The sequence below is a fragment of the Diabrotica virgifera genome, chromosome 1 (genome assembly GCF_917563875.1).
Source record: "Diabrotica virgifera virgifera chromosome 1, PGI_DIABVI_V3a".
In the NCBI taxonomy this organism is placed as follows: domain Eukaryota; kingdom Metazoa; phylum Arthropoda; class Insecta; order Coleoptera; family Chrysomelidae; genus Diabrotica; species Diabrotica virgifera.
The window spans coordinates 251086359-251332867 of NC_065443.1; the positions used below are offsets into that span (position 1 = coordinate 251086359).

A 246509-nucleotide genomic window follows, 5' to 3' on the forward strand; every position below is an offset into this window, starting at 1 on the left:
AGCTGTTTGATTTTGGGGAAGTTCGGTAGATCGTATAGTATAGATGTTATCATGTCTAGACTGTCCCAGCTACTTCTGCCTCAAATGTATAACGGAATTCATGATCTCTCGTCTCCATGATGATGTCAGAAGTAGCTATGATGAAGATATGAAAACTTTAAAATTGCTAAGACGAAGTGGAATCAGAAAAACCTTTATCAACCGTGTTACAAAAAAGACAAAGGTTGTGAAAAACTAACGTTTAAAAAGAAAAATGCGACATATTTTAGGTTCTCGCAACTATAGATTTTATTTTCTAGAATCTTAAAGCAAGTATTCTACCTACACAGCAATATTGAAAAGCAAATACAATAGCATATTCTACAATGTTTAGTTTTGTAATAGGTATGTACCTCTTGGCATATTTTATTTTTTTATTTTCTTCAAGTTAAACCAAAATCCGCCTTCTGCTGTAACATTGAATTGTTTCTTGGATATTTTTAATGGTACGTTAAGTTTTGCCGAAGGTTCAATTATAAAATTGACCAAAAGATAAAATAGCACCACTTTCGTTTCTAAAAGAGCAAATCGAGATCCTATACAGTTCCTAGGACCAATGCCAAAGGGAAGGTATGTGTACGGGTTTATTTTTGACTTGTTTTCGTCGTTGAATCTTTCTGGGTCAAATCTGTCAGGGTTTTCGTAGAATGCCGGATCCCTATGTATCGGCCATATGGGAAAAAGAATAACTGTGTTCTTTTCAATATAAAGGGGCTTTTCGTCTGGTGTTGCAGGAGGGATGGTGTAAGGTCTGGTACATAGTCTGTCAGCCATTACAGCGATTGGCCATTTTCGTAAAGTTTCTGAAAAAAGGCAACATATTAGTAGAACTGTTTTAAAACTAATTTCTATATCATTTTATTTTCGTAACAGGTAACGTAAATTAATCACAATCGTTGTAGGATTGGAATTATTTTATACATTTGTCAAGACTTCTCCTTATGGTGCCTCTCCGTTAGGGACGTTGGAGACTAATATGGCCATTTTGACAGCTATTTTAAAGGTTAAGTAGTGGTTAGTTAAACAATTTTCGTAGGTTATGCAGCTAGGATACTATTCTTCTTCCTGGATCCCTTTTCCATGCACTTTACCTTGAAGTATGGTCCTAAGTAAGACATATCCGTATTATGTACTACATGGCCCAGGTATTCCAGATTGCGACATTTTACGATAATAAGTAGTTCATGCTCTTTACCCATTCTGTAGAGAACGTTTTCATTGACAACTTTATCTGTCCAGGACATCTTCAATATGCACCTAAAGCAGATCGCTTCAAGTCCCTTCAGTGACCCTTCAGTCATGACTAAAGTCCGGATTATAAGCATTTTGCTTTCTTTTACTTTTTTTGCTTATAATTAGGATTTTTAGTAAAAATGCTAATTTTAAAGATACGTTGCTTATCTTTGTTTATTTTACTTCTTAGGATAAACTATAGTTAAATTTCATGTATAATACTTCCTGTCTTAAGCAAAATACTATGAAGTATACAGAGCTAGAAAACTCCAATAATTCAATAAACCATATGGATTTTAATCCTTTAGGCTTAGGACATAAACGAGAAAACCCATCGTTATACCTATCCATGTAATAAACTAATATTTGTCTGCAGACAGCCCAAATTTATTATATTGTTGTAAACTACTTTTCGAATCGGTACATTTGTCTAAATTTAAATACGCACCAATCACATCTGTAGATTTTGAAAGAACTTTTTCTATATATTTATACAAATAGAAGACAGCTTTTTACAAGAAAATTTTGAAAAACATATTATTGTTAATTGTTTTTATGCTGATGGTCATGAATAAAAAATATATTATGTTAATTTTTTTTAAATTTTTTTTTGTTATATTAGAGTTTAACACTTTTGTATTTTTTTATTTATTGTTAATATAAAACCTAGGAAAATTAAAAATAAATGTAATTTAATGTTAATGCCCTATATTCATATTTATATCATTATATTATTCATGTTTACTTACAGGTTTTTTTTCTTGAACCTTGCTTATTTCATAAAAACTTTGCTTATTTTTGCGACATTTTTTGCTTATATAAGTGCTTATTTTGACCTTTCTGTCATGCTTATAATCCGGACTTTAGTCATGACTAAACTCCATATAGAAGAACCGAGAATACGTAACATTTTAATGAACTCACTATTATTTTTAATTTTATATAGTGACTGTTAAAAAGTTGAGATTCTCTGCCATTTGAGCAATCCCTGCTATTATAAGAGTATAGGAGTAACGAAAGAAAACTTTAAGATTTAGGTTGAAAAATGTTCAGTTTTACCTGAGACAACCATGTCCAAGTACTTCATTTTCAACAGACCTTCGTAGGTTATCTTTCCGTTGCATTCTCTAAAAGTTTCTTCGACTTCTTCTCTCAATCTATTTTGGATATCAGGGTTCACTGCTAATTCATAGATTGTAAAACACATCAACGACGATACGCCATCGAAGCCAGCAAAGAAGAAAATCAGAGCGTGAGCAGCTATATCTTCATTGGTGATTTCTTTGGCACCTTTACCATATCCTACAAAGAGAAGATATATCAGATTGTATATTAAAAAAAAATTATTAAGGTATTATTTTTACATATCAGGGATTCTTCCTCTTGATGTGCCTATCCGTGACGAATGTTGGCGATCATCATGGCAATCTTTAACTTATCTGGAGCAGCGCGGAAAAGCGGTGCAAAATGTTGAACCAGGTTCTCAGATCCTTTAACCATGATGTTCTTCTTCTTCCTGAACCTCGCATTTCAAATATTTTACCTTGCAGAACAGCTTGTAGGAATTTATATCTGGATTCATTTTGCATGTATCTGAAGTATTCTAACTTTGGAGATTTGATAGTGGTCAGTACCTTTCGGTTCTTCTTCATTCTTCTCAGGACCTCTTCATTTGTATTCTCTTATCTCTTGGTTGTTGGTCCATTATTCATTTATTATGGAGCCGAGGTAATTGTAGTGCCTCACTCTTTCTATAGTTTCTAATTATTTTTAGATCTTGGTTGTCAGTTCCTACTTCTTTTAGTATTTGCATAATCTTGGCGTATTTTACTCGATCAAACAACTTGCTTTCTCTTGTGCACTACGAGCCCATTCTCTCTCCGATTTTCTGATTGGAGGTGACGGTTTCTGAGGTTGTGTCATTTTTCTCGTGGCTTTTCATAGCGAATAATCACTATCTTTAGTGGAATCTAAATTTTCCAAGTAGATCAAACCAATCACTGAATTGATTGGTTTTTGAGGTCTTCAAACAGCTATTTTAATTCCCTTGATGCACTATTGAATCTACGCTTATCAGCAGGATCTCTGGTCTGTTGCCATCTTTTCCTCAATCTTCTCTTTAGCAACATTTTTTCTTTGACTACTTGTTCGCAGTTATTTATTATGCATTTATCTTGTATTGTTGGAGTTGCTTGCCAGGCAGCTGATTGGATATTTGTAGTTAGTTGTTCCACAGCAAGAAAAAGGTCATCTTTGGTTTTTAGTGGTATGTCTAGAGACACCTTGTTCTCCAGGATAGATCTGAATTTTGAAGTGTGTGAAGCACACACTGATAGATCAGTGTGTGCGTCTGGTATGAAGTGAGGAAGATATTTCTTTAACAAATACCTGGGTTCCAACTGTGAATAGTGTAGGCGAGTGATCAGATGATAATTCGTGGCATGATGTAGCTTTTATATTAGACCTAGGGATGTTCTTAACTACAGCAAAATTGACCAAATCGGGGATTTTATTTCTGTCCGAGTGCCAATATGTTGGTTCGCCGCTTGATTCATAATTCATATTGTTCGACTCTATGATATTAAGGAGAACTTGTTACGGTTTTTTTTAAACCTTCACAATTCATTTATATATGTTAAACTGAAAGATATTTAAATACTTTAAAACCCCCTGGTTACGCCTAAGGTAGCTCCTATAAAACAGTCAGTTGGTTCGTTCGCAAAAAGGTTCTGTTCTGTTGATTTGTTTAGGAATGGTTTGAGATTCTAGAAATATGCTGTCTTTCTCTCGTTCACAGGTTGTGCATAGGTTCTTGTCACGTAACTGAATCAGCCAGTGGTTCCGTGCTTAAATGGTTCGTCTGAGTTGGAACTAAGATCGAATGACATTAAGCAAAGACGGATGGCATCGGGTTTTTCTTGGATTGCAGGAGGTGAAACCAAGCGGTCTAACTGTATATAATTTTACATGCATCTGATCTGCGACGGAACTGACGTCACATACTGTTTACAATTTCTGACGTGAAGTTGGCGTTGACAGGTGTTTTTGTGGTTAATAAACAATAAATATTTTATTTGGTGACATATTTTAATGTAAAATACATTGTAAAACAGGTAACATTATGTATTAAGGAAATATTAAGTCAATAATTTAATGCATTCCTTCATAATAAATCAAGAAATTATTCCGGAAACCAAGAGTCGGCCATTGTTATGTCAAGTTATTAGCTACTTTTTATCAGCTACTTTGGACGCCAGAATTTTGCTCATAAGTTCTATCCTGGGTGTTTTTATATCAATGGGTGAAACTTTGCTAATCCCTTTCCATCGGCGAAAATAATACATTGGAAAAGACTGTAAGACTTGTACACACTTCTAAATAGGTCAAAACGGAAAACAGGTGTATGTTTTCAAAAAACTTTTGATAGTGTGTAAAAAATATATTTTATATCAGCTAAGTACTTTCAACACATAACGTGCCATCATCAGAGCTTCCTAAAAGGACATATTTAAGATAAGATTTTTTCATATAAAAAATGAGTGAAAAACTTACGTCCTCTTAAAATACCTTCATAGAAGAGCAATTGCTTAACAACACAACAAAAACACAACACTTTTGTTGTGTTGTTAAGCAATTGCTCTTCTATGAAGGTATTTTAAGAGGACGTAAATTTTTCACTCATTTTTTATATGAAAAAATCTTATCTTAAATATGTCCTTTTAGGAAGCTCTGATGATGGCACGTTATGTGTTGAAAGTACTTAGCTGATATAAAATATATTTTTTACACACTATCAAAAGTTTTTTGAAAACATACACCTGTTTGCCGTTTTGACCGAAAATAATACAGCCCAAGTTTATGGAAACATCGTCTCGAGGAACTTGTGCCAGTGACGGATTTTGGGCTGTATATTTTGTTGTGCCGATGGACATTTGTTTGGTTACGGGACATAACCTCTTGTGACTTGTGAGGAAAGACACCGTGACAATTCTCTTGTGGCCACCTAACACCAACAAGTAAATATCTTTAAAGATACTATTTAGCGTCTCGTATTTCTACTGTCTCGTATAGTCCCAACTGACAGTTTTATTTTCTCTCCTTGGTAGGCTAATTTCGTGAGGACACACCTTGGGGACTAGTGGCTGTCCGTTGTCCAACGCCTAGTTAACCAGGAACACCCACCTACAAGGCCGGTAAGCAAGAATAGGAAGTCAGTATTAACCGTATCACCTTTATTTTTATATATTCCATATACCCTATACTGTGTCTATACCTACCATTTTTTTTCAGATCTAAGTCCTTCCTGTTACCCTCATTGTACACCTAATTTAGCGCTATACGAGGGTATTAACTTTAACAGAGTAATTACAGGGTAGTATATATTTATTGTAGTTAGTTAACTCCACAGGTAGACTTGCAAGAGGTAGGTATTTGACACTTTATGGGGTTAATTATTAAAAATATCTGATAATAATACTAATATAGTATATTTACTGTACATATCTGATTCTTGCTTAACGTAGGTACGTTTTATTTATCAGGGTGTAGTGAATATTTATATTTTCCATATTAAAGGTATTAAGTTGTATATGTATGTGATAAGTTAGGGCCTTTTTAAGTCATAGCAATATTTTATAGTTAATAGTTCCTTATATTCTGATACAATTCCCCTTATTTGTTTCATTTTCTGTTTTTCATTTTATGTTCAATAAATAATTGTAGTTATAGGTTGTTTTAATGCTCAGGAATAACCGGATCGCCTTCTACTAACCCATAATAAATCCCTGAGATGAGATAGAGAGATTAACTGAATATTTTGCATTTTATTTTCATTATATTGATTCAGTATCATCTCTCGATCTTTATTTTATGTAACAAACCTACCTCTCGGAGTGATTAGTCTTGATCCCCATCTGGTATGTTTGGAATTATAGTCCCTGCTGCAATGAAGCGGCTAGCGACTCCCAACTCCCAAGTGAATTGTAATAATCTTTAAATTGTTCGTTTGTGATAGAGTGTCGTGGGGGGCAATACAGCTCAGATAGTGAAGTGGTCCATTCCAGTCTTCAGCCACAATATTGGTCGCTTGAATATGATCTGTTTGGTACTCGCCAGTAATACGATGTTTTATTGTATTTCTAACTATAATAGCAGAGCCTCCATGTGCGGATCCATATGGATAATTAGTAGTATATAATATAGTACCTATAGTTTGGAAATTTAAGGTAACTTTTTTGTGTAAAGTGAGTTTCGGATACTAGCAATATATCTATTTTATGAAGGTGTAGAAAGTATTTGATTTCCTGTGTATGTTGTGTTAAGCCATTGGCGTTCCATGCAGCTAGTTTTAGAAACGCCGCCATATCAGGGATGAACTGTTATAATTAACACAGGTATCAAATAGACACGTTTAACAAATAATATATTATAATAATCTGACACTTTGTAGGAAAGCCTTTAAAACTGTAATTTACCTAAATCTGCTTCTTCTACTACAGCAAATCCAGTATCTATAACCTTCTCTTCTTTCTGCTGAATTCCTTTTCTGGCCTCCATTAGTAAGTGGATCATATCAGGACGAACAATCCCTTTCTCTTCTCGAATTCTGACTGTCTTATTAATCAGGTCCATAAAAAATTCATTTAATTCTTTGCCAAAAATTGTAACTTTGAAGAACTAAAATTGTAATATAGATATGAATGCATATAATATACATAAGGAAGCATGCTCATTCTCATAAAAAGTAATATGTTAGGAAAAAATTTAAACTTCGAAAGAGCGCGCTGTCGTAAATTTTACGACAAAAACATTTGATCAGACTCTCCGCTCATATCACACAGTCTAGCACGTCGAGTTTCTGGATTTGTTAGGTTCAGTAATTCAGTATGTTTCTAAACTAACAACCTGTCGGGTGTACATATAGATGTTTAATATATGCGGTAGCGGGTAGATACTCTTTTATGTTCCCGGTGGAAGATCGATCTACTTCAAGGATGCGACCCTGCCCACGTGAGCCATAATTATCTCCCAATCTCCTGGTACCTGGGAGAAATTATGTCCTAAACCCATTCTCCCACCTAATTACCAAAGTTTCCCTTTCCATATCCTACTCTGTCAGACAGCAGCATCAGAACCAACATAGAGCGTAAGGGAAATGATCCTGGATCGATCTATTATTGGATACTGGAGCTGTTAAAATAACCGAACGATTGCCGGTATAAGTAATCACCCACTTGTTGGTCAACAGCTACAGGTGGAAGAACCGACACGTGGTAGGGCACTTCATTGCCCTGGAGTCGAGAAATTAACTCCGAAGGCGGAAGAGCTAAATTAGTCAACGGCATTGAGATGTGGAAAGCCACGGGATGACTACCACATTAAAGATCCGCGTGGATATCCTTAGTAAAAATCATCATGGACCCACTAATTGATAATTTACTTAATGATCATGGAGCTCGGAATCCAAGATCCGGCAGGGTAGGACAATCAGATTTAGACGACAGGGCCTCTCAGGTCGTCATCAAGGTAAATCCCTGTCAAACAAATAAGAATAACTCTATAGCATTGAAAATTGGAACATGGAACGTAAGAAGTTTATACCAATCAGGCAAACTCGATAACGCTGTGTCGGAAATGTGCAGAATGAAGATTAACATACTGGGCCTTAGCGATATACAATGGCCTGCATCAGGAAAATGTAACACTAGAAATGGAACACTGTATTATTCCGGAAACAACGACCCCAATCGCAAACAGGGAGTTGGAATTATAGTTGATAACAATTCTCGGAAACCGTTTGTAACTTTGTTCCTTACTCTGATCGAGTATTAATGCTGTCTCTCAACTCTCATTTAAATCGTAAAATAAATATAATCCAAGTATATGCACCCACTGCAGACAAGGATGAAGACACCATAGAGGCCTTCTACGAACAAATTGGCAATGTCTTAAAGCTAACTAAAAGACATGACATAAATATTATAATGGGCGATTTGAACGCTAAAGTCGGTCAAGGAGAAGTGGAGAATTGTATGGGGCGATATGGACTCGGGGAAAGAAATGAACGTGGCGATTGGCTTGTTGATTTCTGTATCAATGAGAAATTCATAATTTCAAATACCTTGTTCAAACTTCCTAAACGTAGACTATATACATGGAAGTCACCAGCTGACAATAACAACAAAATAGTCAAAAATCAAATAGATTATATTATCGTCAACAGAAGATATAGAAATTCTATAATATCATCTAAAACTTATCCAGGAGCGGACATATCCTCCGATCACAACCCGGTTGTTTTGTCTATGAGAGTGAAACTAAAGAAGGTAAAGAGCCCTAGCTCCAATAAAATCATGGATACAAGGCGGCTCAAACAAGACAAGACCTATGCGGAAACGAAATTTAAAATAAACGAGAACTTAAGTAAAGTCAAAGAAGATAGTGCGGAAACTCTGACTGTTGACCAAAAATGGGGAAAAATTCAACATGCCTTAGTATCAGTTGGAAAAGAAACACTCAAACCACTTGGAGAAAAAACAAAATCTTGGATGACAGTAGAAATTCTTGAACTTATGGAAGAACGAAGAAAACATAAAACAAAAGACCCGAATAAACACAAAGAAATTCAGAGAAACATCAGAAATAAAATTCGAGAGGCAAAAGAGAAGTGGCTCTCCGACAGATGCAAAGAAATAGAAGACCTTAATAAAAAGTATGGCAGCTTTAATTTACACAAAAAATCAAAGAAATGACAGGTTCTAGAAAAAGCACAAGAACGAGTACCCTTAAAAATGATAAAGGGGATATTATTACTGACGTGAAGGAGAGATTGTGTCAATGGACCAATTACATCCAACAACTCTTTAATGATGAAAGAGGAGAACTGTCATTAGAAATCACAGAGGATACCGTACCACCAATATTAAGAGACGAAGTCATCTATGCCATAAAAAACACGAAAGAGGGTAAAGCTACTGGACCAGATGATGTGCCCATCGAATTATTAAAACTTATTGATGAAGATTGTATTGATGTAATGGTTGAACTCTTTAATCTAATATATCAGACTGCCACAATCCCCAAACAATGGCTGCAATCGACCTTTGTAGCAATTCCCAAAAAGTCAAGTGCAATAACCTGCTCGGATCACAGAACAATATCTTTAATGAGTCACACTTAAAGCATTTTTGAAAATAATACATAGTAGAATTGTTAAAACTCTCGAATATGAAATCAGTGACACACAATTTGGCTTTAGAAACGGTATGAGCACACGAGATGCTTTGTTCGGCTTGAATGTGCTGGCCCAGAGATGCATGGACATGAATCAGGATATGTACTTATGTTTTGTAGACTTTGAAAAGGCATTTGATAAAGTTCAACATAAAAAGCTTGTAGATATATTAAAAAGCAAAAATATTGACAGTCGTGACATGAAAATTATATCTAATATATATTGGAATCAAACTGCCAAGGTAAGAGTTGACAACCAGGACACCCAAGATATCAAAATACAGAGAGGAGTCCGTCAGGGTTGCGTGCTGTCTCCACTACTTTTCAATGTCTACAGTGAAGCGGTATTTCAAGAAGCGCTCTCAAATTCAATAGAAGGTATATCTATCAATGGAGAAGTTTTGAACAACTTACGTTTTGCAGACGATACAGTAATAATAACAGATAACAACAATGATTTACAGAACGTAATGAAACGCCTTAATGAACGCTGTCATGAGTACGGACTGAAGATGAATTTAAAGAAAACTAAATGCATGATCATAACTAAATCAGCACACGTAAACATTCAGTTAACTATTGAAGATACTGTGATTGAGAGTGTGGATAACTACAAATACTTAGGAACATGGATAACATCAAATGTAGACCAAACCAAAGAAATTAAGACACGTATTGAAATAGCACGTGCATCATTCATTAAACTTAAAAAGTTTCTTTGTTGTCGGGATATAAGGTTAGAACTACGCCTAAGGATGCTTCGATGTTACGTGTTCTCTACTCTTCTTTATGGCTTGGAAGCGTGGACGTTGAAACAAGTCCATTTGAATAAGTTGGCCGCCTTTGAATTTTGGTGTTACAGAAGAATCCTATGAATATCATGGATTCAAAGAATGTCGAACGTGGAAGTAACTAGAAGGATAGGAAATCAACCGGAAATAATACTAACTATCAAAAGACGAAAACTTGAGTACTTGGGACATGTGATGAGAGGGCAAAAATACTCATTATTACGCCTTATTATGCAAGGCAAAATCCGAGGAAAGCGAAATGTGGGAAGACGAAGAACATCCTGGCTTAAGAACTTACGGGAATGGTTCGAATGCAGTAGTGTAGAGATATTTATAGCGGCAGTCAACAGGGTCCGCATTGCCATGATGATTTCCAACCTTCGATAGAAGATGGAACTTAAAGAAGAAGAAGATCGACAAAATATCTTGGAAAATGGATCCTGACACTAAAACGCCTCAGGTTATACTAGACTACAATAAAACGAAAAATGGAGTGGACACTCCACTCACTATCTGGGAACCTGGGTTGATGACAAAAATGACCAAAGCAAAGAAATTAAAGTCCGAATTGAAACTGCAAGGCAAGCATTTATAAAAATGAAGACACTGCTTACAAACAAAGACCTTCAGTTGCCTCTCAGATTGAGAGCTTTAAGATGTTACATATTTTCTATATTGCTATACGGAATGGAAGCTTGGACATTGAAGAAACAACACATAAGAAGAATAGAAGCGTTCGAAATGTGGTGTTACAGAAGGATATTGAAAATTCAGTGGGTTCAAAGGATTACCAATGTTGAAGTGCTACGACGTTTAAATAAGGAGTTAGAAATTATGAAAAGTATAAAAACTAGAAAACTGGAATATTTGGGTCACATTACCAGAGGAGAAAAATATGAGTTGCTGAGAATTATTATGCAAGGAAGGATCCAAGGAAGAATAAGCATAGGAAGAAGACGAATCTCCTGGCTGAGGAACCTTAGAGAATGCTTTAACTGTAGTTCATTACAACTATCCAGAGCAGCAGCCAACAAAGTGACCATAGCCATTATGATATCCAACCTCCGATAGGAGAGGGAACTTGCCACATAACAATTTCATGTTCTTAGTACTTAGTAGATTCATAGAACATACTTTTCAGAAAAAGTATATACTGAGAATATGCGTAATTACCATTGAGAATGTGCAGAGCACATACTGCGTATATACTACATTACAGTACTTAAACGTTCTATACATATACTTAGAATGTACTACCGAACTTCTTTTCAGTACATACTAAGAATATACTTTTTAGGATATTCCAAGGACATGCTATAAACCTTCTATTTATATACTTAGAACGTACTACCGTATATCTTTTTAGTATCTGGGAAGAATATACTTTTAAGAAGTGCTTATCCCAAGGAAGTGCTATATTAAGTGCTACTTACCTACTATTTAAGTAATATTGAGTTACCAAAATGAATCATATTTTGAAGCACCGCAAACAAAATAAAGAGATTATGTATGTTCCTAATAGTCCTACTCCTTTTAGTACTTTATCTGCAAACGAACATTTTTGTTTCGTTAATACAATTAATGTTTAAATAATTTTACCATACAATTAAAACAATTTTAAGAAATTAATTCGTCCAATACTAACTACATATTACATAAATTTTATTATTTATTCTATAAATAACGAAGCTAATTATCCATAAAACTAACATTATTAGATATATCTGTATATGGGAGGCATACTATCCTAAGTCCATTTTTTCAGAAAAATACATTATTGCATAACTGGGATCGGAATACCCTATATTATTCAGGGGAATACTATACTAAGTCCAAACTCTTTTAGAAACGAAATTAGACGAGAAACTATGTATAGTATGTCCAGTTTGCTTTAGAGGTATATAATCTTATCTGGACTTAAACTTATATTCCTCCAAATTAAATATTATGAACCGGATCCTAAGTCCATTATAGGATTATATGCCTCTCAAGGAAAATATATCAAGTATATAATAAAATATACACACACGTGTGCATTTTCGTGGAACTTATTCTTTTTAAAACAAACTCAAGTTAAATGCATAGTATATTAAGTGCACATCAAGTGGTAACTGTTTAGAATATTGGTTTAGTAATTTTATGGTTTACAGGCCGCCCTAATTTATTGTGTTTATGTCTTTTGGAGGAGATTGGATTTCATTATTACTTAATTTATTAGATTGCACTAAGCAGTATTTTAACGAAAAATCGTCATTAATGACAGACAGGCGCATTCTGGAAATAATATAATATTTAGTTTTTAACGTACCAGCATAGCAAACAGATAACAGATTTAAAGTCGAATGCGTGTTATTTTAAAGAAGGTATTTAGTGAGTCTTTTATTGATTTAACAATGGCTTTTCGCAAAAGAAGTTTAAGGATATTAGATTTGTCGCTCTCCGACATACCTAAGTCTTTAAATACAGACCCCAGATTACAAAAAGGTAAGTTTTTATCACTAATTTACTATTTTTTTCAGTTAGTCGTGAAAAAATAAATGCAATATTTACTGCTTTTCTAAATATTAATAAAAATATCTTTAATAATAATCATTTTATTTAAACTCTGCTTCAGTTGTAACGAAACTTTCTATTGCAGGTGAAGATAAAGAAACCCTACCACATCACGAACTTAGCGATATATACGGCCAAGATGCAGCCATCAAATCGGCTAGTGTTGCAGAAGAAAATCACTCTAAATAAAGTTCTGTGGTAAGTGCCAACCTTTATTTAAGTGACAGCGATGACTCAATAAAGGATAAAGATTATCAACCAGATTCGGACACTGATTCAGATGAAAGTGGAAGTAGGTTTCCTGTACCTTTATCGGCATTTCCAGAAGGTGTGCCAAGTACATCTAATGCTATACCAGACTCTTTACCTAATACAGTAGAAGATACTAGAAATCCCAATCGTCTAGTGACCAAAAGAAAAGTCGTCAATAAAACAAAAATAAAGCAAACAGGAAAGAAACGAACACGACATGTTCTTAACTGGAAAGCGAATGAGAGAAAAAGAAACTATGCTGGTGGAAGGGCCTATGTTAGTAAGAAGGGTAAGAATGTTCCTTGCAAAAACTTAAAAGTGTCATGCGGAACATCTTGCCGCATGAAATGTGGTTCAAAATTATCTGAAGCTCAAAGGGAAAATATTTTCAAAAAATATTGAAATGATACAGCAGATTATAACATCAAAAGGCAATTTATATTATCTTGTGTCCAAACGAAACCTACAGAACCATGTAGGTCGCGCTCAGGAGATGAATCTAAACTAAGATCAAATACTTTGGTTTACTCTTTTGTAATTAACGGTAATAGAACTGTAGTTTGTAGAACCATGTTCTTAAACACGTTAAGTATTTCACAACAAGTAGTGAAGACTGCTTTATCAAAGCGACAGGATGGCGGCATGGTTCAACGGGATCTTAGGGGCACTCATGAGCCAAGTAATAAGACAACAGAAACAATTATTCATTCTGTGGTATCACATATTTCATCTTTTCCCAAATACGAGTGTCACTACAATCGGGAAAGGTCCAAAAAGAATTATTTAGGGCCTGATTTAAATATTGAAAAAATGTATAAATTATAGGAACAGGAAAAAACAGAGAATAAGGATGCTACTGAAGACATAGCAAAGCCCTGGCTATATCGCGATATATTTAATAAGCAATTTAATTTAACATTTAAACCCCCAGAGGTAGACACTTGTGACGACTGCCATATGTTTGCAGCTAAAATAAGAGCAATTGATAATGATTCTGAGAAACAACTGATTGAAAACGAGAAAGATACGCACTTAAAAGAAGCAGAAGACAGATATAAATTTAAATCCATTGATATGGCCGAAGCAAAAGTAAATATAAAGCACAAAGTACTGACTGGTGATCTACAAAAGTGCCTTCCAACGCCATATTTGACCAATTGTGTAAATTTTTATAGGCCAAAAATTATGGACTTTGAATTACACTTTATACGATGGATATAATAGTGCTGCGTATTGTGTAATGTGGGATGAAACCAAAGCAAACAGAGGAGAAAATGAAATTGCTTCGGGAATTTTAAAGTGGGCTTATCTAAATATTCCTTCGTCTGACGTCGAATGTGTAACCATATGGCAGATAACTGTTGGGGCCAGACCAAAAACCATGTGTAGTTATGTGTGCATTTTACCTCATTCAAAAATATCTTTACTACATACACTCTTTAATATTACTACAAGTAATAGATTGTAAATTTCTTCTAAAGGGGCACACGCATATGGAATCCGATTCAGTACACGCTAATATAGAAAGGAAACGGAAAAAACTACCCACTCTAACTATATTAACACCCTGGGACTCAAATAAATACGAAGCTGTCAACATGGAACTCAATGATTTTAAAAATTTTGAATGCTTATATTCTTCAACAGGTCCATTTATTAATCGGAAAATAAATACTGATAGAGGGGCATTTCAAATTTCAAAATCAGTGATCTTACGTGTTACCAAAGAAAATTTTGGAATGCTTCAATATAAAACATCATTCAACAGTGACACTTTTCAAATGGTTGACTTAAGACGAAATAAAAGAGGTGATATCATTTTGCCAGAAACTTTACCACAAATGAATATGCAATTGATTCCTATATCAACAAAAAAATATAGTGATCTTATGGACTTTTCAAATGGTATCATTTATTGGTATGGTCTTATATTTGTCATCCTATTGCCATGATTTCTATAAAAATCTGCCACATTCAAACGAAGAATCCGAGTACCCTAATGATAATGATGACATGTAATTTGAAAACTGTATGTTAATTATAACTAAATAAAATAAATAAAGAAATATTGACGAGTTTTTTTACACACATAACCAATTTATGAGGACTTAGAATATGTGTATTATAAATATAAGGATTCTTATAACTTAGAGGTAATATATCCTAAGTCCATTATTTTATTATCTTTAAACCCTTACTTTACTTTCAAAATACCACAGCAAACTATATATAATACTATTTTTAAATACCGACAATAGTTTTTACTACAATTATTAATTACTTATCATTTTTTGAACAAACATCAAATATAATGTTTAAGTGCTCCTCCTGTAAAATTATGAAAATGTGACTTAGGATAGTATGCTTCCTATGTACAGATATAATATTTCTAAGATATTTTAAAAGTATGTATGTACTTATAAGTATGTGTTAAGAATATACTCAAATATACTTTTAAAGAATATTTGATAAAGGTATATTCTAAGATTAAACTTTTACGAATATTCTGAGATACTACGTACACGAATGTGCTCAGTATATTCGGTAGGAGAATATTCTTTGAAGTATATGCAAAGAACATGAAATTTAGAATGTTTTTTAAGGTACATGCTATGCATGTACTACGCATATACTAAAAAGAATATACTCAGACGAATGTTGGTAGTATATGCTTTGAACATGATGCGAACAGCATTGTTATGTGGGTTTAAGAAGAAGGAGTGGACACTGTAGACAAGATGTGGACCGCTCACATAATACATTTTATTAGGATAAGATAGAGATCACCGTGTGTAATTTTCTACAGTATGATAAATATTGGCAGCATAAATGCTCAAATGTTATACAAATTGGCCTGTCCAGTTGAAGCTCCTAAATATCGAAAGGTTTTCCTGAAAAATTTGGCGTTGAGCCTAATGAAAGGGCATCTTATCTTTAGATCAACCCTCAGATATTTACCTCAAGTGCTTTATTCAAGGTGACTTATGATCGGGAGGTTGTACCTACCGAAGAAGTCAAAACGGCAACAGGTGTATGTTTTCAAAAACTGATAGTGTGTAAAGTATTTATTAAAAGCAGCTAAGTATTTTCGGCATATCAAATGCCATGATCAGCGCTTCGTCTTATTGGGACCGTGCAAGTTCGGAAAAGCGACACCTGGTTTTATAGCTCGGCAACATTTTTAACAATTATTATATTGGCCAATTATATAAGATTGAGGCTATGTTATTAATAGGTAAACAATTGTATGCAGTAAGTAAAATTAATTATTAAAATGCAGTACTGCAAGCAAAATAAATTAATTAAATTTATTTTTATATAATAATTGCATATCATATCAATATTGTGGAGCAACATATAATTTTTCTTCTTCAATGACAGTAGGTATGAAATATACGTCAATTTGACAATTTCAATTGACAATATGAATTATTTAAGAAAGTTGCAAGATTTCTCGGCTATTCGTGCACGATCGTTTCTCGTATCCCCTCCAAGTACTTGCACAGAGCGAATAGGTATAAAAACCTCATAGAAGAGCAATCGTTGACAAATATATATATATATATATATATATATATATTTGTACAAATATTTTCGACCGTACTGTGTTATATATATATATATATATATATATATATATATATATATATATATATATATATATATATATATATATATATATATATATATATATATATATATAAACTAGAAATGATCACAGCTGATTAGTAATTATCAATTTACAAATTATTGGGTTAACATATTAATATATATTAATATATTAATATATATAACATATTAATATATATATATATATATATATATATATATATATATATATATATATATATATATATATATATATATATATAGTGGGGTAAGTAGTGGGGTTCCTACGGTCTCCTCCGCAGCCTACATTTCGCCCGCCATCGTTTTCTATCCACCCATTCGTTTTCGTCAATAGCTCTATCTGCCATAGACTGTTCTATGCCTTTCTTCCATGTTTCTGTAGGCCTTCCTCTTCTTCTTCTATTTATGGGTGTGTAATTTAATGCTCTTTTTGGCCATCTTTCCTCTGACATCCTCATAACATGACCATACCATAGCAATTTCTTTGTTTCTATATGGTCAACCGTGTAATATAAACTATTTGTCCGTCGTCTTATTTCCTCATTTGGTACATGTTCTAATCTAGATACTCTGCATGCTCTACGTAAGTAATCCATTTCCGCTAGTTCTATATTTTTTCTTTTCTTTCCTGTGAGTTGCCAACACTCTGCTCCATAAGTTATAATAGGTTCTACAATTGTTTTGTAGATTGTTAACTTTGTGTTCAGCTTCACCTTGTTAGACCATAGTAGACCATTTAAAATACGAGTTGCTTTCCTTCCTTGCTGTATCCTATGCTGTATGTCTCTTTTTGTAGTTCCTTCTTCTGATATTATGCTTCCTAAATATCTATATTCCTTACATTTCCTTATATTTCTTAACTCTAATTCCGGATCTTCGGTTTCCTCTCCTACTCTCAAATATTCCGTTTTCTCCATGTTCATACATAGGCCCCATTTTTCATATTCGATCTATAACTTTCTTAGCATATAATCCATATCATGTTCATCGTTGGCAAGAATTACTTGGTCATCAGCAAAAAACAAAGTTGTTAAGCACTTTTCTTCAATCATTATTCCCATCCCAGCAACTGTTTTCCTCCATTGCTCCAGAGCTTTCTGGATGTATATTTTAAATAGTGTTGACGATAAGCAGCACCCTTGCCTTAAACCTTTTGTAACAGGGAATGGTTTCGACATAGATTTTCCCTGCTTAATACAGCTTTTCGGATTTTGATACATATTTTGAATTGCTCGCACATATGCTTCGCTTATGCCTATCGTGGTCAAAATGTCAAAGAGTTTCTTTAAAGGTATCGTGTCGTAGGCTTTTTCCAGATCAATAAATGTTAGGTGAGTAGACAGATTCCTTGCTCTTCTCTTCTCTATTATTTGTTGCATCACGAATATGTTATCTGCGCACGATCTACCGGCGCGAAAACCACTCTGTTCTTCCATGTCCTGAATTTCTAATTCCACCCTTTTCTTTAAAACTCGGCCATACAACCTCCCCATTGCACTGGTTATACTTATACCTCTGTAGTTTTTGCACAACGTTTTGTCTCCTTTTTTGTAAATCGAGCTAATGTATGCACAATTCCAGTCTTCTGGTATTTTTTCTCCCTGCAACATGCATTTGTTGAAGAGTTCCGTCATTATTTCGTGCAGTATGTATGGTCCATATTTTATCAGTTCGATGGGGATATTTCCAGGTCCTGATGCTTTCCCATTTTTTGATTCTAATAAGGCTTCTTTTATTTCTTCTGTAGTTATTCTTCTAACTTGTTCATTTACATTCGTCTGCATGTCCATTTGATTTACCTCAAATTCGGGTCTAGTTTCCCTCAGTAGTATCTTACAGTAATCTTCCCATTCTTTGGTACTTATTAAATTTAAATTACTCTGCCCTTTATTTTCTTTTCTGATATTTTTTATCGTTTTCCATGCTTCAGCTACTTTGGATCCGCCTATGTATCTTTCCACCTCTTCGCACTTTCTTTCCCATGTGTCATTTTCACTCCTTATTACTTCTCTTTTCACTTCTCTGTTTAGTTGTGTGTATACTCTTTGATCTTGTAAGTCCTGTGTTTGTAGCCATTTTTGGTAAGCTGTCTTCTTGTTATCTACTAAACCTTTTAGTTTCTCTGACCACCATTCTGGATTTTGTTTATCATCTTTTTCCAAATATCCTAACGCTTCCTTTGCTGCTGTGTGTATGCTTTCTTTTATTTGCTGGTACAACTTTTCGGTGTTATCGGTGTTACTTTCTATAAATCTTAATTTTGAGGCCAGTCTCAACTTATACAAAAATTTGGTCGATTCGTGTTTTAAGCTTTCCAACTTATAACACTTTTCTGAAATGTTAGTTCCTTCGTCTTTTTTTAGCCTTTTTGTATTTGTTGACCGGTAAGTTATTCTTATGCTGGCTACCAACAGGTGGTGATCGGATCCACATTCTGGTCCCCGGTATACCCTCACGTCTGTAGTCTTAAGTCTAGAGCTTTCTCTTTGGATTATGTAGTCAATTATTGACCGTAGTTTTTTTGTAGGTTGCGTCCATGTGAATTTGTGGATATTTTTGTGTGAGAAGAACCCATTCATTATTTTTAGCGATCGGAATTGGCAAAAATCTCTCAGACGAGTACCGTTTTCGTTCAGTGTTTCTTCGCCATATCTCCCCACTACAGAGTGATTCTGCTCTCTTCCTACTCTCCCATTTGCGTCTCTTAAAATGTACAATTCATTGTCATTTTTAATAGCATTTACTACATCGGATAGTTTATTGTAGAAATTGTCCTTTGTTTGTTTATCTGCATCTTCATTGGGAGCGTAGATTCCGATTATTGTTAGGCTGTGACCGTTTTTCTCTATCTCTAATGTGATTATTTGCTCATCCACTTCTTCCCATTTTTTAATGTGTTTTCTATAGTCTTTCTTAATTGCTATAGATACTCCCCTTTTGGCTCTGCAGTCTTTAGGTACACCACTATAAAGATGAATGTAGTTTCCCGTCTCCTCATTTCCTTTCCCCTTTTCCCCAATATTTTGTTTCTCCAGCTCTGAAAAAACTTCTGTCTGTTTAGTTCGTATCCCTTGTATATTCCAGGTTGCCATTTTCCACGTCCGTTTTCGTAGCAATTTTCGTCGTCGATTTGATCCATCCGGATTCCGAGGCGTTAAGTCGAAATTTTTAGCATATGTAACTTTTTACAAATGACGAGTTGCTAGCCCGTCGATTTAACCTTCTGGCTAGAAGGGACAGAATTTTCTGTCGGGGTTTATTCCCTTAGCCGAAGTGTTCCAGTTATTTAAAGGCGCCGGAAGCTCGCCTTTCACCCTCTCCCGTTTGCTACACCCCACACACCCATTGTGCGCTGTGCATTGCCCAGTGGTCACGCGGCTCATGCCTTCGTGGACGTGGGAGTAGGATTTGTCGGAGCATCCTTAATAGACTGTGATCGTTACTCGGAGTTTCCGGTGTGGTCAGAATTTCGACAGTTCTGACCACCTCCGGGACCAGGAATCCGACCATTAGACCACCACTGACAAATAACATATTAAATTTAAAATTGATTTAGGGCTGTAAGCTGTAACGTGAACACGTGTTTACGTTACAATGTGATGATAGCCTTATTATCTACACTGTGTCCGTAAAGTATGGAACAAATTCTTTTTTAGCTAAACAGAGCATTTTAAGAAATAATCCTGAAAGACGTCGATTTTTGATTTTAATTTACCGTATTTTAAAATAATATTCTAATATACAGGGTGAATTACTTTCGAGTAATGACGTCACCGTCATTTTTTTTAAATGAAATACCCCCATTTTGTCTCAATTTTCGGACTACTCTAGTTGAGCTGATTCCAAAAATGTATCACATGTTGATTCAAATTGGTACAGGGTGGACAAAAATACAATAGTTTTGTGTGTGTGCTCATAATATTAAATTTTAATTAATTTTTGATATTAATAATTAATATCAAATATTAATTAAAATCAAAAATTAATTAAAATATCAAAAATGCAATGAGTTTTTTTGATAATATTGTTAATTTAACTAACGCGTTACTTTATGAACACACACAAAACTATTGTATTTTTGTCCACCCTGTACCAATTTGAATCAACATGTGATATATTTTTGGAATCAGTTCAGCTAGAGTAATCCGAAAATTGAGACAAAATGGGGGTGTTCCATTAAAAAAAAATGACGGTGACGTCATTACTCGAAAGTAATTCACCCTGTATATTAGAATATTATTTTAAAATACGGTAAATTAAAATCAAAAATCGACGTGTTTCAGGATTATTTCTTAAAATGCTCTGTTTAGCTAAAAAAGAATTTGTTCCATACTTTACGGACACAGTGTATAAGCATATCGATGTGATATTAAATATTTTTAAGGGTTTTTAGCCAAGATCAGAGGCCTAGCCATGAATCATCTTCTTCGTTTTCTTTTATACAGGGTGTCCAGAAACTCTACCGACAAACGAAGACAGGAGATTCCTCAGATAATTTTAAGATATTTTAACCCAATTCACTTAGCCCGAAAATGCTTCCTAAGGGAGCTACAGCCCTTCGAAGATGGCGTCTTGTAATTAGTTTTTCTTAAATAATACCAGAACGCTTCTATTGAGAAAAACAAAAATTGGTGCACATATTTATATTCTAGAGAAAAATCGATTCCATGCATTGCAAATTTCTAGTACCGGTCATAGGTGTCCGTTTTGGATGGGGCAACAGATATTTTATCGCATAACTTTTTTATCTTTAATTTTTAAGCATTTTTGACTCTGAATTATCAAATTGTGAGGTATTATACAACTAAAAGGTACTTTTGTTTTAAGTCGATAGGATACACCGTTTTCTAGAAAAATCGATTTGAAAATTTTCCTTTCAATATTTTGAGGTCTAGAATCTACACCTCAGAGATTGGACATTCTTAATGAATCACCCTGTATAAGTGTGTACGAGTCATACAGTACGTTTCTATTCTAACGGAGAAGAACAAAATAGAACCCCTCTAAAGCGCGGTGTGTGCCGGCAAAGTGTACCTAATGGAGAAGAAGTTTTGCCGTAAGTCATTTACATGCAAGAAACATTCTGATATTGATGTGGTTTGCAATAATTATTATGAGAATGAGGGAGTTGATTCTGATCATTAGTCAGATCCTTTTTAAAATATTATATTTTTAAAGTGTCGATTAATTTTTTCAACGAAAACTTTTCGTTTATAAATTCGCAAAGTCTGTGCCTTCGTGCGTTGCCGCTCCTGCAATATTTAGAGGCCACCTAGCGATGGATTCCTATATAGTTTTATCTCCTAAATCCAAATCTGAAAACGACATTTCGCTATCTCTAACCGTCTTCGAGATATCCTACCTCAAAGTCGTCATTTTGACGTCACAAGCCTTCTTTAAATACTTATTTTCTTCCGACATAGAAACGTCAACTCAACTTGTTTTCGTTTGACGCAACTAAACTTCAACATAACATTGAAATGTCAAATAAATAAATTTTATTTATTTATGGTAATATAATGTTAAATTACAGTTCACTATTTTCAACGAAAACTTTGTTTAATTTGTATATATTTATTTTTTCAATAAAATAGTTTAAATATTAAATTTCTGGCAAATATTTTTATATAAATACATATAAATAATATACATATTCGCTTCAACATCACATTCGGCTATAAACGCCTATAGTCGTAATCATCACGACTGTCAGAGACTCTTATTTTATTTGAGCTGTCTACTGAATGATATACAGTGAGCACGTAAAGGTTGGAATAAATTCATTTTCTCGAGAATGGACGATTTTGTAAAAAAATCCCAACAGGTCAATTTTTATTTTTAAATTACGACTTTTTGGCATATATTTCATACTAGTGACGTCACCCATCTGGGCGTGATGACGTCATCGATGATATTTTTAAATGATAATAGGGGTCGTGTGATAGCTCATTTGAAAGGTAATTTAATTCTCTATTCAGTAATATAAAGATTAACATAATTCTTTATACAGGGTGCCCAAAAAAAATTTTTTTGAATTACATTTATTGACATAAAAAGAAGAATGCATGTAATTTATTTAATTCAAAATACATTTTACTGCTCTCAGAAAATAGAAAACAATGTTTATTTGAAAAATATTCATTGCTTTTCGCTTAAATTCAATGTTCAAACTGTCAAGAGGAAGGCGAGTGGCTGCTTTAATATTAAATTTAAGCAAAAAACAATATTTATTTGTCAAATAAACATTATTTCCTGTTTTCTGATAGCAGTAAAATGTATTTTTGAGTTAAATAAATTACACAGATTCTTCTGTTTATGCCAATTAATTTAATTAAATTTTTTTTTGGGCGCTCTGTATAAATAATTATATTAATGTTTATATTACTGAATAGAGAATTGAATTACCTTTCAAATGAGCTATTACACAACCCCTATTCTAATTTAAAAAAATCATAGATGACGTCATCACGCCCAGATGGGTGACGTCATTAGTATAATATATATGCCAAAATGTCGCAATTTCAAAAAAAAAATTGACCTGTTTCGGGATTTTTTTCCAAAATCGTCCATTCTCGAGAAAATGAATTTATTCCAACCTTTACGTGCTCACTGTATATCATGTAGTATATTATTGTATTTATGTATTATTATATACAGGGTGTCTACTTAAGTTGGACACATATTATGGGAAACTTTTTTATTTTTAATTTTACGAAAAAAGTTATTCTTCATAAAATGATCTAAGATGCAATCATCATATTATATCAAGCTTTATCAATTTTATTCGAGATATGTCAAAAAATATGAATTTCGCTCGAAAGTAGAGTACCTTTATAGTGCACAATATTTAAATTAGGATATAATTGCATATTAAAATATAGCCTTTAACACTTAACAACTTTTCATAATAGAAATTTTCCATATAATGAATTTAAATACATAAATAAACAAAGTTTTCATTATGATAATGAACATTTTCAGCTTGTTTGTAAATAAAAATAACAAAGATTAGTTTAATATATGTACCTACCATAAACTATCATTTTTCATATCCTTATAATTAGGCTATTGATTATGTTCAAAATAAGATAGCTAAAAGGAACTACAACGTTAACGGGATTTTATTATCTCATATAGTTAATGGACCTCTAAATTTGAAAAAACCTCGGAGTGCTACCATTTAAATGGGTGCGTTTTTAAGAAATGGGTGAATTAGTCCCTAGGCACAGGGTGAACTAGGGTGAGTGCTATGCACTTTTTGTACAAAGATGTCTGCAGGAAAATTGTTCCAGGTTAAATTTACTATTGAAATATTACATTTTAAAGTCAAAAATATTTTTATTTACAAAAGTATATTCAAAAGAAAAGCAAAAAACAACACGAAAGAAAGCAATTTTATTTTTTGCCCCATAACTTTTTTCTACGGGGATATAGGTACAGACATCAGCAGAAATTAACTAACATTATTTCTCTTTAATATGGCGTTTAGTAGAAGTCTCTACGATTTATATTTTCTGAAATAGGATTTTTCAAAATGTTCCGCTCACAGCATTTTTGGACCATTTTCCCCATTATTTCGCAAACATTGTTCTGTAACTTTTTTTACGCATTTCTAGGTATATGCAATGGTACATTTATTAGAAAGAGGGGTCAATTACCTTTAAAATAGTCTATTATATAAGGTTGCTTGACTATTTTGAGGCAAGTTCTGCTTTTTCAAGGTTTCATACTTTTAATGATTTTTGATATTTTTTATGATTATTTTTTAAATTTCTCATTATGACATTTTTTCTTGTATATTTAGGGATATACATTGTATAATAGAAAACAGCATATTTTCTTTACTTTAAAATGGTGTATTCCAAAAAAATCTAGGACTATTTTTAAACAAGATATCCGTAAGATATCCAAAAGTATCCTTAATTTGAAAAAAATTTAAAATTTCTTATTTTTTTTTCAATTGGAAGAATATAATTGCATATTATAATATAATTTTTAATTCCAAATAATTTTTCTTAATACACTTTTCCATATTGTGAAATATAAAGGTACTTTACTCCTGAGCAAATTCATATTTTTTAACATACCTCGTACACTATTAACTATTAATAAAACTTTATATCTGATGATCGCATTTTAGGTTTTAGACTAGGCAGAGCATTTAAAAAAAAATAACTTTTTTTCATAAAACTAATACTAAAATATTTTTCCATATGCTTCCAACTATTGCATGTGTATATGTCACACTTTGAAAAAGCATATCTTGTTTAAAAATAGTCCTAGAATTTTTTATTGTACACCATTTTAAAGTAAAGAAAATAAGATTCCCTTTTTGTTACACAATACATATACCCAAATATACAATAAAACAAGTTATAATGAGAAATTTAAAAATAATCGTAAAATAAGTATATCAAAAATCATTAAAAGTATAAAATTTTGAAAAACCATATTTTGCTTAAATATAGCCACACGGCCTTCTACGATAGAACATTTAAAAGGTAACTGACTTCTCTTTCTGTTAAATGCGTTACCGCATTGCGTGTACCTAGAAATGCGTAGCAAAAAGTTACAGAACAATGTTTGCGAAGTAACAAGGAAAATATCCCAAAATCGCTGTGAGTGGCGAAATTTGAAAAATCATATTTTGGAAATTGTAAATCACAGGGACTTCTACCAAACGCCATTTTAAATAGGAAGGATGGAAGTTTTTTTCTGTGAAGCAATGCCTATACCTATATCCCCGTGGAAAAAAGTTATGGGACAAAAACAAAATTGATATCGTTCATGTTTTTTTCTTGCTTTTCTTTTGGATAGATTTTTGTAAAAAAACATGTTTTTGACTTTAAAATGTGATATTTCGATAGTAAATTTAACCTGGAATAATTTTCCTATAGAAGTATGAAACAATAAAACCCTGTTAACGCTGTAGTTCCTTTCTAAAATACATAATCAATAGCCTAAATAATTTCTCTGCATTTATTTAAAGAAAGTATCATTTACAAAAAGACGTAAAATTTACGACACGCGCTCGATCATGTGGAATTAAAAGGCGTGCCCACTGGAGGGTTATAAAATACTTACCCCTAAAACCTTCGGCATGAGTATATATCCAAAAAACTTGAGACTTTTCCAGAACCCAAAATCTACTGCTTTCATTCCCATAACAAAAAAATCATTATCTCTGTGCTTTAAAGAATCTGTTTTAACGCCAAAAGCAGTCGTAGCAATAACATCGTTCGTGAATCGTCTAAAAGTATCCTTCATTTCCGTTTCGATAGTATCTTTGTCATTGTCCAGGAAATATTTTATGAAGTTCTCACCACATTCAGACATCAGGACGAACATGGCTCGCATTTTGCTGCTGGTGAAGGTTGGACTGAGGATCGGTCTCGTATCACGCCATACTTGACCTTTAAGAAGGAAAAAGAAGGTTTACCAATTTTTTAAAGAGCTATGTAATGACAGCTATGACAGCTGATCTGATCGATTATACACCACTATGATAACAGGTGAGGTACTGACCACCACCAAATCTCGAAAATTACAATACTTCGGACACATTATGCGAAATTAATCTCGAAACTTGGTTGGCCACTTCTCAAAACTGCACTTGCGGGGAGTTGGGTACATTAGAGCATGTGATTTTCGATTGTGCAAACTTCCAGATGCTGAATCAACAGTTATATAAGAATCTACAAACAGTAGGAGTTACTCTCCCCACCAATTTAAATTCCATTTTATGTACACGAAATATAAATTTGTATAAAATTGTTTATAACCACTTAAAAAATATGAAAATTGATATTTAAAAAGAATATAAAAAAATTTAAAAAAAATATAAAAAAAATTCAAAAAAAATATAGATAAAAAAAACAATAAAAAAAGAATAAAAATAACAAAAAAAGAGATAGATATTAAAAAACAATAAAAAAAAATAAAGCAAAAAAAATCACAAAGAAGGCCTAAACCTCCGAGAAGTTGAATGGGGTTTAGGTCTTAGCGCTAAAAAAAAATTATTTTAATATCAATTTGTGGTTTAGTATTATTTAGTAATAGTGTTTAATATTAGTATGTGAAGAGTACAGGGGAAAAACAAGAAATGTCACTTTTTCATGAGTTTTGGCTTTACTCGCCATGTGGTAGCAAAAACTGAGTACTATCGACTAGACTATCGATTCAGAACAATAACCAGATAGATCAGTCTATACAAATTTTCTAAGAATTTGTATCCAGTCGAAGGATCAGAATTGTCCGCATGCCACTGAACAAAAATAAGGAATGTTAGCAGTTTTTTGTGCATTATTAAATTAATATAGATTAATATTGTATTAAGATTATAGAATAAGGATTGCTAGAATTCTGCTAAGAATCTCATAAGTAGTGTTTAGATATCATAAGAATTAAACCTTTATTGGTGTTTATCTCAATATGTATAAAATGTGACATTCCTTGTTTTTCCCCTGTACTCTTCATGTATTTTTAATGTAATGTATGTAATATATGTTTGTAATTATTAAAATATAATGTATATCAGTTAAAATTAGGAAATTGTGTCTATGAAAATGATAATAAAAAAAATTTGAGCTGGCCAATTGGTTCAAACCAAGGTCATACATCCAAACACAAACACACATAATCTCGAAATTGAATGGAAAACAAAATAAATGCAATACAAATGATGTTTTGGAGAAGATGCAAGTTAACACTAATGTACAAAGTGAGAAATGAACGAATTAGAAATCTAATGAATGTGAAGGAGAAACCCGAAAATTACTATGAAGAAGATCTAGATCATGGTCATTTGGTACATGCTAATAGATAACCAACGAAGCTCTGACGTCCGAGTGATTTCCGGTATAAGCAATCCCCCACTTACTGACCAACGGCTTTAGGCGGATGAGTTGATAAGTGGTAGGGCACTCTTTGGTCCTGGGGTTGATAAATCGGTCCCGAAGGTGAGTGAACCAAAATTTGGCCAACGGAATAAGGATTTAGAAGGTAAGGGGAAGCCACTAAATTAAAGATCCACATGGATATCCATGGAATACTTATCTAATATGTCGGACAAAAATGAACAAAAGACCCTCAGTTCTGGGCAGACCTTAGATGGTTTGAGGGTGCTAAGAATCCCCCGGGTTCGACTTAAAGATGTTATTCATAAAGTAACGAAATGGAACGTCAATAGTTTGTGCATCCCAGGAAAGATAGATAACTTGCTCAAAGAAATGTGGCACCTTGAAGTGAAGATAATGAGCGTAAGTGAATTGAGGTGGTCTGGCTCAGGCATTTCCCACAAAGACAACTTTACTATGTACTATTCGGTAGCGACACCAGTGATAATTACCACAGACACGGAGTTGCAATAGTACTTTTGATAATGGAATTGCGATATCTGTTATAGATTATGTATAGGCCTGGATCCCGCGTACAAAAAAAAGTTGATTAATAGCAAGCTGAAAATTTGTTAATAGCTTAACGGTGTCTAGTCGGACAAACTTTGATGTATGGGAACACTGGGACAGGGGAAGTGTTGATTATGGAATGCGATTTTAATTGTGAAACGTGTCATCCTGACAAGTTTATGATTGTAAAAACTAGCAGGTTGTTTTTAAGTTTATTCAATAGCAAACTTTATATTTTCCCACTTATATTTTCTCCCATTTTAACTGCCTATAACTTCTAAACGGCTCAAGATAGAAATATGCGGTTTTCGCTGAAATGTTTTATTTTAGTAAAAGTTTTGTCTGAATGGATTGAATTTTTTATATCGCTTTCAAATATGAAAATGAAAATGGCGGATTTTTGAAAAAAACGTTGTTGACTTTTTTTTTAATGGAACACCCAGTATATTTTTTTGTAAATTGAAAGAAATGCCATTCACCTATCCAGCGATATAAAGTTTTTCAAAATCGGTTGTCAAATCACTGAGTAATTAATTTTTAAAATGAGAGGTGCAACGTGGATATCACATACCTAAATACCATAAAGAAGCAAATTGATATTATGTTATGTGAGTTCCACATTGCATCTCTCATTTTAAAAATTAATTGTTCAGTCATTTGACAACCGATTTTAAAATTTTTTATATCGCTGGATAGGTAAATGACCGTTTTTTTTCCAAGTTACAAAAAAATATACTGGGTGTTTTAATAAAAAAATTTAACAAAGTTTCCTTTTATATCCGCATTTTTTTATTTAAAAGCAATATAAAAAATGGTCATTTACCTAAAAACTTGAAAAAACGGTCATTTACCTATCCAGCGATATAAAAAATTTTAAAATCGGTTGTCAAATGACTGAGCAATTAATTTTTAAAATGAGAGATGCAATGTGGAAATCACATAACATAATATCAATTTGCTTCGTTATGGTATTTAGGTAAGTGATATCAACGTTGCACCTCTCATTTTAAAAATTAATTACACAGTGATTTGACAACCGATTTTGAAAAACTTTATGTCGCTGGATAGGTGAATGACATTTCTTTCAAATTACAAAAAAATATACTGGGTGTTCCATTAAAAAAAAGTCAACAACGTTTTTTTCAAAAATCCGCCATTTTTATTTTCATATTTGAAAGCGATATAAAAAATTCAATCCATTCATACAAAACTTTTACTAAAATAAAACATTTGAGCGAAAACCGCATATTTCTATCTTGAGCCGTTTAGAAGTTATAGGCAGTTAAAATGGGGGAAAATATAAGTGGACACCCGGTATATGAAAACATGTGTGTCCGACAAATATATTGGACATCTTTAAATAAGTCCGATACGTAGAACATGTCAAATGACAGGAATTATATTGGTGGTAAATAGCAGTCTGATTTTTTCATGAGAGTTTAATGAAAGGGTAACAAATCAATTGGAAGTTCTGTCCGACAAAATACATGGGACGTTTTCGTAGTTTGACGTTCGAAACCTGTAACCTGTTCCACAATTAAAACTTCCCCTGTTCCAGTTGTCCCGTACATCAAAGTTTGTCCGACTAGACATCGTTAAGCTATTAACCAATTTTCAGCTTGCTATTAATAAACTTTTTTTTGGTACGTGGGATCCAGGCCTAATACCCATTTCAAACGGAGTAATAATAGTGAAGTTAGCAGGCCAACATCCAAGTTTACGCACCCACAGCTGATAAACCTGAAACCTGAAATTTTAGACTTCTATAAAGACATACATGAATCATTAAAGGTCACAAAGGAAACCGATATCAACATCATAATGGGCGATTTTAAAACCAACGTTGGTAAGGGTAGATGTGGCGATGCGGTAGGTCATTTCGGTCTGGGTAATAAAAATGTGCGAGAAGAGTTACTAAATGAATTTTGTGAAGAACATGATTTTGTCATATCCAATATTATGGTATCAGCTTCCACCACGAAGATTATATACATGGCGAGCACCAGAAATCAAATTGATTACATCTTGATAAACAAAAGATTCCGCAACTATATAAATAGAGCGGCCTCTTACCCTGGTGCGGGCATTTCATCTGACCACAACCCCCTAATCGCGAATCTAGGGCCTCGACCGGCGAAGGTTAAAAAACCATAAAATAAAAAATATTTAAACATTAGAGAATTAATGAGAGATGAAGAGCTTTGAAATACATACAGTAACCACATCAACTAGAACCTGAAAACTATACAAGTAAATTGCATAGAGGAAACCTATGAGAAAATATAAATGGTTATAGCCAATAGTCCAAGTAATGAAGCTTAAAATAGGACAAAACCTCGCAATTTTTACAGAATGGATCGATTTGCTTGAAAATGTGAGAATAAGTAGTGGATATTCCAAGGATCAAAATCTATATGATGCCAAAAGACGCTTTTACCATGGGGGTGGTTGCCACCCCATCTCGAGGATGGAAATTTTTTATTATATTTTGATCACAAAAGTTGATAAAAACGTTCATTCTAAGCAAAAAATGTTTCATAAATTTTTTTGATAAAATTAATAGTTTTCGATTTATTTGCTATCGAAAGTGTTAGTTTTATATCGAAAAATCTATGTTTTTAATCAGTTTTCTGCTAATAACTCAAAACTATTTCGTTTTATCAAAACAACTTTACTTAACAAAAATGTACCTTTTCAAAAAGTAAACAAAACCGTTTTTTCCAGTTTTCTTTAAGACCAATAGTAATCGAGCTATACTTTATTATATGTTAGCTCTTCTTCGTCAAATGCTAAATATTGTAGTTTCAAAGTCAAAAGACGGGAAAACTATGCATTTTTCGAGGATAACTTGTTGAAACTAATTTAAAGTATTTAAAAATATCTATCTCCAAAAATAAAAAAAGTCTCTAGCTCAAAAATTAAGTGATTTATAATGAAAAGAATATCAGTCCCCATTTTTTTAAGCAAAAAGTGATCGAAAACAACCCCCTAATCACCACCTTAATTAAAATTAGTCATTGACCTGATTTGCTCTTCTTTATTTATGTATTATTAATAGGTTCTAAAAGTTTGATCGGCTTAGAATGATTAGTTTAAAAGAAATGGAGTTAAAAGCGAATAACGAGTTTTTGTAATTTGGTAAAAAATGCCTTTTTCTTCAGAATAGAAAGATTAGCATCAGAGATACGAAAAAATATTTCAATATGAAATTATAGGTTATTTAATTCCCAAGAACCTGTTTTGCAAAAATTTTTTCTACGGCAAAAATTGAGTGAGCTATTGACAATTAAATCTTGTAATAACATGCAAAAACCACCTTTACCAAGCCTTTCAATGTAATCTCTTTTTGTGACTGAGGACTTTAAAAGGATTTAGTATTAATACCTTATATATCTTGTAAAATATACAAAATTATTTTTACCAAACTTTCTAAGATAAAAAATAAAAAAAGTTACGTTAAAAAAATCAATCTATTTTTTTGAAAAAAAAGCGAAATCCAATTGGAAGCATAATAATGTAAGTTGGCGGTGTTTTTAGTCATTAGCCTTATTCATTATTTTTTATTTATGTATTGTTAATAGATTCTAGCAGTTTGACTGGCTGATAATGATTAGTTTAAAAAAAACTGGAGTTTAAAGCGAATAACGAGTTTTTGTATTTTGGTAAAAAAAGCAATTATCTTCAGAATAGAAAGATTAGCATGAGAGATACGAAAAAATGTGTAAATATGAAATTGTAGGTTGTTTAACTCCGCCTGTGGTGACAAATGGGTGAATCGAGTAGCTCAGGAGTCACCACTGCCGGTCCTAAGCCCGGATAAAGGAGGAAGGTTGGGCAGTGGGCTGACAACCCACTCCCGGAAAAAACACACTGTTACGAAACCTGAACATTTGCCTCGGAATACAGGACGGAACTTTCGGAAACGACTCAAGCTACGAAACATGGACTATGCATTTGGAAACTGGAATGTGAGGACGCTAAATAGACCAGGAGCTCAAACCGCACTTCTGCAAGAACTAAAAAGATATAAGATCATGACTACTGCTCTTCAGGAGACAAGATGTCTGGGGAAAGGTGTCAGGGATACTAAGACGCACACAATTTTATATAGTGGGAAGGAACAAGGAAGCAAAGAATGTGGAGTCGCATTTGTGGTGGATAATGATTTTAAGTCAAAAATCATCGACTTCCAGGCAGTCAGTGAAAGGATATGTAAGTTGAGAATTCGCACCCACTTCTTCAACCTAACAATGATAAACATTCACTGTCCAACAGAAGATCAAGAGCAACATACAAAGGAAAGCTTTTACCAACAGCTGGAGATAGCATATGATAATGCGCCAAAAAATGACATCAAGATTATAATTGGTGATATGAATGCTAAAATAGGCAAGGAACCGCAGTTCTATGGCACAATAGGAAAACACTCTCTGCACAATGAAACAAGCGAAAATGGGGAGTTTTTGCCACCAGTAAAAACATGGTTATAAGTTCCACATGCTTCCCACATAAAGGCATACACAAAATGACATGGATTTCACCAGATGGAACCACAACGAATCAAATTGACCATGTGCTGATAGACAAAAGGGCAGCCAGTAGTATCTCCGATGTGAGAACACGGCGAGGATCATGCTGTGGATCAGACCATCTTTTAGTACAAACCAAATTTAGATTCAGAGTTAACAGGAAAAGAAACGAAAGACAACAAAGAACAAACAAACTGGACCTGGAAAAACTGAAGATTCAGGAATGTAAAGAGAAGTTCGAACAAGAAGTCGCAAATGAGTTAAGGACGCTAGAACTGCACTACATAGAAGGCAAATGGACTAATATCAAAACAGCAGTACTGACAGCAGCAGCGTCCACCCTGGGAAACAAGAAAAGGGAGAGAAGAGCAGCATGGTTTGATGACGAGTGGAGACAAGCAATAGAGGAAAGAAATGAAGCACACAAAATGTACATAACAAGAAGAACACGGGAAAGACGAACATTATTTGAAGTCGCAAGACGGAAAGCGGACAAGACATGTAGGAATAAAAAGAGAGCCTATGAAAATGGACAAATAGAAAAAATGGAAGAAAATTTCAAAAACAACGAAATTAGAGGGGCTTACGAATACCTAAAAAAGATAAAAGTGGGTATAAACCTCAAACTAGTCTATGTAAAGATGAAAGTGGGCAAATAATCAGTGACCAACAGAAAGTCACAGAAACCTGGAAGCATTATTTTCAGACACTACTTGGAACTCAAGTAGACATGGAAGATGAAATGGGTATGATCTACGTAGAAGAGAATGGAGTAGAAGCTCCAACCATAGAGGAAGTTTTTGAAGCCATTAAGGCCCAGAAAAACAATAAAGCTCCGGGAGTTGATGAAATACCAGCAGAACTATATAAGGTAGGTGGCCACCACCTAGCAAGTCACATCCACGCGCTCATCAAAGACGTATGGCAAGAAGAGAAAATACCCGACGACTGGAAGAAAAGTATAGTATGCCCGATCTATAAAAAAGGAGACAAAAGTCTAAAAGTGTCCACCGAAATAAAAAGATGAGAATCTATAAAACCTTAATTCGACCAATAACATGCTATGGCAGTGAAGCCTGGGTGCTGAAAGAAACATCCAAAAACAAACTCGACACATTCGAAAGGAAAGTACTTAGGAGAATACTAGGACCTGTGAGGGAAAACGGAATCTTCAGAAGTCGATACAACAACGAGCTTTATCAACTTTATAAGGAAACGCCCCTGTCAAACTTCATTAGATTACAAAGATTGCAATGGGCCGGACATGTGATAAGAATGGGAGAGGATAGGCTACCAAAACGAGCACTGAATGCTAGAATATAAAAGGAAAGAGACCGGTTGGGAAGCCACGAAAGCGCTGGAAAGACACAGTAAACAGCGACGCACAAGCCCTTTTAGGAGTCCGTGTATGGAGAAGAGCAGCCACAGACAGGCAAGGATGGAGGCAAAAAATAAAGGAGGCCAAGGCTCAATTTGGGCTGTAGTGCCGTAGAAGAGAAGAAGAAGGTTGTTTAATTCCCAAGAACTTGGTTTAAAAAAAATTTTCTACGGCAAAAATTGAGTGAATAGTAAATGAGTATTCCATCAAAAAACATTGATTTCTTAGATATGAAACTAACACTTTCGATAGCGAATAAATCGAAAAATATTAATTTTGTCAAAAAAATATATGGGATGTTTTTTGCTTAGAATGAATGTTTTTATCAACTTTTGAGGTCAAAATATAATAAAAAAATTTCCACCCCCTAGATGGGGTGTCAACCACCTCCATGGTAAAAGCGATTTTCGGCATCATATAGATTTTGATACTTGGACTATCCACTACTTATTCTCAAATTTTCAAACAAATTGATCCATTCTGTAAAAATTGCGAGGTGAAAAGCTTCAGATTCTGGATTACAATGCGGGCGCAGCAATCGCAAGTAAAATAAAAAGAAATCGCAAAAACGAGTGGATGATGGAAGAGATACTTGAGCTAATGAAGCTAACAGTACAACAAAATGCATCAGAACCAACATAAATACAAGAAAACCCAACTTGCGATAAGAGCAAGAATTAAAACCGCAAAAGAAATCTGGATGAAAGAGTTTTGTGAAGAATTAGAATCACTACAAGAAAAAGGGGGACAGTTTTGGTCTACATAAGAAGGTTAAAGAAATTTCGAGTATATACAAGAGACATCAAGAGACCCGCCTGGAAAATGATCAAGGAGACTACGTACATACCCAGGAAGAACTAGCTAAAATCTGAATAGATTATGCTTCGTCTCTCTTTACAGACAATAGACCGAGTCTGACATCTACGCACCTACCTGCAGAAACTTTGTCCGGCCCTACCATTATTCGTGCCGAGGTGGAGTACGCTATAAAAATAGCAACACTATGCAAGGCCCCTGGACCGGATGGCATTACTACGGTAGCCCTAAAACTATTGGAGGGTGACAACATCCACATGTTGCCCATGTTGGTAACATATACACACATACATACTATACCTCAATGGCCAACGCACTATGGGTGCACGGCACCATAAGAAGAAGGAGACCATAGATACATTATATATAATTAACTAGATAAACACAGGAAGATTAAATTTGATATCAATACGTGAGTACAGCATCACCCTCAGAATGATTATTTGTCTATTTGCTTACAAGATATAGATCAAGTATAAGGGTAACATAACATAACACCTAAATGCATTATTGATGGATTGTCGTGTAACTGACGAAGTATTTCAGCTATTCTGCTCTTTGGAATCACCAACTAAGCTTCGTCCATGATACAGGTGGCGCACTGGTCCCAATAGGTCGTAAGATCAAGCCTTAATATAAGCCCAAAGATCAAGATCGTGAATAAACAAGGTTAATTATATCTTCTAATATGGAAATATTGACGCATAAAAGATGTAGATCATTAGATATTTTTGTTAAATCTGAAAAGTTAGGTAATTGAAATGTAATAATATTGCTCAATTGTTCTTTTCATTGTACTTACGTAGTTACTTAAATTTGTTTACCTTTTAATGCAAATAGATTCTTTCCCATTAAGGGATCGGAGTTTTTAGGGAACATTATTCTATGATCCGTGAAATGTTCAAAGTCTTTAACGGCAATCTGCTTGATTAGATCTGGGTCTCGTATGGCAAGTGTGGGCGTCACCATCTCGTACAGTCCAAAATATCTAAAAATAACAACTACCTGTCATCGAGGTGGTTCTATCAAAACTCTAGTCAAACTGTAATTTCCAATACCCTTAGTTTATAGGCCTGGATCCCACGTACCAAAAAAAAGTTGATTAATAGCAAGCTGAAAATTTGTTAATAGCTTAACCTTTCGCAACTTTTTTTTTTCTAGAACTAGGTTTTCTGAACATTAAAGCTAACATCCGTCTCAGAGACCGACATAAAAACAATGTTTAAATTGACACACTTTCAAGTGTAGGGTTGTGTTCACTCATTGAAGGAGTGAAATTAAACAAGATTGATACCTATTTTTAATTTATTAAGCCTCTTAAACATTAGCAAAATACCAAAGAAAATTAAAACTATTTATAACATCTCATTTGTGAAAAACAAGCTAAATTTTTCCACTGCCGTTTTTTTGTACACTTTTTACTTCTGGCAGTTGGGTTACTTTACTAAATTATCAGCACTTGGTCGCATGTTGTTTCGTTAATACAGGGTGTCCCGGAAAATAGTGCGTTCCTTAAAGGTATAGGTAGAAGGCACCATGTAGAACAAAAAACTCTTATAACATTTTTTTCTAAATGCAACCGTTTGACCAAAAAATTAAAATGTATTTTGGTAGGCAAATTTAAATCTGACAACTATGTGCGGTATGCAAATTTAAGCATAGACAGTCCCATGTAAATAAATAGATAGAAGATAGATAGTAAACAGGTTTTAAAGAATCCTGTTTAGTGTCAATGCCGAAAATGTTTTCGAATAGTGAGTGTATTACCTATTATGTTATTACCTATGAATGGTGTTTGTGAAAGGTTACTATTCGGTATAATAATTATTTTCAAGTAAGTACAACTTAGTTATTTCAGTTCACAAGTAAACAAACTACTGAGACATTATCTGGTGTATTTAAGTTCCACTGTAAACTATTAAAACTATGTAATTCAGTTAAAGCCCTCAGCAATACTCAGCATTCAACCCATTTAAACTTTACTAAATACATAATATTAGTTCAGTTAAAAGCTGTGTTTTTATGTTAAAAGATGTGTAATTTGTTTAAAATTATGCAATAGGTATTTCAATACATTTTAAAAGAAAATAATTTTAGTAGACAAATAGTAAATACATAAGTATTACCTACTATTAGGTTGGATTATTTTAAATACTGTAAATCACAATCACAAACGAGTTCTTATTATCTGTTATTATTCCGTAGTGCGTACGATGTTGCCAGTTTATTAAAATTTCCAAACATTAAAATACAGGTATATGGAAAACAATGTTAACTTTTTTTTGGAAACGGTTAACTTTAGAAAAAAATGGTATAGGACTTTTTTGTTCCAAATTGTGTATTCTCTCCATACCTTAAAGGAACGCACTATTTTCCGGGACACCCTGTATAAATATTTTTTTCATCGAATATGTCACGTCCAACATCGGTCTCTGAGAAAATTTTTTATATAAAATTGCCGATAATTGCATAATCACTTGACACTAAAGACTCAAATTTCTACACTAAAAACAGGCACCTGAATCAGGCAGCTACTGATGGCGGCGAAGATAATATCTTATATATTATATAATGAACAATTTGGATATAATCGTAAAAACTCTAATGGTCGGTTTCACCAACGACAAAATTTATTCTATGAATAAAGATATTCGACCAATATACTGACATTTCTCCATTTTACTAACTTCAAATAAGACTTATTTTATTTATTTATTAAATAAATATTTACTCTTCGAGTACATTGGCAAGTTAATCTCGCTGTAAATATCTATAAGAAAGTAAATTCGTCAGTTTAACTTTAAATTATCAAAATTATATTGAAACAAAATAAAAACATAAACGTCTAATAAATTTTATTCGACGAATATTCATTGATTTATTTGTTGTTGGTGAAACCAGACCTAAGTGGTCCGTCTCACAGACAAAATGTTAGTCACGGAAGGTTAACGGTGTCTAGTCGGACAAACTTTGATGTACGGGAACACTGGAACAGGGAAAGTTTTAATTGTGGAACAGGTTAAAAAATTTTAACGTCAGACTACGAAAACACATCGCCGGTCTGGAATAGGAATGACGTAACTGCAATAAGTCAAATTTCTCAGGAGAGTAAAATAAGGATCTTTAAATATTTAAATTAAGGATTAAATGAGGAGTAATTGTCCAGGAGCATCGATCTGGCGTTTATTATTACAATGATGGCTTTTAGTTTCATCCCTATTGGTTCGAATTTCATTATGTTAATTTAATCCCTCCCCCATTTTCAAACCTATCTACAGTTGCGTCATTCTTGATCTTTAATTTTTTTTGTACAAAAAAACAATTTTTAAATATTTAGTATGCCGTTTATTCTTACAGCGATGGCTTTTATTTTCATCCCTGTTGGTCCGAATTTCATTATCTTAATTTAGTCACCCATTTTCAACCGTCTTTATAGTTGCGTCATTATTCAACTGAAATAAGGTCTAAAATGGTGCATATTTCAATTACGACGCAACTAGCCTGTAGTGAATCAGCACATAGTTACAGTTCTGTCGCTTTTTTATCATCTGTACACAATATTTTAGAAGTAAATTACGCAATAAACAGGAATTGACAAAATTTGTAGTTACGTCATTCTTATTCTGGACCGGCGAAATGAATTTTGTCGGACAGAACTTCCAATTGATTTGTTATAGTAGTGGAGGAAAGTATGCTAAATGTGCAGTCTCTCGAGCGCTTTGGGGACCTATTGGGTTGTGAAGTCTAGGTTCTAAAACCAAAAAAAGTGAAGTAAAGTTTTCCATTTTAGTGGGGACTTTCCATTTTTAATTTAATTTTCCATTTCCAACAATCATTTTTTCCGATTATAGTGCCATATATCCGTAATTCGAAAAATTGTTTAAAATAAAAGTTACTTATTTTTACGTAAGCAATCCGAATCTGCAATAAAAAATGGGGGCTCCTATTTAAAATTTTATGGTACCCCCTACCCCATCTCCGTAGGGGGTCGTATTTGGTGTCATTCGATAGATTTTTCAAACACATTGAATAAGTCTATTTTTCAGTTTTTCAGTCTGATGTTCATTTCGGGAAATATGGCGGGATTCGTATTTAAAATTTTAAATTTACCCCCACCCCTCTCCGTGGGGAGTCGTGTTTAGTATCATTCGATAGATTTTTGCGAAACATTGAGCACGTATTTTTTAGTTTTTAGATCTATTTAGCTCATTTCACGAAATATTCGCTTTTTCTTGTGAAACTTTGTGACTCCCATTTCCTTGCGCCTCGCCCAAATCGTCAGATTTTTGAAATGTACACTTTTTTGCATGTACTTAACTTATCTTATCTTAATCTGACGATTTCGAGTTTTTCTAAGGATAGATTTTTTTTCGGCCTTCCCTTAACGAACTTCCCTGTGTTTAGAGCCAATATATGGTAGAGCTACATCTACAGGGTACCAGGTTTCTCCCCAGTCCCCATACGATAATCTGACGCGCTCGAGTTACTGCAAAAATCTCCGCTTGGGCTCACGTACCATTACTCTTTCATTATATTCTCATACAAAAATCAGACTAATATTTATCACCAACTGGGCATTTTGATAAGTCCGACACGTAGAACATGTTAAATGACAGGAATTATGTTGGTGATGAATAGCAGTCTGATTTTTGCATGAGAGTTTAATGAAAGGGCAACAAATCAATTGGAAGTTCTGCCCGACAAAATACATGGGACGTTTTCGCAGTCTGACGTTCCAAATTTTTAACCTCTTCCACAATTAAAACTTCCCCTGTTCCAGTGTTCCCGTACATCAAGGTTTGTCCGACTAGACACCGTTAAACTGTTAACAAATTTTCAACTTGCTATTGATCAACTTTTTTTTATACCGCGGGATCCAGGTCTATTAATATTTACGTGTTTTTTGTATGGTTGTTAAACCTAGACATTGAAACGAATATTTATAGAATCTTTTACGTCTGATAACTACCTAGCCTCTCTGCGCAACGCGGTACCATCGCAAGAGAAATATACTATCGTATAATATTACATTCTCCTAGATGGCTAATGATAAAATTTCAGCCGAATTGGACTCGTAGTTTTGGTTTAACGGCATGTGGAAAGGTGTTTACCGCTGATTTTAGAAAAATGGAAAAATAATAATATTTATCGGTCATTCAATTCTTGTTTATGGAAGAGATTCGCGCAATGAAATGAAAAAACGCTTGGATGCTGTGTATGGTGACACTGGTGACTCTTCTCCATCGATGTCAACCGTCAAAAATTGGTTTGACGAATTTTAACGTCCATCACGTCTGTCTTCGATGAGCCACGTCTAGGTGTCTCGAAAATGGCCACAGCCGAGGATAACTTGAAAAGTAACTGGCTAGGCAGAAATTTAAGTCGAATGAGGAGGTCATCACCGCCACATAAGGCTATGCTACTTTTTAGAGTTCGAAAAAACGTATTTTCCAGACGGGTTAAAGAAGTTAAAGCATCGCTGGTTTAGGGGTATCGAGCTAAAATGGGACTATGTTGAGGAATAAATCGCCACTTTTCCCAAAATTACTAGTACTTATTGGCCTGCCTGGTAAATATTATAGATTTATTATAGTTATTATCTTATTGACGATCATAAACAGAGACCAGAAACAGCTGATTTTTATACGTATGATGTTTTGGATAAATTTTTATTCTTATACATATTTCTTCTAATTAAATAATTCAATTATGACGTTAAAACCTTAGTTTTTCTAAACGAAACCACTGTTTAGCCATATCTCACTGAATTCTCACCAGTAGAATTCCGTCAACTTCGTTTTTCATTTGAAAATAATTTCATGACCGTCAATCCAGCCCTGACTTTCGGTAGCCGTATTTCATTTACTTAAATTGTCTATATTAAAAGATGAGAGGTCAGCTATTAGTTTTAGTTATTATTTCACATATTACATCACTAAATTACGTCTCATTGTGACAGTCGGTTTTAACTTTAATACTCCAAATAAAAAAAAGAAAAGTTACTAATATGAAAAGGAGGCTTTGCGCTGGAAACTTCCAGGAGATGATCCTAAAAATATCACGAGAAACTGGATACATTACATAATTCTCTGATCTTCTGAGCTGATCAGCAAAATCATGAAATATCGACAAAAGAAAACTTTTGCTGATATACAGGGTGTAACAAAAATACAGGTCATAAATTTAATCACATATTTTGGGACCAAAAATAGTTCGATTGAACCTAACTTACCTTGGTACAAATGTGTACATAAAAAAAGTTACAGCCCTTTGAATTTACAAAATAAAAATTGATTTTTTCCAATACAGTGAGCACGTAAAGGTTGGAATAAATTCATTTTCTCGAGAATGGACGATTTTGGAAAAAAATCCCGAAACAGGTCAATTTTTATTTTTAAATTGCGACTTTTTGACATATGTGCCATACTAGTGACGTCACCCATCTGGGCGTGATGACGTCATCTATAATTTTTTTAAATGAGAATAGGGATCGTGTGATAGCTTATTTGAAAGGTAATTTAATTCTCTATTCAGTAATATAAACATTAACATAATTATTTATACAGCGTGTCCAAAAAAAATTATTTAAATTAAATTTATTGACATAAAAAGAAGAATGTGTGTAATTTATTTATCTCAAAATACATTTTACTGCTATCAGAAAACAGGAAATAAAGTTTATTTAACAAATAAATATCGTTTTAGCATTTTAGCCGCCCACTCACCTTCCTCTTTTTGAACATTTAATTTTTTTACATTTGAACATTTGATTTAAGGGAAAAGCAATGATTATTTTTCAAATAAACATTTTTTCTGTGTTCTAAGAACCTTAAAATGTATTTTGGACTAAATAAAAATTACATGCATTCTTCTTTTTATGTCAATAAAATTAATTTAAAAAAATTTTTTAGACACCCTGTGTAAATAGTTATGTAAATGTTTATATTAATGAATAGAGAATTAAATTACCTTTCAAATGAACTATCACACGACCCCTATTCCTATTTAAAAAAATCATCGATGACGTCATCACGCCCAGATGGGTGACGTCACTAGTATGACATATATGCCAAAAAGTCGTAATTTAAAAATAAAAATTGACCTGTTTCGGGATTTTTTCCCAAATCGTCCATTCTCGAGAAAATGAATTTATTCCAACCTTTACGTGCTCACTGTATATCGAAAACTATGTGAGATATTTTATTGAAAATGGACATGTGGCATTCTTATCGCAGTAGTATCTTAAAAAAAGATTATAGTGAAATTTAGACATCCCATAAAAATTTTATGGGGGTTTTGTTCATTTAAACCCCCTCAAACTTTTGTGTACGTTCCAATTTAATTATTATTGTAGTACCATTGGTTAAACACAATGTTTTAAAAACTTTTTTGCCTCTTAGTACTTTTTCGAAGTCGAGTTTTTATCGAGATATTTTGAATATTTGTCAAATCCACCATATATTTGTATATGGTTAAGTACGATTATGGAGACTGTATAGTCCGTTCTTTAACGGTAAAATATTGCAAAATCTCTAAATTTTAAAGAACCGCTTGGATTGACATGAAATTTGGCATACACATAGCTAACAAGTCAAAGAAAAAAGTGATATTGTGCCGATATGTGCTTTTGCCCTGGGGTGGTTTTCACCCCCTCTTGGGGGTGAAAAAATATTCGTCCAAAGAAAGTCAGGAAATGGATAAACTGGCTAATTTTAAGTAACTTTTGTTCTATAGAGTTTTTTCACTTAGTCAATACTTTTCGAGTTATTTGGCAGTGAATATGTTCATTTTTCAACAAAATAACCAGGCTTTTAGACGGTTTTTCGCAAATAACTCAAATAGTAAGTATTTTGTCGAAAAAACATTCTTAGCAAAAATATAGCCTGTAAATCTTTTTAAAAAATGGTGTATATATCACGTCTCTACACCTAGTAGAAGCAGAGTTATAGCTAATAAAAAATAGGTTCATATTCGTCAAATTCCAAATGGAATACTTTAACCTGAAATAACCAAAAATGAAGCACATTTCGGGGAAAACTCATTACAACTTATTTAAAGTGTTTAAAAAAAGCTTTATTTTTGTTTTATAAAAAAAATTTTTGCATCAAAATTAAACAAGTTACGCTCAAAATAAAGTTGGTCACTTTTGGTTTTGGTAAAAAAATCGAGAAAATCACCCCCTAATTCGTATCTTAAATGAACTTAATCGTTACGACTTCACAATTTTCTTGACTCGTGTATATATTGTTTATATGATCTGTAAGTTTCATCGGTTCAAAGTCCTTATTATTGAAAGGGCTGTAGTTAAAAGGGGTTGAACGAGTCACTGATCACGAATGTATGCAAATTCCAGAAACACCAAATCTTAATCAATTTTTGTCTAACAGAAAAACAAAAAAATACATGATATTCTTGTTCTCATGATCATTTTTCAGTGCGTCATTAATTATGACGTCATATACTGTATTGGGCGTGTCGAGACTTATTTCATGTAATTATTGACGAATCTGACAGATGCTAGAATCGTACTTAGCCATAGGTGAAAAGCTTGTGGAATTAAACCAATTAAACTAATTAGTAATTTAGTAGATTTGATTTTTACACAATATGTTAACGTGTCGTAGGTATTTTTTATAAAGGGGAATAAAATTAAAAAATAAACAATATTGTTAATTAAATTTATAAATATGGAAACATTAAAAAATGACACTAAACTATCAATAAATTGTTTTTATTTTCTTCTCTAGGTGCTGTCTCCGCTTCAAAAGTTGGCAATCATCAGAGAGATATTTATTTCTGAAACCGCAGCTCTAAATAATTCATTATTACATTCAAACCAGTTCCTAAGGTTCTTCAGCCATGAGCTACGTCTTCTTACTATGGATCTTTTTCTTGCATAATGACCTGGAGTATTAGATATACTTCTCTCATCACATGTCCCATATATCTCAGTTTTCTTCTTATTTGTTAGTTCTTCTCGTTCCTTATGCGTAAGTCTCATTACTTCCACGTTGGCTATTCTATCTACTCATGAGATATTTAGCACTCTTTGGTACATCTCGAATGTCTCTAGTCTCCTCACGCCAATGACTAACTTTTAACGAACTAAATTCTAAACCAAAACACAAAATAATGCACAAAACCGTTGTGAAACACAAGGGAAGTCGAATTCGAAATTTCAAAATGACAGGTACACAAAATACTGACCTGAATAATAACCGTCACTTGACTCTTTGACACTTCTAAAAAATGGCCAAAATGGACAAAGTTTTCGTCAAATGTTCGTAATACGTGTATTTGATTGGCTAGAAAAAACGCGCATTCTAAATATCAACGAATCAAACGTAGGTTAGGGCGAGCTTTGCTGGTGTCGCTCCTAGCGGTTACTGATTCAACTTTCACCGTTAATTTTAAAATTTATTATTTAATTGTTATCGCTTAATATTTACAACGCTAAAAAGTAATTAAATTGTAATGGATTTTTTTAAGATTTTGCTAATCATTTTGACGTTCTATTGATGAAATATTAATTTATTACTTCGGATACGTTCACAATTATCGTGTAGATGGCGCCAAGATTAATATATTAATTTATAATTACATATTACAGAACATTAAAAAAACGTAAATTCAGTATTTAAAACGTAAGTATATTTAAGGTAAAAATATATACCACAGCTTTGATCAACTAATATTTTTTATAATTAATGTTTTTAATTTTAATTTTAAATTAATCACTTTGACATTTATGTCAAATTTCCGGTAAACGTTTACAGACTTGCCACTACTGGCGCTCGCGAATTCGTAAATATCCCCTCTACGTACGAGTTCACAGCGTATATAACTATTGTAATGCTGCATTATTTTTGTGTTTAATCACGGAGCTACCGCTTTTTCCGTCTCATCTAACTTAATGCATTAGAGAGAAATCGAAAAACTGTGACGCACTGAAAAATGATCATGAGAACAAGAATATTCAGAAATGCAAATCTGACTTTTTTTTGTTTTTAGAGATTTTTGGTATCTAACAATTTTTAAGTTATTTTGAAAAAAGCATATTTTTCAAAATTTAAATTTTTAAAAATTTTACTTTGAAACCAAATTTTTTCAAAAATAAGCACTTTGAATCGATGAAACTTACATATCATATAAACACAACATAAGTAAAATAATTTGTGGAGCGGTAACGATTAATTTCATTTAAGTTGCTAATTAGAGGGTGGTCTTCCCGATTTTTTTTTTGAAAAAACAAAAGGGACCAACTTTACTTTGAGCGTAACTTGCATAACTTTAACGCTAGAAACTTTTTGTAAAAACAAAAATAAAGCTTTTTTTAAACACTGTAAAAAAGTTATAATGGATTTTCCCCAAAAAGTGCGTAATTTTTTGGATAATTCACGTCGAAATATTCTAATTGAAATTTGGTGAATATGAATCTATTTTTCATTGGCTATAACTCCGGTTTTACGAGATCTAGAGACCTAACGCGTACACCATTTTTTTACTTTTTTATAAGCTATATTTTTGCGAAGAACGTTTTTTTCGACAAAATACTTACTTTTTGAGTTATTTGCGAAAAACCGTCTAAAAATGTGGTTATTTTGTTGAAAAATGAACATATTCACTCGCAAATAACTCGAAAAGTGCTGACTTGGCGAAAAAGCTCTATAGAACAAAAGTTACTTAAAATTAGTCAGTTTACCCATTTCCGGACTTATTTTGGACATATATTTTTTCACCCCCAGGGCAAAAGCACACATCGGCACAATATCACTTTTTTTCTTTGACATGTAAGCTATACGTATACCAAATTTCATGTCAATCCAAGCGGTTCTTTAAAATTTAGAGCAAAAACCGTGAAAGAATGGACTAGTAATAGTAATATGAATTACATTTTTAGGTATATTTTGAACCATATTAAAAAAGAAGTCACATCTCGATATAGGCAAAAAAACACTGTGTTTAACTAAAGGTATCGCAGTTATAGTTTAATTGGAACTTACACAAACATTTGGGGGGTTTAAAGGACCAAAACCCCCATAAAATTTTTATGTAAAAATATTAAAAAAGAGCCAAAAAAGTTTTAAAAATATTGAATTTAACTAATTGTACCACATTAATAATTTCATTGGAACGTACACAAAAGTTTGGGGGGGGGGGGTTTAAGGGAACAAAACCCCCATAAAATATTTATGGGGTGCATAAATTTCACTATAATACTGTTTTAAGATGTTCCTGCCATAAGAATGCCCCATGTCCATTTTTAATAAAAAATCTCTAGTTTTCGATATATTCGAAAAAATCGATTTTCATTTTGTAACTTCAAAGGGCTGTAACTTTTTTTATGTGCATATTAGTACTAAGATAAGTTAGGTTCATTCGAACTATTTTTGGTCCCAGAATATGTGATTTAATTTAAGACCTGTATTTTTGTTACACCCTGTATATCTTTTGCGTTTCGTATAGTACAAAGGACAGGAAACGACCCTATTCAATTTTTTTCGCCGATGGCCATCAAAGTAGATATAACCATTGTATGCTAACCTTCTTCTTCTTAACATGACATACACCAAAGTACGAAGGCGACTATGTCATTACTAAGGTTCGGTTCTTTGCGGCGTGACACAGCTCGCCTGTGTTGTGTATTCCTGTCCATTCCTTAATATTCCTTAACCAGGATAGTTGTTCTCCTACCTTCGATCTTCCCTTGGAATCCCAGGATTAACTGTGGTATTTCATATTTTGGTCCTCTTAGTATGCGCCCAAAGTAACTAATCTTGCGTTTCTTGATTAATCTAAAGAGTTCTCTTTCCACGCCGGCTCTGTTAACAACGTCATCGTTTCGAATTCTATCCACCCACCGTCACGGTACGCACATTATTCTTCTCAATGACCATATTTTGAATGCTTCAAGTTTATTGATTGATGTTCTTTTCAATGTCCAAGTTTTCATACCATAAAACAAGATTGACCATTCTGCAGCGTATTTAGAAATTTAGGTTTTGATTACATAGGAGCGGTCTGAATTTTAAAAAAGCTTGCCTTGCCAGCTATCCACTTTTTCTCTTCCAGCTAACCACTTTTTTCTTTTTTTCATCCCTTCTGATTTCAGGAAAATTACCCGATTGTCTTTTGTTATTTATATCTGCCTCTTTTTGAATTTTCTTAAGACATAGTACACTGTTTTTAATACTCACATACGGATTTATTTCAATTGCATGTACCTACCTACGTCTTGGTACATGAGGTCAACAAATAGAAAAGGCGAAAACGGCGGGTTCGTTGGAAAAAATATTCCCATGAGATTTTTTTGCATAATCACATTTGTAATACACCCCAGATTAAGGTTCAAGAAGTCGCCCACGAGAAAAGTGGTCCAAATTGCAATAATTATTATTTTTGGTCTGGACAAATTTTTTTAGGTTTTGTAGACCATTCTGGATAAAAAAGGTCTCTTGTAATATTTCTCTAAAGTTGATGGTTTTCGAGTTATAAGCAATTTAAAATTTGAAAAACGCAAAAATGGCCATTTTTAAGACTTAATAACTCGGTTAAAAATTATTATTATGAAAGTCAGAAAGTGACTAATTCAAAGTTTAAAGCTACATGATCCTGAAGAAATTTGTCATTAATTTATTAGTAAGCTGTTATTTTTAATTATTAACAATAAGCCGTAAGAGCGTATTGACGCGGCTGTAAATATGAGCGCGAGTAAGATACCCCATTGGACTGCCGGAATGGCATCTCTCTCGCACTCACCATAGATGGCCGCCTAATACGTGCTGGCGCTCATTATTATTACTTAAAAATAACAGCTTAGCAATAAAATTAAAACAAAAATTTCTTCAGGATCTTGTAGGGGGGCTTTATACTTTGATTTAGCCACTTTCTGACTTTCATAATAATAACTTTTAAGCAATTTATTAAGCCATGAAAATCGCAATTTTATGTTTTTTTCAATTTTAAATTGTTTATAACTCGAAAACGATCAATTTTAGAGAAAAATTTAAAGAAACCTTTTTTCTCCAGAATGGTCCAAAAAACCTAATAAAAATTTGTACTGGCCAAAAATATTGATTTCTGAAATTTTATTAAAAAAAATTTATTAAAAAAAATGGACCACTTTTCACGTGGGCGACTTCTTGAACCTTATTTTGGGATGTCTCATGAATGCGATTATGCAAAAAAATCTCATGGGAATATTTTTCCAACGAACCCACCGTTTTCGCCTTGTCTAAAAGGCAAAAAAGAAATTTGAAATGGCAGGAACTCGTAGAATAATTTTTAGTGATATTTAGTAGATTATTTGGCTTTTTGTTTTGCATTTATAAGCATAATTTATAGCAAATCTTTAATTTTTGAGATGTTAATACTTATCTACTAATTTGACATTTTAATTATTCACATAAGAAAAAAGTACAACATAAAAAAACCTTACCTTACACCCGGAACTTGGTCATAGACATTTTGTACAAAGTCCACTAAACTATGCATCTTCAGGAAGGTACCCCAACTATCGCCAAGTAACCATACAGGTTTCGTCTGTTTTATTCCTCTTTCTTTCCAGTAACTCAAGGGTTTTATAGCAAAATAATAGAATAATGCAGCCAAAGCCGCCAGGACTAATACTAATTGAAACATCATTGTTTTCTTTAAATATGACTAAAATAAATAAACAAAAAAAAACAATATATTTGAAAATTGATACTTTCTCTTTAACATACTTATATATTAACCTGCCAAAATCAGAAGAATTTACGCATGTGAAAACTCCTCCTAATTCCTTAAACCTTTGTCAGAGTTAGACCACTGTGGTTACACACTAAATATTGATAGCTTGCTGTCTCTATACGCTATGAGCTCGTAGGTAGAGGGGATATTTAAAAATTCGCGAGTGCCACTAGTGACTAGTCTGTAAGCTTTCACTGGAAAGACATAAATGTCAAAGTGATTAATTTAAAACATTGAAATAAAAAACATTAATAGGAAATAATATTAGTTGGTCAAAGCTGTGGTGTATATTTTTACCTTAAATATACTTACGTTTTAAATATGTACTGAATTTAAGTTTTTTTTCATATTTCGTAATATATAATTATTAATTAATTTAAGCGCCATCTACACGATAATTGTGAAAGTATCCGAAGTAAGAAATTAATATTTCATTAATAGAACGTTAAAATGATTAGCAAAATCTTAAAAAAATCGATTACAGTTTAATTACTTTTTTGCGTTGTAAATATTAAGCGATAACAATTAAATAATAAAGTTAAAAATTACCGGTAAAAGTTGCATAAGTAATCTGCTAGGAGCGACACCAGCGAAGCTCAGAGCGTATAGGGCTTTTCACTCACAGTCATTTGTTTCGAGCTTCTGTCATATGTCGTATAATCCGTGTATATTAATATTATACACAGATTATTCAACATATGACCGAAGCTCGAAACAAATGACAATCGATGAAAAGCCCTATTGGCTGCGATTCTGTGCCAGATACAGTCCGTCTAATATACTTATCGTTGCACGTCATTATCTAGGTCGGAAATCTAAGTTGACATTGTTGCCCAATTACAAAAAATTCTTGAATCCATTTTAAATTAAATATATCACATAATTTTTGCGGAAGTGAATTATACAACAAAACAAATTAATATTCAATGTAAATAAATAAAAACTTTAGAAAGAAAAAGCAAGAATTAAGTTATAATTATACGTTAAACTAAATAATAAAAACAGTAAATATAATAAAACAAATACTTATAGTAAAGAATAAAAACAAATATGAAGTGTCATCACAGCAACTGTCAAATAAATGTTACCAATTTGTCAAAATGCCACCTTCGTTAAATTACAGTTGCAGTGTGTTCGGAACAAATTTACTTCATAAAAACGCTTTATAATCCATTTATACAAATTAAATGCAACTTATTATGGTGTATTTCTATAAGTTAAAATTAATAGAAATCTTCCAATAATATTATTTCTACGCGTATATAATAAAATATGTCTAGTGGCTGTAATTCCAGTGTACTCGGCAAAATGATTCTAAAAAGGAACATATCTACCGCCTAAATATTTCGTGTTGGTATCATGTGACTTCACGGTCTATGACGCGGATGACGTGCAACGGTAAGTATATTAGACGGAGTATAGACGGCTTTATGTAGGGATAGATGTGGGATAGATCTTCATTTGGTCTGTCCATCATTTTGTTTGAGATTTTCTTCCTACCTTCTACTTTATATTTTTATCTAATTCCACCTTTCGTTCAATAGTTCTATAATCCCCGTTTTTCAGGCCATGTGATTGAAAGTAAGAAAGAAATTAAGAAAATAACTTGAGAAGTTAAAAAACTGATATAGGTACATATGCTTCATTGATTTTGAAAAGGCACTCGATCGCGTCCATCATACCAAATTAAGTACGCCTTGTGGAGTGCGGAGCATCTAGCTAGATGACAAAGTCATCAAACTTATCGTCAAACTTTACTGGAATGATACAGCCATTATTAGTACAAAACAATAGAGTATCGAAGCCAATTTTTATTGAACGAGGTACAAGACAGCTTTGTATACTCTCTAAGGTGTATTATATTTATGAGGCTACGTGTTTTTTATGTTTTTTTCGAAAGTTCTGCGAACTTTCAACAGTGAGGCACCAATGAGTCGGCAGTACGACAGTGACACTATACTATCAAAAACGAAGGCACACTATTGTAATAACAATAGTTATTATTATTATACTCATAGGCGCGCTGAATGTTGCCAAGTCAGTCAAGTTCGATTTCTTATTAGAGATAATCGATTTTTAGTAATTGCAATGTGACACAAAATCTAGGCATGGGATAAAAAAGTTTATTTGAAGAAAGTGTATTTTTTTATTCTTCTTAATGGCGGCACAGACCCGTTTTTGTAATATTTTATTCAATTATAGAGTAATTTCCACATACTAACATATTTCTCAAATTGGGCACTGTACCGCCGTGCTTTACTATGTTATACGAATATGTGTGCCAAATATCGAAAAAAATATTCTTAGCAAATATGTAGCATATAAAAAAATAAAAAAAATGTGAAGTCGACCCATCAAAAGTTGCAGCACCCATCAAAAGTTGTAGCTCATGAGAAATACGTTCTTATTCGTTAAATTCTAAATCGAATATTTCAACGCGAAATAACCAAAAAATGAAACACATTTCCAGAAAAACCCATTAAGACTTTTTTAAAGTATTTAAAAAAGCAATTGTGCATTTAATGATAGAATCAAATAATTGGGTCCACATATTATACAACACATATAAAGGTTCAAATTTAGATATGAGGCCACCTCAGATTTTTCCTTTTACAAAAATGGCGGGCATTCAAAATGGCGACTATACATATGTGACTAATAGCACGATAACTTTTGAACGAGACGTCCAATTTCAACCAAATTTGGTATATAGGTTCCTTTTTTTATGTATAAGATCAAGGTCTTGAACCGGAAGAATCGGTTTACCAAAAGTTGTGTTGTTCCTGGTTTTTATGTAAATATATGTTGGTGTTTTTTTTTAAATTCTTTCACTCTGTATATATTAATTTTTCAAAAAGTTAATACTGCCATTAAAAATAGCGTAAAAATATTTTTTAGGAAGTATTTTTAACTTTTTAGTTATGTTAATAATTACCATTTAATAAATGCGTAACGCATCTTCACATGTACCTATGTGTGGAAGATTCGTGCAAATATAATAATTATTGTGCATTTAATGAGAGAAGAATATAATTTGGACCACATATACTACACATATAAAGGTTCAAATTTTAATATAAGGCCATCTCAGGTTTTGCCTTTTACAAAAATGGCGGGCAATCAAATTGGTGACAATACATATGTGGCTAATAGCACGATAACTTTTGAACGAAAAGTCCGATTTCAGCCAAATTTGGCATCAAGGTTCTTTTTTTGATGAGTAAGATGGGGGTCTTGAACTGGAACAATCGGTTTACCAAAAGTTATGTTTTTACTGTATTTTTATGTAAAAAATGTTGTTTTTTTTTCATTTCTTTCACCCTGTATGTATTAATTTTTCAAAAAGTTAATACCGCCATTGAAAAGAGTGTAAAATTATTTTTTAGGAAATATTTTGAACTTTTAGTTATCTTAATTACTATTTAATAACTACATAACGTATTTTCACATGTTCCTATGTGATGACCCCCTAAAGACAAAATCTGAGATGGCCTTATATCTAAATTTAAACTTTTGTATGTATAGTATATGTGTTCCAAATTGTATGCTTCTACCATTAAATACACATAATAATATTTGCTCGAATAATTAACTATTTAGAAGGGAAATAAGCTACAATTAAATTGAAAAAATAATTTTATTAATATCTTAATATTTAAAGCTTGCTTCTTTTTTAATTTATATTTAATATTTACACACTAAAACTTAAATCGTTAACAGTTAATTTTAACTTTGTTATTTTGTTACTCCAACTAAATCATTGTTGAAAAATATATTGATCTATTTTTTTTCTCTTCTTTATCATGGATCAATATATAAGAGATTTTGATTTGCCAAGTGTCGAAACATAACTATAAAAAAATTTTTGTTAATGTGATGATATTCTAAAGATAAACCAATTTAACACCAACTTTAGCATACTTCACAATAATATTAGAAGCATATCCAAATATTTAGATGAATTTAGGCTACTTTTAAATTATGTTACTACAAATTTTGATGTTATTGTTTTAACTGAAATATGGAAAATTAATGATATTAATTTATTTAACATACCAGGGTATAACGTAATATATAATAAAGGGGACTTAAATCAAAATGACGGAGTCGTGGCTTACATAAATTGCAAATATTCTTTCAAATATGATATCGTAAAACTAGCACCAACAAACATTTTAAAAATAAAATTAATTATTGATAATAGCAATACAATTATGGTTCTTGCTTTTTATAGATCACCGTCTAAGGAAAATTATAACCCGAGTATTTCTGAATTTATTAAGAATTTACAACATTTCTTACACAATAATACTATTAACTCTGAAAGTTACTGCCTTTTTGTTGGAGATATCAATATTGATCTTACTTACTTACTTAAGCCGTCCTCTTGTACCTTACGGTGTCGAGGTCAATATTGATCTATTAGATTTAAATAATGATACCATAGAATATATAAGTACCCTAAACGAGTACGGATTTATATCCACCATAAATAACCCAACTCGAATAAAAACTTGCTTAGATCATATATTTATAAAATCAAAAATTAATGGTTTAGATAATATTATTCCTCTAGTAATAGAAACTGATATAACAGATCACTTTGCAATAGCGTTACAAATAGTCTTCAGTAAAAAAATTAATAAAAAGAAAAACCAATATTATACTAAAGGCATCAACTACAAGAAACTTGTGGATGATATATCTAAACAAACATGGGACTGTATTCTGAAATACAACAATCCAGATTTAGCAACAGATCAATTAATAACAATTATACAACAAAATATTGCCAAATGTACCTATTATAAAACAAGAAATAGAAAAAACACAAAAATTACACCATGGATTACACAAGCTCTAGTAAAATCCACTAGTGAAAAAGACAGACTATATCGAATAACAAGGCTTCATCCAAATGATCACGATTTATTACAAAAATATAAAACATATAGAAATAAACTGCATTCACTTATCGATAAAACGAAACGGAATTTTTATAAAAATAAGATCCTAGAAAGTTCAAATAACAATAAAGAATTATGGAATGTAGTGCAAGATTTAAGTGGACAAAAAAAGGAAAAGTACCTATTGAGAGTCTTAAAAACCAAATGGGAGATATGTTGACTGAGCCCTCTGATATTGCAAATGAATTTAATAAGACATTTTCAGAGATGGGCAAAAGTTTGGCTGAAAAAATTAGACCTAATCCCCGCCAAGTATATAAATATACTGTCCTAACAAACTCAATGATTTTATTACCTACAAATACATTTGAAATAGAAACAATAATAAATGAACTGAAGTGTTAGCCAAGCCGCACACCAAAGAAACATGAAACGAAAAACATGAAACATGAAACGAAAAACATGTTTCATGAAAAGAAAACACTGCTAAAAACATCTCAAAGTCCGCCTACTAATGAAACGAGTGTGATTCATGCTCATGACACATTTTTATTTTCGGAGAGTCTCATAAATGGCCGGATATATATTTGTTTAGCAGTGGTTTATTTCCATGAAACGTAATTTACGTTTCATGTTTCTTTGATGTGCGGCCGGGCTAAAAAGGCAACTGGTATTGACGACATTAATGCAGAATGTTTGAAAACAATTTCGCCATACATACTCGAGCCATTGGTTCATATTATCAATATATGTATAGAAAAAGGAATATGGCCTAAAGCCTTCAAAACAACAGTAGTCATACCAATATACAAAAATGAAGACAAAACTCTTGCTGCAAACTATCGACCTATATCTCTTATTCCGCATATTTCTAAAATATTTGAATTATTATCGAAAAATAGGCTTACAGCATATATCAAAAAATATAATTTAATTTCCCCTCACCAATTTGGTTTTAAGCAAAATACTTCCACCCAAGATGCCATTTTGAATTTAACATCCAAAGCATATGAAGCACTTAACAAAAATAAAGTTTGCTTATGCGTATTTCTTGATTTGGCCAAAGCTTTTGACACTGTTAGTCACAATAACCTCTTACAATCCTTAGAGAAAATTGGTATAAGAGACAACTGTTTACAATTATTTAGAAGTTACCTCTCTGAGAGACAACAGGTAGCAAGGGTCTCCGAAGTAATAAGCGGACAAAGAGGTATAACATATGGAGTGCCACAGGGAACAGTATTAGGTCCTGTCCTGTTTAATCTATATATAAATGGATTATTTTCATTACAGAGTACAGGGCATATAATTGGGTTTGCTGCTGATACTGCTATTATTTATGATGCTGAGAATTGGCATGAATTAAAAACAAAAGCAGAATATGATCTACAACTAATAAAATAATGGTTTGACTACAAAATACTAACAATCAATTTTAAGAAAACTGTTTATCTACCAATATTTAACTCTAACTTGACTACTGATCTTTTCAAACCCCTTCAAATATCACATAATAAACAAAATGTTTATATTAAACCCGTAACAAATGTTAAATATCTAGGAGATTTATAGATACACATCTAAAATGGGACTTTCACATTAAATATATCATTAAAAAGCTACAGTTTATCCTGTATAAGTTTAAACATCTTAAAAAACACATACCTAATATATACCTTCGCACACTATATTACGGACTAGTAGAAAGTAATCTCCGTTATGGTATACTGGCTTGGGGAAGCGCCCTGAAAACACACATTCTCCCACTGGAAATCATACAAAGAAGATTTCTGAAAATTATTATGTCTAAACGATACACCTACTCTACAGATAGATTATATTAGGATAGTAATATATTTGACTTGAAACAATTATACTTTCTTTGTGTGTCTTTAAAATATCACACCATGAAAACAGACAACAATTTACCATCACATGAGCATGATACAAGAGGCAAACACCTCTATATGATTCCGAAAATGACAAAGTCCTTCTGCCAAAGAAGTTTTCTATTTCTAGCCCCAAAAATATATAATCATATCCCCAGTGATATCAAAAATACTAGGAATGTTCCTAAGAAATTTTTGTGACATCATTATAGTAGCTTAAATTTACATACATTAAAAAACAAAAAAATAAATAAATGAAACTCTAGAGTCACTACCAATTTTTATATCTATATTTCAAATTTTATATTGTTTTAAACTGATTTATTTTGCTTATTATTTTTATCATATTTAATAAAACATGCGTATATACACCATTCTTAAAAAATATTACTAACTAATTGAGCCATACATAATTGTTTTAAAAAAAATTAATTATTCGTGCTTTATTGTTAAACTAAGTATTTATTTATTGTTTCCATTATATTATTTATTCTACGTATCATAATTACTAAAACATAACTGTGTATTTACAAAAAAAACGTACCTATCTCTTTATTGTATTATATTATATTGTATTATGTTGCTATTTATGTTATTTATGTTATTTACGTTAGTATGTTATTATTTATTATTTTATATCCTATTTACCGAAAAAGGTGTATCCACACCTCTCGGAGACCTTCGTGATTTATTCACTTTATATGTAAATATCTAAAAAGATTGTACCTGTTATTGCTGAATAAATTATTATTAGTATTGACTTTTCGACGCCCAAATCGGGTGTCGTTGTCAAAATACAAAATACTACTAAAATGAACAAAAATGTTGTTGCTAAGTAAAAAAAAATCTTCTAATAATTTTATCAATTTAATTGCGGCTTATTTCCGATCTAAATAGTTAATCATAAAAAAGCCACAAGGAAATAGCTTCAGAACAACATTTGCACGAATCTGCCAAACATATATGTAGATACATGTGATAAGTTATGCATTTATTAAATGGTAATTAATTTAACTAAAAAGTTTAAAATATTTCCTAAAAACTATTTTTATGCCCTTTTCAACGCCGGTATTACCTTTTTGAAAAATTGATATATACAGGGTGAAAGAATTGAAAAAAAAACAACATATTTTTACATAAAAAATCAAAAAAACACAACTTCTGGTAAACCGATTCTTCCGGTTCAAGATCTTGATCTGACACACCAAAAAAAGAACATACACTCACCGGCAGAGAAAACGGGCACGCCAAAAAATGGGTCATTTTTAATGTCTTGTATTTCCTAAACCTGATGTCCGATTTAAGTAATTTTTTTAATATGTTATAGCCTTATTCTTTATCAATATCTCTGTAATAATACTGTTGCTAGACAGGTGCACTGTCATTGTATACAGGGTGTACGAATCAAACTTTGTTTTTTTCTCAAACTTTGGAACACCCTGTGGAATGCTCTAGCTTTTACAAAATACTAAAATTATAACCAAACTATAGCCTCAGGTTTTCTTAACATTCTGTTTTTTGATTCATTCGCTTATGTTGGATAATAAAAAAGTTAAGCACTTTAACAACTACCCCTGTTTTTCGTTAATACAGGGTGTTTTTAAATAAGTACGGCAAACTTTAAGGGGTAATTATGCATGATAAAATAATGACAGTTTGCTTTATAAACGTATGCCCGCAAATGCTTCGTTTCCGAGATAGGGGGTGTTGAAATTGTTCTTACAAACTGACGATTTATTTATTTCCCTAAAACGGTTTGTGATATGCAAATGAAATGTGGTAGATTTTAAGAGGTAGTTATCGCGCATTTTTTGGCATACAATTAAGAATTTTATATTCACCATTGGCGTGCATACGGGTATAAATATTTTAGATATATCCCGTATGCACGCCAATGGTGAATATAAAATTCTCAATTGTATGCCAGAAAATGCGCAATAACTAGCTCTTAAAATCTACCAAATTTCATTTGCATATCAGAAACCGTTTTAGAGCAATCAATAAATCGTCAGTTTGTAAGAATAATTTCAACACCCGCTATCTCAGAAACAAAGTATTTGCGGGCATAAGTTTATAAAGCAAACTGTCATTATTTTATCATGCATAATTACCCCTTAAAGCTTGCCGTACTTATTGAAAAACACCCTGTATTGACGAAAAACAGGGGTAGTTGTTAAAGTGCCTAACTTTTTTATTATCCAACACAAGCAAATGAATAAAAAAAACAGAATGTTAAGATAATCTGTGGCTATAGTTGGGTTTTAATTTTAGTATTTTTTAAAAGCTAGAACATTCCACAGGTTGTTCCAAAGTTTGAGAAAAAACACAGTTTGATTCGTACACCCTGTATACAATGACAATGTACCTGTCTAGCAATAATATTATTACAGCGATATTAATAAGGAATAAGGCTATACCATATTAAAAAATTACTTAAATCGGACATCAGGTTTAGGAAATACAAGACATTAAAAATGACCCATTTTTTGGGGTGCCCGTTTTCTCTGCCGGTGAGTGTATATACCAAATTTGGTTGAAGTCGTACTTTTCGATCAAAAGTTATCGTGCTATTAGTCACATATGTATCGTCGCCATTTTGAATGCCCTCCATTTTTTTAAAATGTAAAATCGGAGATGGCCTCATATCTAATTTTGAACTTTTATGCGTGTAGTATATTATGTAGTCCAAATTATATGCTGCTATCATTAAATACACAATTCTTATAATATTTGCACGAATCTGTTTACACTATTTCACCGGTTTAAAGGGCTTATTAATTTCTAAAATGGTATTATAGTTTAAAGGGCCTGAACGAGTTATTAATCACGAGTGTATGCAAAATATGAACAGCCATATCTTAACCATTTTTTGTCTTATAGAAAAACAAAATGAAACTAGCATATTTTTAAAAGCAAAACCTACAATTTTTTACTCCATGAGAATTTTCGTATCATTAATACTTTTTAAGTTATTTTGAAAAATGGGAATATTTCCAATATTTTAGAAAAAAAATTTTAATGTAATAGATACCAATTTTTTTCAAAAATAAGCACTTATAACCAGTCAAACTTACAGATCGTATAAACAATACAAATATAAAGTAAATGGTAAAGAGGTAACGATTAATTTTATTTAGGGTGCTAAATAGGGGGAGATTTTCACAATTTTTTTTCACCAAAAAAAAGGCCATCTTTATTTTGAGCGCAACCCGCTTAGTTTTAATGTTAGAGACTTTTATATAAAACAAAAATAAAGCTTTTTTTAAACACATTAAAAAATTTCAATCCGAAAATTGCTTCATGGTTCGGTCATTTCACGTTGAAATATTGGATTTGGAATTTGACGAATAAGAACGTATTTTTCATGAGCTTAAACGCGCGTTTTCTCACCCCGAGAAAGGGTTACTGTACCAGTTCAACTTTGAACTGGAGAGTAAGTAAAACCTATAACCAAATTTTCATCCAATTCGGAGTTTACCCTGATTATTTTTTCATTCATAGGAGATTCTGACCAACAGAAAGCTACAGAAATGAAAATTAAAGTGATAGTTTTTGATAATATCCCGCCGTCAAGCATTACGTCAGATGTCCTTCGTTACTATGCAAAAATGAACATTCAATGACATTAATGACAATTAATGTTTTACAACTTGTCACAGAGAACACCAAGAAACGTTTAGCAAATATTCAGGTGAAGATATCAATATAATATTAGTTAAAATTGTTTAAAAAGACAGTTTTATTCATGAAATAATCTCAGCGAATTACCCTCGAGCTCTAAAATTATTATCGACTTGTTGCCTTCGTGCCAATTTGACATAATTTCACACCCCTTCGGGTCGTGAAATTAAAACTGTCAAAGTGTCACTCTGGAAAAAATCGATCATTTTAGAGCTCTCATGCAATTATTACTGAAAATTACACTCCAAAACCGTAGTTTATTTGGCTATAAGCAATCCCTACATCTAACCCGATATTTAATATCTATTATATAAAAAGTACCTTGTTATTTAATTAATATTCAGACCACTATAACACTGGTTAACATAACAACAATATAAACAATTTGATTCGACACTAATTTTCGACGGTATGACCCATCACAATCTGGGCGTTCAAGGATCCACTGATGCTCGTAACTAAAATATTCGTACAAACGCTGTGTGGTTTTTGCGATCATAATGGGATAAATAGCAACAATTATCTCCAGTAAAATACAAAGTTGAATAAAAAAAAATAGGCATGTTAAAAACATTTTTTTGTTGTTGCCAATACAGGATACCAGACTAATTTATCCAGGATATATCTCTTAAACAAATAGAGATTTTCGAATGGGACAAAAACTGATCTATTCCATTTGTAATACTCTTCAATATGGCGTGGAAAAATCATCCCCTAGTTGCAACCCCTAACTTTAATTTTTGTAATAGCACACTGTACATTTTTTTATAGTTTTTAACCCCTAACTTTAATTTTTTTAAAAGCACCCTGTAATTAAGAGATGAATATTTAGGGGATGAAATTTTTCTACCCCATATTAAAGTGTATTACATGGAATAGATAAGTTTTTGTTCCATTTGAAAATCTCTATTTGTTTAAGAAATATAGCCTGGATAAATTAGTCTGGGACACAAAATTAACCAAAATTAGCTGATATTTTTTTGATTACTTACGAACCGATTTTACTTTTAAAAAATCTGTTGAATAGACGATAGAAGACCACATCCAAAACTATAAAAAAATATACAGAGTGCTATTAAAAAAATTCAAGTTGGCGGTTGTAATTAAGGGATGGATATTTAGGGGATGATTTTCTCTACGCCATATTAAAGTGTATTACAAATGGAATAGATTATTTTTTGTCCCATTCGAAAATCTCTATTCGTTTAAGAGATATAACCTGGATAAATTAGTCTGGGACACCCTGTATAGAGAAGCTCAAAGGTATCAAAGCTTATTTTTCTTCTTTAAGTGCCGTCTTGCAAGCGGAGGTTGGATATCATCATCACTATCTTTACTCTATCTACTGCTGCTCTGAAGAGTTCTATGGAACTGCATTTAAACCAGTTCCTTACATTCGTCAACCGTGGCACTATCCTTCTTCCTATACTCATTCTTCCTCTTATCTTTCCCTGTATTATGAGTCTTAGTCGGTCTGTCCCCTCATTACCTGTCCCAGATTTCGTATTCTGCCTATTTTTTGCAATACTTTCGTGTTCGTTTTCTTCTGTGTCCATGCTATTCTAATTATCCTTTAACATGTTTGTAACACCACATTTCAGATGACTTTAGCTTGTTTATGTGTTCTTGCTTCAATATCCATCAATATCCAACTTTCGCGTCCATATTGTAGTATCGAAAACACGTAGCATATCATCTAACGCAGGGGTTCCCAACCTTTACGCAACTGCGTACCATCTGAAATATTTTGAAGATTTTGGCGTACCACCAAACACTGGGGGGTGGGGAGCATAGAATGGAAGAAAGATCCATTCCATGCCCCCCGGTGTTTGGTGGTATGCCAAAAAAAATCAACAACAGCATAGCTTGCTAGAAGAGCATTGGATACTCGGATTTACCCCGATCCAGAAGTCAATTACGGATTTCTCTTTAATGTCGTTCAAAAAACTGTCTTCTGTTAGATCGATAAATGTTTCCTGTAATTCCAACTCATTTGGTGAGGCTCCTGCAAAAGGATTTCTGATCCAGTCACGTTTGGAATAATCTTTCGAAACAAGCAACACATTGTTGAATAGAATTGTCACTATTTTCTATGCCAGATTTCACTATAAAACCGTACTGTAAGTAGCTTCCGTGGTACCTCCGATTGGCCTGTGTTTAAGGTTTTTTAACACTATCCTTTGAAGTCCCAGAGTGCACCAAAAACCTCTTCATAGTTTAATATGTAAGCAAAACAAATTACACACAACAGTTAGGGATGCTTAGCACAAGATGTAAACGCTCACATACCTGGATGAAAACTGGCGACAGCTGAGCGGAAAAATAAGAGTGACATGGCAGAGGAGGACAACGATCAGCACCCGACCCGACAGACCGCACTGGCTCTTCCACAGATGGGGATGGAGGCCCAGCGTAATCGCTTGTTTCGCCCATGCGACGCGTACCACCTGAAATCTTCCGGCGTACCACCAGTGGTACGCGTACCACCGGTTGGGAACCCCTGATCTAACCTATTGTCTTTATTGCAGAGAAGTGCTTTCATTTTTACAAACGCATTTCTTGCTCTTTCTATACTGTCCCTTATTTTTGTTGTTTGATTATTATAGTCTGAAATCCAGTTTGCTAATTATTTGTGTTTATCAACCCTTTCTGTAGGTATATTTCCCAAATTTATGTTTGTTTGTGTATTTGTTTTCTAAGTAGTTATTATCATGTATTGGGTCTATTTAGTAGTCATTATTGGCCTATATTATTCACGGAAACTGTTTGTTTTGTTTAATATTAATTGGAATACATCCCTGCCTAACTCATCTCCTGATTTGAATTTCTGTACTTCTTCTTCTTCAAGTGCGTATTCGTTTCGAATATTGGCGATCATTCTGGCTATAATTATTTTATTAACTGATGCTTTAAATAGATTAGTTGTTGTTGTAGAGAACCATTTCCTCAGGTTCTTTAATCATGATATTCTTATTCTCCCAATTCCTCGCTTTCCGAATACTTTACCTTGAAGGATTACCTTCAGTAATCTGTATTTAGTGGCGTTTCTCATTATGTGCCCGAGATATTCTAACTTTCTCCTTTTAATGATATACATCACCTATCTTCCTTTCCCCACTCTTCGTAATACGGTCTCGTTGGTTATTTTGTCCGTCCAGGATATCCTTAGGAGTCGCCTGTATTGCCACATCTCGAAGGCTTCAAGTTTTTTCCCATTGCTTCAGTAAGTGTCCAGGATTCAACTCCGTAATACAATATCAAGAAGATATAACATCGTAGGAGACTTACTTTTATCTCCAGATTAAGGTTGTTGCTTTTAAAGAGTTTGGCCATGTTATTAAATGCACTCCTACCTTCTCTATTCTACATTTTATTTCTTGTAAGTGATCCCATTGTTCGTTTACTATTGTTCCAAGATAGGTATACTGTTTTACTCTGTCCACTGCTGTATTATTGATAAGTAGTTGGGCGTCTCTAATTTTATTTTTTCTGATGATCATAAATTTAGTTTTTGATATATTTACTTGAAGTCCAAATCTTTCACTTTCTTCATTTATTTTGTTTATTAGTTGCTGTGAACTGTTCAAACTGCCTGCAAGAATAACGGTGTCGTCTGCATAGCGGATGTTGTTGAGGCGTTCTCCATTTAGAAGTATTCCATGTTCGCAATTTTCCACGGCTTCACTAAATATTTCCTCTGAGTGTAGGTTAAATAATATAGGTGAAAGTATACAACCTTGTCTAACGCCTCGTAGAATCTGGATCGCTTCCGTTAATTCACCTCCAAGATTCGTTCTTATTGTGGCTGATTGGTTCCTTTATAAATACGCCTGTCTTTATCATCCATTTGAGTTTTTGTTAGAACAGCCATCATTTTTTGGTGTTGAACTGTATCAAATGCTTTTGGTAGCCCACAACGCAAGTGTAAATATCGCAAGTCATATCTCTGCATCTTTGAAATAATACCTGTAGACTAAATAGTGCATCTCTTGTACCTTTGCCTTTCATGAATCCAAACTGTGTGTCTTGTATTCTCTCTTCGCATAGCTTGTATATTCTACTATGTATAATTTTAAGAAAACGTTTTAATGTATGGTCATTAGACTTATTAGCCTTTATTCTCCGCACTTTTTTGCTCCATGTTTCTTTGGTAAAGTAATAAATTCTGAAACTAGCCAACCTTTTGGGATATTGCCTGTGTCATAGATTTTATTGAAGATTTTACATAGTATTCTTAAAGGTTCATCATCAAGAAGTTTAAGAAATTCAGATTGTACTCCATCTGATCCTGGAGCTCTCCATTCTTTTAGTGATATTATGGCTGCTCTTATTTCTACCACTAGTATAGGTGGTCCTATTTCCGTAGGTATTGGGCACTGGTTCTCCCTCTCATCAAAAAGTAAATTTCGTATGTAATTTTTCCAGGTATTATTGATACTTTCTTTGTCCACGATTATCTCTCCATTGTCATTAACAAGTTTACTTATTCTTCTGTTTTTACATTTGCCTGTAATTTCTCTTACCTTCTTATGTACGTTAAAGTTGTCGTATTTTGGAGAATTTCGATTTCTTAGCATTTTTTTCCAGTTCTTTCTGTTTGGCTTCTCTTATCTTTCTCTGTATCTCTCGCTATAATGTTTTATATATTGAGTTTTCGTTCTTTTTTCCTTCTTTCTTCCATTAGTTGCAGAATCTCTGTCGTCATCCATGTTTTACTTTTACCTTCTTTGATTTTCATAAAACTGTATTTAATGTCGTCTATCTTTTTATTAAGGGATTCTATCTTATCTTCTGTTCTTTCCGTTGTATTATAGATTTCTTTGAATTTTCTATTTAATGTTTTGCTGACTATTTCTTTTACATTTCAGTTTTCTTATGTCATGTTTTTTATAGTTTTTCCGCGTATTTTCTTTAAATTGGTTCTAGACACGCCCACTAAAGGATTTTAACTATTTATAATGGGAGATAAGCCACAATATTATTAAAAAATGATTTTTATTAACGTTTCGACGTCCAAATCGGGTGCCGTTGTCAAAATACAAAATACTTTATTTATTTATTTAGCGTATGGCTTAAGTATATCACAGAATATAGTTAGATTTATGCATTATACAACGCATCACAAACAGATGTCCAATTTTTTTATATATTCGATTGACCCTTCGGTTGCCATTACAAAGTCTATAGGGTCGCCTGTGTATGCTCTGCGTGGGCAGTCCTGAACAATGTGACTGATCGTCTGTCTTGCAGCGCCGCAGTCACAAGAAGGCGAGGGGAGTTTACCCCATCTCTGGAGGGAGTCGGCGCATCTTCCACAGTTTGTTCGAATTCGATTAAGGGCTGCCCAAATCTTACGGGGACGTTCAAATTCGCCAGGTTTCCCTATGATGTCCGGTAGACTATGGTAATGCGGATCTGTCCTACTTTCCCAATCTTCTCTCCATCGGGTATTTAAGTCAAAGTTGGATTGCTGCAGCGCTTGAGCAGATTGTAGAGGGGGTAACCTGGATCGGAGACGGTTTCCAAGAATATCGGGGATGTCGTTGTGGACTAGAAGCTGGCGACTGTCCATTATTTTGTTATATTCTTTAACCAATGCATGTTCGCGGCGTAGGTTGGGTGGTGCTATATTACTAAGGGTAGGTAGCCACATTGTAGGGGTGGGCTTAATTGTGCCTGTTATCATACGCATAGTACGGTTTAGTTGGGTGTCGACCAGGTGGGTATGCCTGCTATTTAGCCACACTGGAGCACAGTATTCTGCCACCGGATATATCAGGCCAAGAGCAGAGGATCTTAATGTTGATGCTGTGGACCCCCATGTAGTGCCGCAGAGTTTCTGTATTATATTGTTGCGTGTTTTCAATTTTGCTGCTGTTTTCGTCAGGTGTTCTCTGAATGTGAGCGTTCTGTCTAGAGTAACCCCAAGGTATTTCGGGTATTTATTGTGTTTTAACAGCTTGTTATTAAAATACACTCGCAATTCTCTGTTTGCCAACTTGTTGTTTAGATGAAAAGCTGATACTTCAGTTTTTGTAGTACTTGGCTGTAGTCTCCATTTCTTAAGGTATTCGCTGAGGATGGATAAGTCATTCGTGAGAGTGATTTCTGTAGTTTCTAAAGATTGGTGGCTTGTTGCAAGGGTCCAGTCGTCAGCATATCCAAACTTCCGAGATTCGGTTTCAGGTATGTCAGCAATATAGAGGCTGAAAAGTAAAGGGGCAAGGACAGAACCCTGTGGAAGACCATTGTTAAGTTTCATCTGTCTACTCGTCTCCTTTCCCATTATAACCTGGAAGGCTCTGTTGGTCAGCATGTTGTCAATGAGGTTAATTATCTTTCTGCAGGGGATAATGCGGGCCAGTTTATATATTAATCCCTGTCTCCAAACAGTATCATATGCTGCTGTTAGATCTATAAATACTGTTGCTGTCTTTTGTTTCTTTTGAAAACTAGCTTCTATAAAAGTTGTTAATGACAGCACTTGGTCCGTACAGCTTCGATGAGGGCGGAAGCCAGCTTGTTCAATGGGGACATTTTCTAGTATCCTGTGACTAATTCTGTTGAGGAGAAGCTTTTCTAATAGTTTATATACCATGCTGAGTAGAGCTATGGGGCGGTAGTTTTCTGGCTTATCGTTTGATTTGCCCGGTTTCGGAATTGCAATTATCTTTGTTCGCTTATGAGAAAGGAATGTTACCTGACTGAAGTATATCATTAAAGAACATTGCAAGCCACTGTTTCGTGTATGCACCACTGTGTATCAAGAACTCTGGATGGATACCATCAAACCCAGGTGCTTTACCTGATTTCATTTCTTTCAGCGCATGTGTGATTTCAGAAATAAGTATTCTTGCTGAATATTCGGAGTTCGTTCTGTTCATTTGTTTTAATGCCCTTAAGTCTCTTTTCACGTTGGTAGTATGTGTTCGATCTCGTGGAGCTCTGGATAGAGATACTATATGGGAGGCAACCTTGTTAGGAGACATTTTAGACTCTCTGGATTCCAGCTGGTTAGCTCCTCCAATTTTCCGCAACAAGGACCATGCCTGCCGGCTTGATTTTTTGAAGTCAAGGTTTTCGACACTCTTTATCCATTTTTGGCGTCTAGCTGTATCGATGTTGTGTAAAAGCTCATCGGCTATTTCTCGGTCACCACTTTCGAGAAACTTCGTGTATAATTCTTCACATGTTTCAGTCCATCCAGGCACATATTCTTTGCGATACCCCCTAGGGATGGTTTTCTTGGCAGTGCTTATTACTGCGCCCACAAACCTCTCATAATGTTTGCTGGTTGGAGGGACCCAGCTCAAGGTCCGGTCTAGTTGTTCAGAGAATTTCTTCCAGTTTGCTTTTCTAAGATTCCACCTGGGTCGAGGATATGATCTAATTATTGGAATTGATATTCCGATGGTGATAAGCACCGGACGATGTTGAGTATGTGGGAAGTCTGCAAGGACACTTCTCGCAGTTGTTAGTGGTCTGTCATTGGTATCTTTTGAGACAAAACATAGGTCTGGGTTATATTCTTTTCTCCATGCAGCTGATTTAAATGTTCCTCTGTCTTTGGCATCAAAAACTAGGTATGTGTTTTGCTCTTCGGACCATTCTACTAGTGCCTCCCCATTTTCATCATTCGTGGTGTACTTCCACATTTCGTGGTGGCTGTTGAAGTCGCCGATGTATATAGTAGGATGTGGATGAGTCTTTAGCACTTCTGGGTTCCATGTAGTGGCTGGAGGTTTGTATATGTTAACTACGGTAATATCTCCAATCTTGGTGACTACTTCATGTATATTATTTTCATTGGAAGCAGAAAGTAGGAAACCATTTTCTATATTGCAGCGAATGTAGGTTGCGACGCCGTAATGTTTATCATAGGTGGTTCCCAGTAAATCGTAGCCAGGTATCTTTCCCCTTAAATCAAGCTGGACTTTGTCTTCAGTATGAGTCTCTTGTATGGCAACCAGGTCAATGTCGTTATCGTGTAGGATTTTTTGCAACACTTGGCATTTTGCCTGGCTTATGCCCTCGATGTTAAGGTGACAGACTCGGATACACGGTCCGAGATATCTAGTCAGTTGGTTCTGAGAAGAACCTTTATTTGTTCCCATCGTATGTTTACGTATAGATAAGATTTCTGTTTGTGATCAATAAATAAAAATCAATAAATTAAAATACTTTAAATCATTTTTTAATAATATTGTGGCTTATTTCCCATTATAAATAGTTAAAATTGTAAAAATGCCACAAGAAAATAGCTTCAGAACAACACTAAAGGATTGTGGTCTAATTGAATATAAGCGCCTGGGTAGGTTTTAACACTGTTGAAATTATTTCAATATCTTTTGTTAACAAGCATATATATATAGTCTATTTGATTTCTTATAATAACGTCTTCTCCGTTGTCTCTATGTGATTTTCCACGTATACAGGCGTCTAGGTGGTAGTTTGTAAAATGTGTTTAGCACGATTAAGACATGCTCAGCTGCAAAGATACTCATTGTTTCTCCACGTTGATTTCTCTCTCCTAATCCATGTGAACCAATATGTTGCCTTTCTTTTCCGTTATCTATTTTCGCATTGAAATCTCCCATGACTATAATGAGTTCGTGTCTCGGTATATCTCTTATAAGGTTGCTTATTTGTTTGTAGAATTCTGAAATTTCTTCATTACTGTGATCTGCTGTGAGTGCATGAACTTGTACTATTCCACAAACATACGCCTGTTTTGGATTACTTCGGCAACGAATATTTTACTGTGCAAAATAAGAAGAACGAAAGTAAATTGCAAATTACATTGTTGCTTATTGGAATAATGATTACCGCCATTTACTTTCGTACTTCTTATGTTTCATAGTAAAATATTCGTTGTCGAAGTAATCCAAAACAGGCGTATGTTCGTGGAATGGCCCATATGATGTTTGTGTTCACCGGTGACGTATTTATTTGTAACAGGAGGATTCTATCGTTCACTGGTATGAAGTTGTTAACATGTTTGGCTATACTTATCGTGTGATAAGTGTAGCCAACTTATGTGTGATAATTCCACACTTATGTGTGATAATTCCAACTTCATTTTCATATCTACCATTTTCTGATCCTGAATAGTATACTCTGTAGTCTTCTATATCACAATGACTTGAGTCAGGCCACCCCATTTCGCTTGTGCCCAATATTTCTATTTTTGATGCGTTTCATTTCTTTGATTGCGGATTGGATTTTTCCTTATTGAGCCATCGTCCTAACGTTCCAAGTGAATATCCTCTTCAGACAATTCGTGTGGATTTTTCTTAAAGGTGTGTTATTGGGTATTTCACAGGGATTTTGCATATTAACGACCTGGGAGGCCCTGTGGTCATGGGAATGACCTCTCTTGCCGGATCTTGGTCTCCGATGTCCATGATCAGTAAGCGAATTTGTATTGAGTTGTACGGCCATTATGATTGTACTAGAGATATCCATAGGGTTCTTTAATATAGTGGTTTCTCGCTGCCTTCTATATTCTTATGCCGTTGACCAAACCATTGATTCTTCCGCCTTTGGGGCCGGTTTCTCAGCCTCAGGACAAAATAGTGCCCTATCACCTACCAACTCGTCCGCCCGAAGCCGTTGGTCGGTAAGTGGAGGATTATTGCTTATACCGGCAATCACTCGGTCCCTATCTGCACTATCCATCAAAATTGATGTTGCCCGTCCTCTACCACGGGAAGATGCAGATTCAGATTTTTCCTTCATCGAGATTAAGACCTTTCGGCATTTCCTAATCTCTCCAGAGTATTAGAAGACTCAGAAGACAGTACAGACCCCAATACAGAAGAATTTCTGAACTGGGATCATTGTTTATTTCAATTTGTACTCTTTGATTTCACTAAAGGTTTTACTATTATTCGTAAGTCCCTTTTGTCTATATTTTTGTGTCTTTTGAATTTGGACTAATTTTTCTTGTTCTAATTTGTCAAATGCTTTTGCAAAATCAACGTAACAAACATGCACATCCACATTCATATCCATGCATCTTTGAGCTATCACATTAAAAGCAAATAACGCCTCCCTGGTTACTAGTCTGTTTCTGAACCCAAAGTGATTATCATCTATTCCTTCTTCCAGTTTTTTATTTATAGGACCATGTACTATTTTGGAGAATAATTTGAGAACATGACTTATTAATAATATTTTTCTGTATTCACTGCAATCTTTAGCGTTTGTATTTTTAGGGATAGTACGAAAGGTGCAGAGTAACATTTGTTTTGGTGTTAAACACGTCTACTGCAATGTCTGAGGTTTCATCATTTATGCAGTTTGGGCTTTTTACTGGGATTTGGTCTGGACCTACTTCTTTATCATTTTTGATTTTTCCCGATGGCATTTTAATTTCCTCTCTTAATATCTTTAAAACCTATCATCTTCTACTTCTACTTCCATCTGCTCTGTTCTATTTTCTTTGAACTACTCTCCATCTGTCCATCTCTTTAATTTCCCGTTAGTATTCAACACGAGTTTCCCATTTTTATCTTTCAGTATTCCCGGTCTTCTTTTTCTATTGTTGTGAGTTAATTCTTTAATTTTTTATGTGTGTTAAAACGATAATGTCTTTTCTGGCATTCTTCTACTTCTGCGCAATGGTCTTTTAACCATTGTTCTTTTGCTTGCTGAATTGTATATTTTATTTTTTAATCCACTTTTTTGTATATCTGATTTTCTTTGCTTTTATGTTGACAAAAACATTATGTTATGGTGTCTTTCTTCCATTAAATCTAAAATTTACTCAGTCATCCATTGTTTCTTTTTGAATTGGTTCAAGTTCAAAGTTGATATATTATGTTTCTGCATTTCTTTCTAATACAGATATTAATCCAATAAATAAAGAGCTATAAAGAGCTAAGTGTTTAAATTATCGTATTTTATCGTACGGATATATTGTAGTTATATTGTATGGATGAAGAAATTAACAATATATAAAAAATAATATATTTAATTTTTGTAAAGGAACAAAGGCAAAGACAAGTAACTAACTAAATAATAAAATAAAAAACAAACAAATATAATAAACAAACAAATTATTTAAAAGACAAAAACGTAAGTAAAAAACATATTCTATTCAAGTAGGATAAACTCAACTTCTTGAAGTTCATCATCAGCTTTTTTATTATATAAATTGGTTGTCTTTATAGTTTAAGAATCAAAATCTGATGACAAAGTGGAATGAAAAAACTTTGGTAAATTTTATCACAAAAAAATACCAAAGTTCTGAAAAACTATGTTTAAAATGAAAAATGCCACATACATACATAATACTCATACTTTACTGCAGTGGTTCTCAACCTGGGGGGCCTGAGAGAATTTCAGCGGAGCCGTGAGGGTACAAAGAATAAAAAATAAAAATTAAAAAATATATATTTTGTTAAAAAACAAAATATTTTGTATTTCGTATTTTTATCTTGTTTAGAAATATTTCTTTATTTAAACGTGATTAAAATCGTTTTACTCAAACACACAACCTGAGTTAAACACGTCAGTCTTGTGTATGGCAACATAGTAGGAGCGCAAAATATATTTACCAACACTGTATTGCAAGCACTTCTGGCTCCAGTTAAGTGACTTCATCTCACGCGTCAGTCTCAGTCGACAGCGTCTGTGTGCTGTTTGTAGCAATCAGTGAAATCGTTATTTAATAACAGAGTGATTGTTTGTGAATTATTTAATAGTGTTGTGTAACAGCTTTGAAAATTGCGAAGTCACTTCCAAAGAAAAGATTGTATTCTGACGATTATATCAAGTATGGTTTTACCTTTATGGAGAAAAACGGCAGTCATTTACCTAAGTGTGTCAACTGCCATGCTGTTCTTAGTAATGATGCAATGAGCCCCGGACGTTTGGAGCGGCATCTAATTACAAACCATTCTTCTTTGAAAGATAAAGGCTCAGAATTTTTTATTGCCAAAAAGCAGCCTAAAACGTATGAAACTTGACTCTACTGCAAATTTTCGTGTTGAAAATCAGAAAGCTGTGGAAGCATCATACAAAATAGCACTTTTGATATTTAAAGACAAGAAACCACATACTATTAGTGAGTCACTAATTAATCCTTGTTTACTTACTGCTTGTAGTACCGTACTTAGTGAAGACAGTTGTAAGAAAGTAGGAAAAATTTCTCTCTCAAACGACACAGTAAAACGTAGAATTGATGACATGGCTCTGGATTTGAAAAAGCCACTATTGCAAAAATTAAAAGATTCACCGTTTTTTTCTTTGTAGTGTGACGAAATAATTGATATTTCAAAGCATGCACAGTTATTGTTTTACTGTCGATTTATTGACAGAAAACGGTTCCTGGAGGAAATATTGTTTTCAACATCTGAAACAACAACTAAAGCCATTGACATATTTTCTGCTCTTGAAGATTTTTTAGTAATCAAGGAACTTCCATGGGAGAAAAAATGTCGATCTGGATTTATGGAATTGGCAAAAAAGAAGAACCCTAGGATAATTGGTTCTCACTGCATTATTCACAGACAAGCTTTAGCTAGTCAGACTTTACCTGGACCTCTCAACGTCACAGTAAACTTAGCAATTAAAATAGTTAACCACATCAAATCCAGCGCATTAAACACTAGGCTCTTTCAGGCACTATGTCAAGAACTGAATAGTGATCATGAAACTCTTCTGTTTCACACAGAAGTCCGATGGATATCCAAAAGAAATATGCTTTCAAGATTATTCAATTTAAAGTCAGAAGTTGAAATTTCGTTAATGACTTCAAAACAAGAAGATCTTCACAGAAGATTTACAGATGATAAAAATATCTTTTACTTGGCTTATTTGTCTGACTTTTTTGAGACACTTAATGTCCTGAATCTGAAGCTTTAAGGCCGTAAAAACCTCTTAAACACTTATGATGCAATTAAGGGGTATATAGAAAAAATATCCCTTTGGCAAAGCCGCCTTCACAGTTACAAGCCAAACTTTTCCTCTTTTCTTAAACTGAACGACCTCATCGATGATATTCAAACCCTTCCACTACGATCCACATCGATGATATTCCAAACCCTAGTTTCGGATTTGAAAGACGTCATATCACGGCATTTGGAAAAACTGAAAAATCAAATTCGAAAGTACTTTCCAGATGTTAGCTCGTTTAAGTTGACAAGAGTTCCTTTTCATATCGAAGTTGGCATTCTTCCAGTTAACCTTCAAGAGCAGGCAATTGACCTAAAATGTGATTCACAAGCAAAAGCAGATTTTGCAAACATGGCCTTGGAAGAATTTTGGTTAACCTTCTTTCCTGTTTACCCAGAAGTGGCTTTAGTATCTGCGAAGATATTAGTCCAGTTTTCATCCACATATCTTTGCGAATCTGGTTTTTCTGCATTCGTGTATCAAAATACCGTTCAAGGCTGGACGTTGGAAGTGACTTGAGGTGTGCTCTGACCGAATATCGAAATCTTCCACCGAATGCGAACCCTCTCATTGAAAGTGCAAAAACACTCATATAAGACTTTCAACTTTTATATGCGTATTTGATTTTTTGATTATTCTTTTACTCAAATAAATAAACAATGTTTAATGAGACATCAAATCAATAAACTTTCGTATTTAAATATATGTATCTGGATTTTTATTTTGCATCCCAGCTTTTGCTAACGTAGAGCTAGAATCGTCAGTTTCACAATTTCACTGTTCTAACTTGAACCAACCAATTATTGACTGGAGGGGAGGCGTGAGCTATCTTCAGTGTTCAAAGGGAACCGCCGCTCTACTGTAACTACTATTGAGTTTTTTTCTAGAATCTTAAACTAATAATTCTTCCTAGACGGCTATATTGAAAAGCGATTACAGCATGTACTAAATAATGTTCTATACTATAATGCTTATTCATAGTTGTCTAATTATATAGGTATCCTTTCGCATATTTTATTTATTTAACTTCTTCAAGTTAAACCAAAATCCGCCTTCTGCTGTAACATTGAATTGTTTCTTGGAAATTTTTAATGGTACGTTAAGTTTTGCCGAAGGTTCAATTATAAAATTAGATAAAAGATAAAATAGCACCACTTTCGTTTCTAATAGCGCAAATCGTGATCCTATACAGTTTCTAGGACCAATGCCGAAGGGAAGATACGTGTAAGGGTTGATTTTTGATTTGTTTTCGTCGTTGAATCTTTCTGGGTCGAACCTCTCTGGGTTTTCGTAGAATTCCGGGTCTCTATGTATCGCCCATATGGGAAAAATAAGAAGTGTGTCCTTTTCGAGATAAAGGGGTTTTTCTTCTGGTGTTGTAAGAGGAATGGTGTAAGATCTGGTACATATTCTGTCAGCCATTACAGCGATTGGCCATTTTCGTAAAGTTTCTGAAAAATAAGCAAAATATTAGCAATACTGTTCTGAAACTGTTGTCTTGTGGCATGGCTTAGATAAATGTTAAATTTGTATGTGATTAGCCAGAGTTTGGTTGTAATGACAACCTAAAAAATATTTGACGTTTCGACTTCCACTCCGGAAATCGTTGTCAAAAGATTAATGAAAAAATTTATTGAAAAAAGGTGTGTATACCTACCGCTAGGTATGGTTGAGGTTATGACTATAACCTCAACAAGTCGAAACGTCAAAAACTTTTTAGGAAAAAATGTCGTAGAGCTATCAAAATAAAAGTTCATGACTTTTGATGGAAAGCTTTAAAAACGTTAATTTTTACCTGAGACAACCATGTCTAAGTACTTCATTTTCAACAGACCTTCGTACGTTAGCTTGCCGTTGCATTCCCTTAAAGTTTCTCCGATTTCTTCTCTCAATCTGTTTTGGATATCAGGGTTTACTGCTAATTCGTAAGTTGTAAAACACATTAAGGAAGATACGCCATCAAAACCAGCAAAGAAAAATACCATAGCATGAGCAGCTATATCTGTGTTGGTGATTTCTTTGGCACCTTTGCCATTTCCTACAGACAAAAAAATATATCTCCGATTGTATATTAGAAAAAAACCATTGATCTAATATTAGACCAGACTGTATCGTCGCGCCCGTTAGGTAAATTATTCCGATTCGATTTTTTGCACAAGCTTACTCAAAAAGAGGTCCTTATAACAAATCCATAGGGTGACGGGAGGTCGGAAAATTGTTTAAACAATTTTTTTAAACAAATTCAAAAAATCATAATAGACGGGGCTGTACAGTTGCCGTTGCCCCCGTTATCGAATTTATTCCCATTCGATTTTTTTGCACAAACTTATTCAAAAAGTGGTCCTTATAACAAATCAACAGGGTGCCAGGCGGTGTCGTGGTCGAAAAATTATTTAAACAATTTTTTTAAACAAATTCACAAAAATAGTTTTTTATTTCGGTCAAATTTTTTTAGATTTTTTGGGTCATTGTGAGCAAAAAAGGCCACTTGTAATTTTTCTCTAAAATTGATAGTTGTCGAGTTATATGCGATTTAAAATTTAAAAAATGCGGAAATGGCCATTCTCAAAACTTAATAACTCGATTAAAAATTATTATTATGAAAGTCAGAAAGTAAATAAGGGCCGGTATTTCAATAGCTACTTAAGCTTTTGCTTAGCTAAGCCTGTGTCAAAAGTTAAGGAGAAGCTTAATCCGGGTGCCGTATTTCCATCATTTCCTTAACTAAACTGATGCTCAACTGTAAAGTTAATTGGTTTGGTACCTCTGAATACGTCAAAATGCCAGATCTAACTGTTCTGAGGTAAAAACAGAGTACTGTTGACGTTTAATTTTAGATTGTCATCTGTATCAATGACAATTACTTCACTTAATTTTGTGTACATGGTACATTGTGTTGTTAGTTTATTGTCTATATTTTCTCTGGTTATATTTTTATTGTTATTTTGCATAAGCAATAGATCCGTCTTTGTAATTTTGTTAATTGGATATATTCCTTAAAATGTCAAATTAGAATGTAAGTTTATTTTTGTAAAATAAATATACCTACCAAGCATTGTAGAAATAAATAATTTTCATGTGCCTACACCTTCCAAAAGTACATAGTAAGAATTATAATAATCGTTATTACGATTAATAAATTAATAGATTAATAGATTATTATTTAATAATATAATAATAACTTTATTACTCAAAAGTTGGTTTTCAAAATAACTTTAATAATCTATAGAAATAACCTCAAAAAACAGAAAACAAATTTTAAGCAAAGGCTTAAACCAACTCCCGCGCGAGCTTAAAATTATTTGGTTTAAGCCTAGGCTTAAGCCTCAAATTGAAGTGGAAATACAGGCATCTAAGCTTAAGCAAAGGCTTAAAGTAAGCTTTGGCTTAAGTAAGGTTGGAAAGATTGGCCCTAAGTCAACGTTTAAGGCCCCCCTCCCCCACCCCCCATAGGATCCTGAAGAAATTTGTGTCTTAATTTACTACTAAGGTGTTATTTTTAATTATTAACAATTGAGCGGATTAGAGCGTATTGCCTGGCCGTATTGGCGGCCGTCAATGTGAGTGCGAGTAAGATGTACCATTGGACAGCCGGAATGGTCCATGTTACTCGCACTCATATTGACCTTAGTCGCTCATTGTTATTAACTTAGTTGAACATGCAACAACAAGAGATCACAATCTCATAACGTTAAATTTGAGTAACCTGCCACGTGATACGGAAATGTCTTCGTTGAGGTACAATATAAGAAAAGCGAATTTTGAACTACTTGGGTCTGAATTCCGTGCACAACGTCTGATACAAAGAGGGAATAATATAAATACTGCAACAAAAGAATTAACTACAGCAATTAGAAAAGCAATGGATATAGCAATCCCAAAAATATCCAATAATAAAAAAGTAAAAAAATTTGCCTGGAAGGAAAACCTCACGAGAATGAGAAGCAGAGTATGATATGCGCGAAAGCGATATCAACGATGTAGTATCTTTCTCGAGAGGCAAATACTTCTAGGAGAGTGTAGAGATTAAAAACGAATACAAAGAAGAAATAAATATAACGAAAGCAAGAAGTTGGGAAGCTTTTGTATAAAGACATTTAGAATTAGATATGTGAGGTGTCCCATACAAAATTGTATCTAAAAAACTTAAATATCCAACAATGCTTTCTACTTTAAAAAATCAGATGGTTCATATACAAAAAGTTGGAGGATTCAGCTGATACACTACTAGATGTATCCTTATACCTTCTGATGACTTAGAAAATGAAACAATAGAACAAAGAAATATTAGAACACTGATGATACCAGAGTATGAGATACCAGAAGAATGAGAGTTAAAAGAATTTACTGAAGAAGAAATCTATGAATGTATGAAAAATAAGAAAATAAAAAGGCTCCTGGGTCAGATAACATTCATGTAGAAATTCTTCAGGCACTTTCAGAGTACTTAATACCAATAATTACTTCTTTATATAATGAATGTCTAAGACAACAGAAGTTTCCCAACAACTTTAAACAAGCTGAAGTTATAATTCTAAGTAAAGGAGAAGATAAAGATCCAACTTTACCTAAATCTTATAGACCAATATGCTTACTAAACACAATGGGAAAATTACTTTGTAAAAGGCTAAATCAAATAAGACACGAAACTGGACTTCATCCAAATCAATATGGCTTTAGTGAAGGAAAATCAACAGGAGATGTTATTAATAAAGTTTTTAATAATATTGAAGAGAGCACAAAGAAGTATGTTTTGATGATCTTTATAGATATTTCTGGAGCTTTTGACAATTTTGGTGGCAGGCGCTATTCGAAAGACTTCGACAGATGCATTGCCCCAGAAACTTGTACGGAAGTTTCAGAAACTATTATTGTCAAGACCGATATGCCAGCTTAAGTTGTCCAATAGATAAAAAAAAGCGAGACATATAAATAAAGGTTGTCCACAAGGTTCAGTGTGTGGACCTATTTTTTGGGATATAATGTTATAAGAACTGCTGGAACGGTTAGCTGTGAATCCTGAAGTTCTGGGGAGCATAGTGTATGCGGATGATTTGCTGCTTATCATAGATGCTAATTAAAGAAGAGAACTAGAAATAAAATCTTATGGAGTACTTGAAAATATAAATGAATGGATGAAAAAAGTTAAACTCACTATATCAGAAATAAAAACAACATATAGCCTTATAAAAGAAAAACTTGAAAGAAATCCAAGTATACAAATAAGAGGGAAAGCAATAACAAGAACAAAAACAACTAGATATCTTGGTATCAAAATCGATAAACCAAGACTCTTTACAAATCATATAAAAAGCGTCTGTGAGAAGGCAGCGAAAGTCATGCCTAGCAAAAAGGGAGCTTGCAAGCCTAGCACAAAGGGAGTATAGAATTCCGTTCCAGCATATGCGCGTATACCTGAGTAAGATACTTGCCTCAATCGTAGGGTACGGTGCAAGTGTATAGGCACACAGACTAACAAATAATAAAAATATTGAAAAACTAAATAAAGCACAAAGAAGTTTCCTTGTTAGAATGACAGGAGCCTTCAGTACTACAGCAACAACAGCTTTAACAATCTTGATTGGTGTAATGCCCATGCACTTGGAAGCACAAAAACGTGCATGTAGATATTGGCAAAGAAAAGAAAATAATGAAAAAATAATACAATTAATGGGAATAGAAATAAGAACAAAAAGAGAATTAGAAGAAATATTATATAGAAAATAGCAAAACGAATGGGATAATTAATTCCCCTAAAGCAAGACGTCTCTATAATTTTATTCCAAATTTAAATAATATACCAAATTATTTTAGCTCAAAAAAAGCTTAATACATTTCCTTACAGTAGTGAAGCCGATATGTGAAACAATTTGTGCATTTATGCAATTTTTGTGCAATTGTGCATTTAATGATAGAAGCATATAATTTGGACCAGGTATACTATATATGTATAGGTTCAAATTTAGATAGGCGGCCATCTCAGATTTTGCCTTTTACAAAAATGGCGGGCATTCAAAATGGCGACTATACATATGTGACTAATGGCACGATAACTTTTGAAGGAGACGTCCACTTTCAACCAAATTTGATATATTGGTACTTTTTTTGATGTATAAGATCAAGGTATTGAACCGCAGGAATCGGTTTACCAGAAGTTGTGCTTTTCCTGGTTTTTATGTAAAATATGTTATTTTTTCAATTCTTTCACCCTTTATGTATTCATTTTTCAAAAATTTAATACCGCCATCGAAAAGAGCACAAAAATATTATTTAGGAAATATTTTTAACTTTTTAGTTATGCTATTTACCATTTAATAAATGCATAACGTGTCTTCACATGTACGTATGTGCAGCAGATTCGTGCAAATATTATATTATAAGAATTATTGTGCATTTAATGGTAGAAGCATATAATTTGAAACACATATACTACACATATAAAGGTTCAAATTTAGATATGAGGCCATCTCAGTTTTTGTTCCTTTTACAAAAATGGTGGGCATTCAAAATGGCGACTAAACATATGTAATTAATAGCACGATAACTTTTGAACGAGACGTCAGATTTCAATAAGTTTGGTATATAGGCTCTTTTTTTGATGAATAAAATCGAGGTCTTGAACCGGAAGAATCGGTTTACCAGAAATTGTGTTTCTACTGTTTTTTGTGTAAAAATATGTTGTTCTTTTTTCAATACTTTCACCCTGTATATATAAATTTTTCAAGAAGGTAATACCGCCATTGAAAAGAGTGTAAATATATTTTTTAGGGAATATTCTGAACATTTTAGTTATTTTAATTACCATTTAATAAATGCATAACGTATGTTTACATGTACCTATGAGCGGCATATTTATTTTGAATGCCCGCCATTTTTGTAAAAGACAAAATCTGAGATTGCCTCATATCTAAATTTGAATCTTTGTGTGTGTAGTATGTGTGGTCCAAATTATATGCTTCTTCCATTAAATGTACAATAATTCTTATATTATTATTTGCACGAATCTGCCGCACATAGGTACCTAGATGTGAAGATATGTTATGCATTTATTAAATGGTAATTAATATAAATAAAGAGTTCAATATATTTCCTAAACAATAATATTTTTACGCTCTTTTCAACGCCGGTATTACCTTTTTGAAAAATTAATATACAGAGAGAGTCTGTATATATGTGGAATAAATAATATATTATATATTATAATATATTATAATAATAAATAATAATAATATAATAAATAATAAGTGGAATAAATTCAATATCTCAAATACTAATTGTTTTTTTGGAAAATGCTCAGACCCGTCGATTAGTATTTCAAATTGTCCTTTTTGACATTCAATAATAATGTATACAGGGTGTCCCAATTTAGAGATATGACGTCATCGTCGATTTTCTTAAATGGCAACACTGTCATTTTGATAGCTAATTTGATAGGGTTTGTAAAGTTATACATAACTGCAAAATATCAAATTTTTATTCTCTACCATTTACAAGATAATAGAAAATAACAAAGTTATATCTGTAATTTGGAATATATTCAATAATTAAAATACTAACTGTTTTTTTGAAAAATGCTCAGACCCGTCGATTAGTATATCAAATTGTCCTTTTTGACATATAATAATAATGTATACAGGGTGTCCCAATTTAGAGATATGATGTCATCGTTGATTTTCTTAAATGGCAACACTGTCATTTTGATAGCTATTTTGATAGGGTGTGTAAAGTTATACACAACTGCAAAATTTCAAATTTGTATTCTCTACCATTTAGATGATAATAAAAAATAACAAAGTTATGAAAAAGAAGTAATCAACTAATAATTGAATTTAATTATTTCAATAAATTAAGCAAAAACTCATAATGTTGCCCTCAATTATTGTCAAATTGTCAATGGGCAACGTTATGAGCATTTGCTTAATTGAAATAAATTAATTCAATTATTATTTGATTACTTCTTGTTCTTCATAACTTTGTTATTTTTTATTATCTTGTAAATGGTAGGGAATAGAATTTTGAAATTTTTCAGATGTGTATAACTTTACACACGCTATCAAAATAGCTATCAAAATGATAGTGTTGCCATTTAAGAAAATCAACGATGACGTCATATCTCTAAATTGGGACACCCTGTATGCATTATTATTATATGTCAAAAATGACAATTTGATATACTAATCGACGGGTCTGAGCATTTTTCAAAAAAACAGTTAGTATTTCAATTATTGAATATATTCCAAATTACAGATATAACTTTGTTATTTTCTATTATCTTGTAAATGGTAGAGAATAAAAATTTGATATTTTGCAGTTATATATAACTTTACAAACCCTATCAAATTAGCTATCAAAATGACAGTGTTGCCATTTAAGAAAATCGACGATGACGTCATATCTCTAAATTGGGACACCCTGTATACATTCTTATTGAATGTCAAAAAGGACAATTTGAAATACTAATCGACGGGTCTGAGCATTTTCCAAAAAAACAATTAGTATTTGAGATATTGAATTTATTCCACTTTACAGACTCTCTCTGTATACATCGTGAAAAAATTGAAAAATAAACAACATATTTTTACAAAAAGAAATCAGGAAAAACACAACTTCTGGTAAACCGAATCTTCCGGCTCAAACGCTCGATCTTATACATAAAAAAAGAACCTATATACCAAATTTGGTTGAAATCGGACTTTTCGTTCAAAAGTTATCGCGCTATTAGTCACATATGTATAGTTGCCAGTTTGAATGCCCGTCATTTTTGTAAAAAACAAAATATGAGATGGCCTCATATCTAATTTTGAACCTTTATATGTGTAGTATATGTGCTCTAAATTATATGCTTTTATCATTAAATGCACAATTCTTATAATATTTGCACGAATCTGCCGCACTACAGGGCACGGTCCGTACCCTACATACCTGCATAAATTTAATTTAAAAGATAATGAATACTGTGAATGTGAATATGGAGAAATAGGCACACCAGAACACGTATTATTTAATTACGAAAGTCAAACAAATACACAAGAATTACAAAGAATGAGAAGAGACCTTGAGAAGAGAAAAAGAGAAGAGAAGAGAAAATAAAATACAAAATGAAGAATTATATAATACAATAAATAATTTAGCGGACATAATATCAAAGAAACAATTAGTATTATATAATATCAGACGAAGAAGAAATCAAGTAATTATCCAACCTATATGAATTTGAAGAAGAAATTATAAAATAAAAAAATACAAATTATATATCAAATATGGAATAAAATAATGGTATAACTAAATAAATATTTATATAATAAAAAATTGAAAATTAGTATTAAATATAAGATAAAATAAAATAAATAAAAAATAAAAAATTATAAATCAAACAAAAAAAAATAGCTAAAAACTTGAAATTTTAAAACTCAATGGATATTTTCGGCTAATGGTCTGAGGCTCACCGAAATACCATTGGGAATAATATTATACAAGTCAAATAGATCTACCCTTACAATTAGTATTTCTAACTATTTTTAGATTAATAGTGCTGGCATTTTTCATTTGAGAATGAGAACTGGAATCACTATAAAAATTATATTTTCACAAAAAAAAAAAAAAAAAAATTCAAAATAAAAAAAAATAAAAAAAATTAAAAATTATATTTTGTTTATTAAAATTGTTTAGAATTGTTTATTAAAATTGTTTATTAGAATTATTTGTAATTTATAATTTTCGGAATAATTAGTAATAGATTTGAGCCATTATTAATTAGTTGAATTAAATTAGAAAATTGTTAAAATAAAAATTATGTGTATCAACTACTGTAATCATTTAGTCACTTTCTGACTTTCATAATAATAATTTTAACCGAGTTATTAAGTATTGAAGGTGGCCATTTTCGCATTTTTTAAATTTTAAATCGCATATAACTCGACTACTATCAATTTTAGAGAAAAATTACAAGAGCCCTTTTTCTCATAATAGCCCAAAGAATGTAAATAAAGATTGTCTGAAGTGAAAAAATGGATTTTTTAAATTTGTTTAAAAAAATTGTTTGAACAATTTTCCGACCGCGGACCTCCCGGTACCCTGTGGATTTGTTATAAGGACCTCTTTTTGAGTAAGTTTGTGCAAAAAAAATCAAATCGGAATAATTCACCTAACGGGGCCAACGATATAGTCTAGTCTATATTTTTATATTTCAGAGGCGATTGTTGTTACTGAAATTTTATAGATCTTAATATTTTAATCCTATATAATGCAGTAAACATAGCTTTTTCTAGTATTCTCTTCTCTTACTATGCCATCCCCATCATCGGAGGTTGGCTACTACATTTCTAAACGTTTCTCTGTTCTTAGCAGCGTTGAATAATTCTTCTACATCCGTACCTGTCAAGTCTCGAATAGTTCGTAGCTATGATTTTTCTTTCTACCTATTCCTTTTTTCTCATCTACTTTTCTCTCCATGATGACCTGCAACATACTGCATTTCTCAGTATGTATCGAGGGTATGTGGTCTTGCGTACTTTTATTGTTCTTAACAATTTTTTATTTCAACTTCTGCTTTCCTCGTTGGTAACTCTGGCCGTCCATGTAATTCTCAGCATAATAATAGAATGAATTTTAATAAATCTGCTCTTGCTACTTAAATTCGTACCTTGATCTCCTAGTCAAATCCTTTTCACAAACTGTATACTATTTTTTTCTACCTCGCTTTTTTCACTATTGCTTTCTGGTTACAATGGTTCTACTTCTTAGTTCCTTTTTTGGAAGCTCACAGGATAGCAGATAGTATAGTATAGTTGATCCAAAAGATGGCATAACCCAGACATCCAAAGTGAAAGTTATCCTTCAACACCAAATTGTTCTATATGGTCCACACAATGTCCAGAAAAAGTTACACCATTTTGAGCGTTGGGTTTGGGGAGGAGAGGGGGGAGAAATCGGTAAATTCGTATTTTTTTAAGTTTTTCGCCAATATTTCTAAAACTATGCGGTTTAGCATGAACAACCTTCTATACAAAATTGTTCTACATTAAATTTGAAATAAAAAAGGCCCTATGCATAATCTTTCTAAAATAAATGGTTCCAAAGTTACGGAGTATAGTATATCTGTATATCGGTATAGTATAACTGGTCCAAAAAAAGGCCTAACCCAAACATCCAAAGTAAAAGTTTTCCTCCAACACCAAAATGTTCTATATAGTCCACATATTGTTCAGTAAAAAGTTACACCATTTTGAGCGTCCGGTTTGGGAGGGAGATGGGAGAGAAGCCGGTAAATTAATAGTTTTTTTAAGTTTTTCGTCAAGATTTCTAAAATTGTGCTTTAGCGTAAACAATGTTATATACAAAAATGGTCTACATGAAATTTAAAACAAAAAATGTTCTATACATAATGTTATAAAATGCAACGGTTCCAGAGTTACGGAGGGTGAAAGTCGAGGTTTTCGATACTTTTTATATTTTTTGGGCAATATTTATGATATAACTATACCAAAAACCCAGACATCCAAAGTGAAAGTTATCCTCCAACACCAAATTGTTCTATATGGTCCACATAATGTTCAGAAAAACGTCACACCATTTTGAGCGTCGGGTTTGGCGGGGTGAGGAGGGAGAAGTCGGTAAATATAAAAAGTATCGAAAACCTCCACTTTTCACCCTCCGTAACTCTGGAACCGTTGATTTTATAGCAATTATGTATAGAACCTTTTTTGTTTTAATTGTTATGTAGAACATTTTTCTCAGAGATGGGCATCGACACGTCGACTTTAATTGTCGACACAGACGTGTCGACAATGTCGAGAACGTGTCAACAATGTCGACAATGTCGACAATGTCAGCAACGTGTCCATAACGGAAAAAAGTGAGGTTATGTTATGAAATTATTCAGTTGTAAACTTTGAATGTGATCTGATTGATCTGATCAGAATCAAAATGAGTGGCAGAAAACTGAATAAAAACTATGATATATTATCATTCAAAGTATTAAAGATAGAAGGAAAGCACGCGGCTAAATGTTGTGTATGTGGAAATGTGATAAAAAATACAGCTGCAGCAAGATTGCAAAGTCACAGGTAAGAAGAAATATTTTAATTAATTTTAGCTGGATAGCTATAGAGATTTATTCTCTGAAATTGATATTTGTATCGGCTGATAACTAACCCCGTCCCGTACTTTCATTTTAAGAAACGTCTGCAAGTTAGATCGTGGCAATGGTAATCAATCCAATAATGAAATGTCGCATGTTTCGATATACGAAAATACTGGCTCAGACACAGGTTTTACACCTACAGTTAATCCACAAGTGAGTATATAGGACGTATGTTCTACTACATATTTAGCAGGGGCGGATCTAGAAAAAATTTTGGGGGGAACTTTTTGAAATTACATTTATCTATAATATAAAAATGAATCGTAAAATGTGTTCGGAGCCGCATAACTCAACAACGCATGGATCACCATTTCGGTAGTAGTATATTGGAGAAAACATGGCGTCAAAAACCGTATAGCCATCTAACGGCAGGAAGTGAAAATAACGCACTATATATTATTGTAGATTTCTTGATTACTATTTAATTCGAATTCGGAAGGGGACATAAATTGCATCAGTTTTCACCCCAGAATTTGTATTCTGAGGTTTTCACGTTGTTGCATCTCTATATACAGGGTGTCCCATTTAAAAAACACCAAGTTTAGTATTTTACGGCAAAAAACGGATTGGCCTATTGAATTAAGTACAAAACGCTGTATCTATGCCAACTTCTGTATACAGGGTGTCCGTAGATCCGCCCTTCATATTTAGTCACCTTAGAGTTTCTTTTTATTTTGAATTTTAGAATACAACGAACGGTAGTTACGAAGTTATGGAAGATGGTTCGCTAGCTATTGTGACTGGAACTTCACCTGAAAACATGCTAGATGGAATTATAGAAAATTCATTAGATACCGATGCCGCCTTATTGGAATTGGAAGAAAACAATGGTGTAGCAATTCAAGGCACTCATAGTATTGTTGAAAATATGATGTTATCAACTACTGATACTGAGAGTAGTAATTTGACTAACTTAAGTACTCCAACTTCCTCCAGCACAAGCTACACAAGCACGAATAAAAGAAATTTATTCGCTACATCTCAAGCTAGACCAGCCAAAAAATCAAAGAAAATCACCGACTATATGGACATATTACAAGAGTATGAAGAGGAGAAGATAAGCACTGCACTAGCCAAATTTATATTCGGCTGTAACTTACCATTTACTGTGGTAGAATCACCTCTCTTTAAAAATTTTATAAAAACGATCCGTCCTGCTTATTTAGACAAAATTCCTGGCCGGAAAAAACTTTGTACATCGCTTTTAAATAAGTGCTATGAAGACTGTATTGAGATTTCACGTAAAAAAGTGGAAACCGAGTCAGTCATTTTGTGTGACGGTTGGAAAAACTCATCTACTAATTCTAAAACGGTTGTGACAATGTTGCATAGTGCAGACGGAAAAAATGCCTTTCTTGATGCTTGGGATTTAACCACGGAGTCTGAGACTGGAGAAAAACTTGCCGAAATAATAACAGAATCTAAAAAAATTGCAAAAGAAAAATACGATGTAGATGCGTACGGTATAGTTTCGGATAATGCTAGTGCAATGATTAAAATGGGATCCCTCCTCAAGCACAACATGTGGCACTCTACGTGCAGTAGCCACACCGGCAACCTTTTAGCCAAAGACGTGCTGGATAAAAAGTTAGTCGACAATGTGGTCATTGTCCTCAAAGAATTTAAGCAACCAGATTTAGAAAAAATTATAGTTGATAAGGGAGGGCGCAGAATCAAATTGCCGGCCGAAACAAGATGGTGCTCTTACCGAGATTCTTTCGAAAGTCTCCTAGAAAATCTGGTATATATGAAACAAGTAGCCGCTGTAACGAAAAAAAAGATTAAGCCGAAAGTCAAGGAATTAATCTTCAACGATGAATTTGTGGATGAGATTCAACAGAACATAGAAATTTATGAACCCATTTGTAATCTGATCAATGTTTGTCAGAAATCTGACACATCTGTAGCAGATGCCGTTCATCTGTGGCTCAATTTGAATCTGCCAGATAACCTTAAAGAAAAATTGAAACACAGACAACAAATGGCGTTAAACGTGTACGCATTAACTGCGTACTATCTGCATCCGAAATATGAAAATTCCAAGCTTACGTCAGAGCACACTGGTATAATAACTCAGTTCTTACTCAGAAAGTTGTGCAATCAGGGCATAGAAGAATGGGACAAATTTAACACTAAATCGGGTAAGTCTTTCAGACAAAATTATCGCTCTTTTGATTTTTAATATATTAGGTTTACAATTTCAGGAATATTCTCAACACTTTGGGAAAAAGGAGTTGAAAAGCCTCTAGTATTTTGGCGAGTGGTCAAACTGGAATGCCCAATTCTTGCTAAAATGGCTCTCAGACTTCTAAAAATGCCAGCCTCCTCAGCTCAAATCGAGAGACTCTTTTCAAATTGGGGACACATTCACAGTCTGATAAGAAATAGATTAACGTTCACTAAATTCCAAGAAATTGGTACATATTTATGTTTCATTAAAGGGAGAGTATCCTGATAAAAATAGTTATGACCTGGACGAGGAAGAAATTGTAGATATGGACGGGGAAAGTACAACTATTTGATGTATTATTGGTTAAATGTTTTCTTTGGTTAAAAATTAGCAAAACCGCAAAATGTTGTAATGTTTTTATTATGCAGTCTCTGCCAAAGCACGAAGAGATTCAACACTGTTTCAGTAATTATTATACTATAATTATTATAATAAAGAGTTAGTAAAATTTAAAAAAAAGTAAACGAAATGTTAGGAAACAAGGTAAGGTTTCAATGTACTGAGATATGTTTGATTGTGGTTTTGAATCTTACCTCGTTTACTGACGTTTAGGTTTACGTTTCTTTTTAATTTTTTTAAACCTTTCTGTAAATGTTACGAGTTTACGAGTAACGATAGAAAATTAAAAATCTATGAAAATTTGTTTTGCTGGTTTTTTCTGGTTTTGCATCTATATGGTAATATTTTAGATTCATTACATTGCATTACTCTATCATGAGGTTTGCACATAATAAATTGTCTCTATATGAATCTATTTAAAATTCATTTACACTTGAAAAACCTGCAATCAAACAATTATGGAATATCCTATGAATTTGACAATCGCAAGTTAATAGTGAGGTTAAAAGTTTCAAAAGTTTGAGATTATTTGGTCTCTTTGCAACTTGTTGAAACATTAATGCATACTTTTTCAATAAGTCAGCGCAGCCAGATTAACCTAAAATTTCAAATTAGTGCGCACGGAACGTCATTCTGATCGTTTGCTAATTGTCGACATACTCGACATTGTCGACATTGGCAACAACTTTAAATCACTCGACATCGACATGATTGTCGACATGTCGACAATCGAATTGTCGACATGACATTATCGACACCGCCCATCCCTGATTTTTCTATAGAACATTCCTTACACTAAAGCATAGTTTTAGAAATATTGACGAAAAACCTAAAAAAACTACTAATTTACCGACTTCTCCCCCATCTCCCCCCCAAACCGGACGCTCAAAATGGTGTAACTTTTTACTGAACAATATGTGGACCATATAGAACAATTTGGTGTTGGAGGATAACTTTCACTTTGGATGTCTAGGTTTGGGTCTAACTATACCATACTAAGATAACAAATTTATTAGGATACTTTAAAGCCTTTAAAATATTAATGTATTAATAATTTACCTATATCTACTTCTTCCACTACAGCAAATCCAGTGTCTATAACCTTCTCTTCTTTCTGCTGAATTCCCTTTTTAGCCTCCATTAGTAAATGGATCATATCGGGACGAACAATTCCTTTCTCTTCTCTAGTTCTGACTGTTCTATTAATCAGATCCATAAAAAAAATCAGTCATATCTCGGCCAAAAATTGAAACTTTAAAGAACTAAAATCATAATATACACACAAATATAAAAAATTCAGTCTATCGTCAGCCTAATGTGAAAAATGCATAAGTCCAAAATACCTGATTTTACAGGAGAGACAAACAACTAATTTTGCATAACTCCACTTGTACAAAATTGCACAAGTCCCTAAACAATTATCAAATGTTTAATTACCAATAATATTTTTGTGTCATTTTAACCTGTACCCTGTAGGTACTCACCCGTTTACAATGAAAACGTATTTCATAATTTTAGCAAAATCTAGTAAACTAAATTAGAAGAAAACAGAGCCGTACATACCTTTCCGATAATGCTAACAGATGCCATCAAAAGTCTAAAATTGAACATTTTGGACTTATGCATTTTTCATATATTATGTCGATGATATGTACAATGTAATACGTCGAGAAAAGTTGTACGAGTAGAGCAAGGGATTAATACAATACTTACCCCTAAAACCCTCGGTATAAGAAAGTAACCAAAAAACTTAAGACTTCTCCAGAAACCAAAATCTACTACTCTCTTTCCCATAACAAAGAACTCATTATCTCTGTCCTTTAAAGAATCTGTTTTAACGCCAAAAGCAGTCGTAGCAATAACATCGTTCGTAAATCGTCTAAAAGTATCTTTCATTTCCATTTCGATGGTATCCTTGTTAATCATGTTCAGGAAATACTTGATGAAATTCTCACCACATTCAGACATCAGGACGAACATGGTTCTCATTTTACTGCTGGTGAAAGTTGGACTAAGGATCGGTCTCATATCACGCCATGTTTGACCTTTCAAAACAAAATTGGAATTACTTTACCCATTTGTTAAGAAGCCAGTTGCAAGAACTAAATAATTATACACCACTATGATAGCAAGAAACATGTGGTATATTCAGGAGCGAGTATAAATTTACGTTGAAAATATACCGTGCAAACAGTTATCTTGGCTACTTCGTAACCCAAATTTCAATACCAGGTTCTAAGTTTTAATAGTATTTGAGTTGTTTAAAATAGTTCAGTTCAGTAAGCTGCACATACCATATACCATCAGAACTGGAGCAGCCCATTCTTTTTATGTACGAAAATTATTGCTCAAGTGATCATGTTTTGAAGCAATTTAAGTTACATTACATTACAACTACAGGATTATAAGTACAGTACAACCTCGTTTAACCGGACTAACTGGGACCGGAAGCGATCCGGTAAATCGAAAATCCGGATAATCCGGAAATATAATAAGGTTAATAAAACTACATGTGAAATGATAACGTACTATATTTACACCCTATATAATTTACGCCAGCATTAGTTTTTATTTACAAAAAAGTCATTGATCTTCCTTTGTTTTAATTTTGTGTGACGTTTCAATGCGGCACGATAACGTAAACGTTTCACCATCAAAATGATTTTTTTTATTTTTTCATTCCGGATTGATCCGGATAATCCTGACATCCGGATAAACGAGGTCCGGATTAACGAGGTTGTACTGTAGTCAACAAAATGACACCAATACTCTGGGCTAATTAGCAAAATTCATGGAAAAGTTATTTACCAGCAATTATATTGCTAGAATCGAATTATAAGATCCTATATATTAATAATATAGGTATGCAAAGTCCGCAGATAGTGTGCTACTTTTTTTATAAACAAAATGGCGCCGACAAATCGTATTTTTTTTCAATTATTGCTCTATAACTCCGAAGATTTTAACTTTACAACAAAAACACTCAAATAAAAATTCACCGAAATTAAATTCTGCATAGAGATATGTTTTTCCCGATTTGTTCTGACGAAAATTTTCCTCGAAAAATGCGGGTTTTCCCAACAAAAACTCTAATTTTCAAATAAAGTTTTAGGTAAGTAATTATTAATCAATAATTAAATAACTTAGTGACATCAAAGCTTTCTTGGTATAGATTGTAATTCCAGAAGCCGGTGAAAATTAAACGAATATTTTAGCAACAATTCAATCGTTAATTAACAATTTACGATCGCAATAATAACCAAAATAATCATGATACATTGTTCAAACTTATAAAGATTAAAAAGATGAGATGCTTATTTAATATTTTATCGACAAAATATAATTTTTCGTTTTTTTGCATAATCTTTAAAATTTGAAGAAAAAAAATAGTTATAATACGCTGGTATAATTAGTAAAGTACAAAGAAAGGTTATTTACCAGCAATTTTATTGCTGGAATCGAATATTATGATCCAATATATTAATAATATAGGTATCCAAGGTCCGCAGATAGTGTGCTACTTTTTTTATTAACAAAATGGCGCCCCAAATCGTGTTTTTTTCAATTATTGGTCTATAACTCCGAAGATTTTAGCTTTACACCAAAAACACTCAAATAAAAATTCACCCCAATTTAATTCTACATAGAGGCATGTTTTTCCCGATTTTTTCCGACGAAAATTTTCCCCGGAAAATGTGGGTTTTCCAACAAAATCTCGAATTTTCAAATAAATTTTTTGGGCAAGTAATTATTTATCAATAATTAAATTACTTGGTGAAATAAAAGCTTTCTTTGTATAGATTATAACTGCAGAAGCCGGTGAAAATTAAACGAATATTTTAGCAACAATTCAATTGTTAATTAACAATTTACAGTCGCAATAACAACCAAAATAATTATGAGACACAAAGATGTGATGCCTATTTAATATTTTGTCGACAAAATATAAATTTTTCATTTTTTTGCATAATCTTTAAATGTTTAAAAAAAATAGTTATAAACAAATTAACATTTCTCAGAAATTGTTTATTATATTCTAATTTTAAAAAATAATTGAAATGCGTATTTCAAAGGTCTTGAAAATGAATGCTTTAAAAAAATTTTCCAACCATTTTCAAAAAAGTTATGAAACAGCTAAATAAATATACGAATACTCCGTTGTTTATAATTTGTTTTAATTGTTTCAAAGCTTAAAAATGAGTTTGTGGTACAATCTAATTACTCACAAAGAATGTCAAAAATTAGTGCAATGGTTATATTTTAATCAAAGATTAAACATGCTTTTTTTTGTAATGTTTAGCGCGAAAGTAGGCTTGATACAGAGCCGGAGCTAAAATGTTTACTCGAAGCGACTGACACGCAGCATACATAATACTATAATTTTATTTATAAAGTCGTCGGTCGTCGCTTCGAGTGAAAATTTTAGCTACAGTATTGTATTAGTCTACTTTCGTGCGTGTAAATTACAAAAAAATATATTTATAATCTTTAATTAAAATATAACCATTAAACTAATAATCGATATTTTTTGTAAATAATTAGCTTGTACTTTAAACTCACTTTTTCGCTTTGAAAGAATTAAAAAAAATTACAAACAACGTAGTATTCGTATGTTTATTTTGCTGTTTCATAACTTTTTTACAAATGGATGTAAAAAAGTTTTAAAGCATTCATTTTCAAGATATTTGAAATACGCATTTTAACTATTTTTTAGAATTAGAATATAATAAAAACTTTCTGAGAAACGTTAATTTGTTTATAACTATTTTTTTAACATTTAAAAATTATGCAAAAAAATCAAAAATTTATATTTTGTCGACAAAATGTTAAATAGGCATCTCATCTTTATAAGATTTCAAAGTTTTATCAGTGTATCATAATTATTTTGGTTATTATTGCGACCGCAAATTATTAATTAACAATTGAATTGTTGCTAAAATGTTTGTTCAATTTTCACCAGCTTCTGGAACTATAATCTAAACCAAGAAGGCTTTTAAGTCACCAAATTACTTAATTATTTATTCGCATTTTCTGAGAAAAATTTTCGTCGGAGCAGATCGGGAAAAACATATCTCTATGCAGAATTTAATTGTGGTGAATTTTTATTTGAGTGTTCTTGTTGAAAAGTTAAAATCTTCGGAGTTATAGAGCAATAATTGAAAATAACACAATTCGGGCGCCATTTTGTTTATAAAAAAAAGTAGCACACTATCTGCGGCAATCCAAAAAAAGGCTCCTGGGTATGACCTCGTCACTGGAAAAATCCTGCAAAACGTAACTAAGAAAACAATCATGGCAATAACACATATATTTAATGCAATACTTACGTATGCACATTTTCCCAATCAATGGAAAGTAGCAGAGATCATAATGTTACAAAAACCAGGAAAAGACCCCAAAGAACTGAACTCATATAGACCCATTAGTCTCTTTCCTATATTATCTAAGCTATTTGAAAAAATGTTTCTACGTCGATTAGAACCAATAATAGAAGAAACAAGATTAATTCCAAAACACCAATTTGATTTTCGTAGCAAACATGGAACAATAGAGCAAACACATCGTATAGTCAAACAAATCAGCACTGATCTAGAAAACAAGAGGTACTGTAGTGCAGCTTTTCTAGATATCAGCCAAGCATTCGACAAAGTGTGGCATACAGGACTCCTCCATAAGCTGAAGAAAAATCTTCCGTATCAATATTATTTAATTATAAAATCGTACCTGACAGATCGCTTTTCATTAGTAAAACAACAAGATGCTCGCTCAGAACTATTTAAAATAAAATCCGGCGTCCCACAAGGTAGTGTACTTGGTCCCTTACTATACCTGTTATTCACTGCTGACCTACCTACAACTAGATTGACAACAGTCGCAACATTCGCGGATGACACAGGTATTATCGCATCTCACACAGACCCCCAAAGAGCTTCGCATAACTTACAAGCCCACTTAAATAAAATAGAAAAATGGTTAAAAAAATGGAAACTAATGAAACAAAATCGACCCACATGACATTTACCATGCGAAGAGAGAGCTGTCCACCAGTATACATAAACAACAAACAATTATTACAAGTAGATACAACCAAATACCTGGGCATACATCTAGATAAAAGACTAACATGGAGAAAACACATATTCACCAAAAGAAAGCAACTTGGACTCAAACTTCAACAAATGTACTGGATTCTGGGTAGACATTCAAGACTGTCAATTGAAAATAAATTAGTGGTATACAAAGCCATACTTAAACCCATATGGACCTATGGCATACAGCTATTGGGCTCAGCCAGCAACTCTAACTTGGAAATTATACAACGTTTTCAAAATAAGGTATTAAGAATCATAGTAAACGCTCCATGATACGTCCCCAACGCAATAATAGAGAGAGACTTGAAAGTTCCCACCATCAAAGAAGAAATCAGTAAATACAGTGAAAAGTATGAAGAAAGACTTAGTGCGCATCCAAATGATTTCGCGAGTGAATTATTAAACACGGATGGTGAAGTTCGCAGACTTAAGCGTTATAAACCAACTGACTTACCAAATTGATTTTAGATAAATTAGAACTATTTTAAGTTTTACTTTATTTTACTAGTAGTACTATCTATACATTTGTTGATAATTTAGAAAGGAAAGTTTTCATTGGAATTCTTACCTACATGTCATAGCCTAAGAAAGTCATAACTTTAACTGATTGTTCCTAACGGAACAGATTGTTAAATAAATTGGAGTAATAAAAAAAAACTATCTGCAGACTTTGCATACCTATATTATTACTATATATAATCATAAGCTTCGATTCCAGCAATAAAATTGCTGGTAAATAACTTTTCCCAAAAATGGCCTATTCTCCGATAATCAGCCCAGACTACAAGTCAATGTGGAAAAATTACATATTATTAAAGAGATAAGGGGCATTTCACTTCGAGACAAGATCCCAAACCGCCAGCTACGACAAAGACCAGGAGTGGCTGAGGGAGTAGAGAGAATAGCAACACTGAAATGGAACTGAGCAGGTCACGTGGCTCGAATGGCAGATAACAGATGGACAAATCGGATACTGAAATGGAGACCAAGAGATGATGCCTACCGAAGCAGAGGTTGTCCACCAACACGTTGGACTGATGATCTAAAACGTTGTCATATGAATTTGATGCAAGAGGCAGAAGATCGAAATAGATGGAAAATTATGAGGGAGATCTATGTCGAGCAGTGGACAAGCGAAGATTGAATGGTGATGAAGGGGATATACACACACCTGCTCGAAAACCATTTACCAATCTGGTGAGAGATGACGACCAACTGATTGTTAGTATATTGAAACAATCTGATTCTTTACTAAAACATTAAAAAATTACATTAGTTATCACCAACGGATTGGCTGCTGTCGACTTTTGTGACGATACCTAAAAAAGCAAACGCGAAAAGATGTAGTGACTACTGAGCCATTAGCTTGATGAGTCATATTTTAAAGATATTTCTACGAATTTTGCACTCTAGGATGTACCAAAAAATAGAAGAACAGCTTGGTGATACACAGTTTGGATTCCGCAATAACCTTGGGACCAGAGAAGCACTGTTTAGTATTCAGGTTATGGTACAGAGATGCAGAGATGTCGGACATCCGGTTTATATGTGTTTCATTGACTTTGAGAAGGCCTTTGATCGGGTAAAACATACTGAAATGATTGCTATTCTTCATGTGGTATTATAATATCACCCTGTACAAAATATGTTTAAAACTCATTCAAAGTCATTAATCCATGTAGTATCTGTTCTTGTATCAATAACCGCAAGTAACATTGAATTGTCATGTTTTGTTATTATTTAAATGTGTATATAAACATTAACTCGGTGGAGAAAGATTATTGTACTCAGTATTTAATTAATGTAAGGTAGGTCGCTACTGATATATGTAAACAGATTGTTATGGTTAGTCATTGATGGAGTTGAGTGTAAATAATATAATGTATTTGAACTAAGAAGAGAGTTTTAATTAATTACGACCTAGAAGACAGTAACATCACACTATTTAATACATGGCTGATCCTGCAGACTAGAGGAGGTCTTCTGAAAGGAGCAGAGATGGCAGCACCAGCTTGGAAACGGAGACGGCGAAGATGGACAGGAAACCCAGTGAGCGACAGTGTAAAGACAAAGTGGAAATAAAATGTAAGTAAGAATGTCTATCTTTGTTAAAAATGCTTCCCTCGTTTTTATATTATTATTGAACATTGAATATTTATCTTTGCTGATAATTTATGAAGTATCGATTTTTTTTTAAGAATATCTATAAATTTTGAAATATGAAGTGATTTTTGAATTGAATATTTTTATAGAAGTTTATTATATATGCTATTCTTGAATTTTTATTGAATTTTGAATTTTTATTGAATTTATTTGAAAAATCTATTCGATTTCGATTTTTAGTACGGTTATTTTTGAATATTTTATGGAATATCGAATTTTTTCCAAAAATTTCTATCGAAGTTTGAGATATAAACTTATTTTGAATATTTTTATCTAACTTTTGCATATGCTATTTTTTTTATTGACGAATATGTATACTATTATTGAATTTTTATTAGCCAGTTGTTTTTATTATTGATATTTATTGATTCAATAGATACATTTTAATCGATTTTGTGTTAAATTTTGTATGATATGAACCTGAATTAATAATTTTTTGTGTGATAAATGATATTTTTTAATGAATAATGATTAGTGATGACATACGCTGATATAAGAACTTAAGATAAACATTGCTGTAAGCAAGAAATATATTTTTAACGAACCGACCTGATGAGTCGAGATAAGGAATTTGAAGGAGAACTATATAGATAAGAAGAAGAACTAACAATATTATAAGCTAAATATTATGAGGCAACTAGAGACAATAAGAAACCCACTGCTCTTGTCAAATTAGGAAGGTACTAAGTGATTTATAGAAGCTTGAAAGCTTATTAGAGACCCACTCTGTGTTTTGAAGGGTACCTATTTTATTCATGATTATTCGTGAATAAACAACGGCCTCAAAGCAAGGGATTGAGGTTGTGATATTTTTAGTACAATTTGAACCGCATAAAATATCTATTTCGTGTTTTGAGTTAACTATACTACCTCAATGGTGCGTACAGATCAGGGCGAAAATTCGGGTTAATATTGGCGGAGAACTAAGACATCCGAGTGAAACCTCTTTTATTAAGGTAAAACGAAGGTATCGGAGCTGGTTATGATGTTATATGAAATGATATATGAGATAAATGATATATGATTGTTATATGAAATATGTATATGAAGATGAATTATGTACACTGTAGAAGTGTTATTATGTGGAGAAAATGAAGAAATATAGTTGTAGTACCAGACAAGAAGAAGAAGAGAAAAAAAGATAATTTTTTTAGTAAAATATGTGGGAAAAATGAAAGAAGACACATAAAAATTGCAAGAAAAGAAGCAAAATTAAGAAGATATTAAGCAAATAAGTAGCTAATCATTGAAATATGTCTAAGAATTAAAGCTGTAAATTTTTTTTCTAAAGTAACGTAAATTATAAATAACTTATTTTTAAATGTATATAATGAATTCAGGTTAAATTTTCGTGGAAAATGGAAGTGTTTGAATTAAGGATAGACAATATCTTACAATAGTGTTAGTAGATAGTAAGCAAAGGGACACAAACAGTGAAGTTCTTAGAGAGATTAAATCTTTATTATAGGTACAAGAGAGTTATTAGAAGTTTTTTAGAGACACATTAGAAGTTTTTTAGAGAGATTACATTTTTATTATAGGTACAATATTTTAAAGTTAGTAAGGCGTATATAAATAAATCAAAATAAGACTGAAATAATAAGATGAAATAGTAAAGTAACGTTAAATTCTTTTTTTTATATACCATTTAATAGAAGTTTAGGTAATATTTAGCTTAGCTTAGGAAGTATTAAAGTCGAGATTTTATTACAATTAGATTAGTTACGGCTTATAGGCACTAAAAGACTATTTAAAAGTAAGGATCAATTTCATTCACTTTGGACACTGTTTTGAGGAAGTGAATTAGTGAACGAAAAAAAAAAGGACGAAAAGACACGACGTGAAAGTACGTGAACTAGTAATAGGTTATAAAATACCAGTTTAGTATAGGGAAAATATGAACTTTTGTGTAAAATAGGAAAAAGAATATACATGTTTAGGGAAAAATTGATTGATCTGAAATGTAATGTTACAGTTAGTTAGCATAGTTAGGAAATTTAATTTTTCAAAATAGTATTAGGTAACCATAAACATTTTTGTAAAAGGGAAAGAGGAGCATCACATTTTAAAAATATGTTATTTTAACAAAACGGGGAGGTGTGGTATTATAATATCACCCTGTACAAAATATGTTTAAAACTCATTCAAAGTCATTAATCCATGTAGTATCTGTTCTTGTATCAATAACCGCAAGTAACATTGAATTGTCATGTTTTGTTATTATTTAAATGTGTATATAAACATTAACTCGGTGGAGAAAGATTATTGTACTCAGTATTTAATTAATGTATGGTAGGTCGCTACTGATATATGTAAACAGATTGTTATGGTTAGTCATTGATGGAGTTGAGTGTAAATAATATAATGTATTTGAACTAAGAAGAGAGTTTTAATTAATTACGACCTAGAAGACAGTAACATCACACTATTTAATACATTCAGAAAGTGGGTATTGGTGATAAAGACCTACGCATTATCAAAAATATTTACTGGCATCAACGTGCAAACATCAGGATTGGCCGGGACACGTCTGAAGAACTTTAAATATGAAGAGGAGTAAGGCAGGGTTGCATTTTGTCCCCACTAATATTTAACATCTATTCTGAGTTTGTTTTCAATAAAGCAGTGGATAATGCTCAATGTGGTATCAAAATGAATGGCGTCAATATTAATAATTTGAGATATGCGGATGACACGGTGTTAGTTGCGAGCAATTTTGAAGAACTTCAACATCTGATTAATAGGATTACCACAACGTGTGATGAATATGGACTCAAGCTAAACACCGCAAAGACCAAGGTGATGGTTGTCAGTAAGACGCCAATACAACCGGAAGTAGTAACAGCTTATGGTGAACAATTAGAGAGAACTAACAGTATCACCTACCTTGGTTGTAATCTAAATGAGAACTGGGACATGAGCAAAGAAATTAGAATACGTATAGAGAAGGCCAGAGCTGCATTCTTTAAGATAAAGAAACTTTTATGTGGAAACAACATTACTTTGAATCTTAAAATTAGATTAGTGAGATGTTATGTGTTCTCTACTCTTTTGTACGGTGTCGAAGGTTGGACTTTAACAGATACTCTTCTCAAGAAATTGGAAGCCTTTGAAATTTGGGTATACCGAAGAATCCTACGAATAAGTTGGGTGGATAGAGTTCGTAACGAAGTTGTTTTGCACCGGATGGGAAAAGTCACAGAAGTCGTCAGAACAGTTAAAAATCGAAAACTTGAATATTTTGGCCATGTTATGCGACACCCAGAGAGTTATAATATACTCCATTTAATAATACAAGGCAAGGTAGACGGAAGAAGACGGCCAGGTCGAAGAAGAACGTCATGGCTTAAAAACCTGAGAGAATGGTATAACAGATCCTCTGCATCCCTTTTCCGAGCTGCCGTTAACAAAACTGCTATAGCCAATTTGATAGCCAACGTTCGATAATCGAGCACGGCACATGAAGAAGAAGATTAGTTATCACAAGTTTAAAATTTAATGATGAGCATACATATAGTATTTTTACTACAAAAACGTTATTACGTAGGTCAAAATTTTTGACGTAAGAGAACTGTCAAAACATTAGAATGTGACTTTTCATTATTGCTATGTTTATTATAAACACGGCAATAATGAAAAGTCACATTCTAATGTTTTGACAGTTCTCTTACGTCAAAAATTTTGACCTACGTAATAACGTTTTTGTAGTAAAAATACTATACAACTAACATAAACAGAAACCAATATAGTAAACATGTACAAATTATTGTAGTGATTATTTTTAAAATTAGTATTTATTCATTAACTGTAATAATACTGCAGTTACTGGTGGATATGAGCTATTACCTCCGATTTCGTTGAACCTCCATCGATTTGCAAGAATATTGGTGAGTGGTTAGAGGATATCTTAAGGAACAAAGGTGATATGGAGCCAATCTGCGCTTTTACACAGGGGGTGGATTCCACCCCTTCTCGGGGGTGAAAATTATTTTATTAAGAATAACCCCATAATTCGATAGAGGGACAAATTCTAAGCAAGATTTGTTTAATAAAGTTATTAAAATAACTTAAAACTTTTTGAGTTTTTAAAGATCAAAAAGATTTTAGTTTTTCCTGAGAAAATGCATGTTTTTAACCGATTTTTCACAAATAATTCAAAAACTGTAAGTTTTTACAAAGAAGTTATCAAAATTGAAGCTAATAAAAAATGAAATAAACTCCTTACTAGATAAACCTTTTAATGCTAACTAAAAGTGGGTTAACTAAAAAATAGGTAATTGAATGTATATTTTTTTCGGCGAATACCCAAATCTTAGTATTCAAGCTTAAATAACGGGAAAATGATGCATTTTATAAAACAATCTTATTAAACATTGGTCAAAGGACTTAGAAATATCTATCAAATGAGCTCTCGAACGAGTCGATAGCATTAAAATTTATGCTCCAAAAAGTTTTCTAAATTTTTTTTTCAAAATTTTTTCCAAAAATTGTTATTATTGTTTTTTTTTAATAACTTCGGACATCAGGTTCACCTAAAAACCATTTAAAAGTTAATTCCAAGTGCTATTAAATCACGTTGAATTTGATCTTTTAAACCCCTTACTTTTTTAAAAAATAAAAGGTTAAATGGCTCCGGTTACATGGTTTCGCAGCAAAATTTAAGCTTTAAACGTTTCTATCTCGGTTATTTTTTACTCTACAGAAATAGTAAAAAAAGTAGAATATTTAATACAGAAAAAGATTAAAATTTGGTTATACAGGGTGTCCCGAAAAGATTGGTCATAAAGTATACCACAGAATTTGGGGCCAAAATAGGTTGATTGAACCTCACTAACCCATATACAAAAGTGCACACAACAAAAGGTACAGCCCTTTGAAGTTACAAAATGAAAATGGATTTTTTTTTTCATATATCGAAAACTCTCAGAGATTTTTTATTGAAGATGGACATGTGGCATTTTTATGGCAGCAACATCTTAAAAAAAATTAAACTGAAATTTGTGCACCCCATAAAAATTTTATGTTGGTTTTGTTGTCTTAAACTCCCCCAAACTTTTGTGTACGTTCCAATTAAATTATTGTTGTGGCACCATTAGTTAAACACAATGTTTAAAAACTTTCTTGCCTCTTAATATTTTTCGATAAGCCAGTGTTTATCGAGATATTTTAAATATTTTTCGAATCCACCACATATTTGTATATGGTTAAGTACGATTATAGAGACCTGTTAATAATCTGAAAATTTATTTATGATTTACATATTTAGGTATATTTTAAACCATATTAAAAAATCGTCACATCTCGATAAAATGTACCTTATCGAAAAAATACATAGAAGCAAAAAAGTTTTAAAAACACTGTGTTTAACTAATGGTAACACAATAATAGTATAATTGGAACGAACACAAACAGTTGGGGGGTTTAAAGGAACAAAACCCCCATACAATTTTTACGTAAATATATTGAAAAAGAAACCGCATGTCGATAAAAACTGGCTTATCGAAAAAGTACTGGGAGGCAAAAAAGTTTTAACAACGTTGTGTTTAACTAATGGTACCACAATAATGAATTAATTGGAACGTACACAAAAGTTTGGGGGGTTTAAGGGAACAAAATCCCTATAAATTTTTTATGGGTGGACAAATTTCACTATTATTTTGTTTTAAGATGTTCCTGCCATAATAATGATACATGTCCATTTTCAATAAAAAGTCTGTAATAGTTTTCGATATATTGAAAAAAAATCGATTTTCATTTTGTAACTTGAAAGGGATGTAACTTTTGTTATGAGCACATTTGTACTAAGGTAAGTTAGGCTCAATCGAACTATTTTTGGCCCCAGAATATGTGGTATAATTTATGACCAATCTTTTCGGGAGCATATATCATTTTTTACATACCTATTGAGTATTTTTGGAGTTATTATCAAAAGAAAATGAAAATTATGATAATTTTAAAAATTCTGTAAAATTCTTAAAAATATAATTCAAAAAGTATTGATTTATTTTAATAACTTTATATAACAAAATTTGCTTAGAATTTGTCCCTCTACCGACTATTTTTAATAAAATAATATTCACCCCCGAGAAGGGGTGGCATCCACCACCATGATAAAAGCGCAAGTTGGCATCATGTCACCTTTGTATTCCCTAACTACTCACCAATTTTCATGAAAATCGATAAAGGTTCAACGAAATCGGAAGTGAAAACCTTCCGTGACTGCTCTATAATAATTAGTTTAGTTAGTAAGTAATTCCTGATTTGTAGTCATCAGAGTTCCTAAAAATTTCAATATAATTTCAAAATTAAAGCCATTAAATTTTCTGCGCAAAAAATTGAAGTGAATCAGTAAACTTAGTTTTTGTGCTCTTTTCAAATCTGCAAATGTATTTTGAGCATTTCACTATAGTTACAGGGTGTTGTTAAATCACAATTATTTTATATTTTTTGTTAATCCGGACCTGGATGTTTCTTGCGATTAGTAGTTGTTGGCTCGATCAGTTTCTAGATGGAACATATGTGTACCAAATATCAAAAAAATACACAGGGGGATTCTAAAGTTATTGATTCATGAAGAAATGATGAAACCCTGTAACTCGGTTATAAAAACCTTTAGAGCCAATAAATGTAGTATATCTAGAATCGCCTCGGTGGACTCGATTCACCTTTTAAGATTTTCGTTTCCCAATGAAACACCCTGTATATCTTGTTTTATATTGATATTGATGTAGTTACTTAAATTTGTTTACCTTTTAATGAAAATAAATTCTTTCCCAATAGGGGATCGGCGTTTTCAGGGATCATTTGCCTATGATCAGTAAAATGTTCAAAATCTTTAACAGCAATGTGCTTGATCAGATCTGGGTCTCGTATAGCAAGAGTGGGCGTCACCATCTGGTATAGTCCAAAATATCTGAAAAGAGCAAGGACGTGTGATTAAGGGGTTACAGTATCAGTATTTTAGTTGCAGTTTCACTTTGAAGTTCGGTGCCGACCACCGAACAAGTAACACGCGTGCGAGCGGAGCGGAGGAGCAGCAGAGAAAAGAAGCCAACGAGAAGTGGGGATAGCTCGGCTGTGGACTTTTCAGTCCTGCCTTGAATGTAAGCGAGGCAGCAGTTGAGCGTTTTCACTCTCTCAGAGGCGAGAAGACGACGAGGAGCCAACGGTGGAAGAAGTTGTACGACTAGCAGGAATTTTCATTCCATCACGAATGTAAGCGTGATAGCGAAATCGTGCACTTCAAAGCCTTAGGCAAGAAGGAGAGGCAAAGGCCGATCGACTGGATGTGGTGAAACTTAGGGAATTTGATTTTATTGGATTCTCTGAGACGCCACAGCTAGAGATCGGTTAGCAGAAGAAGCAAAGCGGGCTCGACGGGAGCCCGCTACGGGATTTTTACTGTGGCTCCGTAAGGGTAGACACTGCAAGGTGTAGTTCTATGGAACCTACATCTGGCAGCCCCGGCCCCTAGGTCAGTAAAAACGAGAACATCAAGAGGATCCCGTACCCAGTTCTGTCTGGGTACGTGAACAACCGCGATAGGGGTAGGGAAACCAACCCTGAAGCCGAGCTGGCGTCGGGCCAGTCGGCGGAAAAAAAGGTTCGCCAAGATTAGGGACTCTCCCCCCCAGACGATTGATCGAGCTAAGTCTCGATCACCCCCCCCCTATGGCCACTCCGCCAACATATGAAGATCCACGTAAAGTGGATCTAGCCTTTTACAGGAACAACAAACCGATGACAGCGAAGAGGAAACCGAAGAAGATACCGAGATGAAACCAGAGAAAGACTCAGAAGACGATTGGGAAACAAAAATTGCGAAAAGAACAATCGCGGTAGACAAACTCATCCTAGAGACAACCGAGATGCTACGTCAAAGAGAAAAAGAAGATCGAATAAGGGCAGAGCAACTAACAGTCCTGCTCACGAAGCAATTGAAGGAAAAGGACGAAGAAATAGCCCGACAAAAGACCGAAAGAGCGGAACTACAAGAATCGATGAGAAGGACGAAAGACCAGCTTGCGAAGAAATTGAAGGAAAAGGACGAAGAAATAGCCCGACAAAAGACCGAAAGTGCGGAACTACAAGAATCGATGATAAAGATGAAGAGCCAGATGAACGAACTGACCAAAGAGCTACGAGAAGCCCAGAAAAACCTGATGCTAGAACGCCAACAACAGGCAAAGCCCATACCGAAGGTAGAAAATAACCCAGCGACCGATAAGCCACCGCCGATTAAAAAACCGAGGGCAAAAGAAGACTTCCCACCACTGTCACGAAGACCAAGCACAGATGATGAGACGCCTGCCTTGGGGCAATCTGACGATTCAGAGACAGAGGACATGGTAACAAACGAAGATACCACCGTGCTGCCCGAACAACAGGCAACACCTCCCAGACAGCCGCCTGTAATTAAATTACAGAGCGTGAATGATACAGGGGCTATCCTCACCATAGCCCAAAGACTAAAAGTCTATACGACTAACAAAATCTCCAGGAGCGGTAAAGAAACACTCATCCAGACGAAAAACCTGGAAGATTACAAGAAAATGGTGAGGGTAATAGAAGAGTACGCAAAGGCACACAAGGACAAAAGGCTACAATGGGTAGCCTTCCCAGTAGACGAGGATAAAAACCCAAAGTGGTTTTAAGAGGATTGCCCTCAAATACCACCGAGGAGGAAATCCAAGAAGAGATGGAAGCAAAACACCAAATAGTCTGCCAATCAGCCAAGAATATGACCACAAGAGTCGGTCCCAAAAGGCAGTTACCGATGTTCGTACTGACTCTGAATCGTGAGGACGTAGAAAAGGCTAAGCTGATCACCAATCTGTGTCACATGAAGATAGATGTAGTAGACCTAAGAAAAGCGACAGAGCCAACGCAGTGCTTCAACTGCCAAGGCTTTCACCATGCGCAGAACGCGTGCCACAAACACCCCAAATGCGTGAAATGCGGAGAAGACCACCACACGAAGACCTGTAAAAGACCCAGGGAAACAAAGGCAACCTGCGCTAACTGCAAAGGAAGTCACCCCGCAAGCTACAGAGGATGCCCGAGAAGTCCAACCTGGTATATACCACAACAACAGATCTACAGACGACAACAGGCAAACGGAGTCTCCTATGCCAAAGTCACGCAGGGCGAAAACCAACAAGCCACCACAGTGATCCTCCCAGACGAAGAATACCTGGTCAAACTAGTCACCAACATAGTGACCAAGGTAGTCCAGGAAACCATCCAAGATACCAGACAGACGATCAGGTAAAACCACAATATAATTAAAAAAATCATAAAAAAGGCGTAAGCCACCAAAAAAATCACACAAAATAAAAAAACCAACATAAAATTAGAGCGTCAAGCCATTGGACGGAGCCCATTAGGACTCGGTACAATGGCTTGGAGCCCAAGCAAGCAATTTTAGTTCCCGCGGATAAGTAAATAAGAGGATAAAAGGCTTAGAGCGCTTAACGCTGGCCTAGTTTTGCATTCGATTAGGGTACCACATTGGAATCCTATTACCCAGGGTTCCATTGTGAAGAGCATTTGGCTGATAGTTGTGCCCCTATCGCGTATAAGCGTGCTATAGGGGGGAAAGGGATGGCCTGGGGCATTGGAGCGAGGTGGGGTGATCCCTGTATTTATACTCGGGCCAAAACACCTCGCCCCAATGAATTGTTACACCCGAATGTCCTTTTTTTCGAAAGGGTGAACATCTCCCATGGGTCGGGTTGAATCAAATTGCTTGCTTGCTTGCTTAAGGGGTTACATAGGTCTTGCGGGTAAAAAAAGTGACTTTTAAAAAAATGATATCTCGAAAACTAAAAATTTTTTTTGTTTATAATTGGAACATGTAAAAGTATAGTACTTAAGGTACTCTCAAAAAAATTTTCATCCAACAAAAATATTCATTTTTGTAGAGTTGACTGCAATTTTTCGACAACAGCCCTTTTTTGCGGTGGGCAGCATAACTAAGTAGAGTCTCATCTCGAATCAAAAAATCAAAAAGTTTCATGTAGTTTATACCTCTGGCTAGTGAATGAACGAAGGAATTAAAAAAAAATGAAATTTGAAGATTTTACTTAAGTTTAAACACATTTTCGACCCCAATTTTTCTCTTTTTTCAAAAATGACAATTTTTAAAGTAGTTTTTTTTATAAAACAAAAACAACTTCACCTAATAAAAATTCCTTCGTTCATTCACTAGCCAGAGATATAAACTACAAGAAACTTTTTGATTTTTTGATTTCAGATGAGACTGGACTTAGTTATGCTGCCCACCGCAAAAAAGGGCTGTTGTCGAAAATTGCAGTCAACTCTACAAAAATTAATATTTTGGCTGAAAATTTTGTGGAGAGTGCCTTAAGTACTATACTTTTACATGTTCCAATTATAAATAAAAATAATTTTTAGTTTTCCAGTTATAATTTTTTTAAAAAGTCACTTTTTTTACCCAAGACCTATGTAACCCCTTAAGGGGCTTCTTTCAAAACTTTATTTAAACTTTAATGTTCGATACAGGTAGTTGAATATGCACGTGCATTTTGCATGACTGGAAAACCTAGAAATTAAATCAAATATTTACAGCATTACTGTTGTAATTTTCTTATTTGATGATCACAAAAAGAGACCATAGGATAGATATAGTCCGTCCGCTAAAACTTTTCCCATGCGGTACGATTCATTTTCAATCAAATTAAGTCAAAACAGAAAGTGAAACGTACGCCGATGTGTGTAGTATATAGTATACATACAGTATACAAAATGTATATACACATCGACGTTCGTTTCAATTTATGTTTTGACTTAATTTGATTGGGAAAAGTTATAGCGGACGGACTATAGGTATTTAGGTATATTATATTTGAGATGCATTGGAAAAATTAGTGTTCTTGTTTTAAATATTTTATCTACTTAAAAAATTATATTGTGACGCTAAAATGTTAAACAGATGAAACTACTGTTTCAACATCATCATTATCATTCAGCCAATCGCGTTCAATGCTGGACATAGGCCCCCCTTATTTCTTTCCAATGTTCTCTACAGTGGGCCGCTTATAGGCAGTTTCCGCTATTTTTTTATGTCGTTGGTCCATCTAGTCAGTGGTCGTCCTCGGCTTCTTTTATAGTTTCTGGGCCTTATTCCATGACTCGTCGTGTCCTCCGTCCATCTTGTGTTCTAGCTAAGTGCCCTTAGCCCTTCTAGTGCTAAGTGCTAACCACTTAAGCGTCGGTGCTCTTTAGATATTTTGAACTCCTGATCTTTGCCTGATTTGTTGGTTTGTTATATGGTTTCGAAGGCTCACGTTCAGCATTGCACGTTCCATGACTCGTTATGTAACTCTGAGTTTATTGTCGGATTTTTGCGTCAGTGTTAATCTCTGCTCCATAAGTTTGTACAGACAAAACACATTGGTTATAAACCTTGCAAACTACTGCTTGGAATCAATAAAATATTTTTCACTGCCATCAACCCATGTAATGTTAAATTTTTAATCCGTTAAGAGTTTACTCTAGCTATAGAGTAAAAATTGATCGTAAAATTTTTACACTGTGTATTAAAATTTTGTTCCCTTTACCTATGTGGATTAAATATAATGAGCATTTTGTGTTTACATGAGATTGTGTTGAATTTACTAAATGTTTTGTTTAGTAATTCTGCAAATTTCTTGGAATTGATTAAAATGATCACAAGTAGTTCAGGTGGCCAATCAATTGATTTAAGTTAAATAAAACAAATATGACCAAATACATTATTAATATATTTTGGATATAACTGATTGTTATCAGGATTGTTATCAACGTCATAATTACCAATTTCAACTTTTTCAATGTGGTATTTCTTCGAACCAGAGACTAAAATTTTAACAGATATAGCAAAAATTTAACGTCAAAATTTGTTATAATTTTATTTTTTTTTGTTGTTTCTTTTTGGTAGATCTTTTTTGTTTTTTTACCTTGATTTGGCACCTTTTGAACCTTAGCCTCGTAATAAGGACGACTAATGTGTATTGTGTGTATTAAGTAAATGTCTTGTTACTTAGTAAACTCGACTTCATTTTCGAACGTCTGCGGTTCCTCAGGTGAGTACCGATCCCACAAGGATAGAATTTTTTTTCATTTATTAAATTTTAATAATAAAGAAAAAATTCCCACCCTGCGGATATTTGACATAATTTTATTTTATTCTACAGTAAAAATTTGACAGTAAAAATTTAACGTTATAACGGTCCTGGTTGTCGGCAGCCGTGTTTGATTTACTTTAATTTGTCTATATTGAAAGATGAGAGGTCAGATATTAGACTGGTTATTATTTTACATAGGTATTACATCACTAAATTACATCAAATTGTGACAATAATGGTTGGTTTTTTCAACTTTAAATGTTCAAAAATAAATAAATTTGTCAACTTTAAGTCAAAACATTATGTTTTGCATTTATATATCATAGAACTATATATTAATACAAAATTTAAGTTTTTTTGTTAGAAAACAAACTTTTTGAATAAAAATTCTTATCTACTCTATGTCATATTATGTATAAGTTTTTAGTTTGTGAAAACTGTCATTATAGATAGCAGTGCGTGAAGTGTTTAAAGTGTGCGTGAAGTAACAATGTATTTTAAATGGGACTTACTTTTTCGCACTGTTTTTGACACACTTTCATATAATCAAATATCCTTAACTTTCGCGTTGTCATGGTGATGACATAATGAACAATAAATTACGACAAAAGTTTTGACAGTTTTGTGGTTTGAAAGAAGTTAGAATTTTTGAATGTCAAAGTTCTAAAAATTGTAGAAAATAAATAAATTCCAGTGACGAAGAGTTACAGTTTTTTTATTTGTTCATCATAGATAAAATATTGTATGAAACTGTGCGTGAAGTACTTTTTGCGAACTTACGCGATGTATAGCACTCGCTACGTTGTCGCTCGTGCTCTAAACATCGCGTGCGTTCGCAAAAAACATACTTCACGAACTGTTTCATAAATAACTAATTTATAGACGCTTGAAGAAGCGGTTGTTCGGTTATCCTTGACGTTCCAACAAATCAAAACACGTTTCCTGTACATGACCTGCCACTCCTTAAATCAATGCTGCTGTATCCTTCTATGAGAGCCCTTAATATCTGAGCACGACCACGACGAGTGTAGTAGTTACCGAAATAACATGACAGTTATTGTGGTTCTTCTTAGAGTATTTTTTGTATATTGGCAATATAAATATAAGATGGGAAAGCTTTCTAGATCCTATTTCTTGGGAGGATCAGTCCATTTTGCTTATGTTATTTTCTTAACGATTACTCTCCATTTTTTCTATCTCTAGTTTTACCCTGTCCTTCTCTGCAGCCTTCTTCAACTTCTTCTAGCTACTTTGATCTTGTAGCTGCCCTTGTATTTTCTCTCTTCCTCCTGGATTCCATTCTATCACAGCATTTATGTCACTGCCTCATCTCCTGGCCGTCTGATGTGACCTAATCATCTAACTCTATTTTGATCACGATATCTTCTTTCAGTACTTTCTCAATCTCTGCATTTGTTCTATATTCATTTTGATCTGTTCTTATTAGTCCCAGTATGGTTCTCATGATCTTTCTCTCTACTATTCTGAAGTTTTCTACATCTTTTTTAGTCATAGTCATTGCATTGCATATTGGCAATAGGGCTTTTCATTCACAGTCATTTGTTTCAAGCTTCTGTCATGTGTCACATAATATTAATATATCTACGTCGTACGTTATTGGTATATACTAATGATACAAACCAAAGACGTATGACGTAGATATATTAATATTATGTGACACATGACAGAAGCTCGAAACAAATGACAATCGATGAAAAGCCCTATACGCTGTGAGCTCGTACGTAGAGGGGATATTTACAAATTCGCGAGCGCCAGTAGTGACAAGTCTGTTAACGTTTACCGGAAATTTGACAAAAATGTCAAAGTGATTAATTTAAAATTAAAAACATTAATAAAAAAAATATTAGTTGGTCAAAGCTGTGGTATATATTTTTACCTTAAATATACTTATGTTTTAAATACTAAATTTAAGTTTTTTTAATGTTTCGTAATATGTAATTATAAAGTAATCTATTAATCTTAGCGCCATGTACACGATAATTGTGAAAGTATCCGAAAAGAAATTCATATTTTATCAATAGAACGTCAAAATAATTAGCTAAATCTAAAAAAAATCGATTCCAATTTAATTACTTTTTTGCGTTGTAAATATTAAGCGATAACAATTAAATAATAAATTTAAAAATTTCCGGTGAAAGTTGAATTAGTAGTCCGCTAGGAGCGACACCAGCGAAGCTCAGAGCGTATACGCTGTGAGCTCGTACGTAGAGTGGATATTTAAAAGTTCGTGAGCGCCAGTAGTGATAAGTCAGGGAACCTTTCCTGGAAATTTGACATGAATGTCAAAGTGATTAATTTAAAATTGAAATTAAAACATTAATTAGAAAAAATATTAGTTGGCCAAAGCTGTGGTATATATTATTACCTTAAATATACTTACGTTTTACATACTGAATTTAAGTTTTTTTTATATTCCGTAATAATATGTAATTATAAACTAGTCTATTAATCTTAGCGCCATCTACACGATAGTTGTGAAAGTATCCGAAGTAAGAAATTAATAGTTCATCAATATAACGTCAAAATGATTAGCAAAATCTTAAAAAAATCGATTACAATTTAATTACTTTTTTGCGTTGTAAATATTAAGCGATAACAATTAAATAATAAATTTAAAAATTACCGGCGAAAGTTGCATTAGTAATCAGCTAGTGGCGACACCAGCGAAGCTCAGAGCGTACAGCAATAGCGAAATGTAGAGTGATAGGAACTGATAGAATCATTTTAATATCTATTTGACTATTCGTGATATCTAGTACACATTTGGCTTTTTTGTTTTGAATCTATAAATGTATAATATTACAGCAATTCTTCAATTTTAATATATTAAAAGTTCTTTGTTAATATGGCATTTTAAGATATTATAATTCACCTTAACATTAGAAAAAAGTAGGTACAAAATAAATAAAAATCCTACCTTACATCCGGACATTGGTCATAGACATATTGGACAAAATCCACTAAACTATGGGTCTTCAGGACAGTACCCCAATTGTCGCCAAGCAACCATACAGGTTTCGTCTGCTTTATTCCTCTTTCTTTCCAGTAACTCATGGGTTTGATAGCAAAATAATAGAATAATACAGCCAAGGCCGCTAAGACTAGCACCAATTGGAACATCGTTGGTTTCTTTAAATATAACTAAAAGAAGTAAAAACAAAAAAACAATATATTTGAAAATGTACACTTCATCTTTGCATTACATGAACCTTAGCTGTTGCAATAAGCTGATTTACACTACATCTGAATATAACACAATTATGTTAGATGAGTTTAAAGAAGTGATCGCCAACCAAAAAAGAAGTGATCAAAACGTTGAAAAACTTTGTTTTCAATACTTTCACAAAATGTGTTATAAGTAGGGAGCGGATTTTATGCTAAATGCATATTGCATGCATATTTCGCATATTTAAGAACTTTACTAAATTTTGCATATTTTTAAAAAAACATGCATATGTTGTGCCTATTAAAAACATTTAAGTCCAAAAAAAATTTTTAATTCGACACAAAATATTTCCCCGCACAGGCTGTTCTATTAATTCGAGAACTACCTGAAGAGAGACGGCTCATTCACTGCCTTTTCATTTCTTCTTAGAAAATACCCGATCTTTACACAAAGTACTTATTTATAGTACGCCGTTATAAAATGATTGTAGGATGTAAAATGATGAAGGATGGTTTACCGGGAAATCCGAATTTTATTTACTTTTATTATATTTAGCAGGTACCTACAATTCTGGTGATTCTTTTAAATCCCCTATTGTTAAGAGAATTTACACATTTAACCATGACCATAGTTTTACGATTTTCTAACGGGAATTGAAATATTCATGCTTTAGATCAGATCCCGTCTTTAAACGGCTTTAAAACTTTGGAGAACATATTTATGCGAAATCTTTAAGGAAAATTTTGAAATTGATTTTGGTGCAGAATATTCGGCTTTAACAAGTTATTTTAAATACGCCCCAATTACTTCTATTGATGTTGAAAGGAGTTTTTCAAGTTATAAAAATATCAAAGAAAATGTTTCCTAGTAAAAAATTTGGAAAAACACATTGTAGTGAATTATAATGGAAGATATATATAGTGATATTGTTGTTTTATTTTAAATAGGTAACTATTGGTATCAGTTTTTGTAAAAAATGTGAATAAATTGCATATATTTAAAATAATGATTTTATTTGAAAGATAATAAATAAGATTGCCGCCCCCCTATAAAAGAACCCGCTAGAATAGAATAGAACAGAAAATTTGTGGTTTCTCGAAATGCGCATTTTTTGAATTTTTGTGCATATCTTGCGCAAATTTCATATATGCGCATATTTCATCAAAATTGATCGCATATAAATCCGCTCCCTAGTTATAAGTTAATGTCACTACAGTTGTTTTGGCAGACTCTGGCATGTGTCCTTTATCGGCACTATCTGCACTTAACTGAGTCTATAGTCTATAACTGAATATGTTGAGAAGGGAGCTTTTTTTCTCAAGTTGGATATTCAGAATTATATCTGTATTTTTTAATTTATTAATTTCCATAGATTCTAATAAAGATTCTAATAAGGTCTTTCATTTGAATATTAGGAATTTGAAATTGGTCAATAAAATAATTATTATGATCTAGAGGGTGAAGTGCGTACGTAGAATCTGTTTTTTCTATTTTTGAAAGCCCTTTTGTGTTCTGCCATACGTTTGTCAAAGGTTCGGCCAGTTTGATCGATGTTTTTGGATAGTCACCTCATGTTAGTTTGTAATTACTTTTTGTTTTGACTCTTATTGTCCTTAATGTGTTTACTTAAGTTGTTTGTTCTGAAAGACGTTGTTATTCCTTTCTTTTTAATGTGTTATATTTTTTTGATATCTTGGCTGTATATGAGATAGAGCAGAAGGTACTGCATTTTTCTGTTGTAGTGGGAAAACTAATTTCAGCGCTTTCTTATGCAGTTTTTGGTTTAAAATTTTGTTAATTGTTTGTTAGCTCTATTTACTCATTGTTTACTACTGTTTGCTTACCTAATGATATTCAACTCCATCGCGAAATTCTTTTTTTGACATGGGAATTTCTGTCAAGCTATGTAACATACTCTGGTAGGGTAGGATGCTAACAGTGGCGTACTGATAGATCAGCGGGCCCTGGTTCCAGTTAGGATGCGGGCCCACTTGCCCAATAAAAACACACATTGTATATCAAAGTTTTTAAACATTAAAATTTAATGTTTATTAAAAAATAAAAAGTAATTCCTGAAGCGGTAACGATTAATTTAATTGGGAGTGATTTTCACGATTTTTTTTACCAACAAAAAAAATGTACTAACATTCTTTTGATCGTAAGTTACTTACTTTTGATGTTAGAAACTTTTTTAAAAAACAAAAATGCAATAAAGCTTTTTTCAAATACTTTAAAAAGTTTGAGTTCTCCCCGAAAAGTGCTTGATTTTTTGTTTATTTCACTTTGAAATATTCGATTTGGAATTTGACTAGTAAGAACTCTCTTTTCATTAGCTACAACTGTGCTTCTGCTGTGTCTACAGACCTTATACATACACCATTTTTTTCACTTTTCTAGAAGCTATATTTTTGCTAATAATATTTTTTGATAAAATATTTACTTTTTGAGTGATTTGCGAAAAACCGCCTGCAACGTGGTTTTTTGTTGAAAAATAAACATTTTTCCTCGCAGATAACTCGAAAAGTATTGACTTGTTGAAAAAATGGTATAGAAAAAAATTTTCTTAGAATTAGTTAGTTCATCCAATTTCGGACTTATCCTGTGTTTCTTATTAAATATTGTTTTTAAATTTTTTTATTTTGATATTGGTAGGTGGTATTCTTCGTTTTTATTTATATGTACCTACACAAAAATTAAAATTTATTAAGCAGTTAGATTTCCTAGTGTGTACTGTATAGGTACTTGTGTGGTTCAAAATGTCCATATCAAGTTAGAAACAAAAGAAGCAAAAAGGGCGCTAGAGCGTGCCCCTGTGGGGCCCGGACCCTGGTTCCACGGAACTCGCGGAGCCATGCTCAGTACGCCACTGGATGCTAACTTATGTTGTGTAGGATCGGATGATTTTATTTAATAAATAAAATCATGATGATTTTGATGATTTTATTTATTATTTAGTAAATAAAAAAAATTTAATAGGTAACTCAAAGAAAAATGGAAATATTTATGTTGGAATTAAAACTAAAAGACAGAAAATCAAGTGGATAAAAGTGGATAAAAGAGAAAACGAAAGTAAAAAATGTAACACAACATAAAACAGGGTTAAAGTGGAGATTTGCGGGCCACAATGCGAGACAGAAAGATAAAAGATGGAATGCTGAAATAGAAAACTGGAGACCGTGGCCAGGAAGAAGAGTAAGATCTGAGATGCGATCAAAGGACGACATTGTAAAAACTGCAGGAGCTCGCTGGAAAAGCGCAGCCAAGGACAGACAGATATGGAAAAATTTGGGGAAGGCCTATGTCCTAAGTTGGATAGAAATGGGCCAAAGAAAAAGGATGGGATGATGAATTATAATGTATAGTTTTGTCAGTATAGGTATGTTTACGAAATACAGAGAACTCATGTTTGTTTTTCAGTCTGGTAATTGTGTAATCTTAGTATTATGGTCGAGTGTGGGCAGAGCAACACGTGAAAAATTAGGCTCTCTAAAAATTCAATTTTTTGGCGAATAAGAAATAGTTTCTAAAGTGATTTTAGTTACAGTGTGTCAAAGACGATTAGTGTTAAGTGAAGTTATAGAAATAAACTTTTGAAGCAGACTGTAAGTACAATAATATTAAATACAATACATAAACTTAAAACAACAAATAAAATTTAATTCAACATCAAGCCAAAAAAGTAGATCATTAGAACGTTGATTACAAGCTCCAGAAACTGGAATTTTGAAAGTTAAAGGTGGGAACTGTTGAATCAAACTGCTCCAAAATAACGTAAAATAATTTAATTTAATTTAATTCAATTTAGGGGTAACACATTCGAAAGAGAAACATATTGCTTGAGAAAATCATCTTCCTCCGACGCGATAGGTGGGGAGGGTGATTTTATTGCGAGCAATTTCGCTAAGAAAATGAACCCCGACGATTACACATCCGACGATAATCGGAAAAGATATAGAGAAAATGAACAGCAGTCTTTTTCGAAAAGCAAAAAAATATCAAGAACCCCAGATAAAAGAAACACAGAGGAAGACAAAATAGACCAAATATTAAATATGATGGCAAACTTAACGAAAGAGACACAAGATCTGAAAATTCACGTAAAAGAAATTAAAGAGGAGCAAAGGCAATACAGAGAAGAAATGAGGTAACTCCGAATTGAATTAGAAGAATTAAGACAAGAGAATGGTGAAGTGCGAAGAGAAAATGAACATATGAAAAAGGAACTGGAAGATGTAAAAGTGCGCCTTGAAAGACTCGATAGAGCAAGAAAAGAAAATAATGTTATAGTACAGGGAATGACAATAGATACGGGAGATAGAAGATTACTAAAAGAAACAATGGAGAACTTTATGAAAAAAGAACTAGATATTAATATAAAGATAGAAGAAGCTGTGAAAGGCAGGACATGTTGATAAAGGGTATTAACATTGATATGACCCAAGATAGAATTGTGTGGAAAAATGCAATTAGGGAAGCCGACCCCGCATAGGGATAAGGCAAAGAGAATGATGATGACACAGTGATCAAATAATCTTCAGGCATGTGGGCAGCTCACTTTTAAAAGTTTCTCTCAGTTTTCCAATCAGCCAGATCAGCCAGAAATTTTGGAGGTGGCTCTATTATGATATGGAGAGGCATCTGCTTTGCAGGTCACACAGGGAAACAAAACATGTTTAGTCAGATTGCCAAAGAAAGAGGAAAAAATAAAAGTAATGGAAAATAAAAGAAAACTTAAAGAAATAAAAGAAGAAAGAATATATATAAACAATAATTTTACGAAAGAGGAATTACAAATACAAAAAGAAATAGTCAAAATAGCAAATGATGAAATAAAGAAAGGAAAACGCGTCCAAATTAAGCACAACAAATTGATAATAGATGGACGGGAGAGGAAATGGAATAAGAACAAGAATCAGTTGGATGAGGTTTTTCAAAACGTTTCAAAAAACTAGCAACTGATGAGAGAATACAAGACAATACTTATTTGGCGACGGACGGGGCAAATAAAAAGGAAATGAGTGCAGATAAATTGATGTATCACAAAAAAGAAATAAATAAGAGCAGACAAGGAAACAAAAATACAAGACGAAAACAAAAAAATAAAAAACATAAAGAACTGAAAATAAGCACATGGAATATAAGAACGATGTTGGCACCAGGAAAAATGCTAGAAATAAGCAAAGAACTAGCAAAGTATAAAATAGATATTGCAGCACTGCAAGAGATACGGTGGGAGGGACAAGGACAGATTGATAAACAAGACTTTACACTATTATACTCAGGAGGAAAGAAGCAAGGACAAAAAGGAGTGGGATTCATGATTCTAGGACAGCTAAGAGAAAAAGTCATAAACTCTAAACCGATATGCGAAAGAATTGCGTATGTAAGAATAAATAATAAACCGTTCAATATATCACTATTAAACCTATACGCACCTACAGAAACAAGCAATACAGACGATAAAGACAATTTTTATGATAAGATAGAAGAAGAGATGGAAAAAATACCCAAAGAAGATGTTATAATTATACTAGGAGACCTCAATGCCTAGATTGGTAAAGAAGATTTTTTACAGCAAATTGCAGGAAAACACACCGTACACAAAAACACTAATGATAATGGTCTAAGACTATGTAACCTAGCAACAAGAACAAACATGATAATAAGCTCAACAAAATTTGAACACCCTAAAATGCATAAAGTAACATGGAGGTCGCCTGATCAGAAAACGTATAGCCAAATTGATCACATACTAATAAACAAAAGAAAACAATCTTCAATAAAGGACGTGAGAACTTTCAGAGGTGCGTGTGCGGATTCAGACCACTATATGGTCGCAGCCACCATAAGACAAAAAGTTAAAATCCAAACTAAACAGAAAAATCAACAGAGAAAATGGAATGTCAATAAATTGCAGAATGCAGATATTAGAAAAAAATATGAAGAAGAAGTAACAGTGCAAATAAGAGAGAAATATAAAGCAGAGGACATCAAATCAGAATGGAACATGATCAAAAAGTTAATAGAAGAAGCTGCAAAAAAGCAGGTAGGCAAACACCAGAAGAAAACAAAAAACGAATGGTATAACAACGAATGTAAACAACTAACAGCACAAAAGGTGCAAGCAAGAACTAAATGGCTGAGAACGGATAAAGAGGAAGACAGAGAAAGTTATGAAAAATTAAGAAAGGACGCTAAGAAAATTATAAGACAAAATACAAGAAGATGGGCAGATGAATAGATGCAAGAAATAGAACAGGAAAGAACAAATAGAAACACGAAACATTTCTATAAAAATATTAAAGAACAAACCAAAAAATACAAAGGTAAAACAAACGGAATAAAAAATAAAGAGGGAATAGTCATTGTAGAAGGCAATGAATATAGACAGGTATGGGCAGATCACTACAGAGAACTCTTGACGGAGGAATACACTGGAGAAGAAATGCACGAAGAAGAGGAGACGGTGGACGAAGAAGCAGACGAAATACATATTGAAGTCTCAAAAGAGTCAACAATAGATGAACTCGAGGAAGTAATACAGAAGAGCAAAAATGGAAAAGCTCCAGGAAAAGACGAAATTAACATGGAACTTATAAAATATGGAGGAAAGGAACTGAAGGAAAAAATACTATCACTATTGAAAAATATATGGAAGGAAGAGAAGATGCCAGAGGACTGGGAGATAGGGCAGGTAATAACAATACATAAAAAGGGAGACCAACAAATTTGTGAAAATTATAGAGGAATAACACTACTAAGCACAACATATAAAATATTGACTTCGATAATAAGAAAAAGATTGTCAAAGATCACGAAGAAGAGAGTGGGACAGTACCAATGTGGATTCACAGAAGGAAGATCAACAATAGATGCTATACACACAATAAAACAAATAATGGAAAAAGGAAATGAATATAAACTGCAATTAGAAACAACTAATGATTGCCCTGGAAAAATTAAAAATCCCACATAAACTCAGAAAATTAATAAATATGACAATGAGAACTACCAAAATTAGCATAAAGACGCAAAGAGGCGAGACAGATGAATTCATTATAAATAAAGGAGTGAAACAAGGGGATGCCTTATCCACGACACTGTTTAATCTAGCTTTAGAATATGTACTACGAAATATAAACAAAGGAAACCTAAGAACAAGAGGTGGACAAATAATCGCATATGCAGACAACATTGTTATTATTGCAAAAAATAGAAACATAATGAAAGAAATGCTAGAAGAAATAAAAGAGAAAGGGGAGACAATGGGACTCAGATTAAATGAAGAAAAGAAGAAAATATTAAGACTAGGGAAACCAGCAATAAAAGGAAAAACCAAAATAGGAAATTCAGAGTTTGAAGATGTAGAACATTTCAAATACCTAGGAGTGACAATAAGAAAAACGGGTGAAAGAATACCAGAAATAAAAGAAAAAATATTGGCAGCGAATAAAGCTTATTTTGCAAATAAAACACTACTTAAAAGCAAAATACTGTCTATTAAAACCAAGATGAGAATGTATAACACCATAATTAGACCAATATTATTATACGCAGCAGAAACAATGACGATGACTAAAAAAGATGAAGAAAACTTAAGAATAGTGGAGAGAAAGATCAAGAGAACCATACTGGGACCAATCAGAACAGAGCAAAATGAATATCGAAGCCGAACAAATGCAGAGATTAAGAAAGTACTAAAAGAAGATATCGTGACCAAAATAAAGCAATGCAGAGTTAGATGGTTAGGTCACATCTGGCGGGCAGGAGATTAAGCAGTGACATATGCTATGATAGAATGGAATCCAGGAGGAAGAAAGAAAAGAGGAAGACCAAGATCAAAGTGGTTGCAAGAAGTTGAAGAAGACTTAAAAAACGCAGGAGTCAGAGAATGGCGGGGAAAAACTAGAGATAGGAAAAAATGGAGAGAAATCGTTAAGAAAATAACATAAGCAAAAGGGACTGATCCTCCTAAGAAATAGGATCTAGAAAGCTTTCGCGACTTAGCCCCATATCGGGGTGTACATTCACTATATATATATATATATATATATATATATATATATATATATATATATATATATATATATATATATATATATATATATATATATATATATATATTGATGTGATCTTGATTATTGATATGAGATAATATTTTTATATGTCATTTAATTTAATCAATGCATTAATAATAATCTAATTAATTTACCAGATCACATATCAATATGTTTTCAACCTCAGGGCTTTTTATAAAATTAATTACTTACATACGTGGCTTCTAAGTATTTCTCAATGGTTCCTAATCGGGATAGGAAAGAAAAGAGTAAAATAATAACACATATGGGTTACAATTGTAATCAAAATATTGTTTATTTTATTTAAATGGCAATCACTGCTTAATATTTGCTATATCTTATTATTCTTAAACATAACATTTACACATGGGAATCTTATTTCCTTTTGGTTTTCAATTGAAAGTTTTTATTAACATTTAACTATTATGATTTATTAGCAACAATTCTATTTAAGTTTGATGAAGCTTTTCTGATATTATTGATTATGTTTCTTCAATTTTAAATGTGGTATTTACTACGAAAAACCCATACATTCATGTCCAAACAAATGAGACTGACCTTTTTCTGGTGAATTGAGAATGTCTTCACACAAGACCCGTTTCCTGCTATCCTTGGCTGCAATCAAAACCTCGTCCTGGCTTCCAGTAATGTTCTCCTCTGAAACTAGCTCGTATAGCTCTCGTTTCCTGCTTCTGTCGTGATGCTGTGTTCTACCTTTTTCGAAACTGCAATCAGCTACCGGGAACTCTTGGCTCAAGGAGGTTCTTTTACTCTCAACCTGGCCTACCTCTCCTTCCACGATAGATACTCCACACTCACGGAACTACACCGGCTTTCTCACTCTCCGTACACTACCGTCTACTACTCGACTTCACTTCTCGACAGCTCAAAACATTCTGATCTCTATTTGTCATTCATTCCCCTACTTTCTAAATATCCCTTCCAGATTCACAAATCAAACTTCCACCACCAACTCTCATTCGCAGTCTTCCTCAAAACCAATTTTTAATCTTTCTAAATATGCTTAATGGATTTCAAAGAAAATAGTTAATTCCCATTCTAAAATTACTTTCTACTATATCCAAATTTTAATGACCTATTCTCTATTTCCACTTAGTCTTATTTAGCATCGGCTAATGATCGATCCTTCCGCGAACAACGATAATGACCTATTATCCGATTTCACTTGAGTCTTATTTAATCACTTCTTAAAATTAAATATAACAATTTGTTGTATACAGGTTGTTCTAAATTTATATGCCCGTGGTTGAGAAAATTGAAAATATTTTATATTAAATTGAATTCTGTTTATAATTATCAAATTTTAATTTTCATATCAAATAGAAATATAACAAATCCCCGCCTTGTATTCGATAAAATTTATCTGCAATTTTAAATAAATTTTCTCGAGGCAAAACCAACTCCCTGTATATTTCCTTACTTTAATCTACGTCTTATACCCCTTCTTCTTGTATTACTCTAATTAGTCCCACCTGTAGAGTAATTGTTTCTTTATTTTCAGTGTCCTCATCCTGTGTTAGAGTGTCGGCTATTATGTTGTCTTTCCCTTTTTCCCATATCAATCTTCTGTCTTTTTCCTCAGATTTTTCACATACTTTTACCGTGTATTCTGCATCCTCGTTTTCATATGCCTCCTCTTCAAATGCCACTGTTTCGATTATATCTTTTTCGCTTTCATTTGTTAGCTTTATTTCTTCTTCTCCTGAGCTCATCTCTTCTTTTGAGGAATCCCAGTTTTCTTTTGCTTTTGATACTCTCAATTTTTCTTCTTCTGGGCTCAACTCTTCTTTTGAGGAGCCACAGGTTTCATTTTCTTTTGTCTTTTTCTGACTTTTTCTCCCTTTTCTTCTTTGTCCTTGCTTCGTTGCCAAATTCATTTTCACTGTTTGTTCTTTACCTGATTCGTCCGTATTTTGTTTCTCCTGTTCCTTGTCCTGTTCTTCTTCTTTTTCTTCTGTTAGATTCATCTTATTATTTTTAAAATCTATCACTACATGTTTTTCTGCCAATTTGTCAACTCCTACTATCATGTCATGTGACATGTTTGGCATTATTACACATTGTAGTGCATACATCTTCTTATCCAGTCGTACCATTACTCGTATGCCTTCATTTATAGTTGCCAATGTCCGTTTGTTTACGCCCACTAAATTTACCCTAGGTATTTTGTAAATTAAATTTGTTAAGTTAACTTCTTCTATTAGTTTTCTGTTGACCAATGTTATTTCAGATCCAGTGTCTATCATAATTTTAATTGGTTTCTCGTTGATAAATCCATCCACAAATTTTAAATCAACTCCATTTTTCTTTTCGTTGTTTCTTGCCAATTTAATAAACTCCTTGGGGTTACAAAAGATTCCTGTTTGATTTTTGGTTTTTAGTGAGCGCCGTCGTGAAAAGACGCCGGTTGCTCATCGTTGTTTATATTTTCGTCATAATGTCTCTCTCCGTCATATTCATCTGTCTGGGTATTATTTACTTCTCTTCTATTTTCTCTTGGTCTGTCGGATCTGTTTCGGTTTTCTCGATATCCCTGTTCATTTTGTCTACCATTATTTCTGTTTTCTTGATTTGCGAGTGTGGTGTTTCTATTCTGGTATTCTCGATTTCTGTCCTCATTCCATTGCCTATTTCTTTGTTCATAATTTCCTCTTCCGTTGTCTCTATTTTCGTTTTCCCTTCTGGGATTAATATCTCGTCTTGTATAGTCCCTCCTATTTTGATTTCTATCTCTGTAATCCTGTGTTTCTCGGGGCCTGTAATCTTCTCGCGACCTTCTTGATTTTCTTTCTCTTAAACGTGATTCTCTTATTTGTAGGAATTGGCATAAACTATCTATGTCTTTGTAGTTTTGCAATGTGATATGGTCTTCCAGCGTTTCTTCGAAATGTCTTGCAATCAGTTCGACTAATTGTTCCGATGAGTAATTATATTGTAAATGTTTTGCGTTATAGTAAATTTGTAATGCATATGTCCTTTCTGATATACCCATCCTATCATTGTATTTCCCATTTTGCAATTCCTTGTTAATTTCCAATTGTTGGACTTTTCCCCAGAAATAATTCAAAAATTTTTGTTCAAATTGTTGCCAACTGTCAAATTCTTCTTCTTTGCAATCGAACCATAGGCTTGCTTCATATTTTAGATGATTTCTGATAGTTTCTTTTGCTGTTTCGAAATTTCCGATGTGCTGTATTTTCTTTTTCAGGCTATTTATGAACGGCACTGGGTGTAATCTTCTTACATCCCCGCCAAACCTTATCTTCACGTCATCTGTGCTATGTATAACCATTTCTCTTCTTTCTCCTACATTTTGTTGAATATTGATTTCCGCAATCTTTCTTTCCATTTCTTCTCTGATTGCTTGAATAGCGTTTTCAAACTTGTTTTCCAAACTTTCCATTTCTTTTTTCTGGCAATTCGTTAACTCCTTCATTTTATTTTGAATTTTCATTTCTTGTTCTTGCATGTGATCTTTAATTTTCACTTCATACTTTTCTATGCGTTCCTCCATTTTCTTGTTGTTCTCTTCTATTGCTTGTTTCATTTTTTGTTGTGTTTCATCCATTTTTTGATCCAATTTTTGTTGTGTTTCATCCATTTTTTGTTGTGTTTCATCCATTTTTTTTTGTGTTTCATCCATTTTTTGATCCACTTTATCCATTTTCTTTGATGTTTCTTCCATGGCTTGTTTCGTTTCACGTTGATTTTCATCCATTTTTTGTGACTGGAGTTGCATCAGTTGTAATAGTTTATCTATTCCTGATAATTCCTGATTTTCTGATGCCATGATTGTCGTGTCTAAAATATCTTCTTGGTCTGAATGTTCTTTTTGTTTTTTGTTGTCTTTGCTTTGGCTTCTTGTCACAGACATTTGTTTTCAAGAAGTACTATCCCCGCCAAATATGAAATTTTACTAGTATGTTACCAAGACGACTTTTTCTCACCCAAATATTATAAATTGTCAATAAATATATGAAATGTAAATATCGTAAAAATAAAATATTAAATCAGTTATGTAAAATTTGTACCTAAAGAGATCTAAAATTTTATGTTATCAAATGTAAGTATCTCACTTTTTACCACAGGCATATAAATTTTCAAATACCGGCTTTACTCTTTCTATCCTTCAAATTTGCTACTAGAAATACTTATCAATGCTTTCCACGTTGGACGACAGTTGATGTGATCTTGATTATTGATATGAGATAATATTTTTATATGTCATTTAATTTAATCAATGCATTAATAATAATCTAATTAATTTACCAGATCACATATCAATATGTTTTCAATCTCAGGGCTTTTTATAAAATTAATTACTTACATACGTGGCTTCTAAGTATTTCTCAATGGTTCCTAATCGGGATAGGAAAGAAAAGAGTAAAATAATAACACATATGGGTTAAAATTGTAATCAAAATATTGTTTATTTTATTTAAATGGCAATCACTGCTTAATATTTGCTATATCTTATTATTCTTAAACATAACATTTACACATGGGAATCTTATTTCCTTTTGGTTTCCAATTGAAAGTTTTTATTAACATTTAACTATTATGATTTATTAGCAACAATTCTATTTAAGTTTGATGAAGCTTTTCTGATATTATTGATTATGTTTCTTCAATTTTAAATGTGGTATTTACTACGAAAAACCCATACATTCATGTCCAAACAAATGAGACTGACCTTTTTCTGGTGAATTGAGAATGTCTTCACACAAGACCCGTTTCCTGCTATCCTTGGCTGCAATCAAAACCTCGTCCTGGCTTCCAGTAATGTTCTCCTCTGAAACTAGCTCGTATAGCTCTCGTTTCCTGCTTCTGTCGTGATGCTGTGTTCTACCTTTTTCGAAACTGCAATCAGCTACCGGGAACTCTTGGCTCAAGGAGGTTCTTTTACTCTCAACCTGGCCTACCTCTCCTTCCACGATAGATACTCCACACTCACGGAACTACACCGGCTTTCTCACTCTCCGTACACTACCGTCTACTACTCGACTTCACTTCTCGACAGCTCAAAACATTCTGATCTCTATTTGTCATTCATTCCCCTACTTTCTAAATATCCCTTCCAGATTCACAAATCAAACTTCCACCACCAACTCTCATTCGCAGTCTTCCTCAAAACCAATTTTTAATCTTTCTAAATATGCTTAATGGATTTCAAAGAAAATAGTTAATTCCCATTCTAAAATTACTTTCTACTATATACAAATTTTAATGACCTATTCTCTATTTCCACTTAGTCTTATTTAGCATCGGCTAATGATCGATCCTTCCGCGAACAACGATAATGACCTATTATCCGATTTCACTTGAGTCTTATTTAATCACTTCTTAAAATTAAATATAACAATTTGTTGTATACAGGTTGTTCTAAATTTATATGCCCGTGGTTGAGAAAATTGAAAATATTTTATATTAAATTGAATTCTGTTTATAATTATCAAATTTTAATTTTCATATCAAATAGAAATATAACAATATATATATATATATATATATATATATATATATATATATATATATATATATATATATATATATATATATATATATATACGAATTTCACTATTTTTGGGTATAGAAGTCAAACTGGGGCCTTAAAGTACACTATTATTCAATATTCAAGCTTTCGGAAATGTTTATTTCCTTTCTCAAGAATTTCTACAATGCAATAAGATAAAATTTAGAAAATATGTATGAAAGAATAAAAAATATTAATGAGTAACTTACCAGAATTTAGATTATAAAAGAATGTTGATTACAATACATAATTAAAAATACTATTACTAAAACGGCTGTTAAACATTTAAAAAAAAACATAGAAACAATAAAAATTCTTCAGAAAACATTTTAGAAAAGATTAAAAAATTGATTAATTTTGAAGTTTTGATCTAATTTTGATTGACTTTTTAAAATTTATTTATAAATTCTAAATACATGGCTGACAAAGATTAAACGTAACTATGGTCATAGCATATCGGTGTCTACATCTACAAGGAATTGAAAACATTTTTTGATAATAAAAATAAGGAAATGTTTAAAGGCAAAAAAAAATTAATTTTAAATATTGGTGATATTAATTAATTTTGTTAACATTTAATGCCAAATTATAAAGTGTAGATTAGAAAAAAATAATAATGATTTGATATAACTATGATTATTTTTCAAAAGAAAGGATGTAATTATAAATTTTGCTAAGATTGTCAATTTCAGATTTTTTGTTCATTGTGTTTTTTTTTTCTTTAAACATTTCTTTATTTTTATTATCAAAAAATGTTTTCAATTCCTTGTAGATGTAGACACCGATATGCTATGACCATAGTTACGTTTAATCTTTGTCAGCCATGTATTTAGAATTTATAAATAAATTTTAAAAAGTCAATCAAAATTAGATCAAAACTTCAAAATTAATCAATTTTTTAATCTTTTCTAAAATGTTTTCTGAAGAATTTTTATTGTTTCTATGTTTTTTTTTTAAATGTTTAACAGCCGTTTTAGTAATAGTATTTTTAATTATGTATTGTAATCAACATTCTTTTATAATCTAAATTCTGGTAAGTTACTCATTAATATTTTTTATTCTTTCATACATATTTTCTAAATTTTATCTTATTGCATTGTAGAAATTCTTGAGAAAGGAAATAAACATTTCCGAAAGCTTGAATATTGGATAATAGTGTACTTTAAGGCCCCAGTTTGACTTCTATACCCAAAAATAGTGAAATTCATATTTCCTAATAAGTCAATTAAGATACTATTTGTATATATATATATATATATATATATATATATATATATATATATATATATATATATATATATATATATATATATACATATAATTGTGTAATCTACAAAATTTATGAAATGATTCTGTTTTGTATCCAGGAATTACAGGACCCAACAAGCAACTTGGATAATTTTTATTCGTTGCTTTGTTTGCGCAAAGCACAAAGAAGTTTTTTGACACAGTATCAATAGTAACAAATACCGATTCTAGAACAAAAGCTTGCATAAAATGGTATGATGTTAACAAAATTCAAGAACTGGATATAACTGGAAAAGATGGAAACTACTAGAATGTACTACAAAATATTTTTATTTAGAAGAAAACACCTATAGAATTGGTTGATTTTTGAAATTACTTAAATTATATTCAATGTTAATGTTAATAAGAAAAAATGTATTACAATTTAATAATAAAATCATCAATTCAAAGATCAATCAACAAAATATAAGCTGTAATTTATAATAATAGCTTGAAAGGTCGATATTTTAAGCAAGCATTACCTTCATCTAACCTGATATCTAATATTAGATAAAAAAGTTTCTACCTTATTAATATTCAGTCCACCATAACACAGTTCACAATAACAACAATATAAATAATCTGATGCGACACTAATTTTCAACGATGTGACCCATCAATCTGGACATTCAAGGTTTCACTGATGATGCTCTTGCTCTGTATCAAAATTTTTGCACAAACGGTTGTGATATTTTTTAATTATAATTGAATAAACAACAAAGATTATCTCTGGTGGAATACAAATTTAAATAAAAAATGAACACTTCAAACAAATCTGATTTTACTTGTATACCCCCCATTTTTTGAGTTAAAAAGAGGATTTTTTGCTTATAATTTTTTATTTGAAAATTTTGCATTTTTGAAAATTAAAAACAGGTGACCTAGGAGAATTTATAACGAAGTTACTCATTTTTTTTTAGTTCACACCAGCTTCCTCTCTAAAAATTAAGAATCTAATATAGTGCCATTTGAAAGAACATTCTTTAAAGTTTTAATGTGTCAAATTCGAAACATATTGTCTTTCAACGGAATCGTCCATAAAGCTTCAAAATGTGATCCTCAAAATTGGCCGGCTTTGAAACTCGCGGGAGCTCTAGGGGGAAGGAGTTATTAACTGTATCGTTTTTTTTTGTATTTTTTATATTGAAATTGTTATACACTATTATGTATATAGGGTGTAACAAAAATGCAGGTCATAAATTAAATCACATATTCTGGGACCAAAAATAGATCGATTAAAACTAAGTTACATTATTACAAATGTGCACAAAAAAAAAGTTACAGCCCTTTGAAGTTACAAAATGAAAATCGAAAATCGACTTTTTTCCATATATCGAAAACTCTTAAAGATTTTTTATTGAAAATGGACATGTGGCATTCTTATGGCAGGTATATCTCAAAAAAAATGATTTTTAAAATTTGTACACCCAATAACCCCCCCTCCCAAACTTATATGTACGTTTTAATTAAATTTTTATTGTGGTACCATTATGTAAACACAATGTTTTTAAAACTGTTTTGCCTCCTAGTATTTTTTCGATAAGCCAGTGTTTATTAAGATACGGCTTCTTTTTTAATATATTTACATTAAAATTTTTTGGGGATTTTGCTCCTTTAAACCTTTTAAATGATTGTGTACGTTCTAATTAATCTATTATTGCGGTACCATTAGTTAAACACAGTGTTTTTGAAACTTTTTTGCCTCTTAGTATTTTTGGCACAAGGCACCTTTTATCGAGATGTGGCTTCTTGTTTAATATGGTTCAAAATATACCTCAAACTGTAAATTATAAATAAATTTTCATATTATTACCAGGTCTCTACAGGGTGTAACAAGATTGCAGTTCATAAAAAAATAAATCACGTATTCAATGACCAAAAACAGTTCGATTGAACCTAACTTACCTCACTAATAATGTGCACATAAAAAAAGTTACAGCCCTTTGAAATTACAAAATGAAAATCGATTTTTTCCAATGCATCGAAAACTATTATAGATTTTTTATTGAAAATGGAGATGTGGCATTCTTATGGCAGGAACATTTTCAAAAAAAAATATAGTGAAATTTGTGCACCCCACAAAAATTTTATGGGAGTTTTGTTCCATTAAACCCCCCGAATTTTTGTGTACGTTCCAATTAAACTAATATTGTGGTACCATTAGTTAAACACAATGTTTTTGAAACTTTTTTGCCTCTTAGTACTTTTTCGATAAGCCAGTGTTTATCAAGATATTTTGAATATTGGTCGAATCCACCACTAGTTCAGAGAAATAACCCCCTCCAGGACGAAAATAAATTTTTTGAGTAGTATGGAAATTAAATAACTTTTAAACTATTTGACCAATTGCTTTCAAATTTAGAGTATAATTTAAGCACCAGAATTCTCAGCATTCCGTTTAATAAGAAGGTTCCAACTTAATTTTTAAATAAGTTATGAACATTTATCAAAACTCAAAATTTATGATTTATTTTGCAATTTTCTAAGCAGCATAATACAATTTTCTAAATATAGACAAATTCAACGAACGCCATATTGAAGTTTTTTATATGATTTATGAGTTTCTTGCCCTCAAAGTTTAAACTGCTTCACTTTTTGGTAATAGACGAAAAAGGCGAAAATTTACCGTTTTTTGATCTTAATTTGTTTATAACTATGTATATCATCAAAATCGGCTGCAGGAAACATATTAGAGATGTCCACACTACTCAAAAAATTTGTTTTCGGCCGGGAGGGGGTTGTGTCACAAACAGGATATTTCTTTCCTTATTTCTCTGAACTATTTGTAGTTTACGCTTATAATTTTGGATTATCATTTTCATCGTCGACAAAAGATAACAGAGGATATAAAATATGCAACTGGCGAAAGGGCTAGAGTTTCCGGAGTCTATAAAATAAATAGAATATATCGACTAGATGAAAAACTCCTACAGGACAGGTAGATTTGAAAGCTCCGAGGTGACATCCTCTCCATCTGAATAATTACCTAGCTACAGATTGGTAATAGTCAAAATACGATATAAGGTCGATCTGCACCTAGCTGTTTAAAGGATACAAATTATTGGATGTAATTTAGCATATTATCAATTACAAAAAACAAGGGTTGTCCGATCTAATTTTGTTCTAACTATAATTAATTAATAATTAAAAAATTACTTTTTTATAAATTAAAAAAAATTCAACTCAGGCAGATATTATTTCAGATTTTTTAGATCATTCTAAACAAAAAAGGTATATTGTAATTTTTCTCTGAAGTTGATCGTTGTCTAGTTATAAACAATTTAAAACTGAAAAAAGAACGAAAGATGATGATTTTCAAGGCTCAAAAACATGAGTATAAAATATCGTCTTTGAAATTACGAAATACCTAAATTCAAGTTCAAACCTGATTCTATCAGCTCTTGATAAGTCTTTTGGACTTATTTCATTCTGAAACATTGTTTTTTAGTTGTTAATGCCCGTCTCCCCATAAGAGACCTTCCTTATTAACAATGAAAAATAAAATATTTTAGAATAAACCATGGCTAAAATTCTTATCGAGACCTGATAGAAGAAGTTTTGAACTTGAATTTATGAACTTGATAATTACAAAAATGATATTTTTTCTAGAGAAAAATTACGAAAGATCTTTTTTGTTTAGAATGATCCAAAAAATCTGAAATATATCTGCCCGGGTCGAATTTTTTTTTATTTATAAAAAAAATGTCATTTTTTAATTATTAATTAATTATAGTTAGAACAAAATTAGATCGGGCAACCCTTGTTTTTTGTATTTGTTAACATGCTAAATTACATATAGGTCTGGATCCCGCGTATGAAAAAAAAGTTTATTAATAGCAAGCTGAAAATTTGTTAATAGCTTAAGGGTGTCTAGTTGGACAAACTTTGATATAAGGGAACACTGGAACAGGGGAAGTTTTAATTGTGGAACAGGTTTAAAATTTGGAACGGTCAGACCACGAAAACGGCACATGTATTTTGTCCGACAGAACAGACTTACACTCTCCGAACAGAGATTAAACTCTCATGCAAAAATCAGAGTGCTATTTATCACCAAATGGGCGATTTAATGAGTGGAACATGTAGAATATGTCAAATGACAGGAATTATGACAGGTGATAAATAGCAGTCTGATTTTTGCATGAGAGTTTAATCTCTGTTCGGAGAGTTTAAGTCTATTCTGTCGGACAAAATAAATGTGCCGTTTTCGTGGTCTGACCGTTCCAAATTTTTAACTTGTTCCACAATTAAAACTGCCCCTGTTCCAGTGTTCCCATATATCAAAGTTTATCCGACTAGACATCCTTAAGCTATTAACAAATTTTCAGCTTGCTATTAATCAACTTTTTTTTCATACGCGGGATCCAGACCTAGAAGTTTTTTCCGATTATAACGCCATCTATGCATCATTCCAAAAAAATGTTTCGAATTAAAGTTACTTATTTTTTTGTAAGGAATCCAAATCTGCAATAAAAAATGGGAGCTTCTATTTAAGATTTTAAAGTAACCCCCCACTCCACCACCGTAGGGGGTCGTGTTTGGTGCCATTAGATAGATTTCTCAAAAATATTGAATAAGTGAAATAATTTAACTTAGAAAAATATTTTCAGTTTTTCGATCTGATGTTCATTTCGCGAAATATCGCGGGATTCGTATTTAAAATATTAAATTTACCTCCCACCCCTCTCCGTGGGAAGTCGTGTTTGTTTATCATTCGATAGATTTTTAAGAAATATTGAGCACATATTTTTTAGTTTTTCGATCTGTCATTCATTTCGCAAAATATTCGCTTTTTTCTTGTGAAATTTTGAGACTCGCCCATTTCCTTACGCCCGGCTCAAATCGTCAGATTTTTGAAATATACACTCTTTTGCATGTACTTAACTTACCTTATCTTAATCTGACAATTTCGAGTTTTTTTAAAGATAGATTTTTTCGGGCCCCCCTAACAAACTCCCCTGTGTTAAGAGCCAATATATGGTAGAGGTACATCTTCAGAGTACCAGGTTTCTCCCCATATGATAATCTGACGCGCTCGAGTAACTGCACAAATCCCCGTTTGGGCTCCCCTACCAATAGTGATTTTGGGTCAAATAAGACACGCGACTCTATTGTTTGTAACAAAAACAAAAGTAATTAATTTTATAGTCAGCGCTTATATTCCATGTCCAAATATATTATTTCTTCTTGTTTACGTGCCATCTCCGCGACGGAGGTTGGCAATCATCATGGCTATTCTGATCTTAGATGCTGCTGCTCTGAATAGTTCGGTTGATGTGCATCCGTACCATTCCTTAAGTTACGCAACCATGAGATTCTTCTCCTTCCTATATTTCTCTTGCCCTGGATTTTCCCTTGTATAATTAATTGAAGTATTTTGTATCTCTTATTACGCATAACATGCCCCAGGTATTGCAGCTTTCGTGTCTTGATGGTTTCCAATATTTCCATTGTTTTGTTGACTCTTCTCATGACTTCGTTGTTTGTTACATGATCGGACCACGATATCTTCAGGATTCTTCTATACACCCACAGTTCGAATGCTTACAACTTTTTAGTAGTCGACTCGTTAAGTGTCCATGCTTCTATCCCGTAAAGCAGAGTCGAGAAAATATAACACCTTGCCAGCCTAACTCTCAAGTCTAATTTCAGTTCTCTTGCACAAAGTACCTTTCTCATTTTATTGAAGTTTTTTCTTCCTTTCTCTATTCGAACTTAGATTTCTTTGGAGTAATCGTTTGTGTGATTGATTATTGTGCCAAGATAGTTGTAGTTTTCAACTTGTTCGAAAGTTTTACGTTTAATCGTCAGGCTTTCATAATTATTTTGGGTTTTTGATATCCTCATAAATTTAGTTTTCTTGATGTTTATCGATAATCCATATTCTCCTCCATACTCAACTATATTGTTCATTAGCTTTTGGAGGTCTTGGAGATTGTCCGCTATTATGATAGTATCATCCGCATATCTAATGTTGTTAATTGGCGTTCCATTTACCTTTATTCCGGCTATTTTTTCCTCAAGAGCTCTTTTCATAATTTCTTCAGAGTATGCAGTAGTGGTGAGAATACACACCCCTGTCGCACTCCTCTTTTAACGTCGAACTCTTCTGATGTGTGTTCGTTAATGCGTATGTGTGCCTGCTGTTTGTAATATAGGTATGTTACAATTCGAAGGTCATTGTAATGTAATTGTTTTGATTTGAGGACGTCCATTAGCTTTTTGTAGCGGACTTTATCGAAAGTCTTGTTGTAATCAGTAGTAATAACCAAAGGACATTGATAATTGTTCGAAAAAAATTTATAACAGATTTCGAAAGCTTGTTGCTTGGAAACAGACCGACGCCGTAGGCGGAGGTCTGTTGCCTGTAAGCAACAAGCTTGAGAAAGTTGTTAAAAATTTTTTGAGCATTTATCAATGTTCGAGGGTTATTCGGATAGAAAATTTTTTGCTGGTTATGAAAAAAAAAATACAGAGCAGAAACAATTTATTTAAATGTGCAATTAACAAGTACTCTTTGGTATATTTGATTCGATAATTTCATTAATATTCTCATCAGTATTACAACCAAATCGTGACATTTTGAAATATTGAATATATGAAATGTCAAAATCGAAATGAAACGAAATGTAGGTATCCATAGCTACATGATTGAGTGAAAACAGCCCATGGGATCTGTTTTCAGTATAATGTTGGTTTTATTGGTTGTATTCAATCAGATGACCACAAATTAATTGATTTCATTGGATTTCTAATTGAGCAAAAAATTTTCAGTAGTAATAACCCAAGGGCATTGATAATTGTTCAAAAAAATTTTATAACAGATTTCGAAAGCTTGTTGCTTGGAAACAGACCGACGCCGTAGGCGGAGGTCTGTTGCCTGTAAGCAACAAGCTTGAGAAAGTTGTTAAAAAATTTTTGAGCATTTATCAATGTTCGAGGGTTATTCGGATGGAAAATTTTTTGCTGGTTATGAAAAAAAAAATACAGAGCAGAAACAATTTATTTAAATGTGCAATTAACAAAGGAACAATTAGAAAAATTTAATGAAGATCCAGACATGTTAGTTTCTATAATTGATGAAGATGTATTTCCACTACGCATGCTGTTAATAATTTTATTATGATGTTCTCATCAGTATTACAACCAAATCGTGACATTTTGAAATATTGAATATTTGAAATGTCAAAATCGAAATGAAACGAAATGTAGGTATCCATAGCTACATGATTGAGTGAAAACAGCCCATGGGATCTGTTTTCAGTATAATGTTGGTTTTATTGGTTGTATTCAATCAGATGACCACAAATTAATTGATTTCATTGGATTTCTAATTGAGCAAAAAATTTTCAGTAGTAATAACCCAAGGACATTGATAATTGTTCGAAAAAATTTTATAACAGATTTCGAAAGCTTGTTGCTTGAAAACAGACCGACGCCGTAGGCGAAGGTCTGTTGCCTGTAAGCAACAAGCTTGAGAAAGTTGTTAAAAAATTTTTGAGCATTTATCAATGTTCGAGGGTTATTCGGATAGAAAATTTTTTGCTGGTTATGAAAAAAAATACAGAGCAGAAACAATTTATTTACATGTGCAATTAACAATTCTTCCACCGTCCGATTTCCATCTAATTCATATTTTCTATCATTGCAAAAGTCCATAAACGCTTTCCATACAAATTTTTTACTGTAAACAGTATTCTTTGGTATATTTGATTCGATAATTTCATTAATATTCTCATCAGTATTACAACCAAATCGTGACATTTTGAAATATTGAATATTTGAAATGTCAAAATCGAAATGAAACGAAATGTAGGTATCCATAGCTACATGATTGAGTGAAAACAGCCCATATGATCTGTTTTCAGTATAATGTTGGTTTTGTTGGTTGTATTCAATCAGATGACCACAAATTAATTGATTTCATTGAATTTCTAATTGAGCAAAAAATTTTCTATGAAACAGACTTACATATCCTCGTTCATCCAAGCATCTCTGGATTAGTACGTTGAATTCAAAAAGAGCTTCACGGGTACTTACACCTCTACGGAATCCAAATTGGGTTTCTTCTATATCCATATGAAGTGTTTCCTAAATGCGTTTATGAATGATCTTTAAAAACATTTTAAGTGTGTGAGACATCAGGCTTATGATGCGGTGGTCGGTGAATTCTCTAGCATTTTTCTTTTTAGGGAGACCTAGGAGCATATTGTTTATAATCACCTAATTTTCTGGGTCGTACCCGTGGGGTACAATAACAAATGAAGTTAATTTGATATACTGGGTGTTAATTTATATTGTTTAATTACGGAAATATGAATGATGAATATTTGAGTTTAATCATTATTCCTTTTTTCTTAATAGTGTCACATAAGCAACATTTCAATAGCTTAAAAAAATAAAATCATTAACTGACCTAATAAGGCAAAAATTCCACATTAAATGTTGGAGAATATGAGCTTTGTTTATTATCGTTTTTCGTATTTTCGTTTCTATGGTTTTTCTTTGTTAGAAGTATTAACTGGAGCAACATTAATTCGATTTTATAAAAGACTTAAAACCATGAACATCAGGCAGTGGGGAAGGAAAGTGTCCGACAGGGCAGAATGGAAGAGCATTGGTAAACAGGTAAACTCACAAATAGTTGTAGCGTCATTAGACAAAGAAGAAGAATTAAAATATCAAAACAAATCACTACTGCGCAGCTTGTATAATATTCAACCACACAATGTTGTAAACACATGGGTCATGTGACCGAAATGCGTGCTTCTGATTGGCCGGCCGGGAGGAAAATGTGAGTTTTGAACAAGACCCGTGATTTTGTACTTGATTTTATATGGGATATTGTTAGTTTTCGTTATCATCCTGTATTACAAATTATGTAGTTCAACATGTGCAGCTGGAATCAATTATAAAGTCATATTTGAAAAAATTGAAGAATGTCAGTTTTGCAGTCAGACCCCTCATGGGAAAAATATATTATGTTTGTTTGTCAGCAAAAACAAAAAAAGATACACCATTGACTTTTGTATCTGTACTTGTGATGTTTTGCTAGGATAGTATTGTTTCAAGTTGTACCGGTATTTGACAGGTAATATTTTCTCAACAATAACGAGATATTTTTCTTTGGGAACCAATGAAGAGACGTTGTTATTAAAATTAAGATGACGTTTTATATTTTCTACTCATTGCAGGCCATATTTTCAAATACTTAAGGGCGTAGGCGCAAAATTTCGCGCCAATGTGTGTTAAACACATTCCTTTTTTTTGAATCCTGAGAAAACTAATAAGAATTTTTGAAAAATTTTAACGCAGAATCAAATATTGCATTATTACCGAGGATGGAAAGTCACTGAAAAGTTCTATAATGTTTATTTTAATAAGCTACAGGGGTAAAAAAAAAGAGAAAATTTAATGGAATTTTTAATTTTAAATATCTCATTCAAAAGAAACTTTTTGGTTATTCTAAGGGACTTTCGGCCCTCGGTAATAATGTAATACTTCATTCTGCGTTTAAAATTTTCAATAATACTTATTAGTTTTCTCAGGATTCGAAAAATTGAATGCACTTAAAACACATTGACGCGAAATTTTGCGCCTATGCCCTTAAAGTTGACACGATATAATGGATAGTATTAATTATTATGAATTTGGTATTTTTGAGATTAGTAATATGAGTATAAAAACCAGTCTGAAATTTTGAAAAAAGATTGTGTTTTTTTAGTTGTTTCTAATTGATGGTGATTTTCAAAATTTTTTGAATGGCTCGTTTTCTCAGTATTTTACTCTAGTTTTTTACTTCAATATTTAATAATACTTTTTCTTACTGTGCCTATCCGTTCCGGATGTTGGCGATCATCATGGCTATTCTAACTTTGCTTAAAGTTAGTGTGAATATTTCGGTTGTAGACGTATTCAAACATTTTCTCCGATTTTTCAAGAAAAGATATTCTTCTTCCTGATCCTGTCTTTGCGAATACCTTGCCCTGAAGAATGAGTTGCAACAAGCAATATCCTCTGTTCATTCCTCATAACATAACGTAACATTTTTTATAGACCAGGAACCGAAGCTTTTCACCTCGCAATTTTTACAGAATAGATCGATTTGCTTGAAAATTTGAGAATAATTAGTGGATAGTCCAAGGATCAAAATATATATAATTCCGAAAGGCGCTTTTACCATGAGGGTGGTTGCCACCCCATCTCGGGGGTGGAAATTTTTTATCATATTTTGATCGCAAAAGTTGATAATAACATTCATTCTAAGCCAAACATTTTCTATACATTGTTTTGATAAAATTAATAGTTTTCGATTTATTCGCTACCGAAAGTGTTAATTTTGTATAGAAAAATCAATGTTTTTCGATATAATATGTACTCAGTTACGATTCACTCAATTTTTGCCGTAGAAAAATTTTTTTCAAGCTAAATTCTCGGGAATTAAATAACCTACAATTTTTTATTGAAACATTTTTTCGTATCTCTGATGCTAATCTTTCTATTCTGAAGAAAATAGCGTTTTTTACCAAACTTCACAAATTCGTTATTCGATTTTAACTCCACATTTTTTAAAATCTAACCATTCTAAAAAAAGTCAGTCAAACTTCTAGAATCTATTAATAATACATAGACAAATAAGAGTAAATAGAGCCAATGACTAAAAACACAGCTAACTTACATTATTATGCTTCCAATTGTATTTCTCCTTTTTTTTTCAAAAAAATATATTGATTCTTTAACCGTAAATTTTTTATTTTTTATCTTAGAAAGTTTGGTAAAACATAATTGTGTAGGCGTTTACAAGATCTATAGGCCTTTTAATATTAAATCTTTTTAAAATCATCAGTCGCAAAAAAGGTGACTTTGAAAGGGTTGATAAAGGTGGTTTTTGCATGTTATTATTAATTATCAATAGCTTACTCAATTTTTGCCGTAAAAAAATTTTTGCAAAACCAGATTCTTGAGAATAAAATAAGCTACAATTTCATATTAAAACATTTTTTCGTATCTCTAATGCTAATTTTGCTATTCTGAAGAAAACGCCTTTTTTTTAAACTAATTATTCTAAGCCAGTCAAACTTCTAGAACCTATTAATAATACATAATAAAAAAGACAAATAAGGTCAATGACTAATTTTAATTAGGGTGGTGATAAGGGGGTTGCTTGCGATCACTTTTTCGCTGAAAACAATAGGGACTGACATTCTTTTCATTATAAGTCGCTTAATTTTTGAGCTAGAGACTTTTTTTATTTCTAGAGATAGACATTTTTAAGTACTTTAAATTAGTTTCAACAAGATGTACTCGAAAAATGCATAGTTTTCCCGTCTTATGACTTTGAAACTACAATATTTAGCATTTAACGAAGAAGAGCCAACATACATTAAAGTATAGCTCGATTACTATTGGTCTTAAAGAGAATTAAAAAAAAACGGTTTTGTTTATTTTTTCATAAGGTACATTTTGGTAAGTAAAGTTGTTTTGATAAAACGAAGACTTTTGGAGTTATTAGCAGAAATCTTATTAAAAACACTGATTTCTCTATATAAAACTAACATTTTCGATAGCGAATAAATCAAGAACTACCAATTTTATCAAAAAAATGTATAGAACATTTTTTGCTTAGAATGAACGTTTTTACCAACTTTTGCGATTAAAATATAATAAAAAATTTCCACCCACGAGATGGGGTGGCAACTACCCCCATGGTAAACGCGCCTTTCAGCATGATATAGATTATGATCCTTGGACTATCCACTACTTATTCTCAAATTTTCAAGCAAATCTAAAAAGTTTTGTCCTATTTTAAGCTTCTTTACTTGGACTATTACTGAGTTAATAATCTCGCATTCCTTGCCCATTCTAAGTAGGACCTCAACATTAGTCACAGGATCAACCCGTGAAATTCTAAAATGTGTCTTTTGCACCACAATTTAAATGTTACTCTAATTACTTTAATTTAAATTATACTTAAAATAATATTTATCATATTTTCTGAAAAAAAAAACAAAATTTGCAAAAATATTTTATTCTAATTTATAAATACAAAAAAAAAATGTGTGTGTACTTTGTACGCACGTAAGAAGTTATACTTCTATTATATGATTATAAACGAAATTAATATACTTTTAATTTATATTTTATTTAAATATTAAACTAATTTATAATTACTACTTCTCAAACATTTTTATTAAAACAGTGCCAAAAATTAAAATAATAAAAGAATAAAACACACACAAACACATTAAAAATGCCACAAATGATTTCTGAACATTAATTGTCGGAAATTTTTTTTAACTAAATACATATTTTTTGAAAATAAAATTATATAATAAATATACTTACAATCATAAAATATATAAAAAAAAAAATAAAAAAATAAAAGTTTCTATTGGGATTCGAACCAACTTATCAGCGCGGTTGGTATTGGCGTTGTATTGGGGTTCATTCGCATTAAACGCTTCGCCACGGAGACAACGTGTCATTATGTGCGAAGATCGACTAACTAAACGGATTAAACTTTTGACATTTTTGAATTACATAAATCAAATTATTTTGATTTTGAATTGAAATGATTTAGAATTGAAAAAATACAACAAAACATAGAGTAAGAAAACAATATATTAGGTGAATATTGATAGAAATTTTGATGGTAATCAAATTATGTAAATAAAAGTATTACATACTATTTATGTAATAAAAGTATTACATACTATTATGTATTTTGGTAGGTTCAAATAGGTAGGTACCTATGATATATTTACAATTATTACGTACCTGTTGCTTTAAAAACTATTTAAAAGTCACTACAATTATAAACTTTTTTGTTTCTGTCCTCGCAACAATAAAACTAATATATTATACATTTGTTTACCTTCATATTGAACAATTATTTATTATTGACAGATCATTTCAACACCCAATCAGAGCCCGTATAACGACTAATACCATACTGTCGGTGTGCGCATGCGCGCAGATCAATATAAATTCACCCTCAATCTCAATCGCGCCTAAAGAAGTATAACTTCAAAAATCGTAATAACAACAATAGCTATTCTTAGCACACATATAGCACATATAAAGTAAAAATATATTAAGCGTACCTAGTAGACTTATTATTAATAATAATTAGTATTATACATAGGTACATATACATGTCCGAAAACTACTAAATATATGCATTTAAAACAACTAGTACCTAGCCAAAAAGAAATCAGTACCTTCGATTATTTCAAAAGCAGTGATGTGGGGTAAAAATTTTAGTAAATGAAGTTTTTGTTGTTCACACGCAGTAATCCGCACAAAGATAGAGTTGGTAATTGTTAAAACACGCAACTCAGTTTATATCATGTAACTATAATAGGTATATACACCTCGGTAGTCGGTAGGTACGTTTTAATTCTTCAACTTCTTCAAGTTAAACCAGAAACCACCCTCAGCTGTCACATTGATCTGCTTCCTAGAAATTTTCAGTGGTACTGTAAGTCTTGCGGAAGGCTCGACTATAAAATTGGACAAGAGATAAAACAACACCACTTTTGCTTCTAATAGAGCAAATCGAGATCCTATACAGTTCCTAGGACCAATGCCGAAGGGAAGATACGTGTAAGGGTTGATTTTTGACTTGTTTTCGTCGTTGAATCTTTCTGGGTCGAACCTCTCTGGGTTTTCGTAGAATGCCGGATCTCTATGTATCGCCCATACGGGAAAGAGAAGAACTGTGTTCCTCTCAAGAACAAGCGGCTTTTCTTCGGGTGTTGCAGCTGGGATGGTGTAAGGTTTGGTACATATTCTGTCGGCCATTACACCGATTGGCCATTTTCGTAAGGTTTCTGAAAAATAAAAAAAATAATAAAATTTGACCATTACAGTAATATTATATTAATTTAAAAAAATTCTTTTGTCAACTATTTTGTTTTGATATATTTTGATCCATGACTTTGAATCTTCATACAGTTTTCAGTAAATTCAACCTAAACTATGTAGTTAAACCGTTTTAGTTAGTTTAGACATTTTTCTCTGTCTTTAAAATATTTTCGCTGGAATGCTTCGTAAAAGGCATTAAAACGTAATAGTATGATGAACAGGCAAAATAAAGGAGACATATTTCAGTTAAACACAGTTGTAAATCTTATTGTAAATGATCTTAAGCTATTTGCCTGTGGCATTTTACTTTTGATATCCACATCAGCAAAAATTTATAAATTAGGAATGGCAGAGTAAACAGTAGCGCGTCAGTAATATTTTTGTTTTTCGAAAGTTCTGCGAACTTTCTACAGTGAGGCAACAGTGCGTCAGTAATTCGACACTGACAGTGACATTTTTATACTATCAAAAACAATAAAATGTTGCCGAGTCAGTCACGTTCGATTTCTTATTATAGAAAATCGATTTTTAGTAGATCCAATGCGACGCAAAATCTAGGCATGGGATAAAAAAGTTTATTTGAAGAAAGTGTATTTTTTTGTTCGTCTTAATGTCGGTACAAGCTCCTTTTTACAATATTTTAATTAGTTATAGAGTAATTTCCACATACTAACATATTTCTCAATTTGGTCTCTGTACCGCCATTCTTTATTATATTACGAATATGTGTGCCAAATATCTCGACAAAATATTCAAAGTTACAGCCGCAATCTTGGACCGCGTTTGTTGCCACCTGTTGATCACTGCTGTATGCTCTTAGTTTTATTTTATACATAATATTCTTGTCTGTGGACCATCGTAGATGTGAGCGAGTTTAACTTCCTCTTCTTCTTATTTTTGTGTAGACATTACTGTCTGTTTTTCAATATGCCTCCAGTTTTCGTAGTCTTCTCACTGATCGTCTTCCTATTGGGGAACCGTCTATTGGGTAATCTACTACTCTATTTGTTGTCATTCATTCGGCTTATGTGGTCGCTCCATTCGACTCTTGTGTTTTACCCAGTTATTAATGTTGTCCATCTTGCATCTCATAGTGTCTTATCATCGATTTTTCGAAGGGTTTTAATCTCTGCTGTTTCTAGCATTCTTTTGTCCTCTATATGTGAGGTCGTGCTTCTGCCACGTACGTCGTTATTGGTCTGATGACTGTTTTGTAAATCATGCCTCTCTATTATTCTTTTCCGATATTTTTATTTCCATAGCTAGATCGTGTGACGCCTAGATATTTAAACTCCATGACTTGTTTTGTTATCTGACCCTCCAGGCCTAATTTACATCTTAGTAGTTTTACTGTTATCTAGACTTAGGCAAATATGCAAATAAAAAGGTATGAAATATGCAGTGTTTTACCCAAAAATATGCAAGGTTATCTAGAAAATATGCCTGTAGTAAAAAAATATTTGAAGTATTTTTAATTTGCACAAATATTTACAATATCTTCACATGTTGTATTAATATGTGTATGTATTTTATAAACTAACCTATGTAATAAATAATAATAATCCTGTCGCCAGGAGAGGTACAACGGCCTCCTTAATTCAGATGGACTTACCCAAGTTTTTTTTATGTATTTTGACTCGTAGAACACGATTTTTTTGGGTAACAGTTGATCCGGATGTCGATAAGATTGTTATAAACAAAGAACTTGAGGAATTACATAACAGCGATTTTTCGCAAAACGAAACATTTTTTTGTATTTTTTGGGTGATTCTCAGCAAAAAATGTTCCTACAAGTTTTTTCGTAGGATGCACAGTTTTCGAGATAAACGCGATTGAACTTTCAAAAAATCGAAAAAGTGCAATTTTTTAACCCGAATAACTTTTGATTAAAAAATAAAATAGCAATTCTGCTTACTGCATTTGAAAGTTCAAGTCAAATTCTATCGCTTTTGATTATTTGAATTGCTAAAAATTGTGTTTATAGCTTTGTTTAACAATAAAAAAATTAATTTTTAGCAATGAAAATAATCAAAACCGATAGAATTTGACTTGAAATTTCAAATGCGGTAAGCAGAATTGCTATTTTATATTTCAGTCAAAAGTTATTCGGGTTCAAAAATTGCAATTTTTCGATTCGTTGAAAGTTGAACCGCGTTTATGTCGAAGACTATGCATACTAAGAAAAAACTTGTTAAAACATTTTTTGCTCATAATGACCCAAAAAATACAAAAAAATGTTTTGTTTTGCGAAAAATCGTTTTTGTGTGATTCCTCAAGTTTTTTATTTATAACAATCTTATCGACATCCGGATCGACTGTTACCCAAAAAATTCGTGTTCCACGGGTCAAAATACATAAAAAAACTTGGATAAGTTCATCTGAATTAACGAGGCCGTTGTACCCCCACTGGCGACAGGACTATAAGTATTTTAACAAATAAATGATATTATTTCGAATTGTGGCAACAACAGATTATCAAATGCTGTTTTTTTTTCTAACAAACACATATGGCTTTTATCTGAGTACATAGAAAAACTTCTTTCGACATCAACTAATGTAACTGGGCTTTTTTCAAATTCACCATAACAGTTGGCTCTAAATTAAGTGGTTCGGAAAATGTCCCAGCTAGTACTTGAACCACTTCAGAAAGAACCTGGTAACTACTGTTTTTTCCGTGGTTGTTTAAATTTTTGGAAACTTTTCTTTCCAATATGATTACTGTTAACGTTTTGACACAATGATTCAAATTCTTTTATTAAAAATGTACTGTCTAACAATGATAATTTGAAGGAATCCAATTGAGTAATAGTTTTCTGAACAAAACTATAGTTTGATTTTATGAATGACACTGAACTGTTTATTTTCGTCATTTTCTAAGCACAACAATTACAGAGACAGGTGTTCACAGCTTATTAAACAACAAAAGTGAGAAAAGGACCGTCAACATAAAAATTTTTACCTAGAGATATAAACTGGCAGATTTTGGAACCCTTGTAGAACAAAACGTGGCAAAACTATGTATCTATCTTTTATATCGCTATATCTTTTATTAGTTCCGATACCAAAAATTTGAATACCAAGAGATTATAAAACAAAATTAAATATTAAGATTTCCAAGCTATTTGTTACATGAATATAAAGATGTATATAACCAAAATTTCAAATTATATGCATTTTATGCACATTTATATAAAAATATGCAAAATTTGATATTTTTGCATTTTTATGCATAATATCCAAAATATGCAATTGGCATATTTGCCTAAGTAGTTATAACCATGCATTTAGTCTTTTTTGGGGAAATTACCATGTTAAATTTTCTAGCGGTCATAATATTAAATTGGTGCAGAATACGTTGTAAATCATCTTCACTAAGAGATTAGTACCTATTGCGTTGTCTGAATAGCAGATTATTTTAAGTTGTTTTTCTCCCAGTTTGTATCCTTTAGTTCTAGACACTTTAAGGATATAATTTTCATTATAAGGAAGCTGATCTTAATAAGTTATAGGATAGTTCCTAGAGGATTTCTGATTAATACAGAAGTGTATTAAGGCCAAATTGCAATAAAACTGAAAGAAAAATTCTATATAACTGCCATAAGACCAGTTATGTTGTACGGAGCTAGATGTTAAGCACTTAAAAAGAAAGGCTCAGGTGAATGGTAAGAGCATGAGTGAAGTGGCAAAGCTTAATTTAAGATGGGATATATTAGAGGAAGTCTAGGAGCAGCACCAATTAATATAAAAATGAGGGAGCATAGGTTTAAAAGTTCATCGTGGAAATTATCATCCAACAGGAAGAATTGATGAGTTGCAAAATCCTGGAAGGACAAATAAGATCTGTCTAGAGACTCTTAAACATGACCATTAAAGGAATTGATATTGGTATGAGATTGTTATGATATTAATGTATTATTTCTTGTTTACCGAATATGTATTATCTCAAGAATATGTAATAGTATAAACAAGCTGAAAATGAACAAGCTGAAAATGAAAATAAACAAGCCATTATCATAACGAAAACTTTGTTTATTTACGTATTTTAATTCATAATATGGAAAAATACTATTACGAAAAGTTGTTTAGAATTAAAAATTATGTTTCAATTTGCAATTATATCATTCTAATTTAAATGTTGTGAACTGTAAAGATAATTTACTCAAAATTCATATTTTTTATATACCTCGTATAAAATTAATAAAATTTTATATATTATGGTTGCATCATAAATCTTAGACCATGAAGAGCTTTTTATAAAGAATTTTCTTTAAAGCTTTTCTTCGTCAAATTAAAAATGCAAGAGTTATAAATGAAAATGGTGATTTAAAATAAACCTTATTTTCGTTTTCAGCACCATCAAAACCTTAGGTTAGACGAAAATTAGCCATTCACCACACCGTGGTCAGTATCTTGAGAAATAAGCGTTATTTTAAGAGTGTCACTCGTCTATAAAGTCACATAACTTTTTTCTGATTGCATACTTTGACTTGAAATTTTCCAAAAAAAACTTCATCATGAATTATATTTTATTCCTGTGTTGGTGAAAATTATAAACTAAAAAGTTTGTCACTCAACTTTTTTAAGAAAACATGATTCTAACGAAATCTGACGACAAAATGTTTAAACATTAACAACTCCTCTTTTAGTTTGTTTAAACAGTGTGAATAAAGCACATTGCTATTTAAATACTTCAAAGATGACACAGTAAAATTTTCAAAAGGAAATATTTACAACGACCAAAGATACAGCGAGGTAAAGTCGAAAAATCATTAAAATTGATTTTTCGCCTTTTTGCATAAAATTTTATTTTTTAACATGTATGTACCACCAAGTCTAGATAAAAATAAATTTCGTATTATTCAGATTCAGCGGTATCGAAAGTATAAAGAATCACCAAAATTGGTCATTCATCTTAAAGTTGATTTTCGTGGTCGGTATAACGTAATTTTAGGAGTTGCTAACGCTCGCCTAAAAATGGAACAGTATATTTATCATTAAAGAGGAGGCCGTATACTCGTACAAACCTTTGTTGTTAATACATTATTGCTTTCGAAATATACTCAAATTGTATTTTTAAACATTTTATTTATTTTATTATAATAATCAAATTCACTATAAAATATCATTTATATTTTATTAATAGCTAACTAAAATCTAGTTTAATATTCACGAAGTGTCAAACTTAAATGTAAATACCAAATATCCTATGCTTTGCTTAACAAATTCAGATTAAAACTAGCCTACTTACTAATAGGGCTTTTCATTCACAGTCAGTTGTCTCTAGTTTTTGTCATATGTTGTATAATCTGTGTATATTAATATTATACACGGATTATACGACATATGACAGGAGCTCGAAACAAATGACAATCGATGAAAAGCCCTGTAGCAACGATTTCAGATGACGTTTAGTGTGTCGGAAGAAAATAAAAGGATTGTGACGTCACATTTTAGACTTTGATGTCGGTTATCTCGAAAATGCTTACAGATATCGAAATGCCGTTTTCAGATATGAATTCAGAAGACAAAACTACATAAGAGTCCATCGGTAAATCGGCTCTAGGTATTACAGGAGCGGCGACGCAATAACATACAGACTTTGCGAATTTATAAACGAAAAGTTTTCGTTGAAAAGAAAAGATTACGAAAAAATGAACTCAAAAAAGAAGAATAAGATAATAAGTGACAAAATAAAACTTTAAAAATGTTAATCTTACCTGAAACAACCATATCCAAGTATTTCATTTTCAATAAACCTTCATATGTTAGCTTGCCATTACATTCTCTCAGCGTGTCTTCGACTTCTTCTCTCAATCTATTTTGGATATCAGGGTTTACTGCTAATTCGTAGGTTGTAAAACACATCAAGGAAGATACGGCATCAAAACCAGCGAAAAAGAAGACCATAGCGTGCGCAGCTATATCGACGTTGGTGATTTCTATGGCACCTTTAGCATTTCCTATAAATCAAATTTAGGATAGACCTATATGAGATAGTTGATTAGATTGAAAACAAACTTATGATTTAATGTTATACTAGAAAAAACCAACTATAATAAACTTACGTGCATAAAAATCGGCCCACTTAAAAATTTGGTCATTTCTGATATTTCATATTTCCTAAACCTGTTGGCCGATTTAAGTAATTTTTTGAACATGTTATAGCATGATTCTTTAACAATACCACTGTAATAATACTGTTGCTAAATAGGTAAATTTTCATTGTATACCGGGTATACCAATCAGACTGTGTTTTTTTCTCAAAGTTCGCATCACCTTGTGGAATATTCTAGCATTTATAAAATACTGAAATTAAAACCTAACTGTAGCCTCAGGTTTTCTTAACATTCTGTTTTTTGATTCATTGGTTTACGTTGGATAATAAAAAAGTTAGGTACTTTAACAACTAGACATGTTCTTCATCAATACACGGTGTTCCTAAATAAGTGCGACAAACATTAAGTGGTAATTCTGCATGAAAAAATAATGACAGTTGGCTTTATAAACGTATGTCCGCAAATGTTTCGTTTCCGTGATACGGGATGTTGAATTTTTTTTACAAACTGACGATTTATTTTATTGCTTTAAAACCGGTTGAGATATGCCAATTAAATTTGGTGGGCTTTAAGACGTAGTTAATTGCCAATTTTTTGACATACAATTAAGAATCTAATATTCACCATTAGTGCGCATACGTGTAATATGACCGATCATATTACCCGCATGCACGCTAATGGTGAATATAAAATTCTTAATTTTATCTCAGAAAATCCGCAATAACTGTCTATTAAAACCTACCAAATTTCATTTGCATATCTCAACTGGTTTTAAAGCAATAAATAAATCGTCAGTTTGTAAGAAAAAATTCAACATCCCGTATCTCGGAAACGAAACATTTGAGGACATACGTTTATAAAACCAACTGTTATTATTTTTTCATGCAGAATTATCCCTTAAAGTTTGTCGTACTTGTTTAAAAACACCGTGTATTGATGAAGAACATGTCTAGTTGTTAAAGTACCTAACTTTTTTATTATCCAACATAAACCAATGAATCAAAAAACAGAATGTTAAGAAAACCTGAGGCTACAGTTGGGTTTTAATTTCAGTATTTTATAAATTCTAGAATATTCCACAAGGTGATGCGAACTTTGAGAAAAAAACACAGCTTGATTGGTACACCCGGTATACAATGAAAATTCCTGTTTAGCAACAGTGTTATTACGGTGGTATTGTTAAAGAATCAGGCTATAACATTTTCAAAGAATCACTTAAATCGGCCAACAGGTTTAGGAAATATAAGACATCAAAAATGACCAAATTTTTAAGTGGGCCGATTTCTATGCACGTAAGTTTAGTACAATGTGATCATTATTTATGAGAAGTAGAGAAAGAGGAAATATACACTTTTTATATTTTATTAGTTGAGCATATAGGTCGTTATTATTGGATTTTGAAGTATAAGAATAAAATAACAAGACCAGTGCTACGCTTCATTCGTAAATTTTTATCAAAAGAAATAGGCTGTAAGTGTTAAGCCTGTAGTGTTCTGAAAATGTTTTCTTCTAGCATTTTAATATTATTTACTCTCTTTAATTGGAATTATCAGGGCCGGCGATAACGGGCCTGCAAGGGATGCACTGCAGGCTGGCGCCCTGTTTGGGGGGCGCCAAAATGACCTTTTTTCTGTCGGTGCTATACAAAGTACTAATTTTTAAAAGACACCGAAGGGCGCCTATGCTTCTTTTGCAGGCGGGCGCCTTATACCCTAGCGCCGGTACTGGGAATTATCCACACAATCACTTTAAAATACGTTTAGTTCCACTTGCGAAATTGATTCCCTTTACACGACGATTATGCTAGTCTTTCCTATTCTTTCCATCAATTGCTTCTGATGCCCTGCAGAGATCTAGTTTTATTATTTTTAATTAGTCTCTCTCTCTCTCTCTCTCTCTCTCTCTGTCTCTCTCTCTCTCTCTCTCTCTCTCATAGATAAAAAAAATTAATAATTCAAGAAAAGTTTTGAAAAAGTCATTAAAGAGATTTTGAATATTTATCGTATTGCAAGATTATATGGGTTTTTTTTATACTCAATGATCCTGAAATTCATTCGAAATCCGGTTCAAAATACTTCAACAACTTACCTAAATCTGCTTCTTCGACTACTGCAAATCCAGTATCTATAACTTTCTCATCTTTTTGTTGAACTCCTTTTTTAGCCTCCATTAGTAAGTGTATCATGTCAGGACGAACAATTCCTCTCTCTTCTCTAGTTCGAACTGTCTTATCAATCAGTTCTATAAAGAAGTCACTTAATTCTTTGCCAAATATTGAAACTTTGAAAAACTAAAAACATAAGTTACATAAATAAATAAGAAAACGTATACCCGTAAAAAATTCGTCTGTTATAAAAAAATGGAAAAGAAAATAATAGGCAGATCTTTGCAGGCCTGCAAAAAAAACTGAAAAGCTGTTTTACTAATTTTAATTATTTTATAATGGTTTGTGATTCGCTGAATCAATAAATAAACGCCATTTTTTTGTAGCACGTCACGTTTAAAAAAAAATAGGTATATGCAGGGCCGGCGATAACGGGCCTGCAAGGGATGCACTGCAGGGGGGCGCGAAAATGAGCTTTTTTCTGCTGGTGGTACCTATACAATATATAAATAAAAAAACCGAAGGGCTCCTGTGCTAGTTTTGCAGGTGGGCACCTTATACCCTAGCGCCGGGACTGGGTATATGATTTGCCAATGGTGTTACTCGAAAGGAATATACGTAGTACGTAGTGCACATAAAAATATGTGAAGTCAAGTGTATCTTTTAACGGTTTATTGTTTAATCCAAAAAATTAGCTTGTGAATTTACTTAAAATCGTTTTCCTTCTCATGCGGAGGTACCTCTTGATACATCTTCGATTATAAATACCGTTGTAAATACTATCTAGAAACTGAAATGTCCCTCTTTAACGCCCAGCAGTTAGTAGTCTGTTATCATTGTTGTGCTGTACTTTCCTTGATATCTTTTTTTCATCTCCTTGATGTCTTGAAGGAAATGTTCTTATTTGTCACTCACGCCCAAATATTCAGTAAAATAGTTCATGTAAGAGTGGGGAAGACAACCCAAGTCTTGAAAAAACACATTACAGATTACAACTGGGGTAGTTCTCGGTCTGATACAAAGCTACCTTTGCAAATCTGTTGTGCTTCCTTGTGTCACTTAAACCTTCATAATGTGCTTTCGCATTGTTTATAGGGGTCCTTTCATACAGACTAATGCTTTTGGTTTGGAATTCTTTTGACACATCTGCCTCAACCAAATATACCTTGCTTCAATTTCACCTCCGAGAGATCGGGAAAATGTTTATCCAAGTATTTGAAACATTCTCCGCCTTTTCAGAGAATACCAAAGACGAACTCTCTTGCAGAACATTGTTTTGTTTAACCGTAAGCGTTCTTGACTGCTAATTCACCATTAAGCATTGATTTTTTCAGTCTGCATTGTCCAATAAATATCAAAAACAAGTACATTAAAAACAAGAAATTTGGTGTAACCAGCATATTGCCCAAGAAGCACACCCAAGATCTTCAAATAAATTCCCATATCTGTTAACCGTGATTTTCATATGTGAGTTTTTGAAGAATCTTTTTTAAGTTCTTAGTTAGACCTCTTTCAAGAACACAGTACACAGAGTGTAATCGAAACAGCATCAACAGAGTGTATATTATTTCATCAAGGTTTGCGTGTAGAAGACGGAGGTATATTTATAGTACCTCCACACCTGTGAGTCAATAGAGAGATATCGAAACCGTCGTTTGGTAATAAAAGATCCTTTATTTTGACACTTTTGACATATAAGCATGGTTATTTATGTCAAAATAAAGGATCTTTTATTAAAGGACGATGTTAAATAGGGTTTCGATATCTCTCTATTATGCAGTTTGTTTATATTCTGTGTGATTCAGAAAGCAAAGTGAAATATCTCATAGCTAAGACAGGGGAAAATGGGTTAAATCTGTGTTGTATTTTGAAAAAATCTGACGTCCGAATTGATTGAAATTATTCAAACAGCTATAGCTACTTACCGCTAAAATTTTCGGTATCAGAAAATAGCCAAAAAACTTAAGACTTCGCCAGAATCCAAAATCTACTGCTCTCGTTCCCATAGTGAAGAATTCATTATCTCTGTCCTTTAAAGAATCTGTTTTAACGCCAAAAGCCGTTGTAGCAATAACATCGTTCGTAAAACGTCTAAAAGTATCCTTCATTTCCATTTCGATGATATCTTTGTTATTGTTCTGGAAATATTTTATGAAGTTCTCACCACATTCAGACATCAGAACGAACATGGCACGCATTTTGCTGCTGGTGAAGGTTGGACTAAGGATCGGTCTCGTATCACGCCATACTTGGCCTTTAAATAGAATAAGAAAGTACTGTAACCATTTTCTTTAAGGAAGTATACACTTAAATTTATTGATGGTGTAAAGTTTGTTTAGCAGTAAATGGTTGACTTCAATTAGTGCGGTCCCCTCAGAGATCTTCCAGTAGTTGTAACCCCCCTTTCAGGTAGTTGTAACCCCCCCCTTAGAATCATCCTGGTTACGCCTATGATAAGTAAACGAGGTAGACAGAGTTGGTCTTTTGACAATTAACACTGACTAGACGGTACTTCTAAAATAAAGCAAAGGATCCACAAAATTTACAATAATTACGACGACAAAAACAAAAAAACGAATGTGAAATATATTGCTTTGTCTTATTTACCCGAAATTAATGTTTTCAAATGAGTTTTAAAATAAATTAAATCTCTATTAATTGCTAAAATTATAGAAAAACAAACATTCAAACATATTTAAATTTTACCTGAAACCGGGCCTTTCATACTACTGAAGTACCAGTACAAGTAGTGACCATTGAAGTCAACCATTTACTGCTAAACAAACTTTACCACTAAGGGCACTTATCCCCTCCATATTTAGTATTTCAAGAACTGGGAGGTGGTTTCCCTAGCCATCTGGTAATTAAAATTTCAACCCATTGGATTAAGTTTTTTACATAAAATTCGCTGTCTTGTTTAAAACAATACATTCACCGACACAAGTAACCGCCCACGTTGTATTTCTTTCAATTTGCAGAAATTGTCAATCTTGGACCACATTTTATGAAAGTTAGGGTAAAAAAATATTAACAAAAAATACAATACAATTATTGAAAATAGTCATTTGTATAATGTATAAAACAGTGGCGAATCTACGGGGAGTGAAAAAGGGGAAATGCCCCCCTAACAACGTACAAAATTAAAGACAAAAATTGTTGAAACATAAAAATATATTAGCTGACATGAAACTTAAACCTCAGACAAATTCAAACCAATAACGTAAGTTATTATTTATATCTTTTATGTAGTTTAGGTTTATCTTTTTTATGTGCTGACTGGACTGTGGCGAACTGGAAGAATACCTATACTGTTCTCAGAAATGAGAACAGAATAGCCCTAACATATCTAGAAGGACGCCAGCATATCTACAGGCGTGAAAATGAAAGGTTTGCTCCATGCACTATAACCGAAACAGTGGCTTACCGAGGAGGGTCAATAATGATTTGGGGAGGTATCTTTTACGAAACTCGGACTCATCTTGTTGTGTTCGATAGAGACCGTATGAATGCGCAAATATACGTGGAATAATATACCTGGATCCCGCGTAAGAAAAAAAAGTTGATTAATAGCAAGCTAAAAATTTGTTAATAGCTTAACGGTGTCTAGTCGGACAAACTTTGATGCACGCGAACACTGGAACAGGGGAAGTTTTAATTGTGGAGCATGATAAACGTGTCGTCCTGACAAGTTTATGATTGTGAAACATAGCAACTTGTTTTTAAGTTTATTCAATAGCCAGCGTTATATAATATATAAAAAAATGTTTGTCCGACAAAAATGTTGGGCATTTTAACGGGTCCGACACGTAGAACATGTCACATCACAGGAATTATGTTGGTGATAAATAGCAGTCTGATTTTTGCATAAAAGTTTAATGAAAGGTTAAAAATCAGTTGGAAGTTCTGTCCGACAAAATTAATGGGAAGTTTTCGTAGTCCGACGTTATAAACATGTTAGATATAGACAAAAATGCTGGTCATAAATAACAAGCTAATTTTGATTGTTTTATGTACAAATTATATTTTGTAACGCAAAAAGTTATATGTCGGACAAAAAGTTTGGGAAAATCGAAGGAAATGAATAAAAAATCATTTTTTCAGAATGACTTCGTCGCATATTGATTAAGCAATTTTAGTTTTATATTATTATTTATATTCACATACTTGCATTTGTATGTACATACATGCACACTCCAAAAACAGTGAGGTAGGTATCAATGCATGTATATATTGCAAAAAAATTATTTTTTTTGGTGGAATTTGTTCTAGAGATTCTCAAAATGATAATTAAAAGTGTCATAGAACATTTGAAAGCAATATCTTAAGGTTTTCTAATTAGGCGCATCAGAAATTATGGAAAATTTACTACAAAAAACGTTGTATTCATTTTTTTCCATAATCAAATCTTAACCCTGTAAACGACGTTGGAAAATATGAAGAGTGTAAAAATTCGGTGCTTATAAGCATAGACGTACAAATGGCACATGCTTAGAAGTATGGGTATATAATAATATAATAGAAGGCTGCATTTGTCTGTGTGACACTTTGTGCTACACAAAGTAGTATTTAAAAGTATATGGTCTCTGACGTTCTTTTTGTCTCGTGTGTTGGAAATTAAAATTTATATTAACTATGGAGTGTCTTTGTGTCTATTTTTGAGTGTTAAGAGTTTAAATTTTTAAGTCACCAAACAATTCGACGGAACAATTTTGAGTAATTGTCGAATATTTTACCAAAGTTCGTAAAATACTTGGTCCTTAATAGGGAACTTGCATAAATTTTTAAGTTCGAAAAAAATGTTATAAATCACAACAGAACATAATTTAAAACATGTATCAAAGAAAAAAAAGTTTTGTTTGTCTTTCGTTTGGCCCCTAAAGACGATTAAAAATTCAAATTAAAACAGGTGGTCCAAAACGCATCGTGACGTCACTTAGTTTTACATTTACATTTTTCCGATAAAGTAAACAGAATTTTAAATTAGACGTTATAAACGTCAGTAGAAAATACATTTATGTGACGTTACAAGTGTTTTTGATCGTTAGACCTATTCATAGAAAATTTGTACTTTTACAAAATGGTTTTATTTTCAATAGTAAACCTTCGTTCCTTTCCTTCAAAAACAGTATAAAACTACAATTTTAACAAACTGGTATATATTATTACAATGATATACGATAAATGTCATTAGAATATAAATATTTTTGACTTATTCCACGACGATGAGCTTGCCAAATACCCAAGTAGGTGGAGGCCAATAAACTAAAGAAGGAGAAGAAGAATATACCTAAATATAAGGTTGTGTCTAGGTATACGCTAACGTGTACGCAAATAAAAAAGTTAGAGTGTCAGTGATTTCTTATTTTTTATTTGTTTAGTGTTTGTTTTTAAATTAACTACGGAGTGTGGACAATTATTTAGTTCTTTTAATGAATTTAAGAACATTTTAAAACAGTACGAAAAAGATAAGAGACTATAAATTAATATATATTTTTTTTTTAGTTATAAATGAAATAGTATTACCGTAAAAGATTAAAATAAAAGGAAGACCTAAAGCTTTCACAATAATAATTAACTTGTTCTGAAGCTATTATCCTTGTGGCATTTTTGTAATCAACTATTCTAAATGAGAACTAAGCCACAATTTAACTAAAAAATTGATTTTATTAACGTTTCGATTTCTAAACCGGATGTCGTTGTCAAAATACAAAATATTATTAAATTAAACAAAAATGTTTTTGCTTAGTAAAAAATGTTTTCTAATAATTTATTTAATCTGACTAATTTTTGTATTTTGACAATGACATCCGATTTGGACGTCTAAACGTTAATAAAATATTTTTTTTTAGTTAAATTGTGGCTTATTTTGCATTTAGAATAGTTGATTATAATAATTCACTTACGTATAAAAATTATTTTAACAATATTTTTTACCTACATGTCATGTAAACTAAATACATATAATTATTTTGCTAACCTAAATATATACTTTTATATATACATACATTGATTTATTACAATTAAGTTTGAAACATCTGAATAGTTCTGCTTCCCTTCCTTTAACAAATATGTTTCTATCAAACAAACACTAAACATATCAAAATAGCATGTGCCAAAATATATAGTCACTGCGCAAGCTAAATAATGACGTCACTGGCTTGATGAAGTTTAATTCGCGTCTACCTAACTTTTTTATTTGCGTACACGTTATCGTGTACCTAGACACAGCGAAATATAACCATAAGAGGATCGGAACGTATTTTCGGCTGCAATGCTATTCAAATGGGGATTCATTTTTTTCAAATCCTGAGAAAACTAATAAGTATTTTGGAAAAATTTAAACGCAGAATGAAAGATTACGTTATTAGCGAGGGCCGAAAGTCCCTGAGAACTTCTACAATGTTTATTTTAATAAGTTACAGGGGAGAAAAAACTAAGAGAAAATTTAGTGTGATTTTTAAATTCAAATATCTCATTCAAAATAAACTTTTTATTTATTCTAAGGGACTTTCGGCCCTCGGTAATAATTTAGTCTTTCATTCTGCGTTTAAATTTTTCAAAAATATTTATTGGTTTTTTCAGGATTTGAAAAAAATGAACACAATGCCGTGGTAATATTTTCCAAATCTGTCTTTGTCTTACAACGCACTCAACCGAATATAATATTGTCAGCATATATTGTCAGTCAGACACTGACAATCAGTGACAATTTTAAATATTTGACATTGCATCGGGAATATTTTGAGAAATTGATTAAATATTATTGATATATAGTGTATTTTGTATTTGATAAAGAATTGATTTAAGACGTGAACTTAATAAAAAGTTATTTATTGTGTATTATTTGTGAAAGATCCAAGCAGAGAATACATCAGATATATCCTGTGATCCAAGTATTTTGTTGTTAGAGATGTTCAAAATTGTAAGCGTTCCAAAATAACAACATATTATTAAAAAATCACTTTAACACTTTTCCTCTTTTCTCGATTGATTATTAGTTTTTGTTGTACAAATAAATTATTACAATCACTGAAAACATAGTTAGTGAAAAAATTATCACATTTATTAACTGAATTAATAATTTGCAATTATAAAAATAACAGTTATCCAAGAACATTCAAAAGCCATCTCTTTAAATTAATTATGACATTTTCAAGTAGAATGACATTCTAGTAATGTTTACATATCCACACCAGTGTGAATTTTACTACACGTAATTTGCCGTGTAAAGACAGAAAAAGTAGGGATACACGTAAAATATTTGCGAATTATGTACCCATAGCCTTAATAAAAACTAATGCAAAACTATATGATGTCACGGGCCGTTTGAACTACTTTATACCGCAGAAGACTTTAAATATGTATTTCTAAGTTACTACGAGTTTTTGAAGCGTGAAATTTTGGAAATCTCATTTTTAAACAAAACTGAACATTATTATCCAATAAAAAAAAATGTGCAAGTTCCCTATTCAATGAGAATCAGTTGTCAGATAATTGTGAAAACTTTTCGTGCTATACTGCTTTTGAGTTAAAACGGGCTTGATTGAACAAGGGTACCTAAATAAATTATTTATTAAAATTGTGTATCGTAATTTTTCTCAAATTTTTACAAATGAAATATATAATGTAATATGTCACATGGCTAGAAATAATTTGCTGCCAAAATAAATCGATTAGTTTAAATTTGACGTTACGATTGCAATTTATTATGAATTATTGTCAAAAGTGACAGTTTTTAAATGGCAATATATTCATAGACATAAGGGTAGACAGGGAATACAGAGCAAAAAGTCGATCGGAGGTCTATCTTTCTCTTTTAACCAAGCGATCCCGCGCATGTGACAGACAAAGATAGCTAGACCACTCAATCCATAGTATTGGAGTTACACCTCGATGCACAGAGCGGCCCATACTTTGCCTAATCTACTAGTTAGAATACCTAAATGATGTTGAGATAAATCGAAAGATATCGATTGTAATTGATTGTAGGCATTTTTTACATAGAGTAAGCACCCGATATTGACATTTCAAAAATTATTTTTTTAAATTGTCCGACTATGAAATCTACCCCTTATTTTTTTCCGACAACAGTAATTCTTTGTAAGGAATAATTTACTTAATTAAATTTCGTTTTTGTCGGAAAGCTATTTATCACCAGCATTTTTGTCTATATCTTACATGTTTAGAATGTCGGACTACGAAAACTTCCCATTAATTTTGTCGGACAGAACTTTTAATTGACTCATTAACCTTTCAATAAACTCTCATGCAAAAATCAGACTGCTATTTTTCACCAACATTTTTCCTGTGATGTAACATGTTCTACGTGTCGGACTCGTTAAAATGCCCAACATTTTTGTCGGACAAACATTTTTTCATATATTATATAACGTTGGCTATTAAATAAACCTAAAAACAACTTGCTATTTTTCACAATCATAAATTTGTCAGGACGACACATTTATCATGCTCCACAATTAAAACTTCCCGTGTTCCAGTGTTCCCGTGCATCAAAGTTTGTCCGACTAGACACCCTTAAGCTATTAACAAATTTTCAGCTTGCTATTAATCAACTTTTTTTTTCTTACGCGGGATCCAGGTCTATAAGTTTTCCAAGACCATGTCATGCCTTTCGCACCGTTCATTGGTGAAAATTTTAGATTAATGCATGACAATGCACGTTGAAATACTTCAAGATTCACCCGTGAGTACCTTAATGAGTATTCAAGTTTTACCATGGACGACACGCAGTCCCGATCTTAACCCAATTGAAAACATTTGGTATAATCTCAAAAAACGGGTAAGAGCAAGGGTACCAGCCCCTACACCTTACGGAAAACTCAAGACGGCTGCGATAGAGGAGTGGCACAATATCCTCAGTCAAATAGCATGAATGAATTGCCGAACCGGCTTCAAGAGATCTAAGGGACAGAGACGGCAACACCCATTAGTAATAGGTACTCATATTTTTTAATTATACTGACCATAGAGTTATATATTAGCATAGAGAGAGTGTCATTCAGAGCGAAGTGACGACACCATCTTTTTTATTTGGATTAGTGCTGTTTCACTCTTACGCATAGTAAAGCTGCTACAGTTGTCCTCCTCTTCCGTGCCTATATTCACACTGAATGTCATCATAGATTTTCGATACAATGTGTTAGAAAGAGATGCCGCAAACCAGTCCTTGAGATCTTGTCGTCAGGAAGCGCGGTAGGTAGGCTCCCTCTATGTTAATATATACCTCTATGATACTGACTTTCAGTAGTAATTGCACGAGAGCTTTAAATTATCGATTTGTTTCCCGAGCGACACTTTGACAGTTTTAATTTACAGTTTTATTTGACAGTTTAAATTATGTCAAAGTGGTGCGACGGCAACAAGTCGATAATAATTTTAGAGATCGAGGACAATTCGCTGAGATTATTTCAGGAATAAAATTGTCTTTTTAAGATCAGTTTAACTAATATTTTATTGACATATTCACCTGAATATTTGATAAACGTGTTTCTTGGTATTCTCTGTGACAAGTTGTAAAACATTAATTGTCATTAATATCACTGAAAATATTCATTTTTGCATAGTAGCGAAGGGCATCTGACGTAGTGCTTGACGACGGGATATTAACAACAATTATCAGTAGTAATTGCACAAGAGCTCTGAAATTATTGAATTTTTCCCGAGTGACACTTTGACAGTTTTAATTTGACGAGCCGAAGGCGAGTGAAATTATGTCAAAGTGTCACGAGAGCAAAAATTCTATATTAATTTCAGAGGTCGAGTGCAATTTGTTGCGATTATTTCATGAATAAAACTGTTCAAAACCAAAATTTTATTGTAATTTATTTATGTAAGTACCATTAAACACACAGTTTTTATAAATATTTGACGATTGAAAGTCATCACTTTTATAATTTTTAAAATATTAATTGTCATTAATGTCACTGAATGTATTTTTTCGTAGCAATGAAGGGCATCTGACGTAATATACTTAACGACGGGAGATTATCAAAAATTATCGATTTAATTCAGATTTCTGTAGCTTTCTATTGGTCAGAATCTCCTATGAATGAAATAATCAGTAGTAATTGCACAAGAGCTCTGAAATTATTGAATTTTTCCCGAGTGACACTTTGACAGTTTTAATTTCACGAGCCGAAGGCGAGTGAAATTATGTCAAAGTGTCACGAGAGCAAAAATTCTATATTAATTTCAGAGGTCGAGTGCAATTTGTTGCGATTATTTCATGAATAAAACTGTTCAAAACCAAAATTTTATTGTAATTTATTTATGTAAGTACCATTAAACACACAGTTTTTATAAATATTTGACGATTGAAAGTCATCACTTTTATAATTTTTAAAACATTAATTGTCATTAATGTCACTGAATGTATTTTTTCGTAGCAACGAAGGGCATCTGACGTAATATACTTAACGACGGGAGATTATCAAAAATTACAGATTTAATTCAGATTTCTGTAGCTTTCTATTGGTCAGAATCTTCTATGAATGAAATAATCAGTAGTAATTGCACAAGAGCTCTAAAATTATCGAATTTTTCCCGAGTGACACTTTGGACAGTTTAATTTCACGACCAGAAGGGGAATGAATGAAATAATCGGGTACAATATCACAAGAGAGTGAGAATAAATTGACAATAAGGCGACAGTTTCTCGAAAATTTGCTGTCTGGCAATAGACACGAGAGCCCGCAGGACTCGCTAAAGCTGAAGGAAAGAAAACCAAGGGCATACACGAGACACGTGAGAATATAACAATTACAAACCAGCAATTCTCAAGCGCCCTAACGCAGGCTCAACAAAGTTTGAAAATGAATGATATCCACAGTCTTGGCCAAAACCAAAACAAAACTCGGTCCGATGCAAAAGTTGTGGGCAATAACAGCGAGAGTGAGGAGCTTGCAACAAAAGACAAGGTGTGGATTTATGCAGCAAAGTATAAACAATCTTATAGTACACAAAAATTGGAAACATACCTACAAACAAAGTTTCCCGGGCATGAGTTCTCGTGCACTTTATACGAGAATAAGGTAAATGGATCCAATTCTTTCAGGATTACGGCAGATGCAGAATTGAAGGATATTCTTTTTCAACCACAGACATGGCCAAAGGGAATAGAGGTGAGTGAATATTTTTTTCGCAGAAAATATTCCGTCAATAAACCTCCTAACCAAGGTAGATACTTTAACATGAAAAGACAACAGTGAAAGTGCTATTTTAAAAAACTCTGTACCATTTTATAATAAACAAAATTCGTTAGCAAACTCTGACCAAATTAGTCTAGTTAGTATTTTTCATGTAAACACCCAAAGTTTAATAAACAAAATAGATCAGCTTAATGTTTTTTTGAAAAATAAAAGATACAATATATTATGTTTCTCTGAACATTGGCTCAGAGAAAACGAATTAACAACATTAAAGTTTGATGGGTACTTTTTGTCAACTTTTTTCTGTCGGAAGGTAAGAGAACATGGAGGTGTTGAAATCTTTAGCGATAATAAATTTTCTACACGACCAGTTTGTTTGAATGATATATCATGTGAATATGAGGGTGAATTTTGTGCATTAGAAATTACAGATATTAAAACTATTCTAGTAACAGTGTATAGAACCGGAAATGGGAATTTTAAAATATTTCTAGACCTTTTTGAAAAGTTATTGGTGTTTTGCTCTGCTAATTTTTTGGAAATAATAATAATTGCGGATTTCAACATTGATTTTAAAAAATCTTCTAATGAACTCAGAATTTTCCGTGATCTAATTTCTACTTTTGGCTTAACAATAAATATTAATGAATATACTAGAATAACAACTAGATCAGCAACTTGTTTAGATAACATCTTAACAAACATAAACAGTGGGATAGTTGGTTGTGGAATTGTGGACCCATGTATCTCTGATCATCTTGCTCAATTTATTAACTTAAAAATAAAATCTGAAAAAAATCATAGTGCAAATACATACACAAGACGTATAACGAGTAATGGCATACTGTTGAAACATTCGTTAAATAACGTTGATTGGTCTTCAGCTATTTCTCTCAAAACAGCAACAGAATTAGCTTAATTTATTACTGAAATGTATCAAAAGTTAACTGAAATCAATTTTCCATTAAAAAAATTGCGAAGTCAGAATAAAGCTCCAATTTCTTGGTTTGATGATGAATTAAAACTTATGCGAGAAAATCTTTCCACAGTCAAGGTAATTGCTGACGTTACAAAAAATTATAGTGAATATAATAAGTTTAAGAAGCATTATAGATCAACAATATCATTAAAGAAAAAACTAGCTTATGGGCATTTCTTTTCAAATTCTGAAAATATATCTCGTGACAGTTGGAAAGTTATAAACTATCACAGAAATAAAGGTCAAAATAAAAAAGTTAGTCCTAGTATGATCTCATCAAACGATTTCAATAATTACTTTACTTCAGTAGCTAAAAATATTAGAGGTTCTTTCAGTTCTACAAATGAAAATGTAGCTATAGATATTTTGAAAGATGTACACTCTCCTTGCCACTCTTTATTTTTACTACCTGTTACTGATATTGAAATCAGAAATGTTTTGCGTGGCTTGAAAAATTCACATTGTACAGATTTTTATTTTTTAAACAAAAAAATAATTGTCGAAACTATTGATATTGTTATTGACAAATTAGTTTTACTTTATAATAATTGCCTTACTGAGGGGATTTTCCCTGATGTACTAAAAGTAACAAAAGTGTTGCCACTATTCAAAAAAGGGTCTTTAGATGAAATTGGAAATTACCGTCCCATCTCTATCATTCCCATTTTCGGTAAAATTTTTGAAAGCATTCTTAATACTCGTTTGATAGAATATCTAGATAAACACAAAATACTTCACTGTAACCAATATGGCTTTAGAAAAAAGTGCAGCACTACACAAGCTATACAGAAAATTGTGAGAGATATAGTCGACGGCATGGAGGAAGGTCATTTCGTGTCTTTGACATTGTGTGATTTATCCAAAGCTTTTGACTGTGTTTCGCATAAATTAATGTTGGAAAAAATGCATAAATATGGTATAAGGGGAACCACTCTCAATCTATTTAGATCTTATTTAACAAATAGAAAACAGGCAGTTTTTCTTAATAATAGCTATTCTGATTTGAACACGGTCGAATACGGGGTTCCTCAAGGTTCAATACTAGGACCCACTTTGTTTCATATTTATCTGAACGATCTATTTCACTACACTTTTCCCATAAAATGTGTGTGCTTTGCAGATGATACCACTCTCATAAATACTGACATTAATCATCATAATTTGAAAATTAAAATAGATAGTGATACTCAGAAAGCAAAAAACTGGTTTTTGCATAATGGTCTGAAGCTAAATGAAGACAAAAATCAGAATTTGATATTTAGTTCTGACCGGAAGTATGTCTTAGGAAATAGTGTTAAACTCTTAGGAATTTTCCTAGATGATAATTTGGACTGGAGTGCTCATACAGACTACTTAAGTTCTAAACTTGCTACAACTATATTTTTGATACGCAACTTAGTTTTTATGATCCCTAAAAGTACCCTTAAAATGATCTACTTTACACTGTTCCATAGCCATTTAAAGTACGGAATAACTGTTTGGGGTGGCTCTTGTCACGCAGACAGAATTTTTAAGTTACAAAAGAAAGTAGTGAGGATACTTGCAGGAGCAGAGTATAGGGAACACTGTAAACCTTTATTTCAGAAGTTAGGTATTATGTCACTACCTTCACTCAATATATATGAGACGCTGATTGAAATTCATTCCAACAAAAGTAAGTTTAATATAAGCTCCAACTTCCATGATCACCATACAAGATCGAGCGATGCTATTAAAGCACAACGTTTTAGGTTGACGAAAAGTATAAAAAACTCAACTGATGTTAGTTTGTACAATTTTTTGCCAGATGAAGTAAAAAGTCTTCATTTACAGTCGTTTAAAAATAAAATAAAATCACACTTTTTAAAACATTGTTTTTACACAAAGACAGAGTACTTAGGTACCGCTTATAATACATTATAATAAGTACACTAGTTTGGTCAGGGTTTTTTTGCTGATTATGACGATATTTCATGTTTTTAAGTTTATTTCATGTCTTTACGTTTTTACATAGTGTGTTAAATTGTTTAAATTTGTTAGTACCTGTTTGTATATCTGTTCATTATAATTTATAATATTTATCTTTTAAATTTTGTCAAAATTTTATAATGTAGGTACGTACTCTTTTGACTTGTCAAAAACAAAAGAAATTTTGTATATTTGATGAAATAAAATTCTATTCTATTGCCCAATGAAAACAAATTTGAGAAAAAATGAAACATTATTTTCTTATTTATTCTTACATTCGTGTGATATTCGTAAGATTATTTTTTAATAGGTATATTATGGATATTTTCTTAAATGTGACAGTTGTCAAAACTAGGAAACTGGTTGCCATTAAATAGAAACAATCTACTTAAAAAAATTCTATCGGTAATTTTCTACAGTAGATAATTCTTAGTATAATTTTAATCTGATTGGACAGAATTAAACACGTGATCAAATATCTTACTATACGATTGGAAGTTAAAATCATTAAAAAATAATCACTTTAATTTGTAGTTCTGTAGCTTTCTATTGGTCAGAATCTCCTATGAATGAAGTAATCAAAATCATTTTTGTTTGAATTTTCTTCGAAGAATTTTAAGGCTATGGGTACATAATTCGCAAATATTTTAGGTGTATCCCTACTTTTTCTGTCTTTACACGGCAAATTACGTGTAGTAAAATTCACACTGGTGTGGATATGTAAACATTACTAGAATGTCATTCTACTTGAAAATGTCATAATTAATTTAAAGAGATGGCTTTTGAATGTTCTTGGATAACTGTTATTTTTATAATTGCAAATTATTAATTCAGTTAATAAATGTGATAATTTTTTCACTAACTATGTTTTCAGTGATTGTAATAATTTATTTGTACAACAAAAACTAATAATCAATCGAGAAAAGAGGAAAAGTGTTAAAGTGATTTTTTAATAATATGTTGTTATTTTGGAACGCTTACAATTTTGAACATCTCTAACAACAAAATACTTGGATCATAGGATATATCTGATGTATTCTCTGCTTGGATCTTTCACAAATAATACACAATAAATAACTTTTTCGTACTTCCGGGCCTAAAGTGACAACTTCACTCCCTTGTGACAGGTACTAAAGTGTCACATTTAATCCCTCCGGGATTAAATATTGACGAAACTCCCGGAACGATTAAATCACAAACAAACGAATTTAAGGGATATTTTATTGAAAAATATAATTAATTAGAATGGTAATTAACGTTAATATTCAAATTAATGATGGCACTGTTTTCTGAATTTTTGATCACAAAATTTCGGTCAATTTTATTTTTGGTGTTTCTAATCGCAATTAGGAAGGAATCGCCCAAATCTCTCACATCGTCGATTTCTAAATCAACCAACTCTTTTCCACGACAAGCTCCCGCAACGCCCAAAATAAGTGCAACCTACAAAAAAATTGATTTCTTAAAATTTCTGAATATAAACAAATTTCCAAATTTACCTTAAGCATTAAATATTTATCATCCGGAGCCTCCCGTAAGAACTGATCTACCTGCTCAGACGTGAGAATTCTTGACTTCTTTGGCTTAAATCCCTCATTTCTTCTCTTCAAAAAAGCTAATAATTTTGGAAATTTACTTATATCAATATCTTCTCTAATGTTAATAACCGATTTCAGCATTGAGTAATGTGCCCAGAGAGTTGAGGCACAAACCGCTTTTGATTTATCATCGAAGTAGACTAACAGCGCATTTTCAGTAGGTTGTCTCACATTTTTTAAGCGGCACCACTTTTTAAAAGCATCGTACTGCTGCTCGTATAGTTTTCTAGATTTCGGTGGTAACAATTCTTCACCTACTTCGGCTGCTCTTTTATCAATATCAGATACACCTTCTTCACTCATGATACCAATAATTATCAATAACAATGTTTCTTTACAATGACACTAGTAATGACAATGTTTCTAAATTATAACTGTCACAACGCAATGTTACTATGGTAACTTATTTTAAAGACAGTTTATTAAATGAGTTGAAGAGAGAAAAAACTGATTGAAATTATTGAAATAATTAATAAAATCATACCGGAAGTACGAAAAGTATCGTATATACCTTGCGACTGAAGTACATTTAATCCTTCAGGTAAATTATGGCCCTCCCTGCGGTCGGGCCATAAACTTTACCTTCAGGATTAAATGTACTACTTCAGTCCCGCGGTATATAATGTACTATTTATTAAGTTCGCGTCTTAAATCAATTATTTATCAAATACACTATATATCAATAATATTTAATCAATTTCTCAAAATATTCCCGATGCAATGTCAAATATTTAAAATTGTCACTGATTGTCAGTGTCTGACTGACAATATATGCTGACAATATTATATTCGGTTGAGTGCGTTGTAAGACAAAGACAGATTTGGAAAATATTACCACGGCATTGTGTTCATTTTTTTCAAATCCTGAAAAAACCAATAAATATTTTTGAAAAATTTAAACGCAGAATGAAAGACTAAATTATTACCGAGGGCCGAAAGTCCCTTAGAATAAATAAAAAGTTTATTTTGAATGAGATATTTGAATTTAAAAATCACACTAAATTTTCTCTTAGTTTTTTCACCCCTGTAACTTATTAAAATAAACATTGTAGAAGTTCTCAGGGACTTTCGGCCCTCGCTAATAACGTAATCTTTCATTCTGCGTTTAAATTTTTCCAAAATACTTATTAGTTTTCTCAGGATTTGAAAAAAATGAATCCCCATTTGAATAGCATTGCAGCCGAAAATACGTTCCGATCCTCTTAAGCATTGGATTTTTGCTAAGTATGTCTTGATAAACGACTTTTTTCAATAATTTTATTGTTTTCCTTTTCTTGAAAGATAGTTTTTAGCATATCTTTCATAAACTGTGGTCCAAGATTAACAATTTCTGAAAATTTAAAGAAATAAAAGGTGGGCAGTTAATTGTGCCAGTGAGTGTAGATACTAAGTAAAGACTAGGACTGTTTATTATTGCAACAGTTTAATAAATAAACCGTCCTGTATTAAATAGTCTAATTAATAAAATATTTTATTTACCTTTTAATGCAAATAGATTCTTTCCGAATAGAGGGTCGGCATTTGCTGGGATCATTTGTCTGTGGTCCATAAAGTGGTCAAAGTCTTTAACGGCAATATTTTTGATAAGATCTGGGTCTCGTATGACAAGAGTAGGTGTTACCATCTGGTAGCATCCAAAATATCTGAAAATAACAATACAGATCTTAAAAGTACGTACTTTTTTAATCTCTTTTTAACTTTCATCAAATATTATTCCAATAGATACCTGTACTTATGGATTTTCCTGATTTTTGTTTATAGCTTTAAAATAAATGCATTTTTAAATCCTTACTTTTTGTTGTATGTCCATTATTGAAAGAGTGCTGTATTGAAACGACTGCGACTGTCCAACGTTTCCTTTGCACCTTGTAAACTAGAGCAAAGTCACTGAGAACTCACATTTTGAATCCAATTTTTGTTAAATTCTTTCACTCATTAATTGTACGTATTTAATTCGTTTTGACCTATGTCTGGTTTTGCACAAAGGCCCGTAATTTATTCAATTGTTATTAACTATTATGCAGTTATAGAAGATCCTGTTTCTAAATAATTAGTCAACAATATACCTTGTGTATCCTGGGAATATCGAGACCATAACCTTACCACTAGTTGAGGCCACAGCTTTAAACCTGTAAGTGTAGGTAGGACTCTATCCCCATGGTTCATTTTCTCGCTCTAAATTTTTGTATCTGGATGATAATGGTGTACTTTTTCGAAGGGTTTTCATCTCTGCTGTTTGTACCATTCTTTTTGTTCTCGCAGTATCCGATCGTGTTTCTGCCACATACGTCATTATTGGTCTGATTGCTGTCTTGTAAACTCTGCCTGTTATTTCTTTTCTAATATCCTGCATCCATTTGCTCTATTCACTTAATATTCCACATCTGTTTTGAGCCTTCTGTAGATAGATAATGTGATGCCTAGATATTTAATCGCCATCACTTGTTCTATATGACCCTCCAGATCTATGTAATTTACATCTTAGTAGATTTGCTGTTATAACCATGCATTTTGTCTTTTGTGGAGAAATTAGCATGTAAAATTTTCTGGCAGTTATATTAAATTGGTTCAACATACATCGAAAATTATCTTCACACACTTTATTGCACATACTCTGGGCTAACTAGCAAAATACAAGGAAAAGTTATTTACCAGCAATTTTATTACTGGAATCGAATCTTATGATTGATAACAAAACAAAAGCAAGTTTGACATTTAATAATGCATTAGTTAGATGGCTCTACTCGAGTTACTTGGTAACAAAAAAAAATGAAGAAAATTGCTCCATGGGAAGCGGAGAAAATGCATTTTTTTAACGTATACCGATTTTGAACTTTGACGTTACATTTTCTCCAACTTAATTTTTGATTGGAACTTTGCTATTTTTGGCATTTTACACTCATAATATCGATAGTTTTTATTATAATAATATATGTTATGAGTATTTTAAAGATATGAAAATTGGTATGGAGAAAGAGGACAAAACCAAAAAGATGATAGTTCAAAAATTATGATCCTATTGTTTATATCTTTGTCGTAAATGCCGGTCAAATTTGACCGATTGTATCTCAGGAACCACTCATCACAATTAAACGTTTTTTCTTTTAAAGAAGCGTCCTGCCGCTATTTCTTCAGTACCGTATTAATGATTTAATTTAATTTAATATTTCCCGAGATATTCTATTTGTTTATAAGCCAAAAAATTGTTTATAATTTTAAAATATTACTGAGGCCGCTTAAATAGTTCCATTTCAATTCTGTAAAGTACATTAGATAGGTACATTGTCTTTTTATACAAAAATCATAATTATTCTTATGTATCAAAATTATTGTGGGTATTGTAGCGACCGTAAATTTTTAATTAACAATTTAATTGTTGCTAAACTGTTCATTCAATTCCATCGGCTTCTAGAATTATAATCTATACGAAAAGAGCTTTTATATTGCCAACTGATTTAGTTATTGATAAACAATTACTTATCTAAAATTTTAGTTGAAAATTAAAGATTTTGTTGGGAAAACCCGCATTTTCTGGGGAAAATTGTCATCGAAGTAAATCGGGAAAAACACATCACTATGCAGGATTTAATTACCGTGAATTTTTATTGGAGTGTTTTTGGTGTTAAGTTAAAATCTTTGGAGTTATAGAGCAAAAATTAAGAAAACACGATTTTCGGGCGCCGTTTTGTTTATAAAAAAAGTAGCACACTATCTGCGGACTTTGCATACCTATATTATTAATATATACAATCATAAGATTCGATTCCAGCAATAAAATTGCTGGTAAATAACTTTTCCCAAAAATGGCCTATTCTCCGATAATCTGCCCAGACTAACAGCACATTATTATTATAAGTTGTTTCTCTCCCATTTTGTATCCTTTTTTCCTCCTAATTTTTTTTATTATTACATCCATGATCAGATTTAAAAATAGAGGACTCAGGAAATCCCCCTGTCTTATTCCATTACCAGCTTCAATTGAGTAAGATAGTTCTTCTTCTACTTTTACTTTTATTGTATGTTTCTGGTAGATATTTTCCATCATTTTTTATTATTCCTCGAGGTACCCCTCTAGCATACAATAAATGGATAACGTTCCCTAATTTAACCTTTTCAAATGCCTTCTTAATACCTACGAAACACAAATATGCCGGTTTGTTGTATTCTAGTGATTTCTCTTGAACCTACCTCATTACACAAAATTTTTGTTCTTCTGCTAATGTTTTTTTTTTATTTTTTTATTTTTCTTGCATTCAGTGAATTTTTCATTTTTCTGTAAATTTAATTTCGTCGTTCAACTATTACCTACCTACTTTAATTATGTAAAGTTATTTCACCCTCGCGCGTCACTTCGCTATCCCGTCCCTAGTTATCAGCAGCAGTATTTCATGTACAGGGTTATTCACTATATTTTGACCCCCCTGTAAACTGTGTAAACTACTTCATTTACCGAATTGGAACAAAATGTAAAATACAAAAGTTATTCGATTTTTAAATTATGATATTTTGACATATTATATATTTATGTTATACTAGTGACGTCATCCATCTGGGCGTGATGACGTAATCGACTATTTTTTAAATGAGAATAGGGGTCGTGTGCTAGCTCATTTGAAAGGTTATTCAATTCTTTATTCAGTAATATAAACATTAACATGATTGTTTATACAGGGTGTCCGAAAAAAAAATTTAATTAAATTAATTGTTTAATTATTAATTCAAAAAAATTTTGCCAGAAAACAGAGATAAATGTTTATTGAACAAATAAACATTACTTTTCACTGAAATTCAATGTTCAAGCTGCCACCCATCTTCCTCTTGGCAGTTTGAACATTGAATTTAAGCAAAAAGCAATGTTTGTTTGTGCAATAAACTTTTATTTCCGTTTTCTAACAGCAGTAGAAGATATTTTGAATTAAATAAATTAGATACATTTTTCTTTTTGTGTCAATTAATTAAATTTAAAAAAAATTTGGACACTCTGTATAAATAATTATCTTATTCTTTATATTACTGAATAGAGACTTGTATAACCTTTCAAATGAGCTAGCACACGGACCCTATTCTAATTAAAAAAAAAATATTCGATTACGTCATCACGCCCAGACGGATGACGTCACTAGTATGACATATATGTAAAAAAATCATAATTTAAAAATTAAATAACTTTTGTATGTTATATTTTTTTCTAATTCTGTAAATAAAGCAGTTTACAGGGAGGTCAAAATATAGTGAATAACCCTGTATGCAATATATTGTCTATATTAAAAGATTAAAGGTCAGCTATTAGATTCAATATTATTTTATGAATTACATCACTAAATTACATCCGTCGGTGACATTAAAGGTCAGTTTATTTAACAGTTGTAAATTTTTATACACTCCGAAAAATTTTACCAATGTTAAATTCTAAACGAGTTTTTTACCTATTAGATTTAAAATAATTCTGCTTATTTTAATAATTTCTTGTTTTATAAAATGTTTTTTAATTGTAAATGTTTTTCTTTGTATTTATAAAATACCTTGTAAATGTGGATTTTTATTTAAATGGAACATCAAGACCATTAAATGTTAGAATAAGTGAATCACAATACTGCTGCAGTATTCTAATCTAAGTAGCAGATTCGTTTCGAATTTTAAACTATTACGTCAGTAGTTTTGTGTTCTGGCCAGGACCTAAACCATCCTCCGCAGGGCCTGAACCATCCTCCACTAGATTATTTACAGTGAAGTGAATGCGATTCGACCACCTGATCCGACCGATTTTATCCGATAATTGGATTATTAAAATGTCTATCAATTCTTTAATTTTATTTTCATAATATACTTCTACGGGAATGCGTAAATTCGGTCCCAAGAAAGATTACGCCCAAAATAACGAGTAAATTGGGTCCCAAACTTTGTTTCTATCTGACACTGCATATGTAAATTCGGTCCCCAGTAAATTATTTTATGAGGGGTTCAGTAAATAATAACATCTTTTTAGCTCCAATACTTAAGTCCTACATGCTAAACAGACTATAACATCTCCACATTCTCAAAAGACACAAAAAAAATCTGTAGATAATGAAAAGTCTGTAAAAAGTAAATAATGAAACCGCACAGTGAAATGAGACACATTTAATGAAATTCAAACGACTTATTTCGTTTTTAACATATTTATGAATCGATCATTTTTGTAATAAATTTACGATTTCTAACCTTGTCGTTAATAATTTACATAAAATATGTTTCAATCTGAAACATTTATGGGAGTCAAAAATGTCCGCAATTTCCACCCGTAATAATCCTAATTACTTCTTTCTACGAAATCGGTTTTAAAGGGCTATTACATTATCCTAAATTCAGGACCGATATTCAGGATACGATTTAGGACACTGAATTCAGTCACCGAAGCTCGCGATTACACTATCCTAAATTTAGGATCGTAGATTATAAAAGACTGCACAAAGACAGGGTTTGAAAACCAAGTGTTAAAACCACAGGGGTTCGGTTTTATTAGGTAAAACTTTTAAAATCAGGTAAACAAACAAAAGCTTTCCCTAATCAGATTTGAACAACCAGCTTGAGTGACGGACGTGTCGGTGACATGTTTATCGTTTTGGGTACAAAAGGTAAAGTATTGTAAGATGTTCTCTGATTGTACACCCATCCGATTTTAGACGGCACTGTATTGTCACCCCCGTACGAAATTATTCCGATTCGACTTTTTTGCACAAATTTACTCAAAAAGAGGTCCTTATAACAAATCCACAGGGTGCTGGGAGGTGCCGAGGTCGGAAAATTGTTTAAACATTTTTTTTAACAAATTCAAAAAATCTATTTTTTCACTTCGTATACCTTTTTTTTAGATTATATGGGTCATTCTGGGCAAAAAAGGTCTCTTGTGATTTTTCTCTAAAACTAATTTTTGTCGAGTTATACGCAATTTAAAATTTGAAAAATGCGAAAATGGCAATTTTCAAGGCTTAAGAGCAAACAGTAGCGATCAACAGGTAGCAAAAACCCGTTCCAAGATTGCGGCTGAAATTTTGAATATTTTTTTGAGATATTTGGCACACGTATTCGTAATATAATAAAGAATTGCGGTACAGAGCTAAATTTGCAAAATATATTATTATGTGGAAATTACTCTGCAATTAAGTACAATATTAAAAATACGAACCTGTACCGCCATTAAGAAGAATAGAAAAATACACTTTCTTCAAATAAACTTTTTTATCCGATGCCTAGATTTTGAGTCATTTTGGAACTACTAAAATTTTTTATTTCATTAGTAGTTCCAAAATGACACAAAATCTAGGCATCGGATAAAAAAGGTTATTTGAAGAAAGTGTATTTTTTTGTTGTTCTTAATGGCAGTACAGGCTTGTTTTTTTAATATTGTATTTAATTGCAGAGTAATTTCCACATAATGATATATTTTTCAAATTTAACTCTGTATCGCCATTGTTTATTATATTATGAATATGTGTGCCAAATATTTTGAAAAAATATTGAAAATTACAGCTGCAATCTTGAAACGCGTTTTGCTACCTGTTGATCGCTACTGTTTCCTCTTAATATTTTAATTAAAAATAATTATTATTATGAAAGGCAGAAAGTAACCAAATCAAAGTTTAAAACCTCTCCTTCAAGAGCCTGAAGTTTTGTCATTATTTTATTACAAAGCTATTATTTTTAACAATTAGCGCTATATAATAATCATTTTTAATCGAGTTATTAAGCGTTGAAAATGGCTATTTCCGCTTTTAACAATCAATTTTAGAGAAAAATCACAAGAGACCTTTTTTGATCAGAATGACCCAAATTATCTAAAAAAAATTGTTCGAAGTGAAAAAACCTGTGGATTTGTTCTAAAGGGACGTTCAAGTATTACGTAACACAGGTTGGGGGAGGGGGGCAAAAATCTTCAAAAATTGCGGTACGTAATACTTGAACGTACTATTACGGTGCGTTACATAGGAGGAGGGGGACCAAAAATCTTCAAAAATCGCGTTACGTAATACTTCGCGTTAAAGTTTGTGCAAAAAAAAGAATGTGTGTGTACTGTGTACGTACGTAAGAAGTTATACTTTGATTATATAATTTCAAAGAAATAAATATACTTAACAGGTTATTTGTATTTTATTTAAATATTAAACTAACTTTCTTACCTACCACTTTTAAAAAATTTTTATTAAAACAATACCAAAAATTAAAAAAAAAAGAATATGAATCGTCCGGGATTTCTCGATCTCCGGTCACACGCTCGACCACTGAGCTATATTCCCTTTGCTTTGACAGGTTACAAGATTTCTCATACATACTGACAAATTTAATAGACCAAGTGAAGTATACAAAAATACTTTAAATATACTTACTATTACTATAAAATATCTTATTCCCGAGGAAGACAAATCCAAAGACACAAAAATTATAACGAATAATACATTTACTAAAAACACTAATATATCCTTTTAATGACTTATTGGCGCTGACAGCGCTGATACATACATATCTTGAAAGATTAGCAACGAACTACATACTGTCTGTGTGCGCATGCGCCCGGTATTATAAAATTTCACTCTCGATCGTAAAGAAGTACATATAACTTCAAAAATCTAATCGAAATAATTTCGCTAACCGGGGAGACGATACAACCTATAGAGCTAATTGTTAATATGTAATTAAAAATAACCGCTTCGTAATAACATAATGACTAAAGTTTCTTCAGGATCTTGAAAGACGGGGTTTTAATCTTTGATTTGGTCACTTTTTACTTTCATAATAATAATTTTTAATCAAGTTATTAAGCCTTAAAAATAGCCATTTTCGCATTTTGCATTTTTCAAATATTAAATCGCGTATATCTCGACAATAATCAATTTTAGAGAAAAATGACTAGAAGAAACCTTTTTTGCTCAGAATGACCCAAGCTATCTAAAAAATTTGTTCCAAATGAAACAATTATTTTTGTGAATTTGTATAGAAAAATTGTTTAAACAATTTTTCGACCACTGCACTGCCTGGCACCCTGTGGATTTGTTATACGGACCTGTTTTTGAGAAAGTTCGTGCAAAAAATCGAGTCGGAATAATTTCGCTAACAGGAGTGACGTTATAGTCCCGACTATTTAGCCATTTAGAATGTCGAAAACCATCCTAATTAGGATGCTAACTGACTAAATGCGATTACACTATCCTGAATTCAGGACGTTCTAAATATCGGACACTAAATTTAGGAAGATGTAATAGCCCTTTTAAGTAGCCAAGTATTGTAAAACCCTTAAGCGTCGTTTAAACACAACGATAAGTCACAGCAACTAGTTGTGATGACAAGTTGAAACGCTGTTTAGACGCTGCGATTCAATGCGATACCACCTTCAACCCAACTCCAACTTTGATAAGTTGTGCGATGCACCGTTTACACACAATGATAAGTTGCAACAACTCGATTGACCTTGATAAGTTGTTTGATTTATCGCTGTGTTTAAACGATCCTTTAGAAATTAAGATGGTTGGGACCGAATTTACTAATTGACAAAAGGGTAGAAAGTTTTTAATGTAATCTGCTACCTGCCGGGACCCAATTTACGATCACTCACTTCTACACATATATTTATTATATTCACATAATATGTAGGTATACTAAAATCACAATAAAGATGCACTAGAAATAAACAAACAAAGACACGTTGAATGTTACGAGGAGCCCCACCGAATCATGATTTACAATGTATAAACTGTGTAAATCATGATTTGGGATATACAATGTATATACATTGTAAATCATTAGTTGGGAGTACACCTTTTAACATTCAACGTTTCTTAGTTTCTTTATTTCTAATGCATCTTTATGATGATTTTAGTATAAATTAAATTACCTACATTTTAAAAAATCCTACCTTACACCCGGAACTTGGTCGTAGATATATTGGACAAAATCCACTAAACTGTGCTTCTTTATAACAGTACCCCAACTATCGCCAAGCAACCATACAGGTTTCGTCTGTTTTATTCCCCTTTCCTTCCAGTAACTCATGGGTTTGACGGCAAAATAATAGAACAATACAGCCAAAGCGGCCAAGACTAGTACTAATTGCAACATTTTTGATTCCTGTAAATAAGACAAATAAAACAATATTAATTTAAAAGTTAGCACTTGCTCTTATATTATATAATATAATATTTTATATATTATATAATATATTATATAATATACTTGCTACTTATATTATATTATTATAGAACCAATACATAAAGAATGGATGAAAGGAGAAGAGCTGGCAAACTTAAGAATATTAGGAGTATGAAACGAGAAACAGGAAAAGAGGTGTCTAATGGTTTTCAGGTAATAAAAGGACTGAAACAAGGTTGTTGTTTATCTCCCATGCTGTTCAACAAATATATCGATGAAGCACTCAGGCACTGGAAGAAGAAGTGTAAAGGGATGGGGCTATCTATTGGAGATGAAACGTTATATACGTTGCACTATGCAGATCACCAGGTAGTTATTGCTTAAGACAAAGAAGACCTGGAGTATATGGCTAGAAAACTAATGGAAAAGTACAAAAAATGGGGCCTCGAAGTAAATGTCCAAAAGACAATATCTTTGCGTAGGAGGAGAAAATACTGTTTTCAATCTGGTGGTATGTAGAATGATATTTACTGTCGGTTTATGTATGATTAGATTGAGAACTTAGTTTGTTAAAAAGAACAGTCTGCAAATATTACTTTACGAAAGATGGAAATACTATTTTAGCCAGAAAAACAAGAAAAATTGAATGATAATAAATATTACATGGATATTCTTAGTCACAGTGAAATGACCGGGCTGTAACAGGTACATGATTGGAAACAATTTATTAATCACTATCGTATTGCATCAATTAGGTACTATGCGGTTGTGGCTTGGTTCAATGTTGAATCTTACAAAAAATATAAATTCCCACAGACGGGTCTCCCTTCTTTTCCATAATGTAATGTTTATTCAATCATACTTATTTCTCACTTATCATTTATTAACAAATTGTTTTGTTTTGTTTCTTGAAAATAAAAAATATTATAATAGTCTTGTTTTGTTTTGTTACTTGAAAATAAAAAATATATAATAGTAGTAATCTCTGAAAGTTTTAACTATAACAAATTTTGTTTAAAATTTGTCTCTCGATTGATTTCTGAGGATATTTTTAATAAAATCATTTTCACCTCCGAGAAGGGGTGGCATCCACCCCAGAGTAATAGTGCATTTTAGGCACCATGTCATTTTTGATTCTTGAATCATAAATTTAAATATACAGGGTGATTCACGAAAGTCTAGCGTAGTTCACGATCTTTAGTTCTAATGAAACACCCTGTATATTTTTATGTTTTTAGAAGCTACTTAACAACCTCATCTCAAAAAGTATTATGTAGAGTCTATTCTGAATAACACAAGGTGAAATTTTGCAATTATGTATAATTTTCGTCAAGATACTAAATACATAAAATTTTGAAATTAATAATTTATTACATTTTTTTAAATTAGCTAAATAACGGCATCAATTTACTAATAGTGCAGTCACTGAAGGTTTTTACCTCCGATTTCGTTGAACTTCCATCGATTTTCATGAAATTCATTGGTTATCATCAGCTAGAGAATACCTCAAGGAACAAAGGTGACATGATGCTAACTTGCGCTTTTACCCTGGGGGTGCATGCCACCCCTTTTCGGGGGTGAAAATTATTTTAATAAAAAAAGAATGTGTGTGTACTTTATACGCACGTAAGAAGTTATACTTCTATTATATGATTTAAACGAAATTAATATACTTTTTATTTATATTTTATTTAAATATTAAACTAATTTATACTTACTACTTCTCAAACATTTTTATTAAAACAGTGCCAAAAATTAAAATAATAAAAGAACAAAAAACACACAAACACATTAAAAATGCCACAAATGATTTCTGAACATTAATTGTCGGAAAATTTTTTAACTAAATACGTATTTTCTGAAAATAAAATTATATAATAAATATACTTACAATCATAAAATGTATAAAAAAAAAATAAAAAAATAAAAGTTTTTATTGGGATTCGAACCAGCTATCAGCGCGGTTGGTATATTGGGGTTCATTCGCCTTAAACGCTTTGCCACGGAGGCAATGTGTCATTATGTGCGAATATCGACTAACTAAACGGATTAAGCTTTATACATTTTTGAATTAAATTAAATTATTTTGATTTCGAATTGAAATGATTTAGAATTGAAAAAATACAACAAAACATAGAGTAAGAAAACAATATATTAGGTGAACATTGATAGAAATTTTGATGGTAATCAAATTATGTAAATAAAAGTATTACATACTATGTATTTTGGTAGGTTCAAATAGGTAGGTACCTATGATACATTTACAATTATTACGTACCTGTTGCTTTTAAAAACTATTTAAATGTCACTACAATTATAAACTTTTTTTTTCTGTCATCACAACAATAAAACGAATATATTATACATTTGTTTACCTTTATATTGAACAATTATTTATTATTGACTGATCATTTCAACACCCAATCAGAGCCCGTATAACGACTAATACCATACTGTCGGTGTGCGCATGCGCGCAGATCAATATAAATTCACCATCAATCTCAATCGCGCCTAAAGAAGTATAACTTCAAAAATATAACAAATCGATAGAGGGACATATTCTAAGCAAAATTTGTTATATAAAGTTATTAACATAAATCAATTCTTTTTGAGTTATTAAAGATCAAAGATTTTATTTTTTCGTAAAAAAAATGCATATTTTAAAGCAGTTTTTCACGTATAACTTAAAAACTATGAGCTTTTACAAAAAAGTTATTATTGCCAATATTGAAGATAATAAAACACTGAATACACTATTTACTTAAAGAACTAAGCTGATGTTAATTTAAAGTGAGTTACGGGTAATTGAATGTAAATTATTTTCGACGAGTGCTCAAATCTAAGTCTTCAAGCTTAAATAACGGGAAAACGATGCATTTGATAAAATATACCTGCTAATCATTTGTCAAAGTAATTCGTAATATCTATCAAATGAGCTCCAGAAGAAGTTAATAGCATCAAAATTAAGCAAGTTATGATGAAAATAAGAGAACCCTTTCGAACTTTTTTATGAAAAAGTGAAAAATTAAACATACACCATTTCCACAAAACTTTAAATTTATAGTAATCCTTACAAGAATTTCTTTGTATTAGCATAAGTAATGATTTCAACAATCTTCACTGGTTTAGAATGCATATTTTCGAAAAAAAGTACAATTTAAAAAAAATATTTTTTAAATTTATCGACAGAATTTTTAAAATTATCGTCATATTCATTTTCGTTTGATAATAACTCCAAAAATACCCAATATACGTAAAAAATGATTCATTACCAAATTTTAGTTTTTTACATAACAAATATTTTAACTTTTTTACTATTTCTGTAGGGTGAAAAATAACCAAGATAGAAACGTTTAAAGCTTAAATTTTGCTGCGAGAACCATGTAATAGTGACCATTTAACACTGTTTTTTTTAATGAGGGGTTTTAAAGACTAAGTTCAACTTGTTTTAATAGTCTTTGGAACTATCTTTCCAATCGTTTTTAGTTGAACATGATATCGTAAAAATTAAGGAAGTTATTTAAAAAAAAACATTTTTTGAAAAAAATTTTAAAAGATAAAGTTTGAAAAATTTTTGGAGCATAAATTTTAATGCTATCAACTTGTTCGGGATCTCATTTGATAGATATTGCTTAAGTACTTTCACAAATATTTAGTAAGTTTATGTTATAAAATACATTATTTTCCCATCATTTAAGCTTAAATACTTAGATTTAGGCACTCGCCGAAAAAAATATATATTCAATTACCTATAACTCACTTTTAATTAACACTAAAAGGTTTTTGTAGTAGGGAGTTTATTTCATTGTTTATTTAGCTTCAATTTTCGTAATAATAACTTTTTTGTAAAAACTTATAGTTTTTGAGTTATTTATGAAAAATCGGTTAAAAACATGCATTTTTCTCAAGAAAAATTAAAATCTTTGATCTTTAATAACTCAAAAAGTTTTGATTTATTTTAATAACATTATATAACAAATTTTGCTTAGAATTTGTTCACCTATCTAATTATGGGATTATTTTTAATAAAATAATTTTCACCTCCGAGAAGTGGTGGAATCCACCCCCAGGGTAAAAGCGCAAATTGGCACCATGTCACCTTTGTTGTTTGAGATATCTTTTAACCTCTCACCAATTCTTATGCAAATCGATGGAAGTTGAACGAAACCGGAGGTAATAGCTCATATCCACCTTTAGTGACTGCACTATAAACTAAGTATCAATATACCGTAAGGTCTCGTTTTATGAGGTGGATACGTTCTTCAGAAAACCGCATATAAAAAAATCGCATAAAAAATACTTTTTATATAATACTTGCATTGACAAAGTAGGGATACGTTTCGTGATTTTCTAAAATCACATAAAATGGTGGACATTTGTCCACCATTGGGCCAAATAAAATCTTAAAGAAGAAATTAAAAACGCAGACTAACGATATTGAGATTGCAAAAACCTCTTCTAATGGAACATAAAACATCAGGTTGTGATGGGGCTTTTAAAAACATAAAAATATACAGGGTATTTTATTAAAAATAAAAATGATGGACCATGCTAGACTTGCGTGAATCACCCTGTACATTTAAGTCTATGTTTATTGAATTATTAAAGTTTTCCTTTACCTTTTTATTCAAGTACTATTTCAAAGTTTTACCCTGTAATATCCATACTAGATCCTACATGATAGTTCGTCGAGATCAGCTTGTTAAGGAGCTTTTAAAAATATAAAAATATACAGGGAGTTCCATTAAAAATAAAGCTTATGGATTATGTTAAGCTTGCGTGAATCACCCTATACATTTATATTTGTGTTTAAAAGGCGCATATTTATAGATAAAAATCGACGGGTAGTAGCCTTTTTCATTATTTTTTAATACAAGAACAAAAATAATTTTATTCCGTAAGTGCTTTCCACACTGTATACCTCGTCCAATTTACTTACCGTTGCACGTCATCCGCGCCATAGCCTGTGACACGATACCAACACGAAATATCTAGGCGGTAGGTGTGTTCCCCTTTAGAATCATTTTGATTCTAAAAAAGAACACACCCACCGCCTAAATATTTCGTGTTGGTATCGTGTCACAGGCTATGGCGCGGATGACGTGCAACGGTAAGTAAATTGGACGAGGTATACATTATTATGTACTTATTAACAAATTGTTTTGTTTTGTTACTTAGAAATAAAAAAAATAGATAATAATACTCGAATATTATATAATAACAATTATTATTTGAATTGCATTATTAAAAATTATCAGACATTGGCGTTATTTAAAATATTTTAGTAAGGTTTGATATTATAAATATAGTATATTTACAAATCTACCATCAGATAAAACTTAAAAAATAATCAGAATCAAATTAGAGAATGCTGATACTTGATAACTAAAACAAAACTAAATGTATAACCTATAATAGAGCTAATAACGAGGCTCACAGCTAAAAAGTACTTTAGTTTTCTAAAGAGATGTCTTTGTGACAATTTAAATATTAACCTTCGGATGACCAAGCGGGGGAAATTGTGACCCCAGCGTATGTTTTTCTTTAATAAATTCAAAAGTATTTTCAATTTTTAACTCATTATTTTTTTATTTGACTTTAATATCATTCTAGATATCCTCATATTTTGAAATAAAAAAAAATTCCCTATATTTTACGAATAAAAAATATATTCTGAAGTTGATGTTTAGTAAAATACCGTCTATTATGTGTAATTCCAAGTAGTTTTACGCTAATGACGTCGACTTTGCAAAGTAACAAGACACTTACTCAACATACACATGACACTAATACTCATGTTGTGACTGGCTGAATAACATAAAGTCCATGCCATAAAAAAAATTTAAAAAAAAAAACTTCATTTTTTTGTTAATTGCCATTTTTGACATTTTTGACCTGGGGTCATTTCCCCCCCCCCCCTTGGTCATCCGTGTACCAAAAAAAGGTTAGTCATCGGAAGGTTAAAGTCCGAATTGAAACTGCAAGGCAAGCATTTATAAAACTGAAGACACTGCTTACAAACAAAGACCTTCAGTTGCCTCTCAGGTTGAGGGCTCTAAGATGCTACATATTTTCTATATTGCTATACGGAATGGAAGCTTGGACATTGAAGAGACAACACATAAGAAGAATAGAAGCGTTCGAAATGTGGTGTTACAGAAGAATATTGAAAATTCAGTGGGTTCAAAGGATTACCAATGTTGAAGTGCTACGACGTTTAAATAAGGAGTTAGAAATTATGATATAAAAACAAGAAAACTGGAATATTTGGGTCACATTACCAGAGGAGAAAAATACGAGTTGCTGAGAATTATTATGCAAGGAAGGATCCAAGGAAGAAGAAGCATAGGAAGAAGACGCATCTCCTGGCTGAGGAACCTTAGAGAATGGTTTAACTGTAGTTCATTACAACTGTTGAGAGCAGCAGCCAACAAAGTGACCATAGCCATTATGATATCCAACCTCCGATAGGAGAGGGGACTTTAAGAAGAAGAAATATTACGCAATAAACTGCAATAGAACAACAACAATATAACAAGGAAATATTTATTCTAAAATTTTCCACAACGTTTGAATACAACATAATAAAGAAAAGGTTTAACTAAATACAAGTACAACTGAGGCAATAATAGACAGGAACAATTTGCAAGATGGAAATTTGAGGATTCTTGGGAATGATAATATAAAAATATAGTTTAACAATTCTTGAGAATGATTACATTAGACTTGATTTTAATGAATTTAAAAAATAGGTAACATTGTGAAATAACTCAATAAGAAATTTATCAATTCCGGCACCAAAAACAACAACTTTATTTTCCAATAATTGAAAATAGCCCAAAATGTTATTTTAAGCAATCCTTACCTACGTCTTACTTGATATATCAATTACATAAAAAATACCTTGTTATTTAATATTCAATCCACATAACACTGGTTAACATATCAATAATATTTTTATAAACAAGTTTATTTTTGATACTAATTAATAGTGTGACCAATCACATAACAGTCCAACAACGTTCAAGGATGCACTGCTACTCTGACTCTGAACTCGAATCTTCTCACAAAATATTATATACCGGTGGAGTGCGATGTTTTTGCTATCATAAATGGATAAACCACAGATATCTCTAGTAAAAAATGAGAGTTGATTATATTATTTGATAAGATCGTATCTTAAAAACATTTACTTATTTGGAAATTTAAGAAGTATTTTTAGGTCTGGATCCCGCGTATAAAAAAAGTTGATTATTAGCAAGCTGAAAATTTGTTAATAGCTTAAGGATGTCTAGTCGGATAAACTTTGATATATGGGAACACTGGAAAAGGGGAAGATTTAATTAAGGAACAGGTTAAAAATTTGGAACGGTCATACCACGAAAACGTCACATGTATTTTGTTCGACAGAACTTCCAATTGATTTGTTACCCTTTCATTAAACTCTAATGCAAAAATCAGACTGCTATTTATCACCAAATGGGCATTTTAATGAGTAGAACACGAAGAACATGTCAAATGACAGGAATTATGACAGGTGATAAATAGCAGTCTGATTTTTGCATGAGAGTTTAATGAAAGGGTAACAAATCAATTGGAAGTTCTGTCGGACAAAATACATGTGACGTTTTCGTGGTCTGACCGTTCCAAATTTTTAACCTGTTTCACAATTAAAACTTCCCCTGTTTCAGTGTTCCAATATATCAAAGTTTGTCCGACTAGGACACCCTTAAGCTATTAACAAATTTTCAGCTTGCTATTAATCAACTTTTTTTTCATACGCGGGATCCAGACCTATTCGATTTAAATGTTCAAGAGGTTGTTTTGTTGTTGCCGAATATAGTAACGTTCAAAGGTGACAAAATAAATAAATATTTTGTCTTCAGCAATTTTAAGCATTCTGTAACCGTGGTCTAAAAAATTCTTCAAATCGTCGACACGAATCGTATGACCGAAGATCTTGTAAATAGACGAGGCAATAAAGCAGTAAAAAACCCAAAACTTACTAATTTGTTTAGTGGGATGATTCGTGAGCGTTAGGAGACTTTGCGAACTAAAGTGAAAAATTCCATTATTAAACAAGGAAAATGCATTTTCCAAGTTTTCGGAGAGACAAAAGATAATACATTTAATTGAGTTTGATATTACTATTACTACTCTGGGGCTTTTGGGTTGACTGAGTACGAACCCTAACAACACAAAACATTCCAGGAATGTACTATCAAAGTTCAATTAATGTTTGAATGTCCTGAACATTCAAGTAACATTCGGTGAACATCTGATTAAATTATTGGTGGAATGTTACAATACATTCTATGAACATGCTAGAAATGTCCTATATTTTAAAAAGGCCATTTACTATTCAATTTGCGTTCATTTTCAAATTTGCCGCGCGTGTATCTATGTAAGGTCGCGTGGTCATCACATTTTATGATAACCTAAAAATGTATGATTGGAAAATGCATAAATAAAGAATATTGGGAAAATGGAAATTAGTGGCTTTTTTTGCTATTCTGTCTGTTAGTTTTGCTCTGGCTTGATCTTTTTTGTTTAAACAATTATGTAAATATTATAAAATCCGTTTTCAATTTTCTTTATTCTTTATGAAACGAATTATTTATGCATATTATTACCTGTAAATAGTACCTATTTCTTTTGATTTTTAATTGTAAAGGATAGAAAAATTACCATTCATTTTAATTTTTTTTAGAATCAGCTGAAAGTGGTCTACAAAAAACCAGGAAGGAAACGTATAGCCTTGTGGCTATGAAAGGCTAAAGAAGGATATAAAAAGGGTGGCTAACTGGAAGAAACTCCATATTGTCGCATAATAAGTTATTACGTTATAAGCAAATATTAAGACCTGTATGGATTTTTGGATGCCCACTATGGGGGTGTACTAGACCAAGTAATATAAAAATTATACAAAGATTCCAGATCAAAATACTGAGAAATATTGTAGATGCTAGTTGGTATGTGACAAACAGTGATCTCCATAAGGACCTAGGAATGGAACCTAGATATAATCAGCAAGAGGATGGCAGGAAGTCACGAGCAACAACTTCATAAGTACTAGAATATTGAGACAATCCAGCTCCTAGATACTACTGGGCAAACTAGAAGATTGAAGAGGACAAAGCCTTTTGAACTATTTTGAGTGATAGGTGATAGTGAAAAGCAGAGCATAGTGCTTGTGTGCATGTGTATGTTAGAATAGTGCACGATTTTGTTAGATTAGATAAGAGACGCTATGGGGTAAGCTCTTCATTTTAAGGAACAGTATTAATTTAAGTTAAATTAAAATTGTTCATTGGTCAGTTATGACCAGATTGTAATTGTAATGTACAATTCAATACAATGAATCATCATCGTAGTGATGATTATGGAAAAAAATATAAGACAAGATTTTGTGCAATAAAAATGTTTATATTTATCAGGGATATATTATTTGGTATGGCCACATATACTTCTGGTATATCGTCGCTGATGACAATACCTCCTATCTGATTTTTCATGAATTTTGTAGGAGACGAAAAACCATTTTTCTACGACCGTGCTAAAAGAGCAGGGCCCCCGTAACGGGCGTGCAACGCGTGCGGCGCACGCGGGCCTAACCCCAAAGGGGCGCCAAACTGAAGGTTTGATAAATAAGAAATATTTATTTTAAATGAGATAATCATTTTTTATATATCTATAATTTTAATTATTTCATGAACAGCTAGAGAAATCTCAAAAATCAAATATTGTGTTATTACTGAAAAAATAATTATTCCCGTCCTGAAATGTTGAACATACTCCGTCAAAAATATATTAAATTTCGCCGAAGTCACCACTCTCGCCGAAGTCGATCGAGGTTCAACAAGTACGAGAGTGTAGACGGCCACCTTGTGTAACTTTGCTTCACTTCGTTCTACTTCCATTCTCTGTCGGTCTGGTAAAAGGGATCTTTGTCGGTATCGTACCGCTCTTTGTCGGTATCGCACTTCGAACGAGTGTGTAGAGAGGGTACTTCGGACTTCGGTCAACTTTGGCGAAGTAACTTCGCCGAGAGTGTGGAGCCCGTTTTACATTTTGTTGTTCCTTCCTAATTTTTTTCTTTGAAGTAGATTGAATTACGCTTGGCATACCATCCAATCGATTTTATGTTGTAAACTAAAGCGACACTCAAAATAGTGAAATAAACATCAAACTCATACTCCTTGACGAGTAGAAACATAAATAATTAACACCCATAAAACGCAACTTAGCAGTTTTACTCCAACAAAAACACAACTTGCCGGATCAAGCAGTTTTACGGGTATAAAGTGAATCTTTTACTCGAATTTATGATAATTACCCTCAAGTAAATAAAAACTTTTTAAATTGAGAGGGTTAGAAGTAAAAGGGTTTACGTGCACTTTTTTAACATTTTACTCTAAGTACAGATTCGCATACGTAAATGGTATTAGAACTTGGTCACAGTATATAGAGAACCTATTTATACTGTGACTTGGTGGTAAAATGATTTAAGCATATTTCGCCCTACAGTCGCCATCTACCGCCATTACATTTAGTTCACTGAAAACAATTGCAGTTTGCTTTGGTAGTAAATAGGTTTAACCTTGCTGTTGAACCGTTTTACCGCAAAACTATTTTTAATATTCTGTAAAAACAAATAGTAATAAATGGGTTTAAGTGAGCTTGAACCATTTTACCACAAAACTATTTTTAGTATTCGAGCAATAAATAAATCGTCAGCTTGTAAGAAAAATTTTAACACCCCGTATCTCGGAAACAAATGAAAATCGAATAACAACATAGGTATGAGTTATTTTTGATTATTTTTACGTATATTATACAGTCTTAAAGTTTGGTACGTTCCTCCCCACTCACCCTGCATAGAAGATTTAAAGGGCGCTAAAATATGTCCCGCACGCGGGCGCCAATCAGCCTTGCGGGGGCCCTGTAAAAGAGCCACTTTCACGCACGCATTTCGTTTCCGAAAGTTTTCCCGCACGGCGTGCGTGAAAGTAAATTTTCGAAAGTAAAATGCCTTGTAATATGGCATTATCTTATATTATAATACATGCAATAAACTAATATTTAGATATTATTTACTAATTTATTTCAAATTTATCTTATTGTGTTCATGTTTTAATGAAATTAGCGCGACAATTCGATGAAATAAAATTATTTTGACGTAATATTTAAAAGTCAGATCAGTAGACAATTACAATGATTTTGAATCGTCGTCATGGAAACCAATATCGTCGTCGTGGTAACCCATTATATTGAAAGTTTGGTTTTGACAACCTTGTCAAAGAATTAATTTGTGTATTTTCACTTCTAAATAAAAATTGATATAACTCTATTTTTTGTGGCTTTTTTCCAAACGTACGGTCCTAGAAAAAATATTGTTCCTAACTCATGCGGAAAGTGTCTTCCCCGCACTCGACTGCTTGCCCGAACTCCGCTATCGCGTCGTTCGGGTCAACGGCAGTCTCGTGCGTGAAAGCATCACTTTCCGCACTAGTTGGGAAAATAACTATTTTAAGGTCATCTACTGTTTTCACATGTAAATTTTGACATGTTTTGTAGTAAATAGATAGTTGAATTTACTTCAAAGCATATCAAAAAATATCATATGAAAACTGTTAAAAATATAAGGAGGTGACTGTAAAAAAAGTTTTTAGTCTCTCTTACAAAACTCATGAAAAAACAAATCGGAGGTATTATGTCACATCAGCGACTATATCCAGGGAATGACTAAAAAATATACTGTGAATGTCCAAAGAACATTCGTAGACATTCATGGAATGTTCCAATAAGACATTCAGGGTAATGTTCGTTCATTTAGGGGACGTTCTTGTGCTTTTGAGGACATTTAAGGAATGTTTTCAATGTCCGGTGTGTACATTCTAGGAACATACATGGAATGTTTGGTGTTATTAGGGAATATCAGGACGGCAATAGTCTCCGAGTCACCAGGATGGACCTTGTCTAGAGATTTATGAAAATTCGATGAAAAAGCATTACTCGATAGTTTTTCGGGCTTCTAATCACGAATATCATAAGGGCGATGGTTTTTGAGTCACCTTGTGCCCAGGACAGGACTCGTCTCCAAGAGTTTTGCGGAAATTCGATACAAAATCAGTGCAAATACGTACCTCTTAAGATTTTAGAATCGCTGAACACGAATATCATGTCGGCAAAAGAGTCCAAGGCACCTGGTGTCCAGGTCGAGCCTGGTCTCCTGGAGTTTTGTAAAACTTAGATGCAAAATCAGTGCAAACTCGTTACGCGGAGGTTTTTAAGATCGCTATATACAAATGTCATATCGGCGATGGTCTCCGAGGCAACTGGTGCCAAGGACGAAATGATTTTGTATCGAATTGAAATAAAACTTCAGAAAACAGGGCTCGTCCTGGGCACCAGCATATCAGAGACCATTCGCGACATGATATTCATATTCATCGATCCCACATACCTTCGAGTAACGAGTGTGCACTGATTTTCTATCGAATTTCCACAAAAAACTTCATTGGGCACCTGTGCACCAGATGCCCGAAGACCATTGCAGTCTTGATATGCGTGATCAGCGATCCTAAAATCCCCCAAGTAATGTGTTTACACTGATTTTGTGTCAACTTTTAATAGAACTGCAGACTGGGGCCATCCTGACCACCACGTGCCGCTGAGACTATCGCCGTCGTGATATTCGTATTCAGCGACCTCAAAAACCCCTGAATAGTAATATTGAACTTATTTCCGTCAGTCATTTCCGAATTATAAATTGAACTTTGAAATTCGAAATTTGAAATGAACTTTTCAAATGCATTTTCATTGTTCAACAATAAAATTTTCATTTCGACATCATTATTTTAATTCACAATATTTAATAACACTCTTACGAATCGGATGCAACAAGTTTCACTGAGATCCAACTAACTGGAAAATTGGTATTTTTATTACTTAGGAGGCTACAGAGTACAGAGATACGTCGGGTTGTTAAACTTCCCAAAAACTTACGGGTTTGTCCTTATAGACGAGGGCATTTAGCACAAAATAAATCTATTTTTAAATACAGCACCTAGAGACTTGCAGTTTTCTGCATTGTGTTCAGGATGACGTCAGGAAAAAGTCTACTATTCAAAAATGGGTGGAAATGCATAATTGCACTTTAAAGTGCTTAAACTGCATCCAAAAGTGCATCAATATGTCAAAACCAGTATACTAAGGACCTTCTTCTTGTGGTGCTTTCTCCTTTAGTGGAGGTTAGTGACTACACTGGCAAATCTGTATCTGTCCAATGCGGCTCTAAACAAAGATGGTGAATCAAGGCCGGTCCAGTTTTTGATATTTCTAAGCCATGAAATCTGGCGCCTACCGGGACCCCGTTTTCCTTCAATCTTACCCTGGTTGATCAGTTGCGCGAGGCGGTACTTTTCGTTTCTCATTATGTGTCCCAGGTAGCTAAACTATACTATACTATACTATACTATACTATACTATACTATACTATACTATACTATACTATACTATACTATACTATACTATACTATACTATACTATACTATACTATACTATACTATACTATACTATACTATACTATACTATACTATACTATACTATACTATACTATACTAAGGACCAAATTTTGTTATTTGGGAGTTTTTTGGGGTCACTGAACAGGAATACGCCATCAGAACCGACCCCCAGATCACCTGGTGTCCAAGGTCACTGCAAGGGACGTCATATTCTGGTTTTTCGAGGGTTTTTGGCACTAAATTGATGTAAACGGATTACTCATGGGTTTTTGGGGTCGCTAGACAGGAATATGCCAACAAAACAGACCACCGGATCACCTGGTGCCCAAGGTCACTGCAAGGGACGTCATCTTTTGGAGTTTCGAGGGCTTTCGGTTTAAAAATGTTTGCAAACGGATTACTTACGAGTTTTTTGGTCACTAAACACGAATATGCCATCAGAATTGAATTCCGAAGTACCTGGTGCTCAGAGTCGCTACTAGGGCACGTCATCTGGGGTTTTCGGTATTTAACTGATGCAAATGTATTACTGGAGGGTTTTTGAGGTCGGTAAACACGAATATGCCATCATAACCGACCCCCTGTGCACCAGGTGCCCAAGGTCCCAAGGTCGGGACGTCATCTTCTGAAATTTTGAGGGATTTCGGCATTAAATTGATTAAAATGGATTACTCGGGGGGTTTTTGAGGTCGTTAAACAGGAACATGTCATCAAAACAGACGCTCGTAGCACCTGCTGCCCGAGGTCATTGCAAGGTGCGTCATCCTCTGGGCGAGGTTTTTCGGTATTAGTATTATATTGATGCAAATAGGTTACTTGTGGGTTTTTGGGGTTCCTGAACACGAATATGTTATCAGAACAAATACAGGACCAGCTGGTGCCTACGGCACGTCATCTTCAGGAGTTTTGAAAGTTTTCGGTACTAGATTGGTGCAAACGGATTAGTAATGGCTTTTTGGGGTTGCTGAATATGAATACGCCGTTAGAACAGACACTGGAGCACTTGATGCCTAAGGCACGTTATCTTCTGAACTTGTGAGATGTTTCGGTACCAAATTCATGCAAATAAATTACTTTTGGGTTTTTGGGGTTGTTGAACACGAGTATGACTTAGATGAAGGATTCTGGAGTATCTAGTAATTACGATGATCAATAATAACGCCAACGCATAATATCATTATCATAGTAGAATAGGTATAGTAAATCGATCTGGAAATAAATAAAAGAAAAACCGAAATTTCTCGAAACTTCACAAGATGATATACATTAGGCACCAGGGGCTCCAGGGGCACCAAAAACCCATGAGTAATCCGTTGGAATCTATTTAATGACGAAAACCCTCGAAACTCCAGAAGATAACGTGACTTAGGCGTAGGTGCTCCCGTGTTTCTTCTGATGCCACATTTGTGTTTAGTAACCCCAAAAACCTGTGAGTAATCCGTTTGCATCAACTTAGTACCGAAAACTCTAGAAACTCCAGAAGATGACGTGCCCTGCTGCCGAAGACTCTCAAAACTCCAGAAGATGAGGCTCCTTGCAATAACCCTGGGCACCAGGTAGTCCGGGAGTCGGTTCTGATGGCATATTCATATTTAGCGACCTCAAGAACCCTTCAGTAATCCATTTGCATCAATTTAATGCCGAAAACCCTAGAAACTCCAGAAGACGACGTTCCTTGCAGTGACTATGGGCACCAGATGCTCTGTTGGTCTGTTGGCATATTCGTGTTTAGCGACCTCAAAGACTACCCGAGTAATCCATTTGCATCCATTTTATGCCGAAAACACTCGAAACTCCAGAAAATGACACACGGAACTTCGTAGACTATCGAAATTCCAGAAGATGACGTTTTTTGCAGTAACCATGCGCACCAGATGATCCGGGGGTCAGTTCTGATAGCGTAATCGTATTCAGTGACCACAAAAATCCCCCGAATAATAAATTTTGGTCCTTAGTATACTTATTTTAACTTTATTTTTATATTTATGCACTTTTGGATGCATTTTATGCACTTTAAAATGCAATTATGCATTTCCACCCATTTTTGAATAGTAGATTTTTTTCCATACGTCATCCTGAACAATGCAAAAAACTGCAAGTCTCTAGGTGCTGGGCCCAGAGCACGCAAAATAGAATTCTATGAAGGAAAGAAAAATGAGCTACTTATGTTCTCATAATCAATGAGAAATATGAGTTGATGCGATTAGATATAAAAGGGAAAGTACAAGGAAAAAGAGGGTCAGGGAGACGACGCACATCCTGGTTGAAAAATTTAAAGCAGTGGAGTTGACTAAACAACAATAGAATTCTTTAAAACCGCTGCAGACAAAGTAAAATAAGCAGTGATGGTCACCAATCTCCTTAAAGGATGAGGCACATGAAGAAGAACAAGACTGTTTCATGTAGGATATTTCATCCCATTTTTAACATTTCACAGACTATCGCTACGTTATTGTTTAGGGTTTGCTCACTACGGAGAGCAATGGATTGTATCCTCGCTCCGACCCTTGCTCCCTGGTATTTATATCGTGAATTCTCGCATTTAAAATAATGTATTTATTTTACAAAGCGATCGAAACTATATTATCAATCGCTATGTAAAATAAATACATTATTTTAAATGCGAGAATTCACGAATATAAATACCAGGGAGCAAGGGTCGGAGCGAGGATACAATCCAATTCTCTCCGTAGTGAGCACAACTTTATAGTAATAATCACTTAGACAGTTTTAGAAGTTATATAATTATTGTTTTTTATCGTATAACATCCCAATTACAAAATAAGGATAACAAACACACAAAATAAAACTGTTATAATCTTCTTCTTCTTTGTGTGCCGTGCTTCTTTTCAAACGTTGGCTATCGTCGTATTAACAATCTGATGAAATGTTTCTCGGTCGGCAGTAGAGTTGGACAAGTTTGACTTGAATGTTTGAAATTGACTTGAGTTTGACTTAATTTCAAGTCAAACTCAACTCAATCCTTCTGACAAATAATTCAAGTCAAGTCAAACTGGTAAATCGTACAGGTTTGAAAATTCAAACTCTTTGTCAAACTAGTTTGAAAGAGAAAAAGACTAAGTTTTAATCTAATAGCACATTAAAAATATTACTCTACATCCCACCAGACTGAAAACAATGGGAACCTTCTCTGGTTTGAAATAGTTATTTATAAAACAGTTCGTGAAGTATGCTTTGTGCGAACGCACGCGATTTTTACATCGCGTAAGTTCGCAAAAAGTACTTCACGCACAGTTTCATACAATATTTTATCTACGATAAACAAATAAAAAAACTGTAACTCTTCGTCACTGGAATTCATTTCTATTCTACAATTTTTAGAACTTTGTCTTTAAAAATCCTAACTACTTTCAAACCAAAAAACTATCAAAAATTTTGTTGTAAGTTATTGCTCATATTGTCGTCACCATGATAACGCGAAAATTAAGGATATTTGATTATATGAAAGTGTGCCAAAAAACCCATTTAAAATACATTGTTACTTCACGCACACTTTAAACCCTTCACGCACTGCTATCTATAATGACAGTTTTCACAAACTAAAAACTTATACATAATATGACATAGAGTAGATAAAATAATTTATTTAGTACACTGAACCAAAAAAGTACTTAAATATAATGAAAAATACATTGATTCAAAAACGGGGAGCATTAATTTTCGTCCAAAGATCAGTAACATTGATCCAATGTAAGTAGATACATTAAATAATGCTCAAAATCATTAATTTTTATGAATTAGTACGTTCATTCAATGTACTTTCTAGTTAAGAATCAATGTATCGATACATTGAAACAATGTATCGGTACATTGAATCAATGTATCGGTAAATTGAATCAATACATCGATACATTGAATCAATGGATCGGTACATTGAATCAATGTATCGGTACATTAATTCTTAACTAGAAAGAACATTGAATGAACGTACTAATTCATAGAAGTTAATGTTTTGAGCATTAGTTAATGTATCTACTTACATTGGACCAATGATACTGATCTTTGGACGAAAATTAATGCTCCCCGTTTTTGAATCAATGTTTTTTTCATGATATTTACGTACTTTTTTGGTTCAGTGAATGGCATCTTCATGTATATTTGTATATAACATACAAATAGTTAATAAGTAAACAACATGACGACTTAATATCTACATAAATATTACAAATACAGGTTGAAGCAACGATTTTTTGCCGATTCTCAAACTAATATTAAGTATCTATAAGTTTAAAGAAAAAAAAAACATATTTTTAATTATTACAAACAACTTTTTATAATGTAATTTGGAAAAAACTGAATAACTAAATATAACAGAAATTGATTCTTCTTATAAAATATATAAAAATATATACTTATGTATATATTTATATTATATAAAAAATGTATACCTGATATCGTGAAAATAAATACATATCTCTCTGGGATTAATTATATCACCACTCTGAAATCTTTGATGGTATATTTTATTATATAGGGTGGAAGGCACTTATGGAATAAAATTATTGCTATCCTTGTTTCAAAAAATTATAAAAAATGGTGAAACCCGTCGATTTTTAAATAAAAACATGCACTTTTTAAACATAAACTTAAATGTACAGGGTGATCCTTGCAGTAAAAAATGGAAGTACTGGCTGACAGTTTCCTCTTTCTTGGTTTGCGGAATCCAACGTGTAATCTATTTTTATTTTGTCGGTATTTGTTTTGCCTACTTTGGCCTAAAAGTCCCGATAATAATGCAGTTGAAAAATTTCTACTTTTCATGCCGTTATTATAGCTTCATAAAATTGTTCTATTTTTCATTCTTCTACAGCGTTTGTTGGGGCATACCTATACTTTTATTACCTACAGTCTGTATCTTTGCGATATTTGAAGGACTACATAATATTACATAATCCTATCTGAAATAGTGTTCACTTTTATAATTTTGTTTTTGATTATTTTTACTTTATCGTACTACATACGTAGTATAGTATAATATTACTTTATCGTACTACATACGTAGTATAGTATAATAGATAAAGTTATGAGATCGTGCAAAAATTTTTTTTTAGATTTCACTTTTTTTCGACGTTTTGAGTCCCCCTGAGTCTAAAAAGCAAATAAAAAAACATGTCGGAAGTATGTACGTACGTATGTACGTACGTATGTCGCCACCGCCCAGCAAAAACTACCAGACCGATTTCGATGAAATTAGGTATGTGTAAGTTTAAGAGAATTTTGTCGAGAAACCAAGCTTTTAAAAAAAACTTCTCAAAGGGAGGCCGAAATATAGGGTTATTTAACTCAAAGTTAGCTCATCAATAGGTAAATAGACATACGGAATTTGACACTTCCAAATTCAAAATGGCGGACAACATGGCCGACCGCCCACCCGACACATTTCCCTACCTATCTAAAAATTTTTTTAAGATAAGTTTAATTTTAAAAAGTCGTTGTATAGCCTAAACATATAGCTATAAGAAGAATATTATCGTTTTTCAGAAAAAGTTATGGGTTGCCTATTTTTAAGGGGTCAAAATTTGATATAACTTTGAACTGGATTTTCTTAAAAATGGCTCCAATGAATTTATTTATTTTTTAATATATTTTTGATATCTTATCGGTAAATTAAATGACAGTCAGATTTCTTAACTCCCCATAGGAGGGGAGTTATGAATTTTCTATAAAAAAGTATTCAAGTGCCCGTAACTTCCTTTGTAATAAAAACTAAAATTTGAAATTTTGCAGACATATATGGTACTTTATTATCTATTATCACAATAAATTTTACCCAAAATGTGACTTCCGGTTGAACTGGAAATGAAAAAAAATCTTAATTTTTTCAGATACGCCCGGTCTATTTGTAAATATTTTGAAAGAATGCAAAATGACCTTTTCAATGACATAAAATCCGTTGCTGTAGCTCAAAAACTCGAAAAGTTACAGTAAATAGAAATTTTGCTATAATCTTGTGTGTGTCCCCTCTCACGCGATCATAGCAGAGCATTATTACAGGTCAGTTAATGAAGGTATTTGGCTCCGAATTCCATCCTACTACATCGATGTATTTGATATTTTCGCAGTAAGTAGGGAATAGCTCAAGAAACAAAATCTACCCTAATATACTATTGCGCTTTTATCTTGGGGTGGTTCCCATCCCTTCAAGGGGGTGGAAAATTTGTTGGTCAAAATAAGCACGAAAGTGGCTAGAGAACCTATTTCTAAACAAAAACTGTCTATACTTTTTTTTGAGAACTCAATACTTTTTGAGTTGGGTAGTTGAAAATTGGCCATTTTCATTGAAAAATACCTTTTCGGACGGTTTTTTGTGAATACCTTAAAAACTATGCATCGAACTAAAACCACTATATAAATCATTTTTTAGATTATAAATAACAAAGAGATTCGTTCCTTCGTAAATTTTCTATTTTATAATACAAAAAGAGATATGGTAGGTAAAAAGAGTTTGTTTTTTGGTGCATGCTCAAATTGGTGTATTCAACTTGAAATAACAGAGGAACGGTAGGTTTTAGGTGTACAATGCTACCAACGCCTTTTGTAGTGTTTGAAAAGGCCTTTAAAACGAGCATCATTAAATGCCGGTTACATTCAAACTAAGCGAGATATGGTGCAAAAAAATATATGACTAATGTACTTTAAGGAAAAATAAAAAGTACATACATTTAACCCCTCATCGACCAGAATTTAAATGTATTGTTTTTCTTCTGAAATACCTTTTAATATAGTATTATTTCTACTTTCAAAAAGTTGGACGGGTTTAAAATGAATGGTTTTTGTAAAAAATGTGATGAAATTATAGAATGCATTTTTAAATTTTGTTAAAAATCTTTCTTTTTCTCCGTGTAATTCGAAAATAAAAATGTTCCACACCCGGGAAGTGGTGGGAACCGCCCCCATGATAAAAGCGCCATAGTATATATAGGATAGACTTTAAATCAGGAGATTGGGCTAGTCCCAAAATTTCATTAAAATCCATGCAGTAGGATAGAATTCGAAGGTAATATCTTGTTCTTAATCTCACGCATTGACTGGCGTAATAGAAATAAAATGAAATGCAAATATTGTAAACTATTAATTTCTCAGAAAAATGAACTAATTTGAAATGAAAGTATGACTATAATATTCTATTGATTTATGCAATAATCTATACATCTATAGTGTGTCCCCGAAATATGGCATCGAACATTTTCTCAAATGCAGGAATTAATGATGCGTAGAACCATAAAATATTTTCAAGTATACAAGGTGTTTCTAAAATATCAAAATAACGAGTAACTTTGCTATTTTTTAGAATGCCAGTATCTAGTACGATAACGATAATAGATTGGTACGATAAAGTTCTCGGGCGGCCCTTCCGTCCAGCGTTTTTTACCTATACTCTGCCTATGTGTGGCTCTTTGTCTTTGTTGTTCTGAATATGGGACATGACCTAACTTTATGGTGATGAGTGTTTGTTATTCTGACTATCCGGTTTCACTCAGATCTACAACATAACATTTTATATGTGACGATTCTTCTTCTAGTTCCTCTAGGCGTTTGTTAGATGCTATACCTAGTATTTATGTTGAATGTAACTGTAGAGATTGTTTTATAAGTTGAAATAGTGGATCATAGCGAAGTTTTTCCTCCTCCAGAATCCTTATTGCAGACCCTGTGTGGAATTCAAAATCGTGGTGATTATAATCGCCCAGGGGTTGGCCAAGCTCCTTGATAGTCCGAGCTAGTTTTCGAAATTTGAAATGTTTCATGAGCCGCAATTAAACAATTATCTAAAAAGTGTAAAAAATGTATTACATTTTTCTCTCACTGTTTGGATTTCACGAATTTTGAAATAAAATGGTTCACATCGTTGTTTCAAATAAGCAAATAATTCTACAAGCAGCCTTTACTAATTCAGGATACTTCGATTTTTCATCATCCTTCCATCTTTTTCTGGGACGGCCTACTGATCTTCTATCGTCTGTCAAAAAACACCGTCTTTAACACTCTGTCTTCCTCTGATCTACCACATGACCTGCCCATCTATCTTATCTTTTATATATCTGACGATGTTTTCAGTACCATACACAGTCATCAGTTCAGCTTTGCGGCGCCTTCTCTACTCTCCTGTCACTTCATCTCTTTGAGGGCCCAATATCATTCTAAGAACTTTGCTTTCAAATACCAGCAGCTTATTTTATTTCCCGCTGATGTAGAGTCCATGTTTCACTTCCATATGTAGCGAATAATTGGCTGTACAGTCTTAATTTAGATTGTAATTTTAGCAGTTTAGATCTTAATAATGATGATAGGGAGTATAATCCTCTATTCCACGCAGCTATCCTTGCTGAGACCTCTTTTTATATGTGGTTGTCATCTGTGGTTACCCCTAGATATTTAAACTCTTTTACTACTTCGAAGTTTTGGTCATTAATAGTTATGTTCTGCCTAACTCTTCTTGGATTTTTGGTTACTAGCAGTGGCGGCTCGTGACATCTGCTATAGGGTGTGCTGCATGAACCACGGCCAATATAAAATAATAGAAATAGAATAACATACGAAAACAAAAACAATAAAATTAGCTTTAATACTAATTAATAGTAACTAATAACGACATGCTATAAAAATCTGATTAACTTACATTTATTGCATTTTTCTAAATTGGAAATTAATACGCCGGTCCTTTTTTGTCGCAAACTTTTCGATTACTTTATCGTTAAAGTTCGGTATTGAAGCGATGAACTTTTTTTCTATCGAGAGTGTGGAAAGGGCTGTTAATCTGTCTTCGCGCATTGAATTTCTTAAAAATGTTTTGATCCGTTTTAAAGTTGAAAAACTACGTTCAGCTTCTGCTGTGGTCATTGGCGTAGTCACCAGAATTTGTATCAACTTTTTGGTTTCTGTTAATGTGTCCTCTAAATTATTAGAAATTATAAATTTTAGTAAAGGCACTGCACCTTTTAATGTTCTACACTCGATATTGGAATACAAAACTGACAGTTCTGTTCGCAAACGGTTTTTATCAAAGAAGTTATAAGCTGTACAAGTTAAATCCAATTCATTTTCAGGAAACTTATTATTATATTTTTCGAAATGTTCTGAAGATAAAAGTGTTGCGGCAACTAGATGATTTGTATATGCAAACCGTTCTTTTGCATTGTTTATAATAACATCACAAACTTCTAGACAGGCAATACGGTGATCCTGTTGGCTGTTATTTGGGCGTTTCCTTTTTTGGACACTAGGCGCCGCATTTAAATTTGAAGCTTGATGTATGATAGGGTCTATTTTATTTCGGACATTGTTAATACTTTGCTCAAAAACATGTATAGCTTTCTGTGCTTCGGTTGGGTCCATGTTCTTTTTTTGAAGATTATTGTACAAAACGTCAACATGTGGCATAATATAATGAAAAACAGTCAGCCAGAAAGTAAAATTTTGATCTTCCAGAATACGTCTAAGTCCTCTTGCTTCCTTGGAAGTAATAGCATTTGACTCTTCTTCTAGTTGCTCCATACACTCAATAATAAAGTCTCTATATTCGTAAACGACATTTACTGTACGAATATTGAAATTCCAGCGTGTAGGGATTGAACGAGGAATATTTTTTCCAACTATTTGATTTAAGACAGCTATTCTTTGAGGTGAATGACTAAAAAATCCAGGTATATCATGTAAATCTCCAAAAAATACGCGTACTTGGGAATTAATAGAACATGCTCTTGACATTATTAGATTCAATTGATGGGCGTAACAGTGCACAAAATGAGCAGTTTCATATTTTCTCTTAATTATTGTTTGCACTCCGCCATGTATCCCACTCATAACAGCTGCTCCGTCATAACTTTGTGCAATGAGCTTATTTTTGTTATTCTTTAATATTGGGTCTAAAACATTCAAAATTGTGTTAGCTAAGGTTTCAGCATCATGTTTTTCTGGAAGCAAAAAAGTCCAAAACCTTTCAACTGGAGCACCGTTTTTTACATAACGAAAAACAATGACCATTTGAAATTTCATAGAAACATCCGTTGTCTCATCAGCTATCACTGCTAAAAATGGGGCTTCATTGATTTCGTTTAAAATCTCCTCAGCGTACACTTCTAGCATGCAATCCAAAATATCATTTTGTATTGTTTTTGAGGTACCTTTGAAAATTGTCGCATTTGTAAGGTGTTCACTAAGTGTTTTATCAAGTTCAGCAGAAAAATTCACTAAACCACGAAAAATTCCAGGGTTATCTGATGTTTCAGATTCATCGTGTCCTCGTAAGGCGAGCTCAAAAGCCCCACAGAATTTTATACAGTCAATTATTTTTGACAAAACATACCTGTTTTTCGTCACCTCTTCATTGTGTTTTTGTATATTTATCCAATAAGCAGAGTCAAGTTGGGCCTGTATATTAAGTTTCCCAAATAATGCAAATCGCATTTCATTGTTCATATGAGTTTGCGTGTTTTCATGCTTCTTTATTTTTTCACTTAAATGCACTAGATCCCGCACTCCTGTCTCGCGCCACAATTTTTCCTCTTTATCTGCGCCGAATAATGCACACGGAAAACAGAAAAAAGCATTTTTTTCGGAACATCCACAAATCCACTGATTTCGTAGATACATGTCTTTATTAAATTTACGCGTATATGTTTTTCCACGGCTTTTACCGGACACTTCAATATTAAGATCAGGCATAGGACGGCCACGTTCTTTTATAATCAACTGTTGTTGATAGTGAAGTTTTTGAAATTTATTTACACCTAATTTAAATTGAAACTCCATTGTTTTAAACACGCTCGAACAAAACAAATTAAACAAAATTGTAACCTAAGAATTTCTAAACACGGCACAGATGCAACGGTCACGAATAACTGTCGTGAATTGCAGCTCGCAAACACATTTCCGAGGCCGTTAATCAGCCGATTGCCGAAGCACATCGGCTAAGATCGCCGTTTGCCTAATAAATGCATTTTACCGCTGCCAGTGTTTCGGTTGTTATCGACGCGGCTTCACTGGAGCAGCAAATACGTAAAAAGATTGCTTCACTGGAGCACCAAATACGTAAAAAAATTATACGGTTTCACTAGAGGAGTAAATACGTAAAAAAAATAATATTAATCATCGTTGTTGGTGAATTATTATTAACAGTTGATGTTTAATATGATAATATGGCAGATTTGAAATAAAACTATATTAATTATTCTTTAATAATTAAGATTTGCTATGGTTGTTTGGTAGTTCTGCAGCTCAGCAGCACATAAAGAAAAGCCGCCACTGGTTACTAGTATGTATTTCGTCTTCTCTTCATTTATTTGAAAGCCCAGACTACATGTTTCTTTATCGAGTTGTGAAAACACCTCTCTCACGTCTCTTGTAGAATAAACGACTGTACCTATGTCATCAGCAAAGGTTAATATTAATTTTTATTCTCAATTCGCAAATCCTCCTGCCAGCTTAGATGATATTTTACTGATTACATATTCTAAGGCCAAATTGAATAGCAACAGTGATAAGGGGTCTCCTTGTCCAAGTCCTGATGTTACACTTAGTCTTTTATATTTGTTGTCAGTAATTTAAAATATTTTGAAACACAAAAGTAATTCAGGTAAGTCAATCAGGTAACTATATTTTAGTATTGTAATGAAATGATATTTCATGGTACTTTTTTATTTCTTAAGCATTCCCTATACCTAACTGCTTTAATTTGTGCTTAATTGTTAATCGCACCAACAATCTTAACTTCGATGGTATTTTGACAGTTCAACCATTATTGGCAATTTTAAGTATCAGTCTAGATTAATATGTATTTATTTCCAAAAAATTATTTGTGATTGAATATTTTCACGGCCAACCTAATACAATTTCACATATTTTGTGTTGCAATTAATGTTTTGCTTGAATCACCAATAACTCACAAATTAAAGCAGTGAGGTATAGGGAGTGCTTAAGTAATTAAAATGTACCATAAAACAACATTTCATTACAATACTAAAATACAGGGTGTTCCATTTAAGAAAACTCAGAAAATACTCATTCCGTGTTTCGACCAACCCTGTATACTAAAAGGAAAAATTTAGCTATACTAATATTTGTTAACAATAGAAGACTATATTAAAAATCATTTGAACATAAATAGAATAGAAGTCAAACTACTACAAGCCTACAGGGTGTGAATATTGCTACGAAATTAATAAGAAAACGTAATTATCTTTTAACCTACCGTGTATAATATTACAAAACCTTATATTTAAAGAAAGAAGAAATCGAGGAGAATCCAAAAATGTAAAAATATACAGGGTGTCCCATTTAAAAAAACGAAGTTACAATCAACTTCCGGTATAACCGGAAGTAGCAAAGAGACCAAAATATTTTCATTAAATAGTTCACACCTCAAAACCCCTGTATAACAATTTTCATGATTTTCTTACCTTTAGTTCTCGAGATATTCCTAATAGGCCCTTTATCTGCCTCACCCTGTATTGTCTTTTCCTTTCGATTAGTTATCATCTATTTAGAATCTATTCTAGTGTTTTTCCCTCTTCCGTTCATAAAAATCGTAGAATAATTTAGAAAATAAGCAACCAGCTAAAAGAGGAGGAATAAAACGCAATAAGGGGAGATTTGAAACCTGCTAAGAGATCGGTAAAAATGACACAACAAGGACGAAAATAATCTATTATTAATAATTAGGTCTCTACAGAACATAAAAAATATTGAAACATGTTGCGGTATATTCAAGAAACGAGGTCAAAATTCGCTGCTTGTGGATAACACCAAACCACATGATCTTTCTGATAACATTGAGTCATAGAGTTTAAAGAACCCGTTTCAAATATAAACATTTTATGAAAACCACCGATTACAAGTAGTACCGATACAAAGGTTTGATACTTTTAAAATTCAATTCTACAGTACATTTGTACGCAAGTAACTAAGAAATTATAAGATGAAAAATCGGAAAAAAATAAACAAAAATCGTAAAAATATATTTATTAATAAAATAAATGGTAAACGTAACACACAATCTCTAAGTATTAAAAATAAGTATCACTTAATTAGATATAAGTATACAGGGTGTAACAAAAATGCAGGTCATAAATTAAATCACATATTCTGGGACTAAAAATAGATAGATTTAACCTAACTTACCTTAGTACAAATGTGCACATAAAAAAAGTTACAGCCCTTTGAAGTTACAAAATGAAAATCGATTTTTTTCCATATATCGAAACTCTTAGAGATTTTTTATTGAAAATAGACAAGTGGCATTCTTATGGCAGGAAAATCTTTAAAAAAAATTATAGTGAAATTTGTGCACCCCATAAAAATTTTATGGGGGTTTTGTTCCCTTAAACCCCCCAAACTTTTGCGTACGTTCCAATTAAATTATTATTGTGATACCATTAGCTAAACACAGTATTTTTAAAAATGTTTGCTTCTTAATATTTTCTCGATAATCTAGTTTTTATCGAGACGCGGCTTCTTTTTAATATGTTTACATAAAAATTTTATGGGAGCTTTGTTATTTTAAACCCCCCAAATATTTGTATACATTACAATTAAACTATTATTGTGGTACCATTAGTTAAACACAGTGTTTCTAAAACTTTTTTGCCTCTTACTATTTTTTCGATAAGGCATCTGTTATCGAGATGTGGCTTCTTTTTTAAATTGGTTCAAAACATACGTAAAAATGTAAATCTTCATGTTATTACCAGGTCTCTTATAGTCATACGTAAACATATACAAAAATGTGGTGGATTTGACAAATATTCAAAATATCTCGATAAAAACTGGCTTTATGAAAAAGTACTAAGAGGCAAAAAAGTTTTGAAAACATTGTGTTTAACTAATGGTATCACAATATTAATTTAATTGGAACGTATGCAAAAGTTTGGGGGGTTTGAGGGAATAAAACCCCCATTAAATTTTTATGGGGTGCACAAATTTCACTATAATTTTTTTTAAGATTTTCCTGCCATAAGAATACCACATGTCCATTTTCAATAAAAAATCTCGAATAGTTTTAGATGTATTGGAAAAAATCGATTTTCATTTTGTAACTTCAAAGAGCTGTAACTTTTTTTTGTGTGCACATTTGTACTAAGGTAAGTTAGGTTCAACCAACCTATTTTTGGTCCCAGAATATGTGGTATAATGTATGACCTATATTTTTGTTACACCCTGTATAGTTTTATTTAAATATATGGACTAGATACAGTAGGAAAAATGAAAGAATACCCATGAACGAACATATAAAACACGCTGTATTTTCCTGTCACCGTGTCACACAAAAAATTGGCCAGCGCAAGTACATGTAACAATTATTGTTACATGTATTTCCACTGGACAATTTTCTTTGAGACACGGTGACAGGAAAATACAGCGTGTTTTATATGTTCGTTCATGGGTATTCTTTCATTTTTCCGACTGTATCTAATACCAATATATTAATATTATCAAAATCAGTTTATTGATAAATGCTTTTTAATGTAATATATCTCATCATTTCAACTTCAGTTTATTTCCTTATACGTTTCAGATTGAACCAAAAGCCCCCTTCGGCAGCCAAATTGAACTGCTTCTTAGAAAGTTTCAGCGGTATTTGTGTTTTAGCCGAAGGCTCAATCTCATAGTTGGCCAATAAATGGAAGAACACGACCTTAGTCTCCAAAAGTGCAAATCTAGATCCGATGCAGTTCCTAGGTCCAACACCGAACGGGATGTAAGCGTAAGTTTGAATCTTTGATTTGTTTTCATCGTTAAATCTCTCAGGGTCAAACTTCTCAGGGTCTGGATAGTACTGAGGATCACGGTGTAAACCATAGATTGGAAACCATATTGTCGTGCCTTTCTCGAGGTAGACAGGTTTCTCATCTGGTGTGGCAGGTTCAATTGTGTATGGTTTGGTGCAAATTCTGTCTACTGCTACACCTGTTGGCCATTTTCGAAGCGCCTCTACAAAATATAAATTAAAATTTAAATAAATCACACTAGAATCACAAGAATTCAATTTTTTTTCATTTTTTACGTTCTATGTGATTGAAAAATAAGAATCAGCGCCATTTTAACCCATATATCCACAATCAAAAACGTAATTTTTTCGTTTTTAGTTTTTTAGATTGGATGCAGTCAATTCAAATATTTCAAAAAATTCACACGCATAGTTGAGGCTTTTACAAAACATGTCTATGTTTTTAGCACCGTAGGCTGAGTGTACCGGGTGTACCAATAAGAATGGCTCTCGTCCATATCTCAGGAACCGCTCATAGTACAGCTTTGAGAAAAAAATATTTATAACAAAAGTTGCCTCGGGAAAAGCCTGGAAGTTATTTTCATAATTGTAGGTCCACCGCTAGAGGGCGTAATTGAATATCAAAAATTAAAAACCCAAAATTTTACAAAATTTACCTAATGAAAGGGCACTGGAAGTCAAATCATCGTATTCTTCATAAAATTCTGCGCATATCTGATTTCACAAGTTTAAGTCTACCTTTGCAAATAAGAGATGGGGGTGAGTGGGAACCTTCTTGTGAAAAAATGGCTGTAAGTCCGGTTTTGCTAAATCTAATTTTGCATACTTGGTATTGTTGAAAACAGCTCTTTTTCGTCAATGTAAGAGTCTTATTTTCGAAATAGCCTAATAAGTAATATGCCAGCTAGTAGTCGTTATTTAATTATTTTCAGAAATCTAGTTTTCTTTGGAGAAAATTAAATACAAGTATGCATTTTTAATCCTGTATTACAAAATTAGACAAAAGTAGCAACATAATACCGAAAATAGCATGTCGATACCTTTTTTCTATCTCGAGATATCTTAAGAAACGTGTAAATTATAAACAACTGTTAAAGTCACCGGTAAACGAAGTTAAGGAAAAGTAGTGTGCTATGCAAAAAACAAAGAAACATTTTGCAGATGTAAACGTATATAATTAATTAAAACAACAATAAGACAAACACTATAAAATATAAAAAAGAAATAAAAGCAACTATATACTTACTTAGTGACGACCCAAATGTTCAAATTGTTGCCCATCATTTTCGATGCAAGTATTTACTCTTTCAAGAGTATATTAAACAGCAGTCTCAATTTCTGCTTTCGCAATGCTTTGAATGGCGTTTCGTATTCTCTAGATTCTAGATCATGTTTTCTCGAGTAGTGGCCCAAGCAACAAAACCAAAGTCTTTAATCCGTTCCCATAAATAAAAGTCTAAAACAGTTAAATATGTTGCTATTCAATCTACTCTTGAAAGAGTAAATGCTTGCATCGAAAACGATGAGCAACAATTTAAATATTTAGGCAATCACTAAGACTAAGCAAGTAGTTGCTTTTATTTCTTTGTTATATTTTATAGTGTTGTTTGTCTTATTGTTATTTTAATAAAATTAATTATATACATTTCAGTGGCGGCTCGTGACATCTGCTATAGGGTGTGCTGCATGAACCACGGCCAATATAAAATAATAGAAATAGAATAACATACGAAAACAAAAACAATAAAATTAGCTTTAATACTAATTAATAGTAACTAATAACGACATGCTATAAAAATCTGATTAACTTACATTTATTGCATTTTTCTAAATTGGAAATTAATACGCCGGTCCTTTTTTGTCGCAAACTTTTCGATTACTTTATCGTTAAAGTTCGGTATTGAAGCGATGAACTTTTTTTCTATCGAGAGTGTGGAAAGGGCTGTTAATCTGTCTTCGCGCATTGAATTTCTTAAAAATGTTTTGATCCGTTTTAAAGTTGAAAAACTACGTTCAGCTTCTGCTGTGGTCATTGGCGTAGTCACCAGAATTTGTATCAACTTTTTGGTTTCTGTTAATGTGTCCTCTAAATTATTAGAAATTATAAATTTTAGTAAAGGCACTGCACCTTTTAATGTTCTACACTCGATATTGGAATACAAAACTGACAGTTCTGTTCGCAAACGGTTTTTATCAAAGAAGTTATAAGCTGTACAAGTTAAATCCAATTCATTTTCAGGAAACTTATTATTATATTTTTCGAAATGTTCTGAAGATAAAAGTGTTGCGGCAACTAGATGATTTGTATATGCAAACCGTTCTTTTGCATTGTTTATAATAACATCACAAACTTCTAGACAGGCAATACGGTGATCCTGTTGGCTGTTATTTGGGCGTTTCCTTTTTTGGACACTAGGCGCCGCATTTAAATTTGAAGCTTGATGTATGATAGGGTCTATTTTATTTCGGACATTGTTAATACTTTGCTCAAAAACATGTATAGCTTTCTGTGCTTCGGTTGGGTCCATGTTCTTTTTTTGAAGATTATTGTACAAAACGTCAACATGTGGCATAATATAATGAAAAACAGTCAGCCAGAAAGTAAAATTTTGATCTTCCAGAATACGTCTAAGTCCTCTTGCTTCCTTGGAAGTAATAGCATTTGACTCTTCTTCTAGTTGCTCCATACACTCAATAATAAAGTCTCTATATTCGTAAACGACATTTACTGTACGAATATTGAAATTCCAGCGTGTAGGGATTGAACGAGGAATATTTTTTCCAACTATTTGATTTAAGACAGCTATTCTTTGAGGTGAATGACTAAAAAATCCAGGTATATCATGTAAATCTCCAAAAAATACGCGTACTTGGGAATTAATAGAACATGCTCTTGACATTATTAGATTCAATTGATGGGCGTAACAGTGCACAAAATGAGCAGTTTCATATTTTCTCTTAATTATTGTTTGCACTCCGCCATGTATCCCACTCATAACAGCTGCTCCGTCATAACTTTGTGCAATGAGCTTATTTTTGTTATTCTTTAATATTGGGTCTAAAACATTCAAAATTGTGTTAGCTAAGGTTTCAGCATCATGTTTTTCTGGAAGCAAAAAAGTCCAAAACCTTTCAACTGGAGCACCGTTTTTTACATAACGAAAAACAATGACCATTTGAAATTTCATAGAAACATCCGTTGTCTCATCAGCTATCACTGCTAAAAATGGGGCTTCATTGATTTCGTTTAAAATCTCCTCAGCGTACACTTCTAGCATGCAATCCAAAATATCATTTTGTATTGTTTTTGAGGTACCTTTGAAAATTGTCGCATTTGTAAGGTGTTCACTAAGTGTTTTATCAAGTTCAGCAGAAAAATTCACTAAACCACGAAAAATTCCAGGGTTATCTGATGTTTCAGATTCATCGTGTCCTCGTAAGGCGAGCTCAAAAGCCCCACAGAATTTTATACAGTCAATTATTTTTGACAAAACATACCTGTTTTTCGTCACCTCTTCATTGTGTTTTTGTATATTTATCCAATAAGCAGAGTCAAGTTGGGCCTGTATATTAAGTTTCCCAAATAATGCAAATCGCATTTCATTGTTCATATGAGTTTGCGTGTTTTCATGCTTCTTTATTTTTTCACTTAAATGCACTAGATCCCGCACTCCTGTCTCGCGCCACAATTTTTCCTCTTTATCTGCGCCGAATAATGCACACGGAAAACAGAAAAAAGCATTTTTTTCGGAACATCCACAAATCCACTGATTTCGTAGATACATGTCTTTATTAAATTTACGCGTATATGTTTTTCCACGGCTTTTACCGGACACTTCAATATTAAGATCAGGCATAGGACGGCCACGTTCTTTTATAATCAACTGTTGTTGATAGTGAAGTTTTTGAAATTTATTTACACCTAATTTAAATTGAAACTCCATTGTTTTAAACACGCTCGAACAAAACAAATTAAACAAAATTGTAACCTAAGAATTTCTAAACACGGCACAGATGCAACGGTCACGAATAACTGTCGTGAATTGCAGCTCGCAAACACATTTCCGAGGCCGTTAATCAGCCGATTGCCGAAGCACATCGGCTAAGATCGCCGTTTGCCTAATAAATGCATTTTACCGCTGCCAGTGTTTCGGTTGTTATCGACGCGGCTTCACTGGAGCAGCAAATACGTAAAAAGATTGCTTCACTGGAGCACCAAATACGTAAAAAAATTATACGGTTTCACTAGAGGAGTAAATACGTAAAAAAAATAATATTAATCATCGTTGTTGGTGAATTATTATTAACAGTTGATGTTTAATATGATAATATGGCAGATTTGAAATAAAACTATATTAATTATTCTTTAATAATTAAGATTTGCTATGGTTGTTTGGTAGTTCTGCAGCTCAGCAGCACATAAAGAAAAGCCGCCACTGATACATTTACATCTGGAAAATGTTTATTTGTTTTTTCCATAGCGCACTACTTTTCCTTAACCTCGTTTACCGGTGACAGTAACAGTTATGTTTAAAATTTACACATTTCTTAAAATATCTCGAGATAGAAAAAAGGTATCGACATACGGTTTTCGGTATTATGTTCCTAATTTGGTCTAATTTTTTAATACAGGATTAAAAATGCATACTTGTATTTAATATTTTCCAAAGAAAACTAGATTTCTGAAAATATTTAAATAACGCCTTCTAGCTGGCATATTACTTATTAGGCTATTTCGAAAATATGACAGTTACATTGACGAAAAAGAGCTGTTTTCAACAAGACTAAGTACGCAAAATTCGATTTAGCAGAACCGGACTTACAGCCATTTTTTCATAAGAAGGTTCCCACTCACCCCCACTCTTATTTGCAAAGGTAGAACTTGTGAAATCAAATATGCGCAGAATTTTATGAAGAATACGATAATTGGATTTCCAGTGCCCTTTCATTAGGTAAATTTGGTAAAATTTTGATTTTCTAATTTATGATATTCAATTACGCCCTCTAGCGGTGGACCTACAATTATGAAAATAATTTCCAGGCTTTTCCCGAGGCAACTTTTGTTATAAATATTTTTTTCTCAAAGCTGTACTATAAACGGTTCCTGAGATATGGCCGAGAGCCATTCTTATTGGGACACCCGGTACATAACCCAAAAAATGCATTTTATTTTTTTTTAAAGCTTACCTATAATTTTTGGAGATGGCTGCAGGTCTATTTTTTGTTTTGTGTATTTTATCATACCTATATTTCTAATTTTTTCAGACTTCTTCGTAAGGAGTGCTACCCTTAAAAATTCAAAAAACTGATTTTTAGGATGATTCTGGTGATTTTATCTCATTTTATAGACTTCAAAATAGATCAAATCCACATTTTTTATAGGTTAGACAGGGTGTCCCAGAATAGAGTGCGTTCCTTTAAGGTGTGGATATAATACAAAATTTAGAACAAAAATGTCCTATAACATTTTTTCCTAAAGTTACCCGTTTCCAAAAAAAATACATTGTTCTCCATATTAGTGAATTTTTATTTTCATAAATTTATATGACCTGGCAACATGGCGTAGAAGAACCTGTAACTGTGGAAATTTTGGAACCCCTTGTTTATTTACTATTTGAGGTGTGATTTTTAGCGTTGTTGACATCCGTAGATGTAGGTACCTACCTGCAAAATAATTATTTACAATAAGAAACACTTTATCTGTTAACTAAACTAGTATTATGTATTTATTAAGCTTTAAAGTTGTTGAATGCAATGGTTTTTACTGAATTAGGTACATAGTTTACAGTGGAAATTAAATACACCAGACAACGTTTAACAATTGGTCTACTTTAGTTTTTTACATTATGCTCCGACTACCAGTAATTTGTTTACTTGTGGTCTAAAAATTAAATTAAATGTTTGTACTTAATTGATAATAACTTTTATAATATATGTTAAAAGCTACCATGCATCGATTCGACATATCCAGTTGTTAGTAATGCCATAGTCAACTAAATTATGTCGGATATAGACCTCTCCAGTTATTGTTCTGGGTAATTCATAAAATATTGTACCCTTTACCCTTTCTGTATTCTTGTTAATTTCTCGTTGTTAAGAAATACCTGTTCTTTTGGAATAAAACTAAATTACCCGAAATATCCAATGTCAGTAACAAAATAGGGGACGAGGACGGGGTGAAAAAATGTAAACACTAGCCATTTGGTTGATATTTACATTTTTACTTTACTACCTACCAGATACAAATGACCTACAAACCTACTATTATTAAATGTGTCAACCTCTAGCTTGCTTTTGTGTTGCACGGTGTTGCCAGATTTCAATTTGCATATCAAAATGTATTTTCGTTTTTTGCTCTACATCGTGCCTTCTATCTATACCTTTAAGGAACGCACTATTTTCGGAGACACCCTGTATACAATTTGAAGTAACTGAGTACTTTAGGACATTCCAAAATGGGAAAAATACGTTCAAATCCCCAAAAAGGGCCCCCAAAAAATCCTCTCATTTTTTGGGGGTTTGAACATACCTATTTCTTCCTATTTTGAGGATATGTACTAACTCATCTTATGTAAAAGCCTCAACTAAGCTTGTGAATTTTCTGAAATTTTTAAATTTATTGCATGCCACCTAAAAAAATAAAAACGAGAAAATTATATTTTGGTGGAGGGGGAGGGGAAGGGAGTTGATGGTTAAAATTGCGCGTCTTATTTTTTGATCATATAGACGAAAAAAAAATAATTTTATTATTTATTTAATGTCTATGAAATGTAAAAATTCCCCAAAAAACAGTTTTTCGCATTTTTGAAGATTTCGCTCCTTACAGGAAAATCTGAAAAAAAAGACATCTACAAAAAACAGTTATGTGCTTTTTTCCAAAAAAAAAATAATTAAAATGCATTTTGTGGCTATGTACACTCAATTCAACGGCTATAAAAAATAGACATGTTTTGTAAAAGCTTCAAATATGCTTGTGAATTTTTTGAATTTTTTAAATTGATTGCATCCCCCCAAAAAAAAATTAAAACGAAAAAATAACGTTTGGGGCAGAGTAAGGGGAAAGGAGGGTAGAGGGCTAAAATTGCTATGAATATTATTATTAAAAGTGCCTATCTTAACGGCGGGTACCCTTACCATCAAAATAATTATGAAACATTGTGTTTTTATTGTTTTTACCATTACAAAAATTAATTAAAATTATGTAATTCCAACTAGTCTTTTATTCTTCTTACCTGACACTACCATATCTAAATATTTCATTTTTAATATCGCTTCATATGGCACCTTGCCATTATACTGCTCTAACGTGTCCTCTATTTCTGTTCTAAGGCTGTTCTGAATGTCAGGATTGATTGCCAATTCATAGGATAGGAAACACATTAACGAAGATACCGAATCAAAACCAGCAAAGAAGAAGATCATCGCCTGAGCAGCGATGTCTATGTTGGTCATCTCTTTGACGACTCCTTTACCTAAAATCCAAATATATGTTTAATAAATCCTGATTAATCTAGATCAAAATACCTAACCTAAATCTGCCTCTTCGACAACTGCAAATCCTGTATCTATAACTTTTTCTTCATGTTGATGAACTCCTTTTCTTGCTTCCATTAAAAGATGGATCATGTCTGGACGTACTATTCCCTTTTCTTCTCTGACTTTAATTGTGTCATCAATAAGATCAGTGAAAAATTTTCTTACATGTCCAGTGAACATACCAAGTTTTAAAAACTAAAACAGAAATAAAATTATTAGCATTAGGCACACATTTAGTATTTCTACTTACTGAAAACAATCTTGGAAAAAATATTATGCCCAAAAACTTAAGATTTTTCCAAAATCCACTGAAGTTGGTGATATCTTTGCCCATGACAAAAAATTCGTTTTCTTTATTCTTCATAGAATCAATTTTAATACCAAAAGCGGTCGTAGCAATAACGTCGTTGGTAAAACGCGTAAATGTGTCTTTCATTTCGATCTCTATGACATCTTGATTGAGTTCTAAAAAGTGTTTAGTAAAAGATTCTGCCGTTTCAGATATCAAAACGAACATCGCTCTCATTTTGCTGCTGGTAAAAGATGGGCTTAGAATTGGCCTCATGTCCCGCCATTTTTGACCTGAAAAAGCATATTTTCAGAAAATAAAAACCAAAATAATTATAAGATGAAATTATATTATAAGATGTTTTTAAAGAAATAAAACGATTTGAAGTCAACGTATCTTAATCAAAAATATTAATACAGTAAAGTGACCTTACATAAAAGTAAAAAGCAAGGGAAGAAAAACGTATGAGTAAAGAACACAACAGCTTGGAATAAAGCAGGCTATAGAAAATATAAATGACTTGACGTATAGTTTAAACCAAACGTATAGTTTAGAAAGAAGGCTTTGGTCTGAACGTTGCCCCAATTTCGCAGACATTCGGATACAATTAGCATCTCGTTGTAAAGCCAATGAAGTCGACTTTATTAAGTAACAAGACATTTCCTCAACACACATACTACTCATTATACAATAATTTGATTGCGACTGGCTGAATGATTAATATCTATGTCATAAAAAAATGTAATAACGTACCTGTTAAGGCAAACAGATTCTTTGCCCATAGTGGATCAGCATCTTCAGATATGATTGATCTGTGGTCAGTAAAGTGATCAAAGTCTTTGACGCCGATCTGCTTGATCAATTCTAGGTCTTTTATAACAAGGGTGGGTATAGTGAATTGGTATGCTCCAGAGTATCTAAAAAAATCTTTATATAGTACTCTTAGTGTTATATTAAATGGAACTCCATTAATGAGAGTTAAGGTTGGTAGAGAAGTTGTTAATGTTGTATCTGAGACAAAAAAAAATTCTACGTATTTTTTTTATTCTTCTCTTGCAGGAAATTTATTTATTTACTTATTTATTTTACGTCAAGTTAAATCAGAATTAATAGAGACCGGTTGTGATTCAAAGGAATAATTTTACACTATCTAGTGCGAACTAACCATTATCAAAGCAGAAGTTCTTTGGAAAGTTCATGGACAAACCTGTTTCATAATATTTAGTCAATAAATATTTACTATTTTTTTTTAACCGAATCTAAATTATATAATTTACTGCAAACTTAGCTAATGCTTCTACATTGGAGGACAATTTTTTTTGTGTGAATTTGATGGCCTTGGCCGAGCCAATTAGCCAGACATTTTGTTATTTTAAAAACAAACAAATTTGATTTTTCAATCAGAGGAATTTTTTCTGTATTTCTAAATCTAAATACATAACAAACTAATATTATTATCTACAATTATTATCTAAATAATACTCTGTTTTAGTTGTTCATTTTTTTTAATTTTTATTTTTTTTTGTATTTTTTGTTGTATTTTTTTTATATTGTTAATTTGTTTTTTTTTATTATTTTTTTATTGTTATTTTTTATAAATTTTTTATCGAATATTTTGGAATTATCAATTTTTTTTTATTTAATTCTTGTCGTTTATTGTGAATAAGAGTTTATTTTAATAGTTTTCAGTTTTTATGCACAGAAAATGCAAAAAAAAATAATGCGAAATGTTATGTAAAGGTTATTTCACACTAAACGTAAATGCTAATTTAAATTGCTTAAACCAGTATTTTTAAATGAAACAAGTGCAGGATCAGTAACGAGTAGGTATTCCACCTCTAGCTCTTATTACAGCTTGCATCCTTCTCAACATGCTTACAAGTAAATTTTGGACACATCCTGCTGGAATTGCATTCCATTCATTCTGTGCAGCAAGCCGAAACTGCTCTATCGTATTTGAAACGGGATTTCTTTGTAGTATGTGGCATCTCGGGGCCGTAACTACCATTGGGGCAACCGGGGAAGTGCCTCGGGGCCGCCGACCAAGGGGGCCCCGTGCATAGATTTTAACGAGGAAAATAAAAATATATATTTTAAAAGCCGATCCCAAAGAAATATTTTCAAATGACACAATTTTAAAAAGACCGCAACCTAGTTTAAATTTTTGCCATTAAAAGAGGGGGCCCGGGCTAAATTGGGGCCCCCGAGACCTTTCGTAAACATATAAATTGTGACTGAGGATTTAGTTATTTTGGCAAAATAAAAACTAAAATGCAACCGGAATAGGAACCCCAAGTCCCAGCTACTTTGTCTTAATAAATTTACCCCAGACTACATCTTGGTACGTGAAAGGAACCACATATGGAAAAGAAAGGTATACATAAGATAAAATGGGCACATTAGGATCAGTTCCACCAGTACACTGAGCAGCTTCACTGAGTATGCTTGGCTCACACTGCAGTAGCTTAAGGCACGTGTGCTTGGCTCACACTGCAGTAGCTTAAGGATGGCTTAAGGCACCTTAAGGTGCTTTTAAATCAAAGTGAACACGAACGAAGGAACGAATTCGTAGGTGTTCGCTTGGTTATTCGTTCGGTACAAAGTAAGACCATTTACATTGTAGCGAACGAACACATTCGTTGATAATCCGTCCGCAATGTCGGTTACAGATGGAGCTGTAATCATTAGCGCTGTTAATTTTATATGCTTCTTTTCATGAGCATTTTTCAGTGCGTCACAAATGATAGAAAAAAAGGTAAGTCCGTGATAATATACATTTTAGTGACATGACATTTTAGTTAAATCTGACAGTTGTCACATTTTATTTGCAATTTGGCATAAAAACAAATCAATCGTGTTTATTGCATTTATAAAATGGTATTTTCTTTGATTTGTATAGTCTTATCAATTGTACAGACTATATTCGTAGATATCACCGACGAAATGTAATCACCGACGTGCGTTTTTTTCTGTCATATACAATTTAATGCGTAAGAAAGAAATCGAAAAACTGTGACGCACTGAAAGGTGCTCATGAGAAAAAGATAAGTTATTGCAGGACACGCTGAAAAAAAAAAGAAAGAAGAGAGTGTGGTATTCACATAGGAGGGAAAATGCGCTTTCAAGGGGTTAGATATCAAACCTTTTTCCGGACCCCCCTTGCGCTGGGGGTAAATTCCCCAGACCTCCCGGTAGGGGGCCCCCAGATCACATTTGCCCCGGGGTCCCCAATATCGTAGTTACGGCCCTGTAGGCATCTTAGATGATCCCACCTGTGCTCTTTTGGATTTAAATCGGGGCTAAATGGTGATCAATCCAATCTTCGAATTTGGACTTCATCAATTTAATTAGGTACTTACTATGGCAGAGGTATGTGGTCGAGCATTATCGTACTTTAACATGAATCTGTCATATCCAATGTAACGAACATATGGCCAAACATGATCTTGCAGGATGTTTTGAACGCAAGGATCACAAGTCATCCGTTCAATCATTTCCACAAGTGCGGTGTGAATCGTTCTCTAACTCTTCTGTAGTCTGTAGACGTGGTTTCGATCATCTGGCATCCATAATAGAATTTTGATCTCGTAATGAAAAACATATTTTCCAATTGTCGATATTCCACTGAATATGTTTTCATGCAAATTCTAAATAGACCAGGGCTGATATGTTTTGAGGTGGATGTGAGAGGTGGCATTCGGATTTTTGCAGATAAAATTAGGTGAAAACTTCAATAATTATAACTGACTTATGCTCCTTCACAAATATGCCCGGAACATTTATAAAAAAATTAAAATATTTAAAAATTTCGAAAAATATCGAATTTTTTCTACTTTCTTTGCTTATAACGTTGATTGACAAAAATACGGATATTTATCAGTCAACGTTTATAGTCGAGGAAATGAAGCTGAAAAAATGGCAAAACCTCGCAATTTTTTCGTCCAGCATCTATTTGTACAAAAATTTGGGATTAGGCTCATTTCACCCTCTAGTTCATTTTCTATATTGAGCCATTGTACGCTTTTGGTTTTTTAAGGGTGAAAACTACCCCTAATTGTAAAAAATTATAAAATAACATTTTAAACTTTAATATTGTCAACATTTGTTTCTAATTAGTTACATAATAAGTGTTTTATGCTTTAAGATATACTATCATAATATTTCAACCCTTAAAACCACCCTTCTTGGAGCTATATATAAAAAATCACTTATCCTAAAAGAATAATTTCGGCTTGCATCGATTTACATAAAAATTTGGGATTAGGATCATCTCACCCTGTACTTTATATTCTATAACATGCTCAAGGGCGTCGATTATTTTTAGGGGTGTAAACTACCCTTATTGTCAAAAATTATATAAAAACGTTGTAAACTTTAATATGGGTAAAATTTGGTTTTGATTGGCTAAAAATAATGATTGTTTTATGCTTTAGGATATAATATCATAATATTTCAACCCTTAAAAACCACTCTTAAGAACATTACAATTTTTATAAGTAGATAATTTAATAGATCTATACAGAAAAAAAGTAGAATTAATGAATTACAAAAACATTAATTTACATAAAAATACGAATGTACAAATACAGATAGTTTTTAAGTTATCTTCCAGTATACGAACCAGATCTGTGGTATTATACACGCATTGAAAATGTTCCATAAGCGGACTATTCGAATATTTCGAAAAATAAATTCGTTTTATAAACATAACTCTTTCATTTTTGGCGATAAAAGGTTTTTTTGAAAATTATTTTGTAGGATTTTTGAAGAACTATAAGACTGTGTAAATTAAATTCCGTTAGATCCCTTACTTTTTAATTGGGGCGGGTTTAAAGGGTTCGAATAAGGCGGTGTTTGCTCGTAAATAGAGGTTTTAAACAGGTATAACTCGCTTACTATTACCTGTAATGAAAAGATATGTACAATATAATTTTAGTTATTAAAAAGTCTATAATTTAGTAATCTATCTTTTTTTCGTATTTTCAGCACTATCGCAGATATTTTGAATTAAAAGTTGAAAAAAACGAAATTGCAAAAAATCAATTTTTCTTTAAACTCCAATTTTTCTAAAATTAGGCCTTTTAAATAGGTCAAACTTCTTGGGTGTATTGACAATACAAATATACAAGGAATTTCAGAAAGGTGAAGACCAGTTTTTAATTAGGAGGTTAATTAGGGGGTTATTTCCACCGAATTTTTCGTAGAAAAAAGCAGGTACCGACCTTTTTTTGATCATAAGTCGCTCCATTTTCACGTTATAAATTTTTTATTATTATTTTTTGAAACATTTAATTATATACTTGAAAAAAGATATTTCAAGTTTTCTTCGAAAAATGCAAAGGTTTCCCGTTATTTGGCTTTGAATATTTCAAATTATGCATTTGACGAAAAAAGCTAACTTTTAACCTACCGTATCTCGGTTTGTATTGGTCTTAAAGGTATTATAGAAAAAGAATTTAGTTTGTGTTACTAAAAGGTACAATTTTGATATCTACAGTTTTTTTGATTAAATGCATATTTTTCGAAGTATTCTCAAATAACTCTCTAAAAAAGTCGATTTTTTCGACGAAAAACTGTTACTTTCAAGCGCGAATAACTCGAAAAATATTAGTTTTACGAAGAAAATGTAAAAAGCATTTTTTTCTTAGAATTAGTTTTTACATCGATTTACATGGTTAAAGTGTAATAAAAAAATTCCCACCCCCGAGATGGGGTGCAACCACCCCCAAGGTTTTAGCGTACAGCCGTATGATATAGAAAATGATTTTTGGGCTATTCCCTACCTTCTGTGAAAATTTCAAGTAAATCCATGCTGGACGAAAAAATTGCGAGCCAAAATGCTTCGTTTCCTCGACTATTATAACCTTAAAACGATTCATTATTACTAGATGGTAGTCACTGCCAATCTCCGAGCCTCTTTTCACTTTCGTATCCTGTACTCTTTTCCATTTGTTGCTGCTTACCAAAAAGTAATCTATGATTGATTTTTCGTTTCTGCTGTCTTGTACTCTCGTGTATTTGTGTACTTCTTTATGTTTAAATTTTGTATTTGTTATAACTAGTTTATTCTCCATACATATTTCTATTATTCTTTCACCATTTCTGTTTAGCATTTCTTCTCCTTCTTTTCCCATGCACTCCTCTATTCCGCTGTTGTTGTTTCCGACTCTACCGTTTAGATCTCCCATTACAATTATGTTTTCTTCCCCATTATCAATTTGCATTTGGAGCTCCTCGAAAAATTTATCTTTCTCTTCCTTTCTTGCATCTTCATTTACTCCGTAGGCTGTTATTATTGTCCATATTTCTTCGTCCATCAGTTTAATTTTCACCGATAATATTCTCTGGTTAACATATGTTTCTTCTATAACGTGTTGTAGTCTATTCGGTGCAATTATTATCCCGACTCCTTCTTCTGCTCTCTCTTTTGTATCCGCTCCTACCCAAAGTAACCAATATCCTTTGTGTATTTTCTTAAGACCTTTTCCTTTCATCTTCGTTTCTGTTATTCCTAGTATTTCTATTTTTTGTCTTATCATATCTTCTACCAGTTCTTCCTCTTTTCCATTGATGCTTCTCACATTCCATGTTCCCATTTTTATCTCTCCTTTTTTCTGCAATCTAGCTTTCCCCTTTTTCCTATTTTCATCCTTGTTTACCTTTGCATCATCTTTTTCTCTATCGCTTTTCCCATTCATTGCCTTGGTTGTCATTGTTGTGGGTCCGGTCTCATTATTTTCTTTTAGTTTTTTGAAGTCCCTTCCCCGATATTTCTGTGAGTTAGTATAAGTTTCTCTTTATTATGGTCCCATTTCCACTCCTTTCCATTAATCTCCAGTTTCATATATCCTATCTTCGTAGTATTACCTTTGTCTTTTTCTTCTTTTGCCATTTTCCTAATTTTTGCTTGTATTTCCCTTTCCTTTCTTGTTAAATCTGATTCTATATACACCTTTTGTCCCTGTAGATTTTTCAGTTTTCCTTTGTTTTTTAGTACACTCATCTTATCCGTTAGGTTTTCCATTTCTGCTACAAAGATTTGGTCGCCGATCTTCACCGCTCCTCTCAGTCTGACCTCTAATTTCAGATTTCTTCCTATGAAGTGTTCTACTGACTCCTTTACAGGCTTTCCGTCGGTAGCATCTAGTGTTAGGCCTTTTAATACTATATTATTTCTCCGTCTATCTTTTTCCAATTGTTCTATTCTATTGTTTGCCATTTTTAAACCTTCTTCCAATTTTTCGTTTTTTTCTTTCAGCTCCTTAATATATTCCATCGTTTCTTTTTGGTCTTTCCGTATGGTTCTTATTTCTGCCATCATTTCATCATTTTTCCACATAACTTCCCGCATCATTTTTATCATCTCTTCATTTGTGTCGTTGCTTTTATTCGGTGTTCGTCTCGTCAGGTTACTCTTTTCAAAATATAATTTATCTTCTTTATATTTTTTCTTCTTAGATTCTTCGTCGCCACTATCAGATAGTTCTTCATTCTTTCTATAGGTTTCCTTTCGGATTGTTCCTGTTCCGCCACTGGCCATTTTAAATTAAATGTTAACCTCAGCACTAATATAAATATTATTATTATACACTTAGAAGTTTATTTTTATTTCGCACAAGAACGCTTTTTAAGTTTAACGATTATCGATAACGATAGGTCTTTTAAAAAACCGGTGTTTTTATTGTGATAGGTTTCGAATTCGAAATTACCTTATCGCCAATACACCTGCCACACGACCTCTCGCCTCGCTTGCCAAACTCGAACGAGAATGAGAACAACAGAGGAAAAAGAAGAAAAGAGAAGAAAGGTAGTAAATGAAAAAATAAAAAGTTACAAATTAAAAGAGGAAATATATAAGAAGAAATTCCAAGAAAAATTAGATAATACTTTGAAAGGTAGGGCAAAAAATACAAATATAGAAAAAAAAATGGGAATATCTAAAAACCAGCATAATCAAAGCAGCTGAGGAAACTTGCGGGAAAGCAAAAATAGCAAACACTAACATGAGGAGAACAGAATGGTGGACGGAAGAAATACGAGAGAAAATAAAGAACAAAAAAGACAAATGGAAAAGATACCTAAGCACAAAACACCCGGAAGATTACGAAGCATATAAAGAAAAAAGGAAAGAGGTTAAAATAGCGGTGAAAGCAGGAAAGGAAAGGTCATGGGAGATATTTGGACAAAAAATGACAAAAAATTATAGGGAAAACCAAAAACTCTTCTACGGCGCATTAAAACAACTCAGACAAAAGAAAGAGCACACGATGCCGAATATAAAAGACAAGAATGGAAACGTACTAACAGAAGAAAAACAAATAATGGAAAGATGGAGAGAACATTTCAAAGAGCTAACTCATGTAGACAAGGACAACATAGGGGAGATACAAGAAAGGAATGAAGAACAACAAGTGGAATCCATAACAAGAGAGGAATTAGAGAAAGCAATAGAAAGAGTAAAACTGGGCAAAGCACCAGGCAAGGATCATATCACCCCGGAAATGATAAAATTCATGGGGACAGAGGGAATGGATAGCATGAAAGAACTAATGAATGATATCATAAATAGAGCAGAATTACCAAGGGACTGGAAGAAAGACATTATATTACCAATACACAAAAAGGGAGACAAGAGAAACTGTAATAATTACCGAGGTATCACCATATCAAGTATCCCTGGGAAGGTATTAGCAAGAATACTAGAGACAAGAATAAAAACACAAATAGAAACAACTATGGAAGACACACAGTGTGGATTCAGGAAGGACAGAAGCACGCAAGACCTAATATTCACATTAAGACAAGTAAGTGAGAAGGTAATCAAGAAAAATAGAGAGATACATATGTGCTCCATTGACCTGGAAAAGGCGTTTGACAGAATCCGAAGAAAGGACGTTTGGAAGACACTAACAGAAAGGGGAGTCGACAGACACATAATAGAAGTAATAAAGGATATGTACAAAAATAATACAAATACAGTAAGAACCAATAACGAGGAATCCAGAGAATTTTCTACAAGTCAAGGCGTCAAACAGGGATGCGTGCTGAGTCCACTGCTATTCTCAGTGGTACTGGATGAAGCGATAAAGAAAGCCAAGAGAAGAATGAGAAAACTAACATTAGGATACTGGCAAATGAAACAGACTCAACTATCGGAGCTACTATTTGCAGACGACATGGTATTGATAGCAGAAAACAGAGAAGACTTACAGAACAATCTTGAAATCCTAGAAGAAGAACTATCAAACATAAATATGAAAATTAATACAGAGAAAACAAAAACAATGATAATTTCAAATACGAGGAAGACACACGCAATAGAATTAGACGGGAAACAACTAGAGCAAGTGGAATATTTTAAATACCTAGGAGTAATAATCGAATCAAATGGTAAACAAGACATGGAAATAAACGAGAGAATGGGACGAACAGGAAGCTTATTTAACACTATGAAAACAACATTTTTTGGGAAAAAAGGGATACCGGAAAAAGTAAAAACGGCAGTCGTTAAATCAGTAGTTAGACCAACAATCATGTATAGCAGCGAGACATGGACATTGACGGGGAGACAAAAATCCAGAGTCAATGCTATGGAAATGAGGTTCCTGAGGAAAATAGCAAACAGAAAAAGGACAGACAAAATACGAAACGAAACAATTAGACAAAACCTAAAACTAGAACCAATCAATGAAAAAATAGTAGAAGGACAACTTAGATGGTTCGGGCACGTGTGTAGAATGCCGAACGAGAGGCTAACAAAACGAGTGTTCGAAACGAGAGTGCAGGGGAAAAACAAAAGAGGGAGACCAAGAGTTATGTGGGTAGATGAAATCAGGAAAGAAGTCGAGAAGAAGGGATTGACATTGGAAAGTGCAAGAAACCTAGCGCAAGATCGGAAAGCATGGAGACTACAATGCCAAACGCAACTCCACCAGCCTTACACCTAAAGGTAGAAAGGCTTAGGACTAAGTAAGTAAGTAAGTAAGTAAAACGATTCATTTTGGAACAAAGTCGTATTTGTCCAGAAAGCCACTGCGCATCCGCTAGGAAAAATATTCTAATTCGGATTTTTTGCACAATCTTACTCAAAAAGGACTCCTTTTAACAAATTTGCATGTTGCCAGGACCAAAAGGTGGTCAAACATTATTTAAACGTTTTTTTTTTTTTGGTTTTTTCCTAAAATTATTTTTTTTGCATGGGAAAAAGTTTTTTTAGCTTTTTTGGATCATTCCAAACAGAAAAGGTTTTTAGTGACTTTTCTCTAAACATGATAGTTTTTGACATATAAGCGATTAAAAATTGAAAAATTGCGAAATCGGCCATTTTTAACCCTCAAAAACTATGTGAAAAACTGAAAATTTGAATGTTGCCAAGGTAGGTGGATATTCTTTAAACATCTATTGATGAAATTCCGAAGAGTTTTTTGCAATACAATATTCAAAACTCCTTTGTTTTTTAATTGCTAATCAAGCGTGCGCGACACTATTTTCCACCGACAGTATGGTGCAAATGAAAGGAATAAATTCGTTATTTCGTAAACCGGCGACTTTAAGAAAAAATCCCGAAACAGGTTGATTTTTATTTTTAAGTTATGATATTGTGGAATATATGGGATACTAGTGACGTCATCCATCTGGATGTGATGACGTAATCGATGATTTTTTTAAATGAGAATAGGGGTCGTTTGCTAGCTCATTTGAAAGGTTATTCAATTCTCTATTCAGTAATATAAACAATTACATAATTATTTATACAGGGTGTCCAAAAAAATTTTATTAAATTAAATTATTTGACAAAAAAAAGAAGTAGAAGGACACCCTGTATAAATAAATATATAAATGTTTACATTACTGAATAGAGAATTGAAGAACCTTTCAAATCAGCTAGAACACGACCCCTATTCTCATTTAAAAAAATCATCGATTACGTCATCACGTCCAGATGAATGACGTCACTAGTATACGACATATGCCACAATATCATAACTTAAAAATAAAAATCGACTTGCTTCAGGATTTTTCCTTAAAGTCGCCGGTTTACGAAATAACGAATTTATTCATTTCATTTGCACCATACTGTCGGTGGAAAATAGTGTCGCGCACGCTTGATTAGCAATTAAAAATCAAAGGAGTTTTGAATATTGTATTGCAAATAACTCTTCGGGATTTCATCAATAGATGTTTAAAGAATATCTACCTACCTTGGCAACATTCAAATTTTCAGTTTTTCACATAGTTTTTGAGGGTTAAAAATGGCCGATTTCGCAATTTTTCAATTTTTAATCACTTATATGTCAAAAACTATCATTTTCAGAGAAAAGTCACTAAAGACCTTTTCTATTTGGAATGATCCAAAAAACCTAAAAAAACTTTTTCCCATGCAAAAAAAAATAATTTTAGGAAAAAACAAAAATAAACGTTTAAAAAATGTTTGACCACCTTTTGGTCCTGGCAACATGCAAATTTGTTAAAAGGAAGTCCTTTTTGAGTAAGATTGTGCAAAAAATCCGAATTAGAATATTTTTTCTAACGGATGCGCAGTGGCTTTCTGGACTATATAGAAATAAAATAAAGATAATTAAATTTTCTATGATATATGACTGGTTAAAAATGTCTTAAATTATTACCCTTTCTGCAAAATAGCAATAAATACAAAATAAGAGTGCAAAATAAGCCTGATTTTGTTCAACATTTTTCAACCTTTTTGGTTGCACTTAGAACCTTCGTAATTCGCTAAAAAAATATTTATAACATAGTCTAAGAGCTGGTAGCGGATTTTGTGCGTAATAAGTAATATGGAAAAACTATACGGGGATATGTTGAATTAGTTGTGTACATGACTTTCCCCAACGGCCGGAAACCAGAGTGGTGTACGAGGGTAGTTATAAGGGGACAAAGTTGCGGTTTTTATTATTTTTTTTGTGACGCTCATGATGGAGATGTGCACCAAAATTTGGGAATAAGTAGGTCATGATGTAACTAAATAAAATGTCTAGGGACGAAACGTTGCGAGACCGATAAAGGGGTGAGGGTAGGGGGGAATATAAAAAATATAAAGGGTTTTTTGCGACGTTCGTAATTGATATAGTGCACGAAAATTTGGAAATAAGTAGACCATGACATAACTAAGTAAAATCCAGATTCCCAAATTTTGGTTCATTATCTCGATCACGAACACCACAAAAAATCCCTTATAATTTTTATATTCACCCTTGCCCCCACCGCTTTGTCGGCCATGCAGCGTTCCGCCACTGGAGATTTTACTTAGTTACGTCCTGACCTACTTAGTACCAAATTTTGGTGCACTATCTCGATCATGAGGGTCACAAAAAAAAATAATAAAAACCGCGACTTTGACTCCTTATAACTATCCTCGTCCCCCACTCTGGTTTCCGGCTCTGGGGATTTTACTTAGTTATGTCATGGTCTACTTATTTCCAAATTTTGGTGCACTATCTCAATCAGGAAGGTCGCAAAAAACCCTTTAGACAAGACGAAAACGCCGGGTTCGTTGGGAAAAATATTCCCATGAAATTTTTTTGCATGATGACATTCGTGAGACATCCCAGAATAAGGTTCACGAAGTTGCCCACGTGAAAAGTGGTCCAATTTTTTTTAACAATTTTTTTAATCAAATTGTGAAAATCAATATTTTTGTCCCGGACAATTTTTTTAGGTTTTTTGGCCATTTTGGACAAAAAAGGTCTGTTTTAATTTTTCTCTAAAGTTGATCTTTTTCGAGTTATAAGCAATTTAAAATTTGAAAAACGCAAAAATGGCCGTTTTTAAAAGTTAATAACTCGATTAAAAATTATTATTATGAAAGTTAGAAAGTGACTAAATCAAAGTTTAAAGCCCCGCTACATGATTCTGAACAAATCTGAGTCATAAATTTATTACTAAGCTGTTATTTTTAATTAATAACGATAAGCGGTTAGATCGTATTGACGCGGCTGTAAATGTGAGTGCAAGTAAGATGCACAATTGGACTGCCGGATGACATCTCTCTCGCACTCAGCATTTACGGCCGCCTAACACGTGCATGGCGCTCATTATTATTACTTAAAAACAACAGCTTAGTAATAAAATAATGACAAAAATTTCTTCAGGATCTTGTACGGGGGGATTTAAACTTTGATTTAGTCATTTTCTGACTTTCATAATAATAACTTTTAACTAAGTTATTAAGCCATGAAAATCGACACTTTTGGTATTTTTCAATTTTTAATTGCTTATAACTCGAAAACGATCAACTTTAGAGAAAAATTATAGGAGACCTTTTTTATCCAAAATGGTCCAAAAAACCTACAAAAAAATTTTCAGGGCCAAAAATATGGATATTTACCATTTGATTAAAAAAAATTGTTAAAAAAAATTTGGAAAACTTGTTACGTGGGCGACTTCTTAAACCTTATTCTGGGATGTCTCACGTATGTGATTATGCAAAAAAATCTCATGGGAATATATTTCCCAACGAACCCGCCGTTTTCGCTTTGTCTACTTTATATTTTTTATATTCACCCCTACCCCCACCCTTTGTAGGCCACGCAACGTTCCGCTCCTAGGGATTTTACTTAGTTACTTCATGACCTACTTATTCCCAAATTTTGGTGCACTATCTCGATCATGAGCGTCACAAAAAAAATAAAATCCGCAACTTTGACCCCTTATAACTACCCTCGTCCCCCACTCTGGTTTCCGGCAGTTGGGGAAAGTCATGTACACAACTAAATCAACATATCCCCGCATAGTTTTTCCGTATTACTTATCACGCACAAAATCCGTTTCTATCTCTCCGACTAATATACTTAAACAGTCTACCAAATTTCATTAAAATCGACCTAATAGATTTTGCATAATAATTTTGCAATCTAATTTTTTTAAAAAAGTTCAATTTTTTTTAAAAACATTATGAACAAAAAGTAGACCATTTAAAAGTTTTCTAATTTTTTTATTTACATATAAACAAGCGCTCTACCTATCTAATACACCTTACAGAATTGAAATCGGATTATTTAAGCAGCCTCAGGAATGTTTTAAAGTTATAAACAATTTTTGGCTTATCAACAAATTAGGGCGGTCGCCAGGGAGGGGGTACAACGGCCTCCTTTATTTAGATGGTCCTACCCAAGTTTCTATACGTATTTTGACCCGTAGAACACAAATGTTTTGGGTAACAGTTGATCCGGATGTCGATAAGTTTGTTATAAACAAAGAACTTGAGGAGAACAGCAATTTTTCGCAAAATAAAATATTTTTTTGTAATTCTTGAGTAATTCTAAGCAAAAAATGTTTTTACAAGTTTTTTCGTAGGATGCATAGTCCCCGAATAACTTGATTAGACAATAAAATAGCAATTCTGCTTACAGCATTTGAAAGCTTAAGTCAAATTATACCGGTTTAATGCCTGGTTGCACCAACAGATCTTAAGCTCCACTTAGCTAAGCTCTACTTATAGATAGGGCCTCCTTGAGTATCACTTACGTTGCATCATAATTTTAGATTCTTACCTTATTATCAATTATATCTGTTATTATATTATGGTATTTTTATTGTAATATATTATAATTATATTATATTAATGCTTATGATATTCTCGACTTAAGCTTAAGATCTGTTGGTGCAACCGGGCATTAATTATTTGCATTGCTAAAAATTATAGATTTTTACTTACATGACTATGAATTTTTTTACTTAGCAACAACATTTTTGTTTATTTTAGTAGTATTTTGTATTTTTACAACGAAACCCGACTTGGGCTTCGAAACGTTAATAAAATCATTTTTTTGGTAAAATTGTGGCTTATTCCCATTAAAAATAGTTGATTAGAAACGTTTAAAGCTTAAATTTTGCTACGAGAACCATGTAACCGTGGCCATTTAATCTTTAATTTTTAAAAAAGTAAGGGGTATAAAAGATTAAATTCAACGCGTTTTAATAGCTTTTAGAATTCCCTTTAAAACAGGTTTTAGGTGAACCTGATATCGTAAAAATTAACGGAGTTATTAAAAAAAACGGTAACATTTTTTGGAAAAATTTTTAAAAGATTGAGATATTTTTGGAGCATAAATTTTAAAACTATTAACTTGTTCGGGATCTCATTTGATAGATATTTCTAAGTACTTTCACAAATGTTTAATAAGTTTATGTTATAAAATGCATCATTTTCCCGTAATTTAAGCTTGAATACTTAGATTTGGGTACTCGCCAAAAAAAATATGCATTCAATTACCTATAACTCACTTTTAGTTAGTATTAAAAGGTTTTTTAGTAAGATGTTTATTTAATCTTTTATTAGCTTCAATTTTGGTAATTATAACTTTTTTGTAAAACTTTTTTGAGTTATCTATGAAAAATCGGTTAAAAACATGCATTTTTCGTACGAAAAATTAAAATTTTTGATCTTTAATAACTCAAAAAGTTTTGATTTATTTTAATATCTTTATATAACCAATTTTGCTTAGAATTTGTCCCCCTATCTTATTATGGGGTTATTTTTAATAAAATAATTTTCACTCCGAGAAGGGGTGGCATCCACCCCCAGGGTAAAAGCGCAAGTTGGAACCATGTCACCTTTGTTTCTTGAGATATCCTCTAACCGCTCACCAATTTTCATGCAAATCGATGGAGGTTGAACGAAATCGGAGGTAATAGCTCATATCCACCTTCAGTGACTCCACTAGTATCTGATGAAAAATTCGTGTGAAGAAGTACAGCTGTATTGCCTCGTTTTTTAACAATCTTAAAAAATGAAATAAATAATTTTTGCCCACAAAGCAGGCAGATACATTTTACAAAAAAATAATTAATCTCTATAAATTGGAGCCCAAAATTTAGATTTTTATTTAGAATCTGTTTACTTTTCAATTAATAAACAATGGAGACATGCTTTAAAGACAAAAATGCTATCTTGATTCCTGTCGGCCACGGAAGATTATGTTTTTTTAAGAGCGTAGGCGCAAAATTTCGGACTAATGTTTTTTTAAATTCATTCATTTTTTTCGAATACTAAGAAAACTCATAAGTATTTTTAAAAATTTATACGCAGGATGAAAGATATCATTACTACCGAGGCCGAAAGTCCCTGAAAACTTCTATAATGTTTATATTAATAAGTTTCTATATTAATAAGTGGTGAAAGAAAAGAGAAAATTAAGTGCGATTTTTAATTTCAAATATCTCATTTAAAAGAAACTTTTTGTTTATTCTAAGGGACTTTAGGCCCTCGGTAATATAATATTTATTAGTTTTCTCAGGATTCGAAAAAAAAATGAATGCATTTAAAAAGCATCGGTGCGAAATTTTGTGCTTACGCTCTTAAAGTCACCAGCTTTTTGTTGAACCTACTTGCAGGCAGGTGACGTAAGAAATGTTAAATTTAGTTTATCATTATTTATTATTATTTAAGTCAAAAAGTCTGCCTATTTTTAAACGGTTTTTTAATAACAAATTTATTAAAATGTTGAAGTATTTCTTATTCACCTTCATAAAGCTTCAAAGAATCCACTTTTCTATTTACAAAGTATCTCTACAATTTTGTAGAAATAAACGCTCGGAATAAACAGATTGAATAACTTAAACTATTTACTCGATATGTTTAAAATTTAGAACATTTTAATAACGTTAGGGGTGCCCAAGCGGGGATTTTTGCAGTTACTCGAGCGCGTCAGATTATCACATGGGTAGAAACCTTGTACCCTGTAAATGTATCTCTACCATATATTGGCTCTTAATACATGGGAGTTCGTTAAGGGGGGGCCGAAAAAAAAAATATTCTTAAAAAACTCGAAATCGACAGATTAAGATAAAGTAAGTTAAGTACATGCAAAAGAGTGTATATTTAAAAAATCTGACGATTTGAGACAGGCGTAAGGAAATGGGAGAGTCACAAAATTTCACAAGAAATAGCGAATATTTCGCGAAATTATCGACAGATCGAAAAACTAAAAAAAGCGTGCTTAATATTTTTCAAAAATCTATCGATTAATATCAAACACGGCCCCCCGGAGAAGGGTGGGAGGTAAATTTAAAATTTTAAATACGAACCCTGCGATATTTCACGAAATAAACATCAGATAAAAAACTTGAAAAATACACGTAAGTATTCAATATGTTTGAAAAATCTATCCAATGGCACCAAACACGTCCCCCTACTGATAGGGGATGGGGGTTACTTTAAAATCTTAAATAGGAGCCCCCATTTTTTATTTCCGATTTGGATTTCTTACATAAAAATAAGTAACTTTTATTCAAGACATTTTTTCGAATTATGGAAAGATAACGCTATAATCGCAAAAAACGATTGTTGGAAAGGGAAAATTAAATTAAAAAATGGAAATTCCCCATTAAATGGAAAACTTTACTTAACTTTTTTTGGTTTTGGGACCTAATCTTCACAACCCAATAGGTCCCACATATAATTCATTCAGCCACAATTTTGAGTAGTTATATTACATATCATTATGTAAAAAAACAAAGTAATTAACATTAATAAATTACTGCAAACATAAAGGTTTTTTTATTTAAAAACAACTTTTATTTGAACTATTTTTCTCTAAAATGAGAGATTTCTCTCTTTTTTTCAAATATTAAAATTGTTTAAAAAAACAAAGCACAATCAGCTGTACGTTTTCACGGATTTTTCATTAGCTACTCCTCAAATGCCTTTTAGAACTTTTAAATATGTGTATGTATAAATAAATGGGACATGTTTGATGTCTCGAATTTCCTAAACCTGTTGTCCGATTTTAGTGATTCGTTTAGTATGTTATTGCCTTATTATTTGAGAATATGGGTGTAATAATATTGTTACTAGACAGGTAAACGTCATTTTATACCGGGTGTAACAATCATATTGTGTTTTTTTTCTTAAAGTTCAGGACACCCTGTGGAATATTCTAGCATATATAAAATATTCAAATTAAAACTCAATTATAGCCTTAGTCTTTTTTAACATTTTCTTTTTTTATTCATTTACCTATGTTGGAAAATAAAAAAAGTATGTGCTTTAACAACTAGCCATGATTTTCATCAGTAAATCCTCATAGTAGGGGAGGAAAGTATGCTAAATTTGCAGTTACTCGAGCGTTATGGGGACCTATTTGATTGTGAAGAGTGGGTGATAAAACCAAAAAAAGTTAAGATAAGTTTTCCATAAAGTTGGGACTCTCCATTTTTTAATTTAATGTTCCATTTCCAACAATCGTTTTTTCCGATTATAACGCTATCTATCCATAATTGGAAAAAATATTGTGAATAAAAGTTTGCTTATTTTTACGTCAAGTATCCAAATCTGCAATAAAAATTGGGGGTTCCTATTTAGGATTTTAAAGTAACCCACCACCCCACCTTTGTGGGAGGTCGTGTTTGGAGCCATTCGATAGATTTTTGAAAAATATTGAATACGTGTATTTTGCAGTTTTACGTTCATTTCGCGAAATATCGCAGAGTTCGTATTGAAAATTTTTAATTTAACCCCCACCCCTCTCCGTGGGGGTCGTGTTTAGTATTATTCGATAGATTTTTGAAAAATAATAAACACGTATTTTTTAGTTTTTCGATCTGACGTTTATTTCGCGAAATATTCGTTTTTTTTGTGAAACTTTCTCATAGCCTAGTTTAGGATTGTTTATTAAACTAAGCAGAAAATAAGGAGATATTGATGGAAAACATGCAAAATAGTGTATATTTAAAAAATCTGACGATTTGAACGGGGCCTCAGAGAATAGGCGAGTCACAAAGTCTTACAAAAAAGCGAATATTTCGCGAAATGAAAGTCAAATCGAAAAACTATAAAATACGTGTTCAATATTTTTCAAAGTTCTATCGAGTGATACAAAAAACAAACACCCACGGAAAGAGGTGAGGGGTAAGTTAAAAATTTTAAATACGAACCCTGCGATATTTGGCGAAATAAACATCAGATCAAAAAACTCTAAAATAATTTTTGAAAAATCTATCGAATGACTCCAAACACGAGCCCCCACTGAGGTGGGGTGGGGGATTTAATTTAAAATCTTAAATAAGAGCCCCCAATTTTTATTGCATATTTGGATTATTTACGTAAAAATAATCAACTTTAATTCGACACATTTTTTCGAATTATGGATAGATAGCGCTATAATCGAAAAGAAAAACGATTATTTCAAATTGAAAATTAAATTAAAAAATAATAAAATGTCTCCCACTTTATGGAAAATTTGACTTAACATATTTCTGGTTTTAGCACATACTCTTCACAATCCAATAGGTGCCCATAACGCTCGAGTGACTGCACATTTAGCATAGTTTCCTCCCCTACTATGAGGATTTAATGATAAAAAACATGAATAGTTGTTAACGCACATAACTTTTTTATTATCCCACATTAGTAAATGAATCAAAAAGGAAAATGTTACGAAAGCCTAAGTCTACAATCGAGTTTTAATTTTAATATTTTACATATGCTAGAATATTCCACAGGGTGTTCCAAACTTTAAGAAAAAAACACAGTGTGATTGGTACACCCGGTATAAAATGATATTTACCTGTCTAGCAACAATATTACTACAGCGATATTCTTAAATAATAAGGCTATAACATACTAAAAGAATCACTCAAATCGGACAACAGGTTTAAGAAATTCGAGACATCAAACATGTCTTATTTTTAAGGTGTTCGGCTAATTTTGCGGGTGTGTGTATTTTATCTCTTTCTTATATTTTCTTTGTCACTTTGTCCGGGAAAAATTTTGTAATTAATTTTAAACATACTTCCCGACTAGCTAGAGATATGATATTTTTAGAATAGCTCAGAGCTAGGTGACAATGCAATATTCAACAGCTTTTACATAGATGCATTAAGTTTTATTTGGGAATTTTTTAGCCATTTTTAAATTTTATATGGTTAAATTAGTTCTCACTTTTCAAAAAAAGGGCCTTACTAGTTGTCTCAATAGATTCTAAACGTCGTTTAGAATGTAAACCTTTCTATTCATTTGTAACTGCTAAATTACCTCGCAAGTTTGTTAACATAACAAAAAAAATAAATAATATGTATTTTATTAAATTAAAATAAATTAATTCTATCCCATAAGTAATAAAAACGTGGTGTTAGAAAAAGTTCTTTTTTACAAAAGTGTAATTACAGTAGAACCTTGATTATCCGTGTGCAGATTATCCGGGATGCGGATTATCCGTGCTATAATTTTTTATTACTCAAATTGCATTTTTCAGGTTTTATCAAAATATCTTCATCGTAAATCGCTGGTACGAAACTCTATACGCCGAGAAGAAGACTCGTAATAAAAGATTTATTTTTTCTGTTATCTTTTTATGGTAGGTACATATATATATATATATATATATATATATATATATATATATATATATATATATACGTACATATATGTATTATATCGTTATTATATATAAGAAATAAATGTTCGGATTATCCGTGCTTCGTGCACGGATAATCGGGGTTCTACTGTATTCACATATAGTCTGTTGTACATAGTATCTTACCGTACTTCTGGCACTGCATTATACACTCTTATTACCATATCAGCGAAACTTTCCCTTTTTATTGTTGTACCGAGATTATCGCCAAAAAACCAGGCGGTTGTTCCCTGTTTTATTCCTCGATCCTTCCAATATTGCATGGGTTTGTATCCCACATAATACATTAGGACCGCCAAGGCGGTCACAATCAAAACTATTTCTATCATGTTGACTAACCTATAACAAAATAAACAAATTAATATAGCCTAAACAGTGGCGTAACAAACTCCATCCGGGCCTCCCCGCAGAATTGGAATGGGGCCCCCTTTAAAAAATTACTAAATGCGACATGTGTGACAAATACCTAGGTATATGTGTTACAGCCCAGTAAATGAACGTAAAATATGGCGACACCGTGTAATTTTCAGTGTCACCACCGAAGTGGTCAACTCAAGACTTTTCGAGTTACCTATTTATGAGTAAAAATGTTTATTGTTCAACAAAGAAAAAACACGTTTTTAGGCAATTTTTCGCAAATAATTCAAAGAGTAAGTATTTGATCGAACAGAATATTGTTAGCAAAAATGTATCTAGCTTATAAAAAAATGAAACAAAAATGAAGTCTCTCGACCCAGTGAAGTAATAGTTGTAGCTCATGAAAAGTTTTTCTTATTCGTCAAATTCCAAATCGAATATTTCAACGTGAAATAACCAAAAATGAAATAATTTTCGGGGAAACTCATTAGAGCTTTTTTAAAGTGTTTAAAAGAAGATTTATTTTTTACAAAAGTTTCTAGCATCAAAAAGCCAGTTACGCTCAAAATACAGTTAATCCCATTTTTTGGTAAAAAATTGTGAAAATCTCCCTCTATTTAGCACCCCAAAATTACTTAACTTTTTTATTTGACCTGTAAGTTTCACGGATTAAAAGGGCTTGAACGAGTCACTAATCACGAGTATATGCAAATTTTAAACAGCCATATCTTAACCAATTTTTGTCTTACATAAAAACAAAATAAAGCCAAAATATTTATAAAAGCAAAACCTACATTTCTTTACTCGTTGAAATTTTTTCGTATCACTAATACTTACTTTTTAAGTTATTTTGGAAAAAAAAACATTTTCCCAAAATAAAAAAACTTTTTTTACTATGAAACCAAATGTTTCCAAAAATAAGAACTTCGAACCGGGCAAACTTACAGATCATATAAACAATAAATATTTAAAGTAAATGGTAAAGCGCTAACGATAAATTTTATTTGAGGTGCCAAATAGGGGCAGATTTTAACGATTTTTTTTTTACCAAAAAAATAGGGGCCAACTTTGTTTGAGCGTAGCTCATACCTATAGTTTTGGTTCACGAAACTTTTATAAAAAATAAAAATAAAGCTTTTTTTGAAACATTTAATGAGTTTTAATGAGTTTTTCCCGAAAAGTGCTTCATTTTTTGGTTATTCCAGGTTGAAATATTCGATTTGGAATTAATAATAATTTTTGGACGAATAAGAATAATTTTTCATGAACTTCAACTGTACTTTTACTGTGTCGATAGACATGATAAATAAGTAGGTACACCATTTTTTTTTTGTATCTTATTAGCTACATTTTTCCTACAAACATTTTTTCGATATCTAATATTTAATTCGATAATTACTTATTTTTTTGAGTTATTTGCGAAAAACCCGCCAGAAAACGGTGTTTTTTGTTAAAAAATAAACATTTTCATTCACAAATGATTTGAAAAAATATTAACATAGATAAAGAAACTCTATAGAACAAAAGTTGCTTATAATTAGTCAATTTATGCATTTTCGGACTTATTTTAAACGTATGTTTTTCACCCCAAGGAGTGGTGTTACCCCCCGAAGTAAAAGCAACCAACGGCATAAGTCCAATTTTGAGGTGGAGTGTAACTAGAACCTAAATCCAAATTGTCAAGCAAATCCGTCCGTCGTAACGCCGATAATAATTTCACTTCAAAACTGTCATTTACTGAGCCATTAGTGTATTCATGCATTGTTTATGACGACTTACATTTTTTATCTTTATTGGTATAGAATAAAATAGAACAAAAATTAATAAATGATTACATTAGTACATAGTATTATTCTATGAGATGAACAATTTTCTTCGTGCAATATGTACTATCAACGAATATATCTACAATTTTATTATTTCGGATGGACAACTTCATTTCCAATACTGCACTGCTTAAAAAACGTATGTATGAAAATAATATAACAACACATTTTTACATATATTAGACGACATTTGCCCCTTTGACGACGGCCCTTGATATATTGGGGACCCCCGTAGGCTTCAAACTGTGGGGGCCTCTGTTACGCCTCTGGATAATTGTATCGAAATACTAAACGAAGGTAAACATTAAAGAGAAAACCCATTTCTAGATTTACAAATATTGTTCTAAAATTTGGCAAATTGCAATTCTCAAATCTTTCAATAGCCACGTACAAAGCATTATAGTTTATTGTCGTCACCTTAAAAGTTCGTGAGACCGGAAAGCGGAAAGGATTAAGTTTCTAGATATGAGATGATTCACTTGCCGAATACGCCTATATAGAAATTTACGTTTTTAAATTTAAACACACAAAGTAAAATCATATACCTATAACAGATTTGTACATAATATCAGACGATAAGATAGGGCCCCTGATCGATTGCCCCCCCGCAAGCTTCACGCTGCGGACGCCTCTGTTACGCCCCTCAGCATAAACAAAAAACATGAAATTTTGAGAGAAACACATTCAGATCTCAGGTAGAAAAATACCAGACAGCATAGAAATGTTCAGAATATTCACCAATAATTATTTCTCAAAAAGAATGCCAAGGCTTACGACTTAAAGACTAAGTTACACTTTGAGAAGTTGTCACTGCGAGTGAAAAGTGTGAGTGACAAAAAAATGAGAATTGAATAGTACCGTGTGAACAGAATAGCTGTGAAGTGACAAGTGTGAGTGACAAGCGCGAATGCGAAGTAAAGTGAATAGAATTGATTTGATTTTTCCTAACAAGTAGCCTTCCCCCTCTCTTCGCAACAACTGAGAACAGTGACAACTTCGCAGTGTGAAAACAGTTTCGCTGTGACAAGTGCATAGTACGAACGCAGAAAATGAAGTGTACCGAGGAGCAAACTATGCATTTCGTTAAGAAATTTATACAGTACGAATGTCTTTACTATATACATAGCAAACAGTACAGAAACAAACCATTACGCGATGCATCTCTTTTAAAAATAAGTATAAGTATGAACATGACAGACTTCGGCCCGAAAGATGCATATGTTAAAATAAGAAGCATAAAATCAACCTATTATCAAGAGCTGAAGAAAATAAAAAATTCTAACAAGTCTGGTGCTGGGACGAGCGACATTTATGTACCAAATATTAAATGGTTTTGTATATTATTATTACATGATGTTTTGTCGGCTGTGAGCTATCACTTCAACTATCTCCCTTATAATGTTCCGTATTTGTAAACGTTGTTCTTCCTCCATTGTGCACTGACGCGGTTACTTTGAACTTGTCAGAAAGAACTTTGCACTGCGTGAACCTTTACTTGTTACTTCTCACTTAACACCTTCTTGTCAGTTGTCACTTGTCACTTGTCACTTCTTACTTGTACATTTTACTTCTCAAAGTGTAAATTATCCTGTGAAACAAGCTCCCTAAAATTATTGTTCCATTTTATTCTTATACCTGAGTACAAAAAAAAGTAAACAGCTACAATATAATTATCCGATTTTAATAATTTTTCTTGTACACATGTATGTTTATTATCACTTAGTAAAATGATTAAATTATTTGATTCGTTGACTTTCTGTAGAAGATGGTTCAAGAATGTATTGAGGATTGACCCGCCTGGGCATCGTTCTGAGAAGTGGTTGATATCCTGTTGGGGTATCTTATTCCAGGCTACTAGAAACTCGTGAGTAAGACCTGCTAAAGTCTGTACAGGGAGCTATAAATTGAAGAGCCTGCAATCTATTATGTGTCAGACGTGTTCAATTGGAGACATACCAGGTCATCGTGGCTGGATCGTGGATATAGCGTCGGGATGTCATATTGCATCTGATGAGAGACTAATAAATTTCGAAACCGGTAGAGGTGCTTGTTGCACTCTCTGATTGGACTAGAATATGATGCGGCTGTATTTTCGTTTTGCAACGAAATTGAAAATATTGATTGGAGTACGAAGCGAACCATTCTCGTTGGAACTTTACCGCGCTGAGCAGATGGGACGTGAATTATAAATTGTAAAATTCCCTCATATTCCTTAGTCTCAGCGTCCGTTATGGCTTGCAAATTGTAGAAGCCTCGGAGGTGTAACCAGAGAAGGTTCCCATTGTTTTCAGTCTGGTGGGATGTAAAGTAACATTATGTTGTTTTATATGCCATTAGATTGAAAACTTAGTCTTTCGAAAACTGTATTATTTCGAATCAAAATGTCGATTTTTTTTGTTGTTATTTTCTTTTATCAAATATTTTTCCTATCTAAAATATTCATAAAAAAATTAAAAATGCTGTTAGGAAATATCCCATTATTAATCCACCATTGTTAGGAAATAATTAAAGCAAATATTTTGTTTTCACTCTCCTGTCAAATTTTAATATTTTTAGTTGTTATAGTTTAGAACGGGATGTGCGATATCTAAAATGATCTGCCATTTGTGTTAATAAATCCAATTAAGCCTAGCTGAGGTAAAAAGAACGATCAAAACTCTAAAGAACAAATAAAGCAGAAAATCGGAGAAGACCAGGCAGGTTTCACAGCGAGGAAAACATGCTTAGATCGCATTTACACGGTCGAACAACTAATAGAAAAAAGAATTATCAAAAATAGATCTATCCATCTGGATTTGTAGATATTAAGAAGACATATAACTCGACACCTAGAACCAAGTTATGGGAAGCAATGGATAACATCGAAGTTCCACAATAATATATTAATAAAAGCAGTAAAAGCACTCTACAAAAACAACAAAGTAGCTATCAAAACAGGCAATAAAATATGTAGTCCAGTTAGGACGACAAAAGGACTACGACAGGGCTGTTCCAAATCCCCTGCCATGTTCAAAATATTCCTAGAAAAAAACCCTGAAATCGTGGAAAAGGAAGTGCGAAGGAATGGGTATACCAGTACACAGTAGAACCACTCTCCGAAAAATTGGAAATAAAATCTGTAGTCGCGCCAGTACGGAACGAATATCTATATACCTACCCTAAGTTTTGCTGACGACCAAATAGTGATCAGCAAAGACTCACGAAGAGTTGATAAAAAGCCAAAGATGAAATAGTGACCGCACAAGACGAAGATGACCTCAGTTTTATGATGAGAAAACTGGAACAGAAATATAGAATGAATGGGATGGAAAAAACCTCAAGAAAACTGAATATCTAACAACGGAGAATACAGAAATAAAACAGCTGGAAATAAACCAAGGTAAACAAATCTAAGGAACAGACAAGAAAAAGTATTTAGGTTTCATAATATCAAACAAACAATAACGGAAGAAGATATAAAAATAGACTAGGACAAACAAGAGACTGCATACCACATACCAAAATTGAATCCGGTACTGTGGGAAAAGAACATCAGCATAAAAACAAAAAGAAGAATACCTATATAATACCAGGACAAGAACACTCAAAAAAGTTTAGTTCGTAATATTGATTAACAGTGATTATTGAATAGTATTTCGTTGTAATAACAATTTAATTTTTTTTTTTTTCAATGAACTTTTAGACATTGATCGATGTATTTGGTTATTGTCACAATGATTGAATAATAATTGTGAAAATAACTAGAGTACATTAATCAATATCACTCAATTTATTCAGACAATAAGTTAGTTTCGTATATTTAATAAATAATGGTAATTCTGACAGCAAAGCACTTTCTTGATTTCGTAGATGATAAGCAATTACCTTGGTTTATCTTGACAATGTACAGATTTCATTAAAACAATGTACAAATGTTGTTAATATAGAGTAATATTTGATTATTTCATAGATGTAAACTGATTATTGTGACAACGAATGCATTAATCAATCTACTACTGCGTTTAATAATCACAATCAATGCGTTCATGGTAACCATAAACGAAGTTGTTAAAACAATAAATGTTTTGCTTGACCATTTGAAATGTAACGGCTTTTCCTTATCGTTCTTTGTTAAACAATGCTGTTACCTCTGCCGAAGTGCCGAATAATTTCATTTGGTTTCCAAGTGTAGTCCGTATTCATTTTTTTCGAATCCTGAGAAAACTAATTAGTAGTTTTGAAAAATTTAAACACAGAATAAAATATTACAGTATTATCGAGGGTCTGAAGTCCCTGAGAACTTGTATAATAATTATTTTAATAAGTCACAGGGGTGAAAAATAGAAAATTTAGTATGATTTTTAATTTCAAATATACCATTCAAAAGAAACTGTTTATTTATTCTAATGGACTTTCGGCCCTCGGTAATAATGTAATCTTTTATTCTGCGTTTAAATTTTTCAAAAATACTTATTAGTTTTCTCAGAATTTCAAAAAAAATGAATGCGTTTACAAAGAATTCGATCAAAATTTTGCACGTGCGCTCTCCAAAAGGATTAAAGTGTTATACATTTTTGGAATTACTATTTCAAACGCTATTAAATGAGCTGTCACATGATCTACTTTCCCATTTAAAAAACCAAAGTTGTAGCTGTCACCTGAAGAAGGATCGCGTGAAGTTCGAAACATTGACGTTATAATATACTTTGATTATTTTAAAAATCGACCTGTCCGAGTGTTTTGCTTATGTGCTAAAAATAAATAAGTTTTGGGGGGCAACACTTTTTTCAGCGCACTGTGTAGGTGAAATCATACAGTCTAAAGTGTAAAGTCCATTAGGTTTGGGACAAAAAAGGGGGATTTGTAAAATTATTATTAATCAATTAATATCATATATTGAGATAATGCATTCAGTAATTATCAATATAAAATACGTTCATAGTAGGAATGAACGAAACTGATTGTAGGGATGAATAGAATTGCTTGTAAGAATAACCGTATTTATTGTGGGAATGAACGGAATTAATTGTAAGAATAAACGAAAATAATTGTAGAAATAAACGAAATACGTTAGGAGAAATAACACTGTTATTGACACAACGAATAGTCTTCGTCGGTCAATTAACGACGTTGTTGTTTCAATGAATAGTGTTCGTTGGCTCAGTGAACAGTGTTCGTAATATTAATAAATAGATGTTCATCCATTCAATAAACGCAATACATTGGATCAACTAACAAAAATAAGGAATTGATGAACATCGCTTTGTTGTTCCAATAAAACAAAGAATTGGACAAATTTTAAGTATTGCTTTTGTTGTCTGAATTAACATTTTTATTAATATTACGTACTTTTTCGTTAAGTGAAGTATCCTCACTTATGTGTGATAACAAGAGATAGAATAAATAACATAGAGATTAAGAATAAAATGGGAATGAACTCAGATACAATAGGCTAAATCGAACAGAAGAGATTAACCTGGTACGGGCATATCAGAAGAGCAGAGCAAAATCGTCGAATAAATAAAGTAACAGAGTGGAGCCCGATGATAGGAAGAAGGAAGAGACGCAGACCCCGAAGATATTTCAGAGATGAAGCAATGGAAAGAATAAATTTGCAGGAAGGGGACTGGCAAAACAGAAAGAACTGGAGAGAACTGTTGAGTGAAGGAATACGGTGAAAACTGTGAAAAACCTTAGTAATTAGTATACATATCTTAATATTGCTTTACTAATTTTAACAGGGAAGATAACTAATTCCTCTAAACTAGTGTATGACATTTCAAGAAAAGTTTACATAAATGAAAGGTGCATACTATTGAGCGGTCTTGTAAAAATAATTTTGCAATATTTAGAAGAAACCAATGAAAGTAGGACAAATACATTTATTTTCAGCAGAAGCAATCATTGGAAATGAGATAATTGAATGAGAATAATTATTAATTGTCTGATTGTAGACAAGGTTCATCATCCCACTCACAGTAACGACAAATATTTACTTTGAAACGTAATATTACATAGTCCTTGTATATTTTTCATTACCATTAAAACAATTTTCTAATAAAAAAAATTAAATTAAATGTAACAAACCTGACAGTTACTGTTTCATGTCACTTATATCACTTCCTTCAAAAACAAACAACTTGTATATCAATTTGGTACTTTGGAATCTGTGGTTGGTGCCTCTGATATGCTTGTTCGCAATTAAACGTTCAAGGATTCACTACTAAAATTAGCCAATATGTATAAGCCTACATCGTTGGTTTCTGCATTTTTTATCGACGCCACTCACCATAATTGAAAAATACGCGAGATAACCGAAGATTTCCAACACTGATAATACGGGGGACGATAAGAGGTTTTGGAGATTGATCTAATTTATGTTTATGTTGTAATCTAAACAAGAGATCTTTACTTTATTGTTTATCTGGTTACAAAGTGTACCAATGTAACAATGTTTAAGTTTAATATTATGTTATTTATACAATACATATACAGCATATATGCATATATTACGGTCAATGATGTAAATTGGACATTGACGTTAATGGCCGGGCATTGTCGTGAATGTCCATTTTCCTTGGTTATTAACGACAATGCCCGGCCATTAACGACAATAACCTTAGCTCTTGGCCAATGTTGTAAAAACTTAACGTGAAATTATATTTTTCATCAATAACCGGTCAATAACGACAGTAGCCAGAAGCAAATGGCCAATGTTGATAAATCGATGCCTCAGAAGATAATCGGTGTGAGTCAATAAGTGTTTAAAATGAGATACTAAGATGTTTCTGAACGTAGTTGCAGAAATATAAGTAGTTATTAAAAACAAATAAAACGTCTTTATTTAACATAATATGGCTAACATATTCATAAATACAAACAAGGAAATAATAATATTTTTATAATATACAGTTGTAGCATAATATAATACTTAAGACTGGGCGTTTTCGTCAACTAGCATAATCAGTCGCTCTTTACCACTTATTGTAATTACATCATATTTACAAACCATTCTATTAGTGCTTTGTTGTTTTTTTAGTATCCCGGTGTTCTCAAAATATTTTTCGCTTCTTTAGTTTCACTTATTCGGCTATTGTATTCGTCACAGTTTTAAAAATGATTTATTGTCATCACGTTTTGACTTGACCATTGCGTTTATATATTATTAAAACGAGTGCGCATATCGTTGATATCAATGATAACAAAATTATTAAATAATTTACGAGTAATTTCAGCATGAAAACAATACACAATATGCACACTTGAAGTAAACAATAGTAAACCTACACATAACCTATCTTTTATTCAAAATTTTAACATTGACCGATTAACAACGGGCATTGTCGACATTGGCCGGGCAATGATATAAATGTTTAAAAATATTTAAATATTTAAAATTATCATCAATGTCCAATTTGTTTGGACAATAACGTTAATATCCGGACATTGTCGACAATGACCAATTCAACCGGCCATTGTCGTTATTGGCCGGCCAATAACGTTGTTGGCCGGATTTGCGTCATTGTCCGTAACACATATGTTATAGTCAAAGCCCGAATTTCAGGCACTCCTAGGTTTGACTAGGCAATCCTCAGGTCTGACTGACGGTCTTAGTCAAAGCCCGAAATAAATTACAGTTTCGGCCTTTGACTAGTCAAACCTAGGAGAGACTACGTTGGTCAGGCAAAGCTCGAAATTTAATTTTATGAAATCGGGTCAAACCCCGATCAGCTATTAAAATGTCGTAATTTGTTAGATTAGGTTTAATAAAACGCCATTTTTTAATTTTAATTTTTATTATTTTTATATTGTCGTAATTAAAATAAAAAAATTAGTTTTATTCTCACATGTTGAGGCATTAGAGTTGCACAATACGTTAGACCTTTTACACTTACGTAATTTGAAAGAGCATTTCTTATTGCAGTACCATTTTTTAAATCCTTGTCCTCCAAATTTAGAATCTTTTGTACTAATTTCTCTTAGAGACAGAGACAGCTTAACGTCTGGAACATCTTCGAAATTAGGAAATTTCTCTTTGCATTCTCTTATTTGATTTCTTTAAAAAAAGTGTGTTTATTGTTTCGTATTTCGTAACAACTCTATATAAACCATCAATTGTTTTATCTTCTATGCTATTTAAAAGATTTCGAGCATCCTCTTTGGCTCTATCAAATCTGGGGATAGGTATTGTTACAGTTTTTCCGATCGAAATTGGAGGATTTTTTTTTACTTAATTGTTTCATAGGATTAGCCTGGGCATGAAGACCTTCAATCGCATTTCATTTATTTATTTTAATCTTTTCTGTCTGAGCACAACGCATGCTCGAACGCGTGCCAAGGAGATGCTCGAAATATTTTGGGTTTCATACAAGATAAAACAATAATTGACGGTTTATAATATAGAGCTGGTACGAAATACGGAACAATAAACACACTTTTTTCAAGAAATGAAATAAGAGAATGCAAAGAGAATTTTCCTAATTTTGAAGATGTTCCAGACGTTAAGCTGTCTCTAAGAGAAATTAGTACAAATGGTTCTAAATTTGGAGGAAAACGATTTATAAAATACCACTGCAATAAGAAGTGCTCTTCAAAACCATGTAAGTGTAAAAGGTCTAACGTATTGTGCAACTCTAAATGCCATAATGCCTCAACATAATAGAATAAACACTTATTTTTTACAGGTATTTTTTAACACGTATTTTAATTACGATAATATATAAATAATAAACATTTCAAAATGACGTTATATTAAATCTAATCTAACAAATTACGACATTTTAATAGCTGATCGGGGTTTGACTAGTGAAACCCCGATTTCATAAAATTAAATTTCGACCTTTGCCTGACTAACTTAGTCTCTCCTAGGTTTGACTAGTCAAAGGCCGAAACTGTAATTTATTTCGGGCTTTGACTAAGAATGTCAGTCAGACCTGAGGATTGCCTAGTCAAACCTAGGAGTGCCTGAAATTCGGGCTTTGACTATAACACATATATTATACAGAGTGAGTTTTATGTATGGAAACACTCAATTATCTCGGAAACGGCTTGCACGATTTTTATAGATTTTGGTAGGTAAGGGTTTTATGAGGTGGCCGATATTATAGTGGCAATTACATTGTTGTCAGATTTTTCGTTTTTCTGGAAATCTTATGAACTTTCTTATTTAAAATGGAACACACTCTATATTTTTTACGTTTTAAAGTCCTAAAAGAATACTCACTATTTTTCATGTTATATTTCCTATACCTAAATGCCATAATTTCGGAGTTATTGCTACATTTATTAAAAAAAAATTTAAACAAATTATAAAAATCAATTTTTTCGGCTCGGGTAAATATTATTTTAGATTCTTTGGATCATTGTGAACAAAAAAGATATTTAGTAATTTTTCTATAAAATTAATGGTTTCCGAGTTATAATAAACAATTTAAAACTGAAAAAAATCGAATAATGACGATTTTCAAGGTTCAAAAATGCAAATAAAAATTATTAGTTTTGAAACTGCGTAGTACCCAAATTCAACTTCAAGGCTTATTTTACCAGATATCGATAAGTAATTTGAACTTCTTTTATATTAAAATATTTTTTTTAGTTGTTAATGCATTCCGATCGCCCGTCCTCTCATATGCGCTTTATTAACAAATTAAAAAGCGATGTTTTAGAATAAAACGTACCAAAAACTCTTATGGCCAGCTCCTAGAAAAAGGATAGAGGATAGAGCTTGGATATAGGTATAGTCTGGGCTGATTATTATCGGAGAATAGGCTATTTTTGGGAAAAGTTATTTACCAGCAATTTTATTGCTGGAATCGAATTATAAGATCCTATATATTCATAATATAGGTATGCAAAGTCTTCAGATAGTGTGCTACTTTTTTTATAAACAAAATGGCGCCCTAAAATCGTGTTTTTTTTTCAATTATTGCTCTAGAACTCCGAAGATTTTAAACTTTACGACAAAAACACTCAAATAAAAAATCACCGTGATTAAATTCTGCATAGAGACGTGTTTTTCCTGATCTGCTCCGACGAAAATTTTCCTCGGAAAATGCGGGTTTTCCCAACAAAATCTTTAATTTTCAATTAAAGTTTTAGACAAGTAATTATTCACCAATAATTAAATAATTTGGTGACTTAAAAGCCTTCTTGGTTTAGATTATAGTTCCAGAAGTTGGTGAAAATTAAACGAATATTTTAGCAACAATTCAATTGTTAATTAATAATTTACGGTCGCAATAATAACCAAAATAATTATGATACACTGATCAAACTTTGAAATCTTATAAAGATGAGATGCCTATTTAACATTTTGTCGACAAAATATAAATTTTTTATTTTTTTGCATAATCTTTAAGTGTTAAAAAAAATAGTTATAAACAAATTAACGTTTCTCAGAAAGTTTTTATTATATTATAATTTTAAAAAATAACTAAAATGCGCATTTCAAATATGTCGAAAATAAATGCTTTAAAACTTTTTTGCAAACATTTGTAAAAAAGTTATGAAACAGCAAAGTAAACATACGATTACTACGGTGTTAATAATTTTTTTTAATTCTTTCAAAGCGTAGAAGTGAGTTTAAAGTACAAGCTAATTATTTATAAAACAATATCGATTATCAGCTTAATGGTTATATTTTAATTAAAGATTATAAATATATTTTTTTGTAATTTACACGCGCGAAAGTAGAATAATACAGTACCGTAGCTACCCGCCCACATACACAACTCACGCGAGTTTAAGCGTGTCAGTCGCTTCGAGTGAACATTTTATCTCCGGCTCTGTATCAAGCCTCCTTTCGCGCTAAAAATTACAAAAAAAAAGTATTTTTAATCTTTGATTAAAATATAACCATTGCCCTAATTTTTGACATTCTTTGTGAGTAATTAGATTGTACCATAGACTCACTTTTAAGCTTTGAAACAATTAAAACAAATTATAAACAATGGAGATATCGTATATTTATTTTGCTGTTTCCTAACTTTTTTGCAAATGGTTGGAAAAATTTTTTAAAGCATTCATTTTCAAGACCTATGAAATACGCATTTTAAGTATTTTTTAAAATTAGAATATAATAAACAATTTCTAAGAAATGTTAATTTGTTTATAACAATTTTTTTTAAACATTTAAAGATTATGCAAAAAAATGAAAAATTTATATTTTGTCGACAAAATATTAAATATGCATCACACCTTTATAATCTTTCTAAGTTTGATCAATGTCTCATGATTATTTTGGTTGTTATTGCGACTGTAAATTGTTAATTAACAATTGAATTGTTGCTAAAATATTCGTTTCATTTTAACCGGCTTCTGAATTTATAATCTATACCAAGAAAGCTTTTATTTCACTAAGCTATATAATTATTGATATATATTTACTGGCCCCAAAAAATTTATTTGAAAATTCGAGATTTTGTTGGGAAAACCCACATTTTCCGAGGAAAATTTTCGTCGGAGCAAATCGGGAAAAACATGCCTCTATGTAGAATTAAATTGGGGTGAATTTTTATTTGAGTATTTTTGGTGTAAAGTTAAAATCTTCGGAGTTATAGAGCAATAATTGAAAAAAATACGATTTGTCGGCGCCATTTTGTTTATAAAAAAAGTAGCACACTATCTGTGGACTTTGCATACCTATATTAATAATATATAGGATCTTATAATTCGATTAAAGCAATAAAATTGCTGGTAAATAACCTTTCTTTGTACTTTACTAATTAGACCAACGTATTATAACTATTTTTTTTTTCAAATTTTAAAGATTATGCAAAAAAAGAAAAATTTATGTTTTGTCGATAAAATATTGAACAAGCATCTCGTCTTTATAAACTTTATAAATTTGATCAATGTATCATGATTATTTTGGTTATTATTGCGATCGTAAATTGTTAATTAACAATTGAATTGTTGCTAAAATATTCGTTTAATTTTCACCGCCTTCTGGAATTACAATCTATACCAAGAAATCTTTGCTGTCACTAAGTTATTTAATTATTGATTAATAATTACTTACCTAAAACTTTATTTGAATATTATAGTTTTTGTTAGGAAAACCCGCATTTTCCGAGGAAAATTTTCGTCGGAGCAAATCGTGGAAAACATATCACTATGCAGAATTTAATTGCGGTCAATTTTTATTTGGGTGTTTTTGTTGTAAAGTTAAAATCTTCGGAGTTATAGAGCAATAATTGAAAAAAATACGATTTGTCGGCGCCATTTTGTTTATAAAAAAAGTAGCACACTATCTGCGGACTTTGCATACCTATATTATTAATATATAGGATCTTGTAATTCGATTCCAGTAATAAAATTGCTGGTAAATAACTTTTCCATGAATTTTGCTAATTAGCCCAGAGTAGTACTAAAATTATATTTTTTGTTTGTGTTTTTGAACCTTGAAAATCGTCATTATTCGATTTTTTCCAGTTTTAAAGTGTTTATAACTCGGAAACGATTGATTTTATAGAAAAATACAAAAGATCTTTTTTGTTCTCAATGATCCAAAGAACCTACAGTAAGATTTACCCGAACCGAAAAAATCGATTTTTATAATTTGTTTAAAATTGTTTTTTAAAATAAATGTAGCAATAACTCTGAAATTATGGCATTTAGGTATAGGGAATATAATATGAAAAATAGTCAGTATTTCTTTAGGACTTCAAAACGCCAAAAGTATACAGGGTGTTCCATTCGAAATAAGAAAGTTCATTAGATTTCCAGAAAAACGGAAAATCTGACAACAATGTAATTGCCACTATAATATCGGCCGCCTCAGAAAACCCTTACCCACCAAAATCTATAAAAATCGTGCAAGCCGTTTTCGAGATAATTGAGTGTTTCCATACATAAAACTCACTCTTTATGTACATATACATAGGTATACTGTAATGCAAATTACATTTTTAACTGCTGTTTGACTTGTCGATTGTTTCAGTTAAATATTACGTTTATATGTGATTTAGCATGTATTTAGCCACAATTGATTGTAATGAAAATTACATTTTTAGCTGCTGTTCGACGTTTTGATTTCCACTCGGAAATTGTTTTCCAAAGAGATTATGTTAAAAATTCGCGACAAACATAACCAAAAACTTGTTAAGCGGGTGGTTATGTTTTTTCAAAATTTTACTTCGCCTCAATCTTGTAGTTAATAATAGCCATGCTGTTAGTTGAAAAATCTAAGGGTGGTGTTTGTTCCCGCAGGATGTTAAATTCTGATTATTTTGTTGTTTGTATTATTTGTTTATGTTTTATGCGTTTGTGTATTATGTGTTTGTATTATATATGTTTATGTATCGTATGTTGTATTGTATTATACACTCACCGGCACAAAATTCCGCCACCCAAAATTTTTGATTAAGTTTAACTATCTATAACTTTCTTATTTATACTCCAATTTTCAAGATTCTTGCATCAGTTTGTAGGTACATGTATTGATGTCATTTGTTATTATTCCGGTAACAAAAAATTTTTGCTTAGATGGCAATATACGGGGGTGAATGGAAGCGTTGTATTTTCTCCTAACTTTAAAAAATTCTGTGGAAAAATTGGAGGGCTGATTTTGTTCTATCTAACTTCTATCTAATATCTCCCGGTCTATTGATCAATTATTCTAGTACTGTCTACTTTCTATGTTAAAGGTATCATTATCTGCTATATCTAAAAGATTCTCACAAATTTTCATTGTATGAAATTTGAATGGATTTATAACTTCTATCCTATTCGAACATCTTGTATCACTTTGGGGTTTTAGATTTATCTCAGGAACATGTACTTTTATAATATCCCATCTTTTTGTGGAGGAAGAGAAAAATACGTAAAGTTCTTGTACAGTATTAAAAAAGTTTACTATTTTATTTGACACTTTATATTCTGCATCATTCACTACTAAATTTAAGCTATTTGCAGAGCGTGGAACAAAAAAGCTCGAGGGTTATCCTACTCTTATCATACACGCATATAGGCAACGTTATCATACCCATTACCTCTCATGTCTCTTGTATTTAAATTTTGTAATTTTACTACAAAATTAAATAGTGATTCCTCTGTAGTGTCAAGTAACTAGAAAGCTAAAAAACTCTCTTTTATTTGAACTTTTTTAGAATAACACAATATTTAATTTTTGGGATTTCGCTAGGTGTTCATAAAAAAATTAGAATTCAAATTGTCTAAAAAAATGATTACCTCATTTGAAATAAATATTTCGTATTAACCAAACCTTCGGTTTGGCGCCCTTTTGTAGTTGCGCCCGTGTGCGTCGCACGCGTTGCACGCACGGTTACGGGGGCCCTGGATTTAGCATGGATTTAGCCACAATTGATTGTAATGAAAATTACATTTTTAGCTGCTGTTTGACGTTTTGATTTCCACTCGGAACTTGTTTTCCAAAGAGATTATTTTAAAAATTCGCGACAAACATAACCAAAAACTTGTTAAGCGGGTTATGTTTTTCAAAATTTTACTTCGCCTCAATCTTGTAGTTAATAATAGCCATGCTGTTAGTTGAAAAATCTAAGGGTGGTGTTTGTTCCCGCAGGATGTTAAATTCTGATTATTTTGTTGTTTGTATTATTTGTTTATGTTTTATGCGTTTGTGTATTATGTGTTTGTATTATATATGTTTATGTATCGTATGTTGTATTGTATTATACACTCACCGGCACAAAATTCCGCCACCCAAAATTTTTGATTAAGTTTAACAATCTATAACTTTCTTATTTGTACTCCAATTTTCAAGATTCTTGCATCAGTTTGTAGGTACATGTATTGATGTCATTTGTTATTATTCCGGTAACAAAAAATTTTTGCTTAGATGGCAATATACGGGGGTGAATGGAAGCGTTGTATTTTCTCCTAACTTTAAAAA

At 32.5% G+C, this 246509-nt stretch overlaps 3 protein-coding genes and 1 pseudogene across 5 annotated transcripts; all 4 read right to left on the reverse strand.

The window, feature by feature from the left end:
* Positions 1-263: 263 nt before the first annotated feature.
* On the reverse strand, positions 264-59542 carry LOC126879077 (cytochrome P450 9e2-like). Of its 2 annotated transcripts, XM_050641991.1 has the most exons (7): positions 59388-59542; positions 48297-48520; positions 35683-35846; positions 25815-26143; positions 6747-6948; positions 2332-2574; positions 264-842 (listed from the first exon to the last, which is right to left on the reverse strand). In XM_050641991.1, the coding sequence occupies exons 2-7, from the start codon at positions 48500-48502 to the stop codon at positions 406-408; spliced, it is 1581 nt and encodes a 526-aa protein (XP_050497948.1). In that variant the 5' UTR covers positions 48503-48520; positions 59388-59542; the 3' UTR covers positions 264-405. The 2 variants fall into 2 exon arrangements, with proteins under 2 accessions (XP_050497948.1, XP_050497949.1); XM_050641992.1 differs by lacking the exon at positions 48297-48520 and having other exon boundaries at positions 59388-59500.
* Positions 59543-69959: 10417 nt separating this feature from the next.
* Positions 69960-125891, reverse strand: LOC126879078 (cytochrome P450 9e2-like; annotated as a pseudogene).
* Positions 125892-138259: 12368 nt separating this feature from the next.
* LOC126879079 (cytochrome P450 9e2-like) lies at positions 138260-180071 on the reverse strand. Of its 2 annotated transcripts, none has more exons than XM_050641994.1 (7): positions 179907-180071; positions 172771-172982; positions 164364-164527; positions 149118-149446; positions 147177-147378; positions 144750-144992; positions 138260-138998 (listed from the first exon to the last, which is right to left on the reverse strand). In XM_050641994.1, exons 2-7 carry the CDS (start codon positions 172971-172973, stop codon positions 138562-138564), a joined length of 1578 nt encoding a protein of 525 aa, XP_050497951.1. In that variant the 5' UTR covers positions 172974-172982; positions 179907-180071; the 3' UTR covers positions 138260-138561. The 2 variants fall into 2 exon arrangements, with proteins under 2 accessions (XP_050497951.1, XP_050497950.1); XM_050641993.1 differs by having other exon boundaries at positions 179869-180057.
* Positions 180072-199495: 19424 nt separating this feature from the next.
* LOC126879084 (cytochrome P450 9e2-like) lies at positions 199496-237924 on the reverse strand. The gene is made up of 7 exons (XM_050642000.1): positions 237725-237924; positions 229602-229814; positions 209854-210017; positions 209062-209393; positions 208805-209006; positions 208508-208747; positions 199496-201478 (listed from the first exon to the last, which is right to left on the reverse strand). Exons 2-7 carry the CDS (start codon positions 229802-229804, stop codon positions 201042-201044), a joined length of 1578 nt encoding a protein of 525 aa, XP_050497957.1. The 5' UTR covers positions 229805-229814; positions 237725-237924; the 3' UTR covers positions 199496-201041.
* Positions 237925-246509: the final 8585 nt, after the last annotated feature.

Excerpts from the sequence above, each read along its gene's own strand:
- LOC126879084 (XM_050642000.1), bottom strand. The coding sequence starts at position 229,804 with ATGATAGAAATAGTTTTGATTGTGACCGCCTTGGCGGTCCTAATGTAT. Across the intron at positions 209,007-209,061 it reads TTTTTCCAAGATTGTTTTCA|TTTTTAAAACTTGGTATGTT; the intron begins GTAAGTAGAAAT and ends TTTCTGTTTTAG. Across the intron at positions 201,479-208,507 it reads TTTAGATATGGTAGTGTCAG|AGGCGCTTCGAAAATGGCCA; the intron begins GTAAGAAGAATA and ends TATATTTTGTAG.
- LOC126879079 (XM_050641994.1), bottom strand. The coding sequence starts at position 172,973 with ATGTTGCAATTAGTACTAGTCTTGGCCGCTTTGGCTGTATTGTTCTAT. Across the intron at positions 164,528-172,770 it reads GACCAAGTTCCGGGTGTAAG|ATATTTTGGATGCTACCAGA; the intron begins GTAGGATTTTTT and ends TGTTATTTTCAG. Across the intron at positions 147,379-149,117 it reads TGATACCGAAAATTTTAGCG|TTTTTCAAAGTTTCAATATT; the intron begins GTAAGTAGCTAT and ends TTATGTTTTTAG.
- LOC126879077 (XM_050641991.1), bottom strand. The coding sequence starts at position 48,502 with ATGATGTTTCAATTAGTATTAGTCCTGGCGGCTTTGGCTGCATTATTC. Across the intron at positions 35,847-48,296 it reads GACCAAGTTCCGGGTGTAAG|ATATTTTGGACTGTACGAGA; the intron begins GTAAGGTTTTTT and ends TGTTATTTTTAG. Across the intron at positions 26,144-35,682 it reads GAATCTATTTGCATTAAAAG|GTCAAGTATGGCGTGATACG; the intron begins GTAAACAAATTT and ends TCCTTCTTAAAG.